Below are 222,065 nucleotides of genomic sequence, written 5' to 3'. Positions count from 1 at the left end.
ATAGTTATATTAGTTGTTACACTGAATACCCAGTAAGTAATAAATATCTATATCGAATGTACGAGAAGAAATATCGTAGTTTCGACAATCGGACTTTTTGACCATAAGGCCTGGATCTGATAAAGTCTGTGCTGCCACATAATATTAAAACTTTCTACTCTCTGAACACAGTAAAATCGCGATTCAGTTTTAGAATTAGGTATGATTACGCAGCTTTACGATAATTTAAATTTAATCTTATTTCGCAAGTTCTGCACCATTAGTTCATTATATGTTGCAGGCGCACAAACTATCACTGACGTTACTTTAAATATTACGTCCGTAAATCATTGGATATCTGTTAGTACGCGCGTATTTTCATTTCCTAATGAGTATCTCCTTATCTTACTAAATATGACAGATCTTAGTGGGGTTAGGATGGAGAGTGCATATTGTCACATATCACTTTTAAGGTATATTCTTAGAGAATGATAGCTGTCAGCGGCTAATTCTAATTGAATACATACACTTTGATGTACTTATCTTTTGTCTGATGCAAGATCTTTCTAATATTGGTGCATTATTGCAATTTTTCGACACGTCCTTTATCTATATTTTGAAAATATATGGAGTTAAGCTCTTTGGTTCATTGTAGCGCCATCTAATATTGTGACACATTTACTAGATGGCGGTATAGTATTAAGGGACAAATATTTTTACTCGTTTCAGTTTTGAATTGACACAGCAATCGTGGGCCGGTATACTCAAGGCCGATAAACGATTAGCTTTTATTTTTCTTATAAACTAGAATGAGCCGATGACATTGTGATTCAGGATCTACCACCTAAGCCATGTCCGCTCCTGAACAACCCCCCTAAACCTAGGAATATCTCGAACGAACTTATACAAACAGTAAATGCCTACTCGCAACTAGTAATCCACGTTCTGTGTGCATTAAATTCCTAGAATTAACAACATTGTTGACTATTGCTAATAGCTTGAGGTTGTTAACGTTTTTAGAAACGGAATGGTGAATTTTTCATGTATTATATACGTATATAAATAAATCTTACACTCTCTAATACCTACGATGTTCGCTAGACCCTTTTGTAAGCTGAATGCCATCTTATCGTGTTGTTACACATAGTCCTCTTTATTAACGTAGTATCAATATTATAATGATGGCTGTGAGGTAAATAATTGTAACAATTTAAATTTATACTGTGTAAAATTAATAAATAGCAACACAAAGCATCGCTCTGTCGCGAGATTGGTCTACAGATCTTACTTCTTGCCTTCATTTGGCACTGATTGGAAAAGTATCTCGAAAACTTAAGTTAAATGTGGAAAATTATTGAGTCTAAGTTCACAGTGCCAAATAGAAACGCATACGAGGGCGCGGTACAGCGCTACTTTTCGCAGCGGATTGCCACAATATTAATCTCACTTGCAAAAGACGAAGATATAAGGAGTTGTATCCAAGATAATTTTGTCGAAGGAATTTCGAGCTTGATAATTGTGGCAACCCCATACTAGAAGCTCACAGCTTTTTCAGCAGTTGCTCAAATTCTCAGCATAACATACCCCATGTTTTCACCGCTTCTAGTCGATCGTTTACAGAATACCACCGTGATTACCCTGGCAACATCACATTGCTCGCTGGCAACACAGTGACGAGTGTAATGTTGCCAGTATGTTCGAATGTATCACACCACAAGGACAAATTATTTAATATTGTTGATGTTGATTGTTAATAAAATGCAAATAATGTAAATATCAAAATAAATTCTGTATTTGTATTTGATATATTGCTTTTGTTCAACACCTACAATATAATATCCCTATCCCAATATGTAAAGATCCCTGATGCATTTATTTAGTATGACCATTTTATTTTCGACCGCCTAAGACGTCAAATGACGCGCGCGACTACAGCGTAATATCAACCTTCGTGCATTGCGATAAGCTTCACGATGACGCGCCGCACAAGATAGGTTTGTCATCAAAGTGTTAAACCTAACTTGTAAAGTAAGGGAAGTATATAAAATGACATCGTTTTTAAATTTAAAAATATATATTTCATTCTGATATGTTCTCCACAAGGAGTCAACAAAACTTTGAGAAACTAAGGCACTCCCTTAGTACACACAAATGAACAACATTATATCAATAGTTCAAAGGCACAGTCGCAAACCTTAACAGCAGTAATTGACTAGACACATTTTAATACTAAATTAATAATACTGCTACATTCACCTCCATAGTCAACTAACTTCCAGAGTAAAACTAGACCACTCACTCGTAGGTACATTTTCTAAATTATTTGTGCTATCCAACCCAAACTGTGAAAGTCTACCACGCATCTCAATATTGAATTCTGACTTTTCATTGAAAAAATCTTCTGATAGGCAAGATGGTGCCATTGGTTATAAAGAATGTTATCAAAAAATATGATAATTTAATGATTGCATCAAATGCGCCGGCAACTCAAATGTCAAATCTTGGAACATCCTCACGTCCGAATTTCTAAAATCCGACATTGGCATTGACAAACCTTGCTTGAAACAGCAACCAGCTTCTAGTCAGCAAAATAAACATTTGCCAGCAGTATACCAGACAGTAAATAAGCTATTTATTAAACACCATAAAAAAATTCAATACACTTATAATTCACTCACCAGAATAGTACGTTAACTTAGTTTCACCATATCCGTCACAGTTTTCCTTTACATTGAGATCATTTGTTACTTAACCCTGTCCAAATTATACACATGTTTTGATGATTTCCTCGTTTTCATATGTTTTTTCCCTGTACTAACTTTCCGTTTTTCTTCCTCAAGTAATAACGGTGGAAGCGAAACCTTTCTCACATTATTATGTTGGCCAAACGCACTGGGTAACCTGTGAGTGTCATAGTACTCAGGAGTGTGTAGCGGCTCCAATTTGGCCAAATCTCTACTCTTCGCCGTGATAACTCTGCCATTTATCCCGTTTTTGCGCTCCGAAGCGCTCATAGCCGTAGCATAATTGGATGGATCCAAAGATACAAACGATTTTGCACTGTTGCGATCATAGTTTACCGATGATTCGGGTCGCGAGTTTCGCATCCAGCGTGACGACGCGATTTCCGATTTTATAAAAGGATTCTGTCGTTTCCTTTGTAAAGGACTCCGTATTTGTATCGGTGTAATGTGTAGGAGCGAGCAAAATGAGTCAGGAAGCTCGTGCTCGTCTCCAAACATAGAAAATAGATTTACCTTTTCACGCTGCATTTTGGTCTCACTCAGGTTTTCTATGGATATTCTTGGGGAGTTCTGAGGTGTCACGTCGGTGCTGCTCTGAGACAGGCGCTCCTCGCTTTCACTGAATTCTTCGTAGTCACTATAGTGCATAGCTATTACCTCGTCATGTTCGATTCCTCTGAATGATGATCGCTTTTCTGGTAGCGAAATAGCTTTGCCGATGACCCTGGAAATTGTGATAAAAGAACAAATTACAGAATATTGTCTTTGGTTACCGCGATAGTTACTCATGAAATAAAACTATTGAAACGGATATATCGCGTATATTGAATTCATCCCGACGTCACCCGTCACCCGTTCACCTACCGATTCAGTCACCCGTTGACCATGAACGCTGTAAAGGGTTCGAAACGTCGGAATGAATTCAATATACGCAATATAATCCGTTTCAATAGTTTTATTTTAACAAATTACAGTTTATTCAGATAATATTAAAATCACGTGGATGGAGCATATACCACACAAAGGTGCTAATTTAGTAACATTAGAAAGATCTTGCGGCATTATCCTAATCACCGATCATTGGTAATCAGAGGATCAAATGACAGCAGGTTTAAAAAATATGTATTAATAAAGGTCTTTCAAGAGTTGAGAATGCAGATTTATTCACTTTAAATTATGAATGCAAAATTAAGCAATTACTATTGTATGCCTGCCTATAATGCCTGTATGTAATTACCTATTCATTGTAATTCTCTCTCATTTATTTAAATAAAAATTGTGTCCAAAAATTACGGCTCCTGATTTTCAAATGTTTTATGACCTGCTTACTTGTCAATATCCTACTGCTGTTTAAAAAAATCAGTACCTAAGCTGTGGATGCAACTGCCGCCACTGCTTGCACTCCTCAATGATCTGTGGCCGATTGCTTTTCTCCCCTTCCTCATTGTACAGAGTCCGCTCTATCCTCTCCCACTCTGCCGCCAAGGTCCTCGTGGCTTCTGCTGTGCTCCTTAATAATGCTGAGCCCGCACTGCTGTCACTTTCTTCACTGCGAAAATCTGGGGTTCCTGCAAGAAAAATTGTGTGATATACTAATGCAGCGGTTCTCAAGTTTTTATGTTACAAAACCCTTTTGGACAGCGGAATATTTGATGGAGCCCCAAATTAAAAATGTTTGTCTGCGCCATTGTACTGTGGACCAGATATAAACGAGCTGGTTTGTAATTTTTTCTCGCAGAGCCCCTACAGAGCCTTTGCGGAGCCCTAGGGCTAGGGCACTTTGAGAATGGCTGTACTAATGTATTTACATAATTACCAGAAAAGGGATAAGTTTGTCTCACTGAAATTATGCCTATAAAACTTTCTATGTGGTTGATTATGAGAAACCATACTTAAGGTGGTCTTCACATTGGATGCGGATATGCACGCTCTGGTGTGCAAGTGGGATGTCACTATATGCATAACAGTGTCACTCTCATATACCGGAGAGACAAGCAGATTTGCATCAGTGTGATAACCATATAATTAATGTAACATTATGTCTTGTTAAAAGTTATAATTTTAAAGGCAGCTGAGCATCCCTCTTTAGATCAGATAGAGATAAGACATGAAAAGCCTCTCAGAGATCTTTGTCACTTCTTGATGATAAGTAACAAGATGAAACTAGACTGTAATGTAGGATGATTACGGCAGTGTGCCAAGATCTCCACAGTCCACACACAAACATATTTTTTTGTATTAATTATTAGTGTACTGCAATGTATAGTACATTTCAATTATAATGTCCACCATTGGCAATCATTATTCAAACAAAGGCATAAAAGTTATGTCATTTTCTATATCAACATTAAAAGCATAGTCCATGAACTCTTTCAAAAGTAGACAAGATACACTTCAAAAAATGCATAATAAACACAAGTGCTGTGCTCGCATCAGCTCCAAGAGCTGCTAGTGTATAAATAAATAAACATTAAAAGGTTTTGAACTGGCAGGGCAAAGTGGTTAAAAACTGTAGTTTTATTCAATCAAAATTACTTTTAAATAGGTATTGTTATTTTATTAGAACTTGAAGAACTAAAAAAACATTTATGTCATTACTTTCATGCATCATTTTATCAGTAAGTACCACATACCTGTCTCACTTTCCGAATAGAAGTCTGAAAATGGAGTAGTAGGCCTCTCAGCACTGCCCAAGCGATAGGGCACTTCGAAAGAATAGTTTAAATTACGATTTACAAGATTATTCTTGCTAGCCGATAGAGCAGGCAGCTCAGAACGGTAATTAAACTTCTGCGAATTTATATGCGGCAAGGAATCAATGTATCTGTTGATACTCTTTTCACGGGCCGATAAATAATTACGCGCAGACATAATCACAAATTATTGAGCGCAAACTCCTTATTAGCCATAATTGATAGAAAAATAAAGAATTTCGTTAGGTGAGGTGAGAAAGTATATTTCATAAAATAACCGTACCAATTGTGATTTATTGAGTTTCTTTAAAAAATAGAAGAAAAGTTTGGAAAATAAAATCAATCAATCAAAAGGCCCGTCAATTTTGGTTTTACCTTAACTGACAGCCAAGTCTACCAACATCTTTGCAAGAAATTTTCTATGTGTCTATGTCATTATGATTGATCTTTATTTGATCTTTATCTGTACAGTGTTTTTCCCTGGCGTAACTCCGTAAACAGAGGTGAAAGTATGTAGCTTGCCATATTTTGTGCAGGAGCGGGCTTTAAACATGCGTTAAGTATCAATATAGTTTTTTCTTTGAATTAAAGTTTTAAGAGAATGTACGAACTGTTTTCGAGCAGACCTCATGTTGACATCTGTCAAAATACAGCTGCTCGCCTTGTCCATTGTCTGTCTGACAGACTGTCACTTGGCAAATCAAATTCACATTGGCTTGACTGGGCGGAGTGGGCCACACCGCAGTCCGGTAAAAAAATCGATTTATTAAATCAGTCGTGTTATGGAAATAGTTTAATTACTAACAAAACTAGCGAACATGTCTCAAGCATTCACTAAGAGCGGCGACAAAGGTCATGATGAGGTACATAGCATATTTCTTAGCTTTTTATCATAGTTGGTTAATTTTCAATTTGCCGCCTTTGTTTTGTTGAAAATGTGTTATTTTAGGGAGTGTGTGTTTTATTATTTATTTATTATTTTACGACTATGTCCGTAGTGTGTTATTATTATCATCCAGTTAGGAAAACAGTGTCAGTTTTGCCGCAAAGTGTCGCATTATGCGGTCAGGCGCCGTGAGCTCGCACGAGCTATCGATGGAACGATAAGGGTACAAATCTGCATTTGAACAGCTTCCTATTTTATGCCGATAAACAAACAATGGTGCCTCTGACCCATATTGTTACCCATTCAATATTAAACGTTGGAATTATTCTTATTGGATTGTTACACATTGTTGTAATCCATCACATCAGTAATTTAAATTAAAGCTGTGTAGTTTAAAATAAATGTCTACACTCTTTTGTATCTAACTAACAAAATTTCTTAATGTTTCCTTGCATGCTAGTTTAAAGACTGGAAGTTAATTTATTTATGTATTATTAATTTAACATTCAAATGAATAACTGATTCCTATTTGAATACAAATATATATGGTGTCCTTCTGTTTCATCTGCTGAGTTGTATCAGCTACTATATATTTAAATTTTACAGTAAATGTATAAGTTTATACATTTCTAGGTTTATTTAATTTTGTCACATTAGAAACAACATTTTTGACAGTTTACTAAAGACCCAGCTCTATTATGAAACCGTTTGCTGATAGAGAGCTAAAAAAAAATCTTTATATTATTTGTAGCTCCCGTATTACACTATTAACAGTCACCCATTGTGTGATAAGATAATGATGATAATCCCTTAAACTGACCTATTGTTCAGTCAAAGGAATAACGAAACACTAATGACTTTAAAGATAATTATGTCAATATGAAGCTCATGCTATTGATTTTACTTTTCTACTAATTGTCACACTAATGTGCATGTATATTTTTGTTGTATGAGCTACTTTGTCCCACTGCTGAACAGTCTTTCATGTATCGCAGTATTGAGCTGACATCCAGTAGTATACATTTTTTGATACATTACAGAAAATCCTCATGCCTTACACATACATCTTGCAAGTGCCGGGCAAGCAGATCCGGACCAAACTCACCTGTGCATTCAACAACTGGCTCAATATTTCTGATGAGAAGCTCAAGGCTGTTGGAGAGATTGTGCAGATGCTACACAACTCTAGTTTACTGTAAGTTTGATTTATTACTATACTTACTCTGTATCTTTAGGTATCTAAATAAAAGTAAACAAAATCTACCGTCAAATGGTCCTTAAGCCAGTTGAGGGCAGATGGAAACATTACATGATCAAATAATGTAGGTTAAAGTCAGGTCGTTCAGTGACTGATCCAGGCGGTTTTGTATTTGGTTGGTTAACCAATAAATGTTATAATTACCCGAAATAGTACAAATTGTTTGTTTACTTTTATTTATATACCTAAAGATACAGACGCTTAAATCTACACTTTTGTCTGTGTGGAATGATGATGATGATTGATAAAAACTGTCCTATGTCCTTCCCTGGGCCTTAAACTATCTCCATACTTAAACTTATCTAAATCAATTTAGCAGTTTAAGCATGAAGAGGTAACAAACAGAGACAGAGAGAGAGCTTTTATAATATTACTAAATTAGGGATTATTACACAAAACATTGATAATCTCTTGGAACAGGGTTTCCCAAACCTTTTACTTATGGGCCAAGGCTAGTCTTCTGCTTCTAATAGCTTGGAAACCCCTGCTTTAGTACAGTCAGCATCAGATAGACAGAGCCAGCAAATGTGGTGAAATATGTTGGAACATATGCGAAAATTTATGGTAACAAAAGGTGTGTTATTAGACTTATTAGGTACAAAATTACCCCCCACTCTGAAATTCACTGACCAAATGTTCCAAAAATAATGGCGGCATTCCCTCGCTGAACGGCCAGTGATATTTATTGGACCAGGAAATAACCCGAGCGAGGGTCGCATGACATGACACGGGACACGGTGTTTTAATTAACATTATCACAATATATATTCTGTATCTTTAGGTATTTAAATAAAAGTAAACAAATAATTTGTACATTTTCGGGTAGTTATAAATTTTATTGATTAACCAACCAAATACAAAACCACCTGGATCTGTCACTGAACGACCTGACTTTAACCTACATTATTTGATAATGTAATGTTTTCATCTACCCTCAACTGGCTTAAAGAGCCATTTGAGGGTAGATTTTGTTTACTTTTATTTAAATACCTAAAGATACAGACTATAGGTACCTACAGTCGCCATCAGATATATCGGAGCGGCCGAGGCGCTCACAAATATCTGAACAGGCCTCTATTGTCAAGGCGTTAGAGTGCGTGTTCAGATATTTGTGAGCACCTTAGCCGCTCCGATACATCTGATGGCGACTGTAAAATACGTATATTCGCAGAATCGTTGTTTTATCTTTATTTTTTGGAGCTTTCGTCTTCGTCATACTGTTAAACCGTTAGTTCCCTTCTCAGAATCTTATTTTTGTTCATGGTTTTCCTCGTCATAGTTACGCGTACTCCGCACGCGCCAATACTCGAAATTTTGGTATTACGTATACCAAACATCGATAAACATCTTGAATGGCCTTACTCATCATGTAAAACAAACAGAACGCCGTACAACCACCCAATTACAGTCCAGTACTAGAACTATGGTTCACAAGGTCAATATAATGAAATGATAAAATAAAAAACCGGCCAAGTGCGAGTCGGACTCGCGCACGAAGGGTTCCGTGCCAATAAGCAAAAAATGGCAAAAAAATCACGTTTGTTGTATGGGAGCCCTATTAAATATTTATTTTATTTTGTTTTTAGTATTTTGTTATAGCGGCAACGCTGGCAACAGAAATACATCATCAGTGAAAATTTCAACTGTCTAGCTACCACGGTTCTTGAGTTACAGCCTGGTGACAGTCAGACAGAGGGGCAGACGGACAGTGGAGTCTTAGTAATAGGGTAGGGCCCAGTTTTGACCTTTTTGATACGGAACCCTAAAAGCAATCAATCTATGTATATGGTCCGCCGACGCAAGCTCCTGACAACACTCCTCGGTACGGAGTGAAACATGTCGAGCGTCCTTTCGATACTTGCGTATTAAATATACGTGTCATCATCATATCAGCCCCCCCCCCCCCCCCCCCCCAAGGAGTGCCACAATGACCGGTTCCAGCGGTCTCCCGCGACCTTTACCAGGTCGTCAGTCCACCTTGTGGGGGGTCTACCCACGCCGCGCCTTCCGGTACGTGGTCGCCACTCGAGAACCTTTCCGCCCCAACGGCCATCGGTTCTACGGGCAATGTGCCCCGCCCACTGCCACTTAAGTTTAGCGATTCGGAGGGCTACATCGGTTACTGTATACATACATACATGTTTATTAAATATTTAATACACAAGTTCAATGCCTATATAATTATTAATTATAAATATCAATGTTCTTTTAGGGTTTGTCTAAGTTTTTTTTTATAAACATATTTTGCCATGTCATAAAACTACGGCATTTAAATAATAATCACACCTGAACAAAGATATTCGAATTAATTTCGGACCATAGTTGGAAGATTTTTGATTTGACGACCGGTCTGACCTAGTGGGTTAGTGACCCTGCATGTGAAGCCGATGGTCCTGGGTTCGAATCCCGGTAAGCGTATTTATTTGTGTGATGAACACAAATTATTTGCTCCTGAGTCATGGGTGTTTCCTATGTATATAAGTATGTATATCGTCGCCTAGCACCCATAGAACAAGCTGCTATTTGGGGATAGGTTGGTCTGTGTAAGATATCCCTTAATATTTATTTATTTATACTTGGGTAGTTTTACCTATTGTGGTACATTTTCACGCTACAGAAGCGTCACAAATAGCAGAACTTAAGGACACTATCGACATACTTAAAATACAACTCGAAAGCGCACATGAGGAAATAACTAATTTAAATGTTGATGTAACACGATTAACAAAAAATCAAATCGACTTGGAGCGACAAATTGCTACCCTAAAAACTTTACTCAGCGACAAAACGCCAAGTCGCAGATCTACTCCGAAAAACAAAATTAAAGCTTCGAACACCTGGATGACACCGAAAAACTCAACTACGACATCTCCAACATCGGACAGTAACCCCCTAAATAAAATTAGAAAGACATTGACGATGTGTAACTCTTCACCAGTAACTCAAAACCATGAGCAACCCCTGCACAAGGCCACGATGACAGATGAACAATGTTTGGACAAGGTCAACACTCTCAACACGACGCAGGTGAAGACTAGTACGATACCCTTGCCTTCAGCTCTACCAAGACTCATAGAAAACGGGAAACATGACTCAATACCTAATATTGTCATTGTCGGCACCCAGCAATGCGTTGGTCTCGCTTCAGCTTTAACGCGTTCAAGAGAGACAAATAATTACGTAAAATATAGAATTACAGCTATCACAAAACCATATGCTCTAAGCGCTGAAATAACGAAGAACTGTCAGGCGGCGGAGTTAAAACCACAAGACAAAATTGTGATATGCATTGGTGAAAATGATCACAATATGCAATATACTCTATCTCAGCTGCGAATTATACTTAGAAAGTTTGCTAGCTTTACAGTGCTAATATTAAGTGTTCAAAAAACTGTACATGTAAATACAATTAAATTGAATTTCGCGATTGAAAAATTATGCAATGAATATAAAAATAGTCACTTTATTAATTGTTCGTATAATAAACTTTTTAAAATGTGTGACTCAATTAACTATCAGATAGATTGTATTGACTACAGCAACAAATATTTAAACTTAAGTGAACTTAAAAAATTGATAGTGCGTAATGAACCAAGCCAAAATAAAACTAGTAAAACAAAATTAGCTCAGTTAAAAAAAGGCACTATTCCATATTATTTTGCACGTGCTAACTCGGAAATACTTGCGGAAACTGTGGAAAAGACTCCTTTACAATATTCCACGGAAATTAATCGGACAAAAAAGGGAACAATAACATATTACTTCCCAGTAGTGAAAAAGAGTGGGTTTTTTCGAGCCTAAAGATTCAATTGCTGCCGATTTTTTAGTTTTCCACCAGAATATAGCTAGTATATTAGCCAAGCAGGATATACTACAACTAACATTAAATGAACTAAAACAAAAAAACTACGTTCCGAACATCATATGTCTAACGGAGACATTTCTAAAACCTGGTTACGAAAAATACGTAAATCTCTACAATTATGAGATGGTAGCTGGATTTTGTAGAGAGAAACAAAGAGGGGGAACATGTATTTTAGCTAAAAATGGTCTAAATTACAGAGAAATAGCATTTCCAAAGAATCTGGCCGCGGAAAAAGTATTTGAGGTTTGCGGAATAGAATTGCCACAACAAAAGCTTGTTATTATCTGCCTTTACAGAACTCCGTCATCTAACCCAAAAATATTTATAGATAAATTGGATTTATTGCTTCATGAGTTACAAAATATATATAAGACAAATATGCATATGGTAATAACCGGCGACTTTAATATAAACACACTGAAAAAAAGCTCTACGGTAACAGAATTACAAGATCTCACAAAAAATTACAATCTGACCTTACATATTAAGGTACCTACTCGCAAGTCCTCATGCATAGACCACTTTCTTAGTAATATCCCTAATGCCAAGGCAACCGTTCTTCCACTTTATCTGTCCGATCATGATACGGCACAACTGTTGAGCTTTCCTATTAACATGGCAGAACCGAAACCCGCTACCTTTTATATCTATAAGAGAGACTACAGCGTAGACAACTTAATAAAATTCAAATATTGTTTGCAGAATCTTTCTTGGTCAGAGATCTACGAAGAAACCAATTTAAACAAGGCATTCAATAACTTCCACGAATTATTGTGTCTCTTCTACAATCTTTGTTTCCCTAAGATACGAATAATGGTAAATAATATCAATAAAAATAAACAAAACTGGATAACTAAGGGTTTAAAAGTGAGCTGCAAAACCAAACGTAAAATACGATACAAGTATTATAGGGATAAAAATGATACACATAAGACTATGTACACCAAATATTCGAATTTACTAAAACGGTGTATTAACAACTCTAAAAGGAATGCGAACATAAAATTTATTAAAAAGAGCTCTAATAAATGTAGAGCATCATGGTTAGTAATAAAGAACCGAATATCTAGCTCAAAGCCACCAGTAACAATAGAACGTATCATGCATAACGACACAATAGTCTCAGATCCAGTGGAAATCGCCACTGCCTTTAATGATTATTATGTAGAGTCTACGCACAAATCACAAAATCCTCAGCCCATAAACAGTAGCAATAATAATATTAGAAGCAACTCCATGTTTTTGAAACCAGTGTCGGAAACAGAACTTAAAAACGTAGTGATGTCTCTAAAAAACACTAAATCAGAAGGCTATGATGGAATCAGTACAAGCATAATAAAGTCTTGCATTAGCGAAATCGTGGCCATCTTAACACACTTAGTAAATCTATCGTTTCTGTCTGGAACCTTCCCTGAAGCTCTTAAAAAGTCGGTAGTTAAACCTCTATTTAAGAAAGGTAAAAAAGACGATATAGGTAATTACCGCCCAATAACATTAATACCTATACTATCAAAAGTCTTTGAGAAATGCATGCATAAGAGATTGCTTGATTTCTGTACAAAATACAGTATTATAAAAAAAGAGCAATTTGGCTTCCAAAAAAACAAATCAACAACTTTAGCCATTTTTTCGATACTGAAGCTAATATTGACTAGTCTTAGCAGTAATTATTGGACCACAGGGCTATTTTTCGATTTATCTAAAGCCTTTGATTTCGTCTCTCATAGTCTATTATTAGCAAAACTCGAAAAACTCGGTATTCGAGGGCCGGCTCTCCAATGGATATCATCATATTTAGAAAACAGATTTCAATGCGTCAAAATTACAAGAAAAAGTGAAACTAATGAGATAACTAACTACTCATCTGGATTTAGATGCAATACGTACGGAGTCCCACAAGGAAGTGTTTTGGGCCCAATACTATTTTTACTTTACATTAATGACATCACGGACATAACAAACCACAGTTGTATTTTATTTGCTGACGATATATCTATGATTGTAACGTCCAACAAAGATAATTATACAGTTAATGACCACGAACAAGATGTTAATAACACGATCAGTAAAGTAAAAGATTGGCTTTATTCGAATAACTTAAAAATTAACCTAGGCAAATCTAAATTTATGAATTTTAATAAATCAATGAATCCGAATTTGAATATTAATCTGAATATTTCAGGCATAGAAAATGTTACGCAAACTAAATTCCTAGGAGTAATTCTAGACGAGAATTTGGACTGGAAGGCACAATTGGAGAACGTTGCTAACCGGATAAATAAATATGTGTTTGCACTCAAACAACTCGGTAGAGTTACTGATACCAAAACGGCAATATCCTGCTATCATGCATACGTAGAGTCCGTTTTACGCTATGGCTTAATAATATGGGGCAATAGCACCGATTTAAATAGAGCCTTTATTGCACAAAAAAAATGCATTCGTGCAATACACGGGATGCGACCAGGTGAATCATGCAGACCACTTTTTAAAAGGCTTGGTTTGTTACCTCTTCCGTCTCTTTATATTTATGTAATGTGCATGTTTGTTCATAAGCACAAAGATTTATTTAAAAAAGCCTGTGACAGCCATCCACGCTCTTGCCGCAATCCGGATAGACTACTTCCTGATGAACATCCGAGATTAGCGAAACATAAAAAAAGCTGCACGATTATGTGTCTTAATATGTATAATGCATTACCTAATGATATGAAGACATTAAATATTATAGCATTCAAGCGACAATTGCATCAATGGCTAAATAACTACAATTTTTATAGCACAAATGAATTCTTGGACATGAAATTTAATTAATTAGACTTGACCTGTATAACATTAATAATTAATATATATAAATAGAGACATTATTTTATATGTTTTGCATGATAGTTTTAAGTCTTGTACATATTTTGCATACCATTTATGGTTAAACATAAAACCTACCACCTATCGCATGAACACCGATGTACCTGGTAATGTTTATTGCAAATAAAAGATTCTTATTCTTATTCTTATTCTTTTCGTTACTAATTATTGATTGATGGTAATAATCAATATGATCACATTGATCATGCCATTTACTTGGTAGGCAGAGTTAAAATCTTAGTAGAGTTTCTTTCCCTTGATAAAGTTTTCCTTTTAACTTGCGAATCGATGCTATGAATATTGTAATAAGCTTGAAGGCCTTGATCTCAACTTTTTTAGTATGCAGCGTTAAAGATAGGTTCATTAAGTAGGCTTTAGGCTTATCTGAACTATTAGTTATACTGCAAAACGTAATTCAAGACCAAAAAAAGTAAGACAATGTTCTTTTTACTAGCGCGTCTTGTATTTATGTAAAAATAAGTAGTTTTTTAAATCGTAGGAGTGAAATTACTAATAAATAATTTATATTAGCGTGATTATTTATCAAAAGGAATTTACTATTTTACAAACAAATTATTGCAGTGGCAACATTGTCTTACTTTTTTTTGGTCTTGAATTATGTCTTACTTTTTTTTGTCTTGAATTACGTTTTGCAGTTTAGATTCGTAATACATTATAAAATAGTCGCGTAATATACAGCGTGTTTTTTTTAACTTCCTTAATTTCAAGGGTGCATTTCAAAACGCGTACCTACTCGGTTTACGCGTCTTAAGATAAAGGCCACTGCGAGTGAACGGATAGAGTCTGATGTCGGAGGGATAGCACCTAATAGGGTCCCGTCACACTCACCCGTTGGGCACGAAATCTTAAAAGATACTTGATTTGCTTTAATTTACGAAAGAACTGAGTCCAATGGTTTTGATTTATTTACCTTTAAGAACAAACATTCTAAACGGTCAGACTACAGTCGCTAGTAAATTAATCGAATAGTTTCCCCTCCGTTAATAAACGGCCTTCAATTTAACAGTATTTACGATCATTCAGATTAATCGATTCGTTCCATTACATCATGACTCACGCGGAATACCCATGCCACAATGTGTGGAACATGTCCATCAATAAAAAGCTCTAAACAGTACGATATTCACGGGTTTTAGGATCTTTTGGTCTTAACAGAAATTGGTTGATGTAACTATTCCAGAAACTAGTTAATGGTGCCATTCCAGAGTATTTACGTGATGTGACTGTTTGGAGTTCAACGTAGGTACTTGTAAAGTCTACGTAGGTGACCGATACTAGGTTGTTTATTAGTCGATTTGGTAAATTGATTGGAAAGTATTTATAGTCTAATGGTTGGTCGTATACAAAAGCTTTAAGCTTTTACACAGTTTTATTTAGGTTCACGGTGTATATTTATTTGCTTCAAATCTTATGAATAAATATACATGCATATGAGAAGTACAGTGAGCAATAAATGTGTGTGTCACAGTTTTTTTTATTTGACAGTCACTTCTTCATGGTTTTTTTACTTGGATAACTAAGAGAACAATATTTAGTAAAAAAATCCTTTATGAACTTCACGTCTGACTTCCAACAAAGTAGAAAGTTCTCTGATAATACCTACATTAAAAGTTATTCTTAGATAGTAAAGATACTTTCCTCGTATCGTCATGTCCTAAGTCCATTAGTTACGAACATAGGTACATATATTTATGTTGTCATACGCCGTGTCCTAAAATGAATCGTGAACGTGACAAGATAGTAAATGGGCCTACGTCATTGTCATTACCTACCAAGAAACACTGTTTACTCGTAATTTCGTTATCGGACATATTGTAATTCTCACGCTTTGTTTATGTTTTATCTTATTTGATATCTTTGTTGTTTGGGGACCTATTCCTTTATAAGTAATGGCGTAAAGTAGACAATTATGGTGACCTCTCGTTGTATGTTTCATTGTTTTAAAATGAGAAAACGTATGCAATTCAGAGCACCAACACCCTCGTCAACATATACCTATCAATTAGGGAATGTAAACCGGTTTTCAATTGTATGAAGAAACCGGTTATTAACCGAAATTACATACAAATAAAAACCGGTTTACATTCCCTACTATCAACCCGATTTAATTTATTTATTCTTCAATTTAGGCGTTAACACAATGCACCAATGAATGTCAAAAAATTAAATTAAACAATTAAAATAATCACAAACATACATTAAATTCATAAACGGTAAACTTTTTTATTGCCTGAGAGAAAATGTTAAGCATATACGATAAAACCGCAGAATGCCGATCAAATTTTATCGTTAGTGTACATTTGGATTTGGATATGTATTATACTCTCGCTTTTATGTATGTATCTACTCGTTATTGATTTTATATCTTACCTTTAAAAATATAACGAAATTATATCGTGTTATTTATTGTATAATTACCTAAACGTAGACGAAGGACGTAAGTTGATAAGATAAATACTAATGTTCTTCATATTTTGTTACAGGGTAGACGACATTCAAGACAACTCAATACTTCGTCGAGGGATCCCCGTAGCACACTCCATCTACGGCGTGGCTAGCACGATTAATGCGGCCAACTACGTCATGATAATCGCGCTAGAGAAGACTTTGGAGTTAGGGCATCCGATGGTAAGTATACCTCGGTGGTCACTAGTCGGCCTCCAAATAAGATCCTTTATTGTGAATCTTTAATCTGAAAGATAGAAAAAGAAAACAAGCACCACCAAAAATGAGATGGGAAGACGGAATTGTAAAATTCGCAGGGAGAGAGTGGACTAGACTGGCGAGAGACAGGGAAAAATGGAAAGGGATGGAAGAGGACTTTGCCAAACGGCATACAGACCAAACCGATGTTGTCTGAAATAGTAATATGATAAATTATGTATGTATTTTGATAAGTTGTGTACAATAATATGTAAATTCTTAAACTGTAAAATTTGTCTGAATAAAAGGTTTATATTATTATTAAATCTGTAGTCCGGTGGACTTATAGATCAATATGTAACAATAAGTAACATTTGGTCCTTTAACTGAAATAGATGTCATATCCTAAACTAAAGGATAAGTGACCAAGGGCTCCAGTGCCCGATCTCGGATTCGATCTGGCGTTTTCAATTTCCGCGGCTTACGCTATAATTCTAATAATAATACCTAGCCATAATCACTAAACCTTAATATAAAACAAAGTCCCTGGCCGCGTCTGTCTGTTTGTGTGTATGTATGTTCGCGATAAACTCAAAAACTACTGAATCGATTTTCATGCGATTTTCACCTATCAATAGAGTGATTCTTGAGGAAGATTTGGGTGTATAATTTGTTAAGGTTTTGTGTAACCCGTGCGAAGCCGGGGCGGGTCGCTAGTTTATAATTTAAATAGTAGTGTTTCTAACTACTTAGACCCTTTGAACGCCAGTGTGCTTCGCGTTATCGTGAACCTTATCAGAATGCACGATGGTTGATATTGGGGCACTTGACGTCTTTGGTAGTCAACAATGTTCATCATTTGGTTCTTGTTTCAGGCTACGGCGGTGTACACAGAGCAACTTCTAGAACTACACAGAGGGCAGGGCATGGAGATCTACTGGAGAGACAACTTCCGCTGTCCATCAGAGGAGGAATATAAAGAGATGACTGTTAAAAGTAAGTTAATTCATGTGTAGTGTTTTCATTTAATGGCATTATTATGTGACATTTTTATCTAACACATCCACTACACAGGAACAAAATGTGTGCGCTAATGACACAAATAAATTCCCTTATCCTGAAGCGAAAACAGGACCAACGCTTTCATAGGCAAAGTCACCAACCAACCAGGCCAAATAACCGTCAATTTGTGGTAAAACTTAAAGTTAAATCTGCTAACCGAATAGTTAAGAAGACAGATACGTAAAAAAATAACAACTGAACAAAAAAGTATGAATCTAAATACATGTTCGATGACATGTTAAAGACATAAATACGATTGCTTATGGAACGTAACTTGAACTAAATATTGATAGAACATTTATTAATTAGTTACCAACACGAATCTTTACGTGTAAAATCCAAGGATCTTTTTGGTTAGAGCTTTTTGGCAAATACGCAAAATGCCTAGCAAAACTGGTTAAGATTGAACTCCGGGTCCATATGTTTATTTTTATTTTTTTATGTTTATATCCACGGTTTTGGGATCATGACTTCATGGTAGTATTTTTGGGATTTCGCCCCACATGTGTATTACTCATCAGATGTCTAGATTGCGCGAAGTCACTGCTAAAAATAAATCGTCTCGCGTTCCCATCGCAAATTGTAAAATGCATTTATCAGATACACGTCGTTAACCTTGAGGAGTAATTAACAGACTGCAAATTGTTAACGTACTATTAGACGATAGAACATTTTTATGATGCACTAGCCCCTGCCCGCGACATTTCCCGCGTAGAAGTTTCTAAACTACCAAACCTTCCTCCCGTCTTACACCTCCCGCATAGTATGTAGATACAGCAACTTAAACGTATTATGCGGCGCATAATATATATTTTTAAAATATATCCCTACGTTTCGCTCCTTTTGCCAGTCTACACGTAACTACGAGCGTGGCAAAGGGCACGAATCAAAAGAAAAGAACGTCAAATTTTAAAAATATGTATAGGCACAAACGGCTTTAGGCACCCCCTTGTACATTTTGAATTTCGCGCCTTTTTCCACAATGGTTTGTCATACTATAAGGCCGCTTGTAAACGTCCGGTGTTTTCGCCGGACAACGGACCGTGTTACGCGACTACGTCCAGATTTGTATGTGGCTACCGACAACTACGACCAAGAAAACAAGACATCGTCGCCGAACACGCACATTTGTCCTGTGAAAACACGGACGTGTACAAGCGGCCTAAATGCCGCCAGTTCCACACTGTCACAGAAAAAAATAATACTACTATTGTACAGAACGTTCACTCTAACAAAACGCGTCTATTACGAGAGATACGACCGCAAGGTGGCGCAAGGGCGAGCAGGCGTCCGTTCCGTAGCGGTGCGCGACAACTAGGTACTACTGCTACACACCAAAATTGGTGTGGGCCGCATGTACTTGTAGCGACGCGACGAAATCGCGGAGTGGGCCACGCCTGACACTGTTTATTTTTGCACAGAAACCGGCGGTTTGTTCATGTTGGCTATCCGCCTCATGCAGCTGTTTAGTGAGAACAAGGCGGACTTCAGCAAATTGTCCGCCATCTTGGGGCTGTACTTCCAGATCAGAGACGACTACTGCAATCTGTGTCTACAGGAGGTAAGCCTTCGACAAATCGAGTAAATCTAATGAAATTAATGACTGATACGTATTTTTATATTGTGTTCGGTTACCGCGATAGTTATTCATAAAATAAAACTACAGAACTAGACGGATTATATCGCGTATAACATCCCGAATTCCCGACGTTGCGAACCCTTTACAGCGTTCGTGGTTTCCTCAGTCACCCGTTGACCACAAACGGTGTAAAGGGTTCGAAACATAGGGATGAATTTTCGATTGATTATATACGATATAATCCGTCTAAATAGTTTTATTTCAGTAATTTACGATTAGTGTAACAAAGTCAAACAGCTTTATGAATGTTAAACTAACATTTTAGTAAATAAAAACCTTTAACCCGAGAAGATAGTTACGATAAGCAACAAAAACTATGACCGAACTACTTAACTATTGATTTTGCTACCTGAAGCCTACCGCAATGATATATATAGTTGGTCAAACCAATTTGTCAGTCAGTAAGAACCAGGAAAACTATACTCATCCTTTTCTTTTGGGTGCTAGTAAGACAAAGATAGATTCTCTCTGTCTATGATTGAAATGAGACAGTCCTTTGACAAACTATATTATGTAACTTGATGCGGCGACAGTAACAAAAAACAACATAAAACGTAGAACATTAATCCACTTATCCTTAAAATCACCTACATTTCTGACATTAACCGCATGACTAATAGACATGCGAAATCAATTATCTTGTGGGTGTCACATTGGTGCCAAACGAGGTCTACTTCACAGAACTAATCCTAATAAATAAAACATGATATGGTAAGGCTGCAGTTATATTAATATTCATATCTACCGCTTCTGAGTTAGTGTTGGTATCACTGGTATCAATGCATTCTGCATAAAATGATGGGGGTTTGTACGCTATTAACCAAGCTGTCTTGCCAATTTAAGATTTTCCTTCCTCGAAGTGATGTATTGTCGTTTTTTACTGTCACGGAGGTATGTTACGTTGAGCCATATACCACTTAAAAGGTAATCTCGTTTCTCAGAAATGAGTTAGTCGATTCTAAGCGGCATCAAAAACGTATTCATATTCGTTGAACCAGAATCGTCAAACGTCAATTTTTAACAACCAGTGATACCGCATAATGTACCACGCCCCGCGATTGTTGATCCATTTATGGTCCTAGCTAAACTGGTTGTTCAATACTTGCGCTATGGAATGTCCAATTTAGCTAGAACCCTAAATGGCATAACAATCACGGAGCGTGACTGTACAACGACATCTACTTCAGTTCCAGTTCCAGGCGATTCCCTTTACACGATTTTTTCACGTCTTCTACTATTATTGACGACCGGTCTGGCCTAGTGGGTAGTGACCCTGTCTGTGAAGCCGATGGTCCTGGGTTCGAATCCCGGTAAGGGCATTTATTTGTGTGATGAACACAAATATTTGTACCTGAGTCATGGGTGTTTTCTTTGTATATAAGTATATATGTATTTATCTATACAAGTATGTATATCATCGCCTAGCAGCCATAGTACAAGCTTTGCTTAGTTTGGGGCTAGGTTGATCTGTGTAAGATGTCCCCTGATATTTATTTTATTTATTTTATTTTTATTATCAATCACTCTTTAAAGTCTTCAATAAGGCAAGACCGCCTACAAGCTCTTTGGGTAAGGGGAACCCATGCCCCAATGACCTTCGATCTGAATCCCTTAGTTTTCTAATGTTTTTGGTAGCTTATGATATTAACAAAAACGGCTTTAAGCAATATAGTACCTATCCCATATTTACTTCAAAGTTGTCTTCGAGACATTTGGCATCAAAGTTGTAAAGATTTTATGCCAAAAAACTGGGTTTTCTGGCCATAACTTTTGTGTTAATTAGTTTAAAGTTAAAACCCTAGACACGTTTTTAGAGACGACAAAGACGAGCCCAAATATGTGGATTTCGTATACGTTACATCTTTAACAGCAATCGAGATACAAAAACAGTGTTTTTAGGGTTCCGTACCTCAAAAGGAAAAAACGGAACCCTTATAGGATCACTCGTGCGTCTGTCTGTCTGTCTGTCTGTCTGTCTGTCTGTCTGTCTGTCCGTCTGTCACAGCCGATTTTCTCCGGAACTACTGGACCAATCAAGTTAAAATTTGGTACACATATGTAAGTTTGTGACCCGAATACGGACATGTAATGTAAACAAATGAATTTTAAACATGGGGGCCACTTTTGGGGGGTAAATGAAAAAATGAAAAAAAAATTTTTTCAAACTATATCATGTTACATATCAAATGAAAGAGCTTATTGTAAGGATTTCAAATAATTTTTTTTTATAATTTTCGAATCAACAGTTTAGAAGTTATTCAAGAAAATAGGCAAAAAATGACCATTCCCCCCCCCTTATCTCCGAAACTACTAGGTCTAAAATTTTGAAAAAAATACATAAAATAGGTCTATACCTATAGATGACAGGAAAACCTATTAGAAATGTACAGTCAAGCGTGAGTCGGACTTAATTACAGTTTTTAATCCGACCCCTACGGATTTTTTAAAAAGATTTCACTCACGTTTCACATAAAAAATACATTGTTAACAGTGCCGGATTACTTAGAGTAGTAGTTTTCTTAGAGTAATTGGTGATAATTTTCTGATAAGATAATCATTTTAAATATTTAACGGTCTTACCTACTTACGAGTAATTGTAAGGTAAAATTAAAAATAATGTTTAAAAAAAATGTTAAATTGAGAGCTAGCTTAAAGTTTTTTGTACTCGTCGACTTTAATGGTTGAATTAATAAAGACTTTGTAACCAATAAGCAAAACAAGCACGTGCTTACGGCACCACGTTCAGGGAGGGCACCAAAATGCCAGGTTGAAAAAGGTGAACAAATTTTAAAATTAGGGACAGACACATCGTTTTTACCACACGATTTTTTTAGCTGTCCAAAAGCTAATTTGCAAAAATAATGGCGCGTAATTCTTTGGGAAACAATCGGTAGCAGTAGAAGAGTCGTGATTACATGCATAGATTCGATTTCAACCCACTCTTTTGCGGTTCGGCGTTAGGTCTTATGCGAGGCCTTCTGCCTTACGGCAAAGTGGATCTTCTGCCTTAATTACACTTGGGCGTGGATCCAAATCCAAGCTTTCCTCTTTCGCAGCTGGGCCTACTGCCTTTCTCACACTTCGCCAATTCAATTCCAAAGCTTTCTGCTTTCTTGCATATTTTATGCATGAAAACAACCTCGCTGAGACCCTTAAATATCGAGCCCTATGTGAAGCTAGGCTGATAGAAAACTGTCCCATCCCTTCTCTGTATGAAATCCTGGATTCGCGCCTGGTTGGGACTAAAATTAAAATTGCGTTTTTATATCGAAAAATTTTCGCGCTCGCTTCGCTCGCGTTTTCAATTACTTTATAAGGATATATGATAAAGGTGACATTCGGGTGGCGACTGCAGCAACATTACTCTGATGCAACGTTACTGCTGCAGTACTGTCAACTTCCGTGATAAAATGATGTGACTGATTTCCATACTAAAAGTAAAAATGTACAACTGTCTATCATATTGCGTTTTTATATCGAAAAATTTCCGCGCTCGCTTCGCTCGCGTTTCTATTACTTTCTACGCTATGATAAAGGTGACATTCGGGTGGCGACTGCAACAGCATTAGGTACTCTGTTGCAACATTACTGCTGCGGCACTGTCAATTTTCGTGATAAAATGATGTGACTGATTTCCATTCTCAGCTGTAATGCGGCAATGAACTTCTCTCAATTTACCAAAAAATCAATGTAATCTTGATGACCCTAGGGAGAGGGGGCACCTAGAAATGCTTAGGGCATCAAAATATCTTAATCCGGCACTGATTGTTAAAAATTGTTTAATATACGGAACCCTTGGAACGCGAGTCCGACTCGCACTTGGCCGGTTTTTTTAGAGTTAAAAAAAATCATAAAAATATTAGTATTCATTTCTTTGAAAATCCGGTAGACAAAAATGGAGATAAACGATTGAAGAACCGATAGCCGTTGTTTGCCTTTTAATTCTATATGTAGCTCAAAAGTAGGAGATTCAAAACTTGTCAAAAATCGATGAAAACCCCGGGTAGCCCCTTAATTGTAACTCTTGCTTTTGAACACAATACACATACTCCGTTCACAGAAGGTCGGTAGTGCAGAAGGAATGAGGCTCATTTTTAGGGTTCCGTACCCAACGGGTAAAAACGGGACCCTATTACTAAGACTCCGCTGTCCGTCCGTCCGTCCGTCCGTCCGTCCGTCCGTCTGTCACCAGGCTGTATCTCACGAACCGTGATAGATTTTCACAGATGATGTATTTCTGTTGCCGCTATAACAACAAATACTAAAAACAGAATAAAATAAAGATTTAAGTGGGGCTCCCATACAAAAAACGTGATTTTTGACCGAAATTAAGCAACGTCGGGCGGGGTCAGTGCTTGGATGGGTGACCGTTTTTATAGTTATAGATAATGGTACGGAACCCTTCGTGTGCGAGTCCGACTCGCACATGTCCGGTTTTTTTTCTGACTGTGTCTGAGCGACGTAGGTATAGAAAAGAGAGAGTTCTTGCCCTATGAAGGTCTTCTTCTTCCTCGCGTTATCCCGGCATTCTGCCACGGCTCATGGGAGCCTGGAGTCCGCTTTGATAACTAATCCCATGATTTGATGTAGGCATTCGTTTTTACGAAAGCGACTGCCATCTGACCTTGCAACCCAGAGGGGAAACTAGGCCTTATTGGGATTAGTCCGGTTTCCTCACGATGTTTTCCTTCACCGAAAAGCAACTGGTAAATATTAAATGATATTTCGTACATAAGTTCCGAAAAACTAATTGGTACGAGCCGGGGTATGAACCCGTGACCTCCGGATTGAAAGTCGCACGCTCTTACCGCTAGGCCACCAGCGCCTATGGCGGTCTTCCCTGCAATAAATTGTATATTCTCCACTGTGACCTTACCTTCCTATCTAATTGTATTGTGCAATAGAATGTGTATAATTTAATTGTATGACGTGTTCCAGTACTCAGAGAACAAGAGTTTCTGCGAGGACCTGACGGAAGGCAAGTTCAGCTTCCCCATCATCCACGCTATCCACAATCAGGACGGCGACAACCAAGTGCTTCGTATCCTTTACTAATGTCAATCTGGATTGGACGCAGTCAAATTAGGCTTGTCTTGCCTGGATCTAGATCGATTCTCGCCATTTGCGATATACACAGTGTAAAAAGTAACAGTGGACCGACGCCTTTTGATGTTTGCGTAAATGCCGACTCCGCACAAGAACACAGTAGGGTTGTCAGACTTTTACACAACTGCCCAAGACTTACACTTGACTTACTATAAGACACGCTAGCCCGTAAGTAGTACCGAGCTACTAACAATGGCGATGTATGCAGCTCGGGTGCGCGGACCGCACGATTGCCCTGTCTAGACGGCTTAGTCGTAGGTTTTTTTTCGGCGTCTAAAGGCGATAAGTATTTTTTTATAGTGCATGTTTTTGACCATTTGTCACAAAAAAAGTAACTCGTACAGTTCCAAATGTTCAGAAAATTCGCGTTGGTACGGGACAACGGTAGAAAACTTCATGGAATGCTAGGAGCATAAGACAAATGCTAAAAGTAACATAAGAGGATTTCAACTATCTAGCCAATAACACACAAAATCTATTGTTTTTTAACCTATAGTTTATTTTCCTTAACTAAGTGATTAGATATCTTACGGCAACGGACCCGAGACGTCGAGGTAAAGCGATACTGCATCGCCTTGCTCGAGCGGCTCGGCAGCTTCCGATACACGCGCGACACACTAGCACGACTCGACGCCGCGGCCAGAGAAGAGGTATGATCCTTCATTGTTTAATTTTTTTTAAAGTGACACACTAGACTGCGCTTTAATCCATAAAACTTAAGAAAATGCATATGAAACTTATTTAAATTTTCACTGAAAATGTCAGTTTTATTTGTACAAAAATAATACTCTACCTTTTTCATCATTAGGGTGTATTTCATCTCACATTTTGCTTAGTAAGAGAGTGAGACGCAATGCACATTGGACCAAGAAATTGGACAGGTGGAATATCACCCTTACATAACTTCTGTTGATAAATTGCTACTATACCACTGCTACTTATCTTAGACGGTTGGTAAAGAACTTGCCTTGTTCTCTAGTGGAAAGTAGCTGAGTTTTCAGTATTTAACCTAGATTATCAACCGCCTCAGTTAAACGTTATACTATAATTTGTTATATAGGGTGGCTAAAAAATAAGTGCACTCCCGTTGCCAGGGAATTTCGAGGTTGGTCCTATAGTAAAAATTGCTCAGTATAATCCCAAAACCTCCCTGGCACCGGAAATGTACTTATTTTTTAGCCACCCTGTATACCTACTTTGACAACAGTAAGTTTTACAAAAAAAGGTACTACACCATTGAGCTAGGTACTGAATCTGTACAAAATTATCTCAATACTTCCAGGTGGCCCGTCTCGGTGGTAACCAAGACTTAGAAAATCTTCTCGACGAGCTACTTAGCTGGCAGCGGTCTGAAGACGTCTAAACAAGTAGACCCACCACGATTACCGCTGAATCAGACAATAACACGCCTTACGCCAGTGCCGTTAGAGCTACGAAGGCAGCAGTTGTCGTGGTTGTTAAATTTGGAGATTTAGACAATCGAAATTTGAATTTATTGCCGCTTTGAATAAGGTAAAAAATCTAATAGGACTAGGCCACTATATACCTTGTCGTTTTAATTACTAGATATGACACACATCACTCAGCGTGTGTATTCCATACGGGCGTATATTTTAATAACGATTAGTATATGACCCAAGGAGCTTAATTACATTGTTTTTTTTTAGGAGATAAGATTTTTTTTTCATACATAATAATTGAGCACGCAATGTATTGCGTCCACGTCAATTAACGTACCTAGCTAATTGTCATGTGATATGACGTTTATCACGTCAGTGTTTATTAATTTAAGTAACAAAATAAACCACAGTGGTGTTCATGTGTAATTATTGTAATTAATTGCAAATTCGGATCTCTGCCATCCCGTGCGGGAAACGGCGGATATTATTCAATAAAAGTCGAAAATAATTACTCATTACTTTATTGCATAGGTTTCTTAACTAATCACGTCGATTTACCCGCCTTAGGTACTTGTTTTCTACGTGACGGCCACGCAGTTCCATGCAAGTGATGCAGCGACGGTAAACAGACTCTCTTAAACTTCTCATATTTGTTGCTCGTAATCTTTGAACTACTTCCGTTATTTTGTCTTTTAACTGCTCCACTGTTGTTCGAGGTTGAGCGTAGACTTCGTTCTTCACAGCCCCCCCATAACAAAAAGTCTAACGGTGTTAAATCAGGGGAGCGAGCAGGCCACCGACGAGGACCAAACCGACCCATCCACTGGTCACCAAACATCAAGTTCAAAACCTTTCTCACTCGAACCGATGAGTGTGCTCCCCATCTAGCTGAAACCAGGTGTTTCTGCGTTCTTCAGCCGGTAAAGTATTGACATATTCAGCCAGAGGTCCATTTAGCAGTTCAATAAATTTGTCACCGTTTAGATTACCGTCAATGAAGACAGGCCCAATAATGCGATCTCCATGTATCGCTCCACAAACATTGACAGCCCATCGATACTGATGCCCTGTTTCCCTTAAAGTTCATTAGAAGGAAAATTCGACGGTCGCGGCAATTTCAACAATTATTTTTATCACTGACGGCAACATGACAAATTATGTCAGGAAAACAGAAACCAGAAATTGAAATTTTTTTATCAACCAAAAATCAAAAAGTTTTTATCTCTACTTAATACCTAAATTTAAATCAAAAAGTCAATTAGACAATTACTGGACTCCTTCGATGTTTATGTTGTAGTTTTATTCTAATCAAACCTTTCCGGTCACTTAAGGTTGAGGAGTAATAATGTTATCAAAACAGATAATGACATAAAGTGCTGACAAGTAACGTCAGTCGTTTATTGATAAATGCGGGTTTCCATGCAGTTAAATATGTGAATTTATCAGAAATCTACTTCACTATTACTACTTGTTTGTAAAATTTAATGATGGATAAACTAATAAGTAGTTTGATAGGGAAATGAAGATTCAACAGTCGTATTAGCAGGATAACTAACGTAATTTGCACTGCCTCGTATCAGGCGTACAGTAAGTAATTACACCTTAGCGATTGCTGCAAAATAATAAAATTACTTAAGGCCATGATTATTCCGATCATGCTTCTTTAATTTAGGGTTTGTCTCAAAAATACATAAAAATAAAGTAAACAAACACTTCATTTGACGTGGCAAGTAGTTAATTACTTGTCATGTCAAATTAAGGTGGACGGCGTACATTGCTGCTCGGTAGGATTAAAAAAAATAATTACACCTAATTAATAACACTATTTAACAAAATGATTACCTTATACGATTTGTATGATCAGATACTATAACTGGATACATTATACGCCCGTATGGAATACACACACTGTATAAGCAGTCTTAGAAGATAAACAAATTGATTAATTATGACATGGTTCTATACTTATAGTGGCCTAGGAATCAAATTGGTTTACTGTACACATTTGAAAGCTTAGCTTTCGGATGCATTGTCAAATTATCAAATTATTGATAACGGGGAGTTTTGATTGTCAAAATCTTGTGTGTATTTATGTTTGCGCGCTCACTTAACAAATTCCTGTACTTATAGTTTGAATAGCTATAGTTATTATATTCTAAGTTGGTGCATCAGCCGAGCCGGCTTAATGTTACGAGGTACATTATTATTATTTTTCGCTTGTAGTTTTCAAAAGCCGGAAATCATTAAGTATTATAATAAGTTTTATAATTTCCATAGTTATTTAGTGATAGTGTATTGTTAATAATTTTCGCTCACGGACATATAAGTTAGGTACTTATCTGAAGTTTATTTAGAAGAATATTTAAAAAAAGTTAGGTTGCTAGCTTGTGCATTTTAGTGACGTATTGGTAGCTTATAAAAAACGTATAATAATTATATGAAACATACCTATAATTATATAATTACATTTTTGCGAAAAATTTAACGGTTAGAATATTTCGGATCATTTAATTTACGACAAATACGAGAGTTCGATCGAATATTTATTACATTATTTACTAGTAGATATATGTATTTAAAATTTTACTTAAGTAAAATCGACCAAATATCGTGCCAGTCATAGTTAGGTACCTACTATCAATGTATCCAAGCGGGTTGATACTGACTACTGACATACAATAGTTATTACGATACGAGTGCGGAAAGTAGGAAATTCGCAACGAGTGGCGATATATGTGTTATATACGAAACAAATGACACAATGTGTTAGAGTTAGACCAAGAAAAGTCTGCAGCGATAGCCAACGCAGTGACGACGTTTAAAATAACACTTGCACTGCGTGGGCTATCAAAATCGCTGCAGACTTTTCTTGGTCTAACTCTAAACTAATATCAAACAATTTCTAAAACTAATAACCGGTCACGCTTGGCCGTTATTCGCATATTCGTTCGTGTTTGGTTTCTCTTGTGCTTGGTTTCAAGAGATACAAAATATAATTAGAAATGATTACCATAATTATTTTACTTTCTTTTTTAATTCCCATTTCATAGATCCAAAGTATTCTATTATATCAATTTATTTACGATAAATTATATACGAGTAGTGATGGGAGAAGTACGCTTTTGTTAAATTTTGGAAACCAGTCTATATAAGTTTGTTATGCTAGCTGGTCATACACGGTGTAACATGAGGAAACCGAATAATTTTAACAGCGTATTCCTGGTCATATTTCGAGACAAAAATGTAATATAAACTTTTTTGAAATTCGCCTAGTTTCAGTGATAATATTAATTAAAAAATAAAACAAATTTTTATTGTTACATAGTGTAAAAGGCCTTTTTGATGGTGATGTTGCTGCTATGGGACGTAGTCTAAATATCCTTATTGATAGATGTCAAAAAGTGACTAGTAACACTTCGCAAAAAGTAGGTTTTACGAAAAAAAAACCGGCCAAGTGCGAGTCGGACTCGCGTTCCAAGGGTTCCGTATATTACACAATTTTTAACAATCAGTGCCGGATTAAGATATTTTGATGCCCTAAGCATTTCTAGGTGCCCCCTCTCCCTAGGGTCATCAAGATTACATTGATTTTTTGGTAAATTGAGAGAAGTTCATTGCCGCATTACAGCTGAGAATGGAAATCAGTCACATCATTTTATCACGAAAATTGACAGTGCCGCAGCAGTAATGTTGCAACAGAGTACCTAATGCTGTTGCAGTCGCCACCCGAATGTCACCTTTATCATAGCGTAGAAAGTAATAGAAACGCGAGCGAAGCGAGCGCGGAAATTTTTCGATATAAAAACGCAATATGATAGACAGTTGTACATTTTTACTTTTAGTATGGAAATCAGTCACATCATTTTATCACGGAAGTTGACAGTACTGCAGCAGTAACGTTGCATCAGAGTAATGTTGCTGCAGTCGCCACCCGAATGTCACCTTTATCATATATCCTTATAAAGTAATTGAAAACGCGAGCGAAGCGAGCGCGAAAATTTTTCGATATAAAAACGCAATTTTAATTTTAGTCCCAACCAGGCGCGAATCCAGGATTTCATACAGAGAAGGGATGGGACAGTTTTCTATCAGCCTAGCTTCACATAGGGCTCGATATTTAAGGGTCTCAGCGAGGTTGTTTTCATGCATAAAATATGCAAGAAAGCAGAAAGCTTTGGAATTGAATTGGCGAAGTGTGAGAAAGGCAGTAGGCCCAGCTGCGAAAGAGGAAAGCTTGGATTTGGATCCACGCCCAAGTGTAATTAAGGCAGAAGATCCACTTTGCCGTAAGGCAGAAGGCCTCGCATAAGACCTAACGCCGAACCGCAAAAGAGTGGGTTGAAATCGAATCTATGCATGTAATCACGACTCTTCTACTGCTACCGATTGTTTCCCAAAGAATTACGCGCCATTATTTTTGCAAATTAGCTTTTGGACAGCTAAAAAAATCGTGTGGTAAAAACGATGTGTCTGTCCCTAATTTTAAAATTTGTTCACCTTTTTCAACCTGGCATTTTGGTGCCCTCCCTGAACGTGGTGCCGTAAGCACGTGCTTGTTTTGCTTATTGGTTACAAAGTCTTTATTAATTCAACCATTAAAGTCGACGAGTACAAAAAACTTTAAGCTAGCTCTCAATTTAACATTTTTTTTAAACATTATTTTTAATTTTACCTTACAATTACTCGTAAGTAGGTAAGACCGTTAAATATTTAAAATGATTATCTTATCAGAAAATTATCACCAATTACTCTAAGAAAACTACTACTCTAAGTAATCCGGCACTGTTAACAATGTATTTTTTATGTGAAACGTGAGTGAAATCTTTTTAAAAAATCCGTAGGGGTCGGATTAAAAACTGTAATTAAGTCCGACTCACGCTTGACTGTACATTTCTAATAGGTTTTCCTGTCATCTATAGGTATAGACCTATTTTATGTATTTTTTTCAAAATTTTAGACCTAGTAGTTTCGGAGATAAGGGGGGGGGAATGGTCATTTTTTGCCTATTTTCTTGAATAACTTCTAAACTGTTGATTCGAAAATTATAAAAAAAAATTATTTGAAATCCTTACAATAAGCTCTTTCATTTGATATGTAACATGATATAGTTTGAAAAAATTTTTTTTTCATTTTTTCATTTACCCCCCAAAAGTGGCCCCCATGTTTAAAATTCATTTGTTTACATTACATGTCCGTATTCGGGTCACAAACTTACATATGTGTACCAAATTTTAACTTGATTGGTCCAGTAGTTCCGGAGAAAATCGGCTGTGACAGACGGACAGACAGACAGACAGACAGACAGACAGACAGACAGACAGACAGACGCACGAGTGATCCTATAAGGGTTCCGTTTTTTCCTTTTGAGGTACGGAACCCTAAAAATGTCAAAATCAATTTTAAGTGACAAGTTTACCAATAACATTTATTTTTTATATACAAATATATTCAAATAAATGAAAAAAAAAAAAAAACAAAACAAAAACATTTTTTTTTGGCGAAATTGACCTAAACTCATATTACATTTTTCCCTTCTTTTGACCTCAGAAATGCGTGGTTAAAATTATTCGGTTTCCTCATGTTACACCGTGTATAACAGCAGTTCAGTAACTCATAACAGCAAGTAGGTATTACGCACGTAACCTCCTTTTATTAAAAAAATACATCTTTATGTTGTGTCTCGACATGTGTATATGTACAATACGTCAGTCTATACCTATAAGATTTAGCCATTTTCTTGTTTTAACATATAAAACGTCATTAACTTTTACATCCAACGTATGTGCAGCGAGCTTCAAAATTGCATGGATACATTATGAATGGAATTCGTTCATAAAATAGCCATGCATTTTTGCAGCTGGCTGTACATAACTGTCATCATTACGTTTTTTTTTGTAGTACGAGGTTTTGTATCGTTCAATTGATTATTGGTAGCGTGCAATTTATTTTTTAAATATTTCTCAAATGTCTATGAATTGTTATCTCGCTTGTATCATTAAGATACCAGTTACGTTTAAAGTACATAATAAATCTTATCAAAAATTGACATCCATTTAACTTATGTTTAACATAAAAATGGATGTTTTTATGCGAGATCTCTGCAATCTTAGGTGTAAATAGGGTCTGTATTGTTTCCCAAAAAGTTTTAAGTCATAATGTATTGTTTGTCCGCATTTTCTTTAGTCATAATTTGTTTGGTTCAGAAACGCGTAAATTTTCAGGATTGCCATAAAACAAACCTAACCTATCTATATTAACCTTACTAAAATCCTGAAAAGTTAACGGTTTTAGTTTTAGGACTAATGATAATATGACAAACAATACATTATGAATTAAAACATTATGTCAAACAAAGGGACCCCATGTAAATAATATAAATTATATATGATTTTAAGCTTCATAAAAAACTTAACTACTTCCAACCGAGTACCATCGCGTGGTTGTACAAATGCGATTTTCTGAAGATATACAGTAATACAATGTTGCGCCTAAACTTGACGAAGGTGGAGTAAAATAAAAAAAATAGGCTGCCATAGACAAGTAAATCGTTCAGTAGCACTTTTTTCGGTGTACTCTCATTAGACCTAACGCTTCCTACATTTGACCCTATATTTCCCACCATTTGATCAACTCTCTGCTAGTCAAGGTTTTTGAATGTTTTTAACAAAATGACAGGATTAACCCAGGACCCTTATTACCTACTGTTGAAGGATTAAGGGTACCTAAGTTGTAAAAGGCAATGGCTTTTATTTATTTCAATAACAAACGTTTTTAATCATGAGACATTAAATCAAAAGATTTTCGGTAAACTGAGAGATTCCGAGTACTTAACGTGTTAATGCACTAGGTATTTATAGATGTTATAGACCGCACATTCCACGTTGATTACCATTAGGGCCTCCCTACATATGTCGACGCGGAATCGGAAAAGCCTATAGAAAAAACCTTTTCACATCACCTAATCAGAAAATGGATTTTTCTTCCCTGCTAGGAGGGATCAAAGTGGCACTTTTCTGTTCAACGACATTTCATTGCCAGTACAAAATATTAATATAATTAACTATGAACATCGTATGTACAGCCTGGCAAAAAAGAGTGGAAATTAAAAAGTGGCAACACTGTAGTGTCAACACTAAAGGCCGTAACACACTATCGCACCGCACCGCGACCTTGGTACGTCGCACCCATAAGTGAGAGTGAGAAAGAGATATCTGTTTCTCGCTCTCACTTATGTGTGCGACGCACCAAGGTCGCGGTGCGGTGCGATAGTGTGTTACCACTTTAAGATTTTTTTATTTTCCTCATAGTTGATGTGAAAAGCAGTATGTGTCACACGGTATCAAAATTATTTCTTCTTGGGCGTTAACACTTGAATCCCTCATTACGCTCAGGATTCAATGTACGCCCTTGACGGAAATATATCATTTTGATCCCTTGTAACACAAACTACTATTATGTCTGCGCAATAAGAAATGAAATGAAAAATATCATTTCAGGCACCTAGTGGCCCATACATAAAATCCTTAAAACTAGCATACATATTAATATATATAAAAATATATTTTAAAACTAAACACTACAAATCACGTTACGGTTGCGATGCACTACGCAACCCCGCAGTGTCTGGGAGCCGGCCGCGGAACCGCCGAAACTTGACACCCTTCGGCCAAAACTCCTCCTTGGTGAAGGTCTCTACTAGTCTCTAGATGTTCAGTCGGAATTAAAATTCGCATTGTATCAAGACTCCAACTTCGCGTCCCTCAGGATGAATCTTCGCTTTCACATACTTTACGATGTCATCGACCTTCGTAAGGTAAAGTAGACGGGACACATACAGCAAGATAAGAGCAAAAGATGGGATCCGAGCCGAATGACGACTTCTCTCTTATTGCGCAGACATAATAGTACATTGTGCAACATGGGGCGTAAGTTGAATACTGCAAACGAGAGTAAGTTAAATCGCGACGGCTTGCCGGAGCGATTTATAGACTCGAGTTTGCAATATTATTACGCCCCGAGTTACACACAATGTTTTTCATCACACTTGCGAAACAAAAATTAAGTATAAAGACAAAAAACTGTTAATTATGGCACTAAGAACTTCATAACTCCCTAGGGAGAACGCTTTTTCTATAACTCCCGCTAAACCTGCGTGCAATTCCACATTTACTGAGCGAGGTGATGAAAAGGTTTTTTTCTATCGGCTTTTTCCGATTCCGCGTCGACATATGTAAGGAGACTCTTATAGCTCTAGCTCTAGCTAGGAGGTAGAAGCTTGTATGTAGCTGAAATAGTTTTTTCCTTTCGTATACAAATAAGGGGAGAAAAACTAAGATGCTCAACAAAACGTGGCAGTGTATCTAAACTGACTGAGAGGGCTGCATCTCTATCGCTCGTATATGCAAGTGATAAAGAGGCAGATAACGAAATTTTGATATTTGATTGTTCGCGATAGGCTATCGTCAAGCGGTGAATGATAAAATTATTGAGCATAGGTTTTTCAATTGTTTAATTCATGGAACATGAAAAGTCGATAACTGATGAGATGATCGATCGTCATAAAGTCAAATAGTTATTTATAGAAGATTTTTAGTGTAAAGCGAGGTTTAGACTAGCAAGAACTTGCATACATTTTTAATTACATTGCGGTATCTGATCAAACTTTTGAATGCAGTTTTCCTTAGTAGCCGGCAATGTAACGTAAATTGCATGCAAGTTGTTGTTAGTCTACGCCTCGCTGAAGGCTTAATTAAAAAAATCGATCGGCCATCTGAACTAAATGGCACTGTACACTACTGAATAGGGTATTTGACTACTAATCAAATCAGTTTCTTTTTTCGAACTGTCAACCGATTTTGCTACTATGTAATTTATATGAAACACAAGCATGTGACGTCACGATCAAATTACCTACTCTTAATAGTTTTATATGGGTTTTAAAATAGAAATTGTGTTTAAAAATAACTGCTGTTTACATTTCTCTATTAATCTTCTGGTACTTTATTTCATGCATGGTGTAAAATAATTTATTTTTAATACAGTCAAATACACTATTGTCAAACTGTAACATTTGGCAAGAGTAACCGCATAATGTATGGGGTTGTACAGCGCCATCTATTTCAGCTGTTTTGACGGAATCAAGATTTCTCTGAGACTTTTCCACAGATAATATTAATAATACTTTGATAAAGGCAACGTTTGCCATATTTCTTGACAAGCCATTATGTTACGCGGTATGTCACACTCCATTGCCGATCCGTTTAATTTTGCACCAACCAAAAAGCTTTTTTTTGTTTGTTAAAATATTTACCAGTCACAAATTAGATATTATCATAATTTTAGCCCAACTTGAATGAAAATAGTTAGAGCTTTTTAAAACACACACCAAAATGTATTCATATTTCATATGAGACAATATTAATACGTAACAGCCGTTATTTAGTTCGTTTTCTCAATTTTGTATAGATATTTTTCACCTTGCAGTTGTTTTAACGCAAACGGCCGAAGTGATATTGTAATAAATACTAATGGGTGTGTGCTTATATTTAGAACTTAACATAGTCAAGTTTTATTTTTATATTTTAATGTATTATTGCATCAGATGTTTTTTTATTCTAAGTTTTTTTACGAAATAGCTTTTATTTCAAATTACATTTTTTACGCATATTTTGTTTTTTATTTTATTTTCAAAGCACCTTAGATCGGGTGAGTAAAGGCCCTGAGGCAACTGTAAGCATTTTTAGCAATACACCCTGTGGCTAATATTCCACTGCGTTTTCCATACCTACTTTACTAGGTAAAATAACCGAAGGCGTGTCTTTACCTCCAATATTTTAACAAAAAATCTATTGTTGGGGTACTTGCCCAAACTGGCCTTATATCGTTGACGTATAGCTCAGGACTGGCCTTACGGGCAGTAAGTATGGGGCTAGTACAGCGGTGTGACAACGCGATTGGTTGATCAGTTCGCATCACGCGCGCGATTGGTCGCAACTAGTTGCGTTAGACTGCAGGATTGGCTCGAATTCGTGAGTGACACCGCTTAACTAGTACCATTTTAGTGCCTGTAAGGCCCGTCCCGAGATATACGTCAATGTTCGTTACTAAAAATATATGAACACGTTAGCGCTCGTTAGGGTGGTATTCCATCTGTCCAATATGATATCTTGGTCCAATGTTATTGCGTCTTACTCTCTCATTAAGTAAAATGTGAGACAAAATACACATTGGACAGGTGGAATACCACCCTTATACCAAAGAAAATTTGCTTATACAATTAGGCAGGGGTCGGAAACCGGTATTTGCCCCATACAAAATACCGGTATTATTACGTTCTTTTCCGTTCTTTGGTTTATTATTTCATGTTTAATGGGAAAACCTAATAATACAAGGTTGTTACCCAAATACATGATTCAGTCCTACGTAAAGAGCATAAATAATTCAAATAATTGGGCTATTTCGAGGTTTTAAAAAACCGGTTCCGAGCCCTGCAATTAGGCAAGGAGGTAGATAACGGATGTTTTGGGCTTCTAACTGCTAATGCAACCCTGTCTTCCATAATGACAATAACAATGTAGCTGTAAGAGAAATATCAATTTTAACTTTAAAAGTGTATCTCGTCATATCCCTTAGAAATAAAAGCTTTGAGTGAAAACAATGTTTTATTGATAGAAGGAAACCTAACCTCAAGAACTCTTTCATAATTATTTATAGCTATAAGTACACATCGGTAACTCGTGGCACTTGACAGTTTCTAACAGACTAGTGATGTGACAATGTTCTTCCTATACGAGTCGGGAAAAAGAAACCACTAAAAAAAGGAATTAATTAAACTAATCTTTTAAGTTAAATGCCACGAGTTACCGATGTGTAGCTTACGATTGCTTACGAGTATAGCTAGATAGATTTTATCTAAACCAGCGAAACTGGTCAAACGTTCTCTCAGGCGGATGTCCATGTCAATATTCTGTTGCCGGTTTAAAAATGTATCTTGTAGCATAATGGGCCCTATCCCAGGTGTAAAAAATATAGACTGAATACATCAATAATTCTTGAAAATTATTCTAATTTCTATAATGTAGTGAATTTCATATTGTGATTTTAGTTTTGCTACTCAACACTAGATGGCGCCCGTAGCTATAAAATGATGTGTTCGTGCAATTACTTGTCGGTTTTTTTATCATGTATCAAATCAAATTACTGATGCTCATCTATATGAAGGTGTCCTCTTTATATGTAGAGAATATCGAACCAATTAGTGTCTTGGGGTTAATTAAATATTTATAATTAGAATTTCTATTCCACGCTAGATGGCGGTACTGGTAGTTGGCGAATCATGAAAACTAGTCATATTTTCTTTTGAAGACCTCACGCCAAATGACCATCCTGTTAAGTAAATGATACTTTCCTCTTTATAGCAAATACACTAGAATCACGCATGCAAGCATCATGTGTTTCTCTGTCAGGGTGGTATTCCATCTATCCAATGTCGTTTGCGTCTCACTCTGCATTAAGCAAGTGTGAGACGCAATACACATTGGAAAGGTGGAATACCGCCCTCAGTTATATCTATCTCATCTCAATGTGTGCTAATATTGACGTTAAATACAGTGCTTTTCTATGTCAAAATCTGGTGTATTTCCATTTGTCCCCGGCGGCACAGAATAAATTAATAATAGTACTAGGTACAGAAGATTCACTCTCAAACAAAACGCGTCTGTTACGATTAGGACAGATATGACCGCTAGGTGGCGCAAGCGCCACGCGCGGCTCATAAGACATTTGGCCATAGCTAGCCACCAACATTAGTGTGGGGACGGATGTACTTGTAGCTACTTGTTGCGACGCGACGAAATCGCGGAGTGAGCCTCGCCTGCCGGCGGGCACAGATACATACAGGACCTTAAATAAATAATCCAATCGCAATATCACAATTATTGCTGTATTTGAGAAATGTCCAGGAATAGATACTTCCTGGACATTTCTATAGACCTATTTTGAATAGAGGTAGTCGAGTGGGTATAACGAAAACGCCGAGCTGCGATATTTATGTGCTTTATTGGACTTTTTACACGTCTAAAAAACTACAGAACTGCGACTCTACTAGTCAAGGTTTTCGTTGGACCAAAATGCTCCTGAACTGAATCAACAAATATCTCTAAAATTACAATAAAAATACAATTTATATTAATTATAATTTCATGACGTTTTTAATAAAAGAATATTTAAATATCTAAATTCATATACAAATAATCTCTCTTACATAACTTTAGGTAGGAACAAGAAATCAGATGTTAACAATAAGGTACATTTTCATAGAAAACGCCTTTTACGAACACTTCTAGATTTTAAGTGAGTTTAGAGAGCCTTTAAAACCAAGGAGAGTTAGTAAAAGGGATATAAAAGTCTTAATAATAGTACCTAAGGTCGTTATATAATGATTTGTTTACACATCAGCACCAAAACGACGTACAATCAGCAACAGTCCTAACTGTACATAGGTGGACGTTATTACAAAAGGCATAACGTCCACCGATGGACAGTTAACAGTGTGGGTGATGGTACTAGGAATCAATTTAATATGCTATCGAGTTGCCGTCAACTGATGATATAAATATTATATCATACTTTAAATCCACAGACACGGTACGCATACGGTAAATTTACTCCATGTTCGAGTCGAAAGTGTCTTTGTGTGACGTCCGTGAACGTTTGAACGGACCAATCACGGCACGGGATCTCGCTCACCTCGTCCCGCGCACCCCCGCATTTTTGGCATCATCGGTTGCATGAAATAATTGCTCTAAACTCGGTCTAGAGGATTCCTAGTCTATGTTTAAATCTAAGCGAACTTTGAGGCTCGATTTCTTAAAGATATATTAGATCTTTACGTCGTTTAGTTAACCTTTTGGACGCCAATTACCGAAATATCCGCACCGCAGGTTCAACGCCAAAGACCGATTAATCGGTCACAGACCACAGAGCAACATAGACCTACGTGCATATGCATAAAGTTAAATTTCAGTTTTGACACTTCGGTGACGAGGCGTCTGAATGACAGCTTTTGTGTTTGACACGGCGTCGAAAAGGTTAAAATGTACCTGTATTAGGTTAGGTACTTATAAATAGACATAAATTCTAATAAATCTTTAAAAACGAGCTTAATACCGAAATTGCAGTCAAAACTCGTAGCGAATTAAAAAGAGCGAAAAAAGAATAAGAATATCATCCTCCCATATTCCTTCCCACTGATCTTAAGTTGTTCCTACCTTAAACTAAAAGACGAAGCAGTATTTCAAAATGGAAAAACATGATGTTTATCACAATGTTATGGACACTTAGTTCCCCCAGTAGATTCACTATTCAAATATACATAAAGTTACATTTTAAATAAGCAAACTGTTTATTCAAAAAAGCAGTTGGTATGAAAGCTACTCAGTACGGCGGAGGCTTATCGTTGATGTTTGTCTATTACATAATGAAAAGAAAAAAAGTAGATCGTTCTATGTATACTCCCATAGTTTGTCTATTGGCACCTTAGAACGTTGGCACCCAATTTTACACAGGCATAGTGTTAAACCTAGCTGTTAATGGACAGAATAAAAAACAACGGGTTGCACTCCGGGAGTGCCGGCAGAAGTGAAAACTCAATGACATTGTAACAGTTTTTCGATCAGGTCACGTGTCCGTCTTAAGAAGCGTCTTACGTCTTACGCTCTCGCTAGTTTAACATTTTTTCCCCATCACAAAAAGTACACAGCGCCGCTAAAAAGTTTTCACTTCAAAAAAATAATTTAAGGTAATATTCAATACTCAAGTAGTTTTTGGGCTATATGACAAGGCAATACAAGAGTATTGTATTGGCTATGTGTAATTTTCTGGTATGTTTTATCCTCTAAGTCAATGTCCTAATACTAATACAAATTATCTGTAATGTAATTTAAATCTTAATTAAAAGGCACAGAGTTGCTTTTCTTTTATTTCGTTCGATTCTAAAACAAAACCAAATTCAACCCTGTTTTCTAAAATCATTGGTTCAAATTCGATGGCCAATTTTCCTTGTATGGTGGCTGCTAGTTAAAGCATGATTTTAAATAAATGATATTCAGGGACACAAAAGTTACTGAAATACTTTTCTCGTTTCATTATGCCCATACGAAAGCCTCAGCGAAGGCACTACAACAATACGAACCGCGTGCTCTTTTGTGACACCTCCACACACGCAGAACATTGTTCAAGAGAAATATTTGAAATAAAATAGATTTTTAATAATAGTACTTTGTATTCCATACCGTTATTAAAATTGCACTCGTCAGTCAATTAAAATTCTAAAATTAAAGGTAGAACTTAGCTTAATTTTAGCACATGTTTTTTTTATAAATAATTAAAAAAAGGTAATAATTTAAATGTGTAAAAACAATGTCCTGCGTGAATGGAATGTCGGTACATCTAGATATATTACATTTTATGATAAAATTAATACACTTTATTAGCACACTAGAGTAAGAATTAATATTAAAACGTACGCTACTTCAGCCACGCATCGACGAGTGTTACGATTTTTATTCGGAAATTAGAAAAGTTAATTAAAAGTGCCATTTCATTCCTTAAGGTCATTATGAGGTTTAATCGAGCAACAGATGTAGTGCATAATTATTTTCCATCGTATTTTCACGGAAATGTCCGAACGTGTCTTGCTATTTCAGTTCGGTACTATGCAGTACTAAGCAGCATGACAAATACGAACGTTGCCGAGAAAATACGATGGAAAACAATTATGCACTACATTTGTACTTTGAAACTGTAATATTGTAAAATTACAAAAATTGTACATTGAAAGAACAACAGCTTTTGCATTTGCACTTCAAAGTGTCCGTTATGAATTTATAAGCACGCTGTTTGGTCTAAACGATGGGCCAGCCATCATTTCCGTAATAACTTCTCGTCACTTTCTATTTGTCCAAATAAGAAAGTGACAGAAAGACTTTCCTGGCTTTGGCGCTACAATGATGATTGGTTTAGGTCAAACCGTAACGCTCGGCCGCTCACATTCGGTCGTCAGTCGCACAGTTACTCAATATGATGGATCGTTGTGATTGTGCGAAACAATTATATAGGATTCGCAAATTATTAAACAATATAATCGAAATAAATAAATTTCATTTTCGTAACCATGTAAAAAAAATAGCCTTTGAAATAAAAGTTCTACATGATATAATTTATCTATCACCATAATTTCCTCAACTTTAAGTTAGCTCAACTAAACTTGTTTCAGAAATCGTGACGTAAGTATCCCAAATAACGACACTATGTACATTTGCTTCATTCAGTTTTGTACTAGTAAGTTCGCCAGTTTCCGAAGGCATGCTTGTGTTGAATGAAAGCGAGGGTTCGCACAGCCTCCACAACTACAGTGTCCGACATATGAACCCCAGGGCGTTCTTACTGGCAATTTCTAACCACCTTCGTGGTAAAAAAAGGATACCTAAGATCCGTGCCAAAGCATACGAATCATACGCGTTAATACATTTTTCTCAATATCTAAGTAGATAACAGTTGTTTCGCACAAGCACTCGGTTCCTAGTAGCCAGCGAGCGCAGGTAGGCAGTGGTAGCAAGGTCAGGGGATCCAGCCCACCACGTAGCTGCGGCTCCGTGTGAACTGGGACACGCGGCGGATGCGCCCACCTGTGGGCAGATGTGGGGTTAGAAGAGATGTAAGAATGTGGGCGGTTGCCAGTTGTCCCGTGAATGTTTTGTGAGGAAGTTGGTAGTCTGTTAAATCTTTACCTTGATCTTAGTTCTAGTAAAAATCTAGTTTTGAAGAATTGGAGCCAAATTCGCATAATTGGCATGGCGTACAATTACGACAGACTATATCACTGAAAGGGTAAACACATCATCGTTAACTGCTCTTACTGAATACTGGGATTGAACAACCAAAAAAAAATTTAAAAACAATTTTTTTTATATCCCAGTAACGGAATAGCCCGTACAAGACTGTTCGGTTCTTTAGTTCGACAGTAATACTTAAATTGGTACTAATATGGAACTTTGAATTACCAAATAGACAACTGGCAGTAACCCAATAATACGTCTTTATATCATTTACGGAAGGCAAAAAAGATTCCTTTAGAAAATATGAAAATAAAGATAAACATGGATATGAAATGTCTTACCAACATAATGATAAAATCCTGATAAATAATCAAGCGTATACCGTTGTGATGTTTGACTTAAATAACTGCATGATATCATGATGTCGTTACCCTTAGGCCAATGTAGACCCTTTTTTTTAATGTAGTGAATATACATAGAATTGACTTATTAGACTAATACTCAACGCGTAAATCTTTGACCCTTTCGTCACCCATCAATGTGATTGAGGTCTATTATTGGTCAGTTTTTCATTAAGATACCTTTCCTAATAAATAAGTATAAGGTCACCTTGAGGCATATTTACAAAGGAACAGTAACCATGCATAGATGCAAGATTTAGCAACAAAGCATAATGCAGGGAACGTTTATCACGATGGATGCAAACATATTCACATAGGATATATATTTTGTCCAATATATAAAATTTACATACTTTGAGACATTTCTCCCGGTAGTTTGGCTAAAAACTTATAAAACAAATATTAATACAGTTATTTTTTACTGTAGATATATGTATAAAATTATACATAAATGGTATTCATCATTTTAATTTTAATTTCAAAGTGTAAAACTGGCCAGGATTTTTTTAAGCAAATAGCAAATAAAGCTCGATTTGACCAATGAAAATGTGGTATGTTAGAAAATGATTTCGAAGGAAAGATAAATTGTGAAAAATAGAAATTTGGAAGTGATTATTATTATTCCTACAAAACTTGTCTTAATAGACATTGCCAAATAGAAACATAAGAAAAAATGTTTATTAAAATGAACTCGCATAGTTAAAAAGAAAAGTAGGTCAATTTCACAAAAAAATATTCAAAGTTTTAGCGTCACATTTTTTTAAGTCAGCCTATTTTCTTTTAACTATGCGTAGTTCTGTTTTTATTTTGTGCCAGAGCCATGAACCTAACAATATAATGCACCTTATCTGCTGTCCACCACAGTCACATAATGTGAAAGTGAGATGGATAGAGTAATTGCATATTATAGTTAGGTATGGCTGTACCAATGTACTCACCAAAAAGGGTCGATCAAGGTTCTAGTTGCTGGTCTTGCTCCGTCGCTGCTGGCGTACTGAAATGCATACACACCGACAAACGTAAGGGGATTTATTTACAATAAACATACGGATACTGACTTTCACTTCACTACAAAACAGCAGATATAATTTTTACCGAAAAATCGTTTTTATCAAATTTTTCAACAAAAAATCTTCTTCAAACTACATAAAGTGCATTTATTCTTATTTGGATTAATTGATAAAACTGTTGACTCCAAAAACTACTGGGGAAAAAACAAACATTATCCATAAAAAAAATACTTTTATCAAATTTAGGGGCCAATGAGATAAGTAAACAAATTCGATGTAGTGAAAGTCAGTACGAGAATTCAGGTCCAATCATAAATAAATTCAACACATATAGGATTTCGTAACAAACTCGAAGGAAATGCGGATAGTTTAATATTTTATACATGCGTCTTGTAAATAGAGTACGGCGTTTAGTATCACTGCATTCTGCATTCCGTTAGATCACACTCATGCTGAAAACGGTCGCTGCAGTCCTTACCTTAGTAGAAAAAAAAGGTTTAACTTCCTATAAAACTGACAGCGTCTTTGTTTCCGACTGTGAAATCGCACAGATACACGCAACAGGTTTATATGCCAAGGTATCCTACTTTTTTTTTCTACTATGGTTTTATGCATCTGAATTAGATTTTTCATTTAATAAATTATCTCCTTCAGATGGTAATTCGGACTTAGTAGCAAACCTTAGTTAGTTAAATCTATCTTTTATAAAACTCGAATATCTCGTCAACGACCTCAGTGACTTTACCAATGTTCGGTTACTTTAGGCATTCGGGACAACAATGATCGTCTATCCTGTCACAATGGAATCCCACAGCTCTCCAGGCCTACTAAGCGGTACTGTAGATTAGCAGAAGCTTTGCGCTGTAAAAAACCGTTATTTCCCGAAAAAACAGCCTTTACATTCGCGCAAAGTACACTGGGATTTTACCGATTTTTGTGGCCATTTCTCTTAAAAATTATCATTCGGTTCTACGCTCCCCTCGCGGCTAAAAATCAAATGTTAACGGTTAAATCGTTGAAAAACAAATCACGACATTAGTTGCAAATTATAATATCAGTGTTTCATTTGGAAATATAGAGTTTAAAAGATATAAATTTAATATTGAAGAAAAGGGTTTATAGTGTAAAACGTGTTAAATAGAAAATATGCAACTCTATTGTGTAAAAGTGACATATTTCTATAAAATATTAAGTTGATGCAGTTTTATAAGATACAAAACGTACGTTTTAAGATGCTTATAGTCTGACAAAAAGAGTAGAAATTAAAAAGTGGCAACACTGTAGTGTCGTCCCGTTTTCTTTTATAGATTACTTTTTAATTTCTACTCTTTTTTGTCAGACTATACGTATATGAAAATATCAATAACATTTTACTTTGTACGGCTAGCATAAACAAAGAATGATAATCTATTATATAATGAACAGTAGAGATATTTTTATGGGGATAATTGTATCGATTTAAATCAAAAGGAATCAAAGAAATAAAGGTTCGTTATCGATAAAGACTAGTTCAGAGAATTCTTTTTATCTTTCAGATATAAAAAAGATATATTATTGGTCAGATCTCTTTCAAAATAGTTCAGTAATTACAAAACTTACACATTCCATTTTATTGATCATTTTGTACTAGCCGTACAAAAGGATTTACAGATGTAGTGCATAATTGTTTTCCGTCGTATTTTCTCAGAAACGTTCGTATTTGTCACGCTACTTCAATCAACCTCAGTACTTTTTGTACCGAGACTGACTGAAATAGCAAGACACGTTCGTACGTTTCCGTGAAAAGACGAAGGAAAATCATTATGCACTACATCTCGCTGACCCCATATTACAGGGTTCTATGTTTCACTTTTATCGAACTGAGATTTGAACATTGTCATAGTGACATTAAGTCGAATTTCAACTATCTTGAAAATGTAACATAGAACCCTGTAATATTGGGCCAGCGATCTGTAGGTCGCATTATTTTTAGTAGTATTTTATAGAACTGCACCGCGAGTAAGTGTCGACACTCAAATAAGCTGCTCATAAGCGAAGTATGTTATTGGCCGCCGTGCGAACATGGTACCCGGTCGGGCCTGACCTTTTACTTCTATTGGCTACGCGCGCCCTTTTGCAGTTGGTTAAAGAACCTGAACTGGAGTCGCAGCGTTAGATCTTTCCGTACTGGAATGGAAACATACTGTGACTATGTGTGTACGTGTGGGGCATCTATACTACTAAGTGATACAGTTGGGGGGCACGCGGGGGTGTGTGACGCGTTACTCACGAGTGGGGATTGGGGTTAAAGTCGGGTCGTTCCGCCTTCACAAATCTGTCTTCTGGCTCCAAATCGACGGGTATAGTTCGCTCTGAGGTGTCGAAATCGGGCGGTTTCGCTTCGACAGTGACGGAGCCCTCTACGGTTTCGGTGATAACTTGTGGGTCTGTGGGCGTGACGGCCTCGGCGCTGGGCGGGGTCATGTTGAAGAAGCTGGAGTCGACCCCCACGCCGGGCGGCGGGCCGCGCGGCAGGCGGAGGCTTAGGGATGCGCTCGCGCGCTTTTGTAATCGGCAATCTGAACGGATAGCGGTTTTTTGACATTTGTCGTTGCGAAGCGCATGCTATGGTCGCAGCTACTCACACTAGGGATGGGGTGTGTTGTGGGTTTTAGTCGATTTTTCGGAGATGTGATTACGGTGAGTAACATTTTTATACTAGACATAAAAGTTTAGTTTAATATTTATTCGAATTATGTCATATTATGTTGCCTATTATCGGCACTTGTTCGGAGTTTCGAATATTCTATTTATTCCGACAGTATTATTCTGCTATATGACTGCCGTAATACATACTTTAATATCTAAAACTAAAGGGTCTATCGCGATCGTCACAAATCTAAATTTCTTCGTTATATTTCTATCGTTCTTGAGTATTCGAGCTATAGAGAGACATGTCCTCTCAGATAACAAAAATACGAGTGCTTTCCGTTTCAAAACTCGGTTAACATAGCTACATAACCTCAAATTCACTGGACCCTTAATAAGAAAGCAAATAATATTTTTTTCTTTTTTCCTGATTTGTATTCGTTACTCATCGTAATGTTGCTACTGGTGGTTAATGCTATGGGGTGAACACGGTACTACCGCCGGCGCCAGGTCGCCCGCTCGCGACCGCCATCTGTACCGCAAGTTTACTATTAAAGTCGTGTGGAGCTTCTAACTTTTTAAATTATTTGAAGGAAATGGGTCCAAAATTAAAGTACAAGTCGTGATAGTACTAGAAACAACTAGCAGACTTAATTTATGGCATTATCTACTAGTTAACCATGGTATTAAACTGATACCTATCTCACTATATTGCCTTTAATTTCAATTATATGCAGTACTTGTGTTTTTGGTGGAAAACGTTTCTGTATTTTCCGCATTTCTCATATTTATTCGAACACTCCATTTTTTTACTTGCAACAATGATACGTCTTGGATGCATTAGGTAAATATGATTATCAAATACTCCTATAATATTCTATTATTGTGTTTCTTGAAGAACAAAAACCTACCTTAAGACTTTTTAGAATCTTTTATAGTCTTGGACCTGTATTATCTAAATAATTATAGTAAAATGTAGCATGTTTTCAAAATTCATTAGAATCATTTTTATTGAAGCTTAAAAACTAAAAATACTTAATGTGTTTTTAGATATGCAGATATATGATGAAATGTTTATTCACAGCGTATGCTTCATGATACCAGCTTGATGTAAGCCATGATGGTGAACACAAACAAATGAGTCACTCGATCATGATACACATATGAAGATAATTTATGAAGAGCATAACATCATTCATATAAAATAAATAATAGAAATATAACATAATTTTGATAAAACACAGTAATAATAGCATGTCAAAAGAACTTAAAAATAAAGATGTTGAGTTCAAATATTTTACTATCGCAAAACATAAAACAAAATATTCTATATGGAAAAGAAAGAAAAAATATAAAATATTGTCACTCAAAACTTCTCGGTTCCAAATTAATAGTCTCTCACGAAACGGAATACAAAGTCAATTAGGAATGTCTTTTTTAACTTATCAACAACGCCTTTTAGGGCTGTCGTAAAAATAAACTCATACATGTCGAGGAATTTTTATGGATCTTCGGAAGACCAACCTCTCTGTACTTAGAATAATCCTCGTGAAGTATTTCCAACGTATGTCTAAGGGGGTATTCCACCTGCCTAATTTCTTTGTCCAATGTGTATTTTGTCTCACATTTTGCTTAATGGGAGAGGTAGACGCGATGACATTGGACCAAGATATTGGACAGAGGAATACCACCTTAATATATTCATCAGATTTGTATTGTTATTAATTCGCCATGTGCCCATTTTGGGTTGCAATGTCTAGTTTAGTCATATTTTAAGATTTGACTGGTTTGAAATGTATCTCTGTCATTCATACTGAATATCGTAATCAAACGTCTTTGTATTTACGTCACGTTATTTTCATAAACTTATGACGCGTGTTTACGATAATACGTTTTTGTTCGTCAAGGAATTCAGACGATGCGAAGGTGGCGGTGGGCAATAGCAATGTGTTGTTATCGATTTGTAAATGAACATTACTCGAACCATTTTTTTCGATGCGTCGCCCTCATTGATCTGTTCTGACTTGACCTTAATCAGTTCATCAATGGAGTATAGAGTAAAAGGAGCGAAATCTCTTATAGTAGAACAGTTGTAAAAGTGTAGCAGTCAGCTGTGAATAGTTCCAAATCTCTCCAGAGTAGCACTAGACTAGCTAAGAACGTAGGCGTTATTGACGGAGTGAATTGCGCTGTCAATGATTAGAATTTTTTTATCAAATATTCTAGGTATTGTAGCGCCATCTGTTTAAGAGCCAACGGGAGTGGTCATTTCTCCATACAAACATACTCCTCGTTTTCCTCCGTGGTTTTTGAAGCTAGAGCAATGATATTTTCAACACAGATTAATATTGTCAATATCTGTGTCGGACCGTTTTGCTTTTTTTGATACTTTTGTTTTTTAAGGCGCTAGAGCCCTTCAAAAATGGCCAAAATGGCCTAATTGACTATGCCGCAATGAGAGGCGTGGCATTCAAAACTGATATCAATTAGCCAAAAAAGCAAAACGGTCCGACACAGATAATTTCATAATCATTTAGATTTCCAAATTTGGTTACGATTGGTTAAGTTTTGGAGGAGGAAACAGAGGAGTACGTAACCTCGATTTTTGAGATTTTTACGCAGGATTTTTCGCCTTGTCCTTATCGCACTACTTTTAGGTGCCGCTTCCGTTAGCGAGACGGGTATATTTACCTAAAATATTTAAAACTCAGCTCCTGTTTCGTCTTAAGGTTTTTTGACGGACACTTATTGATACATGGAGATTGATTTCCTAAACTCTACCTTCCATAAGTTCATCTCTACACCTTGTGGTCATTATTAGTCTTTATAAATTTAGCTTAATAAAAAAAAATAACAACAGTAATGACTATTCTATCTTTGATAATGTCTATTATATATGTATGCTATGGTTTATAGGTCTACCAAATACCTCAGTCGGTCGGTATTGACGTCGTCCGGTGGTTTTCTAGTAGAAGGTACTCTAGTTGCAGAATGAAATTAAGTTGATGTATTTGATTTCAACTAACGTAAACGTCAACAACAAGCCCTCAACCACACTTCCAGCCAAAAAACGACAGTGAACTCTTAAATTTAGAATTGAATTTTAATAGTCATTTCTGACGCGATATCGCGCCCATAAGACTTGAGGGTTTAAGTGGTAGACCACATAACCAAAAAAGCTGCTGTTTCGCATCGTCTGATCCCTCCATATTCGTCGTGTAGTATGTAAAGGTATGGGTGGTGACTCACTCCGGTCGATGTTACGCTGCAGATGCGAGGCGACGCGGTGGCGCGCGTCGCTGTACTCGAGGTGGAGGCCGAGCCGCAGCAGCGTGGGGTTCTGCTCCACCAGCGCTGTGATCTCCATCTCGATCTTGTTGCCCAGCACCGTCGACCGCTGGAACAAACAGAACAAGTTAGAACCTGTACCGAACAGGTTTAGGTCAACCGCAGTAACGCACCATCATTTTATACTGTCAGTTGGCGGCTAAGGGCGGTATTCCATCAGTCCAATATATTGGTCCAATGTCATTGCGTCTCACCCTCTCATTAATCAAAATGTGAGACAAAATACACATTGGACGTAGAAATTGGATAGGTGGAATAGCACCCTAAGTGCGGACGGTCACACGCGGTGGTATGCCAAAATCAAAGATGTTGCCCACCTCACGGCACGTCGCCGCACTTAATAGTTGGAAAATCTTTCGTTTTGTCTATGGTTTTCTATTTAGTCCAAGTTTAAACTTCAAGTGTTTACACTCTTCTTTTTCTATCTGTGGTATTCCACCTATCCAATTTATTTGTCCAATGTGTATTGCGTCTCACATTTTGCTTTAATGAGAGAGTGAGACTCACTGACATTGGACAGGTGGAATACCAACCTGAAACAAATAAAAAATTGGTATATATAAACAAAGTTTACTATTCTAAAAGTGTACAGCAACCCACCTGGTTGGAAGCACGGAACTCCTCAACAGTATTATTAGTCAGCAACGCTTTGACCAGCTGCACGACTCCAGTGGGGCTGATGAAGTTGGTCTCCACGTTGACGACTCGCAGCGCGGTGTTGGCCTCTAAGGCTGCGGCCAATAGGGCAGCGGAGCGGTCCGTGAGGCCGACGTTCACGAGGTTTAGGACCTCGAGGTGTGTGTTAGTCTTTAGGCCTTCGAATAACTTGTCGAATTTCTCGTCGCTTATATTCTGAAAGAAAACATCGATGTTCAATAATTAATAATTAACTAAGTAGATACATTATGCTGAACTCTCTAGCTAGTGCATGAAATAAAAAAAAATGTTTAAATTTAACTTTAATAGATGCCAATAGAGTTCAATATTATAACTTCCAAATATGTCTTCGTATGAACAAGAGGGTTAAAAACATGTGAGACGCAATGCACATTGGACAAAGATCTTGGACAAGTGGAATACCACCGTAATAAGTAAAAAACCGGCCAAGTGCGAGTCGGACTCGCGTTCCAAGGGTTCCGTATATTACACAATTTTTAACAATCAGTGCCGGATTAAGATATTTTGATGCCCTAAGCATTTCTAGGTGCCCCCTCTCCCTAGGGTCATCAAGATTACATTGATTTTTTGGTAAATTGAGAGAAGTTCATTGCCGCATTACAGCTGAGAATGGAAATCAGTCACATCATTTTATCACGAAAATTGACAGTGCCGCAGCAGTAATGTTGCAACAGAGTACCTAATGCTGTTGCAGTCGCCACCCGAATGTCACCTTTATCACAGCTTAGAAAGTAATAGAAACGCGAGCGAAGCGAGCGCGGAAATTTTTCGATATATAAACGCTATATGATAGACAGTTGTACATTTTTACTTTTAGTATGGAAATCAGTCACATCATTTTATCACGGAAGTTGACAGTACTGCAGCAGTAATGTTGCAACAGAGTAATGTTGCTGCAGTCGCCACCCGAATGTCACCTTTATCATACCTCATAAAGTTATTGAAAACGCGAGCGAAGCGAGCGCGAAAATTTTTCGATATAAAAACGCAATTTTAGTTTTAGTCCCAACCAGACGCGAATCCAGGATTTCATACAGAGAAGGGATGGGACAGTTTTCTATCAGCCTAGCTTCGCATAGGGCTCGATATTTAAGGGTCTCAGCGAGGTTGTTTTCATGCATAAAATATGCAAGAAAGCAGAGAGCTTGGAATTGAATTGGCGAAGTGTGAGAAAGGCAGTAGGCCCAGCTGCGAAAGAGGAAAGCTTGGATTTGGATCCACGCCCAAATGTAATTAAGGCAGAAGATCAACTTTGCCGTAAGGCAGAAGGCCTCGCATAAGACCTAACGCCGAACCGCAAAAGAGTGGGTTGAAATCGAATCTATGCATGTAATCACGACTCTTCTACTGCTACCGATTGTTTCCCAAAGAATTACGCACCATTATTTTTGCAAATTAGCTTTTGGACAGCTAAAAAAATCGTGTGGTAAAAACGATGTGTCTGTCCCTAATTTTAAAATTTGTTTACCTTTTTCAACCTGGCATTTTGGTGCCCCCCCTGAACGTGGTGCCGTAAGCACGTGCTTGTTTTGCTTATTGGTTACAAAGTCTTTATTAATTCAACCATTAAAGTCGACGAGTACAAAAAACTTTGTTCTAGCTCTCAATTTAACATATTTTTTTAAACATTATTTTTAATTTGACCTTACAATTACTCGTAAGTAGGTAAGACCGTTAAATATTTAAAATGATTATCTTATCAGAAAATTATCGCCAATTACTCTAAGAAAACTACTACTCTAAGTAATCCGGCACTGTTAACAATGTATTTTTTATGTGAAACGTGAGTGAAATCTCTTTAAAAAATCCGTAGGGGTCGGATCAAAAACTGTAATTAAGTCCGACTCACGCTTGACTGTACATTTCTAATAGGTTTTCCTGTCATCTATAGGTATAGACCTATTTTATCTATTTTTTTAAAAATTTAAGACTTAGTAGTTTCGGAGATAAGGGGGGGGGAATGGTCATTTTTTGGCTATTTTCTTGAATAACTTCTAAACTGTTTATACGAAAATTATAAAAAAAATATATTTGAGATCCTTACAATAAGCTCTTTCATTTGATATGTAACATGATATAGTTTGAAAAATTAAATTTTTTCATTTTTTCATTTACCCCCCAAAAGTGGCCCCCATGTTTAAAATTCATTTGTTTACGTTACATGTCCGTATTTGGGTCACAAACTTACATATGTGTACCAAATTTCAACTTGATTGGTCCAGTAGTTCCGGAGAAAATCGGCTGTGACAGACGGACAGACAGACAGACAGACAGACAGACAGACAGACAGACAGACAGACGCACGAGTGATCCTATAAGGGTTCCGTTTTTTCCTTTTGAGGTACGGAACCCTAAAAAGGAAAGTAAACACATACACATAACAAAATAGAACTCAAGAATATACTTGCAACGTTATCTACCGTTGCCAAACGTCATTACATGCAATACGTAATACACTAGGTTTACGTTTGACTCGTCGCAAGACAAACGTCAACACAACCAATATGTATTCATTGATTGCCAAATGACGTCAGCAAAAGGCGGGTAGGCGTTTGGGCGAATAGTTCTTAAGCTACCGAACGATACCTCTTTTACACATGTGTGACCGACATTTGGCGGTCTACCTTGAGTTGCGTTCTCGCGCGCGACTTTAAGTATGGACTCGCGCGCGAGAAAGCAACTTATGCTAGACCGTTTGGACAGATAATTATTAATTTACCAAGTCCGGCCGTGTTAGGCGCCATAAAGTTGTGCAATTAATAAAAATTGCTAGGAACTAACCGTAAAAATATGGGTGTAGACAACTTACTCAAAAAAGTGTCCCATAGTTCTTAATTCGCTGACATAAGAGCAATGGGACATATTTTTGAGATGATTTGAGCACCTATATTGTTACACTTGATTGTACTATGAGAGTGATGTTGATAAAATTTATCGTAGGTACTATGTGTGGTTATGTTATGAAAATCAATACATATTATAAAACAAAGTCCCCCGCCGCGTCTGTATGTATAGCTGGTCAAGCAAATCTTGTCAGTAAAAAAAGGCGCGAAATTCTAATGTTCTATGGGACGATATCCCTTCGCGCCTACATTTTTCAAATTTGCCGCCTTTTTCTACTGACAAAATCTGCTTGACCAAGTATATGTTCGCGATAAACTCGAAAACTACTGAACGGATTTTTATGCCGTTTTCACCTATGAATAGAGTGATTCTTGAGTAAGGTTTAGGTGTATAATTTGTTAAAGTTTTGTGTACATTGGTTGAACTACCCGTGCGAAGCCGGGGCGGGTCGCTAGTACCTTAATATTATTCCAATTGAGATCAGTGAGCTTCTGGTCGTTGTCTTGCACACTCTTGATGGTCGAGTCCGGGTCCGTGTCGTTGGGGGGGTCCATGGGGTACACCTGAAACATGACATATACACGATTAAAGCGTGAACATTATTGTCACAAAGCTTTGTTCACAACAAATAAACATTTTTTAAAACATTCAGTGCCGAAAACCCGACTATGCCGGACGACCCGATAGTCGGGATTGTGGTACTACTGCTTTATATGACGAAATTGGTGGCAATGAATGTGTTAAAGTGATTATTTAACCACTCTTTAGTAAAATCAAATGGCATGTAAAACTAGAATAGGTTTGCAAAGGCTACTGAAATAATCGCGCCTAGTATCGCTGCCTTTAGGATGTACAGTGAGCTGCGAAATTGCATGAAGAAATTATGAATGAATTCATTGCTGGGAACCATAGCAGGGAACGAAAGGTTCGATCCCTGTGTCACGCTCCATTTCCTTTGCGCTCCTTTGCGCTTGGTAGCTTTAGTGCTATTACCAATGGCCGACTGAAATACCTTTCACTGAATGACCAGCGAGCCGCTATAAGTGGGAACAAGAGGCCGGATGTCGAACCGATGACGTAGGTGGCACACTGAATGATCGGCAACTCGCTATAAGTGGGAACAAGAGGTCGGATCACGGCATCCCGCTCTCGGCGTTGTTATTCGGATGACGTACCTTTTGCTTGGTAGCTTTGGTGATGCCATCCCAGCCGAGGCCGACGGGCTGGCCCTTGTTGAGTAGTGACGCGTGGTACTGGCGCTATTACCGGCGGCCCACCGACCGACCAGCGAGCCGCTATAAGTGGGACCGAGAGGTCGGATCACGATGTCTCACTCTCTCTGCCGCGTTACAATGACATACCTTTTGCTTGGTAGCTTTGGTGATGCCATCCCAGCCGAGGCCGACGGGCTGGCCCTTGTTGAGCAGTGACGCTTGGTACTGACGCTATTACCAGCGGCACACTGAATGATCGGCGACTCGCTGTGAGTGGGAACAAGAGGTCGGATCACGATGTCCCACTCTCTCTGCCGCGTTACAATGACATACCTTTTGCTTGGTAGCTTTGGTGATGCCATCCCAGCCGAGGCCGACGGGCTGGCCCTTGTTGAGTAGTGACGCGTGGTACTGACGCTATTACCGGCGGCACACTGAATGATCGGCGACTCGCTGTGAGTGGGAACAAGAGGTCGGATCACGATGTCCCACTCTCTCTGCCGCGTTACAATGACATACCTTTTGCTTGGTAGCTTTGGTGATGCCATCCCAGCCGAGGCCGACGGGCTGGCCCTTGTTGAGTAGTGACGCGTGGTACTGACGCTATTACCGGCGGCACACTGAATGATCGGCGACTCGCTGTGAGTGGGAACAAGAGGTCGGATCACGATGTCCCACTCTCTCTGCCGCGTTACAATGACATACCTTTTGCTTGGTAGCTTTGGTGATGCCATCCCAGCCGAGGCCGACGGGCTGGCCCTTGTTGAGTAGTGACGCGTGGTACTGACGCTATTACCGGCGGCACACTGAATGATCGGCGACTCGCTGTGAGTGGGAACAAGAGGTCGGATCACGATGTCCCACTCTCTCTGCCGCGTTACAATGACGTACCTTTTGCTTGGTAGCTTTGGTGATGCCATCCCAGCCGAGGCCGACGGGCTGGCCCTTGTTGAGCAGTGACGCGTGGTACTGGTCCTGGTTCATCATCGAATGGAAGCCGAGGATGGCTGTAAGCGAGGAAATATTTATATTTAACACACACATACAGTTTGAAAAAAAAAGAGTAGAAATTAAAAAACGGCAATACTGTAGTGTCCCGTTTTCTTATATATGACACTACAGTATTGCCACTTTTTAATTTCTACTCTTTTTTGTCAGACTATAAAAAGGAAAGGATTCAAATCACTAGTTTTTTTTGTAGAAAATTGACTGCCTCGGGCGAGATTTAAACTCATGGCTCTGGGACAGGGGTCCGTCGCTTTATCAACTGAGCTACCAAAGCTTACCCGACAGAGGCGAATTATTTTTATTACATCCTTCATTATAAGCGCTTATAGTTGTTCTAACCACTGCTAAAGTATTGGTAAGGTTGATAAATTAACGTCAATTTTGTTCAAATTTGTTCGAGAGATCGGCTCACTTTGTATTTCGTCAACTTTACAATGGTGTATCTTTTTGTTACTGTTTCTCAAATAGTGTTGTTTTCTTGGCTGCCAACATTGCTTTTTAAAAACAAACATAATACATACGCGGACTATTAATACTCTGTTTTTTCGTCTTATTTAAAACAACGACACTGAACGCTCCGGTATGTCAATAAAACAAAAATAATTGCCATATTAAACCAAAATAAGTAATCTGTCACTAAGGCCATAAAAATAACTTGCACACTGCCAACGGAGCAATTAATGAATTTGGAATATTCTCGAAAATATAGGAAACTGAGTAATAAGTACTCAAACAAACAACTATAAAGTTAAACTAGTCAATAAGGTCACAAGTTCAATGTTCTCTAATGGAAAGTAAACCTTATCTTTCAACGCTCTGTGTTGATAATTGGTTAACGCAGATTCGTGCTAAATGTTTTTCTTAACGGGCTTGCGAGCAAAGACAAGACGACATTAGATTCGGTATGCCACTGGAAGTTTGCCAGCGTTATAAAGAGCGTTTTTGCAATTATATTAGATTAGACATTTTTGTTGAAGAGATCAAGATCGCGACATTGTCACTACTGATTTGCTGGAGATTCGTAATTGGGAGTGACATGTTTGTGACAGGTCGTACTGATATGTACAGGAAGTTATTAAAAAAACAACTAGACTACCACCTTTTCTAGAAAATTGTACATTATTTGCGATAGGTTTTGTAACTACAAGTACATCTTAGTGCATAATTATTTTCCATCGTATTTTCTCGGAAACGTACGAACGTGTCTTGCTATTTCAGTCAGTCTCGGTACAAAAAGTACTAATACTAGCGTAGGACAAAGACAGTATGATTCTCTCTATCTATGTGTGATTGAGACGGCTGGCCAACTATATTTGACAAACAATGTACAAAACCTTCGTGCAATATCGGCTTCCGACACATCGGAAGGGAGGAGCTCAAGCGATATCTTACCCTACAAATCGTTCTGCCATTTTTTGCAGGGGGAAACGTGCACACAGTCGCATTTCTCACTCACTACATACAAAATTCAATCTGTAATGACGACACAAATACATAGAAAATGGCACACGTCAAAGACAAATCTTGCAGACCTCTTTTTAGGCTCCGTCACACAGGCGCGTTTTGCGGGCGGCGCGTGAGCGGGGCGCGCCGCTTTTACATATAAAACGCTAACGCCGCGCTCACGCCCCGCCCGGAAACGCCGGACGAGTCACAACACGCACCGCGCTAGTTGTGTGCATGCCCAGTTGGGCATGTGCTTCGGCAGAGGGGAAATAGTGCGAATGGCGACTCTTTTCCCTGTGTTGCTAGTAGTACAAAACTCACCAGCCAGGTCAATGATTTCCTCCTGCGAGGCGGTGCCCAACGCCTGCTCGTACTCATCGCCGAGGTCGATGGAGATCTGTTCGTCCGCTTCGCGCGTCCGTTCTGGCGGGGGCGGCGGGATCCACTGGAATACACAAATTCGAACATTTATACAAACAAGAAGTTTATATCAAGTTGCCATAGGGTGGGTAGGCTAGTCGCCCCAGGGTAACAAGGTAACTCGTGAACGCAATGGATATACGAGTGTCGGGCATGATGAGTTTCTTATTCGGCGATTCATTTTTTATCGTGGTCAAGAAGCCATTCATGGCTTTATATTAGTATTTGTGAAGGACAAATACTAAGATTATTGTTAGCCATTCTTCATTCTTCAGCTGTATAACTAGGCTACAGGTACATACATGCGCTAGCAGATTTGTTTAGCATTATGGATTACAATTTTGGTGGATTGCGCATTATATTTGTTTGGGCGGAGTCACACACAAGGTCACCTGAAGAAGTTTGTCGGCTACTCTAGGGTTTTCCTTGTTCCGTCGGATGACGCCAGTGGGTCTGCTTGTTGGTGCAATTAAATTATGTAGTTGAAATGTAAGTCGTATTACCATGTATTAAGGGTTTATTTCAGTGTTACAAAGGGAAAACGAAAATGTGGAAGAAGACGTACCTCGTGGCTCAAAAACCTGGTTCAAGATGAGCACCAGATCGCTGTTTCGAGCCGCAGCGTCAAAAGTGGAAATAGCCCTAACGATAGCCAACCTCCGGCAGGAGACGGCACCATAAGAAGAAGGGTTTATTTACCTTCTTCCCTCGAACAACACCAGCCACGTAAGGTTTGACCTCAGGCCGGTCTGGGGTCTCGAGCGCCTGTTTGTTGATGTGCTCGATTAACTTCTTGCGATTGAGAGGTCCCGTGGGGTCCTTCTCACAGTCGTAATTGTTGCGCTGGTCGGGGGGAAGGAAGTTGTCCTGAAAACAGTTAAGATTTTATATTAAAAGTTGTTTAAGAATCAGATTTACCGCAGCCTACAGTCCGGACTTTTTCTGCCAGAAATTCACCAATGGCCACTTGCACCATCCCACTAACCCGGTTTAACCGGTTAAACCTGGAGTTACCATGGTAACCAGTCCAATTTAACACTGGGTTAACAATTTAAGAAAAGGAATGCAACACGAATGTTTGGTCAAATACAGCCATGTGCGTTACTGGCATTTGGCAGTTTGACAAAATCGCGACTTCGTTATGATTGGCTGGAACAATGGTATGTTGGACCTTTCATAATGTAATGATTGATGAAATCACGTGATGTTCTGTCTGTAATCATGAATTTGTTTCATTTTATTTTACACTAAAGAAAATAATCGCATCATAGTCGCTTAATCAGGTGACAAGATAGAGGATTATCCTTCTGGTTAAAATCGTGATAAAATGCATGCCTTATCAGCTTATCACACGATAACCGTGACCATCTAACGGTCAAATGTTTATCTAAAAGTGCTATCTTGAACTTGGGTTTGATTAATTGTATTGATCACATGTTTCGTTATGGCCTTTGGCTCACGTGAGAAATGCCGGGGATGTGTTGCATTCTTTAGTTTAGCGCCCACCCCAAACTATAGTTCGTTTTTTTTAGCATTAGAAAGAACTCGAAAGAAGTTAAGCGATCTTGACATGTCTTTTACTTGAAAAACGCTTTTTAAAAATCAGTAACTATTACTTATGAAAGCAGAAGAATACAAATGATCGTATGAGATTCATAATTGTTACATATTTGCAGTAACTTATTTTTGAAATGTGTTTTTCCATTAAAAGTCATCAAGATTGTTTACCTTATTTCTAATGCAAAACGAACGGTAGCGTCTTTTGAGCGTCAGCGTCTAGTCAGCGCTATGGAAAATGGCGTTGCTGCGCAGTTGCGTCAATGTTGCGTCGAGCAGCAGCCATAGAGTTGACTAGACGCCGACGTACATACTTATAAAATAAACTTCCTGAAACATTTTGCATTTTGTGTGGTCAATTACAAGATCGGTTATTTTAAAGGTAATTCGATTTTAAAGTGTTTTGGGTCGGCCTATATGACTGTGCGTACTGTACTTACAGTAACGAATTATGTAAACAAGTTATGTTATCAGTATACTCAGTATTATTACCTATATTGCATTAATTTGCAGTAGCAAAACATTATCCAGTTGCCATTGACACAAGCACCATTATGTAAAGTGTGTCAACGACTTAGCTAAGACAATAAAACCTACAATATGTTATCATAATGTGAACTGGTCAATTAAATGCCACTTGTTTATCGTAGGTAGACGAGGTAAGTAGGTGTGGGCTTGATAACACAAGTGATAAACACTTGCACACTTTTTGTTCATTAGTTTGACCTTGTTTGCGTGCAATGATACTAATATGAACAAGTTGCTACTTTAAGGCTCCGTCACACAGGCGCGTTTACGGGCAGCGCGTGAGCGGGGCGCGCCGCTTTTACATATAAAACGCTCACGCCGCGCTCACGCCCCGCCCGGAAAACGCGCCTGTGTGACGGAACCTTTAGGAAAATGTATTAGTATAATGATTAGTAGCCTATATTGGCCCCAGAGCTGAGCACAAGACGGTTCAGTTAGTTCAACTTCACGTTAGTAAAATATGGATTAGGGAGTTTACCCAGGAGGTGTCCTCACAATGTCACAGGAAATGTGTTACATATATGGCATAGCTAAAGGGCTAGATTTGGGAAAATTTCTATGTAACCTCGGGCTTGCTATACAACTGGCTTTATATTTCGCGGCAGCGTTAGCAATCTTATCTATACACATTTTAGTCCAAGAGGATTAAAAACCCAAATTAGTGAGATTTAGGGATAATAATTCGTTTTACAAATTACATTGAAAGTAAGTATTAAGTATATTATACTTGGTATAATATAACTTTTTGCCCGCGAATCATGCTGGTAACCCAGCATTCAGGACAATAGTAACGTAATAGTTGTGTAACGCCATTGTGGTAATCCTCCAATTATAATAACGATGAGAAATTATTCAAGCGGAGGCCCAAGGCCCATTCTAATTGCCGAAACTTGCTAGTTGGGTGTAATGTAATTTTTTTTTAATAATGGTGTGTAGGTGTAGGTAATATCGAATTTGATATGCTTTTGACAGACTCGCCAACATTGCGTGAGTGTTGGTCAATAAATTTGATTTAAGAATGTAATATAAGGGCCTGTTTACACAATGAACTCCAACTTAACACTAATCAATGTGTAAATCGGGCCTTAGGCCTTAGCAAGCCTTAGGTACCTAAAAAGATATCTCGTGTTCGGACTACTACAGATACTCCGCATTTAAATTAACATACCATTGAATGGGGCTATTTAGAACTCGTATATGATTATTTGGAAGTATAAATACCATACACAAATATATTTCGCTGCCGCTTCGCAATTATCGAACTGTACAGTCAGTAGATGCAAACTGCAAACGTATCAACTAATAATAACAAAATTAACAAACCAAATGCATAAAATTACCAACTTTAGTTACCAACAAAAAAACATAACGAATATAAACTAAAACCAGTATTTGAACTCAAAAGTACATTGTACTCATTACCCAGTCGCTATCTAACATGCAAATAAATTAGTTACACTTGAAAGCATATGCAAATGGGAACAGGGAGCGAGTCAAAAGTGGTTTATTAGGGTTCCGTACCCAAAGGGTAAAACGGGACCCTATTACTAAGACTTCGCTGTCCGTCCGTCCGTCCGTCCGTCCGTCCGTCTGTCACCAGGCTGTATCTCACGAACCGTGATAGCTAGACAGTTGAAATTTTCACAGATGATGTATTTCTGTTGCCGCTATAACAACAAATACTAAAAACAGAATAAAATAAAGATTTAAATGGGGCTCCCATACAACAAACGTGATTTTTGACCAAAGTTAAGCAACGTCGGGAGTGGTCAGTACTTGGATGGGTGACCGTTTTTTTTTTGCTTTTTTTTTGTTTTTTTTTTTTATATGGTACGGAACCCTTCGTGCGCGAGTCCGACTCGCACTTGCCCGATTTTTTCTTATTCTTATGCAAACAATTACTGGAGCGAAGAAAAATCGCTACTTGTTGGTAATAAATACTTTTGTAACCTGTAATTGTCAGTGGCTGTTTGAGGCTTTTCTAATGATATAATTATGTTTTATCGACCTTTCTCTTATTTAGCAAATGTGGCAGTTGGAGTACCTACGAGTACCTAGTGTATAGTCACGGTCATTAAACTTATATAGGTATTTAGTTATTAGGTACCTACCTATTAAGGTAAGGCTCACCCTGTTTTTTGACCGCTGAGGCACGCGCTCGCATTGAGCGGTTTTTGTGTTTATAACATATTTTTTACATATTGTACTATATAGGTACGTATTTAAAAAAAGCTGGGCTTACTTTACGATGTTGAATCACTATTTAATTATCAGTAGGTATAAACAAGTGCCTGACCGCCGACGATTGGCGGGAAGCGAGTTTTTTTGACAGATCTCTTTAAAATATTCTTAGTAGCAGTGTGAAGTGAACAATAATAATATAAGTAATATTTCTGTTTACACTGAATATACATCGAACATTTGTTGTCCGAGATATAAGCCAATAACTATGTAACTATGTACATACAAGCTTCCCCGGTAGTGTAGTGAAACAGGTGATTTAAGTACAGTCAGCTGCAGAGATAACTAATCCGCCCTATCTCTGCAGCTGACTGTACATATATACTTTAATAAGTATTTGGTGATCAACGAATATAAGTAATACGTATTAAATAATTGTGTTAAAACAATACGGAAACACGTCTCACACAAAAATATGCCAATTTTCATGAATTCTAAATGCAGCGCACCATATTTATAACAATCCAAATATAGCCATATGAATGAGTAAAAACAAACACTTATAAAAGATATTTACACAATTCACATCAAGGTTACAGGAACAATAAACTGAAAACTGTCTGTCGTCATCAAATTATACCTATTTTACTTTAAAGTCAGTCATCTCCTGTATTACCTACATACTTGTAAGATAATGATAGTTGTATTTTATATACATACTTGACTTTAACCTTGGCTTTGTAATATACAGCACAACTGAAGCTTTTTATTTGATTTGATTTATTTATTCATTAAATATGTACGGCAAACATTTCACTATATCTAATTACATTTTAATTGAAACCAGCGTTTAAAGAGTGTGCAGAACAGCCCAAAAAGGCCGGGGCCTGTGCTAGGGCTAGTTACAATATATGTGACACAAGTTTAGAGAGCGATCGGTTTTTGCATAAACAATTTTCCTATACCTAATATAAAATTTACTAGGAAAAGGAAATGTTCAACCGTAATTGTGAATAAAGTGTTACACTTATTACTTAATTTGTGCTTCTGTGAAATTGACCCTTATTAAAATGTATCAAGGTTGCTTTTGTAACTTATTATTTGTAAACATAGAACTTTGTAAGATTACTCACAGCAGTGGAAACACAATTAGCACTGATAATTTGGCAAAGAAAAGTGACTCATTTCATTTGCTTTGAACTCTTTTTCACTACAGCATTTAGCCTCATCTTGAGAATTGCGTACAGACAGTTATTAATAGCCATATATTTGTATTTTTTCCTCCTTCCTTTCCTACACAGTGACTGAGGAATTAATATAATTAGGTACAGTAATTTTACATTCTTCAATGTCAAAGTTAAACCACCATAATTGTATTTATTATATTGTATAGATGGGTCTCCAGATTTTTTGACCCTAGGGCTATTAGTCTAAACTTCTGCCTTCCCAATTCCATTTTGCAAGTCAGATTATGTGGCATTTGGCTCTCCCACTTCCAGGCAAAGAGTAAGGACTTGAGGGTTGAATCTGGCATGAGTTTATGGCAGGGATCATCAAATGGTTGATGCGGTTCGGATCCAGACCACCTACCTACATTGCCTTTGCTTATTTAATAAGCTCCTGGTCATTTTATTTTAAAAACTCCACCCATGAAAAAATTCATTGGTGATTTCTGGTTTAGGGAATCTTTTTGTAGATAAAAGTGGTATCATGCCCAAGTGTGTGGCTAGGCAAGGATAGTGCGGAACTATCGTGGCCGGAGCGCCTATTGAAACACATTTACAAAAAAAAAATTACAAACATGAACCTATTTGAAAAAGCAAATTTTCCATGCATAAAATTTAAGTAAAGATGTTTTGAGTTGTCTGGATTTAAGGTTAATGGCAGTTGAAATCTAGCCAAATCAGTCAGATGGAAATTTTTTGGTTTGACTGGTCTGGCACAAACTCAGTTCTACATAGTGTCCGACCGAAGGTTCGGTTTCGGCCAGTTTCGGCCAAAAAATCATGTTTCGGCTGTAGTTTCGGTTTCGGCCAAAAAACGGCCGAACCTTTCGGCCGGGCCGAAACTTACGAAATGGTACTTCGGACAAACACCAAAAGTTGGGGAATAAGTAGGACAACAATATTAATACATACCTACATATACTGATTCATGTATAGGTACAGAAATTAATTGGTTTATTATAAAACACAATTCCACTAATGAGAGCGCCACTGGACGGTCGACGCAGTCTTAAGAGGCTGTCAATACCTATAACGCGCACACTGTCTAATTTCTAATTCTAATTGTATCGGAGTGAATAAGATAGCACTGTCGCACGTAGCCGTTGGCCGAGTATCAGCTCGGCACGAGTCGAACGATGTCTTTTTCGCTCTTATTCACTCATTTTTCTATCTACCTCTAATGGCAAATTTTAAGCGAGGCTAAGGGCTACGCTCAACTAGTGCCGCAAAGTTGATTTTCTCAATAGTTAATATTTTGCGAAGCTGAACAGCTGACTATTGATTAAAACGAAGAAAAAAACCCTTAAAAGTGTCCCCAGTACAGTTTTTCATACGAATGCTCGACCTTAGCCTCACTTTTTACCTCAATTTACCTTTGGTTTGTGTTCCACATGTCCTCTACTTCAGCTTAGCCTTTGGTCTCGCTGCGCCATGCTCGGCCTGCGGTCTCGCTTTTTAATACAATGGACATTGGTTGGAGTCTATGCTTAACTACTTATCCTGAAGCCTGAAGCACGCGTTCCGGGAGTGGGGAGTCAACGTGAAAAAATGTTCAATCGCTGGAAAGTGCAGGGGTCAAAATGTCCATACGGAACCGGCTGTCTATGTGGCAAAAACTAGCTAGGTTAGGTTTGTTAGGTAGCTTCAGATGCCCGAAGGGCAAACCGCCCAGAAATAGGAGCCCCGCGAACGTCTAGTTACATAGACAGCCGGTTCCGTATGGACATTTTGACCCCTGCACTTTCCAGCGATTGAACATTTTTTCACGTTGACTGCCCACTCCCGGAATCGAAGCACGGCTTTGACTTCGCATGAAAGTTCGCCTCACGGGGGCACTTCGGACTTTTAGGCCCAGGGCTATAACCGCGAAAATCGAAGTTCGCAAATTGCGGGCATTTTTCTCTGTCACTCTAATTACGCCTTCATTGGAGTAAAAGAGAAAGATCCCCGCAATTTGCGAATTTCGGTTTTCGCGGTAGCCCCTCAGGTGAAGATCGGTACCCGGCCTTGCGATATTGTTAACAAAAAATTTCGCGCTCGCTGCGCTCGCGTTTTTGGTTGGTTTTTTGGTTGATCCTGTATCTACATGTTAGCTTGAATGGTGAATGAATAGAGTTAGACCAAGAAAATTCTGCAATGATTTTGATAGCATACGCAGTGCTACTATTGCAAATGTTATTTATACGTCATAATTTCATGGAAGTTTTGACGTTTAAAGTAACACTTGCACTGCATGTGTTATCAAAATCGTTGCAGAATTATCTTGGTCTAACTCTAGTAATTTTCTTAAAAAACTGCTTAAGTAACATCAATTTCAAGGACATTGGGTGTTGTCAGCCCCATAATGTGTGTGTAAAAGCGGTTTTATGACATTTTTTCAACGATTTTAACAAGTCTACAAAAGTTTCGGTTTCGGTTTCGGTTTCGGCCGAAACTAGAGCCAAAGCCGAACATTCGGTTTCGGTTTCGGCAAAAAAACATGTTTCGGTCGGACACTAGTTCTACATCAGTTTTGTATTTCTATACTAGGGCAACAGATGCAAACATTTGAGCAAATATGGCGAAGTGAATTTCCATATAGCAAAAATCTAATGAAAATTAACAATCAATAGTCTGAAACATCTGAAAACAACTGTACTATAAAAAAGTTTGGGAGTGTTATAGTAGTAGTAGTAGTAGTAAACACTTTATTGCACAAAACAAGTACATCTAACACAGTGGTGGGCAAACTTTCTTCATGAGGGGCCAAAACTTGAAGGAATTTCAGAGGAGGGCCAGATTTACAGCAACAATGTATTTTTATTATATTGCTGGCCATATTATACATTTTTTTAAATGACCGGTGGCGGGCCAGATAAATCCTTTCGCGGGCCGCACCTGGCCCGCGGGCCGTACTTTGCCCACCACTGATCTAACATAACACAGAGAGAATACAGTAAATATGTACAAAGGCGAACTTATCCTGTTCAGGGATGTCTTCCAGCTAACCTAAGTGTTTTATAAGATTCATGAGCACTTTGTATAGTACAGATATACAGGAGAACTAGTGAACTAAAAATATGGTCAAAGATACATACTTAGTAGGACCTTGATAATCAGGATGGGCAAAAAAGTTACTAGGACTACCAGGTGACAAGAAATTACAGAGATTTCCAAATTTTTGTTGTTGATAAATGAATGATTTATGTATGTATTAACATAATACTTTGATAATTTCAGGGAACAAATTACTAGCAGTAAAAAAATTAAGTATACTCTACTGCTTTATATTTTTGCACTTAATTTTGGAGGAACTCTATAGTTCGTTTTTTTCAGCATTAGAAAAAAGGTAAACAATCTTGACGTGTCTTTTTATTAAAAAATATTGAAAACCACTTTAAAGAATTAGTTTATAGTACTTATGAAAGCAAAAGAATGTAAAAGATCGTATATGATTTATAATTCTAACATATTTGCTGTGACTTATTTTTCTATGGTGATTTTTATTAAAAAGACATGTCAAGATTGCTTACCTTCTTTCTAATGCTAAAAAAAACGAACTATAAGGGCCAGTTGCACCAATCACATTTAACGAACTAATTAACGTTAATCAGCAGTGTAGTATGAAACTTCCCATACAATAAAATTTAGCGAACGCTTTAACGGTGACAGACGGTTCGGTGCAACCGACCCTTAGACAGGGAAGAATTTTTAAAATATTGCGACTATCAAAGGCCCGCATTAAGACGGTCTGGATTACAGAGATCACCAGACTAATGACGGCCTGGATTACAAATGCTCCACTGTGTATACTTGCTGTTCTATGTTGTTATGCGATTTTGAAAGGAGAATAGTATAGGTACATGAAGGAGTCTTAGAGCATTTAATAACTGGAATCGCCTTTAAGAGCTTACCCCTCTGCCGAAAACCTTGCACAATTGTGCAAACTTTTGTATGGACCGACATGGCTATTTGTATGTTACATACAAATCATGTAGAAATAGCAACACATTTGACATCCCCTCCCCCAAAAAATCGGCATACTGTTTTGTACAGAAAATGACAGCCATGACGTCTCCAGTTACTAAATGCTCTAAGGAAGGAGTGTACATGATTCAAGTATTAAATATATTTTGATGTACTAAGAATAAGCACCGAACCTAATAGTAATAGAAGCAACAATTTGACCAATTGGGCCACCCATTGGACACTCTGTTTATAGTTAATTGAGAGTTATCTACTATGTTTCATGCTAACTCTATGTTCAACTAAATTAATAAAAATAATTGTATGTGTCTAAATGTAATAATTGTAAGAATTTCTAAAAAAATATTTTCTTATTAATTACTATTTTCTCTGTTGAAGATGTTATAAGCCTTTTATTTGTACTCAGAATCATGGACCTAATTTTGATAAGAATGGGAGAAAAAAGTATCTTTAGATTTTTTTACCTCGCATTATGTTACGTCACCATAGAGAAAAAAATACATAGAGTGCTCACTCCATACCGTACCAAAATGACTATTATTTTTGTAGTCGACATCTAGCATCGAGTAGCGGAATTAACGCTCTATGTAGATAGTAAATGTCGTACAGTAGATGTCGACTGCGAAAATAATTGTCTTTTTGGTACCAAAACTGATGTATGGAGTGAGCACTCTATTCTTACTATATTTCTCTATGCAGTCACTTAATCTTTCACATGTGTGTGGTGGTGAGAATCTGTGGGTTCAAACCTCAGTTGATTGTTCTCGAAAAAATGCAAAGAGACAACTAAAAATTTGGTCAGGATCTACAGGGAAAATGGTATAAAATAGAGATGGAAACTTTGAACACTAGGTACTATTATGTACTTTTTTGGAAATGTTCTAATATGACTGTACTAATAGCATATGTTACTCACATCAGGATCAACCTCCTTGGCGAGCATAGTCAGCTCCTCTTGTGACAGCTTAGCCAATAGCTCATCGACGTCCACTTCGTCGTAGTTCGACAACTCGCGTCCAAACAGCTTGGCCGGCGTCGTCATCGTCGTAGTCTTCGTCGACGACGATTTCTGCACCAAAAACACCACAATTAACACCACACTGCTCGTAACACCTAATATTTACTTTATTACGTAAGAAAACAAATTTAGAAGCTAAACAGCAAGGTAAAACATCGATTTTGACACTTTACCACACCCACGATTAATTATTGAGATAACATATACGCGCTAACCCAACTTTATAATGTGTTGACAAGCCGAAAACAAGTTTAGCGTACAATATTTGTTATGCTTACATTTAAAAATATAAATAATAGTATTTAACCACGATACAGTGTAAATAAAACACTGTCGAAACAAGCACCTTCCACGAATGACAAATAATGACTAACTTGAAAGAACGAGTCAGACGATAAGTTTCAATACAGGCGTGAAAGAGATAACGTATTACTTAACTGCAAGGGGAGAGGGGCTAGAGATGTGAATGTAGCGGGTTATCGGTACCGGTTTTTATCAGTCAGTTTCCGTAATGGTCATTTCGTTGCATTGTTATTTTGGTTGGGTAAAAACAATAGGAGTATTTAACACTGTGAAAATGTCATTTTATACCGTGTCTTAGTCATAACTCATTACGAAATCGACGAAACAAAGATAACTGTGATCTAATTTATCTCTCTGATAAAACTTGCCGTCCAATAATTTAAATGGCATACAATAAAACTATGTAAATTGTCATTTCGGAAGATTTTACTTTTTTCCGAAAACTTCGAAAGATTACTGTTTGCTCATTGCTGTTATCTTAGGTATTTGTAGGTTAGTATTAGGGATGTAACGACGCTAGTCTAGAAAGCCGATTATTCAGCCACATAGTCGCCGATTAGTCGTTATAAAATGTCAAAATATAGCTGCCAGTTTTTAGGTAATCGAAAATCAGAAAAAAAAACACTGTATTGCTCTGGCTGGATTTATTAGATTAATATGTCGATTTTTGTCAGAACATTAAAATTATGTTGGTTATAATATAACAACTGAAAAAAAAACAAATCCGTACATACTCACTATATTCAAACAAACTTTCCTTGTCAGAAAAAGGCGCAAAATTCAAATTTTTTATGGGAGGTCAACCCTTTACGCCTACATTTTTTAAATTTGCCGCCTGTTTTCACTGACAAAGTGGGTGTGTCAGAGTATAGTTTATAGTTACCACCCAAGGTAGTTGGTGGTAACTACTGGGATTTTTTTCTCGCTAGTTACCACTGGTTATCAGTTGTTACCTAACAATGATATTAACTTGATGTTACCAAACTACTGGAATGAGCTAATACGATGGGTATAGATCACATCTATACACTACTATGATGAATACGAATAAGAGCGAGGTCATGACATTTCGTCTCCAACGCCGTATTAATGGAGCGATTACGCAATGCCGGCGCCGTTCCCGCAGCCACACCTAACGCCTTGCTATTGAACTCAACATTCTACCTACTACTTCACACGCAAGCAAACCTACATTGTAACAGTTCAGGACGTCACGCTTAATCGGCTTAATTTTTGTACCTATTATTCGCTTTTTACTAGACATGTAGAGTTAGACCAAGAAAAGTCTGCAGCGATTTTGATAGCTCACACAGTGTAGGTAAGTGTTATTTAATACGTCATAATTTCATAGAAGTTTGACGTTCAAAATAACACTTGCACTGCGTGGGCTATCAAAATCTCTGCAGACTTTTTTTCTTGGTCTAACTCTAGTTTGTTTCTTAACCTCAGAAAATTAACTAGAGTCGAACCAAACCAACTCTGCATGCCATTTGCAATGACTAATGTGTGGCTATGTCATCATCATTAATGTCAATTTCTATGAAAATTTAACGTTTATATATAATGACAATACACACAACGTAAAGGCTAACTTTGCACCGGTCAGCACCTCCGTATTACATGGTTTAGATCAGTGGTGGGCAAACTTTCTTCAGGGGGGGCCAGAAAGTTTAGGAAATTTAAGTGGAGGGCCAGAATTGTACCCAAAATTTATTTTGATTTGTGATAATCGTGGGCCAATGCCATATACTAATTATTTCATAGGACCGGCGGCGGGCCGTATAAAATCCATTCGCGGGCCGGAGATGGCCCGCGGGCCGTACTTTGCCCACCACTGGTTTAGATAAAATATCTTTTCTAATTAGGTAGTAGGTAATATCAACTTGAGCGATTGTTGCAATATTGCGTTGCGATATAAATATCATTATAAAAAAAGATTTCATAATAAGGTGCAACGGAGCAAGATTAATAGATACACTGATAAAGGGTAATTAATAGTTTGTTAACACATACCTATCGACGATACGAGTATCACAAAATATGGCTGCCGTTGTTTTTTGTTTTCCATTAAAAATAAATAATTCCGCCGGTTATATTACTTTCTTAGGTGTAGCAATTAATTTTAAATACGATATCGCGTAAAATATCGTCCTATTTTGCCGTAGTCTATCCTAAAATTATGTTATTACCTACAATAGTTATTTGTACAACAAGAGATCAAAGTTTGATATTTCTGCGAGTGCTTATTTTGAGTCCCATGCAAGCGAAAGATTCTATAACAGATTCACGAGCGTAGCGAGTGAATCTAATTTAGAATCTTGAGCGTAGTAAGGGATTCAAAAGCGCACGAGATGTAAATAACTTTGATCTCGTGTAGTACACAAAATTTTTCACCCTAAGCAGTGAGAACATACCTAGAGGGACAGAGATAATAGAACCCAAGTATATCGAACTTGTATTAGACCCCGCATGTTGAAATGACATTTTACTATAAAGGTCACTTGAATGTCATTTTGTCTCACTCAGTGAGCAAAATCGCATTTTGCTCACTGTTTTTAAGAAGCAAAGTACCCTTGTTCGAGCTGCTGAGGTGAAAAAAAAGTTGACGTTTGTCAATGGGAACTGCAAGTACTGCAACATAGCAAAATTCGTGACTAGGACAAATACATAAGTACGAGTAATATAACAATAAGGTTATATTGCTCAACAATGTATAAAATAACCTTTGGTTGCTTTTGCTGTTTGACAGACTGTGTCACGAGCTCACGAGAGAAGGTGAATTTGTTGTGAGGTCGAGACAGTCACGTTTGTTTACGAGTATACTTATTAGGGTAGCAAAATCAACATTAATAGAGACATAGCGACACTATTAATATCTAATGATAGTGTGTGTACTCGTAGTGTGATACTGATATGATATTCATGGACACTACTACCACCTACACTACTATACCTTTACCTATACAACATTAATTGCCCGCTTAGCCCAACGGCTGGCTAATAGAGAATGCTGTATACTCACGTTGTATTTTATTATGTGCAATGTATTTAGAATTCGAATAAACAAATAAACTAGTGGCTCTGTGAGCTGTAGACCTCGCGAGCATATCTTATTGGCCACGATGAAAATATAGTAAATAAAAAAAAACAATACGAAAAGTGTAAAAAAAATACAAAAAGTTATATCCCAGCATATAATTACTGGGGATCGAACCCAGACTTTCTGTGCAAACAAAAAAAGCGAACGTTTGCAAAATACGCCTTGATGGTTCTTACTTAAGGTGACGAAATTTAGCTACTCATTCTCAAGTAAAAACTAAATATCTTAATACTAGACGTGTGCGCCGATTAAACAACGATCGGCGGCGGCGTTTGCCGAAAAATCGGCGGCGGCGGCGTGTTTTCGGCGTGAAATCGGCGTGACCTTGACTTTCAAGTTTCTAAAGAAAAATCATGAAATTGTCGTTTTTCTTGAAAATATTGATTAATCCAGGTTGCTAGTAAGTGAACTACGTAATCTACGTATAGTTTTGAATAGGTTTTGAGTAAAATTGGGTTTGTAAATGAATTTAGGATAGGTATAATAACTTGATTTCCTAGTAATTAATTGGCTTGTATTTAGGGGGCATCTGGCCCCAATGACTTTCGATCCGATCTGTATCTCTCTGTAACTCCGTTTTGGCATGCTGTCCATGGCTTATCTTCAAATATCCTAGATATAGTGGACTGCTATGACTTCCCGTCGTACAAGCACCAGGCTCACTGAGAAGTATCTTGTTCTTTCTCATTTTCTCATTGCTGAGGATTGCGACCACATGTAATTTATCTCAATTTCGTGCGGTCATAAGCCGTGTGAATTGCACGGTGCAGACTGCCGCCAGCCATCGACCATCTCACACATGCTCCACTCTGAGCACGTTTGCCATTCATTGGGCCTAAATTCATATTACGTTTCGCCACATCATGCGTTGGAAACCGCATAATATGTCCGAAGAAAGATGTCGTATAAACCCAATTGGCGATTTGAGTTATTTGAAAATTAAGTGGTTTTTTGTTCTAGCTGTCCTAGGTATAAGCAGCAGTCTTCGGCAACACTATATCTCTAAAGCGCCAACCTTTGCACGTCACCCTTTTTGAGGCTCAGCGTTTCGGCACCATACTGGAATATATGTAGGAAAGACGAGAACTCCTACCACCAAGATATATAAACTTGCTCGCGTTTTCGTAATCGCCGAGTGCGTCGGTAACTTGGAGTACGTTTGCCTTGTCTACAACCATTAGTTTGGTCTCGGAATGGTTGATCTTAAGACCACTCTAGAACTTTCAACTTCAATTTTCTTCAGAATATATATAGCGGATCAAGGTGGGCCTAACTTTAAGACCTGTAACTAACCCTTTTTCTGCAAGTAAATATGATTATGAAGAGCCGCCATTTCGATGTACAATATAATTTATATAATACAATACAGATACTCTTTATTGCATACCTCAATAAAAGAAAACAATACAAAACAAAACAGAAATACAAGCAGAGCTAAAAAGCATTTCTTGTTGTTATTCCCGTAAGCCAGTCGACAATAGTACAAGCAAGGATGATGATCGCAACGCAACATTAGCTAGTTAGTTTTGCCTTTTCTGTTGCTCCTTGAGGCTTCATGGTACATGAGCCCTGTGTTTTGGTTGCCTAGTTAATTGCAATGCAAGTATTTTCATTTCATGACATAGCATTCTGACTTCATATGTGAGGTGAAGGCATACAATTTCTAATTAATAGTTGAATGTGAATACACAATTTACAGGGAATAAAATACTGCATATAATTCTCCCTCATCTTTTTTGACGCTGAACACTAAGGATTACTCAGTTACTTTAATCGGTGTGTTAAATACGTTGTGCAACTGGCTTATTCTGTTTCATTTAATAAATAATTGATATATATTTGACAACTGTAACATATATAATACAGAAAAATCCAAATTGTAATCCAAATATCAAATTAAAATAGCTGATTAAAAACACTCAAGGTCACGCCGATTTCACGCCGATCGTTTATCGGCGGCGGCGGCGTGGCAAAAAAGCCCGGCGGCGGCGGCGCGCCGGCGCGGCGCACACGTCTACTTAATACCTCCAAAACCAGCGAAATAAAATTTCTGAATTTTTGGCCATTTAATCTGTAAACATGTCTCAAAAAGAATACACTGTTAAGATACCGATACGACTATTTGTTTGAGCGCGAGCTATCACAACTCTTCCATTTTAAAAAAATTCTAAAAACTGGCTCGACAATTTTTTTTTATCGAATCATAGAATTCGGTTACAAAATTTCACGAGAATCAGTTAATAATTGCGACCTGTAGAGGAGAACATCCGGACATACAAACTAAAACATCTTAATACCGCCAAAACCAGCGAAATATTTTTTTTTAATTTTTGGCCATTTAATCTGTAAACATGTCTCAAAAAGAATACACTCTTATGATACCGATACGACTATTTGTTTAAGCGCGAGCTGTCACAACTTTTCCATTTTAAAAAAATTCCAAAAACCGCCTCGACAAAATTGTTTTATCGAATCATAGAATTCGGTTACAAAATTTCACGAGAATCGGTTAAGAATTGCGACCCGTAGAGGAGAACATCCGGACATACAAAAGCAAAATGCCCGAGTCAAAACGTAGACCTTCGCTACGCTTCGGTCAATTAACAGTAATTACAAAGGTAATCATCATCAGTAACTGGCCGGAAAAAGCACAACAACGGGAGTTGTGGAAATCAAGGGGAGATGCCTTTGCCCAGCAGTGGGACACTATACCTAACGGGCTATGAAAATAAATAACAAAGGAGGTATGAATTTGAATAATGCTGATTTCAGACTAAATCATTAGCAAAAGTCAAAAACTCGTAGCTGAGTCAAAAATGTTAATAACTTAAGTACATTGATTGTTACTAAACACCTATTATAAAACAAAATGCAATTTCTTGGTTAAGATATGAACGATCCACGAGCAAGGTATTATGAACAATGGGTCCTTTTCATAATAAGCTATCACTGATATTCGACAACGCGAACAATTATAATGAATTCATTGAATACCTTACTTAATAAATATAGTTTAGCAGTAACTAGAGAGTTTTCGTGGTACGGTACAATAGCAATGTATGAATACACAATAACATTGATTATTATTTTAACGTGAATCATTAGAAGACCGTTGACTGTTTCAGTCCGGAATTAAATATACAATGTGAGCTTTGGTACCTACTGTTATACCTATTGTACGAACCAAGCATCGACACCTTTAAAACTATTACCTAACTGCCTAACTTACTATTAGATCATTTAATCGGTTTTAACTATCAGTTTTTTATTGTATCTTTGTTCGAATCGTTTCCCAATAAAACCCATTAACTAACAGTTTACGTGAGTTTGTATCGTTTTACAATGTTACTTGTCTATAACTTTCTCTTTGTGAAAACTGGAGCGAAATGGGTTTTTTAGATTGAGCCGATTGATAGTCATAAAAGATACCTGTGTTACATTGAGTATTAATGAAATTAACGCCAATAGACTACAAGCACGCTAAAATCAAAACCATCATTAATTCAGAAGAAACAAAAAATAGAAGACCAATTTATTCATTCATGCCAGTGTGTTCCAATTTGCCAATCCAATACTTAAACCATGAATAAACCGCACTTTCTCGTCCATGCTTGCAAAAGTTCCTAAATATAAGATTTCCACACTATCATGTTAATTTGTTGGCAAGGGATTCTGCCTGGTGCATGAGTAAGATGCGTCAATTAAATTAATTTTACAGTTAATTGCACCTTGTTTGGATCCAGTGACATAGCGGCTTATTTGGGGAATGACCTTAGTTTATAGGGTTGTGGTTACTAAAAAAAAACAGTAATTGGTTATTTTAACAAAATAACACCTAAGCGTTTTCAAATAACAAAAACATTGTATAAGATTTTATGATTTTGTATTAGTACTGTATATACCTACCAACGGGTTTTGAAATGTTGACATTAATAGGCCAATGGGTTTCAGTAGTTCACTATCTAATGATTTTTCTACATTAGGGTTTATTAGGGGGTTGACGACCGGTCTGGCCTAGTGGGTAGTGACCCTACCTGTGAAGCCGATGGTCCTGGGTCGAATCCCGGTAAGGGCATTTATTTGTGTGATGAACACAAATATTTGTACCTGAGTCATGGGTGTTATATAAGTATGTATATCATCGCCTAGCAGTCACAGTACAAGCTTTGCTTAGTTTGGAGCTAGGTTGATCTGTGTAAGATGTCCCCTGATATTTATTTATTTATTTATTATTCAGGAAATTTGTTCGTCTAAAGACAAAATTAAATTTGACGCTGGCTGTCGTTCCGCTCTACATAACAATACGGAAGAAGTGATCGAATGATTGATCCGAATCGATAAACGTTTTGTTTCTGTTGACCACGCGACTACGCCGGGCGAGCTGGCGGGCCGCCAACCCACTATAATTGGTGGTCGCGGCAACAGAGACACGCGGTATTCTTAGCTGCCCACTCGGCCACTGGCCTTCCTACCAACAATGTGATTCCGGCAAATAAATAAATAAATTGTAACGGTCTTGACCTAGTCACTAGCCGCTAGGGATGTTCCGCTCAACGCATGTTGCCGATTCGCGAAATGTGTTAAAAAGGTTAACGACCTCTGTGCATGAAATATTGTTACTGGCTGGAAAGTTAGACAGATGTTCACGTGACGTTTTCCGTAGGTATTAAAAATCATTTAAAATATTTGCTTTGTTATGATGGAATTTGGATGGAATAGATAATGACGACAACATAAAAATGAAGCTTAATTTTGGTCCACCGCTGCAAGTGTCTCCATTTATCAGAGGCGCTAGATTTGCGCTACTGATTACTGGTATTTTCTACGGTATTGGCAAGCAAACGTTGTACAATTCTTTGGAACGCAGTTATCAGGCAGAAAAAGCAAAGAATAAAGTAATTCGGGACAAGGAACTAGCAAGAGAAAGGGCAATTATTGCCAAGAAAGAACGTGAAGATCTTAAATGGATGAAATAAAATAACATTGACTTCAATTACTTAATTTATCCTTCAGATGTGCTATGTATGGGTAAATAAATGCCTTGAATTATTTCGCCTTATTTATATTTTATAATAGGTACCTATACTCAACTAGTTTATTAACAATAACAACGAACTATTATACTACTCAACTTATACCTATGATCTCGTTAAGGAGGTTTATATTTATCATTATTTCTATCATAAACAGTTTCTAAACTTTAACAGTCATGAATTACTTAATTTACACGTTTCTCAGCAACTGGACGGATGCTGCAGTTAATCGGGAGGATGGGAAGTTTAGGGGGGAGGCCTTTGCCCAGCACTGGGACACCCTTATAGGCTCGTTAAAAAAAAACTTAATATTCCACCCATACTCTAGACGACGACGTGCGAAAGTGTGAAAAGCTGGAGCTTTTCCCCGCGGCAAACAGCTCTCCTACCATTGTTACACTCAACTACGGTAGTACTATTAGTTATTCTGTGACTCAACTACACGTGTTTACTTTAAACAAGCTGTTTGTGCATACAAATGGCTGCTAATATAGGCGTGAGAGTCACTTTCTAGTTTCATCGGATGCAGAAATCAAGCGCATAGTTTTTTTATTTTTTTACCGGTTATTAAACTCATTTTACCGGTTTTTAATGGAAGCTCTATAAAAGCCGGACCGAGTAGCGCGAATTTTAAAATGAAAATCAGTTAATGCGTTATTTCCTTTCCAGTAAGTGCACGTAAAAGCAAGTGCTTAAAACACATATGTTGTAACTTGCGTTTTACATATCCGTAGTTTGCGTAAAAGACGAAATCATCATTCATCAAGTCGGAACTATCATGGAAGACTAATAGTTCCTCGTGTCTGGTGCGTTTGCATTATTCATGCAATAGAAACGTCAAGAACCTAACAGCATTATCAAGGCACATTTAAAATTCATCTACAGGCTATTGCTTCCATATTAAATGTCTCATTGAACTATCTACCTAAAATCTCTACCTATCTAAAAGTCACTACTACCTCTTTTGGCGTTTAAAGTAGAATGGAAAATAATGTTAAGAAGTTATCTAGGTAACAGGCAGTTGATTCTAAGTAGGTACCTAAGAATGGAGTGGGGAGGAGCGTATGCACACACAGAAATGCCTTATGACACCAAAAACAAAAACTAATATAGGTAGGTACCTAATTCCAGGGAACCGTAATATAATGGACATAATGGTGCTCAAACACCGAGACAAAAGATGACTTGAATTAGCCTGATGACCAACGGTTCGGTTCTGCCTCGCTGCTCACATTGCATTGCGGTTAAAAAGGGCAAGACTGCTGCGAAAGAAATGTACCTACTCCGTAATAGAGGTAATAAAAAAAATACTAAAGAGATACCTAAATAACGTGAAACCTGGTTAAATAGCCGGCTAGAAAATTAGAAGTTGCGGTCGCATTTTCGCAATCAAATGTAGGTATGCGAGCGACGACTGGCCTGGCATAAAATGTATAGGTCATCATTGGTTTTCTTTACTCAGAAGCAATTTCGATCTCGAGTTAATTTAAGTACCTATCGAAAAATAAAACGGAACAAAACATGCCAATTTTCAACATTCAGTACAAAAATGTTAAAACACGCTTAGATTTCTTTACGAGAAAAAAAATCCTTCTCGTCAATCAGGCTACCTAACTATATAGGTAGTTGTGACTAGTTTGTATATCTTGCTAAGCTGGTATAGAAGAAACTTTATAATGTGTACAACATAGGCATCATTGTGTCTTTTTACATACCAGTGAAGAGGCGTACAAGTCTCGCGTAGCGCAGGTGAAATAGTGTATAAGTTCTATATAACATTTGTACCATTTTTCACCTGGGCTGCTCGAGACTTGTACCCCTTTTCACTTGAATCACATATACAAATAGCAACACCTCTTATTGATCGTCGATGAGCCTTATATCTTTGGAATAAGGTTTAGAAACGATCTGTTAACAGTGTGAACGATGGTACAGCCTCAACAGGTACATTATTGATACGATCTGTTTGGAACGACCGGTTTGACGAAGATTTCTCTCCGATTTTAGCGAGCCGCAAAAGACGTTGACTGACCAATCAAACTTTATTACGATGGAATAAAGTCTAATTTCATCACAGGAATAAATAATTATTAATATCTAATTTTCACTTAATAAGTCCAATAATATGTCATGTGAATTGGCCCTTCGGTAGTTTCGGTAGTTTAACTTTAAATAAAACTAAAACTATAATAACAAATTAATAAATCTACCGTCTATGTGAGAGTGAGCGTTAATAATAATTAATACGAACATAGTTCTGTATCTTAAAGACCCTAATTTTCTCGTAATTTTCTCCTGCCCGAACTAAACTGTGAGCAAAGCTGAGCAAATGTGTTAAACTGATACAGTTATTACCTCTACCTGATTCATAAAACATCATGACTCGACTAAAGCTCCTCTGATATATCTTGGCCTCAACTAAAGATTTCATCAACTACGCTTGGGTCATATTTACAAAGATTTAGGCTCTAGTTTTTGTTTTATCTGATTCCAAAAACTTAAGACTTTTAGGTTTTAAAATACGTAGGTACTTACCTACATAGATAACGTATTTTTCTATGGACTTTATGGTTGTTTAACTGACTAGAGTTAGACTAAGATAAGTGTGCAACGATTTTGCACAGGCAGTGCAAGACTTGTCTTGGTCTGACTCTACGAGTATACTTAATGGAGTAGGCCATTAGTGCACCACCGAAAGCAACGCGCATCTTGTCGGTACACCCACTGCTCTCTGCAACCGCACATTTTAATTGGATAGGTACTCAACCTGAAGAGATGCTAATTTGACAAGTACAGATATTAACTTTAAATTAATATATGTATGTACAGTCACCTGCAATAATATGTTACTCTTCGAAGGCCGTAAAATTATGTGAAACGCTCTTATGGCTCTACAAATAAGATCGTGTCAGATATTTTTGCGGCCTACGTTGTGTAACATATTCTTGCAGGTGACTGTACCTACTACAGCAAAATAAAATCAATAGCCGCGACAATTCTACTCAAACGCTTGTCGTCGTTGCCGAGGGTTTAAAAAGCGCTTATTATATCTACACTGTCGCCGCCCATTTTTTGTGGGAATGACGGTCGGCCTCCCCATTGTAGGAAAGTCGGTCGGCCTCCCTATTTTGTAGGAAAGCAGGTCGGCCTTCATATTAGGTACTCGTAATTCCCAGTTTATTGGGGAATGAGGTAAACTGTCGTCTGCTCGCTACTCAAAGGCCGTAACGCAACTAGCCATTACAATTACGGACTACGATGTGGTCAGAAGTCTACGATAATGACATGTCCTATTGAAGACCACAATATAGTGGTTCTCACGAGAAAACGCCATATTATATGAATAGCAGGCGTGCGTGGGTGTGCGTTAATAACACCATGCTCTAATTACAGGTGAAATAAGCGGCATTGCGTGTTTTGTTTTAATAAAACGAGGTCTATGTTATCATTTTATACGATGTGATTTATATACAACAGCATAACAGCTAAAATTGACAGGTATGTTTTTGTTGACAATTTATACATATGTCCAGTGGGTTATTTTCGATGTAACTAGAAAAACTCCCACTAATCTTAAATTTAAATAACCAATCATTTGTTATGGTCATAAGTATATATATTATGTGTTAAGAGACGAATAGGGCAAGTTTAAGGACGAGTTTGCTGAGAGGTCCACTAAATTCTATAAATACGAGCAGGTAATAGGTACAACGAGAAAAGCTACATAGAGTCTACACCAAAAATATAGCAAACACCACTCCTCTATTCTAAAGTAGGTAGAGTTACTTTTTTGGGGATAATTCTGAATGATTCAATGGCATGGGGTAAGGTGAACACTTTGGACATTTTGAATTGATTATATAATATATTTTTTTTTGTTAGCCTAGTTTAGTGTCCCACTGCTGGGCAAAGGCCTCCCCTCAATATAAATTATACTTATTATTATTATATTTTTAAAATCATTTATTTACATACAATATATATACAGTGGTACTACTAAACTAAATTAATAACTAGCTTAAATCTAAAATAGGCCCTTATTATATTATTATTTCGTTTTAGACATGCAGCTGATGCTGGTGCGTCTAAATCATAGAATAAATAATAATCATAGAATAATTATTAATTGATTTTGAAAATATTATTTTGATAGTGTCGTATAGGTATATCACTCTGGCTAAAGTTTACCATAACTACATATTATCATTTTCAAAGTATAAAATGTTTTGGGAACAATTTTAAGTCGTTTGAGAGTAGCGGCTATAAAGTACCCTAAGTGGGTGTGACAGAAATAATAGCGTTGACAGCAAACCGGTCCCACGCAACGGGAATCCCGTACACCGTCCTCATCGACCACTTACATATAAACCTCATTCGCCTAACCCAACTGTGAGTGCCAGAAAGCTTGTTGAAAAATTTTACCGATGTAGGCCCACAATGGTGTAAGTATTCGAATTTGCGGTAACTTAATTGCGGTCACCTGTGAGTGAAGGTTATGCGCCTTTTCTGTGGATATCTAATTTTCTTGCTGGACCATTATGGGCACATGGATGCAAAGCTATTATAGCTTTTAATACGAAAAAGGGTTGAACGTTCTCTTCTTATTAAAAGCTATACTATGAAACCCTTAGTAAAATGTGCCAAAATCGTAAACTTTCATAATGTTCACCGGATTGACACCCGTTTTCCCAAACATTTTTGGCCCCTCTTCTCATCTAAGAAAAGTCAGCGATTTACAAATTAAGTAACCATGCAGCTACTTTCCAGCTAGTTATTTATTAGATACAGAAGAAAACCAGTTTTCCAATAAGATACAAGTCTAGGTTTAAAAAAAATGAAATGAAATACATAGGTAGGTATAGTATCTAATCTATACTATTTATCACTATTTATACACCGTAAAAGGAAAGAAAGAAAATGTTCCATGTTTTAATGCAAGTATCGTTTTATATATAGGTACCTAATACCTATGCAGTGTATAGTCGTATCAAATCGTTAATCGATTACAGCTCTGTTCCACATTGTTACGTCACATTAATCGATTTTGTTATCGATCGGACTCGTTTAGAGATTCCGGAAACATTAATTACATGTTTTTATTGCTTTTCACAGATGTACTTTGGTAGGTTATGTTTTTAAATGTAAAGAAACTTCTGACATAAAAGCCGTCCGTGTTGCATTTGCCAATCGCATACAAACATACTATTCGGCTCAGAGCCTTTGGATTAAATTTTAGGGTTACATTGTTAATGTTTCTCTTGTTTTTATTTTTACTAAGCGTTTCTCAAACCATTGAACCTATTTAGATGGACTTTGGTATGAACTCATGAACATAATTTGAGTACCGGGGAATGTTGTTATACCTATAGGCAGATAGGACACATAGACGTTGTCTTGGGCAGAACTAAAAACTAGTAGGTATGTACTCTAATTTTAAAATTCCCTTATTAACTGTCATTACTGTGTATCCGCTTAATGTATTTAATTTCATTAAAATACCTACGAGCAATTCTTGTTTATATATCTTAGCTATTAGGCATATTTATATTTCGGGGATCTCGGAAACGGCTCTAACGATTTCGATGAAATTTGCTATATGAGGGTTTTCGGGGGCAATAAATCGATCTAGCTATGTAGGTCATATCTCTGGGAAAACGAGCATTTTTGAGTTTTTATATGTTTTCCGAGCAAAGCTCGGTCTCCCAGATATTTTCATTAAATTGTCCAAAAGGCACTCTATACGTGTTATGTTCAGCCTCAGCAAAGGTGACAGGGGGAGATTTATAAATATGACTTACATTAATAATATTTGTTTACAGCTCATAAAGTACATATGATTTATAAGTAGGTAATAAGACTAATAAGAGCCAAAACGCAATACATATATTTCGCCAGAGGTTATCAGAGCTATACATTATCTGTAATTATGAATAATTGTCACCGTTAATTCGAAATGATTCGTTTAGGTAATTATGACTACCTAACTACATTGACTTGTTTTGTCAATAACTTTGGTAAATAAATATATAACGCCACGTGGGACTATTTAAAATTCTACATATAAAGAGGTTGAACGCCATATACCTACTATACGGGGTGGCCAATAAATAAGCCATTCTCGTTGTCAGGAAGGTTTTGGGATTATACTGGCAACGGAAATGCACTTATTTTTTGGCCACCGTGTATACAGTATACTCTGTGATAAACGCCCTATTAATCGCATGCGATTTGCAATACATTGCGGCATTTAGTCGATCGATCGAATTCGTTGCTCCTATTTAGCCAGCAATTATTTCAAATCCCATGCCATTTGTTGCAACGTCTGTACGTATAGAAGCCTTAACGGAAATTCGGAGAAGGCGTAGCATTTGTTTAAAAAAACATATCGTCAGATATACCTATGCCAAATCCAACGAATAATAATCAATTACCCTCCCATAGAAAATGGACCAGCCAAAATGTATGAAACAGCCAAATATTTTTTTTTTGCGATTTTGGGATTGGTCCCATAGTAAAAGTTGCTCAACGTGTCCCAAAATCCAACGATAAGCTGGCACCAGAAGATGGACCTGCTCATGACTAGTCGTGGAAAAAAAATTAAAAAAATATATCTCAATTTATTATGGAATTACAAAAAATTAAAATCGACACCCCTAATGGTATTTTTAACGACCATGTCTACAATTTTTCAAATATTTCTGTTTTTTTTTTGTATCGACATATATAAGCACTGCTATCCACCACAACCCTTAAAAATACCAGAATACATGTAGTTACAATTTTCATTTTTTTTGTAACTCCATAATAAAGTGAGATCTATTTTTTTAGTGATGTACCGACTATTGATTTGGCCGACTAGCCGACCAGCCGACTAATCGGCGCTCGAATGGCCGATTAGTCGGCCGACTAGTCGGTTAGTCGGCCAGATCATTAGTTTCGTATAGGGAATGCAAATCGGTTATTATTTAAACCGAAAATAACCGATTTGCATTCCCTAGTTTCGTATAAGTTCAGGTGAAAAACAATAGTTTTGCTCCTTTGGTTGCGCTATTCATCATATTAGCTTGGCTAAAAGGTGTTCTCTACAGGTTCAAAGACCTATCACAAGAATCGTCGTTCAATTTCTGTCTTTAGTTCTTTTATTTTACGATCCTGAGCAGATCGTCAGTACAGCTTGTAGGAGGTATTTCCAAGGCTCTATTTCCCGTACATACGTAGTCGCCAGTTAAGAACCTATCCCCTGTGGTCAGCGTCGAGCCTAAATAACAATTTAAATACATTGGAGTTTGAGCTGCTGTGACTCAATATGTGTAAACAATGAAATATCTTAAATCTGGACTAAGTATTAAATGATGAATATTCGGATAAGTAGTACTAGCTTCGTTATTAAAATGGTTAACTGTCTTGGAACCAAACAAAAGTCTGTACAAGTCTGTACTTATACAGGGTGGCTAAAAAATAACTGCATTCTCGTTGCCAGGGAGGTTTTGGGATTATAATATACAACGTGTCCCAAAATTCAACGATAAGCTGGCACCAGAAGATGGACCTGCTCATAGTGCTCATGACTACTCGAGGAAAAAAAAAATTAGGGATGTACCGCTACCGACTAGTCGCCGACTAGTCGGGAAAGCCGACTATCCGGCCACGTTTGTAGTCGGCGATTAGTCGGCGACTAGTCGGCCGACTAATCGGCCATTCGAGCGCCGATTAGTCGGCTGGTCGGCTAGTCGGCCAGATCGTTAGTTTCGTATAAGTTCAGGTGAAAAACAATAGTTTTGCTCCTTTGGTTGCGCTATTCATCATATTAGCTTGGCTAAAAGGTGTTCTCTACAGGTTCAAAGACCTATCACAAGAATCATCGTTCAATTTCTGTCTTTAGTTCTTTTATTTTACGATCCTGAGCAGATCGTCAGTACAGCTTGTAGGAGGTATTTCCAAGGCTCTATTTCCCGTACATACGTAGTCGCCAGTTAAGAACCTATCCCCTGTGGTCAGCGTCTTTACGAGCAACGTGCCCTGTCTAAGTCTCTAAATTTTGCAATACTTAACATTAATAGTTCCTCATGGCTCTACCATAAAAAAAAAAACAAAAACTTGTGTAATAATAAAAAAAAAACTATCGAACTTGACATGAAATTACACGAGAATCAGTTGAGATCGACCTGTAGAGGAAAACACCAGCCCACCAACATACGATAACGATCAAACGGTCAACAATTATTTATATAAACAAAAGTTTTCGTATGCATCTTGAATAGGTATTTTAGTAAAATAAATACAAAATATATGGTATTCTTTCACTAATAAAGTGCCGACTAATCGGCCATTTTTGCCGACTAGTCGCCGACTAATCGCCGACTACAAATGTGGCCGGATAGTCGGCTTTCCCGACTAGTCGGCGACTAGTCGGTACATCCCTAATTTTTTTTATTTTTTTTCCTCGAGTAGTCATGAGCACTATGAGCAGGTCCATCTTCTGGTGCCAGCTTATCGTTGAATTTTGGGACACGTTGTATATTATAATCCCAAAACCTCTCTGGCAACGAGAATGCAGTTATTTTTTAGCCACCCTGTATAAGTACAGACTTGTGCAGACTTTTGTTTGGTTCCAAGACAGTTAACCATTTTAATAACGAAGCTAGTACTACTTATCCGAATATTCATCATTTAATACTTAGTCCAGATTTAAGATATTTCATTGTTTACACATATTGAGTCACAGCAGCTCAAACTCCAATGTATTTAAATTGTTATTTAGGCTCAACCTTGCGTACTATTTTTAAACGCATACTTCTTTTTCACTTCCCAAAATGTAGCTATCTCGTGCTTAGCATTAAAATCTATATTTAAGCCTAGATGTCTTGAAGAAGAATGTTGCATGTGTACTAACAAATTACTTCTACTTTCGACTTTATGTTTTACATAATAAGGTTCTAATTTGATTATAAATATTGTCGAATATTTTAAGACATTTGTTTGGCTTCCAGGTTCTTATGTCCTTATAAGGTTTCGTTTTCGATGCAGTTTAATTGTTAATCCAATTTTATTTACGGATTGTTTTCGTTTATCCCTACTTCCTAATGTATTTCTATGTCTTCTATATTTCTATGTCTTTTTCTTGTCTGTTACCTCCCGTGATTCTTCTCACTTGATGGTCTCATCGGAAGATCAGCGCTGGAAGCCACCAGCAACATGCTGAGATGGGGTCATTTCGTGGCACTTTAATCTTATTTTATGTTTTCTTTTATATAATGTATTGTACCGATTGTTTGTGCTTACGAATAAATCAATTCTATTCAATTCTATTCTATTCTATTCTAATGTGTAGGTATATTATGTGCCTCTATCTTTTGGTATCGTTAGGTAGCTGGTAGGTATTATAACTTTGACGGAGCCTTGGAGAAGCAGGTCTACTTTGTATGTTAATTTAAATACAGTGAACGTTTTACTGAAATAACAGATTTTATAAAATGAACGCTGGCTATTCTATTCTCGGCACCGACTCCTAGCGTAGGAACGTTGTTGTCTACGGCCCGATTCGAACTTTAAGCTAGGTACGTCAATTACTAGATCTAGGAACGATATGGATTAGATATGTCAGTGTCAAATGTGTCGTTTCTTCAAACAGAAATGTCACTTTTGACACTCACACATCTAATCCATATCGTTTCTAGATCTATTAATTGACGTATCTTACTGCCCGATTCGAACTTTACGATACGTCAATAAATAGATCTAGAAACGATATGGATTAGATGTGTCAGTGTCAAAAGTGACGTTATTGTTTGAAGAAATGTCACATTTGACACTGACACATCTAATCCATATCGTTTCTAGATCTATTAATTTGACGTCTTAAAGTTCGGATTCTTCTTCTTGTTTGCGTTTTGTTAAAGTAAAGAAAAAAGAGTTGTAAGTAAGACTACATCTGTCATGTTGGCTAGGCCCCCTGTATTTTAACCTCTTAGTCTGTGTACGATAAGGATTCTGAACGTGAATTTCTGACAATATTTTTGTTTTTTTATTTTAGAACGGGTTTTTCTGCTCTATACGTCACGACCGAGGTTCAAACCTACGATTTTTGACCAACGCACACATAAAATAATAATAATAAAAAGCCATTTCATCACACTAAGTTTTGTGATATAATCCTTTTTTCCTCAACGGCATCCGAGCTACATCTTATGCTAGAAGACCTTAGCAACGCAAGCCTCGAGGTTGGACTGAAGATGAATATGTCAAAGACCAGAGTCATGTCCAACAGCACAAAACGTAAGATTGAGCTAAACGGAGAACACATTGCATATGTCCATGAATACCTTTATTTGGGCCAAATAGTTTCTTTCCAGGCGCTACAAGAAAAAGAGATCGATAGACGGACCGAGAACGCCTGGAAGAGCTATTGGTCCATGAAACACCTCATGAAATGTCACTCAAACGTAGGCTCATGGACATGTGCATTCTTCCAGTCCTCACTTACGGTGCTCAGACTTGGTCTTTGACGGAAGCTCAGAAGTCCAAACTCGGGGTTTGCCAGAGAGCTATGGAGCGCAGCATATTAGGTGTGAAACTAAGGGATCGCATCCGGAACACCACGCTGCGCTCTAAAGATGATAGATATAGCTCGAAAAGCGGCCAAGCTAAAGTGGGACTGGGCTGGTCATGTCTGCCGCATGCCGAACGACTTGTGGGCCAAGTTAACCACAGAGTGGGTGCCCCACGAGTCAAACCGGAGATCCGGCAGACCTCGTCGGCGATGGCGGGATAACTTGGACTCCTTTTTGAGAGACTGGCCAGATGTAGCTCAAAAGCGGGACGAGTGGAAGAAGAGGGGGGAGGCCTTTGCCCAGCAGTGGGACACAACAGGCTCATAATAATAATAATAAGTTTTGTTTACATTTGTTTGTTTAAATTTAATTGTCCTTTACTTAGGCCCAGTTGCACCAACCACATTTAACAGACTGACTAACGTCAAACAGCAGTGAAGTATGAAATTTCCCTTACAAATAAATATAGCGATCGCTTTAACGGTGACAGACAGTTTGGTGAAACGACCCTTAGTGGTGAACCCCTCTTTGGGTGAAGGCCTCCTCCAACTGAATCCATTTGCTTCTGTCTAAAGCTATTGCACTCCATTGCTTTCCCACAGCCTGGACACAGAATAAATAATAGTACTACCGTACAGAAAGGAAACTTAATTCCTACAAAACCGAAGTTTGACAGCGGTTCAGGGTCGAATTATGCTGTCGCTTTCTAATATATGGCACTATCCCTTTCGGCTATTTAGGGTTGTCAAAATTCAAGCCATTATCTTATCTGTGGTCGTGCACGCAAAGGGACGTCAACCCCAATAATTGCTCGGAGCAATGCTGAGCCGAACGGAGCCGCGACTTTGCCCGAAGGGAAGAGTTTCGCACCCCTGGCCTGGGTTAGGTCGTCAGCCCAACGTTGCTGCGGCACACGTTGCCACCGCACACATACGAAAGGTTAAAAACAGAGATTACATATAGTGCCATCTATTCTCGGCAGTGGTTCGTAGCGTAGGCACGTTTGTATTGTATTTGTTCGCAATTAGCACTTTTGCTGGCTGTCATCGGCCCGTCTGGCTTCGGACGAGGTGCCGACAGCTTTGGGAAAAATTTAGCTTACGATATAAAGGCCATTGAGATATTGAAGTTCAGAATAGGGATGGTTTTCTGCTATAAGTAGGTAAAACACTTTATAAATGTCCACAACCACCCTATGTAGTTTAAGGGCCAGTTGCACCAACCACATTTAACGGACTGATTAACGTTAATCAGCAGTGTAGTATGAATTTTCCCATACAATAAAATTTTGCGAACGCTTTAACGGTGACAGATGGTTTGGTGCAACCGACCCTAACTCTATTATTTATGGAATTGACGTTAAAAATTTCTAAATTGAATAATAGTTTGAATGGTAGTCCGCGGAAGACCCCAAGAGGGCACATTTTAGTTTTGAAATTAATATATTAAGTAGTTATAAGTATAGGTCATTAATTTAAAATGTATCTACACTCATCCTTGCTATTGTCGTTATATGTATTATCTTCTTGATACAAATTGATAATTGATAATAACATTAAGCACCACTCCTCATTTAACACCCGATATTTTAAGAGCTACCAAATCTACCAATACATAAGTAGTGAACAGTATTCTGTACTCAAAAAGCGATGTCGAGATATGAACAATATTTCAACCGAACCAGTGTAACGTGATCTCGTGGTGCGTAAAGTCTACTAAAACGCCTGGAGCATATTCTGATTTTAAAATCTGTTAAGATTTTGATATTGATATTATGATAATTATGATACGATTGGACGCGCTGATTCGTGTGCGCAGTTGCGCGGGATGCACTGCAAATGTAGGTAATTAAGGTCGTATCATAAAAAATCATTAAGAAATTGTAAAATATTTATACTCGACTTCGAATCGCCTGTGCTCGTTAAGCTATTGGAAACGAAACGCCCCAACAGTTTGAGGGCGCGCGACCATCGACCCCTTTCCATTCCGAGCACACGAATCAGACATTCAGACATGACTAAACTATACGAAGCCGTGGAAAGTCGTGAATTCTGTACAGCAACACGCGTTTGGCTCGATCGGTATCGGCGTCGGTACGCATTCGTTTTGTTTACAAACAATGACTTTCAACGAGAGTTTTATAGCTTTTACCTATCGTAGGTGAGTTGGAGCGAAAAATTAGAGTAAATAAACATAGAAAGAACAATTCCTCAGTATCAAACGTATCGAATGTTGTCGTTATCAATGAATGAGATACAAACACAGCTGTTCATTGTTACAATCTTACAGCGTTTTATCGTTACCTGTTTTTAGGGTTCCGTACCCAAAGGGTAAAACGGGACCCTATTACTAAGACTTCGCTGTCCGTCCGTCCGTCCGTCCGTCTGTCTGTCACCAGGCTGTATCTCACGAACCGTGATAGCTAGACAGTTGAAATTTTCACAGATGATGTATTTCTGTTGCCGCTATAACAATAAATACTAAAAACAGAATAAAATAAAGATTTAAATGGGGCTCCCATACAACAAACGTGATTTTTGACCAAAGTTAAGCAACGTCGGGAGTGGTCAGTACTTGGATGGGTGACCGTTTTTTTTTTGTTTTTTTTTTGTTTTTTTTTTGCATTATGGTACGGAACCCTTCGTGCGCGAGTCTGACTCGCACTTGCCCGGTTTTTTTTCTTTCTGCTACTTCTTAACCTGTACTATTTTTGGTCTAGATCTAATAGGTGGTCGAGAACCCCATTGCTTTGCATAAATACAAAGCATACCTATATGTTCATTCATCATCATCATCATCATCTCAGCCATAAGACGTCCACTGCTGAACATAGGCCTCCCCCTTGGACCTCCATACGTGCCGGTTGGAAGCGACCCGCATCCAGCGTCTTCCGGCGACCTTAACAAGATCGTCTGTCCATCTTGTGGGTGGACGTCCTACGCTGCGCTTGCTAGTCCGTGGTCTCCACTCGAGCACTTTTCGACCCCATCGGCCATCTTCTCTGCGTGCAATGTGGCCTGCCCATTGCCACTTCAGCAGGCTAATCCGGTGGGCTATGTCGGTGACTTTAGTTCGTCTACGGATCTCCTCATTTCTGATTCGATCACGTAGAGAAACTCCGAGCATAGCCCTCTCCATAGCTCGTTGAGCGACTTTGAGTTTTGAGATGAGGCCGATAGTGAAAGACCACGTTTCGGAGCCGTAAGTCATCACTGGTAACACACATTGATTAAAGACTTTCGTCTTGAGGCACTGAGGTATGTCGGACGAAAATATATGTTCATTGTATTAAATTTATTATATCTACCGCAATATGGTAGGTATGGATCGATTACGCTTTTTATGAGTTAAAGGTACCTAAGTATTCTTATTTTCTTGGATCTATTTTTTCTTATCTTATAAAAATACCTAAATCGCATATACAGCTCTTTACTCTTTCAATTTATGAATATTATCCCCTATTAGGGGATATTACTGCAATGTTCTGCCGCCAGAGTGCAGCACTACCGACTCAGTAAATTCATAGACTAACTTATACATACTGTGCCTTAAACTGTTTTTTGACAAGTTTTCACAGACAATAAAATATGACATTGATGCATCAAGGCGGTTTGTTAACAAGGGCCTACCGGTAAACGCGAAAATCGAAATTTAGTTATCTGCCTCTTTATCGCTCGAATATGCAAGAGTGATAGAGAGATTAGATAACGAAATTTCGATTTTCTTGTTTCGCGGTAGGCCATGTGGTTGACGTGACGTGTGATCTGTCAATGTGGTTTGTTTACTGTATGTGCCACAAAGGTGCCACCTACGCAGAGCTTTGCCTAATATTCCCTAAGAAACCTCCTGTCACTTGACTGTCAAATGCCCATAATGCAAAATAAAGCAACAATTGATTCGAAAATCACCGTAAATAGGCGTTATAAATTCTATTATGCAAGTTTTGGGTGAGGCGCTTCGTCAAATTCTATTCATTGTCGCCGAGTCACGTACGGCTCTTTCGTAACTCTTTACTGACGTAAAATGAGTTTCTGGAGCATAGCTAAGTCTTTCGTCAAAGTCGAAGATCCATTGATTGTGTAAGCGTCACTTGCGTCTTGCACCATCCTACTAACCCGGGGTTAACCGGTTAAACGGTTAACCTAGTGTCAAATTGTTCTGGTAACCATGGTAATTCCAATTCCGGTTAACCCCGGGTTAGTGAATGGTGCAAGTGACCCTAAGGCCCACTTGCACCATCCCACTAACCCGGGGTTAAGCGGTTTAACCGTCAACCCAGTGTCAAATTGTACTGGTAACCATGGTAACTCCAGGTTTAACTGGTTAACCCCGGGTTAGTGGAATGGTGCAAGTGGGCCTAAGATGAGTAGGTATAGTTACTAATACGTAACTGTCACTGTTGCACTAATATGGAAGAGTGATAGATAAGATAAGAATAAGAGAGACACAAAGCGTTAAGTTGTCGAAGCGCAAGAGATTGCCACCTTGGTCAGGCCGGCTGTGCAGCGCCATCTGTTTCGGCTGACAAACTAGGGGGTACGTTTATTCTTAGACTTTACCTCTACCTCTCAAATACAATCAATATTTGTTTGATAGATAGAGATACGTAAAAATCGAATAAGTACCTATCGAAATATCGTCTCTAAGGGTCGGTTGCACCAAACCGTCTGTCACCGTTAAAGCGTTCGCTAATTTTTTTTGTATGGGAATTTTCATACTTCACTGCTGTTTGACGTTAATCAGTCTGTTAAATGTGGTTGGTGCAACTGGGCCTAACACTCGAGCAACAAAGAGGTTGATAACGTAATTTCGATTATCGTTGGTATTATGGCTGCTAAATCCATTTTTGAAATGAGTTTATTTAATATCTATTAAAGTAGGTACAAAATTCTCTATTTTCAAAAATAAAAGCAGGTTAACACTCTCGGCTCGATTCGGAAAATGAATTAGATTTCTACTAGACTTCAACAGGTTACGATACGGATAATTTAAAGATATTTGTAAGATAGATATGTCAAATTTGACGTTTCCGCGCTGGAGGTCCTTTTGAACGATTTCGACAATTTATGACTTAGATATCCAAGTCACATCTAGTCGATATCTAATGTAGATCTAGTTGATCTCTAAATCGTCTCAAGATCTTGTGATTATCTCGAAATCCGAATAGGCCTGTCTGTCTTAGCCAACGTTATCGTTTTTTCCTTTGACCCTCTGAATTGAAAGTCGCACGGCTAAACAACTATACCGCCCCTTAATCTTCATACGTGTGATTTTCCAAATCCCTACTTTCTCTGGTGAATTTTCACCGCAACGATGACACAATAACCTACGCGTCGTTATGTGTGTAATGACCAATGATTGTCGATCAGCTGGGAAAGTGTGAAACGTGGGAACTAAGTGAAAACTGTCATAGAGCTTATAGAGTTTTAGCTACATACTTTCGCTTTAGTGTTTCGTATTATCATAGAGTAATTGTACAGTCACCTGCAATAATATGTTACTCTTCGAACGCCGCAAAAATATGTGACACGCTCTTATGGCTCTACGAATAAGATCGTGTCAGATTTTTTTGCGGCCTTCGTTGTGTAACATATAATTGCAGGTGACTACTGATAAATTACTCTACTTGACGCTAGATGTCGACTACAAAATAACTCGAGTTTTGATGGTAAGAAAACTGATGCATGGAGTTACCACTCTTTCTTTACTTATTTTACTCTATGATAGAGTCTGGCTAGCCAAAACATGTTGACAAATATTTCCTTGTTGTATCACCAATTATCTAAAAAAAAAGCTAAAAGTCAGTTGTCAATTTATGCCATTCATTCAAATTGTTTGCGGTTTATAAGGGGTTTATTTTAAATAATATTAATAATGTCTATACTGAGTGAGGTCCGCAGACTATTATTTAAGCTCGTAAATAATTACGACAATGTGCGAAGTCGACGTGTAGCGTTGTATAACGAAAAACTGCAATGTTTATAAGCCGTAACCAAATGTAAACAAATTAGGAGGTTGGTGCTCTATAAATATTTTGATACTTAGCATTTAGCATATTTGGCATAGGTAGTAGAGTCTGTGCGGAAAGAGAAGAGTCGTGAAATGTATTGGATCCCATACATTCCACGACTCTTCTCTTTCCGCACAGACTCTACTTATGTACATTTTTTGGTGATGGATTAATATTACGGTATTATGGAGCTAGGTCTTATGTACACTACATTTCATTTTTAGCCTTATTACAATGGTATATGGTGAGAAAGTGTAAACATGTGTTTATCGTTGACCGTACTTTACATAGTGGTAGTAATTATGTGAGCTGACTTTGAGTGCACTCCAACGTATAAGGTGTATTCGGGTATTACCGAATGTCGGATAATTCCGAAACTCAGATGAAAATCACCCTTAATTCCATCATAATAAAAGTCTCTTTTCGGAATTATCCTACAGTTTACGACATTCGGAATTACCCGAGTAAACCTTATTATACTTATTTCCTTAGGTACCTTACGTGTGCACAGAATATCAAAAATATTTTCTAGTATCAAAACTATATTTCCTACTACACAAAGTGTGACCAGTCCAAGATTTTTTGAATTTCCCAATACGAAGCACTAAAGCGAAAATATGCAGCTAACTAATACCAAAGACATATGTAACTTCGTATAAGACGAATAAAGTCTAAGGAAAAAACGTGCCTCGGAATTCAAGTAAAAGTCATTCTCGAATAGATGCCGCACACACCTTTAGCCTATCCTCGGCTAGATGGCGTGACGACACCGTTTCATATTTAACAATTTTAACACATAGATATCAGTGAATGAACATGGATCAAAATTATATAAAAATAATAAAATCATTTATCCATATATATACATTTTTTGATAACTTTATACGTTTTCATTTTGAGTTTTAGTCGTGTGTCGATAGATGGCAGTAAATTTACAGTGACTACAAAATATACAATGACAGGACCCCTCTATACTATCTATTCTTTTTGCTAATACGAAATAACTCGCGTTTTGGTAAGAAAACTGATGCATGGAGTTACCACTCTTTCTTTACCTATATTACTCTATGGTATTATATGTAGAAGCTAAACGCTTTACAACTCTGCAGCTAGAAAAAGAAATGAAATCTAAATCTTAATTTTTTGTTGCGCTTACTGAGATTTACATATTTCATTGTTACATTGCGGCATTTCAGTTTGATCGATCGATTAAGTTTGTTGTTATAATAGGTACCGTAAAACCACCGAAGTATGTAGGTAGGTATATGTATTGTATACGATTTATAATAAATTAATAAAATAAATGTCTGTTTCGCTGTCATTATATAAGTTGCTAATAAGTAGCAATTAAAGTCAGATTATTTATCGCGTAATGGATGCTCTTTTGTTGTGTTTTGTTGTTGTGTTTGTCCGCAATGTCTTGTGTTTAGGTACTTAAACAAAGAGTACAAAGGGCTTTTTCTCGTGCCAGCTAATAAAACTTTCCATTTTTGGTAGCAGCGGTGCATCGTGTAACATACAAAGAACACAAAGGGCTATACTGCCCACCACGCAAGACAACAGTTTAAACATGGAATACCTATATTTAAGTATACTGAATTTATTTAATATATACCGATTGACTTATGGGTTAAAACACGGCAAACTTCGACGGTGGCGGTGTTTGGCGAGATGATCATGACGCCTTTGTAAGAACTGTGATGGGAGACGGGTCAAGACCGGGATACGTAGAAAGGGAGGAGGGAGGCCTTTGCCCAGGAGGGGGACACCTAGGCTCGTATAAATAAATAAACCTATGTTTAGAGTTAAGAGTAGGTACGGTAAACGATTATTCAAATGTCACTTCCGGTCATTATGGGTTATGGCTCAGTACAATCATCATACTCGTTAATAAAACGTCTAGAGTGTATTTGGCATTCGTTTCGGAGAACGGGATTTATGCAGTTGTTTGTTAACAAGGCGGAAATTGCAAGTGCCGGGCTGCATACAAAATCTAATGCGTACCTACGCATGCGTACCAAGGTCCTACATTCGGCCGAGTCATTGTGAGGTTTCCGTAGGGCGATTTTATTGCTGACTAGCGTCTAGATTCAGACTTGCGCTCATGCGCAAGAAATTATTTGAAATAAGGTTTAGGTACTTTGTGTGATTTTACCTCTAGGCCTAAGGGCTGTTTTAGACGGCGCGCGAACTCGTATGCGATTTTATTTACATTGCGGACTGTTGGTTACGTCCATTTCAACCGACCGATCAAAACCCGCAATGGTATGAAACTCGCATGCGAGTTCTCGCATCGTCTAAATCGGGCTTTACTCTGGTACGCCGAACGCTGGAATAACTTATGTATGACCGCACTTACGTCTACAATGAAATATGATGGATGTACCGCGAGAACACAACTCATGCTAGACGGTCAGAGATGTTAGACTATTATCTTTGCTGACTGTACGTAGCATGAAGCTTGACAAACATGGAAACGAAATACTGGCTACATGTACGAGGTACGTGGTAGAGGCGACGACCACGTATGGTGTGGGAAATATGACAACTTTCATGGGACGACAAATCATAATATTTGACAGCTGTCAACTGTCAGACAAGTCATAATATGCATCACATACCTCTACCAGCTTGATAGGTGACAGGCAGAGCGTAGTAGGTATCCTTTCTTTCCATCCTCAGTCGCCTTTTAGCGGGCCGTGTGGTTACAAATAGCAACTAATACAGTACAAAATATAAGCTTGTCGAGCGCGTCGTGACTCACGTTATAGTGGTTTCAGACGCTTTTAGATCCAACAGCAACACTGCGAATTTACATCGTAAGGCAGTTTCCTTTTGTCTTTTTACTTCCTTTTTGAGCAGATTTCAGATTTAGCTTCAAGGTAATTAGGAACAAAGGAGACTTGTTCTTTAGAGAATAAGCGCCATTTTTATTGTAAGAAAATTTTTGCTTTGTCTTACGAACGCTCTAAATGCTTTAGCTCGTAAATTTAAAGCCGTAGGTACATCATGATACAGCATCCTTCTAGTTCTGATTCATAGTGTTTTATTTGAGAGGGAGGGGAAGACTGAAGTGGTCATGGAATGGATTCAATCAAAAAAGATCTTGAGTGCTGCAATGTTTTTGAAACCGACACGTCAAACAAGGCAAAGAGGAAGGAGAGAAATTATTGGCAAGGGAGGAAGTGTTTTGTTTTCCCATGTTGAGTGACGGTCTATACGGCTAGGGCATGCATTACCGGTTCCGGTACCAAGAATTTCATTTCCCGGTTCTGGGCATGGACGGAACCGGGATTCCCGGTTCTTCCCGGTTCTCAAGACATCTTTTGAATACTTTTAAGAAATTGTTTGTGTTAGCGTACAATCTTTATCGAATGACTTATTTTGATATAAATAATTGCATAAGAATTAATAAATAACTTAATTTATTTAAAAAAATACTTAATTGGCGTTCCAACCTATTTTACGAAATTAACCGGCACACTTTGGCTCCTCCTGGGCCGAGCCACACGGCCGTAGCGTAGTCGATGCACTCAGAACTATGACGGTACGGCCTGCCTGCACGAATACCTACTTTACTAGGTTAGTTTGTTGGGTTATTTGGGTCCCCCGTTTCATAGCACCATTATTAAATGTTATTTAATGTCCCGAGCTAAAGTACTAAAACATTACTACTACTGAATTGGGAATAAATAGTCATGATGATGAGAACCGGGAAGTACCGATACCGGGTCTTCAGTACCGGTTCTTTTGACACTATAAAATTCCCGGGAATTCCCGGGAATTTGAGAACCGGGAATTCCCGGGAGCATGCCCTATATGCGGCCCATCATTCTCGAACTACTTTTTAGAGTCAGACCAATCTGTATCTGCAATATCTGCATGGCCATGCCAAGTGTGATAATGTAAAGTCGAAATTCTATGAAAATATTACTTTTATAATGGTGACATTCCCTCAGTTTGTTTTGTACAAGACGCTGCAAAATTAGCTTAGACGGGCTCTGTAAGAGGAAGCCCAGGGGGGCGATTTTTGAAATTCGATCGCTCGATTTCGTCACTCGAAAATCGGTGGAAAACGGCGAAATGCTAATTTTTGAAATACGAGCGATAGAAATTTGGAATCGAGTGGTATTGACCACTCGTTTTCAATTCTATTAGTAGAATTTAAATGCCTAGTATTGGAGATATTATTCAACGAAATACAGGAAATCGAGCGGTCGAATTTCTAAAATCGGCCCCCTGAGCTCAGCAGTAGGACTAGGGCATGCTCCCGGGAATTCCCGGTTCTCAAATTCCCGGGAATTCCCGGGAATTTTATAGTGTCAAAAGAACCGGTACTGAAGACCCGGTATCGGTACTTCCCGGTTCTCATCATCATGACTATTTATTCCCAATTCAGTAGTAGTAATGTTTTAGTACTTTAGCTCGGGACATTAAATAACATTTAATAATGGTGCTATGAAACGGGGGACCCAAATAACCCAACAAACTAACCTAGTAAAGTAGGTATTCGTGCAGGCAGGCCTTACCGTCATAGTGCTGAGTGCATCGACTACGCTACGGCCGTGTGGCTCGGCCCAGGAGGAGCCAAAGTGTGCCGGTTAATTTCGTAAAATAGGTTGGAACGCCAATTAAGTATTTTTTTTAATAAATTAAGTTATTTATTAATTCTTATGCAATTATTTATATCAAAATAAGTCATTCGATAAAGATTGTACGCTAACACAAACAATTTCTTAAAAGTATTCAAAAGATGCCTAGAGAACCGGGAAGAACCGGGAATCCCGGTTCCGTCCATGCCCAGAACCGGGAAATGAAATTCTTGGTACCGGAACCGGTAATGCATGCCCTAAGTAGGACGTTCATAGTCTGGAGATGATAATGATGATGATGATGATGATGACATTTCAAATACGTTGTGTAAACTCCAAGTTTACGATGAACCGAACTAATACCGATTTCGCAAGAAAATGGCATCGTGCTTTATCTAAACAGCACTAGGCTACGACTCCATTGTCTGAGGAACAAAGGGCCATTCTCCGCTGAGGTAGCATTTACGGAGTACTTACTCTCATATGGCAGACACGTAGTTAGTACACGTTGTGATACAAGTGGTAGGTATTTAATGAGCCTCACTTACACTCGCAACAACCTTGCACCCGCCATTAGGGTATTGGTATTGGTCCCTAGCATTACACCTGGAACCTATAATGGATCTATGTAGGCACATTTAAGATAGAAAGCTTTACTATTTGTACATATGCGAATACTCGTAGCAGCAGGCATACGCCTATGTAAGATAGGTACAAAGTTGCAAGTTCTCAACTACCTACATTATTATCGATAGAGAGGTAACTACCGTAAAAGTATAAAACTTTGCCCTTTAACATAACTTTGCCCACCGCGTCACAGTTCAGTAAAAGCGAAGTAACTTTAAAATAGTTCCAGATATACTTTCTTCAGAAAGTAGTTACACATACATTTTCTTCACTTTCTTCAGAAGGTGTATCTGTAACAACTTTTAAGTTATTTCGTTTTTACTGAACTGTGACGCGGTGGGCAAAGATATGTTAAAGGGCAAAGTTTTATGCTTTTACGGTATCTCTCCTAGAAGATGAAATGTGTTGTTTCTACTAGGCTTTAAAGACGTCAACGACAATTACACGCGATTTTTCATACATTGCCGACTACTGAAACATAACGAACTCAATGGATCGATGAAATGCCGCAATATATTAAAATCGCCAGGTTAGTTTGTAGACCCATAACACAAAGCGGTTAAGTCAACATTTAAGCCATTGGTAAGAAACTCCTCAACACCAAGCATTGTCCTGCAGCAACACCGCACCGGGGCATTTATCTTTTGCCTCTACTTTTACACGTTTTTTTTTATATAATATGTATGCTAGTTTTAAGGTATTTATGTCTGGGCCATTACTTGCCTGAAATAAAGATTTTCATTTCATTTCATTTCTACTTTTACAAGCCCTTGAAGTGGCAGGAACCGGCTCCCGGACATAAATTGTCCGTCATTTAAATTTGAAATTTGATTAATTAAATTATAATCGAAATTCCAACAACTGCCACTTGAAAGGCTAGGTATTACTAATTTAGAAAAACCACTAGGTACAGACGATATTCACTGTCTTTGTTCTCACGGGCATCAGACACGACTATCAACACCTCACGATTCACGACCCAACATTTGCCTAATGTATACGTTCGTGTATGTGCTGGTTAAGGCAATTTCTTTGCCACGGTTTCTATCGTAGTTAATTGATTTGCTAAAATGTTAACAATGTTCATTTGTACATTTTGTTAAGGGGCCCACAGATTACTAGTTCGCTGGACGATATCAGCCTGTCAGTTAAACGCAAAATTTGACAGCTACGAACAAATGACAGGCTGATATCATCCGGCGAACTGGTAATCAGTGGGCCCCTTCAGTGGATCATATTAAATTTCTTAATTAATAAGTTAGTAGCTAAATAAAAATAATTCAAATATTTACCTATCCCCTATCCTAAATAAGTTGGAGTACCTAGCCATGAACTACCTATGCTACAAAAGTGGTCAATCTACTGATTTAAGGTTCGAAATTTAATAGTGACAAGTTTTTTTATCGATATCGACAGTTTTAAAATATAACTTTTATTTTAAAAAACTCACTACAAAATTCTAATGATTTCTTATTTACCTGCGTATTGTGATTGTGTAGGTACATTTTTAAAGGTGAATTAAAAAAAGGTCTGTCTTTTCTAATTAACTATTCTGTGTCAATAAACCTAACCTGCTCAAGAATTTCCTGAAGCAACACCCATCCATACTTAGCTAGGGATTATGGAAATGTGAGGCAAGCTGGTTGTCAAGTTACCATACAAGGCATCTAGACTGATTGGATGATCTCACTCCTTGAGGTTGATGACCCGTAGTAAAAAACTTCACACTATTACTGTGCACAATAAAATTCATGAGCATCAGGTATCAAAATAGAAAACAATTACGTCCATGGGAACCAATAAGAGAATAACGGTATTACGTTGATTTAGTGGCAGTGGCGTTCATAATTCGCGTTTTGTCACACCTAATCCTTACTCGTTAAATAACATAATAAAATTCGCAAAAAATCCCCCGTGAATATTGCATCTTCGTTTTATTGCTACATACGTCCTGTTCTACACGTCTATGGAGAATGTTGGAAGCTTATAACTCTTATAAGCTTTAACATCTTGGGGATTCCTAGAACAGGGTAATAATATTTTCCGGATTTTTAGGATTTTACAGCATTTATTTAGCTTACAAATTCGAAAATTGATTTCGATTACATTGATTAGCTCTACAGGAACAGAACTGGTGTATGATATGATGCTATTCTAGTATATTTTTTAGGGATTTTATATGTAGTGCCGTAAAACCTCCCAACTATAGGCCAATACTGCAACTATATGGTACAGTGTTCCTTTTGGTTTACTCCGAGATTTTTCTTCCATTTATAAATATACCTTGTCTTAGAACTACAATAAAATTAAATACAGTAAAAGACACACCTGAACGAAAAAAAAATACAGTTAATTTTGGACCATAGTTGGGAGCTTTGGACTGTAGTTGGGAGGTTTTACGGTGCGTGTTGTTTATAATACAACAACGTAGCGGACCCTGGCAAGGGCCGGGACAACGCTAGGTAGAAGAAGACAACAACGTCCCGTTCTACACGTCAATGGAGGATGTTGGAAGCTCATAATTATACGTTTCCGAAGCATTTCACCTACGTGAAGCATGAAGCAACAAAGCAAACAAACAAATTTGACACCCTGCGTGTGCCAAGAAGGAGACGCAAGACGCAAAGCAAATTAACATCTCACGCGTGATAAAAATCGACCTAGTGATGTGACATTGACGGTTTTTGATCGTTATCGGCAAAAACGTTGGCGTTAGAATGTAGGAAGTGTTAGAGATACATTAAAATTATGATTTTGTTTGTTGTTAAGAGGTTTTTAATGATTGTCGTCATGTAAAATGTCTGTAGTCCACGACATTTTGTAATAGGATATTTGGGACATTTTAAATAAAATAAGAGCTTAGGAAACTAAAATGAAATGTTTCTGTAACGTTATATTAGACCAATTAACGCTTTTAACAGAAAACTCCCAGCCGAACCCGAATTTTTGCCTCCAAATATTTGGCAACAGAGGTAAATTTATATCAAAACACGATTCGCCAAGTTTTTTTTAAAGATATTTTTAAACATCAGAGAGTTTATTCATCAGTTGACATGCTATGTTCGCCTTCACCTTGGGAGCTGCTTCATATCAGCATTGCATAATGACGCCCGTGACACGCTCAACGCTGGAACTGTCCAAAATAAACACCTCAACAATGATACAGGGATATTTCTAACGCCACGACGTGTATTACGCAAAATGTGGCTAAAGTCTAGACAGCTTTCGCTGAAGTTTGAGTTAAACGAGGTGAGGAATGCATGAAATAGGAGCGACGAGACGGAATGTTTGTTTCTGGAACTCTTAAATATTACGTTTCCCTAATACTTTTGCAAATACAAGAGGTATTTAGAGCCCACGTATACTTAGGTTTAATTTTATTGCGCTTGTAACCGAGTAAAAAAGATAAGTCAGCAATTAATCTCAGTCGAATTGAATTATTTCGTTTTATTTACGAAACCCGAATGCGACTGCCGGTTGGCGGAATACGTGGAAGCGAAAATATACCATCGGTTCGAACCTACCGTCCCTAGGGGTGATACAGGGGTAAATTAAAGAGATTCTTCTAAATCTCAATTTAGTTATTAGCTGTACCTTTAAATGAGGCCCTATATTTTTGTGTAACTCTCTTTACAAGAAATAAATACGTAAAGCTCGACCCTTTGAACTTACTTGTGGAACTATCCTCTTTGTTTTGGTACTCTTGGTAGTGGTGGTGGTGACCGTCTCGGTCTCCTCCTCTACGGTCTCCTCCTCCTCTCCATCGCCCTCGGGCTTGTTCCACGATCCGAAGAATTCCGTCATTTTTACGTATTAATTCACCCACACCACTAAGCTCACAACCTTTTTGATACATCAATCGCACTAATCACTTTTCACACACATAGCACATTTCTATTTAAACCGAAAGAAATTAACGACCTCTGTGTTTGTTAGGTAAGGTATAAGCACTTAGTACACCGGTGATATTTCGTTACAATTATATCTGATCATAAGCCGCTGCACGGCGGATACGGCCAGAGCTGTTCCTTTACAAAATCCTACTGGAAAACTGAAATAACCGCCGCGAACAAAAAGCACCAGCCAAAACATTTCACGTGCACGATTATTATTAGTTGGACGGTCTAGCCGAGAGCGCTAAGTGCGACCTTTAACATAAATCCTGTTGGATATTTCCTTATTATTCACATTTTGAATTCATTATAATTATCTCAATTATTTTCTTTGTAATCCTGTATGTGCTTAAAAGAGCTTACCGTGACACAAATGGTCTTTGTAATGGTTGGGCTGTCGTCTCTGAATGGTTTGTTAAATCCATTGAACGCTCGTTACCTTAATAAAATACTAATCAATTCGTGCAATGTTTCGTCTCTTTTTGTACATTTTGCCAGATGTAAATGCGAATGGGCTCAATTTCAGATCTTACAATTTTATGATAGCTACATTAGCAACACACATTTAGCTGCAGTAAGACGTTGTTTTGTTTAATTTTAGTTTTTATGTGTTCTGTTAATAATTATGTGGAGACCTGTCTATTTGTCTAGATATGAAATATCTTTAAATTTATATTAGTGTTGTTTTTGCAAATTAATTACTTGTGGGTCACTAAAAACAGGATTGAATGCCTTTGTATATAAATAACAATATGTTTATATTAATATGTTATATTAATGACGGAATTAATTTTAAAACTCAATTGCACATTATATTAAAGAGGACGCAAGGCGGGTTTAATGTATTGACTGAAAGGTAACTAAAGGAAGACAGAAACGACATTTTTATAATTTTTTTACGTCATCTCACTTAAGTGTGGACTTTTTGGTAAGCACCTACAAATCGGAAATATGGATACCCTGGCTCCGATAAAATCTTTGACTTTATTGTATGCCGCCATCCAAGAGCAGCGTCGGCGTTAGTTGTTGACAGCTCCCCCACTTAATATAAATACCCGCTCTTACACACCGCGATAAATCCGACGCAGGATTATGAACCGATTTGCTATTTTACCCGCTTATCGATAAGGTGCACTATCAAACTGGCACATCACTAAAGAGTTCCTGGTAGCGACTGTAGCGAGCGAGAAGAAAATATCGTCGTGTAAACATGAGGTTTAATAAAATGTATTCGCATATTTTTAGGTTATCCCGCCATATTTTTAGGTTATTGGTGAGTAATTTTTATGTATAATGTAATTTTTAGAGCGGAATGTTTCCGAGTTTGAATTTGTTTTGTAAATAAACAAGATGGCGGTTAAATATGGGTCGTGTTTCTGAAAGGTGAGGGGGTCAACCAACTTTGAGTGGAAACGCATGGATGAGTGAACTCGACGGTATGTTTCCTAGCCTGCTTTGAAGAAACGGGTGTAACCACCTATACGCTTGGTTGATGCAATTAACATTTACGCATTAATGCCATTCTCTATTACTATATTTAGAATACCCCGATCTCCTGCTTCAGAGCTCTTCCAATTTGATAATTCAGTATTTAAGCTCTCACTACAAACTTATTAAGGGTCAATTATCACATAATAAGTTGATGTGTAAATACTGTCAAAAACTTCCTACTCTAGTATGGTTAAATCTACCCATCCAGAAGTCGGCAATTTTTTTAAATCGTTAATACCTAAACTGTCAGTTTCTGGAATCTCAAAGAACCAAGAATTTGATGCGGTCGGTGCGTCTCCCTATCCCCTAAGTGCCCTAACTCCTATTACACCGCCCAATCCTAGAAATAGGAACCTAGAAATAGTGCAGTCTATAACGGGTTTTATTTTAATGCTGTCCTAGACCACTTCTCCAGCTGCAACTTAGTTGCACACCGACTGCACAGCTTCCATGCAAGTTGTTAGAATGCAGTCCATAACGTCGACCCTATGTCAAGTAAATCGGACACTTTTTACTTAACTATACCAATTTTTTAGAGACCAAACTAACGGATTTTCAAATGAAATCTCCCACTGTGCTAAGCGATCTGATATCCGCTATAAAGATTGCGTCGAGAAAAACTAACAATAGATCTTTTCACACTGACACTTTCACATCTAACAAGCTTTACTGATTTCGTTTTCTTTTATTGTTTCGGATTGCTTACCTACTCTCTGGAAAACGATTATATTGTGTACCTTCGGTAACCTATTAGCGACTAGGCGTGATTGAAGTGATTACAGTCACAACTAGAGGGTACCCGAGCGTCTCGAAGATACCATCGTGAACGTACGTCTTTCAAAAACTAAAAACTTTCGCTAATAGGGACGGAGACAGATGAAGGCTCAACATCAAACATTTGGATTTGTTGGATTTATGATAGTTTTTTATGCGATAATTTCAGTAAAGATTGTTCGAATTTAAACGAAATTTGTTAGAGCATGTTTTTATATAGGTACAAATTTCGAGGTGTGTAGTACCTCTTTTGTAGTTCCATTTTGAATTGAATTGACGTAAATGGGTGGATCAAATTTTTTTGTGTTGTTTTTCTGTTCCATTGTCCAAAGTTTGTTGTCCAAAGCACAGTTTGTTAGAAGAAATGTTGTATCACGCTCTACTAACACGCTTAATAGATGGCCCATTATGGAAATGGCTTAAACTACCCCAAACATCCGCTTTTGTAAATTTATATGTCATGAAATCAAGAGCGGTCTTTCCCATAGACAAAATAACCGTAACCATATATAGTAACCAGAACGAGTGATACAATAAAAAGTTAATTTCATTAAATAACAAACAAAAGGCAGGCAAACTAATTTTAATCGATAATGTCATGCGTCGAACACGTCGATCTTTAATCCGATTTACAAGTGTTTTCGAGGAAGGTGCTAATTACGCGTATTTACGACTTATATACGACTTGTTTATGTTTATCTCACCGTTTCCTTCGACGTGTTTTCTTGTTTTACCCCGATGCAGGCTCACAAATCCCATTTTCGTGATCGTGGAGGTCGAGATGACTTACCTGTAAATTAAATAAATTTATAAATGTGTTTGTAACAAGCTTTATGAACGCGTAACGTGTGTAACGCAGGTATCTAGGTATCACTACCAAATTAGACAGCGATATTGAACCTTTAATATTTATATATTTAACTTCCTTTTAACAATTATTTAGGTTGTAAGTAAACAAATGAATCGTTCCTTATAAAATTGGTACCCAGGGAAAAGCGAAGAAAATTTAGAATCAGAAACCAATTAACAATGTGAAATTGCTACGTTCTAGCAAATTTCCAAGATGCTATAAAATGCCACTTTTATTTCATTTGACGGACGGACACAATGACATTATTTATTTAATGTTTTTTATTATTAGATTCGTCCACTTGTCCGTTATGTCATATTAACGAACATAAATTTAGACATAATTGCTGGTGTAAATCTTTCGACGTCTGATGCTACTGGGTCTTTTAGAATTATAGAGCAGGTTCCGTGCGAATTTTTCTATGATTTAGAAAAAAATATCATTAAACGGTTCCAGTAATATAAATAAATGTAAGTCTACACGCTCGTTATTGCAATTACTAATAGCATAACGAAGTAAACAAGCATGTACGCCAATTTGTTGTAATAAACGTTTAAAAGAACGTTTGGAAAGTTCCAAATGTTCGTTTGAGATTATACCTAAATGTAAACATTGTATTTGTGTAAATCCTGTGTTTATATTGGCTGCGTGTAGTGTGCAACGACATGGTCCTGTAGATACTTATTGAGAAAATCAGTAGGATTGTATATTTTCTAGGATCTGAACCACTACAAAATTTAAATAATGCGCGTTTTTTTGTTTACCAATGTAGGTACCGCACAGAAGGTTAAGTACCCCTGGGTTAATAGAAACAGTAGGGTAAGTAAGACTCCAACCTATTTCTCAAACGGTACCGTAAAATGGGGTGAGTAGGTTTCGCGGGGAGAGTTTGGTTATGAATGGGGAGAGAAGGGTTGAAAGGGGGGTGCTACAAAAATAATGTATTCCAATTTAAAATGGAGCTATAGTAATACTCATAATAAACAAAAATCGATCCAACAATCTTCCAAAATCACCTTTGTATGAAAATCCAACTCACCCCAAATACGAGGGACTACGGGGTGAGGTGGGTTTTCCTGTTTATCGTCAAAGTTATGAAATGGAACTACGGCAACTAAATAATTTGTTTTTTTTTTTTAATTTGATTATTAATAGGTACTGCTGAATTATTAAAGAGGCACCTCCGTGAACCTTCATAACGAGGTGCCTATGCCTCCTTGAGTTTTTATTGACTGGTATTGGTATATAGGTATATTCACTCCGTGCGTGACTGCGGCGCTGCTCTGGCGGGTGTGGGGTACTTAACTAATCTGTCAGTTGACGTCACTTACATTTCCCCAACCAAGCACTTCGCACAGACCCAAATGGCATAACCTACTAAAGAACGGAACCCTAATCATAATCCATAATCATAATGGAAATGTAAACAATTCCGTTCTAAATGCAGTTGATTAAGTGACGAAACGAAATGGTGCCGTGACTTTTAAGTATGTGTTTAGATAAAGTAGTGTATGTAACTGGACATAATTAGGCATTAAAACACTCGTGTGATCCTATTAAGAAACTCACTAACGTTCGTTTCTTAAACCCACACTCGTATTTTGATGCCTCTCATTATGTAGCAGTCACATAAACTACTATAGCGGCGCTTTTTGAGGTGGGGAAAAAATGATAAACTCGATTCAGCGTAACGCGTAACGTAACGCTGACGTCATGTGTCACGGACAATGTTATTCACCAAAGAACTTTAGTCATAACGTATCATAATCGGGTCAATTATTTAAAACTGGACTTTTATATTAAGCAATAAAGCTCAATGTTCTAATCTTGTACGGGCTGAAATACGAGGATCTCACAGTTACATTCTAACTTTATATCACTCCAATATAATTCAATAAAGTCTCATCTTGATGAAATCGCTAATAAAAGTGAACTCTAGTACTGGTAAATAAAACTCAAAATATCATGACCAAATATATTTAGATGCGAGGTCTGCAAGGTAACTTTACAATTTCTATTCGAATTTTAAACAATTAACGCTACAAATTTAAGCTCACTGGCCAGCAATTTCGGAACTAAAGTTTTTCAATAGAAAGGAGGATGGGTCAATTATACTTAGTGCTGCAGACATTTTGGACTAGTCATTGAGTTTTCACTTCTGTCGGCACTCCCGGAGTGCAACCCGTTGTTTTCTTTTTATATAGAATACCTAGATATCAATATAACATTCATTTATGGATAGGTACAGATAGGTACACTGCGTCGCGATTACCTGTTTGGAACAATAACGCACGGTAACAATGATAACGAGAAGATTGTTGACAGCCACTTGGTAAAAAAGTCATCCTTTCCGCAAAACTCGCGTATCTACTCTAATGTTATGTAATCCGTAGCCCCGTTCAGTAACATTGTGTTGCATAACGTTATGGGAAAACTATTCGTTATTAATAGCAAGGGGTGGGGTCACGGCCTACGGTCTCGCGACGGATGTATGAGACCACCGCCTATGACAGGTGTGATGCATTTCCTGTTTATGTTCTATTTACCAAGTAAATGTAAATGCGACGACGAGAGTCTTGACGAAGGAGCCTATCGGGCTAGCAAATCTAAATACCAATAACTGGCGTAGAAACTGGTTTATGCCACCGGGGGGCTACCAAGTGACAATTGATTATTGCAATCGTTAATCGAAATTTTAATAATGTATGAAATTATCACATAACATTGCACATGAAAGTTGATATCAAAATTATTTTAGAGGCGCATTACACAATAACATTACGAGTTAACAACGACGTAGTTAACAAGGTTTTCCTAGTTGACTACGGAACCCTAAAAAAAGTCAACGTTTCCGGAAAACTGACATATATCTCCTCCAGTATTATGTAATCCGTGGCCCCGTTCAATAACGCTGCATTGCATAACGTTATGCAAAAACTATTCGTTATTATTAGCAAGGGGTGGGGTCACGGCCTACGGCCTCGCGGCAGGTAGAATGAGGCCGCCGATGACAGGTGAGATGCATTTCCTATGTTTACGTCTATTTATACAGTAAATAGTACGCTAGTTTAATAGTAGTGGGTATTAGTAAGCATGTGAGATGTATGTAGCTAGTCCATTCTATACAGGGTGGCTAAAAATAAACTGCATTCCCGTTGCCAGGGAGGTTTTGGGATTATATTGAGCAACTATAGAACCAACCCCGAAATCAAGAAAAAACATTTGGCCGTTTCATACATTTTGGCTGGTCCATTTTCTATGGGAGGGTAAAATTTCGCGATTTCGGGGTTGGTATACCTAATGGCTTTTCTATGTTTCAGTTTATGGCGTATGGTGGGCGTATGTTAAAATATTCAAGGCCCCAACTGCTAAACCTAATAAACAGAAATTATGAATATAGGTAATACGCCCGATTTCTTAGTAACTCCAGAGAAATTTTGAGTACCGCAAGAGACACTCAAAACTGTCAATAAGTTGATTCACCCAGGTATGTTTAGTTACGTCGTCGTCGTTACATTTAATTTAAGACTGCTTTATGAATGATTTTGTCCTTGCTAGTTGTTGTCATTACATGCGGTGGGCGGGTGATGACTCACGGGATCCAGCACGAGGAAAGATGACGAGTAATTTATATCTTAAGCACTTACTGTTTCATGCGCGTGTTTGAATTTGAATTGAATTAGATAGTAAAATCTATGTGAACGGATTGATTTCATATCCGCGTAACATTTTTTTTTTCCTAGCCTATTTTGGTGGCGTCCTGCTGGGCAAAGGCCTCCCCTCGTTTTCTCCACTCGACCCTGTCATCGGCATTTTCCCACCATCGCGTAACATAATGAATTTAAAGAAATCCCGACGTTCCGAATCCTTTACAGCGTTCGTGGACAATGGGGGGTCTTCCGTTTTATTTCAAAATGTCGGCTATATCCAAAAATAACCCACAGTTCCATCATATTACAATTATCTACCCGACATCGACATTTGAACTTTTCGGAATTACCCGAATACTCCTTAATTTTATTGTTTACTGTATTTTTGGGGCATTACATTATTTTTTAATGCTGATTTTCAATTATCGCCCTCCATCACTTATGGTTATATCAAATTAAAATTATTAAAATTTGATTCGAATGTGAAAAAAATTGGTGCCATTTTGGTATCTACAGAGCCATCTAGTAGAAACTTTCATAAACTTCCTATTGAGCTGCAATAAACGTCCGCAAGATGTCTCTGTGAATGCTATGACCAAAACTATAAATAAAAATTTGCTGGTATCACGAGTGGTATTTAAACTAGAAAAATCCGATACTGTTTTGATATATATATATTTTTTTCTTTATTGGGGAAAAAAAACAGACATAGGCAGATATATAATACAAAAGAGGACATAGATTTATACATTAGTAGGTGCAACCTACATCCTGAGACAATTCCCACTATGATTTGTAAACCTAGGATATTTAAGTGGCATTGGTTTAATATTACTCGCTGTGCATCGGCATATTGCTGCAAGCGAAATATAATTCGAATTGATATTTCAATTCGAATACTGCTCTTAATTAAAAAGTCTACGAGCGATGCAATACATATGAAATATATGAATATAATATACTTACACAATAATATATGAACGTCTACTTAACATATTATGAAGCATGCGTGAGCTGTTAGGGAGTTTAGGGACCCAGCGCAGCGCATTGGAGCCTCTTGTTTATCAGCGCGAAAAATTATAAAGTTTAAGTTTCCGATTTAAGTCACAAGATGGCAGACTGTTCAACGCGCTAGGAAGCGTGCGTAAACTATATTAGGGCGCAGCACTGCTTATTGTCGTGAAGTGTCCATTATTTCTTAATCTTGGTTCTACCTGAACGATGAGACTCGGTGTTTCTATAGGTTGATTTGTGTAAGACAGAGATAATGTTTATGAATGATCTGTCCAGCGACATGGCGAACAAACACTACGCAAGTGCCGTAAATTATATTCCGTCAGCTGCGTACGAGTATGACGCGTGTTTATATGCAACTGATAGGGCTGCCCATTTCGAACCTCAACTTTTCTTACAAGGTTTTTTAAAATGACTAGGTAGTCATTCTAAAAAACCAGATTTCAGATGGCAGTAGGCGCATATTGTTCAAAAATTGATATACGTTGCGCCTGAAAGATTCCTGAGTTTTGACCATATGTGGACAAGATCGAAGGAAGGATCAAATTGAGACCAGCGCACGAGTTTATGCTGGAGAGCCTTGGAACTTTGTTTAGCAGCTTTTGGCTGACTTGGTTGAATATAAAGATGTAATTATGCTGCTTGCTGTGTCATTGTATCAATGCACTCACACTTGTAAAGCTATAAAAACACGGCTGACACGTGTGTCCCGTGTGACCCGTGGGTCTTAAACGTTTTCATACGCGCGGGTGTAAAGGGGCCCACAAATTACCAGTTTGCCAAACGATATCAGCCTGTCAGTTGTTCGGAGCTGTCAAATTTTGCGTTTAACTGACAGGCCGATATCGTCCGGCGGACTGGTAATCAGTGGGTCCCTTAAGTACCTTAATGTGGTACCCTTATTATCCCGTACCATTGGACTGCAAATTCATTATGAGTACTTACTCGTACCTAGGTACTTACCATTCTAAAAAAATTGTTCTTTTAAATATAAACTGAAAAAACTTGTCCCAATTAATTTTGGCTTCATACACACTACACAGTCATGTCATTCAAATAATATTAATTTATTTATAATGTTTGTTTTGACAGACATAGCCCTACATTTATATAGGTTAATGCAGACAGCGACATCTATTCTGCGGATTACGAACCCGTTTCCGTCGGGTTACATCGACTAATACGCCTCCATGTTTTTAATACCAACAACGTTTCATTCACAACTCTTTCACAATAACATTAAGGTCCAAAGTCAATTGTGGGTAGCTCAAGCAGTTTATTAAATGCGCGTACGCTATGATAGGTATTTTTAGCAGGGATGTTACACAAACTAACCGAGGAGGGGCGTCTCGATCGTTTGGGCAAACCAAAGCTAGAGAATATAACCACTACGTTTTACTCGCCAATGGAATCAATTATGCATACATCTAGTGACACACGCACAGTACACACACACGTCAAACGTCAAAATTTAGTTAAGCAAAGTGAGTGCCAACATAACGAAACGAATAGTGCTGTACGTGGGGCAAACCAGTGTAAAACTATCTCTGACTTTACTGATCTTGAGGTCACATAAGGCTGGTTTATGAGAACAGGACTCACTTGCACTCGCGTGAATACCTAATAGGAATAATATTCGGTCAGCTTTTGACGTGTTGCAACTTTTAAACGTTCAAATTAGCACCAATACGCGGGCGATTGAGTTCGCAACCGGCAGGATGTTGAGTTACTCGGGTTATTAATAACATGATGTATTTACTATAACTACAGTTTAAATGAAATGTAAATAGCAGTTGCACATAAATGTGTTTTGCGCGTGAACGCGTGAACTGTAAACCATTGCATTTCTAAATAAGTACCTCGTTTAGGGTCTTCCGATCTGACGTAAGTAGGCGAATAGTTTATTTTACGAGCAACTTTCAAACCTAATAGGACGGAGCCACGGTTAGTTAAATTAGCAAATATCTGATATTTTGGCTTAATAAGTAGGTACTTTCTATAAGAATACGCTATGAAGTATTAACTGCAGAAAAATTTCGTCTTAATTGTACCCGACCCGACCCCCACTCACCTGAACTGCGACTAAACTAGGAAAATGCAAATCGTGAAACATTTGTAAACCAACAGAAATATTCAATTCGTATCTAATGTTATATTGAAATTCCAACGCCCATTGTCTCTGACAACTTGTCAGTGACGTGAAACATAAATAAATAGTGACTCCGACCCCGTCTTGCAATAAATCAGCAATGCAATATAAATGCAGCTTGTACACGTTCGTGCGCCTTTATTGGCATCTAAGGTGTCTGGGGGTGTGTCAACGCAGTAACTGACAAGAAAACAATAAAGACTGTAAAGGTGGCAAACTTTAAGTCATGCAATGTAATATAAATAATTATTATGCACTGGTACCTCTTTTATAGGTAGGTAGTAGAACTTCTAGCTACTCTCCCGAGTATTTTTGCTCATGGGGCCGAATCTAAGAACAAAACTTGAACTTGTTTTGTTGTTGTTATGTATGATACAACGCCGCACACACTATTCTATTAGTAAGTTATAAGTACGAGTAAGAATATGACACAACTCACAATCCATTTACAAACTATCTAGAGTTAGACCAAGAAAAGTTGGCAACGGGTTTGATACCATACGCAGTGCAAGTGTTATTTATAGGTACGTCATAATTTCATAGATGTTTGACGTTTAAAATAACACTTGCACTGCGTGTGCTATCAAAATCGTTGCAGACTTGTCTTGGTCTAACTCTAACTCATAACCGATTTTAAAATCTGAATGACGCTCAATGATACATATAAGGTGCGTCAAAGGATCTACGAACAGTGATTGCTACATCTAACATCTATGAAATTATGACGTACCTATAAATAACACTTGCACTGCGTATGGTATCAAACCCGTTGCCAACTTTTCTTGCTACATAGAGGGAAAACATTGCTACGCCGGCTACGACGTAGCATTCGTAGGTGGTCAGTTAATTTGTCAAAGATTTAACCTTTATTAAAATAACGGTTTCATTCCTTCAACAAATTATCATGCAGGTTTTAAGTCCCATAAAATCAGGTAACTTTAGTCCTCAACTTACGACTAACATATGTATGGTTCAAATTAAGGTTGGAGTAAAATATACAATGTACAGTCGCCATCAGATATATCGGAGCGGTCAAGGCGCTCACAAATATCTGAACACGCCTTTATTGTCAAGGCGTTAGAGTTCGTGTTCAGATATGTGAACATCTTGGCTGCTCCGATTAATCTGATGGCGACTGTATATAGTAATTATCTTGAGATGAGTAATAGGACCATACCGTCCATACCTAGTTGTAAGACTATATCAGGCGTGGCTCACTCCGCGATTTCGTCGCTTATTGCTACAGGTAGCTAAAAGTACATCCGTTCCGCCCCAATTTTGGGGAAAGCCATAAGCCGCGCGTGGCGCTGTCGCCACCTAGCGGCCATATCTGATCGTAAAGGCTCCTCTTCACGTTGGGCCAACGCCAACGCCAACGAGGGACGCATTTATGCGTTAGAGGGAGCAAGTGATATTGCTATCTCATTCTACATTCTACCGCAGGGCTGCGTCCCTCGTTGGCGTTGGCGTTGGCCCAACGTGAAGAGGAGCCTTAACAGACGCGTTTTGTTAGAGAGTGAGTCTTCTGTACCTAGTAGGTACTATTATTTATTCTGTGACTATAGTTACCTGAGTTTACTGCATGTATTACGGTCGCATCATCACCGCAGAGGTAGTACCAATGTCTGTGTTTATTGCTAGAGGACGTTTCGCTGAACTATGTTTATTAATAACTTCCTCTCTATTAATACCTCTGCAGCAGGTGTGTAATGTGTAATGCAGTTGTAGGTAAATTGTTATTAATGTATAAATTTAGAGTGTAAGAATCTCTGCTCTCACAGAAATTGTGCCTGTGGCTGTTTTTGTTCAAAAATGGTTAAATTTTGTTTCTGATATTTAGCAAACAGTTTAGTATAAGTCACATCCTGTTCCTCAAATGAGGTAAAATTCTGAAATGTAGCTTTTGAAAAGAAGTACAACACGGCTACCACGAGATGACATTTACGTTAACGACTGCGTGAACTCTAGCTATCACACCAATACATCACCATCAGTGCGAGTGAGATGGACTTCGAGCGAGTTTATTATGCAGTCTCTAACGTAACGTCATTGTGTCAACTTGTAGTACGGCTACTTATCCAGTTCAAAACGTCAATTTTTTCCTACGTGTATAGGCCCTTAAGGATGACTCACGTTAGACCGGGCCGTGTCCGGACCGGAGCTTCCGGCGCAACGTTTTCTATGGAAAGCATCACGTGATCGCCTGTCATTTCATAGAACAGTAAGCGCCGGAAGCTCCGGCCCGGACACGGCCCGGTCTAACGTGAGTCGTCCTTTAGTCATTAATCAGTGGGTCTGTACAACAGGCTACGCAACTTTTCCACACATCATTTTCTTGTTAAACACCAGTTAATAAGTGGTGTACTAAATGTGGGCAGTTTCATGTAAGCCCTAAAAAGCGCGATAGTAATAAAACTATTAGAATCACTTGGAATGACAAAAAATGCCAACAGAGTGAAAGGGGCAGCTGATGATGTTTATTTAAGAGGATACCCTAAAATAATTCCTTTGTTTGTATCTAAAACTGTATTTTAATAAAACGCGCGACATGCCAAGGTCCGTCCGTACACACGGAAGCGAGCGCGCCAACACGATGTCATCTATATTATATTTTATAAGGGCTGCGGGCGTATGATGGACTGAGTTATCGATGTGATAGAGAAAACGTCACTTTTTAACATCGCCTGATTGAAAAAGATGGATACTGTTATTATCACACTATTTCGTCTATAAGCGCGACCATCATAAGCCCGCTGGACTGCAACCATGCAGACACAGGCAAGTCGAATACTGGGGCAAGTGCGCTCGCTGACCAGATTGTGAGATCTACTATCATGCTTAGTTGATATGGAACTCGGAGTCAAGTGGTAGCGAGACAAAATGCTTCTTGAATTAGATGGCGGATCACGAACATTGTCTTTGTCGCACATTATTTATTGATGCTTTTAGGATAATATGGAGTGGTACTGAAGATATAGTACCTACGTACAATTTTTGATTTGTCGGTGGAGAAGTCCCTTAAATAGATGCGTTCATTAGGATTTATGGCCAAGTACCGAAGTATCTAAATAACAATTTACCTATCTTAATTTCATTATATAACATTATTATTAAAACACTTTCGATCTTCAATAATCCCTTAAAGGGCTTAAGTTTACTTAAGAGGATAGTAGACGATGACCGGTTCTTCATTTACTAAAGTAAAAGCCACACTATCCAAAAAATTACAAATTCAAACTCGCTGAAGAGCAGAATCAGGCACGGCTTTTAGATTTTAAAAGTACGAAGTTCTCGAATTGTCTCTTAAAAAGGTACGTCGCCCTAAGACCTAAGACAGTGACTCTGTTCTCTTTTATCGCACAGCCATCTATTCTTGGCTATCAGTTGCATAATACAAAGCGGTATTAATGATTATAGTTATAGCCCACCGTATTCCCATTGGTGATGCCAGCGAAGCGAGCCAAATTTACAGACCACCACTGCAAGTACTGCAACGTCAGCCCATCGTCAGCCCAAGCCGAAAAGTATGCGTATGTACAGAGCTCTTATAGTGGTTAGTCCGAGCCCACGACTCGCTTGTGGTTGACAAGCGTTTGGAATGACACGAGAGCCCACCCACAACAGTCTGTCTGTCGTTTTCGTTTATGACCGTTGCAACACTCGAGTGCGGATTAATTGTGCTAAATCTTATTTAAAATCTAGAGAATATTCTGTCGAGCTACTTACATCGCAAGTCAATTGATGTTTTGAGGCTTCGTCGTAACACGCCTATTTTCCCCGTCGTCTAATCCAATGGGACATTCGAGCTTTTGTGTAATCCTAAATAGATTAGAAAAGAAAATTATTTTTCAGATGATTTCTAAGAAATGCGAATTCCTCAAAATTATGACGGTTTCATTTTTATCTTCTTGTGAAATACGATACAAATAATTCTACAGCGGGCTGGGATTTAAATCCCAGCGCGGAAAAGAGTATCTACTTACTCAAGTTGTTTTTTTTTTTCAACTGCTAACTAGGTACCTACACATTTCCAGAGACATTTGTAGTACTTAGGATATATATATTTCTCATATTGTAGGACGAGAAGTGATGGTAAAAGAAACTGATGGTCGGCGCTTCGATAGCTGGGTCATATCATCCTCAAAAAATAATTTATCTGCGGTCTAATCGCCGCGATGCATACAACATGTATAAAAAGAGTCGTGGTAATTAGACGCGACCGCAGTCATTCTCAGAAAATGACCCAGCTGTTCTAATTTTCCCCAAACTTTTTAAATTTTCGCAACGGCAATGACCGCACATTTACAGATTCTCGTAAATTGCATGTAGGCCGCACGCCGCGCGTAAAAAGATTCCGTTCACTGACTCTCTCGTTAAAATATTATTATACGGAAGATGGCCATTATGAATAAGAATTAGCCATAAAGTTTATGAGTTCAATTATGCAAAATAATCTAAATTTCCTGTTTTCGCTTCAATTTTGTGTATACTTTCTAGATTGTTATAGCATCTAGGTTTCCAAGGTTTGAAAATAATAGAGTAGTCATTTAAGGTTTAGGATCATTAATGGTCATAATAATATGGGTCTCACGGATAATAAATTGATAACAAACGTTATTTTACTCTTCTTTCATGTTTCTATGACAAAATTGTACTTCGTTCATAGTAAAAAATGTCAAAATATCAAGTTAAGAAAATGCAGGAATTATGAAATTATTTGTCACTCCTAATATAATGGCTAGGTAGCTTTATGTCTGCCTAAAACTAAACGGATATCTAATCTAAAGTATACATAAGTAGTTAAATTGTATGTTATAACTAATGAATGACCTGTTGACATTTTTCCAGTGGTAAAGTTACCGAAATTTTCTAAGAAGCTTGCCTAGTTTCTGAGAAATGCCAGTTTAGCCTGCTACTATTAGTGTCAATCAGAAATCAGGGTTACTCTTCCTTTCCCAGATTAATGAATGAATGAAAGAATATTCTTTATTTCAGACCAGGTCTATAAACATTTAGATTAAAATAAGTAAAATTAATTAATAATTTTGTGTAATTAATTTCCCTCTTTTCACATAATTTTCACCTTTTTTCTTGACACCAATGGCTGGGCAAACTACAGACACTTCAGGCTTGCTTTGTCGCGCGCGACTCCATATACTTATCAAGCGCGACTTCAAGTTTGGAGTCGCGTGCGACAACGCAAGTCATGCTAAGCGGTCAGGTTTTTGACGCAAACTCGATATCAAATTAGCGTGATGTTCCGTTCCTATTACCTCAAATTAAATTCGCATCGATCACATTCGACTGGCGATCATCGATACGGAAGCGAAACGTATCGTCGTGAAAATGGAACACAGCGGATATAATTAACACTAGACGGACATATCGCGGGCGTGAATAAACGCGAATTCGGTCACTCGGGATCTCGAGATCGTGCTAGGCTATTTAGATAGACTGGATGAACTGTAGTTAAGGTTCAGAGATTTGATTTATAGCGCTAAATCTGCTGTTTTGTTTGTTTCATATAGTACGTTTGGATGTATAGCTGATGTTGCCAAATATCGAGGGACGGAAATGTGCATTAAACTGTACCTTAGTCTAGTAATAATCAAAACATTTAAATCAGAAATCATTACAAAATTATGTAATTAAATGCAATTTTTACTCTAAGATATAATTATTTATGGAACTGAACCGTGATTACTATAATAAGGATTGAAATAAATGGAATACTCGTATTAATAATAAGGTGGGTTAATATTTTTTTAATTTTGAGTATTTGTTTTGAGTGTATTTATGTACTGTAAAATATAGCATTTTTACATCAATGTACCCTTACATTTTGCGTTTTTACAGTAAGTAGGTACCTATGTTATTTTATTGGCGCTATAAAAACAAAACAAAATGGATTTAATTAAAAATAAAGGGGCATTTAAACTGTCATTTTTTTGTTATTGTATGAAGGTATGGAACCCTCCATTATGCGATACGAAAAAAGCTTGTGTTATAGGTGTTAAAATAGTGTAACCGAAATCTTTTAAATAATGATTCGCGTTCGAGCCTAATCAAAACACTGCGCAATTTAATAAATTAGGCACCTATACAAACTGCGTTTTTTTTAAGTTTTTCACATTTCGATAGAGCAAAATCGTGACCTTCGGCGAAATATTTGTTTATAACGAATTACATTATAGTCCGTCCGTCGCGACACGTAGATGAAAAATGGCGCGCGCGTGTCTCCAGCGCAGCGCGAAATAATGGCGTGCCAAAGTCGCACGACATGCTTCTTGGAGCACAAAATATAAAATAAAGTCGGTCCAAGCTAACTCTGCACAGACTGTAGTGACAGAGTGTGGAGGTGTAACTATAAACTTCAAAGTACTATGAAAAAATGATGATGAGTGTGCGTCGGTCCACCAAGGCGTGCTCCCGTTAAAGCTACTCGTGATGGAGAGAAACATGTGCAATCTTCGACTTAAAATACTTGAGTGACCCGTTTTAACTCTACTCTCTCGTTTTAGTCTTGAATGACTCATGGCGGCTTTATTAAAAATTTTCGGCTTCGCCTCAAATTGTTAGAGTTAGAACAAGAAAAGTCTGCAGCGATTTTGATAGCCCACGCAGTGCAAACGTTATTTTAAACGTCAAACTTCTATGAAATTATGACGTATAAATAACACTTGCACTGCGTGGGCTATCAAAATCGATGCAGACTTTCTTGGTCGAATTCTACTCACGCCACTCGACTTTTTTGACCTCTCTTAAACTACGGTTGCATAAAATACTATAATATGTCATTTATAATGGCACCACCCACCACACTTTGTCACGTCAAAGTCAAAGAAAGTTAGCAGAGATGGACTCCAGTACCTACTGCATACAGAATTCTCACTGCCTATAAAGGCAGTGGTGGGCAAAGTACGGCCCGCGGGCCAGCTCCGGCCCGCGAATGTATTTTATCCGGCCCGCCGCCGGTCCTATGAAATAATTAGTGTATGGGCTATATGGCATTGGCCCACGATTATCACGAATCAAAATAAATTTTGGCTACAATTCTGGCCCTCCACTTAAATTTCCTAATCTTTCTGGCCCCCCATGAAGAAAGTTTGCCCACCACTGGCCTAAGGAAACGGATTTTTGACAGCGGCAGGTCACGAATCACTTCTTTCCTGCCTATTGATACTTTCTTTTTTTCGCTCTCTAGTCAGTGGTTTAGGTTTTACCTGTCTCTATTAGTCTCTGGTTTCTAGAGCCATCCATCCAGACCGTAAAATTAAAAAAAAAACAATTCGTAGGACTGAAAGGTAAAGCCTAGGTATACTGGCGTCATTTGTAAATACTTCATAACCCCATTCCTGGGTGCTTAGCTAATACTCGTATGCCAATCGTTAACGCTCCGTAGCTTAGTCATCTCTCTCTATCACATCACACTTCCATATTAGGTCGACAGTGACAATTGCGTTTCATTCGCTACGGAGCGTAAACGATTGGCATTTTGGCTATGCACCCTGCTCAGGGCAATCACGAGCCGAGCACGCACGGAAATTTGAATTTGTAGTGAATCACGGACATCGTAAATTTTATAGCATCTTTGGTGCAGCGGAGTGGTGTTAACGGAATTGGTATAGATAATTCCAAACTGAAATGGTAAATTAAGATTAATATTAACGTTATTATCGCTAATTAATCCACTCCGCTGCACCGAAAATGCTATAAAATTTACGATATTTAAATACACAATCGGGTCTACCGCGATATAATTTCATTGTTTTTACAAGACAAGACACACGTGGGGTGGGGTGGGTGTGGTCTTTCCGTGACCACAGCAGGTGCAACTCAGCTGAAACGTTGGAATTTAAGGTAAAACAATGAAATTATATCGCGGTAGACCCGTTTGTGTATTTAAATATGTGTACAAAACGCGTGAGTTTAAAGTGTTAAAATTTACGATGTCTGGACTAGTGATACATATTAGTGATGTATCGCTTGATTTCAGTAGGCCCACTGTCGATCATTTGTTCGACTGGTAAAGGCCACAATACATCTCACATTCCACCTTGACGCAACGCCACGTCCAGTGATTAATGGAAGTACAGCTAATGACAGCGGGTATGTGATGCTCCGATTTACCATAAGGGCCACTGGCACCATTCACTAACCCGGGGTTAACCGGTTAAACCTGGAGTCACCATGGTTAACAGTACAATTTGACACTGGGTTAACGGTTTAACCGGTTAACCCCGGGTTAGTGGGATGGTGCAAGTGGCGCTAGTCATTAGAACCTATCCGCCACCCTCAGAATCACGAGCTCTTTCGATCCTAATACGACAAAAGAAGTGTTCCCAAAATTTCATATAGGGTAACTTGTTGATCAATGAAACACTAAAAGTTCAAACCTTCCTATATGTGGTCTTTTTAAAGTTATGAGTGTGATATTTCGTATGAAGATAAACAATTTAGTTGGCTATCGTATGGTATTCTTAGTTTCTACTTATCTTTAACAGTTTTTGTATTATGAACCTTTTTAAAAAAAATGAGTTTTGTTTCATTGTGTACTTGTGCATGTTTTCAATGAAACACTCTAATTTTTACAGTGAAACAGATGTAATAATTTTAGTCTACCATGAAACATCGTGAATAAACATTGAAACGATGTTATAAATAAGTGTCATTAATACATATACAGGGTGGAACATTTCTAGGGACTGAGCTGAAAGGATAGTGTTATCTAAGTGATCTACAATTGAGTTTTTATAATCGTAAAACTGGATTAAAAAGTAAAACAAAATCATTAAAATTAAGTATTTTTATCAGTGACAACCCTACAAAGTTATTTACATTTTAAATTGACACATGTCATGTCATTCAATAGGATCTATTTGCTAGGGTTGAAGGGACACACTGATTTGTGCACTAATGTTTAACAAACCATATCTCAAAAACGGTTAGAAATATTAACGTGATTAATAAGTGAAAAATAAAGTACGTAGCCTAAACAATTCCCCGTTTACATAAAAGTCCTTCGTTCTGTTCCACCCGATATGCTTTCAATCAATTAATGATAAAGGAAAGGAGAAAATAGTGGTAGGCTGAAATTGGTTACTTAAAAGGATTCCGACATATGAAATCATTATAAGATTGCTGAAATATATAAAAGCGAAAGACTTGTTTCATTGTATACAACTTGAGTTTCATTGTGAATCGTGAATCTGGTCGGCACGTACGGCATGCTGCGAGAAAGGCACGCCTTTTATGTCCACGAGCATGATTGCCAACTAGGTGGACGCGGGAGGGTTTTGAGCACCTGCATGCTTGATATCATACACTTTTTGGCAACATAGTGTTTTATAAACGACTGTTTCATTGTTCGACAAGTGACCTATAACCTTGCCATCAATGAAACATTCAACATATAAACCATCCTATCTCAGCAGTTTCTAAAGTTAAGTATTTTGCCATATGATAGACAAATTATTATCAATTTTCACGGTGTTTTACTTTCACAAATTTCGCACATATTCTTTAATTATTTAAAAAAATAATTAGTTAGTTTCATTGTGTACTGGTAAATGGTGTTCAGTTAACATCATGTTTCATTAAACATGAGACCTGTTTCATTGCATACTACATACAAATGTTTCATTGTGAGATTTTTAAAACAAATAAATAAAACTGCACCAAAGAGTGAACCAAATTTAAAAATATTTAGCTCCAAATAAACTTTAACACATAGAACACAAAAAAAAATATCGCCGAACTCGCGTCTATATCTTGGTTAAAAATTGCGAAAAATAAATGAAAAAAATTACTTTTGCCGCACGAATTCACAATAACGCTCGTAGCAACGTGCACCTTCCCCGAGGCGCGCTCGAGTATTGGTGAGGTGCTGGGGGTCCCTAAGCCTGCCCTTGCTTGACAGACGGCACTAGCTGGTAACTCTTAGTTTCCGAGATATCGCAAAGTTTCACTGTGTCCGTTTGTTTCAATGTAGAAGAACTGACTTTTTTGTTTGTCCGTTTTAGCACGGTCATAGAAGTTTGAATTGAAAACTTAACCAAAAATTAAATGGCGTCTTTTTTTTCTCGGTAATCATGGAAATAGTTACTACTATGTAGTAGTAATCACTTTATTGAACACAACACAGGTTTACATAATATTTACAGAAATAAAGGTACAAAGGCGAACTTATCCCTGTAAGGGATCTCTTCCAGCTAACCTTCGAGTAGATGGAAATAGCTCGTGATTCTGAGTTGAAATAATATGATTCCCAATAATAACACAAAAGTTGGAGGTACAACTTTAAATAACTAGTAATGGCCAGTGACCCTATGTGGCCTCTACGGAGTGCTACGCCGTAGTCCGTAGCAAGTTCATTTCAGAAGAGGTATCACGATTGCATTTTTATCACCTGTCATGCCATGCGTCACTTTCGCACTTACATATTTGTTAGAACGTGACAGGCATGGTGACAAATGATAAAGAGCCGGCCATCTTAGCCTGAAGATAAAAATGTTGTATAGGCCGCCATTAAGTAATTTTGAATTATTTGAAAACATAATGGAATCTGCCCTACTTAAAATATCATCTTCTAGTAAGAAATTTCTTATATGCGGCGACTTTAATGTAAATATTATGGAAAATTCAACAATGTCTTGTAGATTATTGAATCTTTTTAAATCTTGTAATCTCAACCACATGTTTATGGAGCCCACTAGAGTGACTGCTACTAGTGCAACCTGTATAGATAATATTTTCACAGATATTTTTCCTATTGCTAAAAAAGTTATCAGCAATTTAGAATCAGACCACTTAGGTCAATTAATGGTATTTGAGGCATTAAGGAAAAATACCATGAGAAAACAAATAACTTTTGTACCAGTAACCTCGGACCGCGTGGAAAGAATGAAGCTAAGTTTAGTTCAGGCGCTACCCTTTTTGTCTTCCGATATGAGTCCTAATAGTATGTATAATTCATTCTTTCACACTTTTATGGATCATTATAATGCGATATTCACCTCAAAATCGGTCGTAGTTAGTGGTGCATCAGTTTTTAGTGAGTGGGCTACTGCGGACTTACATCAAAGAAGACGTGAACTGTATGCCTTATATGAGGAACGGCGGTTTAATCAGAGTGATGAATTTAAAGAACATGTGAAGGAGTATTCGAAGAAGTTTAAAGTAGATTGTCATATAGCTAAGCGAAATTATCTAAGTCAGAAAATAAAAAGTAGTTCCGACATTGTTAAAGCAACCTGGAAAGTTATAAATGTGGAGACTGGTCGCTCTAAACACACAATTAAAGAGCTTAAACTAAACATTGATAACAAAATTATAGATTCCAATTTAGAAGTAGCTACAGAATTTGAAAATTTTTTCACCGAGGTACCAGTATCCACAACTAAGGATTTAAATTCATCACCCTCATCTGCTGTTACATTATTAAAACATAACGCTCCAGAGTGTTGTGGAGACCTTCATTTTGAACATGTTTGTACCTCAGATGTAATAAAGGCGTTTAAATCAATTAATGTCAAAAAAACTAATGACCTCTGGGGAGTCTCTGTCCATGCTGTCAAATCCTTAGCGCCTGACTTGGTAGTTATATTTAACAACAGTGTTGATTGCGGCGAGTTTCCTGATCTAATGAAATATAGTAAAGTAATTCCTTTATTTAAATCTGGTAGCAGCTCTGACCCCACTAACTTTAGACCGATATCTGTGCTACCAACATTTAGCAAGATTTTTGAAAAATTAGTTCTTTCTCAATTAGTACGACATTTTAACGTTAATAATTTGATGCATAATAAGCAGTTTGGTTTTACACGGGGTCGCTCAACAACCGATGCCGGTGTTGAGCTAATTAAGCATATTTTCGATGCCTGGGAGGAGTCACGAGATGCTTTAGGTGTCTTCTGTGATTTATCTAAGGCCTTCGACTGTGTTTGTCATGAAACATTAATCAGGAAACTTCATTATTACGGAGTTAGAGGATCGGCACTGAATTTACTTAAGTCCTACTTAAATGGTAGAATACAAAGGGTCGATGTGAATGGACAGCGATCACCTGGGTCATTGGTCTCTATGGGTGTACCACAGGGGTCAATATTGGGGCCTTTCTTGTTCCTTATCTACATAAATGACTTGCCGTTCCTTGTTAAGACCCACCATGATATGGTATTGTTTGCAGACGACACCTCACTTATTTTCAAAGTCAAACGACAGCAACAAGCTTACAATGATGTAAACAATGCCATTTCAAAAGTAGTAAATTGGTTCAATGTTAATAATTTATTGTTAAATGAGAAAAAGACTAAATGTATTAAGTTTGTCACTAGTAGTAACGTAAGGCATGTGCAAACAAGTGTCATTGTGAAGGATGAGGAATTGGAATTAGTTGATAGTACAGTTTTTCTTGGTATAACTTTAGATTCTAAACTCCAGTGGGGTCCCCATATTGCTACTCTTTCGAATAGACTGAGCTCTGCAGCTTTTGCAGTGAGCAAAATCCGTCAGTTAACTGACGTGAAAACAGCTCGATTAGTATATTTTAGTTACTTCCATAGCATTATGGCATATGGTATTTTACTGTGGGGCGGTGCTTCAGAGATAAATACCATTTTTGTTCTGCAGAAGAGGGCTATTCGAGCAATATACAAAATGAACCATAGAGACTCACTTAGAGATAAATTTAAGGAAATTGACATAATGACAGTGCACTGTCAATACATTTATGAGAATATTCTGTATGTACATAAAAATATTGTAAATTTTAGGAAAAATTGTGAAATTCATAATATTAATACTAGAAATAAACATAAGCTCGCAGTGCCCTTCACTCGGCTCCATAAAATTAAAAAATCATTCATGGGTAATTGTGTAAGATTTTATAATAAACTTCCAAACCATATTACTGAATTATCTATTAATACATTTAAGAATTATGTAAAGCGTAAACTTATTTCTAAAGCTTATTATATATACCACACAAGACTACATGAATGATATTACAACGTGGGATTAATTGTTATTCGAAATGATTATTTATTTATTAGGTATATTTGATTATTGATGAGGAAATGGATATTCCGATGTAATACTATCTACTTCTTTTGTTACTTATGCTTTTTTTTGACATTTAGATTTTATTCTAGAAATTCTAGACTAGTATTTTTTTTATACAATCTTTTTAATGTTTGACGATCCTTTTGTGAAATTCTTAGTGTTAAATTTGATATGTATAATAATCCAATTTTATTATGGAATAATATTAACATCAATAAATTGCTCTGATAATTAGATTAAGATTAATTACGATTCATAAGAGCTTGTTGCTAGGCCTACATGAATAAAGTATATTTTGATTTTTTGATTTTGATTTTGTTGTGTCGAGAAAGCTTTTCCTTCCCTACACCTTGTAACTAATTAACGGATTTTCATGCGGTTTTCACATATCAAAAGTGATTATTAAATAGTGGTTTAGGTGTATAATTTGTTAAGGTTTGGTGTAACCCGTGCGAAGCCGGGGCGAGTCACTATAGTAACGCTGATGTATATCCTCTTTTCATTTAGTAAAAAAAACCGGGCAAGTGCGAGTCGGACTCGCGCACGAAGGGTTCCGTACCATAATGAAGAAAAAAACGGAAAAAATGCAAAAAAAAAACGGTCACCCATCCAAGTACTGACCACGCCCGACGTTGCTTAACTTTGGTCAAAAATCACGTTTGTTGTATGGGAGCCCCATTTAAATCTTTATTTTATTCTGTTTTTAGTATTTGTTGTTATAGCGGCAACAGAAATACATCATCTGTGAAAATTTCAACTGTCTAGCTATCACGGTTCGTGAGATACAGCCTGGTGACAGACGGACGGACGGACGGACGGACGGACGGACGGACGGACGGACGGACGGACGGACAGCGAAGTCTTAGTAATAGGGTCCCGTTTTACCTTTTGGGTACGGAACCCTAAAAATGTAACTATCGGCGCTTCTCGGTGATAATGCGTATTTTCTTTAGGTAGGCGTTGTGTTTTAACGTTTCTTGTTGCATATAAGCCGTTTCCTCATAGAAAATATTTCAAAGGTACATAAATAAGTATACGATGTATGGAATGACGTTTATCTAACATTACGTATACATTTGACGTGCCCCTCCCCCGCAAAAATCGGCAGACTAATTTGTACAGAAAATTACAGACAAGGCGTCTCCGTTTGGTTATATCCTCCAAGTTTCTTTCTATGCGACAAAATAATACGACAATTTTAATACCCACCCCATTTTTCAAATTTTCACACTACAAAGAGCGTTGAATTTGCCGCATTTTTCAACAGTAGAGACTCCAAATAGTAGGCGTTCCAAATAGTTCCAATATTCAGGCTACGCACCTATACGTACCGCAAATAGCACGTGCACAATGTCGAGGTGATCGCTCCATTGTCTGAGGCATTTCATCTTTTACCTATGCGTCATCTGTTTTCTTACGCGTTGTCAGAGACAGAGGGAATAATAAAGAAAAGGTACCTAACACAGAATAAATAATAAGCTAGATGACAAATTTTCATTTATGGTATCAATCATCAATCAATCAGGTTTGTTTTTAGGATCAAATGTCTATATGGGGCCCATTGCATTAAAGCAATAAAGCAATACAAAAGTCAGAAATGATAGTCAAAGTCCGACAGTCTTACTTCACTAGCGAAACGCCCCGAACAAAACGATAAGTGACCTTGACGTCACCAAGGTCACTGAGAGTCCATCTTGAAGTATGAACACTATGAACAAAACAAGAAAATTGCATTTTTGTCGGTGAAATATTGCGTTTATATATATAGTTGCTATACAATATTTTTTTGGATAAAATGTGAGGAATCGAATGGTATCCTTACTTATTTCGTTTTTGGAAGCTAAAAAAACCTTAAATTTTGAAACTTTCAGGTGCTGTATTTTTGTATTATTTCCATAAGGTGTATTCGGGTATTACCGAATGTGGGATAATTCCGAAATTCACATGAAAATCACCCTTAATTCCATCATAATAAAAGTCTCTTTTCGGAATTATCCGACAGTTTTCGACATTCGGAATTACCCGAGTAAACCTTATATTTTTTTAATATCCACAATATTTGATAAATTGCTCATTTGCTATCTATTTTACTAGATTTTGTTATAAAATTCAACATGTGTCATCATCCCTATAGTACCTACTTACTATCGTACAGAAATGACACTTCCTACAATATCGACGTTTGACAGCGATTCAGGGACGATGATTCTAATGTATGGCACTACCCCTTTCGGATATTTAGGGTTGTCAAAATTCAAGTCATTATCATATCTGTGGCCGTGCACACAAAAAGACGTCAAGTTGTGACAACCCTAATAATTGCTCGGCGCAATGCTGAGCCGAACGGAGCCGAGAATGTCCGAATGGAGGAGTGCAGAGTGTCGCTCCACTGATGGTTATGACGCTATCTATGCCTCACGTCACCGTCCTATAACAGTTCCTTCAAGTATCTTTTGGTTGGGCTTTATTAAAAAAATAATTGAAGTAATGTGTTTTGTACCGTATATTGTTATTATGTAGGTACTGAAATGTTACGTTTCTAAATAAATGTAAAAAAATGTCTACACACATTTTAGGGTGGCTACTCCATATAAAAATGAACTGTCATAGGGAGCATCATTCGGTAAGATAAGAATAAGAATAATGGAGTTATTAAGATTTTTTAATAAAGACTAACGGCCTGATTTGAACTTTAAGATTCAACATCAAATTATTTTTGAGAAACACAACGTCTATAGACATTAATTACTTATATCTGATATTATTTTGGCAAAAAAGCTCATCTCTGAAATATATCTTTTTAAACATTTTTTTAATGTATTCGTCCATTGATAGAGTTAGACCAAGAGAAGTCTGCCACGATTTTGATAGCACACGCAGTGCAAGTGTTATTTTAATCGTCAAACTTCTATGAGTTTATGACGTATAAATAACACTTGCACTGCGTATGCTATCAAATTCGTTGCAGACTTTTCTTGGTCCAACTCTAGCAATATTCTTAATTATAACGTGTCTAATCATTCTGTTGTTTGAGGACGACCAACAAATAGTTTTTTCGACGTGTTTGTCATTATATGTTTACTTTGGAATCACTACTAATTGCCAAACGGATGCTGTATTTTTTTTTTCAATATTTAACCCAGTCAAAAATAGCACAAAGTCATTTTGTACGTAAAGCCAGAGTAAAGCATTAATTTAATAAAAAAATATATATTTTAAAATGTATGTGGTAGGTAGGTACTTAGAAATGTATGCAAGAATGTTTTACTTATAGGTATTTTAGAACTAAACAAGAGTCGTCCATTGTACGAGTACGACACATTTTTAACTGACAATTCTTAAACGTCTCTGGAAAGATGTAAGATTCAATGATCCATCAAAACATTTATTTTATGAACCCACCATTCGAACAAGAGCCGTCTCAATTACATCAGGGATAAAAATCCAATTTGTTTTCCATAGAAATATCGTAATTAGTACAAGCCATCTATTTTTAAATTATTAGGTCGCATAATATAGTGCGCAGCGGTCATTGACACCGGTGCTTAACGAATGACTAAAACTGTTTCCACATGAACACAAAAGTTAATAATAAACACCAACGCTAATTGAAGTTGAAGTCTACATTAAAGCGGTATTAGGCCAGCAAAGAATAAAGTAAATGTGACTTTTAATTTTATAAACCTAAAAGCAAAATTATCTACTCTCTTGTATCACCCGTTAAATCCACCCGACAAAAGAATCTTACACACACACACACATCCACAGTTGTAGAGGGCCTACCGCGAACACCGAAGTTAGCAAATTGCGGGCATCTTTGTTTTTTACTCTAATTAAGGCGTAAATGTGACATAGAAAGATGCCCGCAATTTTCGAACTTCGGTGTTCGCCGTAGGCCTTCAGTCTTTCACGGACTAAATACGGTGTAGGTAAGGTAAAACTCAGCACCATCAGAATAGGTACCCCTACGCGTTTTTTTGCGTGGTCCCTTCAAAATCTTCTTAAGCGCTGAATTTAAAAATAAAAATATGGGTAAAAACTTACTCAAACATAGGTATGTCCCATAGTTTCTAATTCGCTGACATAAGAGCTATGGGACATATTTTTGAGATAATTTGTGCAGTACACCCATATTTTTACACTTGACTGGACATGATAGCATTCGCTGTTGCTATCATGAAGTGAGTACATAATATTTGTAGATACGAGTATATGCTGAATTTTGGAGAAAGATTTTACTTAAGTTCTAATTCGGCCTGAATGCAGCAAGTCAGCGAGAGTACAATGCCAAAATTGATGTGAACAAAAATGTAATGAACGTCTCATTTCTTTCTATAGTTTGCCTTGAAAATACCTACTTGAAAAAAATACAGGTAATTGCAAAAATCATCAATTTGATTGTAGGTAATTTGTTTAGTTTTTTGAACTCAGAATTTGAACTCTGCGTCTCTGCGCTGGAACATTTGCAGGTGAGCGACAAAACAAAATTATAATATTTACAGGACTATTTACATATAAATAGTTGCTCCTTTACCGTCTTAGTGCGGTAATTAGCACAATACGTGCCTATGTCGAAAATAAAAAGGGCCATATATGTACTGTAAAACGTTGTAGGTACAATACACGTGCGAAAAGGTAATTCGCAACTCCTGACGATTTAACACACTCCCTTCGTACTTGTATCGTAATGTACTACTCATTTTCAAGTAAGTGGTTTGCCTCTGTCTAGAAAGTGTACTTCTGTTCAAAACTTTTATTGGGAAGATATTCAAATTCAATAAGGATGATGCATAAAATTTAGCAAAACAATGATTTTTCAAAACTATATCATTGACTCCCCCGGGATGACGTTTTAGCATTTAATTTTGGCGTAGAGGGCAATAAACGCGCAAGATGCGCTCATCAATTTGTGAGGGCGGTCTGTAAAGTTCAGCGCTTCAGTGGCAGCTGGGTGTTGTGCCAAATTAAGAGCATTAATTCCACTTTACAATGTTTTGGACATGATATTTAAATTGATCGACAATGTACTTCGATTTTAAAACTTTAATCGTTGGTCTGCCTACAAATTCTACTAAGTTTAAACGCAATATACATAGTAATACATACATATACTTGCGCAGGCACTTTTCTCGCCCAAAGATTGGCCATAGCAATCCAGCGCGGTAACGCTGCCTGCATAATAAAATGGGCACCATACCAAGGGCACATAAAGGTATTTTCAATTTTTAGATTTAGTTATTTTAATTGTAACACTTATTATATAATAAATATTTGTTGTGTGTAAGTAAACTGAAATACATAATGTTAGTACACCTACGAGTGGCGTGGAGTATCATCATTATTAGCCGAAAGATGTCTATTGCTGGACATTTGCCTTCCCCGCGTTGGTCGTCGACTACGGTTATCCAACGGTTCTATTACGTCAGTCTGCAATCTTGTCCCTGTTATCTAACGGGGTCTCTATTGTTTCCCAAAAACTTTCAAGTCATAATGTATTGTTTGCCCGCATTTTCGTTAGTCATAATTTATTTTGTTCAGAAACGCGTATCTTTTCAGGATCGCCATAAAACAAACCTAACCTATCTGTAGGATTATATAGTCTTGTTGTTAAATGTTTATATATGTTGGCTTTATTTTGAATGAACTGTAAAATGTCTGTAAAATTTACGGACATTTACCGGACATTTTGGTGCTCAAAGTGGATTAACGTTAACTACCGTCAATTCGACAAATACGTGTCGTAAGTATTCCAATCGTTAATTGAGGACGAGCGAGCCGAAGATTCGCTTGAACCAATGTCTAAAATGGCAGGTACAATTGATAAAAACGCAACTGTTAGTAGAATGAAGCAATATACATTTAGTCCATTAAGTTTCGTGTCGGTCGGTTGGAATGTAGCATCTGTAGACTGCTTTACACTGGTTCGGCCGGCCGACTATCCGGAAAGGGAACTGATCCAGTCGTAAAACTTCTCATTCACACTTGCACATTCGTCGCAAGACTAAAAGAGATAGACGATCATCAGTTTGGTGTTGGTTAATTTGCGCATAGTTTCGTCAGCGTTTCGCATTAGCAAAGAGAATACACGTTGGCTATTTACCGCAATGGCCGCGATCATTGTTATTTCCATAGTTTATCAGATACATTAGCTCAAAACCAGTATATTTGTAACCTTGATATCCGTAACAGCTATAGAAAACTACAGATCATGCTTATACTAGTCTGTGACGAGTTTTGTTTGTGAATAGTGTTCCTGTCGGGGTGTTCCCGCCCGTCAATTAGGCAAAATCGCAGATTTGGCGGCGCGCCCGCGCAGTTGTTGCGGGCTTCTGCGCAGGAGTCGAGACGGAACGCCCACCTTATATGGCTGTTGCATTTGTGTTCTGATTTGTTTAATGTGGCACTGGAAAAAAGACGCAGTGCTATGAACTATTTATGAAAAGTATTTTAGTACTCTTTCTCTCTTCTAAGCATTTCTTCCAACTGTCATTGCTTTGTGGCCAAGATGAAAATCGTACGTCGACAAACGCCAAACGCGACGAAAAATCGCAGCAGAAGTCATTGGGCTATAACCGCGAAAATCGAAGTTGTCAAATTGCGTGCATCTTTCTCTGTCACTCTAATTTAAGCCTTCATTGGAGTAAAAGAGAAAGATCCCCGAAATTTGCGTATTTCGGTTTTCGCCCCCTAGTTAATATTTTCGGCAAGTCCCGAACGTTCATTAAATCAATCCGAACGTACGACTAATTTAATGAGGTTACGTATGTGCCAATTACCGTTTGATTTGTCGCCATCAAGGTTGTGTGTATGTTTCCGGAAATGCAATGAAGAAGCACCCTTCACGCCTGTTATAAATGGTGTAAATGTTGACACATTATTAGCAGGCGAGGAGACATATATTTGTTTTAATGATAGAAATAAAAGAAATAGAGTTAGACCAAGAAAAGTCTGCAGCGATTTTGATAGCCCACGCAGTGCAAGTGTTGTTTTACACGTCATAATTTCATAGAAGTCTGCGTGGGCTATTTAAAATCTCTGCAAACTTTTCTGGGTCTAACTCTAAACAAACTCTAAAATTTTCAAGAATATCGTTGAAGAAGTTTCAATCTATTTTGTTTTTCAATGAAAAAAATATTATAGAACAATCCTACACAAGTCTACCTAGTCCTTAAGCTCAATAAAGCTTGTGTTGTATTAAAAGATAAATATAGATAAATGCTTAAATAAATAGAAAAACATAATTTCATAGGTATTTGACTTAGATCATTTAGTAACTGGAGACGCCTTGGCTGTCTCAGGGATAAGTTCGCCTTTGTACTTCTTACTAATTGTATGTTATTTTTAATATGTATTTTTGTACAATAAAGAGTTTACTACTACTACTACTACTACTACTGTCATTTTCTGTATAAAACAGTCTGCCGATTTTTGCGGGTGAGGGGTACGTCAAATGTGTGCCTATTTGTACATGATTTGAACGTAACGTACAAATAGCCATGTCAGATAAACGTCAGTCCATACAAAAGGTTTTCGGCAAAGGGGTAAGCTCTTAAAGGCGACTCCGGTATTTGACATTAAGTAATGATGACATTGCCTCATTTACATTGCCATGCAGCAAGCAGTTATCTTCGTCCGAGTTTAGGTGTACCTATCGTATTGTACACATAGGTACTTGTATTACGGAATACGTGAACTAGATACCGGTAGTTTAAATTGCAAAAATACTAGTTTTTAAAGTAGGCCTTTTTAAGGAGGTTTCTGGGCTGGTTTCGTTGCACAAGAGTTCTGGGTAACCACATGATTGGAACTGCATTAAAATTACATGGTAATAATAATTGTAAATATAAGTAATGTTATAATTTTCTGAATTTACGAATTTGTGAACATTTTAATCCCCATATATTGTGATGGATTTTTATTTTATTTTATTTTATATTTTATTTATATATATTGTGATGTCAGTTAGAATTTTGTTTAAAATCGCATGTTAAAATATTGGTTTAGAACTGGCACTTAACCAGGGTTTATTAAGTATGTGACTAAATTAAGTACGTAGTAAACTACACATAATCACACTAGGTCGTTCACCGGGTCGATGACCAAATACAAAATATGAAGTTGTCAGGTTAATGATACTTTTTAGATGCGACGAACTTAGTGTGGTTCCATAATGCAATAATTACAATCACGGAATATATTATTAAAGACGTTATAATTTATTACTAGTTCTGTTGATTATAATAGCTTGCCCCAACTTAAAGAATATCAATATTAATCGGCCCTACCCAAGATCTACCGGAAAATACTCTACCCGTGATTAAACTAGGCTTGTAATGAATTTGTTATCGGTATGATAGACCAGAAATGTCACTGTTGACAGCTGACAGATCACATCAAAAACAAATTCAAACATATTCGTAACCAGTTATTACGATCAAAATAATACTCCGCAGATTTAGGTAGAGTAGGTAGGTACATGATAACTCTTGAAGATCAGTGTTCATCCGATTTAACTTCTGCTATTGCGTCGATACACTAAATATATTCTAAGGTTAAATAAATCTCGATGCACGTATTAGCTTCGTTTATTAACTATATCTATGCCATCTCGTTGTTTACTGTTTGTAAATAGAAGATATAAAACACGTGTACAACGGTAACAATCAATTTGATTTTGAACTTTGATGGAAGGGAGAAAGGGTCGTATTTTGCATTCTTATTTAATGTTGATCTGGATAACTGTGAAACTCCCAGTTATTCCTTGACCTGACAAAGGTTGACGTTGACCGTGCGTTTATTTGATCACCGTAGTTTTATAAACATGACGGAGTCTTGAAAACTGTTGTGAAACAGTACTATATTCCTTGCCTTGCTAATGGCCCCGAAACGTGGCGTTGAGTTAAAAAAATTAGAAAATGTCGCGGTGATGACGATCTCTATATGTATGGGACATGTTGTCTCAACCACTTATGGCACAGAATAAATAATAGTACTAGGTACAGAAGACTCACTCTCTAACAAAACGCGTCTGTTACGATCAGCACAGATATGGCCGCTAGGTGGCGACAGCGCCACGCGCGGCTTAAGGCAAATCCCAAAATTGGGGCCGAACGGATGTACTTTTAGCTACCTGTACTGTAGCAAAGCAACGAAATCGCGGAGTGAGCCACGCCTGCTTATGGTTACTTAGTAATAGGGAGTATTACTGCAATATTCTGCCGCCAGAGTGCAGCACTAATTTGTTTAGTAAACCATAGAGTAACTTTTACATACTCGGCTTTTAACAGTTTTGTGACAAGTTTTCACTATGACATTTCACTATGACACGAAACGCGAAAATCGAAATTTCTTTATCTGCCTCTCTATCGATCGAATAAGGAGTGGTAGAGAGGCAGAAACCGAACTTTCGACCTACGCAAAGCTTTGCCTAAATATTCCCTATTGAGCAGGAGCAATTTCTGATTGAATCGGTAATCTAAAATGTTGATTGGAAGTAATTTCTTAAAGCACTTGCGCTGTAATCGGCATTAGTATTCACGGAAAGATAAGTGGTACTATTTCAGTAGTTATCTTCAGCTAAATGTGAGAATTAAGAATGCTGATTACCGATTCAATCAGAAATCCACATAATATTTAACAGGATGTATCATTCTAAGATGCATCTTGCAATTCCTCTAGGTGGAAAATTATAGGAAATACTTAATTACCTCTTAGGGGCTGTCCATAAATTACGTTATCGATTTTTGACCCCCCCCCCCCCTATCATCATCCAAAAATCATGCTTCAAATGACCCCATTTCCTCCTACTTCATGCTACCGTCATCCGATGTCCAGACCCCCCCCCCCCACCTAATTTGAAATGACGTAATTTATGAATAGCCCCTTAGGAACGCAGTTTTACTTATGTAGTTGTGTGGTGCAACTTTAGATTATTTGTCGCTACTGTAACTGTAGTAGTACAGTCACCTGCAATAATATGTTACTCTTCAAAGGCCGCAAAAATATCTGACAAGATCTTATTTTTAGAGGCCTAAGAGCGTGTCACATATTATTGCGGCCTTTGAAGAGTAAGATACTATAGCAGGTGACTATACCAATCATTTTCTTTGAAAAAATGATTCGATGCTTATAATTACATTTTCAGCCTAGGAATAATTTCAAACCATTAAAGTTGTGCAGGGGGCCAATTTTTGAATTTCGAGCGTTCGATTTCGTCACTCGTAAATCGGTGGAAAACAGCGAAATGCAAATTTTTGAAATACGAGCGATAGAAATTGGGAATCGAGTGGTATTTACCACTCGTTTTCAATTCTATTAGTAGAAATTAAATGCCGGGTACTGGAGATATTATTGAACGAAATCGGCCCCTGTTCGATACCTATAATATTGTCGCCTAGTCACTTCGCCTTCCGCCACTTTCTTGTGTCAAATAGGCCCTGAACGATATCTCCTTAACCTTCAAACATGCGTATGTGTTCTTATTTCCTATACAAACCCTTAACCTATTTTGCAGCCGATCCGTCTGTGTGATTCTGACGTCATGTTCCTAAGCGTTACGTGTCTATTCGTGGGCTATAAAAATTAACAGCCGTCCGTCAATAGATATTTTTGGGCCGATCAACTATTTCTTGTTGTTGTTGTAAGCCAGGGGACAATATTAACACAGTTTGTTAGAAGAAATGTTGTACCAAGTTAGAACTTGGTGGACTAACACGCTTAGTAGATGGTCCATTTTGAAAAGCGTTTAATTAGTATTAAACGCATGCCACAAAAAAGCATGTTTTGTTAATTTAAATAACATATAGTCCGGGGTTTAAGAGTGACCCAGGGGAACATAGCCATGGCAACGAGTGATGAAGTAAAGTTGATTCACCCTTTTAACTATGTTTTCAACAACTTCCTAAGACCTTTGCTGACTACTACCGCAACGTTTCGGTGCCAGAAAAGTTAGGGCTTTTAATAAGAAGATTCAATGTGCATTAATAATTGTCCAGTAGGTACCTATGTGGTGTGTAGCCTCAGTGTATAAATGAACTATAAATCATCTAACCAAAATGATGAATGGTAATATGACTACTACTAACTAAATAGACTGTATTATGTTATGAGCTCATGTGAACTAAATAAAACATTGGCGCGTAGAGCATTTATATTTCAAAGCAGTAACTCAACTATTTTTTTTGTGCACCGGGCGTTTAAAATTCATAGGTAATACGACTCTATTAAATCGTTCAACAGAAAAATCGTAATGAGTAGAATGTTATAAGAGTGTGTGATGATCATAATCATGGATGGAAGGAATAGTTATCCTCCAGTTAAAGACTTGGAGGCCTATTAAAAAATTTATTTTGGTATCGGCGAATAACTAAACGGCATCATTTTGATGTCAAAATGTAAACAATACGTTCCAATAGGGTATTTGACTGTATTTAAAATAAATTATTTTTTAGCATGCATGAAATAAAGCACCAGAAGAGTAATAGAGAAACGTAGACAGCAGTTATTTTTAGACACAATTTCTATTTTAAAACCCGTATAAAACTATAAAGAGTAGGTAATTTGATCGTGACGTCACATGCTAGTGTTTCATATAAATTCCATAGTAGCAAAATCGTTATGACAGTTCTAAAAAAGAAACTGATTTGACTAGTCTAGTAGTCCAATACCCTTTCTAGAGAAAAGTTGGGTAACTGCTGATGTTTAAACTGTGCTCGTATGAACGGGGTTTAGAGGGTATTTACAGATCGAGTGCTCTGCGTTAAAACACGCACATGCGTACGAGTTCGGGGAAACGGCATGGAAATAAATCTAATAATTTAATGTAGGTGTTTAATTTGCACTGGTTGCACATTTAACGACCGACCGATCTTACAGGGAACAAGATTTTAAAAAGATGTAAGCTAAAATAGGCCATTAACTTACTTTCAGTGGCATAAAAATGTATCCTCAAAATAAATAATTTAGTACCGTAAAACGGGGTGAGTAGGTTTCGCGGGGAGAGTTGGGTTATGAATGGGGAGAGAAGGGTTGAGAGGGGGGTGAGAAGGGACTTTAAGGCTACTGCTACAAAAATATTCCAATTTAAAATGGAGCTATAGTAATACGCATAATAAAAAAAAATCGATGCAACAATCTTCCAAAATACGAGGCACTACGGGGTGAGGTGGGTTTTCCTCTTTATCGTCAAAGTTATGATTTCATAACTACCCAAACTAAAATAAAAACTAAAATACAAACGTCCGGAACACTTATTATATACACCATTCAGTTTTCATATGTAAAAATAAAATGTTATCGAGGTTTGAATTTCAGTGTTGACCCTACTCACCCCATTTTACGGTTCTTATTGTTTAGTAATTTTACTGGGTTGCGTACACCTACCTTGGGACACAATAAAGTTAAAGTGGTTCATCATTTGATAACTATTACACTTCATAAGGTATACGTTAGGTAGGTACATAAGGTAACAGCACCAGTCACATGGGACATTTAAGAGGAAATTTGGAGTATTTGTGATATTTCTCTGATATATGTAAATGGTCTACCGCTTAGCGTGTTAAAAGATGAATGTCCTATCCCTCTTTCATAATATGTTTCAGGCGTGTTGTATCCAAGATACTGCAATGAGTTTCCACATACTTAACAAATTAAAACTATGTTTTTTTTCTCCAGTCATGGACACCAAAGCTCCAGTAATGGAACCCCGGTAATGGACGTCGATCCAGTAATGGGCCCCCTATAATGGACATTGCTTTATCAGTATAAAATATTGAAAAAAGGAATAAGTTTTGGCGGAAAAAACAATTTTTGGTATAAGCTTTTATCGCTGAATGTATTTTTCTTTCCACAACCATCCAATACCCATCGAGACAATTCTAACATACCCAAACACAATTAGTTTGCGTTTATCGCAGAGTTCCCATGGCCACCTCCTGTCTCCATTATCAGATCAGGTCCATGTTATCATAATATTGCATTATCATGCATAAGTCCGAGCATACATTTCGTAACTTCATTTTACTTCTGTATTGTTTAAACATGAAATTATGGCATGGCAAGCATCATTATGTAAATTGTCCCATCATAGGAGGTATGCAGTTTTACAGCTCCTATAATGGGATTGGGCCAAATACCACTATTTTTTTACATCTGTGGAGTCACAACGTAGAGTATGTTGAGGTATATAAAGGTGAGGTATACATCTCATGGTAAATGCAATTAACAAAACACATTCTAGTTTACATCAAGATTACTTAAACTACAACTACAAGACTACTTAACAATAATTAATTAAAATATAATAAATGAACTCACCTCTTTTAGCGAAGTTGTTAAGAATTCTTAGTGGTAATTTTTTTCAGTGACACGACAACTATGGGTTGCCGTCAATTTCTTAAAAAAAACCGAATTTAATAAAAATTCAAAGTGCTCTAGCTCTAGGACTCTTATTTATGATAAAATATAGCCAGTGTTTATAAACTACTTTTAGATACATATTTTAGAGGATTTGTGGTTTTATGTCCCATTACCGGTTCCACGTCCAAGGGGGTGTTTACTATACTTTACTTCCTAAAAATATGCATTATTATTATAATCGGATTTCATACACTCTATGTTCATATTTCAACTATAGTAATGGATATGATATCTATATGCAAATCAAAATTCGGAATCAATTTTTCTATTTTTTTTTATTCAATAGGTAATAACTACATTACATATATAATATATAATATGTTAGTCCCTAACTATAACTGACAATTAATTTCTTTTAAAGACTGTTTTTAGGGTTCCGTACCCAAAAGGTAAAACGGGACCCTATTACTAAGACTTCGCTGTCCGTCCGTCCGTCCGTCCGTCCGTCCGTCCGTCCGTCTGTCACCAGGCTGTATCTCACGAACCGTGATAGCTAGACAGTTGAAATTTTCACAGATGATGTATTTCTGTTGCCGCTATAACAACAAATTCTAAAAACAGAATAAAATAAAGATTTAAATGGGGCTCCCATACAACAAACGTGATTTTTGACCAAAGTTAAGCAACGTCGGGAGTGGTCAGTACTTGGATGGGTGACCGTTTCTTTTTTTGCTTTTTTTTTCGTTTTTTTTTTGCATTATGGTACGGAGCCCTTCGTGCGCGAGTCCGACTCGCACTTGCCCGGTTTTTATAATTTATATGCCCCATAAATCTATTTTTCCTACCAACTGCATATTCAGTAACGATAGTTGTATCCACGTTGAAGTGTTCTATAAATCAGATTGAATCTATTGAGGAATAAGCTAAATTAAAAGCTTCATCATCTCATCATATCACTCACATCATACACTTGCGACATTCGACCTTAATTACCCGCAATAAAGCTCACGCCACGTGAGCTGCATCTCAGAAATCGTAATCAATCATTCTTTCAACTGATGTTTAATAAGTGTTCCGTTAAGTTTTGTACGGAACACTAAAAATACAGTGTCACCCGACCACCCACAGAGAGCCCTTACAAAGTTCGAGCGTCAATGAACCCTGGCTTTTTAGGGTTTCGTACCCAAAGGGTAAAAACGGGACCGTTTCGTCCGTCCGCCATCTCTCTGTCACCAGGCTGTATCTCATGAACCGTGATAGCTAGGCAGTTGAAATTTTCACAGATGATGTATTTCTTTTGCCGCTATAACAACAAATACTAAAAACAGTAGGGTAACTTGTTGATCAATGAAACACTAAAAGTTCAAGCCTTTCTATCTCTGGTGTTTTTAAAGTTATGAGTGTGACATTTCGTATGAAGATAAACAATTTCGTTGGCTATCATATGGCATTCTTGGTTTCTACTTATCTGTAACAGTTCCTGTGTTATAAGCCTTTTTTTGAAATGCATGTTTTCAATGAAACACTCTGATTTTTACAGTGAAACAAATGTAATAATTATAGTCTACCATGAAACATCGTTAATAAACATTGAAACGGTGTAATAAATAAGTGACATTAATACATATATGCTTTCACTCAATTAATGAGAAAGGAAAGGAGAAAATAGTGGTAGGCTGAAATTAGTTATTTAAAAGGTTTCCGACATATGGAATCATTATAAGATTGCTGAAATATCTAAAAGCGAGAGACTTGTTTCATTGTACACACACCTGAGTTTCATTGTGAATCGAAAATCTGGTCGGTAGGTACGGCATGCTGCGAAAAAGGCGCCTTTTATGTCCACGGAGCATGATTGCCAACTAGGTAGACGCGGGAGGGTTTTGAGCATCTCCATGCTTGATTTCATACACTTTCTTGCAACATAGTGTTTATACACGACTGTTTCAATGTAAGACATGTGTCCTTAACCTTGCCATCAATGAAACATTCAACATATAAGCTATCCTATCTCAGCCATTCCTAAAGTTAAGTATCTTATATTTTGTCATATGATAGACAAATTATTACCAATTTTCATGGTATTTTAGTTTCACAAATTTAGCACATAGGTTTTAATTATTTAAAAAAATAATGAGTTTGTTTCATTGTGTGCTGGTACTGGTGTTCAGTGAACATCATGTTTCATTGTATACTACATAAAAATGTTTCATTGTGAGACTAGGGGGTGTTTTTTTAATCAATTAATAAAAACTGCACCAAAGAGTGAAAGAAATTTAAAAATATTTAGCTCCAAATAAACTTTAATACACATAGAACATAACAAAAACTTAAAAAACGCCAAACTCGAGTCTATATCTTGGTAAAAAATTGCGAAACAAAAATGAAAAAATTTTACTTTTGTTGCACGAATTCACAATAATGCTCGTAGCAGCGTGCTCCTTCTCCGAGGCGCGCTCGTGTTTTGGGGAGGTGCTGGGGGTCCCTGAGCCTGCCCTTGCTTGAAAGACGGCACTAGCTGGTAACACCTAGTTTCCGAGATATCGCAAAGTTACACTGTGTCCGATTGTTTCAATGTAGAACAACTGACCCTATATAATAAATATTTATGTGGGGCTATACAAAAAACGTGATTTTTTTTTTGACGTTTTTTTTTTGCGTAATGGTACGGAACCCTTCGTGCGCGAGTCCGCTCCCACTTGGCCGGTTTTTTATTTATTGAATGTACGCATACACTGTTATTCAGAGTTCATTATTGCATTTTACATGCGTCGTCGTAAGTAGGTATCCTTTTGTTCACAGTCCAACATTTAAATCAAACGATTTGCTACAAGTGTTGATTTTATGGAAGTGTTTTATAGGGTGCTGAATGACATTTGCCATTTGTTTTAATGATAACACCAGACATCACATATTTTGTGACATTGCAATGAACGAATACACGATAAACCCACACCATATTTCAATGCATAAAACAAAAACATTGTTGTTGCCACGTCAGGATATTGCTGGCTCAATATTAAAAAGTTCTATGTTACATTTTCAAGATAGTTGAAATTCGACTTAATGTCACTATGACAATGTTCAAATTTGAGTTCGATAAAAGTGAAACATAGAACCCTGTAATATTGGGCCAGCGATATGTCATTCAAGGCAAATCGATTTTTGCCCCTGATATACCTAAGGGAAAAACGTAGGTAGGGAAAAACCGAAGCTAACCTGTATGTCTTCGAGCAACTACATAAGCAGTACAGACCCACATTAATGCACACATTCGTATTGTGGATAAACATCGTAATGTAGCAGATAAACTAGGATGGGAGCCAAGACGAAAATATGCCCGTCGCGTTTTTCCTCCGACCGCTTCAACGCGACCGACAAACACATTGTTAGATCACCAAAAATTAAAAGTTTTCCCCAAATTATTCCTATTTTGAAGCTATCTATAAATCAGTTATAGCTACTCCGTATTACATACAAATGTACATTTAATTAGTACTTTTAATTAGTATACGTTATGGTTCAAAATGGTCTTCTTTAAACCATGGCAAAATAAATTAATTGTTTTAATTTTTAACAGAAACGTATGCAAAAAGTGGAAAAACACCACCACCACCCAACCGCCTACCACCAGTCTCACCCAAGGCAGTAATTTTTCCACTTTTAAATTTATTCTACGCTTATTAATTGATTTCTCATTATATCACTCTAATATTTTTTCTAACGTACATATATAATTTCTTGTTTTGTGATGATTGACTTCAGCAAACGTTTGCTAGTAACAATGGTCACTAACCGTTTGAGTATTCGCTCTGCTGATTTCTCTAATCAATGCTTAAAACTGAAGATGATTATTGTAGCAAAAAGCAACATTGTTCCTTATGTAGGAACATCACGGAATCTTTCAACTTTGTCAAATAACTTAATGCATTCAGAATATTTTGAAACCTAAAGGATTATTTAAATATGAAAAATAAAAACACACAGAATTCCGACGTTTTAGCTAACGCAAATTTTTTAGTGAACTTGAAAATTCAGTTGTATTTTAGAAGCACGTGACGTTATTATTAATTGTGTTTATGACAGAGTGTTGTAGGTGGAGTGTTTTGAAGATTGATTGTGACATTTGGCCTCTAGGGTTGTATATTGTTTGAGATTCTCTTAAGACAAACCTAACATTGCTCAAGCAAATGAAATCCTGCATGAGCTTCCGGCAAACTATGACAAAGCGATGTTATATACCTACTGAAACTGAAAACTTACTATTTTTCAATTTGACAGGATTTCCTGTAGTCTCGTGGTTCAAACTGGTTTAGTATGCCCATTGTAACATAAAGATTAGCTATGTACCCACTGGCACCTCATTAAATAAGAGACTGTGTTTAAGTCTTGGTATTTCTTGATTACTGCAGAAGCAAACAAAGAAAGCTTTGTGAGAAAATCACGATAAAATAAAGTCGCTTTGCGATTCGGTAATAAAATAAAGACATGTTTGATCTTCTGACTGACAGAAGAGGTCGGCGCGTACCAGCATTGAACATTCTACAGAATTTCTGCTGATATCAAGTTTAATCTGAGGGTAGCGTTGTTTTTTGCATAGTTTCAGTGTTGCTATTGAGTAGCATAGTGTAGTGTTGTGTACCTAGGTGTTGTGTCCATATCATTGTGTGAGATGTTGTGTTGTTTGTCCGCAAGGTCGCGGAAGCACGGGTCGGGTCGTCGCACAAGTCAAGGTGGGTACGGAAAATTTCATTCAACTGTTCTATTTACATCACCACAAATTACAGCGCATCGCGCACTTCCTTCACTGACGTACGGACCTTCGCATTCCGTAGGTACAGACACTTGGAATAGTAAAGCTCCAGGAATACGCCGGAAGCCGGGAAAGGGACAACGCGAGGGTTTCCGCGTCCGTGTGTGCTCGTGTTTACGTAGGTTATGAGACCGGCCGGGGGCGTATGTTACATAAAACGTTTGCATCCTCACCTCCTCTATCTTGAGGCTTGTGCGGACCACCTTGCGGGTGACCGCGCTCTCGTAACTCTCTTCAATGGTCTCCGCCATGGCTGCGTTGCGCGGGCGCTGCGGGCGACGCGCGCGATAGTTACGGCGGTACTGACGGGCGCGCGTTATTTTTAGTCACGCGCAGAGCCAGCTGCTACAGCTTTCAGGCGCCACAGTATTTGCGGACACGGTGTCGCTCCAGAGCAACGTCTAGAGGATGCCATGAACCAGAACTAAAGCGCACCCTGAACCTATGGTACATACACATTGTCATCCCTTTCTTTCTAGAGACAAATATCCTAAATGAAAACTACTACTTATGGCTCTGACCTAAACCTCCCTAAATCTGCTAACCTAACACCTAAGCTCACTTTCAAGGCTTATATAGGTCTGAGGAAGCTCACAAAAAGTAAGACGCACCACAAAATGGATTGATGCCAAAGGATCCTATACGCACGCTTCCTCAAAAGCTTTAAGATTGACAGCCGAATGAGGTTTACGATCGAATCGATTTGTGACTAATGCAGCATCTGCCACCAGTGAGATTTAAATCAGTCCGAATGGCCGGTGGCGGGAAATGTGCGCTCGTGGGTGAGGTTTAGTGACGAATGGAGTTGGCACTGTTAGCGTTCGCCTGCCTAGTTTTTGCTTCTTTTACTGTTTATAATATTCTAGCTATGTATATATGTTAGAATAGTTGAATTTGTTGTAAAGAAGTTGAGTACCTACAGTTCAGATTGTAATAATCATAGAAATAATTAAATAGGTACGGTCGGCGGCAATACCGACTAGCAACAACTAGCAAACGAATTTCAGAAATATTTGTAATGTAGGTATGTCAAATGTATAATTCGGTGTCCTAATTTCAAAGAGAACAACATGCTGTTTAAATAAAATGAAACGATTTAAATGGGTATAAGGTGGTGGTACTAGTGCTCGACATGCTAATGCCCAATACATGACACCCTGCTCTCACCTGTACTGACAATGACATAAGTTTCAAGATGACATGTACTGGGACCGCGTCGAGCACCATGCAGTACCACCACCTTATGGTATGAAATAAAATTAAACTAGGTACGCGAATGGATGCAGTTATAGTGTCATATCATGTCATGGAATTCTTGCCGGTTAAGACTTCCACGCCAAAAATTAGAAAAAAAACATAATATTATGCTTAGTAGCCGTTGCCCCAATATGTGTTAAGGATGCTTCGTTTGTCTAGTCTAAGCTAGTTACATCTGGCCAAAGCGCCATCTATCGGAGTTTCTCAGTAAACGAACAATCTCTGAGTTGGTAATGTTATACATATTTCATCAGTTTTATTTTTATAGAGTATACTTTTTAACACTATAAATGAAAATAAAAGTTGCAGAGTAAAATAGAAGTATTTGAAATTCCCAATTCACCAGTCACTTCCAACAGTTCCAACTAACGACATCTAGCGATGAGTGATAGAAATAGGCTTACAATATTATAAAATAATTGTCCTTAATTTATTTTTAAGCACTTTATAGGTACTTACCTTTTCTTTTCAAGGCACAAATGATATTATTACAAATTTAAAACAACAAAAAAATACAAAACAATTCCTAACAACGATTTTTAGAACCGACCGGATATAGATATATATTAATAGTAACTAGCAATAAGTACGTATTTCGTGTTAGCTATACTAGATAATTAAGGAATTGAATACCAACAAAGTGAAATTAAGTTATATCTTTGGTTATATCGTTATAGTAGCAGCGTCATAGGTAAGTGGAGACATCTATTGACGAGTAGTTGAATGTTTTCTCTTTTAACTCCTTTTTATATCCGTTTTTATTTATCTTAGTGTTATTTAACTTATTTAATACACCTGATACCTCTAAACTCCGATATTTTTAATATTAAATAATATAAAACCTATCTTCCGGTTTCAAATTTCTTTTTTAGGACTTGTAATTGTAACACATACATCATGGGGTCTGGTATCACGTGGGCTCTGAGGTAGTCACTTTTTTCTGGGAAGTCACTCTATGCACATATATAATATAATCATATTATGAGAACCAAATTATTCAAATAGTACCTATAACACAACCAAAACAGGTTATCGTAGCGCCTGAAAGAAATCTCTTAGCAAACATAAATTTTCATGTAGCTGATAGCTCTTCGGTGAAGCAAACCCACTTCACCTTATATAACAAAGTCCCCCTTCGCGTCTGTCTGTTTGTGTGTATGTAAGCTCGCGATAATCTCGAAAACTACTGAACGGATTTCATGCGATTTTCACCTATCAATAGTGATTCTTGAGGAAGGTTTAGGTGTAGCCCGTGCGAAGCCAGGACGGGTCGCTAGTCGTTACTAAACCTGATCAATTCCAACAAGGCCTATTTCCCCAATTGTCCCTATGTCAATTTTTTGGATCGGGGACCCCAGGATAGCAAGCTAAGGCTGCCTCAAGGCGGAGATGAAAGAAACTTGCAACAAAAAAATCCTAGTTCAATATTCATATTATTTATTACAATATTCCGTTGGATTACCACCAATGGTTGATTCTCGCACATCTCCTTTCATCTCCGCTTCAGTGGAAAGCCAGCCTAACAGTATAAAAACCTTTCGAATAGGTTTTCGTAAAAAAAATACCATTTTAAAAATAGATTAAAAATGTACCCTTTGTCGCCCTCGGAAGTAAGAACGGATTGTTCGATACTTCATTCATTTAAATCGGCTCAGCAATTTTGACCATACTGTAAAACATATACGAGTACATACATAAAGACTGCTAAAATCATAACCCGCGTAGGTGAATTTATAAACGAGTCGGACTCGCGCACCAAGGGTTCCGGCAAAAAAATTCACGTTTGTTGTATGGGAGCCCCACTTAAATATTAATTTTATTTTGTTTTTAGTATTTGTTGTTATAGCGGCAACAGATATACATTATCTATGAAAATTTTAATATTCTAGCTATCACGGTTCATGAGATACAGCCTGGTGACAGACAGACGGACGGACAGTGGAGTCTTGTAATAGGGTCCCGTTTTTACCCTTTGGGTACGGAACCCTAAAATTATGGGTATGACGAAAAGGGGGGAAGATAATATGTGACATTTTCAATCAAAAGGTACCATTGTCGGTTGTCGATAAGGTTGATTTCAAATTGAAGCTATATGGAAATAGTGCCTTTATTGACAACCGACAATAAGCACCCTTTTGGTTCAGAATGGTACTATAATCCTTGTGAGCCCTGGTGGCCTAGCGGTAAGAGCTTTCAATGGAGGTCGCGGGTTCAAAACCCCGGCACGTACCAATGAGTTTTTCGGAACTTATGTACGAAATATCATTTGATATTTATCAGTTGCTTTTCGGTGAAGGAAAACATCGTCAGGAAACTGGACTAATCCCAATACGGCCTATCCCTTCTGGGTTGGAAGGTCAGATGGTAGTCGCTTTTGTAATAACTAGTGCCTACGTCAATTCTTAGGATTAGTTGCTAAGCGGACCCCAGGCTCCCATGAGCCGTGGCAAAAATGCCGGGATAACGCGAGGAAGAAGGCACTATAATAGTTGATAACAAAAACAAAATGTAACATAGATACATGTTCAAAATTTTATTCAGCAAACGCAAACATACAACAATACTCTTGCGATGTATTCACAATAAATAAAACATTATCCTAACACTAAATGTATATTATATATACCGAGAAACATTTTTACAGATATCCGTTTATGTATCACTAGTAGCGCGTCTGTCCGCTGTACTAATACTTAGCGTATATGTATATTTGTAGTTGTTTTCTTCATTTTACTCCACATGCCTGTAAAGAAAGATAAACGTTACAGATGCTTCAAATTTTAAAAGGAAATCACACTGTTATTACGTTACGAACAGGGATGTTGCGGATGCAGATTTTCTGAGATCGGATGCGGATATTTGAAGGCTCACATCCGCGGATGTCAAGATTAGGTTCTTAAAAAAAATCAAATATTACATTTTTATTAAAAAAACTAAACGTTTAGTATTTTAGCAAGAATATAGGTGCGTTATATTTAATAAACAGTAACTTGGCCGACTTTTCTAGATCTAAACGATTTCGTTATAGGTAATGAGAAATTACCTAGCACTTACGCCGCCGCTAAGACATTCCTGTAGCGACTTGTTCGACATCCGCATCCGAATAAGCTCCGCATCGATTTTATGCGGATGAGTATGCAGATGCGGATGTTGAAAATAATGCGGAAGTTCCGCGGTTGCGGATGCGAATATTCGCAACATCCCTGGTTACGAGTATGAGTATTTTTGACAGTCCATGGTGACATCTATGTAGCTAGCAGTGGCGGAGCGTCCATAGAACTCGATTCCCATCGGCTTGTCTGATTTTCAGGCTCTTTGGTATTTTCTTTAAACTTATGAAGAAAAGGAAGCGCAACTCAGCTACGGCTTGCCTACGAACAATCTAGACGCGCCGCCACTGGTAGCTAGCGACAGAGTGGGGAACTGTCACCATAAAGAATAATCGTTAATTTTGTACGCAGGTTTTCCCGAAGGTTTAGAATCCACTGTGATACTAACACGACGCGCATGGTGTTGGTGAAGCCGGAGCCCTGCTTCCAGCCGGTGACGACCACGATGAGGTCGCCGGTGTTGATGAAGCCCCGCGCGCGGCCGAACTTCACGCCGGTCTGCACGCGGTCGTCCACGTCCTGCAGCCAGTTGCTGGCCGTTGGAGCTGGGAATAAATAAAATGTTAGGATTTTGTCACGCCGTGTAACAAATTACGCATGATATACGTGTCCACCCTGGTACACTTGCTATTCCCACCCGGTACACTTGCTACACCTACCCTAGTACACTCGCTACATGCACCCTGGTATACTGGCTACACCCACTCGGTACACTTCCTCCACCTATCCTGGTATACTTGCTACACCCACCCTGGTATATTTTCTACACCCGCTGGTACACTTGCTTCACCCACCCTGGTCACACCCACACTCACTGTACCCACCTTTTTACACTGGCTACCCACATTCGGTACAGTTGCTACACTAATCCCGGTAGACTTGCTACAACCACACCGGTACACCGGCTACACTCACCATGGTAGACGATGGGCAGCACGCCGCGGTACAGATGCGCCTGGCGGGCGGTCTGCGGCTGGCGGGTGACGGCGATGATGGGGCAGCGCGGGCGGTACTTGCTGAGCAGGTGCGCGGAGCGGCCGCTGGTGGTGATGACCACGATGGCGGACGCGAGGCACTTGGTGGACGCCTCCACGGCCGCGATGGCCACGGAGTGCGCGGGGTCGAGGGGGGCCGACACCTAGAAAATACATTGTTCTATTAGGCGGGTTCGCCGTTCACACAGTACGAGCCACCTCACGAGAAAGGTTGCGGGCGAACAGCTCCGATCCAGCGATCCACGGGTAGACTACGCACAGTGCCGCGTCGCATGGCACTTTCAGTCAAAACTCCGAGGGTGATTGGACCAACGTACTATGAACGTCTACCTGCAAAATTGCGAACCGAACCATCTGACGAAACATTTGAACGCCAATTGGACGTAGTTTAGGGTAAAAGATCCAATCCACAAAAATCTGTTAGGAAAATTTGAACTTTCTGTCAAACGGAAGTCATTCATTTAAATGACAAATTTTAGAGGATGGATCCTTTACCCTAAACTACGTCCAATTGAGACTCTTTTTATTGGATAATCCATTATATTCTGTAAATGAATATATGGAAATGACATGTAAGACAATAAACTGAATGTAATTAATTTTTCTATTGACCTGTATTTCATTTTTATTTTTATTTGACGATCATTATGAGATATCCATGCTTACTATATTGACATTGTTTTTACATTTTATATTATTTGACATTGTTAAAAAAATTTAGTTAATTAATTGATTGCTTATAATGGTTTTTAAATTGTGTACTTATTGCTTGACATTTGTATAATTATAATCAATTGTTATTTTCCTACTTGACGATCAAAATATAAATTCGTATAGATTAGTGTAATGTTGTATTGTACCTGAGCGACGAGCTCCGAGAAGAGCTGCTTATGCCAAATAGCGGCTTCAGCCTCCTTGCTGATGTTAGCCTCGCCGGACAGCATGACGCAGTCGGCGCCGTCGAGAGTCGGCGTTGGCCACGTCACAGGTTAATAAAACTTGGGCGAAAAGGCAGACGACCAGGAGAAAGCATAATCTTTAAAAGAAAGGTAGTTGTATTGTAACTGAGCGACGAGCTCGGAGAAGAGCTGCTTATGCCAAATAGCGGCTTCGGCCTCCTTGCTGATGTTAGCCATGGTGAGCACACACTCGAGGGGATAGTCTCCCTTGGCCGTCTCGCCGGACAGCATGACGCAGTCGGCGCCGTCGAGGATCGCGTTGGCCACGTCGGAGGTTAATAAAACTTGGGCGAAAAGGCAGACGACCATGAGAAAGAGTAATCTTTAAAGATAATTGTATTGTACCTGAGCGACGAGCTCCGAGAAGAGTTGCTTATGCCAAATAGCGGCTTCGGCCTCCTTGCTGATGTTAGCCATGGTGAGCACACACTCGAGGGGATAGTCTCCCTTGGCCGTCTCGCCGGACAGCATGACGAAGTCGGCGCCGTCGAGGATGGCGTTGGCCACGTCAGAGGTTTATAAAACTTGGGCCAAAAGGCAGACTAGCTTGAGAAAGCGTAATCTTTAAAAGAAAGAGTTGTATTGTACCTGAGCGACGAGCTCGGAGAAGAGCTGCTTATGCCAAATAGCTGCTTCGGCCTCCTTGCTGATGTTAGCCATGGTGAGCACGCACTCGAGGGGATAGTCTCCCTTGGCCGTCTCGCCGGACAGCATGACGCAGTCGGCGCCGTCGAGGATGGCGTTGGCCACGTCGGAGGTCTCGGCGCGGGTGGGGCGGGGCTTCTTCACCATGGACTCGAGCATTTGTGTGGCGCAGATGACGGGCTTGCCGACCTGGGGATTAGGCAATACTATGCATAATTTGGCAATTCCAGATGATTGGATATAATATGAAAAATAAGGTAAAACTGCCAACGGTTCACTTTAGAAAGCCCCCAACTTAAATATCTCCATATTCCGAGCAAATTCCCGAACAAATGTGAAAAACAATAGTATATGGGCAGTATCAAGCAAGTCCGCTCAGAGCGTTCTTTTTGTGGCACTTAACTAAAAGGCCTTAATTGAAATGTCGTGCTTAGGTACGCGCCTAGTTTTTTGGAATGGCTATGGAAATACCTCTAAAGTGTCATTCTATGTAACTTGCTATGTAAACAAAAGTCACTTTTAAATTCATCATTCTTTGACAATTTCAATATGGCGGTTTGTTTACATAGTTAGCAAGTTCCATAGAATGACACTTTAAGCATATCTGACATCTTCAGTGGGGCAACCAAAGAAATTAGCAGTTCTTTTTTTTTCAATTCAAACTCGGAAATTGTGAGCAGAAAGAAGCGCATTTGCTTATGAAATAATTATCCTGATAGGGTTTACTGATTCATCTTATTCGATGGAAGGATGCTATGCTGAGGCGCTCTATGTACCTATATGATATACAAAATAAACCCTTGATAAATGATAATACTACTTACCCTGTTGCACCTGGAAATCATGGTCTTCTGTGCGAGGAACACCTTCTCCGGCGGGATCTCAATACCGAGGTCACCACGAGCCACCATGATACCGTCAGAAGCCTGCAACATAAATGTCTCTAATAAAGTCTACTTCGGCAATGCACTTAAAAAGTGGGGGAAGAGTTGCATGGAAAAGCCAGGAGTTAAAACAACCATATGCATTTTTTCCGGATTGCGAGATAAAGTACGGGTTACTAATTTAAATGGCAATAGTAATTTTCTGAATAATAGAAGTTCAGTAAGCAGAAGCTACAGAGAGTCAGCTGCGTAACTCCGCGACAAAATACTGCAATCAATGGCGCACCTGTCATGCCCCTGTAGCATGGTTCCATTTTTATCGCCCGTCACTATGCCTGTCACTTTTGCACTTACATACTTGTTAGAACGTGACAGGCATGGCGACAGGTGATACGGCCGCAGCAGGCGTATTATGGATGGATTTATCCACGTCATAAAATAACCGTCACTTTTTAACACCAGGCGATTGAAAGTGACGGATGCCGTTTTATCACACTGTCACGTAGACAAGAACCATCATATCCGTGCTGGACTACTGTCGTCTAGTACCTAACCAACAAGCCTTAGAGCTGATTTAGACGGCGCGCGAACTCGCATGCCATTTTAGTTACATTGCGGACTGTTGGTTACGTTACGTCCAATTCTACCGACCGATCAAAAACCGCAATATAATGAAACTCGCATACGAGTTCTCGCATCGTCTAAATCAGCCCTTATTGGGCTTACTGTGTGACTAGGTCAGAATTCCATAAGGAAGGCAGGGATGTCTACTGAAGACCTTACTTCATAGGATCATTTCTATAGTGAGCTCGTCGCCAGGCTATCACAATACGTGAGTTGACTGGATGTCTCCTGTGCAACCCTGAATAGGATATACTCACGGCGATGATCTCGTCGAGGTTGACCATGCCCTGGTGGTTCTCGATCTTGGAGATGATCTTGATGTTCTTGCCCTTCTCGCCGAGGATGCCCCGGATCTCGACCAGCGCGGCGCCGTTGCGGATGAACGACGCGAAGATCATGTCAACCTGTATGACATTGATGAAGTAGTGTTTTGAACATCACAGACAACGAATACAAAGATTATCAAAATATTTTAAATTATTTGTTTTTAGGGATTAGGTTTTCCCACCTGCATCCTCCCAAAAATAAACAAATATACTATACCGAACATTCTCCTCACGTGTGAAAGTCAACACCGACATTGGCAAATTAACCCTATGCAAAATTGCAGGAAGTAAAAGCCAGAGGACAAAAAAAGTTTAGTGTTAGGACACATAGAGACAAAAGAGAGGTTTGTAGATTAGCGGCTTAACTTAACATTTTGTAACTCACATTATGAGGTAAGTAAGGTTATTTGGGGTAACTTTTCTGAAATCTTACTTATTATGTGTCACTAAGTCTGCTATAGTTCGTTTTTTTAGCATTAGAAAGAACTTGAAAGAAAGTAAGCGATCTGGACATGTCTTTTACTTGAAAACCGCTTTTTAAAAATCAGTAACTGTTACTTATGAAAGCAGAAGAATATAAATGATCGTATTAGATTCATAATTGTTACATATTTGCCGTAACTTATTTTTAAAATGTGTTTTTTAATTAAAAAACACATCAAGATTGTTTACCTTATTTTTAAAGCTAAAAAAAACGAACTATAGTACAATGACACATATCCATATTAATTAACTGAGGACACGTATCCGAAATCGACCTTAATAGTAGCTCATTAAGGTTTAAATTTATACAATAAGTCAATGCCAATAGGTCACGATCACGCAATTCATACCTCCAATCAAGGTCAGTGCCCTTGAATTTAAATGTTAGCACTCACATGGTAGCATGCTTTCCTTATGTAAAAGATAATATATCTCAACCCGACTACGTAGTAACATATGTATTGACTCCATGTGATAATGATAATATACCTAGACTACACAATCATCATAAGATATGACACGTCGGATACGCGTGATAAGGAGATGTCTGTGGTTGTGAATAAAAATGCGGAATGCGTGTCTTTGCTGTTTATCTGATAACAGTGAGAACATTTTATGTACATATATACGGGTCTGGCCGATAATAAAATATCGGAAAATATATATGGATAAAAAAATATGTGCGATCTATGTTTTAGATTGAATTTAAGTTAAAGTGAATTTTTGTTAAGAAAATTAAATCAATAATAGAATTATAAATTTTAACTACCTAAAATGTTTAGCATAAATCGTGTGACGGCTACTAATACTACGACAGCTTAATTTTTAATATATTATAGACACCAAAATGATAGTTTTAGTACCCCAATTTGACTGTTTTTCCATTTTAGTACATAACATACATAGTACATTTTAGTACATAATTTTCGAATCGAATTGTCATTTTCCAACCTTGTTTGGTGCCACCGACCAGTGTTGGCCGAAAGTTATTGCAAATTGAAAATGTTGGCCATTAACCATTATAAATTGAACCTTAAACCGTAACGGACGATTACAGTTTACGATTCAATTTATAATGGTTAATGGCCAACATTTTCAATTTGCATTAACTTTCGGCCAACACTGCCACCGACCATAACTGTCAAGCTCATTGACGTATATCTCAGGACTGATGGCCTTATGGGCAATAAGAATGGGGCATGAATGGGGCCAGTACAGCGGTGTGACACCGCTACAACGCGATTGGTTGACGAGTTCGCATCACGCGCGCGATTGGTCGCAACTAGTTGCGTTAGACTGCACGATTGGCTCGAATTCGTGAGTGACACCGCTGAACTAATACCATTTTAGTGCCTGTAATGCCCGTCCCGAGATATACGTCAATGATCAAGCTAATTAAATATAAAGGTACTCACGCCCTGTTCTACGCCGAAGAGGAGGTCAGACTTGTCCTTTTCGGATACAGCGGGTAAGTCCACGGGGAGACCGGGCAGGTTCACTCCCTTTCTGGAGCCCAGCATACCTGAAAAAGGGGATGTATCACACTTGCATCGATATTGAGACATTTCATACTTAAAGATATCGATTTACAACGCAATCTGACGAAAAACTAATTGGATTAAAAATCGCGCCTACTTTTTCCAAGTCTGACAATAGATTTGTATTGCCGTATCTATCTGTCAGAAGTTTTTAAAGATGAATAAACTAATCACCTTGGGGGTCATCCATTAATTATATCACACAAAATTTAGATTTTTTTAGACACCTTCTCCCCCCTCCCCCTGTCAGGCGTGGCTCACTCCGCGATTTCGTCGCGTCGCAACAAGTAGCTACAAGTACATCCATCCCACACCAATTTTGGTTTTGTTTGACAGTGAATCTTCTGTACTATTATTTATTCTGTGCCCCTGTTGCTGTGATGTACCTAATATGCGGATGAACCCTTGTCTTTGTTAGAACTCTACCTCTCTTACCCTATCAGATCAGATCGGTAAAACGTTATTTGTGTTGGCTAACCTCCTAGTTAACTCACCTCCGTTCTCAATACTGCAGACTAGTCCATCGGCAGCCACGGACTGGCAGATGACGGAGATCAGGCCATCGTCGATAAAGATGCGGTTGCCGGGTTTGACCACGTTGATAATGTTCTTGTAGTCGATGCATACTGCCGTTGCCCTATCAGATCGGTAAAACGTTATTTGTGTTGGCTAACCACCTAGTTGACTCACCTCCGTTCTCAATACTGCAGACTAGTCCGTCGGCAGCCACGGACTGGCAGATGACGGAGATCAGGCCATCGTCGATAAAGATGCGGTTGCCGGGTTTGACCACGTTGATAATGTTCTTGTAGTCGATGCATACTGCCGTTGCCCTATCAGATCGGTAAAACGTTATTTGTGTTGGCTAACCTCCTAGTTAACTCACCTCCGTTCTCAATACTGCAGACTAGTCCATCGGCAGCCACGGACTGGCAGATGACGGAGATCAGACCATCGTCGATAAAGATGCGGTTGCCGGGTTTGACCACGTTGATAATGTTCTTGTAGTCGATGCATATTGCCGTTGCCCTATCAGATCGGTAAAACGTTATTGTGTTGGCTAACCACCTAGTTAACTCACCTCCGTTCTCAATACTGCAGACTAGTCCATCGGCAGCCACGGACTGGCAGATGACGGAGATCAGTGGCCTATTATATAAAGCTACAAGTTACAATTTACAAGCGGAAGTCTCGTTCTAACACATAGGGTTAGAAAGAGACTTCCGCTTGTAAATTGTAACTTGTAGCTTTATAAAATAGGTCACAGGCCGTCGTCGATAAAGATGCGGTTGCCGGGTTTGACCACGTTGATAATGTTCTTGTAGTCTATGTATACTGCCGCTGCCCTATCAGATAGGTGAAACGTTATTTGTGTTGGCTAACCTCCTAGTTAACTCACCTCCGTTCTCAATACTGCAGACTAGTCCATCTGCAGCCACGGACTGGCAGATGACGGAGATCAGGCCATCGTCGATAAAGATGCGGTTGCCGGGTTTGACCACGTTGATAATGTTCTTGTAGTCGATGAACACGGCGCTGCCGTTGCCCTTCTCGGCGAGCGCGGGGTCGATGGAGAGCTTGATGGTCTCGCCCTTCTTTAGCTCTACTTCGGCTGAGCCACCCTGTATAAAAAATATATTTTAGAAGTCTTATCTGATGTTATCACACGTTACTATCGTCAATGGTCATGACACTCATAACATACCTACTAACATACATACAACAATAAAAAACGTCGTCTTTGTAATCATGATATCATCGCTATGTAATTTGTGTGTGTGAGTGTGTGTATTTGTCGCATGTGTTATTATCGCTGTATTGTTATTCAACTTGGGATAGGCTCAAAATGAGAGCTATGAGAGTTTAATACACTATGTGTAGACTGTAGACTACATGGTTTGTATAACAGAACATTTACACCCTCCAAAAGTCCAGTTTTGATCTCAGGTCCCTTGGTGTCGAACGCGATCGCTAGCGAGAATGGGAAGCCTAGTTTCTCGCTGTAGTTTTTCTCAGCCTGTCTGCAGTTGGCGATGGTTTCGGCGTGGTACTCATGAGAGCCGTGATAATTCATACGGTCTATTGTAGTCTACATGTAAACTAGAAGTGTATCAATACTTACACCCTCCAAAAGTCCAGTTCTGATCTCAGGTCCCTTGGTGTCGAGTGCGATAGCCAGCGAGAATGGGAAGCCCAGTTTCTCGCTGTAGTTTTTCTCGGCCTGTCTGCAGTTGGCGATGGTCTCGGCATGGTACTCGTGGGAGCCGTGCGAGAAGTTCATGCGGGCGACGTTCATACCCGTTTCCATCATCTTTTCGAGCATGGAGACATCGCGAGAGGCGGGCCCTGGGGAAAGAGGGTATTTTAGATGGAGTGTAAGAAATATGATGGCCTATAGAGTAAGTATAAATAAACTTATATAGCCTTAGGCTATGTAAGTATAAATAAACGTATATAGCCTTAGGCTATGTAGGCCGTCTCCTAGTTGCTTTATAGTAGTAGCAGTAGTAGTAATCACTTTATTGTACACAACACAGATTTACATAAAATTTACAGAAATAAAGGTACAAAGGCAAACTGACCGTAGTTATGCAGAAAACGACCAACTCAGTTTTTTTATCAATGCAGAAAGCGACCAAAGCTACTGAGTTAGGGTGTAAGTCACTTTGACAAAAACAAAAAGTTGGTCGCTTTCTACAGAACTACGGTCAACTTATCCCTATAAGGGATCTCTCCCAGCTAACCTTTGAGTAGATGAGGGGAGAATTCAAATTAGGATTATAAGGGTGTTATCAACATCAGACAGTTAAATACAAATTCTTGGCACCAAAACTAGTTTACTTGAACTGATTTTTTTCTTTGGAAAAAATTAGGGGTAGGTACCTGTATTATCTATGGAGAGTCTTATCAGAACTGGGTGTACCTCATCATTTAACCGCGCTTCTGCAGTCACTATACCACAATAGCCAAGGAATGGTGAGGATCGACGGTACAATATCCAAACCATTCAGTTTTAAAAAAGGAGTTCGTCAAGGCTGTATCCTATCGCCCATCCTATTCAATATATACGGTGAGTACATAGTGAGGCGTACCTGCGATAGCTGGGGAGGAGGAATTGCCGTTGGTGGACGCAAAATTCACAATTTGCGTTATGCAGACTTGAGATGGCCACCTTATTGGATAGGATGGAACGCATAAGCGGAGAACTAGGGCTCTCTATAAATAGATCCAAGACGAAGATAATGGTCGTAAATCGCACAGGCAAGCTTGAGCTCACCGGAACACTTGACTTGGAGGTAGTTGACAACATCACATACCTGGGCTCAAGCATTAGTAATAATGGCTCTTGCGAAGCTGAGGTGCGACGTCGAATCGGGATGGCAAAAGGAGCTATGGCGCAGCTACAAAAGATATGGAAGGACAGGAGCATCACCCTGAAAACCAAGACCAACCTTGTGCGCACTTTGGTGTTCTCCATATTCTTATATGGCGCAGAGACCTGGACCTTAAAGAAAGCCGACCGTGACCGCATTGATGCTTTTGAGATGTGGTGCTGGCGCAGGATGCTGGGGATTCCCTGGACAGCACATCGCACCAACGTATCGATTCTTCAGGAGCTCAAGATCCAGACGAGGCTTTCTACCACCTGCCTACGAAGGATTCTGGAGTACTTCGGACACATAGCCAGGAAAAGCAGCGATAATCTCGAAAAATTAGTGGTCACTGGCAAAGTGGAAGGAAACAGACCTAGGGGCAGAAGCCCGATACGTTGGTCTGACCAGGTTCGCACCACCCTCGACACCACCGTACACGACGCTCTTCACGAGGCAGCAGATAGAAGTGTGTGGCGCCGAGTGGTCCACACAAAACTATTTCGACGAGATGGTCACGACCCTCAGCATTGAGGAAACCGACGCGAGGAGGGAGGACTTGTATTATCAATTATCATACATCCATCCTTATCAATAGTATATTCCTTGAACTTCTCATGGCTCTTCCAATATCTTTGACGGTAGTAGATAACAACCGAAGCCGTATCTAATAGGTACCCTTGTCCACGAATAGTCAAGCCTCAGATGTCAATAAGGACATTAAGGAAGAGATCCCTCTTAGGGATAAGTTCGCCCTTGTACTATATTTATGTTCTATCTGATGTACCTGTATTCCTCTCTTCCGTACAATAAAATGTTACTTACTTAAGGACACACTATAAAATAAGTGATAAAAACAATCAATTTCTCGGAAGAGGCTTACCAATGGTACAGATGATTCCAGACAGGCGCACATAGGAGGCCTTAGAGTCGATGTCGAGGGCGCAGATGTGCTGCAGGTGTGACCCAACGTCGGCAGCCGCTTGCTGCTGACCGGGCTTCTCTGCTGACCCCGCCTGGCAACAAAAACTTGAGGTTATAGACACTTGCTCCATCACTACAAACCGTTCTACTAAACGGGCGTGTTTGCTAGGTATGGACGCACCTAAATGTTAAATGGGCTCGTTAGTCACTATTGCCGCGTAAAAAAAAAGATGAAGTTCACAAGATCAGGTGACAAATTATACATAGCAATTATTCATACACTTTTTTCCCTTGTTATAATATATATTTATTTATACAAATGCATTCGTTAACGACCACGTTATTAAGGCTTTGCTGAACGCATAAAAAAACTCCACCTAAGATGACATTAGTTCGATATAAATAATGGATATTTTTAGTTTTTTTAATATAAAATCTGATTAGAACATATCGTTTACACTAAACCATTAGCGCGCGTACGTACATTTTGAATAATACGACTGTTTTTACTAACAGTTGAAACCACAGTGTAGTGCAACATATTCAAAGGCCACAACACTACTGGCCTGGCTAACAGTGAAATACACGTCATCTATCTATCTATACATATAATAAAGCTGAAGAGGGTCGAAAGTCTGTACATGGAAGATATTTGAAAAAAAGTTGGCTGGGAATACTTAGAATTGATAACAGAACACGTTCCAACAGTTTTTAGAATTTTTGTCTGTTTGTCTGTTTATCTGTTTATCTGTTTGTCTGTTTATTTGAACGCGCATCACGTGAAAACGGCTGAACGGATTTTGATGAAAACTTTACTAATCTGTCGAGAAAATCCCCGGCCAGGTTATAGGCTACAAAAATTCAACCCCTAAAAGGGGGGGTAGCCACAATAATCGATTGACTTAAGTTTGCCCCTGAATCGTATGGCGCTACTTAGGAAGGAGGGGCAAACTTTTTTCAAATATGTGCTAACACTATAGAGTACCCTGGTAAACTAACAGATGGCGCTGAATTTAATACGATGTGACATAAATAAGCCACCGAGGAAGGATTTTGCCAAATTAACTCTAAGTTTAGAAGACCCCTCTTCCAAAATTTCAATCAATCGTACGGATATCAACAAATTTAATTGAATAATTGTGTTGATTTAATACAACAAAATTAAACGACAGTAAATTAATCGCCCCTCATTGCACAGTGCCATCTTTTGGGCTAGCTGAGTAAACATTAAGTAACCAAGAAAACTAAAAATGGGTTTACATAGTTACGTAGTGATAAAATAAACACTATGTGTGTTTATATAATCAACACGCGTATAATTGTATAAAATTATTTATTTTCTCCGTCATGAATTATACCTAATCGTAATTATATCGCATCCATATCAAATCCATATTCATACGTATCGCCTCCTTAAGCACTTAATAATGGCCACGAAGGTGGGTACTTTGAAAAAAACACATTGACCTCTGTCATTTGCAGTGCCGGATTAACCCTTTTAAGCAAAATAAGCATTGCTTAGGGCACCATGTCTATAGTTCGTTTTTTTTTAGCATTAGAAAGAACTTGAAAGAAGGTAAGCGATCTTGACATGTCTTTTAATTGAAAAATGCTTTTTAAAAATCAGTAACTGTTACTTATGAAAGCAGAAGAATATAAACGATCGTATTAGATTCATAATTGTTACATATTTGCCGTAACTTATTTTTAAAATGTGTTTTTGAATTAAAAGACACATCAAGATTGTTTACCTTATTTCTAATGCTAAAAAACCGAATTATAGGGGGCACAAAAAATTAACGAAAAAAATTCGCGCTCGCTTCGCTCGCGTTTTCAATAACATTCTAAGATGCTTATGATAAAGGTGAACATTCGGGAGGCGCCTGCAGCAGCATTAGGTACTCTGTTGCAACGTTACTGCTGCAGCACTGTCAATTTTCGTGATAAAATGATGTGACTGATTTCCACACTAAAAGTAAAAATGTACAACTGTCTATCAAATTGCGTTTTTTTATATCGAAAAATTGTCGCGCTCGCTTCGCTCGCGTTTTCAATAACTTTCTAAGATATGATAAAGGTGACATTCGGGTGGCGATTGCAGCAGCATTAGGTACTCTGTTGCAACGTTACTGCTGCGGCACTGTCAATTTTCGTGATAAAATGATGTGACTGATTTCCATACTAAAAGTAAAACGGTACAACTGTCTATCAAAATGCGTTTTTTATATCGAAAAGTTTTCGCGCTCGCTTCGCTCGCGTTTTCAATAACTTTCTAACATATGATAAAGGTGACATTCAATTTTCGTGATATAATGATGTGACTGATTTCCATACTAAAAGTAAAAATGTACAACTGTCTATCGAATTGCGTTTTTTTTATATCGAAAATTTGTCGCGCTCGCTTCGCTCGCGTTTTCAATAACTTTCTAAGATATGATAAAGGTGACATTCGGGTGGCGACTGCAGCAGCATTAGGTACTCTGTTGCAACGTTACTGCTGCCGCACTGTCAATTTTCGTGATAAAATGATGTGACTGATTTCCATACTAAAAGTAAAAATGTACAACTGTCTATCAAATTGCGTTTTTATATCGAAAAATTTTCGCACTCGCTTCGCTCGCGTTTTCAATAACATTCTAAGATGTTTATGACAAAGGTGACATTCGGGTGGCGACTGCAGCAGCATTAGGTACTCTGTTGCAACGTTACTGCTGCGGCACTGTCAATTTTCGTGATAAAATGATGTGACTGATTTCCGTACTAAAAGTAAAATGTACAACTGTCTATCAAATTGCGTTTTTTTAATATCGATACATTTTCGCGCTCGCTTCGCTCGCGTTTTCAATTACTTTCTGAGATATGATAAAGGTGACATTCGGGTGGCGACTGCAGCAGCATTAGGTACTCTGTTGAAACGTTACTGCTGCGGCACTGTCAATTTTCGTGATAAAATGATGTGACTGATTTCCGTACTAAAAGTAAAAATGTACAACTGTCTATCAAATTGCGTTTATTTATATCGAAAATTTTTCGCGCTTGCTTCGTTCGCGTTTTCAATAACATTGTAAGATGTTTATGATAAAGGTGACATTCGGGTGGCGACAGCACCAGCATAAGGTACTCTGTCGCAACGTTACTGCTGCGGCACTGTCAATTTTCGTGATAAAATTATGTGACTGATTTCCATTCTCAGCTGAAATGCAGCAATGAACGTCACTCAATTTACCAAAAAAATTCAATGTAATCTTGATGACCCTAGGGAGAGGGGGCACCATGGTCTAGAAATACTTAGGGCATCAAAATATTATTATCTTAATCCGGCACTGGTCGTTTGCGGAGTCAAACGATTTGGGACTCGCATTTTATACGCATTTACCATGCCTTCCCGAAAAAAATCGAATCATTCGCGAAAGTTTCGCAAGGCATTGAGGTCTTCCTCAGGAGTCTGAAGAAGACCACGGTAAGTGGCGCTCTAGCCAGGCAGGCCGCTTCGCTTTCGCTCGCGCGCGTATACCTTACTGTATTGTCCGATATACACCTACTACTCTGTCGTTTAAATCCTTAGAGAATATAACCAACGGAGACGCCATGTCTATAATTTTCGGTACAAAATAGTCTGGCGTTTTTTGCGGGGGAGGGGCAAATCAAATGTGTAGCTACGTAACGTAAACATAGCCATGTCAGATAAACGTCGGTTGACCATTGGCCGCCTATTTTCGACAGAGGGGACTGTTAATGACCACTCCGTTTGGTTATATTCAAGGACCGGAAAACCCCTCTTTACGCTTAATCCTATCAATTCGGTAACCCAATCGATTCGGTTACCTTATCATTCGGTAACCCTATCATACTGTTACCTGATTGTAATGGTAACCTTATTGAAACGGTAACCCTAACCTTTAACCGAGTTAATCTCAAAACCCCATCGCGATAGGGTTTTTGTTAAGGGTTTTTAACAGGTTTTCATTCAGTTATGGTAACCTTTATTATCGGTTGCTTACTGGTTTGCTACATTAAAGTAGTTTTAGTGAGTGCCGTCAGAACTAAAAAAAATACTAAAAAAATTGTTTATTTTATTTACTTTATTTATATTTTGTTGATTTTATTGACTTTATTTATTAAATTTATTAAATTTATTTAATTTATTTAATTTATTTAATTTATTTAATTTATTTAATTTATTTAATTTTTTAATTTATTTAATTTATTTAATTTATTTAATTTATTTAATTTATTTAATTTATTTAATTTATTTAATTTATTTAATTTATTTAATTTATTTAATTTATTTAATTTATTTAATTTATTTAATTTATTTAATTTATTTAATTTATTTAATTTATTTAATTTATTTAATTTATTTAATTTATTTAATTTATTTAATTTATTTAATTTATTTAATTTATTTAATTTATTTAATTTATTTAATTTATTTAATTTATTTAATTTATTTAATTTATTTAATTTATTTAATTTATTTAATTTATTTAATTTATTTAATTTATTTAATTTATTTAATTTATTTAATTTATTTAATTTATTTAATTTATTTAATTTATTTAATTTATTTAATTTATATAATTTATTTAATTTATTTAATTTATTTAATTTATTTAATTTATTTAATTAAATAAATTAATTTATTTAATTTATTTTATTTATTTAATTTATTTAATTTATTTAATTTATTTAATTTATTTAATTTATTTAATTTATTTAATTTATTTAATTTATTTAATTTATTTAATTTATTTAATTTATTTAATTTATTTAATTTATTTAATTTATTTAATTTATTTTATTTATTTTATTTATTTTATTTATTTTATTTATTTTATTTATTTTATTTATTTTATTTATTTTATTTATTTTATTTATTTTATTTATTTAATTTATTTAAAATATTTAATTTATCTAATTTATTTAATTTATTTAATTTATTTAATTTATTTATTTGATTAAACTTATTTATTTTAATTATTTTAGTTATAATATAATAATATTTATAATAAGAACACACCACACAGGTAGGTATAAAGATAAACATAGGAAAGGCAAAAAAACTTGTTTGTGCTGGAGGCTTCATAGACCGCCCATGCCAACCTCGGTTATTCAATAATAAGTTGAATTTAAGTGTGCGTAAAGATTACAATCGTTTGAACTGGTCAAAAACCTCATAATGAGGTAACTGAATAGATTGGGTTTTTATTTCGGTTACCGGTAACAGAGGTTAACTCGATCTGATACGGTTACCGAATCAAAGTGTTACCTTATTAAGCGGTTACCGTTATGGTAGGGGTTTTTATAAACACCTCTAAAATAACCCTATGAAAAACCCCGGTTAAGGTAACCGGTTCCTGTCCCTGGTTATATTCTGTAAGTTTAAATCACGTGTAAAATTTGAATAAGGGCGAATAAAACTCTTGATTTTGGAGTGTAGTTTTATTTAGTGGTACCTAATTGTAAAATATTTTATCTGGACTTCAGTCCTCTAGCATATCCATATGTCAACTTTACTTCAAGTTCCGCCTCCAGGGGAGAGGGAGAGAAATTAGGATTAGAAATTAGCCGCTTACTGACACAGACCGAATTACACGCGGGCGGAGCCGCGGGCACAGCTAGTATCGGAATATGTTTAGACCTAGACCTATAAAACCAGGAAAACCACAACCGCAGACGGAACTGGGGTGAGCTACGAATTCTGTTTTCATATAGGTAATATAGGTATAGTATACTACGGATCATGGACTGAGTTCCGGACCAACGCATCTATTCTTGAGGAGGCATTAAAGAGAGGTTGCTTTCTACGGTCAAAACAAGGATCTTCAACTACTTTGGACACGTGTCTCGGCGAGACGGAACATCCAATAGAACGTCTAGTTGTGCAAGGAAGAGTGGGAGGTGACAGGGCTAGAGGAAGATCGCCAATGAGATGGACCGACCAAATCAAAGCCAGTGAGTCGGCCACAGTAGGCGAATGCTCACGGAAAGCAGCTCTACAGGAGGAATGGCGACGTGTCGTTAAACGAGTCGCTTAAAAGTCTACATAATGGCCACGACCACTCTGTCAAGAGTGTAACGAAGAAGAAGATAGTATACTAGCTGAATGAATAGCCGGCGCCTGTGACTTCATCAGCGTGGACTTTCAACCCCATTTTCGCCCTCCTAGGGGTTAGGGGTCAGACTTCGCTCCAGGCAACGATGCAGATGGCCGAAGATCGAGAGGCCTGGAGAGCAGTGGTAGGAAGAATAACCATAGGAGTCCCGTCCCTCAGACCTGAGGTCACGACCACGAAGAAGAAGGGGTTAAATTTAAAAAATCCTTTCTTAGTGGAGTTCTACAGTATTTGAAGATTGTATTATGTTTCAAACTACAAGGTCCTATCTTCAACCATTTAAGCTGTGTGTTGGATGTCTTTCTGTTTAAGTTGCGATAAAAAAAACGAAGATAGGAGATAAAAGACGACTAGACTAAGCGTTATGACGAATTTATGTTATTTCCTTATCACATTGATGTCTAAATTGATAAACAGTTTCCTATAGATACTCAAAGATTATTAAGCTTAGAATAAATTTAAAAGTGGAAAAATTACTGTCTTGGGTGAGACTTGAACTCACGGCCTCTGGATTGATACTCCAGCGCTCTGCCATCTGAGCCACCAAGACCTCATCCATAGCCAGCAAACCTTTCCACCATATTATAGGTCAAGGGGACCATAGCGACATCTACCGCAAGAGTGTTACACTTCTTAAACGGCTACCGGAGTTCCAAGTCATATTGGAAATTCACCAGTTACGATGTGCTACCCATACTAATTTTAATTTTTAACAAGCAGAAACGTCTGCGAACGATGCTATTAAGCTTAGAATAAATTTAAAAGTGGAAAAATTACTGTCTTGGGTGAGACTTGAACTCACGGCCTCTGGATTGATACTCCAGCGCTCTGCCATCTGAGCCACCAAGACCTCATCCATAGCCAGCAAACCTTTCCACCATATTATAGGTCAAGGGGACCATAGCGACAACTACCGCAAGAGTGTTACACTTCTTAAACGGCTACCGGAGTTCCAAGTCATATTGGAAATTCACCAGTTACGATGTGCTACCCATACTAATTTTAATTTTTAACAAGCAGAAACGTCTGCGAACGATGCTATTAAGCTTAGAATAAATTTAAAAGTGGAAAAATTACTGTCTTGGGTGAGACTTGAACTCACGGCCTCTGGATTGATACTCCAGCGCTCTGCCATCTGAGCCACCAAGACCTCATCCATAGCCAGCAAACCTTTCCACCATATTATAGGTCAAGGGGACCATAGCGACATCCAGAGGCCGTGAGTTCAAGTCTCACCCAAGACAGTAATTTTTCCACTTTTAAATTTATTCTAAGCTTAATAGCATCGTTCGCAGACGTTTCTGCTTGTTAAAAATTAAAATTAGTATGGGTAGCACATCGTAACTGGTGAATTTCCAATATGACTTGGAACTCCGGTAGCCGTTTAAGAAGTGTAACACTCTTGCGGTAGATGTCGCTATGGTCCCCTTGACCTATAATATGGTGGAAAGGTTTGCTGGCTATGGATGAGGTCTTGGTGGCTCAGATGGCAGAGCGCTGGAGTATCAATCCAGAGGCCGTGAGTTCAAGTCTCACCCAAGACAGTAATTTTTCCACTTTTAAATTTATTCTAAGCTTAATAGCATCGTTCGCAGACGTTTCTGCTTGTTAAAAATTAAAATTAGTATGGGTAGCACATCGTAACTGGTGAATTTCCAATATGACTTGGAACTCCGGTAGCCGTTTAAGAAGTGTAACACTCTTGCGGTAGATGTCGCTATGGTCCCCTTGACCTATAATATGGTGGAAAGGTTTGCTGGCTATGGATGAGGTCTTGGTGGCTCAGATGGCAGAGCGCTGGAGTATCAATCCAGAGGCCGTGAGTTCAAGTCTCACCCAAGACAGTAATTTTTCCACTTTTAAATTTATTCTAAGCTTAATAGCATCGTTCGCAGACGTTTCTGCTTGTTAAAAATTAAAATTAGTATGGGTAGCACATCGTAACTGGTGAATTTCCAATATGACTTGGAACTCCGGTAGCCGTTTAAGAAGTGTAACACTCTTGCGGTAGATGTCGCTATGGTCCCCTTGACCTATAATATGGTGGAAAGGTTTGCTGGCTATGGATGAGGTCTTGGTGGCTCAGATGGCAGAGCGCTGGAGTATCAATCCAGAGGCCGTGAGTTCAAGTCTCACCCAAGACAGTAATTTTTCCACTTTTAAATTTATTCTAAGCTTAATAGCATCGTTCGCAGACGTTTCTGCTTGTTAAAAACTCAAAGATTATCTCTGTGACTCTTTATGTAGATATTGAAGACAGAAGTAAGTATCTTGTTCAATGTATACCACACGTTACTGTTTAAAAACAATAAGTGAGTACCTAATTAGCGTTTATGTAAATTGACAAATTTGCACCACATGCAAATTTAGATTAGATACAGAGTTTAGACTTTAAGACTGATATTATTCAATTCTCGCAGATGGAGATATTTTTTAATTGAATAACAAACGTAGGATTTGCGTGCTAAAGCATCGTTTACCATGATGCACAATTGCACACATGATACAACGCACAGCGCATATCTACTGCATACTGCCTAGGTACACCTAGGTAAATCTACTAGCCAACACGCGTTTATGCAATAAATAAAAAAATTACAAGAAAAATTCTAACAGAGTAACCTGTTACAAAAGTCCAAGTGAAATTTCAATTTAACACATAATTGTCTTTTGGAAGGATGGATGACTCAGCCCGAATTTATTTGCAAATTACTCAATTTGCACATGCAAAATGCCCAATCGCCTACATATTCCTGCTATCTAGTGATGTGCATGCAATGGAATAATAGGGCTAACAGAGTTGGCATTGAGCACAATGTGCACAACTAACAATGCTAATGGAAACCAGTTAAGGCTGCTTCATTTCCTACTGAAGAATCTGAGATGACCTCTTTGATTGGTTAAGTCAGTCATCTTTTTGATAGTTTAATTAGGTTGTGGTTCCTAACGAATTAATGAACTATGTGAACAAAAGTCCGGCCCTTAATGGAGTGTTCCTCGTTTATTTAAACTTGATTGCACAAAATATGTACAAATGACGGACTTTAATGCTAAATGGCATTCTCTACCAGTCAACCATATGGCCAAACAGAGATAATAAGTACTTACAATTGGTGCAGATAAAGGAAAAAAACAGTGAATTCAAAAGAAAAGCAATCTGTCAGAAAAGACAAAAGTTCAGAAAAATATGTCTTTCTGTACAATAAAGTGTTTACTACTACTACTACTAAAATAAAAATCAGCTAAAACGCTGAAATTAATGTAATAGACGAAATAAAATTGCCTTAAAATAAGGACTCTTGACAAAGATAAAGATAGTTTATAATTCAAGTAGGCATATTACAACGCGCTTATGAACATCAAATAAAACCACACCGGCTCTAAACCTACACCTCTGCCTCGGGAAGATTTAAAGTTTGACTTCGACTTGGAAGTATCACACTACGTGAATTTATTTACATAGGTATTTAATGTACTTACAACTCTTACAAGTACCAATCCAAATATATAGTAAATATTTACCATGAAAGTATCCAAACAATAAAGAGAGAATGAGTAGACAGTAGACACTGCACTGCAAAGATTGAATAAAAAGACTGTCACATTGTCACTGCATAATATGGATAAGTTTTATAATATTAGATTAGATAAGGCATAAAACTCATACATTCTGATTTCCTTTTGGAAAATCCCTCATTATAATAAATTCAGCAACACAAAGAAACTTAAATTTTATCTTGTTACCAATAAACTCTATTTTAGTTTGACAACAACAATGAGCAGATGACATGCACAAATAAATACAAACAATAATGCAGTGATATAAGGTTCATTTTAGTTTAAATGTGTTAACATTCAGTCACAAGTCAAGTGCACTTGGCAGTTATTGTTGTCATGTTAATTACTAGCGCATATTCATTGTGGTTAAATAAAGATATATTGAAATTCTTCCTTCAAGTTTGGAGTTCTAAACATTTCAAGTCTTTGTCAACGCTATTGAATATTTTAATGGTGTTTAAGTTAGAATTTAATATATACAATAGGGATGTACTGGCTAGTCGCCGACTAGTCGGGAAAGCCGACTATCCGGCCTCATTTGTAGTCGGCGATTAGTCGGCGACTAGTCGGCAAAAATGGCCGATTAGTCGGCACTTTATAAGTGACAGAAAAACAAGGCAAAAAGAAATAAACAGCACATATTTTCATAAGCTTTTCACCTATTTTACCCAAATTCCTATTTAGCATGCTTGAAAACTTTTGTTCGACATTATTGACCGTGTGGTCGCTTTCTTATGTCCGATTGTCCGCTCGTCGTATAAGAAATAGCCTTAGGATTTTTTATTTATTTTATTAAATTTTTTAGCGTTACTATGATAAATAGCGCAACGAAAAGGGTAAAACGATTGTTTTTTTGTGCATTTGAACCAAACTTAGATCAAACTAATGATCTGGCCGACTAGCCGACTAATCGGCCATCCGAGCGCCGATTAGTCGGCTAGTCGGACAAATCAATAGTCGGTACATCACTAATATATAAATACTTAAAAATTAAGTACAGTCAAAGGTTTTAATTTATGACCCATTTTGTTGTGTCTCTAGCTCTAGCATTCATATTGATTGTCACTGTGACAAGGTACGAAATGGGTCATAAATTAATGCTTTCGACCATACTTTAACTATCACAACTTTCAGGGGACAAATCTAATTATTTCATTTCAGTTTATACTTTAATGAATTTTATGTATGGTTTATTCAAAACTTTGTTTAGATATTTATGAGCACCTAGTTTGCTCCTAAATGTCTAAGGGCAACTTTAAACTTTTTACTAGAGATGCAACGGATAGTTGTTTGGCCGGATACCGGATATTCGGCCTGACCATGGGCCGGCGGAACTATAACTACATTTCGGTTTTTCAGGTGCGCATTGTGCAGGTTTGACCTGTTTCCTAGCGGACACATTTCTAGGTTCGAAATGAGTGCGCGTGTAAGTCAGTAGAATGTTTAAATTGTTTTAAAATAATAAACAAGTATGATTATGACTGTCACTGTTTCTTAAATCCAATTTGTTTACTCCGAAATCAAGCAATGTTACTATCCGGTATCGGCCGGATAGTAAGGCACTATCCGGTATCCGGCCATTATCCGGCTGAAATAATGGCCGGAGAGGCCGGATACCGGATAGTAACCGAATATCCGGTGCATCTCTACTTTTACTTTCTGTTATTAAAAAATCTGGACTATAAAGAAGTCCTAACTCCTTATTGTAATCCAGTGTCATGTACATATGCCATTCGATAAATAAACTCCTTATACAAAGCAACACTCCTAACTGTACATTGGTGAACCTTATTACAAAAGGTCCACCTACATACAGTTAACAGTCCTCAATCACCATCGCTCAATGGTACAGTCACTTCTTACTCTTCGAAGGTCGCAAAAATATGTGACAGTCTTTATGGCTCTACAAATAAGATCCAGTGAGATATTTTGCAGCCTTCGTTGTGTATCATATTATTGCAGGTGACTGTACTACAGTTTTTTTGTAATTTATTGCAGCTGCAAAAGCTCCCATTCAATATGATGAATGAGAATACAAATGAAAAGGAAACCCTATAAGGATGAAGGCACTCCCCTAGGAATCTTACTGTGACCTTCACCAAATGTGCATAAAGCAATAATAGACCTTACGTGTTGGAACATAAAGTTCCAATTTAAGTGATACATGTGAATGTTTTTTTTTACTGATATACACAATGATTATCAAGACAGTTTTTGATACTGCTATAAAGAATATAAACTAAAAAGTGTCCTATCTATTTGTGTCCTTTGCTTATTTATAAAATCACTAAAAATGCATCACAGGTTTAGGTATTTAATATTTGTTTTTGTTACTGATTAGGTAATATAGTAATTAATAGGACTAATAGCAATATCTTCATATTACATGTACTTATTTATTTTATTACATTGAGTATCTTTCCTTGCTGTATTTATGTTGCATTTAGATAATAAAATAATTGCAATGTGGTTTGATTATATTGTGTGTAGTAAAACAGCTGATAAGCAGTGGAAACATGAAAAGCTAGGTAATATCAGTTAACATTGAAATACAACTGAGACTATTCGTTTCTAATGATGTGAAGAAGCCAAATCGTCACGTAAATGGCTGTAGGCTACGTAACTGAACTAGAAAACGGAGCAAAAACCGGCAAGCGTGAAAAATCGTCAAGGTAACGTGTATCGCATCAAACTATTCCAGTGCGTAACGAAAATAGAAAAATTTGTTCACCTCAGTTTTCCCATCGTAAATGGTCGGCCACACCATCCTTACTGTTTTGCAATGAAAATATTTGTCACAATTGTCACGGCTAGGTACGCGAGGTGATACAAGCGGCGCCTGTGATCTTGAACTGCCCTTCCGCGTGAAAAGTAGTCTGCATATACGTTTGGACTTGCGTACTGAATCCCGTGGCGCGGCGCGCGCACCACCGGCCAACAGAGTCGCGACGCGGCCGGGAATACAACAAACCGAAAATTCGAACGGTATTTTTACAACCCCTAATCTTAACTCGAAGTCACTTTATAAATTAATACAAATTCACAACTACAAACTGCAATTCTCCTAGATCATAAGTCCGACATAGATTAGTTCTAAATTTAAACATTTGAAATCTTGCCAATAGCTTCTCATCTCACTAAACTAGTTGTATTACGTTTATATTACATAAACTGAATAAACATTATTGATTACTGACATCAATGCAGTAAATAAATAAAATTCCGTTGCCGCGAAACTGTTACCTACTTGAACTTTACTGACATTTTACTTTTTTTTTTACAAAAGATTTTACTCAAGCATAGGACAGAGAAAGGCTTTGCTTATACCGGATACGGAAGTACAAGTGACATCAGCAGGCTCCTCTACTTCCGGAATCTTGTCTATCGAAATATTGTCAGGGATTATCAACCGTTTAGTGTTGTATTGTTATCGGTTAAAGTTATGCATTTTTGGCGCAGGACACAAATGTTTTTAAGTTCCAAGTGTACAAAATGTACTTTTCTCTTAAAGCAACCGCCTGTAAATTTAATTCAATGATCAGTCATATATCATATATAGTGTAAACATATTAACACGCCACAAGTGGAAGCTCCACGGGAGTCTGGGAGTATGATAATACAACTTCGGCCGTGATAACGTATACTTTTGTGTTGTCTTAGGCCCAGTTGCACAAACCACATTCAAGTAACTGATTAACGTCAAACAGCAGTGAAGTATGTAATTTCCCATACAATAAAATTTTGCGAACGCTGTAACGATGAGAGACCGTTTGGTGCAACCGACCCTGTATAGGTATAGTGTAAGGGGTTGGATAATTGGCTTGGCATAAACCTCACCGATATACATTGCCGATTAGACATTGCGGCATTTTTGCCCGATCGATTGAATTTCGAAAATCTGCTGTCGTAAAGTGGAGTTCAATAGAAAAGACAAATAATGCATTTATGACAGATTTTGTTAGTAGGTGTATTTAACGTATAATCTAAAAGCAACTTTCATTGGAATAGTAATAATTAACATATATTTTAACTAGTTCATGTAAATAAAAGGTTTAAGTACATAGACAATGATAAAATCATTGTTGTCCACAAAAAGTGCGAGATTACGAAGAAATGAAGGTAAATTGGTTCGTTTACTGCGTTTACGTAATTTTATTTAAATATTCAACTTATGTTTACCGAAACGCGATCTCAAAAAGCAGAAGAAAAGACCCGGTGAAAAACGACTACTTGGCTACTTAAAATATAATTGCCTTCGGGTGTCATCCATTAATTACGTCACATGTTTAGTGAGAGGGAGGGGGTTGAGAAAATGTGACATGTTGTGAGAAGGAAGAGGTGGGTCATAAACTTTGTAATGTCACTTATAAAATTTCTAATACCTATCGATTGTATCAAAAATATTTTTGTACCTAATTCTAATATGAATTACCGCTTTCGTTTTTTTTAATGAATTACAATATACAGGGTGGAAAAATAAGTCGGGCCCTGGAGGGAAACTACCTTAAATCCTTAAGTTGGCTCATTATATTTAAACGAGACATTCCTTTATTTATAAAAAGAAATAAAACTGCATTAAAAGATTTTTCTTTTTTTCTTCAATTTTGCTTGTCTAAAAATATTCTTGAGTACTAAATATTCGATTTTATGGATATTTTGTACGACAGACGAGTGTAAGACCTAATGTTTTTTAGAGAAATGTTATCATTAACATTAACTATATCGACTAGTAGAAAAAAATAGCGAGTGTTTATTTTTTGGAAGTTTTACTCGGTTCCATTCCCGGTCGGGACAAGCGAATTAAAAAAAAACTTTGAATGCAGTTTTGTTTCTTTTTAAAAATAAAGGAATGTCTCCTTTAAGTAAAATGAGCCAACTTAAGGATTTAAGGTAGTTTCCCTCCAGGGCCCGACATATCTTTCCACACTGTATAGTTACAATATTTACATAGGTACTTAATCAATGTTGAGAATAAAATTGCCAAATATGTGACGTCACATCAGGAGGAGGCAAGGGTTGAAAATGTGACAAAGTGCTAATTTTTTAGAGTTTGTTTGTGTCTAATATTATACTAGTAGGTTGTGCGGAAAGAGAAGAGTCGTAAAATGTATGGGGTTACACGACCCTTCTCTTTCCGAAGTCCGAACAGACTCTATACTCTATACAATAACTGTTGAATATTTAAGGACAAACGCCCAAGCTCGGTTTATATTCTAGCTTCCTGTGATTGAGTTTTAATTGAGCAAAATTTTAGAAAAGGAGGTTAAAAAGCTGTGGATTTTTAGCCTCATTTTTTTATTAAGCTAAGAAACTCGAAGCTCACGACAGCAAAAATACCTCAAAATTTGCTTAGAACATAGGTGTCAACATCCTTAGAACAACTTCTATAAAATTATGACGTATAAATAACACTTGCAATGCGTATGCTATCAAAATCTTTGCAGACTTTTCTTGGTCAACTCTACCAATTGCCACAAGATCATGTAGATAAAAAAGTCTATTTCCTAAATTATTATTAATCTCTGCGAATTAAATAGCTTTAATAGAATATAATTGAATGAGGATGGTATAGTATAATTACCATTAATACTTTTATACGAAGCAATCAGTAGGTAGTAATAGTACCTAAAGTAAAGTTATGAAATAAACTTATGAATTAAAAAAAGATTTTAGTTAAATAAAGAACGATGCACTAACAAGGATGATCTACATATAAAAATTTAGTTTTGTAATCGCGCATTAATTTAACAGCCGCCGCCGGTGAGCTCATGTCTCACGCCTATGTCGGCTGATTTCAAGGACGCAAACAAGCAAAATTACATTTTGTAGGTTATAAATGTTATAATACTAGAACTTCGACCTGTTTGAATATTATCGCTATAAACAATCAGCATAACTAGAACAAATATAACAATATTGTTAAATATCACTATTTATTAAAGTATTATTAAAATATTGAGCATATAAAACGCTACCTCGAAACTGTGTTAAGCGTAAAATGGATTAAATGGACCACCAAAAGTCACAAATTCCTATTATGATTGAACCGGGAATCAACCTCAATTAACTCTTGACCAAATAACAGTCTCATTCATTAGCACGATACGACATATTTTGTTTTAGTCTTTTTTCCATTCTCGGCTCCTGTCAGTCCGTCTTAGTTTAAGGCAAATAGAATTCGAAAATTCATGTTAAAGTACGAAGGTAAGTATAGTAAATTAGTAAACATGGATATAATTTATTAAACTTACCGAAGCCATATTAAATTATGTATATATCAAATTAAACAAAACTTCTGAAATAAAACAACGTTAACGTGCCCAGCCGCTAACGTAGGTACTTTGACAGCTAAAAAGTTAAAAAGGACTTTAGAGGTCAAGCAATGTCACAGGTAAATTATCCGGATTCAGTTTTTACGCTTGCCACATTGTTGCCTACGTGCGAAATATTTAAACTATATTTCAAATTATATATCATTTTGTTTCATGTTCGCTTTGTTGCTAAACATTATCTTAACAGATTAAATGTCGAAAAGGTTTCCGTTCTCTGTATTAATGCTTAAACCATAAAGGTCAAATTTTCTTCGAAATACTTTTTTTTACAAATAAAATATTGGTAGTCAGGTGAATTACTTTTTACATCTATTCATATATTTTTTTTACAATGCCTCATTCGCTATGACGACTTGTTATTGGCTTTTCAACCGACGAAAAAAACGGAGGAGGTTCTCAAGTCGGCCCGTATATATTTTTTATTATTATTTTCATTTAAATTATAGGTAATAATAAAAAATGAGTTTTAATTAAAAACTTACCCCGAAATTCCTCCTAGTTTCTACAGCTTTCATGATTCACACTAATTTGAAGGAATGCGACCGACAACCAAGCCCGGATGACTTAAAAGGCCGTCTGTGAGTCGTCCTATTCGACCGTGGTTTATCATCGACTGATAAAACGGCTCGCCTTATCAATTAGCCTCTCAATATGTCATTTCATTTCACCAAATAAATAATTAATAATCTACTGTTAGTGTATCACTGTATAACACACATAGCACACTACCGAAAACTGCGATAGGTACGTCTACATACCTAGGTATACAAATTTATTTGCACTAAGTATTTAGGTACCTAAGCATAACCGATTTCTTATGCAAGTTATTAACATAATATGTAATTAAATAACAAATTGTTCGGTTGGGTTGGTACCTAATCAGCTGTAAACAAATCAAGTTTCTGGCATGAGGTAGATACTTTTTTTTTTCAAAAATGACTTTGTAAAGAATAATAGATAGGTATATATCCGCCATAGCCGGTCAGATCAGAGGGAATTTTGCTTTTGATGTCGATCCGATGCCCCACTAGCGGCGGCCTGTCCGTGTTCTCAATTTAATCAATTAATGTTTCGACATGCTGATATGCGTGGCCTTAAATCTGTAATAATATGAAATAGATGTTTGTTTGACTTTTGTCACCTTCCGTTCTTCACACTTATTCATCTGAAGGTAGTGATCCAAAAGACTCGAGCCCTGTTAGCTCTTTTTTTAGGGCTCGCCTCATCTCCTGACGCCTAAAAGGTTCAAAGCCTATTTTACTAATGAAATAAAAAAGGCTTTTAGCCTTTTAGGCGTCAAGAAATGAGGCGAGCCCTAAAAAAAGACTCACAGGGCTCGAGTCTTTTGGATCACTATCTGAAGGTATTTTTTTTAAAGAAAACAAAAATTCTCAATTATTATTTTTTTATTTCCAAATCCAATTTACAATAAAAATCAATTAAAATAACGTATTGTTCGATACTAAATAAACAGTAATTACAGCTACTGACAAGAATATCACCTTTCTGAAAATATTTGAATGGCATGAGCAACATATTTGTAGCGTTTCGTAATATTAATACATTAAAGGGAGCTTTAGCTGCCTTATACATAACCATCAAAGTATATAGACCATAGAAAACTTGTTTACTTGGACAATCTCATATCATTATAAAATGTGATGTCTAGGGAAGAAAATGTAACAGCCTATGTTCATCTCTATCACTCCTTGTCATGCGACAATCGACTGACGAAGATGGAGATAGACGAATAATAATTAATGGATTTCCCGAGTACTAGAGTCAGACCACCAGTGTTATTTATACGTCATAGTTTCATAGAAGTTTGACGTTTAAAATAATACGAGTATTTGCACTGCGTGTGCTATCATAATCGCTGCAGACTTTTCTCGGTCTAACTCTAATGAAAAAATCTAAAATGTGCGATTTGTGAAAATTTTAAATTTAAGTAGATAAAGCATCTTAATGGGCCCAATTGCACTTTGGTGTTGGTAAAACGTTTAGGTTTAATTTTAGTAGATTATCACAAATTATAGGTACGTTATTTTAACACATATACATAAAGTACATTAAAATTAGGTACCTACTAGAATCTGAAAAAAAAAAAAAACTAAAATTCTAGTGAAAAAGGTTCTACATAGGTATACTCTGGCAAATCCACTTTGTACGCAATTCAAATTTGTAATGGGAGGAGGAGGACAACCCTTCGCGCCTACATTTTCCCCTTTTTCTTCTGACGGAAATGGCTTGCCAAGCTACACGAGCAATTTTACATTGTCTATGACGCATGTAAAACTCACTCGTGTTAAAGCATCCTAATGGGAATGTTCGAATTTATGACACGAGATTGGTAGCACACAGAAATAATTCATCCTTAAACCTAGTTACCATGGTCCTGAATGTAGTTCTGCAAGAACGAGAGGGCGATATATTGCTTACTTCCTCTAGTACCTGCATTGGGCATTTGTATGAATAGAACTGCAAGCAGATCCATGATACCAATTTTCACAAAGAAAAAGTTCACCGAAGTATAGTAGAAAAGTAAGAATATTATCTAGCATACTTAAATGATAGCAAATTGTTTATATTAAACAAAGATTATTTAAAAAAAGCTCACAGGTTAGTACAAATTTTGTACCAGCTCCTATAAATCTCTAGTTCCCATAGATATGGTACAACTTAGGATAAAAAACAATATAATTCGTGCATTTCGTCGTAATAAGAGGGGTTCTATTCATTAAATTCTCTCTTGACACCATTTAACACATTCAATACCACTAAGTGCTACGGGTTACGCTCGTAGCGCGTAGCCACGGTTTCGTCGTATGTAGCGCGTAGTCGCTACGAACAGTGTACCCGACAGTCGGGTTCTTGGTGTTGAATGTGTTAAGGATATAGTCTTTGATACAAACAAGCGGCCTATAAATATAATGTAGACGTTATGGATATTAGGTTAAGGTAGAAATTTGAATGAAATATGTGACGTTATCTATGAAAAGGGACATTATTGTCGATGGCGCTTACGCCATTATTAACGATGCTCCGATATAAACACAATGCCGCGCGACGCTGTGCGGCTAAGCGCCATCGACAAGAAGGTCCCTTTTCATAGATAATGCCCCATATAAACATCTTTCGTCTCTTTTGCACATGGAACTAAAAATATATGAGTGCGCTGTGAATTATACTTGGAATATTGTAGTATAATACTGTTTTTTAGTTTAATACTCATACACTAATTTTGTATGGATATCATGAGAATGATGGTGTTCTAATTATTATCACTGGATATTTGTAAGGTCCCTTAGAGGTTTGAGTTATTTCAACTTCATTCAGTTAAAATTACGAATATAACCGCCAACTGTAACACGAATACATGTCGTTCCACGCGAAAGGGCCCTTGGCCGACTGACGATTACACCGTTATTAAAACAGAGTATTAAAAATCCGACTAGAGTTAGAGCAAGAAAAGTCTGCAGCGATTTTGATAGCCCACAGTGCAAGTGTTATTTAGTACCTTTCCATGGAACGACACATAAATGGCACTATCATTCAAATAAACTAGATATTCCTATAAGCACTATAGGAAACTTAACCCATAATAATAGTTTCTATTCAATAAAAGTATACAAAGATGTCAAATAAAAATGTCAGAATGATTCAATATACTACCTAATATTTTTTCTGGAAAAATTTGTCTATCTTTAATGTTTCACAAATTATAACGCATGACTTGCCGAGAGACGTTGGGTCATTCCTCAGCAATATCATTCCTCTGGCTATAGGTACCTATTCGCAAATTTCCAGGAGATTCCCCTCAGCAGTTTTGGTTGTAGATGTAACTTGGCACTTGGCAGGGGAATGAGATTTATGAGGAATGACCCTGCTATCTGTTAGAATAAGAGATATATAAATCATGCATGTTAACTATCCCATTCAATAAGGGACAGCTGTCATCTTTTCGTCAATTGAATATTTAGGTGTATTGGAAAAATAAAGAAATGGGCATCTCAAACAATTTGGGACCACTGCATTATAACTTGTAATACAAGGGCAGAAGGGCACCTTGATGGCGTAATATCACTTCTGACCTTAATAATACACTGATCTTTTAGAAATCATTTCAAAATATCCTGATGAAACTTATTTAGATAAACAGAAAAAATACGCGTCAAATTGAAATTCATATTCAACTTAGCTATTCATTTATGTGACCGTAACACTGATAATGCCACAAAAATGATTACAAATGGTTAAAAAAAAGCAGTCATATTTAGCAAGCATGCGATACATCGTTGTAGTCTTCATTTAAATATCGTAAACTAATCTGTGCGCTATAATTGTGACATAAGAGTAATATTTTTAACAATTTTTATATTTCTTTTAAGTATTGCATCCAAAGATTGAATAAATATAGTTATTTTTGTAGATCGCTTCCTGGCTGCAAGAATTGAATATTTATACCGATTTATTAATTTTGGATAATAAGTTAAAAAGGGATGTTTTTGCCCTAACCCGAAATTGGCAATGGCGAAAAGAAATTGTGTTTCGTCGACGTGGGTAAGAGTTGAATATTACAGGGTCTGATTCTAAAACAGAGCGCAGCCAAGCAGCGGTTTCTTAAAATTCATATAGCTCTTGCATTCACTATGAACTGGATACATATTATGTGCGATATATCACAAAATTGGTTATACATTGGATTAAAAATGTTCTGCTTTCATGTTGTATAATTAATTTATCGTGTAATACTTACTGGTTTTTATATTCGGACAAAAAAAAACGTTATAGTTTTAAAATTATGACGAAACTAGTTACACAGAGCATGATAACGATTTTGTGATATAAACCACACACATAAATTCATTAGGTTTGGTTCTTTGCCTTATTCAGGCGATTAATTATTTAAATTCTTCATTAAATTTTAATAAATATCGAATTCTGTATACGAATCAAGCGAATATGATTCAATTTCTTTACTTTGTCCCGATTTTGCCTTTGACTTTAGATCATACGAAACGAACGAATATAGAACGAGAGATATTTTGAGCCAACGGTTATATTTTAGTCACTTGATCGTGTTTTACAAGTGGTAATAATGAATACATCCAAATACTTGTAAAATATAAAATGAGGAGAGTCTTTTCAAAAGCACTTATTTCTCTATACAAAAATAAGCCCGATTGAAAAGACACTCCTCAAATGAATGGTGAAAAACTGCAGTAAAATATATGAAACAGTAATTCATATTGTTCTGTATGCTAAAATTCAGTAATTATATTTGATGGAGCGACAAAATTAAATGATATGCATACCGACATAAAATTTAATATTTAAAGCTAACATAGCTTTGCAATTTATAATTACACGTTTGTAATATGTTTACATATTTATTTTTTGATCTATCATTGTGTATGCAAGACCTGTTCAACAATATAGTATTGGGAAAGAAAATAGGCCGATTTCTCAGATAAAAATAGCACTAACAATCTTTAGCGACTCTTTCACCGCCATGCGACATTTTTTTAAATAATTATTGTGGTAAACAAGTAAAAAGTACCAATGTCAGGTCAATGAGGCATATTACCTAAATATTTTAACCAAATGAGATGATGATGATGGCAGAATTTTCTAAATTTCATTGGTCATATCTGCGTTGCCAAATCAACTTTTATCCTTACGAGTATTGCTACTCATCTTTATCAAAACCTCACGAGGCACCTTTTGCCGGAGAATGTCACATTTTGTTTTATTATCGTAGATTTGGCGGTGAAAAAGTCATGGGTTTAACTTCATAATAGGAATCATCTAACTGTTTAAAAATATGTCTGCCTGTACTACGCCGCTAAGAACAAATTCGTCTTAGTACTATAACGTGAACAACAGTTGGTTCGAAGCATATTTGAAAGTACACAACTGTACAGATGTAGTGCATAATTATTTTCCATCGTATTTTCAGGGAAACGTACGAACGTGTCTTGCTATTTCAGTCAGTCTCGATACAAAGAGCACTGAGGTTGACTGAAGTAGCATGACAAACATGAACGTTTCCGAGAAATTGCGATGGAAAACAATTATGCATTACATCTGTAAATATAGTTTAGGCCCAAATCCACCGAACACTAAGATCATTGTGGAAAACCTAGCTTATAAAATTTTATGTTGGGAAGACCGTCATAGGATGAAATCTCGTATTTGTATACGCTCAGACACCGTCAGAAGAAAGAGCTTCACGCCTCTTCTACCGCCCTTTAGTAAGTGGAGTACCTATCCTCCTGAGACTAAATGTACATTACAATGTACATATTCGTGCAACCTAATTTGAACCTTTCATGCACCAAATAAAGTAGAATTTCTTTTGTTTTATTGCTTTTTAAAACAAACGAAATTCGTTCTAATTTATTTATAGAATAAGGTTCAAATTCAAAATTTAAACTTTATATGGTGGGTCTTCTTAGAAGGCATCAAGAGCAAGGCAAACGCAAGAGTTAAAAGCGACGATAGAGCTTGTAGACGGTCTTCCCTTATATTATAATTCCCCACAATGACCTTATACATAATTTCATATATTATCAGTTGCTCTAAAGTATTATTTTTAAATGATCACCTGCTAAAGATAAAAAAAAATCAGAATCAAGTAAAAAATAAAAACTGGGTCACGGCGCCACTTTGTAAGCTCACTGAGATAGGTAAGAGGTTAAAGTGACAAACAAATACATCGGACCTTGCCCGATTGAAGTGACGCCGTTATTGATGAATGCATCTTTGGAGACTACCAGTCTTTATTAATCACGTGTCTCTGATAAAATGGACTAAAGACAATGGTTAAAGGCACACCGGGTGCGTGTGCGTGACGTGCACATATACATTGTAATATATAGATCCTTATCAAAGATGGCACACCGCTTGCGTGACGTGTGCGTGCACGGCTCTATATTTTAGCGCACACGCACGTCCCTATCTAGGCACAGGCAGCCGGTGTGATCTGGCTTTTAAACAAAAAAAAAACAGTTTAAATTGATAATTATATGAAATGATGTAGTTGGTAACCCCAAATTTACGTTTGCTAACTATACTATATAAACTCTATGAAGATACAGTATACAATGGAAGGTATATCCGAAATCTGTTTCGAGTCCATATTGTCGAGTGAAAATAGTGAGACGCTTTTATAATATACACTTTACAATATACTTTGATCGTTTTCTATAATATCTTATATTTCAGCTACATAATATCACGGCTGACAGTATTATCATTTATCTGTCTAGTCTAAATCGTCTTTTAAAGCATCTAAATAATATTTGAATGAACGAAATGTTGCCTTCACAATACTATAGCTTACTCTGATCAGATGCCTGTATAACGAACATTTTAATACAAAGCTTCGAGCCTTATTGATCTTTCTACAGGGTGTCTCCCATGTCTCCTCTAACTTAGTTTGGGTTTCTAGACGAAAAGTGGCGTATACAAGATATTACCTTAGCATATATACATATTTTAGAGGATCCTAACTATTTTTGTCCCCACACCAATAAACATTAGTATAGCTACCCCTTTCAACCATTTTGTTTTCAAACATTTTGCAGAATTCTCCTTCATGTTAATTTTACGTCTTTAGAATTACCTCAAGTGTCGATACCTCTGCCTATATACTCATTGCTTTGTAGTAAAATGTTAAGTGCATTACTCACGATCGCGTATGTCATACGGAAAGGATGCAGCTGTGTAATAATAATAATATGCATACATACATATTGTATGTCTTGTCAGTAACTAGAACTATTAAATAGTATATAGTTCAATGTAAAGTTTGTACTAAGAAATTAGTAATAACTAGTAGTCATTGTTCTCATAAGAAAATAACACATTTGACTAAGCAACTTTTAGAGAAAACTAGCCTATTCTTTTAAACCTTTCAAATTTTCAAAAGGAAGAGGTTCTGTTCTCAATTTGGTTGTATGTTTTTTACTTGTAGTAAAACAGTGCGAGAAGGTGCACTAATGTTCGTCATTTCTACTTTTAACATTGATGTAATATTTTAAAGAACCTAGGTTGGCGTTTTAGCAGCAGTCACAATCCCCTATATCTGACCCCGAAAGCGACCTTCTGAATTTCTCGAGTAAAGCAACTCTCAAAAGGTTTATCAACTTGTCGGGGGTACTGCCATGCCCTCAGATAATATTTTGATTCCATTACAACTCAACTCCATGCTACATAGCCGCTTCCTTTGCCACACGGACCGTGAGTATGGCACCGGCGATTAGGTCACCTTAACTCTAAACCTTTCATCCTGTTCATTAGCCGTCTTCGCTCTTGACGTAGAAGAGCAGGTATGGCGTGGCGGCGGAGCGCACCTTGGGCTCGGCGGAGAGCAGGTCGTGGAAGTCCTGGTTGGAGATGGGCTTCACCTGCTCGTCGTCGCACGCCAGCCACGAGGCCTCGGGTCGCGGCCGGGGCACGCAGCACTCTGGGGAATTAAAAAAAGCAATGTTATCAAATAGGAGTGAGTTTATGTTGGGTATGGACGAAGTACATGGTAGAGTAGGTGAAAAAGTAAATGTTGACACTCGGAGTAGCCCTCTCCGGTGTATTTGACACTAAACTTGAAATAGATTAATATTAGTCAATGGATTTTTAAATTGTTATATAACATGGAAACGTATTATTTTTTAAACAATTACAAGTGATTATGATTAAATAAAACGAAACGAGGGTGGGGTTGGTGGGTTTTGTGGGCGTTGAATGTTTTTAGTAACATGTAGGCCGAGCACAGGGGCGCAGATCACACCCGCGAGATAGACTACCCGTCCGGTTCTCGTGGGCAAAATACTATCACATTCACGGTACTTCCGTGCTAAGCCTGTGTTTAGGGTCGAATGCACTGGAAATGAGCAGCCTAATGTGTAGTTACCTTTAGCAGCACAGCCTGGAGTCTGCTGCCTGGGCCGGTGGAACAGCGTGCGCATGAAGGAGCTGGGCTGCGGCGGCGCGTCGCCGGTGCGGGAGCAGGCGTCGCCGGCGCCGCCCGCGCCGCCCGCACCTCCCGCCTCGCGCGCGTACGCCACGTAGTGCCCGCCCGACAGCGACTGCCCCAGGTGCATGATCACCGCCCACAGCACGTAGCTGCAATTACACACGAGTAACATCACTAAAAGGTTAAAAACTAGACAGTGATGCAGCCATTGACGATATTCAGTCCCTGTAAATTCACTAATACTGGTAGTTCACCGCGATAGGTAGCCGCCGCGATACATATTCGATCCCTATAACCCCTCAACATCCAAACCGATTCTTGTTTCGTCGAATTCTTTTATATTACACCGATTGTGAATTATGACATCCTAAAGAATGCTCTTCATATCCCAATTTCAAATTACATACATATATCGATCTCAATTATATATCCATTAAGCTTATTTATACTCAAAATATCACCCAACAAACATAAAAACACACTCTTAATTATTATTATAAGACCTCGCTTCACTATCAACAAAGGGAGACATTCCTAAAAAAGGTACCTGTGGCTGGGCGACTGGTCCTGTGGCCGGTGCGCGCACAGCTCACAGAAGCACGGCATCAGTAATGGCGTCGGCGCGTGCCGCGTGATCTTCTCCATGCCGCCGCTGAACCTATAATAAGTCGGCATTCAGTACTATTATTATAGAAAAGAACTAGAAAAGCAAGACAAACTTTAAACCATTAGACAATAACAAATCCTTATTCTATGTTCGAGTGTTTTACCATGGCTTGTGAAAGAAATCTTAAAAAGAAGCCTTATTACCATTAAAGCTAAAAGAAAAAACTAGACCTCACTAAGACAAGAGCGATTTCCAAAGAGCGAGTGAGAAATATGAAATGATGGCAAATTAAATATCAAAAGACTCATTGGTAAGAACCGGGGTTTACACCAAAAACTTGCCTTGAAATAAGACAAGATCAAAATAAACTCAATGATACCTTTTTAGTTGCAAAACTAGAATTCGAGGTAGTCGAGAGTACGCCACGCTGCGCCGCGCTTCGTTGTAGCGGAGGCAGCGTTCGCACCAATACTGGAACATATAAACAAAACTATGTGAATATAGAGACACAGAGCAAGCTGCCTCGCGAAGCAGACGTGCCCGAGGTATTGCGGCCGCGCGTGCGTTTGCCATGTGGTATGTTACACACACCGAGCTGCTTAGTGTGGATGCGAGAAGGCTCATTCTGTATGGACATCGAAACAACAAATATTTTCACTGAGTGTTTTCCATAGGACTACTTTGAAATCGAGCACAGGTCTCATCCTACAAGCCTTAGCAAAAGCAGGTCAAGCTTACGGCTTGCCGAATGACTATGAGTCAAGCACCGTCACTGCCATACTTACGGTTGAAACATTACAGTCTACATTGCTCAAACTATAGCACTGGCAAATTGCAGACCTGTATAAAGAGCGAATAGGTACTGTAGATACCTTGTTCTGATCCCTTAGGTACTCGCTGGTGAGGCAGGCGGCCCGGAAGGGCTCGGAGTCGGGAGCATCCTCCTCGCCTACTGGCACACACAGTTCGAGAACTGCTTGCGCCTTCTCCGTTACCGCTTCGCACTCTAGGCACATTGTGCGGACTACCATCGTGCCTGCAAAAAAAAAAACTATACTTAACAAAAAATATCGACAGGGTAATAATTGTTCCTAGTAATGTAATCAGACGTATCTAAAGTCGTCGAATGTAAAAACCAGTGTCTTGTTGCCGTTCTTGCTTTTCTTCCACTTGCGCGGGTTGCCAAGCCCAAACTGTCGTAAAAGCTCGACAACCGTATGGTATTTACCTTCAAAGTCGTCAGCAACGAAGTCCCACCCAGGCCTGTGGTCGGGCTCGGCAGGGGAAGGCGCCCGGTCTTCAGTAGGCGAATGTCTCTTGTTGCCGTCCTTGCGTTTCTTCCACGACTTGCGAAGGTTGCCGAGCCCGGGTTTGCTGTCGCCGTCGAGACTCGGTTGCCGACCGATGCCGTTGCTAGAAATATCACAAAACCTGTTCAAGTTAATTATTTCAAATAATTTCATATTTATAATTACATTCGGATGTTAACGTTCTCGCTGGACTATAAGACAATACGATGTTCATGTACTGTGATTCATGTTTTTTTTTCAGAGTCAACCACAAGGAACCCAGCAAGCTAATAACACTCGTCCTCACAGACTGGTCTAGTTTCATTCGTCGGCAATTTCCTCGCGAGGCAGCTCGATCTGTGTGGACCCACCTAACTGGACATCACAAGACAGGGTGTAGCAAGCGCTATTAGAGTCCTGTCATGTCATGCGCGGTATGCTCGACGACAATACGACAGCTGGACCGTTTTGGTTATCAAATTATCAACCAAAAGCAACAGAGTAACGATAACACTACCTGTCTCCGTTCTCGGGCAAGTGTAACCGCGCGCGGTCGCTGAGCGCGCGACACGTCTCGCGGATATTGTCGAGGATGCACACCAGCAGCTCGTGGGCATCTTGTTGCCGGTTGCCTGGAATTGACAAGGTTGTCAAGTTATCATTTATCATATTTTATGTTTATAGACAAATTATGTTGCTTACTTTTAGGGGTTGTGCACAGATCACGCGAGGTGTTTTCGGCTACCCCTTGGTGATATTTCGTGAGGTTTTCGGCGACCCCCCTCCCCCACATAACCTCACGTAGAAAAATACACGTGAGGTCTCCTTATACACCCCATCAACGTGATCTATCGTGATTTTTTCGTGACCCCCCGTATCGAACCTCGCGTGATTTGTGCACAAGCCCTTATATCAAGTAATATCAACCACCAAACGTCGTGAACTCATTTACACTGTATTATACAGAACTTGTGTCCTATACTCTCGCAACTGGGGCTTTTTAGTCGATTTCGAAAGGCCTGCCATTCTGTCCAAGCGCTCACAAAGTATGTGCATCATAATGGATTAGTCTATAGATTTGTTTGGGTGCGTTTGTTTTGTTTCATTTAAGAATTTGTCCTTCGTTCTTCGACCGACGAATTGCTGTTTAATCATTTGCTTTCTGTAAAACAGGTTTAGATGTGGGGTTGCTATTAGTGTTACTTTCGAAGGTGGGGTTGAAGTCTCGCAGCGTCGCGAGTAAATGCGGTGAAGGGCTTCGACAAGTTGAATATTGAAGCATTTGCTTTCTGTACCACAGCTTCAGGTGTGCGGATGCTGTCAGCGTTACCTTCGAAGGTGGTGTTGACGTCTCGTAGAGCAGCAAGGAAGGCGTCAGCTGCGAAGGGCTCGGGCGATGCATCTGACGAATTGCTGTTGAAACACTTGCTCTCCGCTGCCCGTAGGTTAAGGTAGGTCTCGTGCAGTTTCTCCGTTGCTATCTGTTGAGCAAGCAGAAGGTACGGTTCATTTTATACCATGACGGTGACAGTGACAGCCCATTAAGGGTCGGTTGCACCAAACCGTCTGTCACCATTAAAGTGTTTGCAAAATTTTAATGTATGGGAAGTTTCATAGATCTCTGCTGCATGACGTTGATCAGTCTGTTAACTTTGGTTGCTGCAACTGGCCCTATAAGATAAGACACAGTAGTTAATATAAATAAATGCACACTAATTTAAGAATTGTCATGAAATTTAGTTGGAAACAAAGTATGTTAAATATATTCAGCCCCATTACCGTATTACAATATTTGTGTATGATAGAGATAGCAGAAATATTTGTAAATGTGAAATAATGTTATTAGATCAATGTTTGATAACATAATGTATGTCAAAGTATAACATACTAGCCTACATCTTTTTACAGACAAAGATAATTTTGTACTTTACTAAATTTTGGGGACAATTTAACCAATTTAGTTGTGACATTAGGCTAGTCAATTTGTTTTTGATGATAAGGCACTATAGACCACACAAATGATGTCACCAGACGTGCTATCATGAGTTGCTTTCTCGCGCGCGACTCCATACATCTTGCGCGACCTCAAGTATGGACTCGCGTGCGAGAACGCAACTCATGCTAGACGGTATGGTCCACGGTGTCTCTTAGCAGGCAGTCTGTGCAGGTATTTTTGAGAACGTTAAGGAGGAGAGTTTAGATTTCACACTAAATTTTTATATGAAATTATGGAATATGACTAAACCAAAAATCAACTCTAGCATTTTCAGATATATTAAAATAGTAGCTTCTGGAAGTGAACTGGTCCACTGTCTTTACCAAACCTTTAGCCAAAAAAATTAAGTGAATAAAAGGTATGATCTGCCACTTGAAAAAAATTGCAGGCTGGCTCTGGAGGTCAGGAAATCAGGTTATTTAGAAGATAATTGGAAAACTGAAGAAGATTCTACATTACTTACCCTTATTTTACTCTTCTCTGAACAGTTATCCGACTGTCCTAGCGAGAGCAGATCCTTGCTGCTCCAGGACCTGGCACCGGACGAAGCTAGACCAGCCGCACTTCTTCCGAGTGAGGAACTCTTCAGTCGTATGCTGCCGAGCTTCTGCTCCACACTGGCCAAGTCTGACACGAGGTGGTGGAGGTTGTGGAGGAATCTTGGAGCATACCTGAGAAGAAATAAAGGGAGCACATCGAATCAGATATTCAAATGAAATGAGAGGTGTTTAGTCAATTGAGTTGCTCTCCTTCTTTTTCCTCTCTTTTTTTATTACAGACAGATTTTAGTGGGATGGATCCTTTTCACTAATTCAGTCACCAGCTTACCGCAAGGTATAGAGCACACTGTTAAGAAAGCAAGTGTTGCCGAGGTTAGACAGGGTGGCAATTGGAATCTTGCGCTGCATCCCATACTGATTGTCATTGTGGTGGCCATTCAACATGGCAGTGCTTGCCACGGACGCGTTCAGTATTATCAACTCTGTTTCTGGTGCAGGTGATACTGAAATAAAAAAAAAACACTAAATGAGAAATCTATTTACAAGTATATATCTATAGGAGACCTAGTCATATTTATCGCCCACTCTCTTAACTGTCCATTGGTGGACCTTATGCCTTTTGTCTTAAGACCCACCGATGGACAGTTAAGTGTTGCTGTTTGTACTAGGTATTTATAGCATTATTCGTAAACACACTACAAGCCTCAATTAGCTTTTAATTGTTTGTCTGGATCTTTCATTTTGACCTATGTATTTGTAAGAAAAGGATAAAACATAAATAACCTAATTGAGGCTTGTAAAGTTTTAAGGGGCCCAAAGATTACCAGTTTGCCAGACGATATCAGCCTGTCGGTTAAATACAAAAGGTGACAGTTCCAAACAACTGACAGGCTGATATCGTCCGGCGAACTGGTAATCTGTGGGCCCCTTTATGAATAAGGGGGTTAGAATTTCCATAATGGTCATACAGGTGATTAGGCTAAATTCACGGTAACTGGTGGCATTACTTACAGTGGTAAGTTGTCAAATTATCCATTAAGGATTTACAGTACTAGTAACACAATAAAAGTTTACAGACACTGGCTTATACCAGCCCACTAATATAAGATATCATCATATGAATGGGTGAGTCATTTAGAAAGTCCTAGATAAAAAAAATTAGCAATATTATAATACCAAATAACTTATAACTTTCAGCATGACTCTTATACTTATTCATCATTCATGAAAGGGTAAATAGCATTACATTCGGCATTCTTAGACTATACCTATTAGGTACCTCGATGTTTATAAAACCTTGTTTAGAACTAAATGGAAACATACCTGGTGGCTTAGGTGATTCAGTAAGTGGCTTTAGCCTTTTAGCCGAACTCAAAGTATTGTTATAAGTGCCTTTGAATGGCCGCTTCGCCGGCCTGTTTTCCTTATTATCGTGATTTCCGAACTTGCCAGGCACAGATTTCTCTTTCGGATCTGCAAGTCGGTCTTCGTTGCTCAGATAAGTTGCATTTCTATTCAAGGACAGTGAAAACTTTGCTTTTTCGACTCCTTTTTTCGTTTCAACCAAATTAACTGGCATCTTCAGGATACCTGTGAAGTAGTTACGAAATGGTAATATCAATTGAGCAAAATGCAGGGGCCACGACTTCGTAACTTTCCCGAGGCATGTCAAGGTTTTTTGCCGGATCCTCGGATTTTTCTACGAAACTACTTACATTAACGTTTTCATTAGGCGTATTGACTTACATTATATCGTAAGACAATATAGTTTTCTATTAAACTACCGAAATAAACAGAAATTTAGTAAAAATTAAACGCGAGCACCTCCGTTTGTAGCAGTCGGCCATATTGGATTATTTGATTGATGTCAGAGAGTGGTATAAAGCCGGCTACACATCATAACAAGGCTTTTACAAATGTTGCATAAATGGCATGCGATAGGATAGGATTGATGAATTCAGTCGATCGATCAAATGTCGCAATTAAATGCACCTTCGTTATTAGGTAAATGCTCTAAAGTAGCAACGCGACGACGTTTGAAGAGGCCATTACACTGTCTAAGCTGGGTTGCTAACCATGTAGCACGGCCCTTTTTGATATGCTGACCGCACCAAAGTCGTGGTCCGGTACGCCAGTCTGTTATAACTTTGATAGTGTTCACAGTTGGTTTACACTTACAGACGATCGCACTGGACCGCGATCTTGGTGAGAGCGAGAAAGAGATATTTCGTCCCGTCCGGATACCACTTTACTTTTCTGAAATTTAGTTTTTTGGTATAAAAACTAGCCAAGACAAATCCTGAACTTTAAGGCTCCTCTTCACGTTGGGCCAACGCCAACGCCAACGAGGGACGCAGCCATGCGGTAGAATGAGATAGCAATATCACTTTCTCCCTCTAACGCATAAATGCGTCCCTCGTTGGCGTTGGCGTTGGCCCAACGTGAAGAGGAGCCTTTAATTACACCTCAAGCAAACTAGAACTTGGCACCCATATAGATCTCAATTCTTTTTCCGGCAAAGTCAACAACGACGAATATTCTTAATATAGAACTAGGCTCTCATTTCACATTCATGTTTTTGATGGGATATCATTACTTTTTGTATGGAAATTATAAGTATTCGTCATAGTGGATTTCAAAACTAAAATTTATTTTTGCTATTACAAAATCGTTAGGCACTTAGTATTTAAACACAAACTGTTTTTTGGAAAATTTTACAAATCGTAAAAAATACATTGTTTCTTTATCTCAGTTTCGTAACCACACAATTAACAAGGTGGATGCCAAATTTCAACTTGCTAGGTCATCTACCGCTACCACAGAATAAATAATAGTACTGCCGTACAGAAAGGAAACTTCCTACAAAACCGAAGTTTGACAGCGGAGCGGTTCAGGGTCGAATCATGCTATCCCTTTCTAATATATGGCACTATCCCTTTCGGCTATTTAGGGTTGTCAAAATTCAAGTGATTATCTTATCTGTGGTCGTGCACGCAAAAGGAAGTCAAGTGGTGCCAACCCTAGTGAGTATTATATTCTTTGGTGCCAACCCTAATAATTGCTCGGAGCAATGCTGAGCCGAGCGGAGCCGAGTTTGGCCGAAGTCAGGAGTTTCGCACCCCTGCCGCTACCGCGTGTCTAGATTTTGACCGCACCAAACATGGAGGAGCACTCTAAAGGGGCCCACTGATTAACAGTCCGCCGGACGGTATCGGCCCGTCAGAACAAAATTTTGACAGTTCCGAACAACTGACAGGCCGATACCGTCCGGCGGACTATTGATTATATTCTCTTTGCGGCGGACTGTTAATCAGTGGGCCCCTTAATATAGGTAGGTACTTACACTACTTACTATTACTCTTTGAGGAGCACCAAGGTTGCGGTCCGGTGCGGTCACATAAAGTGTCTGCCACTTTACGTGACTTTAATATTTGCTGCCTTTATCGCTGAGTATATATTCACTTCGTGGTTTGTACGAGATGCATTCTGATTTAAAGTTATATTAAATCAAGAATAATAATAAATGTATAAAGTTTGAAAACAATCAAATTAATATCGTGTCTTAACGTAACAGCTCTCGTAGACTTCTTCCAATGTCTTAAAACTCTACAGTACCGTAAAATGGGGTGAGTTGGGTGAAATTTGACTTTCAAACCTCGAAAAAAAATCATTTTTACATGTGAAAACTGAATGCTGTATATAATAAGTGGTTCGGACATTTGTATTTTAGTTTGTATTTTATTTTGGGTAGTTCCATTTCATAACTTTGACGATAAAGAAGAAAACCCACCTCACCCCGTAGTGCCTCGTATTTGGGGTGAGAGGGTTTTTCATACAGAGGTGATTTTGGAAGATTGTAGGATCGATTTTTTTTATTATGAATATTACTATAGCTCCATTTTAAATTGGAATACATTATTTTTGTAGCAGTAGCCTTAAAAACCCACCTCACCCCCCTCTCAATCCTTCTCTCCCCATTCATAATCCATAGCTCCCCGCGAAACCCATTGTCTAATAAAACATGGTCTTCCATTCCCAGAGTGACACGGGGCTACGTCACACCAACATGGCCGCTATATATAGCGCTATCGCATATTATCATATAGCGCTGTCGCATGATGACGTAAGCCCGTGTCAGTTAGGTGACCTAGAAAAGACGGGAATGGAGTACCAGGCGGAGTATATTATTATACCATGGCGAAACCTACTCACCCCGTTTTACGGTAATCAAAAATATATTTTGGGCCCTAAATAGGTAGCCGGACTTTATGAATAATTTAGTGTACGATCTGCTCATTAAAATGGTATACTTACATTAATAATAATTGCTGAATCCGAACGCAAAAATATTCAAAGCCAGCAAAGGATTTTAATGATAAATTAATTGCGAACAGTTGCAAAGAATATTATATTTTATCAACTGATCGAAGTTCGAAACGCTGACTTGTGTTAATTTAGTAGGTATATTGCCATTGCCATCAGATGTATCGGAGAGGGCGAGGTGCTCAAAAATATCAGAACACGCTCTCTAACGACTTGGGATTAGAGGCGTATGCAGATATTTGTGAGCACCTTGGCCGCTCTGATATTTCTCTGATGGCGACTGTACCTAAGGGAGCAAACGGACTCTTGAGCGGTGGAGACGGGGTTCGAAACAGCGTCAAACATCCTATGTGATAGTGGCCTCAACGCACGCTGCTCTGTCTTTACACGCTGTACCCTGCACGCCCCGTCCGTCGCGCCGCTGATGGTCGCTCGCCACTGAGGTCGACAGTCAAATTAATTACAGACAGTTATCTTTCGTAAAAAATCTATCGAAACGGTTAAGTGGATACTGGAAGGATTTCTAGACCCTAATAATACTCCTTTAGAATGTAATTGGGAAAGCTATAAGATTAAATACAGTGGAACCTGGATAATTGCAATCTCAAGGGACCGGCCATTTTTTGTCAATTAACCAGGTTTTTCATTTAAGCAGGTCGTGTCAATTAACGAGGTTCAAAAAATCGTTGTGTCAATTATAGAGGTTTTTCTTTTATGGAGGTGCAAATAACCATTGAAAGTAGATTTACACGCTTACGTTCTGGGTTTCTGGTCTATATATAGCTTCTGTCTATACTTGCACTTTTACACTACATTGTAGAAGAAAGTTTTATTGGAATGTAAAAAGCATACTTTGTTTTTGATTTAATCAAAAATATTTCACCTACTACAGGCTGTGATAGATACCCAATAAATAAATTGAATTCTGGATGAAGATATAAATAAAATGATCATTGCTATTAAAATATTGTTTCTGCTGTCTACAACTACATTATTTCAATTACAGAGGTAATAAGTAAGACTCGTTTCAATAATAGAGGTAAAAAGGAGAGCAAAAATAACGGATTTTTTTAGCAGAGTGTCAATTATAGAGGTCTTAGTTGCGACGTGGTCAATTACAGAGGCAAAATTACGAAAAGCCCTAAAATCTAAATTGCAATTATAGAGGTTCCAAAATTTCAATTATAGAGGCCTTTTGGTCTCAAGGGACCGGGACCGGACTTTTGGTTGCAATTATTGAGGTTTTCCATTTATCCAGGTGCCAATTAACCAGGTTTCACTGTAGTATCTTTTAAAAGCGTAAGGGATCAACGTATTTAATCTAAAATCATCCAACTCAAACAAGAGTGAGATTAATGTATGGAACACTTAAACCGACTTCAACCCGAACTAAACCGACATCAAGTTAAATTGACGGCACGCATAACCGATTTTAATTAATCATGTACCGCTATCTAGCGACGCAGGCGAGGATAGTGATGAGCTACATCTAGGGTTACCATTTGTCAAGACTTTTCCGGATATGTCCGAGTTTAAAGCCTATTGCGGCCAATTACAGATGTGCATGTTGCGGCAAGTTTCAAAAAAGTTGGTGAAGTTCTTGGAAATTTCAGGAACATTTCGTAGGATATTAAGGAAACTTTCATTATGGAAACGGACAATTTCGATCACCATATGAGAAGTTACCGAGATTTGTCAATTGAAAATTTCGCAATTTCGGAAACTTTCTGATGGCACGTCAGTACACTGAATTTTGCAGATGTTTGGATTTTTCTAATATCTTGGAATCTACAGTAATAGCTACTCTGTTTATTTATGTATGAATATACTTACTTTTAAGGTGGTGGTAAAATGGTGACAAAATGGATTGACCTGGGCGAGCAGGATTTGGCATGGTTTGACCTCCACAAGACACTATGACACTGAAATTATACTCAAACCTTTGTTACCAGGCACGACATTTGACTGTCACTACCTACCCATACAACCATTTCCAGTCGCCGTTACGACGCGGTGTTGACACATCTTGTGTCGACACCGTCTGTTTCGGTCACAATTCCAGTCGCAGAGTCGTCGCCGTGTCGACACAGTTACCAGAAATGGGGAAGGGTCGACACATGACACAAAGTGACATAAAGTGTGGTAGCCGTGTGCACACATTGTTTCGAGTTTGCGACTACTTTATGCCAAAATCATTCGTTCATTCGTTCATTTTGTTCCTGTCAAATGGAAACTGTCAGATGGAAAAATAGTTAAATAAAAATAAGTGACATTAATACGCCATCTCTAAAACGGATTACAAGACGTAATTATATATTGTTTGCATTTATATTACAATAGGACTTAAATTATTATGGGGAATTAAACTGCTCGAGTGATTTGATAAACTAAGTGTAATATGTGACGTTCCACGGGAAAAGGTACCTTATGAGGGTTTCTAGTTTCAGAGATATTAAATGTTTTGTAAAGAGGTGAAAAAATGCTCAATTTTTTTTTATTGTGTGATCTGAAACCTTAATGCGTAACGTTTGTTTACCTGTTTTTATTTTTGTTATAAGTTAGTTATAAGCCTAGTAATGTCGTCTCAGAGTTTAGTAGAAAAGGTACCTTATGGAAAAAAGATTGAAAATTCCCAAAAAAACTAGTCAATACGGGAAAAGAAGTTTGGTAGAGAACTGTATTAGCATTCTGCAAAACTAATTTGATAATTTCAGTTCTGGTTGGGGCGCCTCGCAAATATTATAACCGTACATAGACCGACATCACAAATCCAAGTAGACTGCTATTATACCAAAGTTACTCTCGTCAAGTCTTTCTTAACTAGAATAATCTTCATTTGGTTTGGTCGCATGCAGTAAATCAGCCATTGGTTTGCTGAAAAATGCCAATACCCGACGCATTACCTTATGGAATATCTGAGGTCATTGAACCTCAATGCCGCTTATCTTCAATAGCAACCGAAATATATTATTGATAAGAAATAGACGATTTATACCATCTTAACCCCAAAATATTATTAGTTTATCCTAACTGTTCCATCATCATCATGCCTCATCATGTAACTTGACCACAAGGTACCTTTTCATTACATACAAATTATTGGTCTTTTTTAAGATTATTATGACGAAGAACTAATTAAATTGGGGGCAGTTTAATGTAAATTAATATTTTCTATTCATAAAAGATAAACTATAATATGATTGATGTTTTGTAGTGATGTATTATTAGATTTATTTCCATAAGGTACCTTTTCGTAAATGTATGGAGCAAATACTGTTATTGTTATGTAAGTTTAAAGTGGCATAAGGGGTTAAATATAGTATTTAGTTGGGGTTTTAGGATTTATTTCATTTGAATGACAGAATTTCTTTCATATGTGCTCAGAAAAATTGATTGTGTGTCACATTAAAAGTAAAAATATTCAATTTTGTGATTTTATATGAAAAAGTCAGAAAATACATTTTCACCTCTAAATCGGTATTGTTTTTTGCTTAAACTGTCTGTCAGTGTCGTTTTCTAATAGATAAAATTTAAATCTTGAGAGCTCATTGCAATCAATCGTGAAAATGAAATAAAACTTTATTTTCAAGAGATTGGTTAGTATACACATAAATCAGTCGATATCAAAAGTTTCTATTTGCATTACAGAACAAGTCGCAATATTTTTTTAATCTCAGATATATAAGGCATTATTATTTGTAGTCAACTATGTAACTTACTTCAGGAACATAGTTTTTTAGGCGGCTAAACTTAAAACTTCTCTATCGTAAAGTTGCTCATTTCACAACATTATTTTCAAAAAATCATATCTCTGTAACTACGCAACCTAGAAGGTTGATCTTTTGTGTTATCGATAGCTTATTTATTGTAGATTACTGGGGTATGCATAACTCCATACCCGCCATAAGGTACCTTTGACCGTGGGACGTCACATATAATCAACGCGCCACCACATTGTTTTAGTTTAGCCGGAAATGAAATTGTTTACTTCTCAGTGCCTGTGTTCATAACTATATTATTTGAAGCATTTTTAGTACTTCGATGCGTATACTATACTTAAATAACACATACTGTTGACACATGACACGCGCTGTCAAAAGTAATAACAAAGTTACTGGTATGTTACTGGATTTGCAAAATGGCTCCTTGTGTTGATTTGTTTTCAGATATTCTCAAAGTGTAAAAATGCCGTGGTCAGAGATGGGCATTCATCGATTAACTGTTTATTCGACTAATTAATGGAATAAAAAAAGTTAATTCTCAAATTTTAATCGCGATTAGTTTAGTCGACCTAACATAGATTGAAATTGAATTAATCTGAATATTAATCGAATAAATTATCGATTAAATCTCGATTGAAAGTTGACAGGGGGCCATTTTTGTACGTAAAAATAATAGAAATGTCTTGCATGCAGATGGTAGCAAAACACTTTGTCATAAAAGTCGAGATGGGTGTCGATATATAGGTTTTAGGGAGTGCCGATTTCGAAAATAATGACCATTTTGGAATCCGAAATGGCGGCCATGCACTGTGTCATAAAAGTCGTCATGGATGTCGTTTTATAGGTTTTAGGGGGGCCCGATTTAGAAAATGATGACCATTTTGAAATCCAAAATGGCGGCCATGCATTATGTCATAAAAGTCGTCATGGGTGTCGTTTTATAGGTTTTGGGGGGCGCAGATTTAGAAAATGATAACCATTTTGGATTCTAAAATGGCGGCCATGCACTATGTCATAAAAGTCGTCATGGGTGTCGTTTTATAGGTTTTAGGGGGCGCAAATTTCGAAAATGATGACCATTTTAGATTCCAAGATGGCGGCCATGCACTATGTCATAAAAATCGTCATGGATGTCGTTTTATAGGTTTTAGGGGGCCCCGGTTTAGAAAACGATGACCATTTTGACATCCAAAATGGCGGCCATGCACTATGTCATAAACGTCGTCATGGGTGTCGTTTTATAGGTTTTGGGGGGCGCAGATTTAGAAAATGATGACCATTTTGGATTCCAAAAAGGCGGCCATGCACTTTATCATTAAAGTCGTCATGGATGTCGTTTTATAGGTTTTGGGCGGCGCAGATTTCGAAAATGATAACATTTTCAATTTCAAAATGGCGGCAATGCACTATGTCATAAAAGTCGTCATGGATATTGTTTTATAGGTTTTAGGGGGCGCAGATTTCGAAAATGATGACCATTTTAGATTCCAAGATGGCGGCCATGCACTATGTCATAAAAGTCGTCATGGATGTCGTTTTATAGGTTTTAGGGGGCCCCGGTTTAGAAAACGATGACCATTTTGACATCCAAAATGGCGGCCATGCACTATGTCATAAACGTCGTCATGGGTGTCGTTTTATAGGTTTTGGGGGGCGCAGATTTAGAAAATGATGACCATTTTGGAATCCAAAATGGCGGCCATGCAGTATGTCATAAAAGTCGCCATGGCTGTCGTTTTATAGGTTTTAGGGAGCGCAGATTTCGAAAATAATAACTATTTTGGAATCCAAGATGGCCGCCATGCACTATGTTAAAAGTCGTCATGGATGTCGTTTTATTGGTCATGGTCATCAATTTCGAAATCTGCACACCTGTTTCAAATAAGGTATCGGTAGATGCATCCTAGTAAGTCAACAACATCTATATCTACTATCGAAATGTACTTTTGATAGTACTTATGTAGTAGTACGAAATGTAATCTGAAAGGAATCAAGTAATATATATTCCTGTACCTAATGAAGAATCGACATTGATTTCTATTACTAGTAATTGTAGTATTCGAAAAATTAATTCCTGATTCCTCAAATGGAATTGTACTTAGTAATTCGGTATTGTTAGATTACAAAGTAATCTAGGAATCGGTAATCAGATTACAAAGTAATTTCAAGTAATCGTGGAATCAGGAATCAATTACGAAATGCCCATCTCAGACTAAGTAGCACTGCATTCAATTGATCTGTTTGGCTAACCGCGAGTTCACAGTTCGGGGCGAACTACTATATGTATAGGTTTTAGGGTGTGCAGAATTCGAAAATGATGACCATTTTGGAAACCAAGATGTCTACCGTACACTTTGTCATAAAAGTCGTCATGGATCTCGATTTATAGGTATTAGGGAGTGGAGAATTCGAAAATTATGACCGTTTTAGAATCTAAGATGTCTGCCGTGCACGTTGGTAATGGTCATCATTTTCGAATTCTACTCTTCCTAACACCTATAAATCAACATCCATGACGGGTCATATGACAAAGTGCACGGCAGACATCTTGGAATCCAAAATGGTCATCATTTTCGAATTCTGCACTCCCTTAAACCTATAAAACGATATCCATGACGACTTTTATGACAAAGTGCACGGCAGTTATCTTGGATTCCAAACTGGTCATCATTTTCGAAATCGGCACTTCCTAAAACCTATAAAACGATATTCATGACGACTTTTATGACAAAATACGTAGCCGCCATCTTGGATTATAAAATGATCATCGTTTTCGAATTCTGCACTCCCTAAAACCCATAAATCGACATCCGTGACGACGCAAGTTATCTTTATTTTCAGATCTAACAAATTGCTACAGAATACAAAGGACAAAAAAGAAGCGAGGAGGTAATGAAACAAGCAAAAATACAGATGATTCCTCGACGCAATTGGGTGATTCTTAAATTGTGTCCAGATTTTTTTGTCATAAAAGTTTTTATTTTTCACATATTACTCTCACAAGTTCCGTGACATTTCGACCTTGTAATTTTTTAAGTAAATGTTTTTGTTTATCTATGAGGATCTCACTAGAATAATATAATCAAGGTATGTTTATATTTGATGATTGAAATAGTAACGCAAAAAAAAAAATGTGTCTTATATTCCTCCCGAAGACTTTTATTTTACCTTTTCCTTCTACACAAGTTTGGCCAAGTAATAAGAATTTAGGGCTCTCAATTTTATTTTGACTTCTACAACAGTAAAGCTACGAGGCCATGTTTGGTATCGTTTTCGTATAAATTCGCAGTACCAAATTTAGTTAAGGTATCACATTGACACCATTCCGAAGTAAAAACTTATTAAAATACTTTCTTTTAAACTCCTCTTCACGCTTAAACTGCTGAACAGTTTTAAATTAAATTTGGTACACATATATTTTGAGTCCCGAGACAGGACATTAATAAGTTATCTCAAAAATCATCCTTTAAAGGTGTGAAATGAGGTGTAGGGGGGAATTCAGAATTGACTTCTTGAAGTTAATACTGTTTAAGTTTAGGTTTGAAGTCATGTTTTTTTATCATTTTTAACTAAATCAAAGATGTAGACCATCCCAAATTTCATATAAGTCGGTTCAGCGGTTATTGATTTCCCGTACAAATTTCCACGCCACTTTTCACACCTTCAAAAGATGATTTTGGTTATAAGATCTATCCTATGTCCTGTTCCGGGACGCAAACTATTTCTATACCAAATTTCAACGAAATCGGTTCAGCGGTTAAGCGTCAAGAGGAGTTTCAAAAAAACCGGCCAAGTGCGAGTCGGACTCGCGTATTAAGGGTTCCGTACATTAAGTCCGACTCGCGCTTGACTGCACATTTCTAATAGGTTTTCCTGTCATCTATAGGTAAAGAACTATTTTGTGTATTCAGACGGACATACATACAGACGCACGAGTGATCCTATAAGGGTTCCGTTTTTTCCTTTTGAGGTACGGAACCCTAAAAAGATTTTTTTTTATTTTGTGGAATGGTGTCAATGTGATACCTTAAATGGATTCAGCATCCCAGATTTATACGAAAACGATACGAAACACGGCCTAGCACCTTCACTGATATAGATATATCAAGATAAAATTGAGAGCCCTAAATAAACTTTCAAGAGCGGATATCTCAAAAACTATTCAACATATCGAAAAAATTGACAGAATAAACTTGTAACAAATTAAATTAACTTTCATTTTGTATAAGTGGCCATGTCGCTGAGATGCATAGTTTCCGAGATATAATCGAAAAACCGGAAAATGGGACCTTCAAAGCCCCCTCTCTCCCCCCCCCCCCCCGCTCAAGGGCTACGGCCGGGGACTTTTGATATGTTCACCTCCTAACTTGTCAAACCGAGTTACGGAGTCAAAAATTGTGTTCCGAGCATTTCCCTCTACAACTTTTGGAGCATTCGTTGCCTGACCTAAGTAGCTTATTGCATTTCTTTAAAAACTTTTCTGTAAAAGGTTGACGGGTGTTGGGTGTTTATATGGTTTCGGTCGATTATTATCATTTGCATTGCCCATGATGACTTACTAGAATTACGAGCACACGAGACACTAATAGTAGTTTGACAAACCTTGGTTTTCAAGAGGTATTTTAAATTGACATTTGCTGTCACAAATTTGCTGTCAGATTTAGTCGCAAACCGCACGCAAAGTGCACACAAATGTGTCGACACCTTGTTACGGAAAAGTGTAGACACGGCGACGACACTTTGTTTCGAAACAATTCTAGACACATTGTGTGGACTCTGTTACGACACATCTGACATTTAGTTACCACTTTGTGATTCTGCGACTGGAATGGTTATATGGGTATAGTCTTACGGATGCTGCTTTAAATAATTATGATGAAAAAGTGTATGGCTTTTTGTGTATGTATGTCACTATTCACTATGTACTTACATGGTAGGTAGCCGAGAGGTATGGCGTGCGGCGTGCGGCTTCCAAATAGCAGCTTCTTACCCAAGCTCGTATTAAGTAGGTACTGAGTTTCTCGGGGCTTTCGTGAAATGTTATTGGTCGTAAGTACGTATAGGTATGTACCGTCGGAAAGTTTCCACAATTGAAAAATTTCCCCATCGAAAAATTTAGGAAACTTCTCATTTGTTTTATAGAAACCGAAACTTTCCATTTCTGAAATGAAAGTTTAGGTACTTTGTTTTCTGTGAACTTTTCATAAAATTTCCAAGATTTTATCCAACTTTTTGGAAACTTTTTGCAACTTGTCGTAAGACAACTAACATTTCACGATTTTTAAGTTTAATTCACGGTAACCCTAACTAAACAGGATATGGCCAGGGTTGGGTTTCCAGGCAAATATTGACACGGAGTACACGGCAATTATTGCCAACGGACATTTGCATTTGCCTCATAGGGCTTGGGCGTCAATTTCAATTTCGAATCGAGAATCGGCACGTTCGTAAACCAGACAGATTATTAAGACTACTTAGTGGCATTCCAGACCTCTATTTACCCTATTCATATGTACCTAGTGCTAAATTAGGATGTTGTACACTCTTAATTAGTACAAATACAAAATACAAATACAAATGCGTTTATTTCATTACTTTTTACATAAGTTCTTAGGTATAGTATAAGGGTTATGTAGGTAACTACCTAGTCCATCTTAGGTATAAGGAGTAGGTAGGTAAGTATTAATCTAAACATTGTGTAACAAATTGTGTAAGTAATGAAAAAGGTGCGGGTACAGCTAGCTGAATTTAAACCCGCCCTTGGTCAGCTAATTGGAATGGTATTAAGATTAAATAATATTTAAATTATGAAATTCACATAAAAAACAAAACATTAGTATTTAACAATAGTTTCCTTACGGTACCCCGTTAATACAGAAACAGTATTTAATAGCATTTGTTTCGTGTGGTGAATTAGTGATAATTTCATTGATTTTATCACTTGCGTGTCTAATAATTCGTGATTCCGATTTAACAGCTAAAGTAGATGGCGTTGTACGCCTCCGTTCCGTATATTATTTGGTGGCTCTGGTTCTCAAAGCTTGAACCTTGACAATTCAGTAACCACAAAAAAGCGAAAAGAAAAAAGGCAAGAAAAAAAGTAAAGCGATGGCATATTTTCTGACAAAGCTCTCAGTGCATTTTTGAGTTTAAATACAGACTATATTATTGCTGACACTTACCTGACACATCATATCACTGAAAGTTATCCCTTTTCCATAAACCCCGCCCACAGCTTTGAATATTATCCAATACAACATTGTTGCTCTCAAATGGTTTTGATTGGCTGAAATAAGATTATGTATGTCAAATCTCTTGAGCCCATTGACGTACATATCTAAGGACCGGCCTTGCGGACACTAAAATGGTAGGTACTAGTTCAGCGGTGTGACGGCCAAAGTGGCCAAATATATCGTAACACACCTTTGTTACCAGAGAAATAAGAATGTGTTCCAATATATTTGGTCATTTTGGCCGTCACTATCAATTTTATGCTGACTGTACACTTGGGTAATTTTTAGGGTTCCGTACCCAAAGGGTAAAAACGGGACCCTATTACTAAGACTCCGCTGTCCGTCTGTCCGTCTGTCTGTCCGTCTGCCTGTTACAAGGCTGTATCTCATGAACCGTAAATACCGTGATAGTTGAAATTTTCACAGATGATGTATTTCTGTTGCCGCTATAACAACAAATACTAAAAACAGAATAAAATAAATATTTAAGTGGGGCTCCCACCCAACAAACGTGATTTTTTGGCCGTTTTCTGCGTAATGGTACGGAACACTTCGTGCGCGAGTCCGAATCGCACTTGGCCGGTTTTTTGTGCTCTAGTCAGAATATATATAGACGGTGGCTAAAAAATAACTGCATTCCTGTTGCCAGGGAGGTTTTGGGATTTTACTGAGTAACTTTTAGTGAGGGACCAGCCCCGAAATCATGAAAAAAAATTTACCCTCCCATAGAAAATGGACCACCGAAAACGCACGCAACAGCCAAATTTTTTTTCGCGATTTCAGGGTTGGTCCCATAGTAAAAGTTGCTCAGTATAATCCCAAAACCTTCCTGGCAACGGGAATGCAGTTATTTTTTAACCACCCTGTATAGTGATTCTAGTTTGTAATTGTAACGACAGAACATACTGTAGCGCCCACACATCTTAATAGGTAGATACCTACTATCAATAGTTATTTGTACAACAAGAGATCAAAGTTTGATATTTCTTCGAGTGCTTATTTTGAGGCCCGTGCAAGCGAAAGATTCTATAATAGATTCACGAGCGTAGCGAGTGAATCTAATTTAGAATCTTGAGCGTAGTAAGGGATTCAAAAGCGCACGAGATGTAAATAACTTTGATCTCGTGTAGTACACAAAATTTTTCACCCTAAGCAGTGAGAACATACCTAGAGGGACAGAGATAATAGAACCCAAGTATATCGAACTTGTATTAGACCCCGCATGTTGAAATGACATTTGACTATAAAGGTCACTTGAATGTCATTTTGTCTCACTCAGTGAGCAAAATCGCATTTTGCTCACTGAGTGAGACAAAATGGCTCAGTGAGCAAAATCGCATTTTGCTCACTGTTTTTAAGAAGCAAAGTACCTTTGTTCTAGCTGCTGAGGTGAAAAGAATCTTTGATGTAGATTAAAGCTAAAGCTGTTGATCCTTTGCAAAGCTTAGTCCAATTAGTATGATTGATTTACTTTCACCGAAGGTCGTCGGCTGATGTTAGTGGTGTCGGTGTCAATGTCAACATCCGTTCAGTAGGGAACTTGTATGAAATTTTTTATCATCGCTGTCGTATAAGTAAAGCACTTATAAAGTAATAGGTACTCGCACTCACCAATGTATGTATTATACAACTACACATTTTATTATATCGTTGACTCGTTCGCGTCTTTCCTGTACACATCACACATCATTTGACTGTATTTAAAATAATTTATTTTACACCATGCAAGAAACAAAGCACCAGTCATGGTCTAATAAAACATGGTCTTCTATTCCCAGAGTGACACAGGCCTACGTCACAATAACATGGCCGCTATATATAGCGCTATCGCATATTATCATATAGCGCTGTCGCATGATGACGTAGGCTTGTGTCAGTTAGGTGACCTAGAAAAGACGGGAATGGAGTACCAGGCGGAGTATATTATTATACCATGGCACCAGTAATAGAGAAACGTAGACAGCAGTTATTTTTAGACACAATTTCTATTTTAAAACCCGTATAAAACTATAAAGATTAGGAAATTTATGTTTCATATAAAGCTGTCGCCACCTAGCGGCCATATCTGTGCTGATCGTAACAGACGCGTTTTGTTAGAGAGTGAGTCTTCTGTACCTAGTACTATTATTTATTCTGTGCCTGGGCTGAGTCTAGGACAACAGTAGATATTTTTCAGCTAGAATTTTACCATGCGACTCTGAGCTGGTTCCGCCCTAGCACATAATTATACAATAGTACCTATACCCAGTGATCGTACATTTATTACGTTGATATTAACCTTAATTTACTATTTCAGTTGAAATTATTTATACCAATTCCGTTAACACCACGCGATTCGATTTGGTGCAGCGGAGTGGTGTTAACGGAATTGGTATAAATAATTTCAACCCTAATGATTAATTAGCGTTAATTACGTTAATATTAACCTTAATTTACCATTTCAGTTGAAATTATCTATACCAATTCCGTTAACACCACTCTGCTGCACCAAAAATGCTGGAAAATGTACGATCACTGCCTATACCAAACGCAACCAAACCCACAAAACAAAAGGAATGATTGCTATGAGTATGACAATAACAAATGAATAAAAATAATTCCAAGCACGCAGAATGGACCTAGAAATGTGCGGAAAGTAGTGATGCTACTACGCCCGCTTAATGCCTGTGATTTGTCACTGACCCACTACTCCCACTAGTGTTGGTTAAGTCTCGAGTCCTTTGAATTCTCTGCTTTAAGACTCGACTCAATTAAATCGAAACTCGAGTTTTTTTTCAATTTTAATCGTTAATAATAAGATTTGATATTCTAAATCCAGTTTCTTTTGTCTGGTCAGTGTCCTCTCCCAGACACAGAAGTAACACAGGTCTTTACCTAGCTCAGAAGTCAGGGACTTCAACACCTACCTGTAACTTGTTTTTGTCAATAAAAATATTTTATACAGGGTGTCCCTAGCCATTGGACAAAGCCGAAATGTACATATGCATTAGGGTATTTAGAACCAGTATACAAAGTATCATAACAATCGGTGTAGCGGTTACGAAGAAATTAACCAATTACGATTTTTTTACTTTGGAGCAACCTGTATGTGTTAGTGGCTCCTGAGGTAATAAATAGTATGAAACCTTTTACGACCGTTTTCAATCAATTTTTGTGTATTATGGCTCCATCAGGGCTTGATGATTCCGCCAGTGTCGAGGTTGGATAACACACGGCCAGTATGATATAGATCGTCGGTGATGTATATACGGTGTTCGGTTGAGTATCCATCCACCCTACAAACAAACACAAGCCATTCAACCTACGGACAACACGACCACTTCCAATAGTTAAAGACGTCATAAACCAGACAACGTTTGTTGTGTATGTATATAGATATATGTATGTATATATTATTAAGGTTATTATAACATTTACTAGATCCATCACCTGTCAGTATACCATACTTCACAGTTTGAACTCATTCTTAGTTAGGAATTTATTCAAAATATCACCAAATGTGGTATAAACTAGGGTTAGGAGGAAGTTAATATAGGGTTAGGAGGAAGTTAATATTTATTGGACGGCTTATCTCACGTGGGAGAAAATCATATATTGGATGACGTATTAAGGGGCATTCCAAAAGTATATGGTTAGTAGTACCTTCGTCCAGTCCACACTCACAGATCGAGCTGTCCCTTATTCGCATCTTGGCCAGGCGCACTGGCGAACAAATGTGACCAAGTCGTAATCTGATAATATTCGAAGTTGTTACCTTAGAATAGCCTTTGTGCTTGAAAAACCAGGGTTTAGGAGGGATATTTGGTTGCAAGTTACCGTAGTGTTGACCCTTGGCTCTACGTGAGAGCTGCCATGATTTATTCCAATTTTCAAAAAGAAGACATCTTATCGAAGATCTTATGTCTCGAGTAAAGCATTTTTGGTCAGAAGCGAAACTCTGGTGTATGGCAGATTTTGCACATTGGTCCACGACCTCGTTACCAGTTATGCCTGAGTGGCTAGGGATCCATGCCAAGACTACTTGCAAATTGGCATCATGGCATTCTCTAAGTTTATCTTTTATTTTTAAGGTAAGGTAGAAGTTATCCTTGGAGTGAAATGGTAGTCTATTCAGGTCCTGTAGGCAGCTCAGAGAATCAGTCAAGATTATACTTTTGTCTTGATTATGCGATTTAATATAGGTGATAGCTTCATATAGAGCGACTGCTTCGCCGGTAAATATTGAGGCTTGTGGGGGGCTTTTATTATTAAGTACTATTTTATATTTTGGGATCCATACCGCTGATCCTACAGATTCTGTTGGGTTTATTTTAGAGGCATCTGTGTAAACCTGTAGCCATCCCTTAAATTGTCTGTCCATAATTTGGTTAAATACTGTGTTTGCATTGGGAGTTTTTTTAGAAATTCCCAAGTCTAAGACGACTGTGGGTTGAAAGACTAATGTGTCGTAATTAAAGCAGAATATTTGATTCTTATCAAATTGGTAGGAATTTATATTGCAGTATTTTTTGTAAGATTTAATTAATGGGGGGAGTTCTTTATTTTTCCAGTAATTAGAGTCAGGAGATATATCCATTAGGGCTTTACATTTTGCTAGCAGTGGGTGATTCTCATATTGTATTATATTCATAAGAAATCTATCGGCCAAGTACTGTCTACGCATTATAAGAGGGGGGTCTAGACATTCCACTTGCAGAGCATTTATTGGAGATGACCTCATGGCACCAGTCACAATTCGCAGGCACTTAGCCTGGATTCTATCCAGTTTGCCCAGTGCTGTCATATTACAGGGTTCCAAAATGAAACTAGCATAGTCAAAGTGGCTTCGAACTATAGCATTATATAGAATTTCTGGGTGTACGGATGAGCCCCCCATCGTACGCCAGACAGTGAGCGCATAGCATTAATACTTATTTCGCATTTTTTTGCAATATAGTCCAAATGGGGTTTACCAGTCATTTTAGAATCGAGCAGAACTCCCAGAAATTTTACCGAGTTAACAATTTCAATTTCTTGACTCTCCAAGGAGAGTTCTATAGGTGGGATATTTTTTTTACGAGTGAATACTACAGCTTTACATTTGGGGACGGATAGGGAGAGTCCATGAGCTTCAAGGTAAGGACCGTTTTGATTATCTTTTTTATTTATGACATTAATAAGATTCTGACTTTTGACAAATGTCATCATTGCCGCACATTTTCAAACAAATTGTCAAAAGCACTGCCAATGATTAATACAGTATGTTTCTTTTTGTTGTCGATTATTGGAAATAACTTTTGTTTGATATTTTTTTTTTATCTTTTGTTCTAATTAAAAAAATATTACCGTTAGAGCATTTCGGAGAAGTAACCCTACGTGGGATTTCAGGGTTTGTCCAATGGCTAAGGTCACCCTGTATATATATTATTTGTTACAGACCCGAATATTTAGTAGACTCGAATTTTCTTGAGATATTTCTTTTAACGAAGAATTCAAAACACATAATTATCTTTTATGTTTTTACATGGGTTAGGTACATTGAATCATACAATACCTGCCTGTTTTACAAACCGAAAAAAAAGAAAGTCATTTAAAATTGTTGACAGAGTATTCCGAGGCTCGCGTTATTTTGAGTTGCGCTTTAAAAATAATAAAGTTAAAAGTTTAGGCTTAAAAGAATTAAAAGTTTTTTAAGCGCCGAGTCTCCTAAAATCGAGTCGATTTCTTCAAATTTTGACTCAAAAGACAAGTTCTTACCATCACTATGCCCTACCCAGATAATGTAGCCATAATATTACAAGTACGGGTAGGTATTATGGCTGCTATTATTATGATTGGACAACATTTTCCATGACAGTTAATTTGTACCTAAATAAAATCGCTCCAATTTGGGCCGTTACCGAATCAGATTTAACGTTTTGTCACGGTTTTGATCTTATTTTGATACGATCTTGAACATCGCTAACGCTGATTGTTGCATGCGAAATTTGCGCTTTAAGGCCGTAACACACTATCGCACCGCACCGCGACCTTGGTGCGTCGCACCCATAAGTGAGAGCGAGAAAGAGATATCTGTTTCTCGCTCTCACTTATGTGTGCGACGCACCAATGTCGCGGTGCGGTGCGATAGTGTGTTACCACTTTTAGAGATAGCATTCTTGAATTTTTTCGGGGAAAATTTAAGGCACTTTTACAAGAAATTATTTTCTGTATCTTTAGATATTAAAAAAAAGTAAACAAACAATTTGTACATTTTCAGGTATTTATAACATTGGTTAACCGACCAAATACAAAACCGCCTGGATCAGTCACTGAACGACCTGACTTATAACCTACATTATTTGATCATGTAATGTTTTCATCTACCCTCAACTGGCTTAAGGAGCCATTTGAGGGTAGATTTTGTTTACTTTTATTTCAATACCTAAAGATACAGAGTATAAAGTGTCATTCTATGGAACATGCTAACTATGTAAACAAACCGCCATATTGAAATTGTCTCTGAATAGTCTGAATGATGAATTTAATAGTGACCTTTGTTTACATAGTTAGCTGCAAGTTCCATAGAATGACACTTTAGGTCAAAATATAATATTTGCGGTATAAAAACAAACCCTTTCAATGATTGCCTATACTAGTCTATATTATTTTATTTATTTTTTATTTTTAAACTTTATTGCACATACAAAAAGTACAACAGGCGGACTTAATGCCGTTATAGGCATTCTCTACCAGTCAACCATAGGGCGAAACAGAAAAGAGTCCATGTGGGTGCAGTGAGAAATAAACAGAAAAAAAACGTAACTTTTGAGCGAAGTAAAATATCAACATTCTAAATAAATACCTACTATATATGTGACGTTCCACGGGAAAAGGTACCTTATGAGGGTTTCTAGTTTCGGAGATATGAAATGTTTTGTAAAGAGGTGAAAAAATGCTCAATTTTTTTTATTGTGTGATCTGAAACCTTAATGCGTAACGTTTGTTTACCTGTTTTTATTTTTGTTATAAGTTAGTTATAAGCTTAGTAATGTCGTCTCAGAGTTTAGTAGAAAAGGTACCTTATGGAAAAAAAGATTGAAAATTCCCAAAAAAACTAGTCAATACGGGAAAAGAAGTTTGGTAGAGAACTGTATTAGCATTCTGCAAAACTAATTTGATAATTTCAGTTCTGGTTGGGGCGCCTCGCAAATATTATAACCGTACATAGACCGACATCACAAATCCAAGTAGCCTGCTATTATACCAAAGTTACTCTCGTCAAGTCTTTCTTAACTAGAATAATCTTCATTTGGTTTGGTCGCATGCAGTAAATCAGCCATTGGTTTGCTGAAAAATGCCAATACCCGACGCATTACCTTATGGAATATCTGAGGTCATTGAACCTCAATGCCGCTTATCTTCAATAGCAACCGAAATATATTATTGATAAGAAATAGACGATTTATACCATCTTAACCCCAAAATATTATTAGTTTATCCTAACTGTTCCATCATCATCATGCTCCATCATGTAACTTAATCACAAGGTACCTTTTCATTACATACAAAGTATTGGTCTTTTTTAAGATTATTATGACGAAGAACTAATTAAATTTGGGGCAGTTTAATGTAAATTAATATTTTCTATTCATAAAAGATAAACCGTAATATGATTGATATTTTGTAGTGATGTATTATTAGATTTATTTCCATAAGGTACCTTTTCGTAAATGTATGGAGCAAATACTGTTATTGTCATGTAAGTTTAAAGTGGCATAAGGGGTTAAATATAGTATTTAGTTGGGGTTTTAGGATTTATTTCATTTGAATGACAGAATTTCTTTCATATGTGCTCAGAAAAATTGATTGTGTGTCACATTAAAAGTAAAAATATTCAATTTTGTGATTTTATATGAAAAAGTCAGAAAATACATTTTCACCTCTAAATCGGTATTGTTTTTTGCTTAAACTGTCTGTCAGTGTCGTTTTCTAATAGATAGAATTTAAATCTTGAGAGCTCATTGCAATCAATCGTGAAAATGAAATAAAACTTTATTTTCAAGAGATTGGCTAGTATACACATAAATCAGTCGATATCAAAAGTTTCTATTTGCATTACAGAACAAGTCGCAATATTTTTTTAATCTCACATATATAAGGTATTATTATTTGTAGTCAACTATGTAACTTACTTCAGGAACATAGTTTTTTAGGCGGCTAAACTTAAAACTTCTCTATCGTAAAGTTGCTAATTTCACAACATTATTTTCAAAAAATCATATCTCTGTAACTACGCAACCTAGAAGGTTGATCTTTTGTGTTATCGATAGCTTATTTATTGTAGATTACTGGGGTATGCATAACTCCATACCCGCCATAAGGTACCTTTGACCGTGGGACGTCACATATAATTGTGTTATACCTTATGACTACGAGTACACTAAATACATACATATATATATATATATATATATATATATATATATATATATATATATATATATATATATATATATATATATATATATATATATATATATATATATATATATATATATATATATATGTATGTAAATATACATACATATATACATACATATAAACAAGGATATATACAAATACATATAATTGCACGTGCGCTAAGGGTTACCTACCTACTAATTCCTACTGTGCCTGCCTTAGCAGGTGGTTATAAAGCAAACGTTTGAAAGTTAACTTGCTTGGAGCCTGTCTGATCGTCAGAGGGAGCGAATTCCAGAGGCGGATTGCTTGTACGGTGAAGGAAGAAGAGAGAAAACCACTATGGTGAGGAAATACCGAAAGTTTAAGAGAGCGGGAGGAACGAAGTTCACAACCCGGGCGAGGGGTTACAAAACTGAATCTACATTTAAGATAACTGGGAGCAGATGGCTCGAACAGTATTGAAAAAAGCAAACAAAGAATTCTGAAAGTCCTACGCTGCCGAATAGGGAGCCAGTTAAGCTGGCGACGGTAATGAGATATGTGGTCGTACTTGCGTAGACCGAAAATAAAACGAATGCCGTTATTGAGCAAGCGATCGAGCCTGTTAAGTGAACTCTGTGAAATGTTTGTTGTGCACACATCAGCGTAATCGATGAGCGGTAGTATTAGTGACTGCACAAGTAATTTTTTGGTGGATATTGGGAGAAAGTTTTTTAAGGGATATAGAGAGCGTAAAGTACCAGTGACCTTTCGACTAACCTCCGAAAGTTGCCCGTCCCAAGATAGATGCCTGTCGATTATAATACCGAGATCCTTAACCTGGCTCGAGACAGGTATTGACGAACCATCAAACATTATTGGTGATACAGAGGCGGTGTCCAAATTCAGGAGTTGACGCTGGCTTCCCACAATGATGGCCTGACACTTAGATGGATTTACATATATGCCGAAGCGATTTGACCAATCGGCTATGAAGTATTACTAGAGCACTTGGAACGGTGACTAGGTCAGGACGTTAGCCTGAAGCTGAAGAAATCGGTTAGATTCTGGCCTCGGCTATCGGAGGATTTGGTCACTTTTTAACCGACTTCCAAATCCAAATCGGTTGTATGTTTTTTTTTATTTTAATTTTTTATGTTTGTTAACCATATCTCCGTCATTACTGGACCGATTTCGAAAATTCTTTTTTGATTGTATGTATATGCATACAGATTGGTCCCGTTTTTGCCAAAACCCAGTTCTGATGATGAGATCCATGAGGAATTGAGGGAACTCCTCAAATCTTAAAGGCATACGTATAGTGATTTTGGTGTTTTTATCAACAAATCAAGCATATACATTCAGAAAGGTGGCATTTGATGAAGTGGAACTGCTAATGATGATCAGAAGGGAACTCCTCAACGACGCATAGTTCACGTTTGACGATTTGTCCTCTTCGTTATGTTTGTTAAGCAAGTTAAGTTTAAGCCATATTTTTGTCAAGCTCGAGTTCTGATGATGGGATCCATGAGGAATCGAAGGAACTCCTCAAATCTTAAAGGCATGCGTATAGAGATTTTTGTATTTTCATCAGAAAATCAAGTATTTTCATTAAAAACTGTCGCATTTGATGAAGTGGAACTGCTGATGATGATCAGAACAGAACTCTTCAACGACGCATAGTACACGTTTCGCTTGGACTTGGACTCGGACCCGGTCCTAGAGTCAAGCCCGGAGTCGGACCTGGACCTGGATCCGGGCTCTTATCTGGACCTGAACCCGGACCTGGTCCTGGACTTGGACCAGGACCTAGACCTGGACCTCGACCTGGACCTGGTCCTAGACCTGGTTCTGGACCCGGACCCGGACTCGGACCCGAACCCGGACCTTGACCCGGTTCGGTTGAGAAGTCGGGTTTTTTCTATTAAAGATTATTCTTTCGTATAATAGGTACTAAGTAATACTTATATAGGTAAACAAGTTTTAGCGAACCGCAAAAAGAATTGTCGTTATAACTATAATAAACTGTAAACAATAACAAAGAAATACTTTTGCTCGAATTCCGTGCACGCACGATCGACTAAATGTGCGGAAAATAGTAAAGCTACTCCGGTTAATACCGGTGATTTGTCAGTGCCCTACTTACAACCGGTCTCCGGAACACTGGAATACCGTAATCTTGTTGTGCTTAACGTCAGGTGCGCCGGAAAATATCGCCGGTGGAACGGGTTCATGGATAAATTAAATAAATCGTCGGTATGGCATAGGTAGTAGGTAGTTAGTAGTAGAGTAGTAAACTTTGTATTGTACAAAATGTCATACATACAATTAGTAAGAAGTACAAAGGTGAACTTATTTTGACTTTATTTGGACTTTGAGGGATCTCTACTAGTTAGTCTTTCAGTTAGTAACATTGTAATTAAGCTTTTGACCGACAAAACACAGGAATCAGTTGATTTGAGTAACACTAGCAGTGCTTCTAGAGTTCTGGATGAATTTAACTAGATTTACCTAACGGAAACGAAAATTCCAAAGATCCGTTAAATAAATAGTTTTTACCAGTTTTCTTTGGTATCCTGTTTGTAATAATTATATATGTGCTAATTACGCGCAGAAAAAATGATAACGTAATTTAAAACAGTGATTCTCATTACAGTCAGGTAATGCACTAAAGAGAGCGTCTTCAGGGGCATTCCACAGAAAGGTCTACTTTGTCTGGGGTCACATCTGGCAGCTACCTTAATAACCTGCAGAAATCTGTTTTATATCATGTTGGATTTAAAGCGTTAACATGCCGTATCAACCGTTATCATGCCAGAGATATCGGATTCTTGGCTTTCTTAGAAGTGTTAAAAAAGTTAAAGTTAGCCTCAAGTTCCCGACACTTTTCTGGAATGCCCTTTCTATCTGTCGCAGTCATTAGGTCCTCTAACACACAAACATTCAAAGAAAACCGGTAGTTGGTTTCTGCACACACACGGCTGTGAGTGATGTCGTTATCCCTTAGGCAGACGGCATTTAACATTTATGTGACAGATATCCTCAAAATAACGGTTTCCGATAGCGCAATTTAAACACCGGCACCGCCGACGGCCGAACTTCTAGTCTAGTTGATATATGAAACTTATATTTGACGAATGCGACTTTGAACCTCGAATAGCGAACGATTGTCCGACAGACCGCTATTGCGATAAACTCTTGGCCGACAGAACGTTTCGGCGACGAACGATCGAAAGATCGAAATCGCGATAAATTCTTGTTCGACAGAATGGTTTTGCGATGAATATTTGTTCGAAAGATCAAAATCACAGCAAACGGTTGCTCAACAGATCGGTTTAAAGCGATCTATTGCACAATCGTTCATCGCGCGTTTGTTAGTGAAGGTTCAAAAGTCGCAAACTCCACGAATGATTTCTGGGCTGAAAATCGTACGGCCGAACCATTCGGTTACCATTGGCAAGTAGGTACCTACTTAATATGTACCTATATTTATACAATGAAAATTAGACATATTTCTATAGGGTTGTGTTGCTTTGTTAGTTTCTACAGTATGTTACTTTTATTGCAACCCGCCTTGATTCCCCTTTCAAAATTTCTTCATCCGTTTTATGCAGATATTTGCCTGACAAGTAAAAGTTGGTTGTCAGCAGGACCAGCTTTCTGAAACCCCAGTTTTTCCTGCTTTCCCTACAGAAAATTTATTATACTCGATTATTTTCTCCTGATCGTGTGATTTAATGTTGAAGACAACTTTTTGTTGACACGTATTATTCAACACCATTTCAAACTTTTGGCGAGTAATTCCAGGCGGCTTAGCACGGTCGCGTTTTTATCCCTTGTCACCATGCCTGTCACGTTCTAACAAGTATGTAAGTGCGAAAGGGACGCGCATAGTGATAGTCGATAAAAATGGAACCGTGCTGAGCCCGCAGTTCTAAAATAATTCACGATTCCTGGAACATGATCTATTGTGAGCCTTATTAAATAATAATTATTAAAAGACATAAACAGGAATATAAAACTAAAAATTAAAAATACCAGGCGTGGCTCACTCCGCGATTTCGTCGCTTTGCAACAGGTACATCCGTTCCACATAGTGTTGCCAACTTTTTTTTGGTGGAATATAGTATTTTCCAGAATGAGGCATCAAAGATATTTAAAAAAAATATAGTACTTTTAGATAAAATACTAAACATGAGTGTAATATACGTTTAATCGGAAATATAGTATTTTAGCGTACTATATATTTTTCCAAAAGTATATAGTACAGAGAGCCAAAATATAGTGCAATACTATATAATATAGTACGGTTGGCAACCCTAGTTCCACACCAATTTTGGTGCTTAGCCATATTAAGCCGCGTGTGGCGCTGTCGCCACCTAGCGGCCATAGGTATCTGTCCTGTAACAGATGCGTTTTGTTAGAGAGTGAGTCTTCTGTACCTAGTACTATTATTTATTCTGTGAAAATACCTGTCACAATTGGTGCCCTCGGGAGGGTGCCTAACACGCAGGCAGCGTTCCCGCGCTGGATTGCGATTGCAATTATCTGCCCTATGCCCGCGCGGGGGTCGCCCGTTTCCCCCCTCAGCCGTTTGCCAAGTTGTAAATCCAGCAGATCAATCAGTACTTAAAAAACAAAGCATGTCTGTGCTGAATCGATACTGAGAGAGTAAATCAAGCTGAACTTCATAGGTACCGTTCGTTAATTGAAGTCGTCAAGTTCGCATACTAATAGCAAAGACATATGTAACTTCGTATAAGACGAATAGAGTCTAAGGAAAAAACGTGTCTCGGAATTCAAGTAAAAGTTATTCTCGAATAGATGGCGCACACACCTTTAGCCTATCCTCGGCTAGATGGCGTGACGACACCGTTTCATATTTAACAATTTTAACACATAGATTTCAGTGAATGAACATGGATTAAAATGATATAAAAATAATAAAATTATTTATCCATATATATACATTTTTTGATAACTTTATACGTTTTCATTTGGAGTTTTAGTCGTGTGTCGATAGATGGCAGTAAATTTACAGTGACTACAAAATTTACAATGACAGGACCCCTCTATACTATCTATTCTTTTTGCTAATAGCAACTAATAGGTACGGAGGTAGTCTCTGATTTAGAGTTAGACCAAGAAAAGTCTGCAGCGATTTTGATAGCCGACGCAGTGCAAATGTTATTTATACATCATAATTTCATAGAAGTTTGACGTTTAAAATGACACTTGCACCGCGTGGGCTATCAATATCGCTGCAGACTTTTCTCGGTCTGACTCTAACAATTTGTTAAATTTTTGGTTTTGTTATGATAATTAGTTAATTAGTTGACCTTGAGGTCGTATCATAACAAGATCCAAACAAATTATAACATCAGAATCAGCCTCACGGGGTTTTAAGGGGGCCCACTGATTAACAGTCCGCCGGACGGTATAGGCCTGTCAGTTAGAACAAAATGTTGACAGTTCCGAACAACTGACAGGCAGATACCGTCCGGCAGACTGTTAATCAGTGGGCCCCTTTAAGTTTTTCACTGGTGTTACGCTCTACGTCGCAGCCGAAAGGAGAACATGATTATCAAGCTAGGTTGCGTACAGGCGTTCCTATGAGTAACGACAATGCGCTGAATGGGTATACATAAGTACATTATGATACAAGTGCGAAAAGTAGGAAATTCGCAACGAGTGGCGATAAATTGAAACACGATCGAAGGGAGTGTTTTAAATCGACATGAGTTGCGAATTACCTTTTCGCACGTGTATTGTACAACGTTTTACAGTACATATGGGCCTTTAAATTTTTGACATAGGCACGTATTGACCTTAATCCCGCCCTAGGGCGGTAAAGTAGCACCATAAGTACTGTAAAAGAGCTTTTCACCACACTAGCTCGTAAAGGCTGTCTTTATTCCTCAATAACGGATGTAAAAGTTGTAATTTATCCACAAGTAATTTTATGCCAGTTAAAAGTCAATTTTACCAGCCAACGTGAGGAAACACCCACAATATTTACCTCGCCTTGTTGTGGTGAAAAGAGCTTTCCACATCTTCCTGAATTTAGTAGCTTGTTCACAGACACAGATGTTACTAGAAAGTTAGTACTTCAGTACCTTGTTTAAGCCCACAGAAACCAAAGTTACAAATTGTTTCGCTAAATGGATGTATATTAAATTATCAGACGGCTTAATAAGCTCGTTTTGATACGTCTACAAAGTTTGTAACTTGTTGCCAGGCACCATGTGGATTGTGGATAGGGTTGACATATGTTATAAAAAAAATGGAATATCCTGTAAAAATTCCGACATTAAATAAATAAATATTATAGGACATTTTACACATATTGCCTAAGTCCCGCAGAAAGCAGAATAAGGCGTGTTGTGGGTACGTAGACAACGATATATATAATATATACATACCTACATATTTTATAAATGTACTTAGAAAACACCCATGACTCAGGGACATATATCTATGCCCATGAAACGAATGAATGTCCTTGCCAGGATTTGAACCCGGGACCATCGGCTTCATAGGTAAGGTCACTACCCACTAGGCCAGACAGGTCGTCATTACCCTGAATATCCTGAGATTTTTTGGACGGTCGACACGATTTATCGTATGATGTACCTAGAGCATAATCTTACCTTCCCTTTCCAACATTTAGCTAACTTTTAGTGGTTAGTTGACGTTTTTAAAAAACCCCGATAAGGTGGTGGTACTAGTGCTTGACGTGCTATTGCCCAATAGATGACACCCTGCTGTCACCTCTATTGACAATGAATTAAGTTTCAAGGTGACATGTACTGGGACCGCGTCGAGCACCAGTACCACCACCTTACTCGCCAAGTCCCCTCCGCAACCCTGACAAAGGACCAAAAATCCTGACTGCCCGGGGAAATCTTAACGTATGGCAACCCTACATGTGGAGTATCAGAAACTGTTTTACGATCGTTATAACCTTAGTAACTTTTAGTCGTTACCCAGAGATTAGAACGCTTTGTTGAGAGTTCTTTGAGAGTTGAGGTTGTTTATTTATTAAGAATCTTCTTTAGGTGTTTACGTGGTGAGCTATTAGATTGTAATATAATACCTAACCCTAAGTCATCTGATTCCGAAATTGAATTACCTTAGGGGTTACATATAAAAATCCTTTCTTAGGGGAATTCTACATTATACAATAAGGTAAACGTACTAGAGAGCTCGACATGCTAATGCCTAATAGATGACACCTTGCTGTCACCTATATTCACAATGACTTAAGTTTCAAGATGACATGTACTGGGACCGCGTCGAGCGCCCGTACGTTTACCTTATTACCCATATAACCATTCCAGTCGCAGAATCATCAAAGTGGTAACTAAATGTCAGATGTGTCGTAACAGAGTCCACACAATGTGTCTAGAATTGTTTCGAAACAAAGTGTCGTCGCCGTGTGTACACTTTTCCGTAACAAGGTGTCGACACATTTGTGTGCACTTTGCGTGCGGTTTGCGACTAAATCTGACAGCAAATGTCAATATAAAATATCTCTTGAAAACCAAGGTTTGTCAAACTACTATTAGTGTCTCGTGTGCTCGTAATTCTAGTAAGTCATCATGGGCAATGCAAATGATAATAATCGACCGAAACCATATAAACACCCAACACCCGTCAACCTTTTACAGAAAAGTTTTTAAAGAAATGCAATAAGCTACTTAGGTCAGGCAACGAATGCTCCAAAAGTTGTAGAGGGAAATGCTCGGAACACAATTTTTGACTCCGTAACTCGGTTTGACAAGTTAGGAGGTGAACATATCAAAAGTCCCCGGCCGTAGCCCTTGAGCGGGGGGGAGAGAGGGGGCTTTGAAGGTCCCATTTTCCGGTTTTTCGATTATATCTCGGAAACTATGCATCTCAGCGACATGGCCACTTATACAAAATGAAAGTTAATTTAATTTGTTACAAGTTTCAGTCAATTTTTTCGATATGTTGAATAGTTTTTGAGATATCCGCTCTTGAAAGTTTATTTAGGGCTCTCAATTTTATCTTGATATATCTATATCAGTGAAGGTGCTAGGCCGTGTTTGGTATCGTTTTCGTATAAATCTGGGGTGCTGAATCCATTTAAGGTATCACATTGACACCATTCCACAAAATAAAAAAAAATCTTTTTAGGGTTCCGTACCTCAAAAGGAAAAAACGGAACCCTTATAGGATCACTCGTGCGTCTGTATGTATGTCCGTCTGAATACACAAAATAGTTCTTTACCTATAGATGACAGGAAAACCTATTAGAAATGTGCAGTCAAGCGCGAGTCGGACTTAATGTACGGAACCCTTAATACGCGAGTCCGACTCGCACTTGGCCGGTTTTTTTGAAACTCCTCTTGACGCTTAACCGCTGAACCGATTTCGTTCAAATTTGGTATAGAAATAGTTTGCGTCCCGGAACAGGACATAGGATAGATCTTATAACCAAAATCATCTTTTGAAGGTGTGAAAAGTGGCGTGGAAATTTGTACGGGAAATCAATAACCGCTGAACCGATTTATATGAAATTTGGGATGGTCTACATCTTTGATTTAGTTAAAAATGATAAAAAAACATGACTTCAAATCTAAACTTAAACAGTATTAACTTCAAGAAGTCAATTCTGAATTCCCCCCTACACCTCATTTCACACCTTTAAAGGATGATTTTTGAGATAACTTATTATGTCCTGTCTCGGGACTCAAAATATATGTGTACCAAATTTAAATTAAAACTGTTCAGCAGTTTAAGCGTGAAGAGGAGTTTAAAAGAAAGTATTTTAATAAGTTTTTACTTCGGAATGGTGTCAATGTGATACCTTAACTAAATTTGGTACTGCGAATTTATACGAAAACGATACCAAACATGGCCTCGTAGCTTTACTGTTGTAGAAGTCAAAATAAAATTGAGAGCCCTAAATTCTTATTACTTGGCCAAACTTGTGTAGAAGGAAAAGGTAAAATAAAAGTCTTCGGCAGGAATATAAGACACAAATATTTTTTTTGCGTTACTATTTCAATCATCAAATATAAACATACCTTAATTATATTATTCTAGTGAGATCCTCATAGATAAACAAAAACATTTACTTAAAAAATTACAAGGTCGAAATGTCACGGAACTTGTGAGAGTAATATGTGAAAAATAAAAACTTTTATGACAAAAAAATCTGGACACAATTTAAGAATCACCCAATTGCGTCGAGGAATCATCTGTATTTTTGCTTGTTTCATTAGCTCCTCGCTTCTTTTTTGTCCTTTGTATTCTGTAGCAATTTGTTAGATCTGAAAATAAAGATAACTTGCGTCGTCACGGATGTCGATTTATAGGTTTTAGGGAGTGCAGAATTCGAAAACGATGATCATTTTATAATCCAAGATGGCGGCTACGTATTTTGTCATAAAAGTCGTCATGAATATCGTTTTATAGTTATAGGAAGTGCCGATTTCGAAAATGATGACCAGTTTGGAATCCAAGATAACTGCCGTGCACTTTGTCATAAAAGTCGTCATGGATATCGTTTTATAGGTTTTAGGGAGTGCAGAATTCGAAAATGATGACCATTTTGGATTCCAAGATGTCTGCCGTGCATTTTGTCATATAAGCCGTCATGGATGTTGATTTATAGGTGTTAGGAAGAGTAGAATTCGAAAATGATGACCATGACCAACGTACACGGCAGACATCTTATATTCTAAAACGGTCATAATTTTCGAATTCTGCACACCCTAAAACCTATACATATAGTAGTTCGCCCCGAACTGTGAACTCGCGGTTCGCCAAACAGATCAATTAAATGCAGTGCTACTTAGTCTGAGATGGGCATTTCATAATTGATTCCTGATTCCACGATTACTTGAAATTACTTTGTAATCTGATTACCGATTCCTAGATTACTTTGTAATCTAACAATACCGAATTCCAGTACAATTCCATTTGAGGAATCAGGAATCAATTTTTCGAATACTACAATTACTAGTAATAGAAATCAATGTCGATTCTTCATTAGGCACAGGAATATAAATTACTTGATTCCTTTCAGATTACATTTCGTACTACTACATAAGTACTATCAAAAGTACATTTCGATAGTAGATATAGATGTTGTTGACTTACTAGGATGCATCTACCGATACCTTATTTGAAACAGGTGTGCAGATTTCGAAATTGATGACCGTGACCAATAAAACGACATCCATGACGACTTTTAACATAGTGCATGGCAGCCATCTTGGATTCCAAAATAGTTATTATTTTCGAAATCTGCGCTCCCTAAAACCTATGAAACGGCAGCCATAACGACTTTTATGACATACTGCATGGCCGCCATTTTGGATTCCAAAATGGTCATCATTTTCGAAATCTGCGCCCCCTAAAACCTATAAAACGACATCCATGACGACTTTTATGACATAGTGCATAGCCGCCATTTTGGATTTCAAAATGGTCATCATTTTCGAAATCGGGGCCCCCTAAAACCTATAAAACGACATCCATGACGACTTTTATGACATAGTGCATGGCCGCCATCTTGGAATCCAATATGGTCATCATTTTCGAAATCTGCGCCCCCTGAAACCTATAAAACGACACCCATGACCACTTTTATGGCATAGTGCATGGCCGCCATTTTGGATTCCAAAATGGTCATCATTTTCAAAATTGGGGCCCCGTATAACGTATAAAACGACATACATGACGACTTTTATGACACAGTGCATGGCCGCCATTTCGGATTCCAAAATGGTCATTATTTTCGAAATCGGCACTCTCTAAAACCTATAAATCGACACCCATCTCGACTTTTATGACAAAGTGTTTTGCTACCATCTGCATGCAAGACATTTCTATTATTTTTACGTACAAAAATGGCCCCCTGTCAACTTTCAATCGAGATTTAATCGATAATTTATTCGATTAATATTCAGATTAATTCAATTTCAATCTATGTTAGTCAGTAAGTGTCGACTAAACTAATCGCGATTAAAATTTGAGAATTAACTTTTTTTATTCCATTAATTAGTCGAATAAACAGTTAATCGATTAATGCCCATCTCTGACCACGGCATTTTTACACTTTGAGAATATCTGAAAACAAATCAACACAAGGAGCTATTTTGCAAATCCAGTAACATACCAGTAACTTTGTTATTACTTTTGACAGCGCGTGTCATGTGTCAACACAGAGTCGACACAATGTCGAAATATTGCGACTACTTTGTGACTGCAATATTTCACAGCAACCCTTTATAGTGCAGCGGTCTCAAAAAAGACCACCTTGTAACACCATCTTTTTGTATTTTTTTCTTGTACAAAATTTTTAGGACTATATGATGGCAATGAGGCTTGAATTGAGGATTTTTTTCAGTCTTGTCCGTTAAAGGGTTAAACCATATTTATACATCATAATTAACAAGTTTCGTAGTATGTAAAGCGTTATTTCTGTTATTTAAGTATAGTATACGCATCGAAGTACTAAAAATGCTTCAAATCATAGTCTAATAAAACATGGTCTTCCATTCCCAGAGTGACACGGGCCTACGTCACAACAACATGGCCGCTATATATAACGCTATCGCATATTATCATATAGCGCTGTCGCATGATGACGTAGGCCCGTGTCAGTTAGGTGACCTAGAAAAGACGGGAATGGAGTACCAGGCGGAGTATATTATTATACCATGGCTTCAAATAATATAGTTGTGAACACAGGCACTGAGAGAGAGCAAATCACTCGAGCAGTTTAATTCCCCATAATAATTTAAGTCCTATTGTAATATAAATGCAAAAAATATATAATTACGTCTTGTAATCCGTTTTAGAGATGGCGTATTAATGTCACGTATTTTTATTCAACTATTTTTCCATCTGACAGTTTCCATTTGACAGGAACAAAATGAACGAATGATTTTGGCATAAAGTAGTCGCAAACTCGTAACAATGTGTGCACACGGCGACCACACTTTATGTCACTTTGTGCCATGTGTCGACCCTTCCCCATTTCTGGTAACTGTGTCGACACGGCGACGACTCTGCGACTGGAATTGTGACCGAAACAGACGGTTTAGACACAAGATGTGTCTACACCGCGTCGTAACGGCGACTGGAAATGGTTGTATGGGTAGATTTAAGAATATATGC

The 222,065-nt window shown here is 37.7% G+C and overlaps 5 protein-coding genes, 1 long non-coding RNA gene and 6 other non-coding genes across 21 annotated transcripts; 5 read left to right on the top strand and 7 right to left on the bottom strand.

The window, feature by feature from the left end:
* Window positions 1-2,034: 2,034 nt before the first annotated feature.
* LOC134792056 (uncharacterized) lies at window positions 2,035-5,783 on the bottom strand. Its single transcript, XM_063763180.1, has 3 exons — window positions 5,357-5,783; window positions 4,090-4,291; window positions 2,035-3,447 (listed from the first exon to the last, which is right to left on the bottom strand). The coding sequence occupies exons 1-3, from the start codon at window positions 5,592-5,594 to the stop codon at window positions 2,724-2,726; spliced, it is 1,164 nt and encodes a 387-aa protein (XP_063619250.1). The 5' UTR covers window positions 5,595-5,783; the 3' UTR covers window positions 2,035-2,723.
* A 340-nt stretch (window positions 5,784-6,123) lies between these two features.
* On the top strand, window positions 6,124-26,290 carry LOC134792096 (terpene synthase). Of its 2 annotated transcripts, none has more exons than XM_063763282.1 (8): window positions 6,124-6,165; window positions 7,343-7,497; window positions 16,795-16,939; window positions 17,830-17,950; window positions 19,438-19,577; window positions 24,594-24,696; window positions 25,284-25,411; window positions 26,044-26,290. In XM_063763282.1, the coding sequence occupies exons 2-8, from the start codon at window positions 7,352-7,354 to the stop codon at window positions 26,122-26,124; spliced, it is 864 nt and encodes a 287-aa protein (XP_063619352.1). In that variant the 5' UTR covers window positions 6,124-6,165; window positions 7,343-7,351; the 3' UTR covers window positions 26,125-26,290. The 2 variants fall into 2 exon arrangements, with proteins under 2 accessions (XP_063619352.1, XP_063619351.1); XM_063763281.1 differs by having other exon boundaries at window positions 6,126-6,279.
* Window positions 26,291-41,707: 15,417 nt separating this feature from the next.
* Window positions 41,708-143,063, bottom strand: LOC134792090 (tropomodulin-1). Of its 7 annotated transcripts, XR_010144386.1 has the most exons (12): window positions 101,358-101,732; window positions 67,369-67,521; window positions 57,694-57,861; window positions 56,896-57,019; window positions 55,012-55,127; window positions 53,365-53,469; window positions 49,985-50,236; window positions 49,286-49,433; window positions 45,678-45,966; window positions 44,337-44,394; window positions 43,337-43,392; window positions 41,765-41,847 (listed from the first exon to the last, which is right to left on the bottom strand). XR_010144386.1 is itself a non-coding variant. In XM_063763267.1 (11 exons), the coding sequence occupies exons 1-10, from the start codon at window positions 142,986-142,988 to the stop codon at window positions 43,350-43,352; spliced, it is 1,476 nt and encodes a 491-aa protein (XP_063619337.1). In that variant the 5' UTR covers window positions 142,989-143,063; the 3' UTR covers window positions 41,708-41,847; window positions 43,337-43,349. The 7 variants fall into 7 exon arrangements, 6 of the variants coding, with proteins under 6 accessions (XP_063619337.1, XP_063619335.1, XP_063619338.1 ...); XM_063763267.1 differs by lacking the exons at window positions 44,337-44,394; window positions 101,358-101,732 and adding an exon at window positions 142,911-143,063 and having other exon boundaries at window positions 41,708-41,847; XM_063763265.1 differs by lacking the exon at window positions 44,337-44,394 and having other exon boundaries at window positions 41,708-41,847; window positions 101,358-101,731.
* Window positions 143,064-146,503: 3,440 nt separating this feature from the next.
* On the bottom strand, window positions 146,504-174,482 carry LOC134792089 (pyruvate kinase-like). Of its 3 annotated transcripts, none has more exons than XM_063763262.1 (11): window positions 174,342-174,482; window positions 157,813-157,945; window positions 155,681-155,904; window positions 154,958-155,180; window positions 153,436-153,542; window positions 151,469-151,615; window positions 150,528-150,629; window positions 149,647-149,892; window positions 148,020-148,242; window positions 147,493-147,649; window positions 146,504-146,737 (listed from the first exon to the last, which is right to left on the bottom strand). In XM_063763262.1, exons 1-11 carry the CDS (start codon window positions 174,372-174,374, stop codon window positions 146,725-146,727), a joined length of 1,608 nt encoding a protein of 535 aa, XP_063619332.1. In that variant the 5' UTR covers window positions 174,375-174,482; the 3' UTR covers window positions 146,504-146,724. The 3 variants fall into 3 exon arrangements, with proteins under 3 accessions (XP_063619332.1, XP_063619333.1, XP_063619334.1); XM_063763263.1 differs by lacking the exon at window positions 174,342-174,482 and adding an exon at window positions 173,779-173,930; XM_063763264.1 differs by lacking the exon at window positions 174,342-174,482 and adding an exon at window positions 170,259-170,538.
* Trnad-auc (transfer RNA aspartic acid (anticodon AUC)) lies at window positions 164,447-164,519 on the bottom strand. Its single transcript has one exon. It is a non-coding gene; the product is annotated as a tRNA-Asp (tRNA).
* On the bottom strand, window positions 164,747-164,819 carry Trnad-auc (transfer RNA aspartic acid (anticodon AUC)). The gene has a single exon. It is a non-coding gene; the product is annotated as a tRNA-Asp (tRNA).
* On the top strand, window positions 164,904-165,893 carry LOC134792471 (uncharacterized). Its single transcript, XR_010144429.1, has 2 exons — window positions 164,904-165,047; window positions 165,186-165,893. It is a non-coding gene; the product is annotated as an uncharacterized LOC134792471 (long non-coding RNA).
* Window positions 165,047-165,119, bottom strand: Trnad-auc (transfer RNA aspartic acid (anticodon AUC)). The gene has a single exon. It is a non-coding gene; the product is annotated as a tRNA-Asp (tRNA).
* On the top strand, window positions 165,441-165,513 carry Trnad-auc (transfer RNA aspartic acid (anticodon AUC)). The gene has a single exon. It is a non-coding gene; the product is annotated as a tRNA-Asp (tRNA).
* On the top strand, window positions 165,741-165,813 carry Trnad-auc (transfer RNA aspartic acid (anticodon AUC)). The gene has a single exon. It is a non-coding gene; the product is annotated as a tRNA-Asp (tRNA).
* On the top strand, window positions 166,041-166,113 carry Trnad-auc (transfer RNA aspartic acid (anticodon AUC)). The gene has a single exon. It is a non-coding gene; the product is annotated as a tRNA-Asp (tRNA).
* A 7,570-nt stretch (window positions 174,483-182,052) lies between the features above and the next one.
* LOC134792104 (ubiquitin carboxyl-terminal hydrolase 1) lies at window positions 182,053-188,810 on the bottom strand. Its single transcript, XM_063763294.1, has 11 exons — window positions 188,552-188,810; window positions 187,557-187,731; window positions 187,192-187,399; window positions 186,063-186,213; window positions 185,250-185,364; window positions 184,672-184,856; window positions 184,316-184,479; window positions 183,823-183,914; window positions 183,384-183,494; window positions 182,774-182,985; window positions 182,053-182,329 (listed from the first exon to the last, which is right to left on the bottom strand). The coding sequence occupies exons 1-11, from the start codon at window positions 188,805-188,807 to the stop codon at window positions 182,160-182,162; spliced, it is 1,839 nt and encodes a 612-aa protein (XP_063619364.1). The 5' UTR covers window positions 188,808-188,810; the 3' UTR covers window positions 182,053-182,159.
* Window positions 188,811-222,065: the final 33,255 nt, after the last annotated feature.

Source organism: Cydia splendana, chromosome 7, assembly GCF_910591565.1.
Source record: "Cydia splendana chromosome 7, ilCydSple1.2, whole genome shotgun sequence".
NCBI lineage: Eukaryota > Metazoa > Arthropoda > Insecta > Lepidoptera > Tortricidae > Cydia > Cydia splendana.
Note: the sequence above shows the minus strand (reverse complement) of the source record. Positions and strands in the feature narration are given on the sequence as shown.

Bases quoted from the DNA above. Each gene is read 5' to 3' on its own strand.
- LOC134792056 (XM_063763180.1), bottom strand. From the start codon at position 5,594: ATGTCTGCGCGTAATTATTTATCGGCCCGTGAAAAGAGTATCAACAGA. The intron at 4,292-5,356 runs GTATGTGGTACT...TTTTTCTTGCAG, and splicing joins CTATTCGGAAAGTGAGACAG to GAACCCCAGATTTTCGCAGT. The intron at 3,448-4,089 runs GTACTGATTTTT...CACAATTTCCAG, and splicing joins CAGTTGCATCCACAGCTTAG to GGTCATCGGCAAAGCTATTT.
- LOC134792096 (XM_063763281.1), top strand. From the start codon at position 6,235: ATGTCTCAAGCATTCACTAAGAGCGGCGACAAAGGTCATGATGAG. The intron at 7,498-16,794 runs GTAAGTTTGATT...ATTTTGTTACAG, and splicing joins CTACACAACTCTAGTTTACT to GGTAGACGACATTCAAGACA. The intron at 16,940-17,829 runs GTAAGTATACCT...TTCTTGTTTCAG, and splicing joins TGGAGTTAGGGCATCCGATG to GCTACGGCGGTGTACACAGA.
- LOC134792090 (XM_063763266.1), bottom strand. From the start codon at position 101,489: ATGACGGAATTCTTCGGATCGTGGAACAAGCCCGAGGGCGATGGAGAG. The intron at 67,522-101,357 runs GTAAGTTCAAAG...TTTTTGGTGCAG, and splicing joins CAAAGAGGATAGTTCCACAA to AAATCGTCGTCGACGAAGAC. The intron at 53,470-55,011 runs GTACGTCATTGT...GTCATGTTTCAG, and splicing joins CCAAAGCTACCAAGCAAAAG to GTGTACCCCATGGACCCCCC.
- LOC134792089 (XM_063763264.1), bottom strand. From the start codon at position 170,294: ATGGTGTGGCCGACCATTTACGATGGGAAAACTGAG. The intron at 155,905-157,812 runs GTAAGCCTCTTC...CTCTTTCCCCAG, and splicing joins TGGAATCATCTGTACCATTG to GGCCCGCCTCTCGCGATGTC. The intron at 155,181-155,680 runs GTAAGTATTGAT...TTTTTTATACAG, and splicing joins GAACTGGACTTTTGGAGGGT to GGTGGCTCAGCCGAAGTAGA.
- LOC134792104 (XM_063763294.1), bottom strand. From the start codon at position 188,807: ATGCCAGTTAATTTGGTTGAAACGAAAAAAGGAGTCGAAAAAGCAAAG. The intron at 185,365-186,062 runs GTAACGCTGACA...TGTCAATTCCAG, and splicing joins CGTCAACACCACCTTCGAAG to GCAACCGGCAACAAGATGCC. The intron at 183,915-184,315 runs GTATCTACAGTA...TATATGTTCCAG, and splicing joins ACCTAAGGGATCAGAACAAG to TATTGGTGCGAACGCTGCCT.